General features: G+C 45.1%; 10 protein-coding genes and 1 non-coding gene across 19 annotated transcripts in view; 6 read left to right on the top strand and 5 right to left on the bottom strand.

The window, feature by feature from the left end:
* Positions 1–1751: 1751 nt before the first annotated feature.
* On the top strand, positions 1752–7825 carry pnn (pinin, desmosome associated protein). The gene is made up of 9 exons (XM_084481908.1): positions 1752–1869; positions 2296–2376; positions 3417–3488; positions 3801–3876; positions 3997–4091; positions 4221–4296; positions 5043–5198; positions 5445–5583; positions 6263–7825. The coding sequence occupies exons 1-9, from the start codon at positions 1757–1759 to the stop codon at positions 7504–7506; spliced, it is 2052 nt and encodes a 683-aa protein (XP_084338034.1). The 5' UTR covers positions 1752–1756; the 3' UTR covers positions 7507–7825.
* A 10362-nt stretch (positions 7826–18187) lies between these two features.
* On the bottom strand, positions 18188–28992 carry slc2a2 (solute carrier family 2 member 2). 2 transcript variants are annotated; one of them, XM_084482340.1, is made up of 12 exons: positions 28937–28992; positions 23635–23730; positions 23118–23326; positions 22776–22900; positions 22517–22632; positions 22134–22296; positions 21467–21573; positions 21257–21337; positions 20839–20943; positions 20233–20334; positions 19491–19694; positions 18188–18843 (listed from the first exon to the last, which is right to left on the bottom strand). In XM_084482340.1, the coding sequence occupies exons 1-12, from the start codon at positions 28949–28951 to the stop codon at positions 18646–18648; spliced, it is 1521 nt and encodes a 506-aa protein (XP_084338466.1). In that variant the 5' UTR covers positions 28952–28992; the 3' UTR covers positions 18188–18645. The 2 variants fall into 2 exon arrangements, with proteins under 2 accessions (XP_084338466.1, XP_084338467.1); XM_084482341.1 differs by having other exon boundaries at positions 23635–23727; positions 28937–28977.
* A 9800-nt stretch (positions 28993–38792) lies between these two features.
* Positions 38793–58638, top strand: grm1b (glutamate receptor, metabotropic 1b; the record flags this gene model as incomplete). Its single annotated transcript, XM_084481679.1, has 9 exons — positions 38793–39501; positions 41649–41898; positions 47038–47273; positions 51758–52004; positions 53527–53695; positions 54059–54185; positions 56286–57213; positions 57723–58363; positions 58415–58638. The coding sequence occupies 9 exons, from the start codon at positions 38793–38795 to the stop codon at positions 58636–58638; spliced, it is 3531 nt and encodes a 1176-aa protein (XP_084337805.1).
* A 13776-nt stretch (positions 58639–72414) lies between these two features.
* stxbp5b (syntaxin binding protein 5b (tomosyn)) lies at positions 72415–104868 on the top strand. Of its 5 annotated transcripts, XR_014638800.1 has the most exons (30): positions 72415–72887; positions 73970–74067; positions 78728–78809; positions 79492–79592; positions 79831–79965; positions 80614–80677; positions 81910–81993; positions 82563–82686; positions 83233–83311; positions 84315–84469; positions 84592–84664; positions 85762–85909; positions 86624–86691; positions 87074–87114; positions 87239–87459; positions 87857–88044; positions 88321–88446; positions 90465–90616; positions 92962–93024; positions 93133–93192; positions 93542–93589; positions 94247–94297; positions 94955–95083; positions 96191–96430; positions 96931–97300; positions 98025–98190; positions 99230–99341; positions 99975–100195; positions 101251–101404; positions 103862–104868. XR_014638800.1 is itself a non-coding variant. In XM_084482437.1 (29 exons), the coding sequence occupies exons 1-29, from the start codon at positions 72747–72749 to the stop codon at positions 101290–101292; spliced, it is 3582 nt and encodes a 1193-aa protein (XP_084338563.1). In that variant the 5' UTR covers positions 72415–72746; the 3' UTR covers positions 101293–104868. The 5 variants fall into 5 exon arrangements, 4 of the variants coding, with proteins under 4 accessions (XP_084338563.1, XP_084338565.1, XP_084338564.1 ...); XM_084482437.1 differs by having other exon boundaries at positions 101251–104868; XM_084482439.1 differs by lacking the exon at positions 94955–95083 and having other exon boundaries at positions 101251–104868.
* Positions 104869–105880: 1012 nt separating this feature from the next.
* sash1b (SAM and SH3 domain containing 1b) lies at positions 105881–172729 on the top strand (the record flags this gene model as incomplete). The annotated part of the gene is given in 21 exon segments (XM_084482334.1): positions 105881–106375; positions 154151–154279; positions 155098–155148; positions 155861–155910; positions 158043–158083; positions 158381–158467; positions 158702–158817; positions 159107–159118; positions 159120–159209; positions 160805–160937; positions 161121–161593; positions 164340–164414; positions 164529–164669; positions 165124–165250; positions 166412–166581; positions 167666–167875; positions 168923–169073; positions 169649–169771; positions 171119–171915; positions 172405–172536; positions 172624–172729. Coding segments are annotated over 21 exon segments (3657 nt in total). The 3' UTR covers positions 172678–172729.
* On the top strand, positions 150396–150478 carry AC3HAE_032641 (transfer RNA leucine (anticodon CAG)). Its single transcript has one exon. It is a non-coding gene; the product is annotated as a tRNA-Leu (tRNA).
* Positions 172730–174371: 1642 nt separating the features above from the next.
* Positions 174372–177124, bottom strand: ddo (D-aspartate oxidase; the record flags this gene model as incomplete). Of its 2 annotated transcripts, none has more annotated exons than XM_084482332.1 (5): positions 176988–177124; positions 176707–176893; positions 176389–176497; positions 175200–175376; positions 174372–174939 (listed from the first exon to the last, which is right to left on the bottom strand). In XM_084482332.1, the coding sequence occupies exons 2-5, from the start codon at positions 176876–176878 to the stop codon at positions 174372–174374; spliced, it is 1026 nt and encodes a 341-aa protein (XP_084338458.1). In that variant the 5' UTR covers positions 176879–176893; positions 176988–177124. The 2 variants fall into 2 exon arrangements, with proteins under 2 accessions (XP_084338458.1, XP_084338459.1); XM_084482333.1 differs by having other exon boundaries at positions 176707–176913; positions 176988–177111.
* A 30-nt stretch (positions 177125–177154) lies between these two features.
* Positions 177155–182841, top strand: zbtb24 (zinc finger and BTB domain containing 24). The gene is made up of 7 exons (XM_084481970.1): positions 177155–177238; positions 177639–178541; positions 178724–178891; positions 179021–179104; positions 179370–179453; positions 180915–180996; positions 181528–182841. Exons 2-7 carry the CDS (start codon positions 177656–177658, stop codon positions 182393–182395), a joined length of 2172 nt encoding a protein of 723 aa, XP_084338096.1. The 5' UTR covers positions 177155–177238; positions 177639–177655; the 3' UTR covers positions 182396–182841.
* Positions 182842–188725: 5884 nt separating this feature from the next.
* On the bottom strand, positions 188726–196142 carry LOC311362687 (microtubule-associated protein RP/EB family member 3-like). Of its 2 annotated transcripts, none has more exons than XM_084482586.1 (7): positions 196066–196142; positions 194542–194669; positions 194314–194459; positions 193747–193942; positions 192620–192762; positions 191148–191300; positions 188726–190383 (listed from the first exon to the last, which is right to left on the bottom strand). In XM_084482586.1, exons 2-7 carry the CDS (start codon positions 194660–194662, stop codon positions 190315–190317), a joined length of 828 nt encoding a protein of 275 aa, XP_084338712.1. In that variant the 5' UTR covers positions 194663–194669; positions 196066–196142; the 3' UTR covers positions 188726–190314. The 2 variants fall into 2 exon arrangements, with proteins under 2 accessions (XP_084338712.1, XP_084338713.1); XM_084482587.1 differs by having other exon boundaries at positions 193786–193942.
* Positions 196143–198928: 2786 nt separating this feature from the next.
* On the bottom strand, positions 198929–207954 carry dpysl5a (dihydropyrimidinase like 5a; the record flags this gene model as incomplete). Its single annotated transcript, XM_084481966.1, has 12 exons — positions 198929–199014; positions 199185–199350; positions 199584–199791; positions 200533–200675; positions 201141–201282; positions 201442–201598; positions 202101–202176; positions 202406–202450; positions 202941–203009; positions 203207–203386; positions 204132–204290; positions 207694–207954. The coding sequence occupies 12 exons, from the start codon at positions 207952–207954 to the stop codon at positions 198929–198931; spliced, it is 1692 nt and encodes a 563-aa protein (XP_084338092.1).
* A 3613-nt stretch (positions 207955–211567) lies between these two features.
* The window catches only part of LOC311362488 (DNA (cytosine-5)-methyltransferase 3A-like), a 51657-nt gene continuing 43224 nt past the window's right edge, over positions 211568–220000 (bottom strand). For both annotated transcript variants that reach the window (XM_084482344.1, XM_084482345.1), the window contains 5 exons: positions 219646–219794; positions 219048–219133; positions 218450–218519; positions 217900–218018; positions 211568–215118 (listed from right to left, as the gene is read on the bottom strand). In XM_084482344.1, coding sequence (XP_084338470.1) covers positions 214977–215118; positions 217900–218018; positions 218450–218519; positions 219048–219133; positions 219646–219794 — 566 coding nt within the window. In that variant the 3' untranslated portion in view covers positions 211568–214976. The remainder of the gene's footprint in view (positions 215119–217899; positions 218019–218449; positions 218520–219047; positions 219134–219645; positions 219795–220000) is intronic.

Raw genomic sequence — 220000 nt, 5'->3', positions numbered from 1 at the left:
CATTGGTCATTTTAATGTTCATTCTGATCGTTAATTTATCCATCCAATGCTGTAAGTAGAGAGATTTTCCATTACATAGCACATATCTGTTGTTCCAAATGGGGGTTTGATGTGGGGTAAAATTGTGTGTGTACTGTGTACATGAGTTTCCAGCATAACAGCACCTGTTTGTGGAATAAGGATAGTTTGACAGGCAATCTTTCAATCTGAAAATCACATTTAAGAACAAAATCCATACCGCCCATTTTTTTGAACAACCCCCTGGGGAGACAATACCAAATACAGTTTTTGTTCAGGAGAAAGGATTTTAGCCATTTTAATTTCAGCACAGCATTTAAACACTCAAAATCAATTGCTTGTAGACCGCCATCTTTGTATTCTTTACTTATTTCTGATTTCTTGATGTAATGAACCCTATTTTTCCAAATGAAATTAAAGTTTAATTGGTTGAATGTTTTAATAAACTTATTAGGGATGGCCATTGAATATGCAGGATAAATGCACCTTGCTAAGGATTCCATTTTGGTTAAATATGTCCTTCCAAAAACTGTTAGGTCTCTTTGTAACCACATATTGAGCCTGGATTTATATTCAAGAATCTTGTCTTGTATATTTAAGGTTTCACTGTTTCCCTTTTGGTCGTGCCCCCTCGGGATTCTGAGTAGTCCGAGCTCAGTGATGACGCTCTCAACAAAAATGGCTGCGCCCGTGAAGAGATTTATTTTCTCTGTATTTGTACCACGTTGGTCATTTTAATGTTGATTTTAAATGCTCTTACACACTTTATTACATTGCTAATTTATTCCAGTCACCACTGTATGCATTGCACGGTCTTGCTGTGCGTGCAATACAATGTAAAGTTGTGTTGTCCGTTTTCGAGCTGGTTTGCTAAAGAGGCTAATGTAGCTAACAATAACAATGACTAATAGCCAATGACGTGACACCGTCACAAAGACGAACGGGAACGCTAAAAGTTCTACGAGACAGGAAATGACGTCACAAGTGAAACTCCGAAGGCTGGTGTCCGAGGCATCTGGAACACACCGTAAACCAGGACCATGAACGCGCCTATAGTGACGAGTCACTCATTCATCTGAAGGTGATGGGCAAAAATAACCTAACGGACACATTACATTACGAATATAGTCAACTCTGGGTCCAAACCGAACGAACACAACACACCACACATTCAAGAGGGTCAAGATGACCCTCGAGCCCTCCTATCAGTCACGGCTGGTTAGAAGGGACACACATATCACACAGAAAGACAACACAACCCGGAGGCTCAAGGACAAGAGAACCCTCTATAACCAACACAAAGTCTACCACACACACCTGGCTTGGAAAGATACTATAAGTTTCACATGCACCGGATCACGGGGCTCTTCTGAAGCAGAACTTCCACGGAGGCGACCTCAGCGCTCTTAGGGGACGTAGAATATTCGATCTCTCACGCTTTATGAATCAGTATTACCTTTGCTACTTTACTCAATAAATCCGAGGCCCTCGTGCTGACAGACTTTATTACCTCTCCGTCTCATTTTATCTGGTCAAGTAACTAGACACTGTTTTTCCCAACAAAGGCTGGACGGTGACCGGAAAAAAACAAACATATAATATATAATAAATAACAAAAAACAATAAATAAAAATAATTACAAATGTATATATAATATATATATATAGATTTATTTATTTTATTTAGGAAGAAATAGACCGGAAGAGTGTAGTCGGAGCTCATTCCATCCGGAGTGAAGATGGCGGTGGTGGTGCGGAGCCTCCAAGACCAGCTCGAAAAGGCCAAGGAGAGCCTCAAGAATGTCGACGAGAACATCCGAAAACTCACTGGACGCGATCCTAATGAGTCTAGGTAACACGGCGACCATGCATCTGGAACATCTACTCCGACTTGTGGTTTAAAGTGCCAACATTTGATGGCTAAGTAATGCTAACGTTAGCCACGCTTCACTAGCATGGGACGCTAACCGGGTTTCATCGGACATGTGGTGATTCTGTTTTTATTTTGTTCATATAATTATGCGTTTGCCTGTGATCCAAGCTAATAACAAAAATAAAAATAGCTGCTGCATGACAAGATTACGAAATAAATACGGAATGACGCAAACTAGACCATTGGCCTGTAAAACATCTGACAGATTACCAGAGTATTGCAGAACCGGTCCTGTATGTTAATTATAGTAATGCGATCCTATATTTGTTCATCATTTGTCACATAGTGACTGACTAACTGTAAATTGAAAGATGATTTGAAAGCGACCATCCATTGTATTCACAGACCGGGCCAACTGAGACGGCTCAGCGGCCCCATGGCGGCAGGCCCAGGTGGAGGTAGAGGCAGAGGGAGCAACCTGCTCAGGTACACTCACGACACGCCAATAACATTGTTGTCACGCAAACAGTCCCCGGCCAGCAAACTATGTTGTTGACAATCATTTTTGTCTATGCTTCTTCTGATAATGTTTCAAGCTAACACAAGTTATGAATGGTTTCTTCTCCACATAGTGGACAACACCATATACAGTTCTATGAGCTTGTTGATCAGTTAAACACTACAAACATGGCCTCTTTGCCATTTCCACCCAAGCCAAGACAGACCAAAGGTCTACCTGGTAAATGAAAACCGGTGGGCGTGGCTTATTTACCATTCCGCCCACTTCCAATATAAACTGAATTCTTAACTGTTGCTTCATGAACCACTTCCAGAGTGCCAGCTCGTTGAACATTCACCACTCTGAAGCCGGCCACACACCACACGTCAAATGCCGCCCCTAGCACCAATAGGAAGCATCGCGCTGCAGCACCACTGTGGTTATGTTTTGAAAGCAGCAGATCAACAAACATAGTCGTATAGGCTACCATTACGTTATACGAGTTGTTTTATGACTACATATATTGCCCTGATGCCCATGATCCTCTGTTTGTGCTTACAATGATCGTCACATTAATTCATAGTTACTTATGTCCTGTCAGGCACTTTGTTAACGGTTTAGTCACTTTATTTACAGTCATTGCTCATTCATTCTGCATTGTGGAATTATTCAGCTACTGCATCAACAATCTCCAAATGTACAGGACCTTGTATCAAGCCGGGATGTACAAATTAGCTTTAAAAAAGCGTTTTTTTACGCGTGGCAACACTAGGGAATAGAACAGTAGCGTGAAGCTTAGCGGGGCGGCACACCGACACGCGCTTGCGTGCGTCAAGGCGCCGCCGGTGTGAGCTAGTACGTCGGAAATAATGGGTTGTTTTTTACGCTGCACTTCGGCGGCGGTGTGTGTTGGGCTTTAGTCATACCTAGCCCAAAACGACAATACCACAGAGGATCAAATTAGTTTTTTCTCAATGTAATGTGTTGATTGATGTTTATTTGGTGTTTTTTCTCTGGTTCTTCCTAGGCGTGGTCTCTCGGACATGGGAGGTGGTGGCCCCCCGGCAAAGCAGAGAGACATCGAAGGGGCCCTGCTACGGTATATATTTTTTCAATTAATTGTGCTTTAATGTCAACGGTGATTAATGGGTCACAGGGAGCAAAATGGAAAACCGAGGATGCACAGATATATTTATAAAGATTTTGAGTTTTTTTCTGTGTTTAATATGTGTGACAGTTCTGTTCAACGTCACTTCATGAGAAAGGACAAAAGAGAAAGTGGGTTAGTTTGAGCACAAGGAAATGGCCAGCTTGGCCACAAGAGGATGCTGAATTATACAATGCATGATGGTTTAACAACTTGCAATCCGTGGTGTGGCTCATGTCATGTCGTCCTGTTGTTTTCTTGAAGGTTGGCTGGAGACCAGAGAGCCAGGAGAGATTCACGCCACGACAGCGACGCCGAGGATGATGACGATGTCAAAAAGGTTCGGAGCCACGAAAACCCTTCGCTTGAATTGAATGTGTTGGCTGATCATTTATAGACCATGTTCAAAGTTGCCTAGCTTTAATCGACCCAGCTAACCCCCATGTGTTCTTGTGCCCAGCCGGCGCTGCAGTCGTCTGTGGTAGCTACCTCCAAAGAGCGAACACGCCGAGACCTCATCCAAGACCAGACCATGGACGAGAGGGGGAAACAGAGGTGAAGCCCTATGCACTGCTGTAGATCAGCCATTGGTGTCTGTTTGTATTTATCTGTGTCCATTCTGGTTTTTCACTGCATCCGTGTACAGTCTTATAATATCTGGCTGCATGTGCCTTTCTCCGTCAGGAATCGGCGTATGTTTGGCCTGCTCATGGGGACCCTGCAGAAGTTCAAGCAGGAATCCAATGTCGCTACAGACAAGGTAAGAGGATTTGCATATTGAAAATGATTGTGCATTATTAGTTAAATACCAGTACCATAATTAAGCAGAGTTTCAATTAAACAGTTCTCTTAGTGGTAGTGGCTGGGTGTAGCAACATGTTTTGACATTTGAAATAAATGTTGGTCTCATTCAGAAGCTGGGTCTACAATTGTTCCTGGTTTCCATGGAAGTGCTTCTGAGGGTTAACCTCTTCATTACTAGGCATATTTCTGAGTTTATTTCCTGGAAATAACATGCCCAAAGTAAATAGTGTACACCTCAACAACTGCAAGGGCTATTATATGTAATCTTAATTTCCACCTGGAATTAATTTATTTTTTTATAGTGAATACCACCTAGCCTAATCAGTTGGTAGTCCTATAGTACAATCGGGACATAGCACAATATTGAGTGCCTGGGTCAATATTCAATGTCAATAAAGTGAATAAGAGCAAAGAAGATTTAGTAGAGGTATGTTTTTGGTGTAATCTCAAAATGAAAACATTAATGCAATGCAAAATGGACAATATAAACTTGATGAGACAAACAGGTGGATATCTTGAGAACCCATTGTACAATTCAGATATTTTACCCCTGTCACAAAACTGTCACAATTGCACCATTCAGTCACTAGATGGTGATGACAGACTTGTGTTCTGATGAATTTACTTATTTCCTAAAGCATATCAAGTTTTACCACTCACTTTTCATTTAATTCCATGACTTGTTTCTTTGCCCAATTGTAGCAAAAGCGACGTTGTGAGATCGAACAGAAGCTGGAGGTGCAGGCGGAGGCTGAGAAGAAGAAGGTGGAGGGCGAGAGGAGAGAGCTCTTTGAGGAGAGACGGGCCAAGCAGACTGAGCTGAAGCTACTGGAGCAGAAAGTGGAATTGGCTCAGCTGGTGCGGGATCCTTTTAAATGTGTTTAGGGCCTGGCGATCTTACAAAAAATTATGTTTTGGAAACTAGATTAAATAGATAATGGAGGGGAATTGAAATGGTTATTGGAGGGGAATTAAAATGGATAATGGAGGGGATTGAAATGGATAATGGAGGTGATATTTCCATCAGAAATAGTTTCTTAAACTATTTTTAGTAAAAAGTTTTTTTTTTTCTTTCTTTTTATTCTCTCTCTCTCTCAACAACAGCAAGATGAGTGGAACAGCCACAACGTCCTTCTGGTGAAATACATCCGCACCAAGGCTAAGCCGCACATCTTCTACAAGCCCGGGAAGGTGTGTTCCGCCACGCAAAAGCTCCTCGACGAGTCCACCAAGAATCTCAATGGTAAGAGCCATGGGTTTTCTTTCTTTATGAATGCCACCGCCATCATTTAAATCCATCACAGAAGAAGGAAACATATTTTCTATTCATTTAGGCTAGATAAACAATAATGGTTGAGTCAGGCTACTGTTGGATTGCAGACATTAAGTTGACCTCTTTGTTTCTTCCCAATTCGTATCAGAAACTATTCAAGGGACTGAATTACATTTTAGTTTAAATAACGGTTCAAATAGCCAAAAGCAATGGATAAAGGTTCTGACCAGTGCTGGAAGTTATAAGAGTGACAATCATTGCTAATATGACTCATCTATGTTCTTATTTAGACACACTGCTTTGAACGGGCTACCTCAAATTATGTCAAACAGTTGGTTTGTACATTGTGCAAAGTTTAAATTATATCGCACTGCATATGAAGAAAATGTTACATCACCTATTCGGGACCAATCGCCAGTGATGGAAAGAGGCAGAAATGCTGATCTTACACTAGAAAAACTTAAAATTACGCTTGAGATTTCAGCTGTCGGTTACATTTATTTATTTTTGTTTCAATAAAAACAAATCAAGAGTACCAAGGTCGTGGAAAAGATCAATGTTGAGGTGTTGGCTCTGAATCTGCCATTGTCCTCAAACCTCAACTATGCAATCATGTTCTTTGCAATCAACGGTGTTTTCTTGCCTACAGTCGTGTTTGAGGAAAGGCAGGAGGCGTTTGCTGAGCACCTCAGCAAAATGGAGGCACGCCCCCGGCGACAGATAAACCGCGACACGGATGCCGGCGCTATGAAGAGGGACCAATCGGCGGAGGGTAAGCCCGCAGGCCAGGTAGTCAAGGTGACAGGTAACCGGGGTGACTTGGAAATGGAGGAGGATGAGGAGGAGGAGGAGGAGGAGGGGGGGGTTGGGAAGGATGCTGAGGGGAATGGAAAGGGGATGGACACAGAGCAGGTGAAAGGAGTCCTTGAGGGAGGGGAGAAGGGGGTGGGAGAGGGAGAGGAAGGTATGGAGGTTATAGAGGAAGGGGATAAAATCAGTGAAGAGGAGTCATCTAAGGGTAAGGGTGGAGCGAGAGGGGGGAAGGAGGAGGTGGAGGTAAGTCGAGACACGGGGGGGATAGTGATGGAGGAGCAGAGGGCAGGGAAGAAGAAGGAGGAGCAGGAGAGGGGGGAGAACAGTGAGGCTCAGGCTCCAGAGTTAACCCAGGGCCCCACCATAGACCACCACAAGGAACCAAGCACGGAGGCCCCGCCCTCTGACACCGTTTCACCTGGAGATGTCCCGGCCACTAAGATTGCCAGCCGACCACCCCCAGCTGCCCCCCAGCCGGCTGAAACAGCAGCCCAGACCCAGAGCGACAAACCTTCCCCAAGCTCACAGCCCCATCAAACCCCAGACCCGCCCGCACAGGAGTGTGCTGTTGACCCCGGGCCAGATCCAGCCCAGAGCTCAGTCAAGGTAGAACAAGCGACCCAAGATATGACGGAGCCCTCAAAACCTCAAGCTCCCGCCGCCGCAGAAGTGGCCCCCAGGCAAACGGAGAAAGCGGGAGACAAGCATGGCCGGTCCCGCAAGGATAAAGCCAAGCGGAAGGACCGCGCCTCCTCCTCCGGGAGCTCCGGCTCCTCCTCCAGTGGCTCCTCGTCTTCCTCCGGCGGCTCCAGCCACTCCTCCTCGTCCTCCTCTTCGTCCACCTCGTCCAGCAGCCGTGGGCGCGGCCGGGACAGCGGCAAGCGGCACCAGCGGCCGGTGGACCGCGAGAGGAAGAAGGGGGCTGAGAAGAGTGTTCACAAGCGGGGCACGGGCGGTGGCGGGAAGAGGGAGTCAGCGAGCACCAAGGAGAAGAAGAGGCGGAGTGACGGGGGTAGGAGTAGGTTGTCCCGGGGGGACAAGGACCCCAAGGACAGAGACAGGAAGGAGAAGAGGCACTAGGCCACACCTCTACAACCCTCCTGCCTGGTCAACGCCCTTTCTTTACAAAGCAGGCTTTTTTCTTTTCTATGTATGGCCTGTTGAAACAAAAGTGTGTGTGTGTGAGACGGTTTTTGTGGCCACCGAGCCATCAGTTCGATAGCCTTGTCCTCTTGTAGTCCTGTGAGAGCAGTCAACTTTTTTTTTTTTTTTAACTCTTGAAACGATGTCAAAGACTAGCCATCTGTGTGGCTAATGTATGATGTGCAAATAGATGTTTAAACAAAGGTTTTTTTTGTACCGGTTAAGAATCAGCTTCAAATAAAAAGTGAGAATATGTTTCAATGTGTTTTGTCATTCAGCATTTACAACTTGGTAGGCTTGTTACCAAAAGCACAAGTTGTAACATACGTTTTTTGTGAACCCTAGAAAATATTGCTGGAGAATGACTATTTTGTTAAAATACACATTTTAATGTGGGGAATAAAGTATTTGAACCATTTTATTAAGAATCAGTTTTGCTTGAGTGTCCTATAGTAAAGATTCTAATTAATCAGACATGTCATGTCATGTCATGCCAACTCTGTCATCGGCCCAGAGATGGCCGAAGGGTCCAAAGAAACTGCCTATAATGAGTCCCAAAGAGTAGCATATCCTGGGGGGCAGGATTGAACCCTGTTTTAAGTTATCCTTTATTGTCCCTTTTTGGGGGGAATTCTCTCTGCTTTTGACCCATCCGGGAGCCGTTGAACACACCCGGACCAGTGGGCAGCCGCAGTGCAGCGCCTGGGGAGCAAGTGGGGGTTTCAGGTACTTTGGTCAAGGGCACCTCATCCGTGGATGAGGATGTAGGGGAGTGCTGCACAACTACTCCCCCCGTCCATATTGGATTACATTATACAGGATTCGAACCGGCCAGTAGTCTCCTTAACCAGTAGTCCACGGCCTGTGGTTACCCAACTAGACGGAGGGCCCGGAAACAGGTCTGGTTCTGGATACAGGTCTGGTTCCGGAAATAAACGTACAATTAATTTTCTGTTCAGAAAATATTTATATTAACAGTTTTAAGCCTGGAACCAAGCCAATTATCCATCAGGTTAGTCGTGACCATAAAACATTTCAGTCGGGACAAAAGAATATTTGGAAACCACAAGCTTGTGTTTTGCTTTCCCCAGCTGTGTCACTACCAAATCTGTCCGTGCTAGCACGTCTCTCGGAGTGACGTAAAAAGCCCTCAGACAGTGAAAAAAAAGTAGTCAAGTTGATTAAAAAAGTAATTTATTAAAGTTAAACTCAATTTCTGTTTGCCTTCAAAAGACACCTTGGAATATGTATATTTATATATTTTTTTGGACTGAGGCTATTATTCCAAATCATTCGAATCACATTCGAATATTAATTCACCTTTGAATGTCTGTTTTTAAAAACTATTCGAATATATATTAGAATTTAGAATATTCGTTGACAATGACAGCACTACCGTACACCAGTGGCGGCTGCTGGTCTTTCAAAGAGGGGAAGCTCATTTTCGGCCTACATCATACAAATTGTCAATTTATGTATATGTAAATTATGCTAATTTTCAAGGAAATGCTCTGTCATACTAGCTGTCTTTTCCAGTGACTTGACCAGTGTCCTCTCAATGGCTAGCAGAGCTAGGCTGCTTAAACAGACTTGGTCCATTGTGTTACAGGTGTAGGACTTGAGCCGCTTTAAACAGGAGAAGCTCCTTTATACACCTGCAGATCCAATTGTTGCCACTAATGAGAATAGTTTGTAAAGCTGAGGCATTGCACTGTCCAACTCCATGTCTTTAAGGAACACCAAGAAATCACACAGCTTTCCCCTGTGACCCTGCAAGTCCTGATCTGAATACAGGACTTGAAGTTCAGACCTCAGGCTCCCTGAATCAAAGTGATGGCCAACTACCAAAACGATATTAAACTTGAACAAGGAAATGTGGGAATTATGTTAAACTGGACCCTCCCCCCTGTGTAGATTTAAAGGGGTAATTTTAAGCTAGTGAAAACACAACAATAGGATTATAAATAAGTGAAAGCATACTTATGAACATTACATCCCAATACCGCCAAGTACGTTCTGCTCAACGCTGCTGAATCATAAACAGTGCACCTTTATTATTATTCTGAAGACTAGCTTAGGCGCACACCTGCACGTTTGCATATTGACCTTGGCTATCAGCAGTGGGCAGCAGGCCTTAATGCAAGCAAAGTAGTACTAAAGCATATCTGACATACCCCCCAAAAAAGTTTATTGAGCAAAAGAGCCCTTTTTAACAGTAGGCTATAAGAGGTTGCATGTCGTTAGCCTCCTAGCATAATCAATATTGTTAGCCTCCTAGCATAATAAATATCATTAGCCTCATAGCATAATCAATATCATGAGCCTCATAGCATAATTGATATCGTTAGCCTCATAGCATAATCAATATTGTTAGCCTCATAGCATAATCAATATCGTTAGCCCATGGCATAATCAATATTGTTAGCCTCATAGCATAATTGAAATTGTTAGCCTCAGCATAATCAATATCATTAGTCTCATTGCATAATCGATATCATGAGCCTCATAGCATAATTAAAATTGTTAGTCTCATAGCATAATCAATATCGTTAGGCTCATAGCATAATAAATATCGTTAGCCTCATAGCGTATTTGATATCGTTAGCCTCATAGCATAATCAATATCGTTATCCTCATAGCATAATCGCTATCATTAGCCTCATAGCATAATCAATATCGTTAGCCTCGTAGCGTATTTGATATCGTTAGCCTCATATCATAATTGCCGGAGTCATATTTTGACCAAATTGTGATCTAACCTAATTTTACTCTCCTAACGCTGCTGATTCACTGTGCCTCATTGGCTGTATCCTAAGCCAATTAGAGTGATCTTTTAATTCCGTAATCACTATCTGAGTCATCTATTTTACTTTAAATACAATATTAACCTTAAAATGTGACTGTGCATCAGCGCTACTGTTAGCTAAATCTTTGAGCGCATTTCTTGGGACGACTGTTTTAACAAGTCTGTCTGCATGTGTGTATACGTGTGCATGCGTGTCTGTGTGTGTGTGTGTGTGCATTTATGCGTTTGCCCCCTCACACATTTCATCTGACCTCTGCTGGCAACAGCTCTATTTTGGTGACACGCAAACTCTCTGCACGCATGCTAAAAATTTCAATCACAAATAATATTGATTGTGTTTGGGAAGGGGGAGAGGGGGGGAGGTCATCCTAAGTACTCGGGCAATTGCAATCCGAAATTGGGTCGATAAGACCATCGATCCGTCTTACACGTAATAACCCCTCCTGTGATGGTTTGTATATATTATCTTTGGGAGGGATTGGTGGGTGATGAAAAACTAACGTGATCCTTTGTGGTATCATCATTTGGGGTAACTACGCCCCCTATATTAACCCCACCCCCTCCCTTCCCATGCACTGTCCACTGTCTGTCAGGTACCTCTGACACACATAAACCCCGCCCCCTCTCTTAACCCGGCCCCTCTCTCAAACACGTTAGCACATTAGCACACGTTAGCACAGCTGGCTTACCTTAGCTTGCACCCCAGGAAGTATGTTTTCTCCTTACCCACAGCCATTCACTTGCTCATTCTGCTTCCACGGACATGTTACTAACCGCCTGCCTCAGGCTTCGTCCACAAATACCCAGTTCAGTCAGCAAGCTAATAGCAGATCTAGCCACGAACCCCCGTGCACCGATTTCAATAGGCCTTAGTTGTGTACTCCAGCCTCGCTGTGCTGCCTCTCCAGCCGTCTCAGCATACTTCGCTTTCTTAAGCTCATTGGCTACTTATGAACTCATGAAAACTGTAAGTTCAATAAAATAAACAATCTTCTCTGAGTCTGACCATAATAGCATATCTGGTCTTAGCCGAGTGTGGACGGACAACAACCTGCTGAATAAGATCCGCCTTCAATTCCCAGGCTCCTCCATTACTTAGCTGCCCGACTCTGTGCCTGCCTCTAAATGGTCTAGCCTGTTCCCCCTGACGCACAAAGTTAATTTGCCTACCCTCTTTACTAGCGGCTGATGAATTAGCTTCTCTCCGTTTATCATCAACAGCCTCTGCCAAACATTTCAATACCTGGTTATGACGCCACGTATACCGCCCCTGGGAGAGACTTACCTTGCACCCTGATAGGATATGGCGGAGGCTGCACACACGGGAACATAGTGTGCATGTGTCATCCTCACCAAACCACTGATTTAAGTTCTGGGGAGATGGGAGCACATCATAAGTGGCACCTATCATAAATCTGATCCTGCTAGCCTCCATGCTCCATAGATCTCTCCACTTTATCTTCTTCTTCTCCACTCCCTCCCAATTCACCCACTGCCCTTGTTTTGCCTGCGACACTGCCTTAGTACATCTTACAATCTCCTCCTGTCTATGTATTTCCTCCACTACCATTTTCCTCCTTTCTCCTGCAGAAGCCTTACCCCAAGAGGGTTTACCTACGTCCCTCCCTAAGCCCCGCCGCCCATGCTGAACATGGCCCATAATATCCATATGCCTAAGTGCCGATTGAGCTTGATGGACTGCTTGTTTTGGTTTCCATTTCCTCCCTGCTTTAACTGTGGGTGCAACCCTCCTCACCACTGGGTCCTTGGACTGAGTAAGAGTCATTTCCAGTCTAACCTTAGCACATTTAAATTCTTCTGTCAGATTAGATATGGGCAACTCTACAGTGCCCTTCCCATACAAGGCTACGCTGCTTAGGCAGCGTGGATAAGATACAATACAATAAAAATACAAAGTAGGCTACTAATGAAGACAAAAATAGACGCTAAAGTAAATGCTAAAGTAAAGACAAACAGAATAAACCAAACAAAACAGACAGTATAAACAATATCAATTATAATTTATAAAGTGTGAAGTGTTAATTATAAAGTGGCTAAGTCCCAGTACTACACTTATTAAAGTGATTGGTCAATGAGCAACAGGTGTGCAGCCTCACCCAGCCCACCACAACGTAAGTTATGAACATAACTATGGATCTATGAGACCGAACGATGACCGTCACTACGGTCTTAACCGTGAATAATACCATCCTTCTACCTATGAAGCATGGATTTGGCCACAGAGATACCCCCGCACTCTCAGGCTTCCACCTCAAGCACTCGTCACTAACATACAGTGCATGTAGCCCACTCACCGTTTTAGCTGAACATATGGCCAAAAGAAATGCCGTTTTTTGTGCCAAAAGTTTTAAATCTGACTGCTCTAGCGGTTCATATGGGGCATTAGTCAAGGACTTCAACACCAAAGGGAGGTCCCAAGATGGAGCTCTCCGGCTCCTGCCTGGTCGCAGACGGTTAGCGCTCTTGAGGAACTGAGACACTGTTATGTTGTTTTTAATCCAGTAAAGGCCGCCGAGACAGGATCGCTTTTAACTCACTTTATTTGATAAAGGTTTTGGTCTATTGTCTATTGTCTGTGAAACAAAAGGAGAGTAATAGTATATAACACGCGTGGAGCGTCTCTAAGCTATCTACGATATGCCGCCCAAGAGATTCTGCCTTCTCCAAGTTAAATTGCTGCTTAAATAGACAGGTAAAAGTAGGCTTCTTCTACAACGTTTAAAGTTGCCCACTTCATCTGTGTGTCCGTTGTTGCCCCCTCTTGACTATTTGCAAGTGTTGCAGCTTTACTGCATGTGCTCGGTGCTGCCCCCTTGTGGCTATGGGAGGATATTACCTTTTAACTATTGTATGTGCTCTGTGCTGCTCCCTGTGGCTATGGGAGGATATTACCTTTTAACTATTGTATGTGCTCTGTGCTGCTCCCTGTGGCTATGGAAGGATATTACCTTTTAACTATTGTATGTGCTCGGTGATGCTCCCTGTGGCTATGGGAGGATATTATGGCTGAAATATGTCACAACACCATGGGATGCTTTCCCACAGAAAGATCTCCAACTGTCTCGTGAAATACAGAAATAGCGGCAGTATAGACCCTCAGGGTGCTTGCTGCCCTCCCCGAGTCCAGTAGGGACTGCAGGAAGAGAAGCAACAAAGCAACCAGACAGGTGACAGGGTCCCTATTTTGACACCATAACGAGAAAAACTTCCATCTTTGTTGGTAATTGGCTCGTGTGGAAGGTGCCCTGGCATTATTTATCGTCTCCAGGACGGCCTCTTGAGAGATGGACTGAGGAGGGGCCAGGCCCATAACTGCGTTACAGCCGGGTTCAGATGCCAGATTTGGCCCCCTGCCTGAGAGAGAAGATCTGCCCTGTGAGGCAAGGGCCAGGGTTGGCCGTAAACAAGATGGAGGAGGGCCGGGAACCAATGTCTCCCCGGCCAGCGGTGGGCCACTAACAGGACCCTGTAGCAGCCCTGGGCAATCCTGTTTAGCACATGGGGTACCAATGGAAGCGGAGGGAAAGTGTATAGTAACCCTTCCGGCCACTCTTGAGACAATGCATCCAGGCATAAAGGGCTGCACGGTTGTCTCAGGGAGAACCACCTCTGGCAATGGGTTGTCTCCCTGGATGCAAAGAGATCCACTTGGAATGTTCCAAAGTGAGCTGACAAGGTCGCCACAACCTCTGGGTGTAGTCTCCACTCCCCTGGGGGAGGCCCAGACCTGGAGAGGAGGTCCACCGCTATGTTCAAAACCCCAGGTATGTAAACGGCCTGTGGGGTATGTGAGGTATGTGAGGCCAGACGTGGGAAAGCCCAAGTCAGAAGCCTCTGAGCCACCTTTAGACGAGAGAGACCTCGTGCCGTCCTGATGGTTGATGTTGTACACCGTGGCAGAATTGTCTGTTCTTACAAGGACATGCCTGCCATGTATGAAGGGAATAAGGGCCTTGAGGCCCAAATAAACTGCCCTCAGCTCCAGCACATTGATGTGTTCTGTGTCCCAAGGGGGCCTCCAGAAACCCCTCACTGTTCTGCCTTCCCAGACTGCTCCCCAGCCTGTCTGGGAAGCATCCGTAGAAACTAGGGTTCGCTTCGAGGGCAGACTGCCCAGGGGGGTTCCCTGTGTAAGCCACCTGCTGTCCCGCCATGGGCGCAGAGCTCGAAGACATGACTGTGTTATCCGGAGCTTTACATGCCTGTCCCTGTGTGGGTTTAGGTTGAAAACATTCAGCCACCACTGTAGGCCGAGCCCTGAGGAGGCCCAACGGGATCACCACCACCGCCGCCGAAATCGACCCCAGCAGTCTCTGAAGGTGGATTAGTTCTAAGCGCCTGCCTAGGCAAAAGATGCGTAGGGCCACCAGAATTTTTGCCACTCTCTGAGGGGTGAGTGATGCCCTCAATGTGAGGGAGTTCAGACAGAGTCCTAAAAAGACTTGGCTGGAGGTTGCTCTTCTTCAAGTTGACCTGGAAGCCAAGAGACTGAACGTGGGACAGGACTGTCCCTGTGTCCTGCACTACCTGCTGGCGAGATGGAGCGCAGACTAGCCAGTCGTCCAGGTACGGCATGATCTTTAAGCCTGCCCTCTGTAGGGGCATCAGGGCAGCTCTCACCACCCTGGTAAATACCCTGGGAGACAGGGAGAGGCCAAATGGGAGGACCTTGAACTCGGAACTTTGAATGTTCCTGACAAATAGGGACGTGAAAATAAGCATCCTTGAGATTGATAGTGGTGAACCACTCCTTTTCCTCTATTGATTCCAGGATGTGCCTTCTGTGCAGCATCTTGAAGGGTAAAATTTTCATAAATGAAATAAAGGATGGGGTGCAACCCCCCATCTTTCTTTGGGACCAGAAAATATATTGAGTAAAAGCCAGTGTGCTGTTCACTGGAACTGACTTTTACAATTGCGTCTTTTTGCAGTAGCGTGGCGATCTCCTCGGCCAAAACGTCTGCCTGGACTGGGTCCTTCATGGATGTTATACAGACCCTGGAAAAAGGTGGGGGCTGCCACCGAAATTGGAGCCTGTAACCCCTGCCAGAACCCAGGGGAGAGACTTTCTGCTCCCAGCTGTCCAGGCGTAGCTGGGAGTGAACCCCAGCAGCTGCCCCACCAATCCTATTCATGACCCCCCCGGGGCACTGGGCCCCTCGCGGGACGTCTCAGTTCGGGAGCCCCTCTCGCTGTTGAGTGGGACCGAAACCCCTGCTGCAGTGCTGAAGTTAGCACTGCCGTAGCCTTGGTTACCCGGGTTCTGGCGTGTGTCACGCACCCAAGGATCTTGACGGCCCCAAGCAGTCTGATATGGTTGTTGCTGGCCAGTAGGTCGCTGCCCTGTCCTCACAGGGCAACTAAATGTGCGTTGCACACACTCCCTGGTACGTACAGTCTGTTCGGCCTTCCTCAGCACATTCTGGGAGTCTGGATGAAACATTGAGTCCTGTCTCCGACAGGTACCGTGCCTTAGCCATCCTCCTGCAGCCTGAATTGAACTGAGGTGCTTGGCTAGGATCATTCCAAGCTTTTTTTAGCATTTTGCAGTAATCTTCCGCTGCTGGAATAGCCACAGAGGGACGGGGTTGTGAAATGCCAGCCCAGAACCTCTGTTGAACATTATCTGGACTAGGCTCTTCCGAACAATCGTCTGCCGAAGCAGACCCCTCTGGGTGGGATGAGGCCGTGTGATTCCTCAGCAAACTCCAGTTGTCCCTCTTCGTCGAAAAGGGAACCATGGGCATAGAGGGAGATGGAATCCGGGTGATTGGCTTTTGGCTCCTGGCATGATGACAGATGTGCGGGGGAGGCTCTGCCAGGGATATTAGCCTCAGAGAAAGCTGCACTCTGAGAGCGAGCTTCAATTCTGACAACCCTGTTGGTCAGACCACGAATGGCAGACAAAATTTGCAGCTGTATGTCCTCCTGCCCTGAAGTCGCCACTGGGGCGGGGGCTGGGCAATGCACTGGCTGCAGAGCCCCCTTCGAGGCTTGTTTCTTTTCTTCTTTTTTACTACGCCCATGGGAATGTTCACGTTTGCGTTTGCGTGAATGACCACTTGCTCGATCCTGTAGCCTACCATCGGTAGGAGGAGCAGAAGCAGCCACAGCCCAGGGAGGGTGTTCTCCTAACCCAGCCCAGACAATGGGGACAGCCTTATACTGTATAATATCTGTAGAACTTACTGCCCAGACAAAACCAAACTAACCCACAAAATGTATGCGAACGTACAATGGGGGATAAATAAAGAAAACCCACCTACTGCGCATTGACTACCAATTAAATAAAAAGAAGATAAATAAAAATAAGAAAAATAATTAAATAAATAGTACTCTGAGTATTAACAAAGATGTGTATTCTCACAAAACGCTGCTTTTTCTTTGCAGTCTAAGGGGAAAAGGCAACAGGTGTTAAACAATCAACAGCAATCAAACACCATGTGCTCTACAAAACTACCGCGGACCTTCCGGTATGCCAATAGTCACAAAAGTAATCACAGGGAAGCCAGTTTAACAATCCTCAGGGACCCAAGGCTAACCTGCACAATTATGTGACGGATTACTAGCTCCCTAAATTTTCAAACACAACTTACCGGTCTCTGGATGAGGCGAGAAAGGCATAGAGGAAGAGGTGTGCTCCCCAGGGTGCTTTATGCACTTCGAGCCCCGCCCCTCCTTGAGGTCAGTCATATGACTCTGTTGATGTCATGGTCTCAAAAGATAGGTAGAAGGATGGCATCATTCACGGTTAAGACTGTAGTGACGGTCTGAGTGAGGTCGAAATAGATCGCCTGGAACAAAAGGACAGTTTCCACTCACAAGCACATGTTCGTAAGATTCGTAACCCAGTACTCAGAAAACATAGACGACTCAAATTATTCAGGAGAGATGTTTCTGACAGTTATCTATCGCAAACCTTCTGCTAATCTGGATTTTTATGACCAGCTCAAAGCAATCCTTACATTATGTAATCATTAAAAATAAATCCTTATCTTTGGCGATTTCAACGTCAATTGGGAAAATGAAATTCTATTCTATAAAATATATTGTTGCCTGTGATGAATGATGTGTTCTGCATGTCGGCAATACATCCACTAGATGATGACACTATACCAACAACTATGTTTACAATGAACACTAACCATCAAATTTTTCTGCTCATTGTCTTTTCGTGAAGCTGGAATAAGTTTAACACAATGTGATGGGCTTCGGGGGGAATAAAGGAGATTATGACTGGACAAAATAAATGTTTATCGATAATTACGACTTGGTTCGGCGATATTGGGATGCTGCTTGGTTGAAATGTTCTGGCTTCTCCCTCTCTCGAGATGAGAAGATCACAAAAACGTGTTTGCTTTAGTCAGATGTTAGTGTTGGTATGATTTATATTTAAAATAAAAATTTCCTAGCCAGTGGAACCTAGTTTACACCAAAAAAAAACACATTTACGGCAGCTCAGCTAACGCATGTAACGTTGTTATGGCAACGAGTGAGCCTGTGTAAATGAACTCATAAACTCGTAAGCAACGTCAACTGTGCATACATCGTGTAGTACCTCATCAGAGCAGGGCGTTCAGAATATTGTGTTCATATAACATGTTCAAGCAGAAAGATACATCACTAACTTTGATGTCTTACACCCCAATAAGATAAGAATGGGGACATTCTTATCTTAAATACTCTTTATACTTAATACTTGTACTCTTTATTATAGAAAATTATCAAGTGCATGTTTAGATAACTTAGATAAAGGGTTTCAATTGCTGTTTAATTTAAAGGCACAATACAAACATTTCTTTGTTTTATTATAATTACAAAATAATTTATGAAAACATGTCTTCCTCTTTCACAATTTGTAGCTCTATGTATTGATTGCAACATTATTTTAAAGTATTTTCTGACAAGTTTGACAAGAAGTTGACATTTTGCAAAGGTATTTCTTTCATCCACTCATAAAAATGGATCTTTCATGTAAACAAAACTCCATATATCAATCAATTTATGTAATTATGTAATTTGCCTTTTTGTTATTTAGGAGAAAATGTCCCACACAGTGACAACAAATAAAGATTAAAGTATTTACCGTTAAGTCATATAGCAGAGGCTTTTATCCAAAGCAAATAACAGTGAATGCAACAGTGAGTGCCAAAAGGCAGACTGCAGGCATCCCATTGAGGTTCAAACCCAGAAGCTTACAGCTGGATGTCAAGCACCAAACACAAGTATGAACACATGCAGGACTGCCTTCAGGCATCTGAAGCGGACTTGAGTTGTTCCAGTTCTGTCTCAGTATTTGCAGGGACCTTTTTAAGGCCCTTCTGGAACGCAGCCGCAATCTCTTTGAAGGATTTCCCCTTCGTCTCTGGGACCTTCAGGTACGTGACAATCGTGAAGACCAAAAGCAGCGCGGCGAACAAGATGAATACATAACTCCCCAGCAACTCCTAAAAAAACAAAACTCAGAATGAACACGACAATGACATGCCAATCACATCCTATCCTACACCACACACAGTCTACGGAAGAGGATTAGGGCCATATGTGAATATTTTTACTCAGTATATGTAAAAGTAGTATCGTGTAGTTTAAAGTCAGAACTATTTTTATTCAGACTTTAAAGTCAGAATTCTGACTTTAAATTCAGTATTCTGAGATAAGAGTCAGAATTCTTACTTTAAAATCAGAATTCTGAGATTAAAATCAGAACTCCAAAAAAAGACTCACATGTGGCCCTAATCCTCATCTGTATGAGTCAGTAGAATTTGTGTCTGGGAAAAAAAAAGAAATATCTACAAGGATATTCATCGATGAACAATGTTGTTCATCGGCTTCCCCACATTGTCTTCATCCCAATCAACGTCTGCCTATAATATCAATGAAGGCACAGTGCTCACGGCTAATCATGGGGCAGTATACAAGGTGCATTAACCCCTTCAACAATCTTTTTCTATATGTTCTGTATATATAAGCTAGCAGCTTATATATACAGAACATATAGCAGCTTCAAGCTTCATTTCAAGGGACCCCAAGTAGGGTCCTAACACCAAGGTAAGGAAACACCGATGCTGACGCTGTGATGGCGTTGGCTTACCTGTATGTAATGAAAGGTCATGCCGATGAGGAAGTTGCAGGTCCAGTTGCAGCAGCCAGCAAGAGCGATGGCGGCCGGTCGGGGCCCCTGGCTGAACAACTCCGCCACGATGAACCACGGGATCGGACCTGGCCCGATCTCAAAGAAAGACACGAAGAGGAACACGGCCGACATGCAGACGTAGCTCATCCATGAGTATTCCATCTGAACACAAAGACAAGATGAACACAAAGAATGAGAAAGTGAGCAAGTGAGAATACATAAGTCAAGTATATTACTATTTTACCATTTCATCATTTATCAGATGCTTGCCTTTAACCATAGTAACTCTGTTCATTTTTTATACACATCTTCATGAGAAGGTAGGAGTGAGGTCTCTGGCTTGGGACCTAAATGTATAGACTCTGGACGTTGAGGTTGGAACCCACAACCTGGTCGAGTCAAACAACCTCAGCCCTCGACAGTCCTACTACCACAACCACTACAACGAAATTAAATTAAATGTAAAGCTTATCTAGATAGAAGTTATTGCAGAAGATATGATCCATGATTATAATAGATGTAATGCAGTTGCATTCAAGTGACTGCATACACTTAAACGTTTCAGTTAACAATGCGTCTGTTTAGTGTTAAATTAACAAATTCTGTTGAATCTGTTAAAATATGAAAAACCACAGGGTGTGATAAAATGTTGCAGTGGTTGAATGATGAAAAAAACTACAGGTTTGTTTGGTTGACAAACCTGTAGTCTGAGACCAACAGTCATGGCGACGGCACAACAGCACATCCCTCCGAGGCCGATGAGAGTCAGAGTGCGCCTGCCAGCCCTGTCCACCAGCACCACCTAGTGGACCAAAAATACATTGCAATGCATTACCATGCGTATGACCCTCATTGTGGGCGTGTGAATGTTAATTTACCTTAAGGACACGCTTGGGGATATTGTATTATAGGTTGAAAGTGAGGCCGGCCTTTTAGTGCTAGTGTTTGCCTCTACATCCTTTATTTGGCATTGTCGGTTTGTGTTTTTTCTTGCAGATTGGGCTGATTGGAGTCACTGTGGATGATTTGCAGTGTCCTCCACTCCCTTATAAGCTGTGCCAACATGTCAGTCAGTTGGCCCTATCACCCTGATAACATGTTTTCTCTTTATTTCTCACAGGTTACTTTAGGTTAGTCCCTGTGTTAAATTAGCTTTTGCTATGTCGATTTGTAGTTGACAGCACATTTGGGTATAGTTTAAATTCATTTTTGTTAAATAAAAATACTTAAACTTGATAGAACTACATGTGGCTTCTATATTTGTTGTGGTTCAAGAGCCGACCATAACAGTGACATATCTACTCACAGACACCAGGGTGAAGATTGTGTTGATGACCCCAACTCCGATGGTGGCGTACACCGGATAACCAACGCCAGCTCGGTGGAAGATGGCAGTGGAGTAATAAAAGATCTATTGGCAGACAAAGATTCTTCATGTTTGTTTGTTGCGATACACAAGATGATGTGCTTACCCACCCTAACTACAACGATACAACGTACAGCAAGAGATAATTTTTGGAAATTTGGAAGTTTGTTCAAATAAACCAATTCATTTATCACAAGGCAACTTTCCCCTTTCATCAAACTTTCTTTCAATATCACATATAAGCATTAATTTAGACTAACATAGTTAAAGGAGAATCCGTAAAATGCTAAGTGGAAGAAATTACGTAATGATGGTTTGATGTTTGATCTGGTTAATATGCCAGTTAAAAGGTCCTCACTGCGTTGATACCAGAGAACTGTTGGGACAGATGCATCATGAGGGCCACCAAGAGTTGCTGTCTGTAAACTGAGGACCGCAACTGGAAGGCAGAGATGGGACACAACACAAGTAAAGAAAATATTGAACTGGTCGTTTTTACACTTCTTCAACAATCAGAGGCCTCTCCCCTAGCCTCTCCCCTCCATGCTCTGCCCAGCAGGCCACCTACCAAGGACAGGATGGAGATCTTGTCCTCCTTCTCTCCCTCCTCCTTCTCTCTCCTCATCTCCTCCAGGTCAGCGCTTTGATCGTACTCTCCTTTCAGCCGACGCAGACCTGCCACCAGAACAATAAGTGTGTGTTGGTATTTAGCGTGACGCGCAAAAGCAACTCGAAGATGTTAGGGACAAAACAGACGGAGACAGAGTTACACAAAACGTAAAATAATCACTGTACAATCTCCTGAAAGACAGAAGAGACTGTTTTCAGATGATAAGTTCAGGGCTGGATCGCAACATGGTTTCACGATACATTTCAGAATCATTGTTTTGAAAATGTATATATATATATATATATATATAGCCAGGGCAGTTTATATGTGCTAACCTGGGTTACACAACAAAGATACAGCTATGGGAGTTGCTCAAACTCGTTGGGAATATAATGAATGTCATTTGATCGCCCATTGCCCAATTTGGGAATGAGTGTACACCACGAGAGAGGGCGGGTTGAACCAAGACCTTGGCTGATCTACATCTAAACATAGACAATGTCAACAATTAACCGAGTGTATAAACAAACCCGCCAAATCATTTAAGGGGCGCAATTAAACTGGCCTTGCCTTATTCACAGTGTGTGTTTGTGTGTGTGTGTGTGTGTGTGTGTGTGTGTCTTACTCTTGCTGGCCTCCTGCACCTTGCCCTGGCAGATGTACAGGTAGCGGGGGCTCTCGGGACACAGGGGCAGCAGTAGGGACTGCAGCACGGACGGGGCCCCCGACAGACCCAGGAGCAGGGGCCACATGCTGTCATTACCCAGCAGGAAGTCTAGGCCTATTACCTACAGACACACGTATAAATATATATCTATATGTATACATTTATTGATATATGTGTATGAACACACACACACACACATAACCACACTCACACATACACATAAACACACACACCACAAAATGTACGTACACACACAAACTGCACGTTTGCAAAACCGCATGTCTAATGCATACATGCCCGTTATCTGTTAATTGGTGTGTGTCTGTGCGTGCATGTGTCACCTGGCTTAGGAGAATACCGATTACGATGGCCAGCTGGTGTAGCGTCCCCAGGGCCCCCCTGTAGGCCTTGGGGGCGATCTCCCCGATGTACATGGGCACCAGCCCCGAGGTCAGACCTGACGTACGCACACATCACATCACAAAGACAACTTTTAACATAGCCTGACGTTAACACCGTCAGATTGTATTTGTATAGTGCTTATCTGAGTCCCTAAAGACACAAAGACCCATTTGTCTGGTGCGGTTTCGCCCTCTTTACCGCAGTAGAAGCCCATGACGGCGCGGCCTGAGATCACCATGATGTGAGGTTTCCACATTTTGCACAGGCCCATCAGCAAGCCGCCAGCCATGGCCAGCACATTGACCAGCAGCATGCCCTTCACCCTGAGGGGGCGAGCGGGAGGGAGGGAGGGAGGGAGAGAGGGAGAGAGGTGGTGGGGGGCAAGGGTTTGCTAGTTATATATCTTTAATTCTCTATCCATTGCTTTTATCCTCAGCAGTTCCCAGTTAATCTCAGTCATTTGAGGTCATTGTCATTATGTCATTAAGGAGGATCCTGCTCTGACTCCTCCCCCCCCCCCGTCCCTCCCTTCTTCCTCACCTTCCTCGCAGGTCTCCCACGAACCCCACCAGGAAGGAGGAGACCATGCCCCCGACGGAGAAGATTGCCACAGACAGCGACCAATACATGACGACTTCTGGGTGTTGTCCCGCCTCCAGCATGACCACGCCCTTCGTGCCGTTCTCTGATAGGGCCGCGTCCCCCTCTGGCCACAGCCCCAGGGAGCGGGCATAGTGCCTCTCGATGACCTATGGGATAGCAGGTTTGGTTTGTTTAGGGGCCAAACATCAAGATTTTTTTCATTGATATTGAACAATATCGACTTTGTTTGTGTTGGGCTATTGCATTGTGGCATATAAATACAATGGTTCTACTTGTTTTGTATAGAGGAGACAGAAATGTGGTCAATTGGTGATTGGTAGACTGACTAATATTATGAAAGAGTCATCCAAAGTGACTTGCATACAGCTGCATTGGAACACACAGTGTTAGGGTTAATAGAGTTAATTAGAGTTAATGCATATTACAGGTTGTTAAGGCTAAAACAATGGCCAACCTCCTGGGGTGCGTTGATGACTCCCATGCTGTAGCCAAACTGCAGTGAGCCCAGCGTGGCGGTGAAGACCGCCAGGGCTAGGGTACCCGTCAGCTGCTAGAGAAACCCACTTCATAGTCAACATAGAGGTATACATACATACACAAATAAATATACACATAAATACATACATAGATGCAAACAAACTCAAGGATTCCTGAGATTTACTGCGAAAAACAATACATAAATGCAATAAATACACACACACACACACACACACACACACACACACACATACAGATTCAATACATACCAGTGGCGGCTGCTCATTTTTCAAAGAGGGGAAGCTCATTTTCGGCCTACATCATATTATAAATTGTCAATTTATATGTAAATTATCCTCTCTGTTCCTTTTCAAGGAAATGCTCTGTCATACCAACTAGCTGTCTTTTCCAGTGACTTGACCAGTGTCCTCTCAGTGGCCAGCAGAGCTAGGCTGCTTAAATGGCCTTGGCCCATTTTGTTACGGGTGTAGGACTTGAGCCACTTTAAACAGGAGAAGCTCCTTTATACACCTGCAGATGTAGCTTGCCATGATTAGTTGCCACTAATGAGAACAGTTTGTAAAGCTGAGGCATTGCACTGTCCAACTCCATGTCTTTAAGGAATACCAAGAAATCACACAGCTTTCCCCTGTCACCCTGCAAGTCCTGATCTGAATACAGGACTTGAAGTTCAGACCTCAGGCTCCCTGAATCAAAGTGATGGGCAACTACCAAAACAATATTAAACTTGAACAAGGAAATGTGGGGATTATGTTAAACTGAAGCAAGGAATTGTGTATGAAATGTACAATGAAAATTGTCCAGCAATTTCGCCAAGCAATATCAAGAAATAGGTTGCAGTTTGTCTTTCGACTCCCTTGCAAAATCTGCGATGGGACTGAGAACTGAAGAGAGCTCCGGTGACATTTTATAGTTCAAAATCACTGTCAATCAAACAGCAACTCAGTCTTTCGCATACCCTCCAATCATCACGCAGAAGCCCAGCGTCCAGGCCAGCCCACTCCTCCATAGACCTCTGAAGAATAAGTCCCGCCTCCAAGGCTCCGGTTCCCTCGGTCAAATGTCTATGGAAAATAACATGGGGTTTTTGAATGATCGTACATAACAAACTCTGTAGGTGGCGGAGAAGTAAAAGCTGCGTCACGTTTTGAACTACACACTTTTTCCATCTAGTTTCTGTGTTTTTGGATTGTTGGTGCCGTTAAAGAAGTAAACGATTATTAATGCTACTTTAACGGCAACAAAAATCCAAAAACCCAGTTGAAACTAGATGAAAACGGTTGTAGTTGAAAACGTGACACAGCTTTTACTTCTCCGCCACCTACAGAGTTTGTTATGTACGATCATTCAAACACCCCGTGTTATTTCCCATAGACATTCGACAGAGGGAACCGGGAGCCTCGGAGGTGGAACTTCAGAGGTCTATTCACCACCAGAGACGCTGAGCGTCCGTGGGAGGGACATAATCGCAGCATTATCCAATGGCCGTCGACTTTCGACGCACTAAAAAAAGCTGTTCTATGCAGCCCCATTGAAGTGGATGGACACTGAGCTTCAACAGGCAAATGCACTGTGACACTACGGGAATGTATGAGAAGGAAATCGAGTCAGTCGACCTGCGATAAGCAGCTGATTCTGAATGAACTCGTCTTCGAGATGGACGTGTTCTAACACATTTTTAGTCAATGAAATGTTAACACAACATATAACTATATTTGACCATTTAATTTTTGAAATTTTAGGGGAAGCTCAGCTTCCCTTGCAGTCTTAGAGAAATCAACACTGATACATACATACTTTTCATTAACCTTTTCACTTTTCATTTATCAAATTAAATCTCCCCAATGGCTTTTCGGACAGTGCTAAGATGCTACCGCTCACCATCGGTTAGAGCTAGAGAAACTGCCTTGCTGTCTGACTTTTTGCATAAACTGCCCAACGTGTGTATTGTCCTAGGAGACCTGAATTGGAACTGGCTATCGATTTCATCAGTGTTAAGAGACCTATGCGATGCATTACACCTGACACAACTAGTAGCCTACCTAGTCACCTGCACGCCTCAATACAAAACTAAGTCTACATTAATTGACGTTATTCTACTTCGTTTAAGAATGCTTGATTCTGATTGGCCGGGAGGAGGGATGACTTGTCGGTTGTACTTGCCGCTTGTATTTTTTTTCTATCACAGAAATTTCAAACATGAGCTCCATTGTAAAAATAAACCTTGTTTAAAAAAGTTTCTAAAATGTGTCGGAAATCTATCGGAGGGTCAGTCAATGCATAGTTTCGCAAGCAAGATACAATGTAGCAACTACGTTATTAAACTAGTGATCAGATGCAGCCTTGTGTGGTTGCTATAGAAACTAATTAGCTACAGCTGAGCTAACGTTATTCACCGTAGTTCTAAAGGGGACTACTTTTTGAGGGAGATGAACTCAGACAGAGTATACATTTAATAAGCACGCAATACGAATAAGAAAAAGCATATATAAGTATTTGAATTGTTTTATTAAGTTGGCAAGCAAGAAGTAGAATAAATGGGATAATCACCTCAAGGCAGGGCAATAAACAGTTTGATATGCCCTGCTCGGGCGGTAAGCCGTCCACTAGCCGGGCATATCAAACTGTTTATTGACCTGCCTCTCGGTGATTATCCCTTACTCGTTCTGACTAATGCTCCACATAAGTACTGCCTGGAATTATATTTAAAAAAGGCTTTTAGCCATAATTGATAAACATGGCCCCTATTAGAAGATATAGAGTGAGGGGCGAGATAATCCTTTGTTTAATGACTCTATTGCAAGTTACAACTGCTATTAGAGAACGAAATTAAGTATGGATCAAAGCAAAAAATAAATAATAATGATAAATGTTGGTTAAATTATAGGGTATAAAGAAACAAATGCACAAAACTAATAAAAAGTACAAAAAGTGAGCTTTATCTGAATAAATGAAAACCTTAATTCCCCCCAAAAATGTGGAAAGCTATTTAATTTTCTTCAGGTGACATGCCACCCCCCACTATCCCTGAAGTGATAATAACAAGCCAAGGTGAAGTAAGGGGTAAATAAAATTTAGTAGACACTTTCAGCAAGCACTTTACGGCCGGCAAATTTGGCAGCTGTCATGAATCCTGACTAGTTGTTATCATTAACTCACGGACTCATGCTGTAAAGTTGACTGTAATATTTTGGCCTCTGTTGTAGCAGTCCGCGAGCGTCAAACGATGATGAAACGACGGTAATGGAGGGGTGTCTAATTTCTAAGGGGAATGTTCTTACCCCTACTCTGTATTGAGGGGCAAGGGGAAGACTCAGACAAGGGGGAGGGGGAAGGGGTGGAAATGTGATTGGCCCTTAGTCTATACAGTGGTTCTATCCCCAAGACGTGGAAATCTGCATTTTGTCCTCACACTATTAAAAAGTGGAGACCCCTCGGCCTTAGACAATTATAGTCCAATCTCCAGACTATCTTTCTTGGCTAAACTGTTGTTTTGTCACTCATAAATGAGCAACTAAAACATTTTTTAACTGACAACTGTATTTTAAATCTGGAGAGGACACAGTACAATTATGGCTGTAACCCCTGTTACAAATTATATCATTAATGCTTTAGATAACAAATAGTCTTGTGCTGCTCTATTCATTGACTTATCTAAAGCCTTTGACACTGTGGACCATCATCTTATTCTGCAAAGACGTTCACGTTCACATTCTCCTATAGATTCCACTACTTCCACAGAAAGTGGTACTCCAATAGAGAGTGACCTCATACAAATACCTAGGTATTTGGTTGGATGATACTGTCTTTTTGGGTCCATATTGAGAACCTTTTAAAAAAAACTCAAAGTTAAAACCCAAGTTAGGCTTTTATTTTAGATTAAAGAAGTGCTTTCCTTATTCAGCAAGGAAAAGGTTGCTGCAGAGCACATTCTTATCAGTCTTGGATTATGTTGACCTAATTGATATGCATTAGACTAAGAAAACTAGATGTAATATGCCACTCAGCCTTGCGTTTCATTACAGGTGCAGCAGCAAGGATTCACATATGAAACTGTACAATGGTCCTCTCCCTCAGAAGGAAATTCCTTTAATTGATTTTCACTGCTAATGCACTAATGGGTAGATTACCCCTCTACTTTTCAAATTTGCTTGATTACTATAATAGTGTTTACAGGACAAGGTCATCAGAAAAAATACTATTAATTATTCCATCGACAAGAACAGAACTTGGTAAAACTTATTTTTCATTATATGCACCAAAAGTCTGGAATGAACTCCGAACCACCAATAACTCCAACCTTTCAATACTTTTAAAAACCTTTTAAATGCAACTAACTGAACAGTGTAACCTTTAACTAGGTGCCCTTTAAGTTGTATGTATGTATTATTTGTCATATTATGTGTAATGTCTTGTTTGGGTTTTAATATATATAGTTTTAACTTTTTGCAGCCAGTCTTGGTCAGGGCTCCCTGGGAGAAGAGTTACTGTAACTCAATGGGACTTTTCCTGATTTAATAAAGGTAAAAAAAAATAATAATACTTGGAAATAAACAACCAATAATAAAATGCAAAAATACACACACACGCATGATATGCAATTTTAAAAAGTGTGTCATAATAGAATGTTTCGTAAATGAATAAATCAAGATATTGCCCAACATGCCTAGTCATTGATCGCATTCTACAAGCGCAGCAGATAGATAACATCAGTTAATGATTTGCAGTGATTATCCATTAGCATGTTAGCCCAAGGGAAAACCTGTAAAACAGCTTTGTACAGCATATTGCAGTGCAATTGTGCCAAAATACGTGAATTTAGCAGTGTATTGATTTGTCAATTAAGACAAAATACCATCAAAAGTCATACAGCTGAATACAGATTGAGCAAACTAGTATATATATTTTCTTTTTTTGCTCTTTTTTTAATGTTAAAATTATTCAGAAAGGAATAAAGAAAGAAATAAAACTGCAACTTCAACCTTATTTTGGAATGAACTGCTAGTTTAACAAGTGAGTGTGTAGGTGCTAATAGACACATACACAGACACACACACAATTGATACAAATATATCTAGATCCTTTTTTCATCTGTTCTTGCACATATTAAACATATCATTTATGAATTAATGAGAATATTAATAATACATTTAATAATACATTTAATACATAAAAAGAACACTAAATCCTGTTAGCTCTTGCTAAACATGAAGAAGAAGATACTAGAGTTTGCAATGAGAGGGTAAAATCGTCCCTACCTTGTCCGACTCCATACTCCTCCCTTAGAGAAGAGGCTGCTCGCACAAACACAAACACGAGTCCAGAGTACCTTTCACTATCACCCCCTCCAACACATGCACACACACACACACACACACACACTCACACACACACACACACACACACACACACACACACACACACACACACACACACACACACACACACACTGCTAATCACCGATGGACCTTGTTTGTGCATGCACTGGCCACTCATTTCTCTGGCTGTTTGCACATGGTTTGTTATAGGTTGACAGTATGGTTCTAAAATTAATTCTGAAAGAAAATGTGATAAATGTGAAAATTTTGTGTGAGGAACCTTTGTACTTTAGTGGTGTAGTGGAAAACTGCATGTCCAATGGTTTAAATGCCCTCTGTATGACACTTGTGTGTTACCAGGAGCAGCAAGTGGTGATGGCTTAATGACTGACAGCAATATCTAAGTGGTCTACTTACTGTGCTTTAAGCATCTGGATAGTAACCCCCCCTCCCCCAGTCACTCTCTTTTTCAATAGTTAATGATATACAGGGACGTAGATGTAGATAACCAGACGTTCCACACACACAGACAAACGCACACACACACACACACACACACACACACACACACACACACACACACACACACACACACACACACACACACACACACACACACACACACACACACACACACACACACAGACACACACAGGTTCGATCTTCACAGCTTGTTATGCCCGTTCACCTGCACTCCCTTACCACAACCATATCCACACAGCAGTTTGTTTTGGTAAAAATATAAAAACAATTCAATTACAGTATTTTTGGTCTTTTTACAAAATCGGCATTTACAAACATGTTAAGCTTTTTTTAATTTTGTTTTTAAGGTGTATTATTCGTTTTTTGTATCAGTGATAACAAATATAGATCTGTCAGATTGAGAAACGAAACATAGACATCTGTGAAAGGACAGAAAAAACAAGAAATACATTTACTCTGAATGTAATGATAATGATAAACCAGAATACAATCATAAAAATAATAATAATCCTGTTTAATTTGAACTAGGCATTGAGTACCTGTTATAAACCGTTCAATTGAACTCTGTGAGGTCTTTAAATTAGAAGGCCCTTTTTCAAACGCTCATCATCCCACTTCAAACTTCTCCCTTCCTGCTGTTTGCAAGCTGGTTCACCTTCCTCATATCCCTTCAAAACAGGAGGTCAATGTGGATTCACGATGTTCATAGACTGTAATGGAAACTAATAATGATAGGGAATATGTTTCATTCCCTATCATCCATCCCTATTGTCTATCCCTACCCATTTCATAAACCCACATACCGGTATTGCATGTGCATGGTAAGACTAATCAGATGGATGTCAGGTGTCAAGACGGATGCTCATGTTTTTAAAATATTAGTATAGCTGTTGCTGTCATGATCTCCCCTCTCAGTCATCTCATTCTCCCCTCTCAGTCATCTCATTCACCTTAGCTCCCAGTGTTTTTCCACAGGCCCATCCTTCTCCTCACCTGCCTGCCTGCCACTCTACTCATCAGCCCAACTCCCCTCACCTGTTTGTGCTCAGCTGCCTCTGATCACCAATCAACCCGGTATATAGATTCTCCCCTCAGTTCACTCCTTGCCAGATCGTTCTATGTCTTCAGTACTAGCCTCTCCAGTGTTTTCCGGACTGATTCCCCGTCATCGACCCTGCCTGTCCCCGACCTGCCTGCTCTGCCTCTGTCCCGTTGATCGACTCTGCCTTCCGCCCCCGACAACGGATCCTGCCTGCTCCCTTCTGTCTTCTGTCTGCCCTGTAAATAAAATACATTACCGACTGTCTGCCTGCCTATGTATGCTGCATTTGGGTCCTCTCCCGATCCATTACGGTACAATCTGGCCCGACATGGACCAAGCACACACCATTAAGCCACTGGCACGACTGGACCTAGTCGAGATTCAGCTCCAATACCATGAGGCGATCCTAGCCTCCACCGCAGCTGATGTCCGGCAAGCAGCGGTGAACCAGGAGAACGTTTGCCATGTTAGCCACCCAGATCCAGCAGCTCACCACCACCCTCGCTGAGACCCTCGCTGAGACCCTCGCTCTGCCTGCCTCCCTGGGTCCAACTCCACCGGCACCAACCGAGACATGGTCCTGTCTCGGAGCCTCGGGTCGAGGTTCCCGAGTGCTACGCCGGTGATGCGGAGGGCTGTAATCCGTTCCTCATGAACTGTTCCATCCTCTTCGCTCTCCAGCCCAACACCTTCGCCTCCGGGGAAGCCAGGGTGGATTTCACCATTAACCATCTGACGGGTCGCGCTAGGCTGTGGGAAACAGCCGAGTGGGAACGATGCACGCCAGCCTGCTCCTCCTTCCAGACCTTCGCTGCCAAGCTACGCAAGGTGGAAGATCGCTTTCAACACCCCCTCCGGCCACTACGAGTACCTGATTCCTGGCCACTACGAGTACCTGATTCCCTTCGGCCTCACCAACGCCCCGGCCATCTTCAAAGCCCTGGTGAACGATGCATGTGTGTATCTGTGAGATATGCTGAACAAGTTTGTGTTTGTGTCTACCTCTATGACATCCTGATCTTCTCCCGGTCCAGAGACGAACACGTCCACCATGTCCAGGCGGTCCTACAGCGCCTATTGGAGAACTCCCTCTTCTTCAAAGCTGAGAAGTGCGAGTTCCACGTCCCATCTGACTCCTTCCTGGGGTACGTCATAGGGAGGGACCGTGCTGATGGACTGATGGCCAAGGTCTCCACCGTCGCTACCTGGTCCTTCCCGAACTCCCTCAAACAGCTTCAACGTTTCCTGGGGTTTGCCAACTTCTACCAGAGGTTCGTCAGAGGTTACAGCACGGTGGTAGCCCCCCTCATGGCCCTCACCTCCTCGAAAGTGCTTTTCCAGTGGACGTCGGTGACCCATGACACCTTCCAGGCCCTAAAGGAATGGTTCATTTTGGCCCCCATCCTTGCCATGCCGGATCCTGAACGGCAGTTTGTGGTCGAGGTGGACACCTCCGATGTGGGAGTTGGGGCTGTCCTATCACAGAGGGTCGCCACCAACCAAAAGCTGCACCCCTGCACCTTCTTCTCTAAGCAGTTGACCCCGGCCGAGAGGAAGAGAAGAATGACATTGGCAACAGGGTCTCAACAGCTTCTCGCGGTCAAGCTAGCCTTGGAGGAGTGGCGACACTGGCTCGAGAGGACGAAGCTGCCGTTTCTGCTATGGACAGATCACAAGAACCTGGAATATATCCAGTCCTCCAGACGTCTTAATTCCCAGCAGGCTCGCTGGTCGCTCTTCCTCACCCGATTTAACTGTACCCTATCGTACCAGCCAGGGTCCTGCTGCGTCAAGCCTGACGCCGTGTCCCAGCACTTCACGGAGGGGGACTGCCATCCAGGACCAGCCCGGTCCCAGCTTGTGTCCTCCCAATCGTCTGTTCGTGCCACCTGACCTGCGGTCCGAGGTTCTGCAGTGGGCCCACAGCTCCCAACTCACCTGCCACCCTGGAATCCAGAGAACCAGGAGGTTGTCCAGCATCGCTTCTGGTGGTACACTGGAAGAGGCACCAGAAGCTTTGTCAATGCCTGTCCTACTTGCAACCAACACAAGCCCACGCTCCAGGCCCCTGCTGGTCTCCTGCATCCACTGCCAGTTCCTCATCGCCCCTGGTCCCACATCTGGCAGACCGGTGACGGTCTGCCACGTCCAATGGCAACACCACTGTACTGACGGTGGTAGACCGCTTTAGCAAGATGGCCCACTTTGTGCCATTACCCAATCTCCCATCGGCCAAGGAGACTGCCCAGCTGCTGCTGACCTACGTCGTCTGGCTTCACGGCATCCAGGTTGACGTGGTCTCTGACCGGGGCCCCCAGTTCGCCTCGGTCTTCTGGAGGGAGTTCTGCTCGCTCTTAGGGGCCACCGTCAGCCTGTCCTCGGGATCCCATCCCCAGTCCAATGGCCAAACTGAGTGGAAGACCCAGGAGATGGAGACGTCCCTTCATTGTATGACATTTCAGCACCCGTCATCCTGGTCTGAGCGGCTCTTGTGGGTAGAATACGCCAACAACACACTGACCAGTTCCACTATGGTCCTCTCCCCCTTCCAGTGCGCCTACGGCTTCCAGCCACTTCTGTTCCCGGCTCTGGAAATGGAGGCTTCCTGCCCATCGGTCCGGGCCTTCATTCGCCGGTGTCGCCGGACCTGGGTCCAGGCCCGCCCTCCTCTGAGCCGCTGCCCGATACGCCTCCGCCTCCAACCGTCGCCGCTCCCAGGCTCCGGAGTACCAGCGGGGTCAAAGGGTCTGGCTCTCCACCTGGAACCTCCCCCTGAAGGTGGAGTCAAAGAAGCTGCCCCCACGGTTCATCGGGCCATTCGAAGTGGAGAGAGTCATCAACCTGGTGGCTGTGCGGCTCAAGCTCCCCCGGTCCAATGCGTGTTCATCCCACCTTCCACGTGTCCAAGGTCAGGACACGTCCTCCCCCTCATCTCATCGACGGGGGTCCTGCCTACACGTTCCGCCACCTCCTACGGTCCCGTCGGCGTGGTGGACTGGAAGGGCTACGGTCCCGAGGAGAGGTCCTGGGTCCCAGCGAGAAACATACTGGGCTATGCCCTCGTCAGAAGGTTCCACCAGGAGCATCCGGACCAACCCACCAAGACCGTCCGTATTCCCCAGCCTCGGGGTCGGCCTCCTTGACCACCTCCGCCGCTCGACCCGCCTGACGACGAGTCCGATGACGACAACGTCAGCTTCAGAGACCCCTCCTCTGAGGACAATTCATTCTTCATAAAATAGTAGATTAGGGGATGTTCAGGTTTCTGCAGATACAAACTTACATCTCAAAAGACATTGAGTATCTCTCACCAAGACAGCCTACAGTAGGAACCCTAGCATGCTGAGTGGTGGAAACAGTAACATATTCATTAATGTCTGTGAGTCAAAGACCAAACCGACATCGCTAAAAAATGTGTTTCTTTAAACGTTTTCTACGAGCATTGAACACTGGAAATGTAGGGAGGGGGTTTTCAGAGGAGTCTGGAGATTCCGGTGAAAGCAGTATGTGTGCATGTCTCCATACCAGCTCAGTGGTGCCCTCTTGTGTCAAACCACAGCATTACTATGAAGAGTGATTCTATGAACCTCTTTAACAATAACTTCAATATTCTGGAGTAGCATGAAATACCTTTAGCTAAGTTCACATCACACTGTAGCTAGTGTAAATATCCACACAAGCTAGCACCCATTACATTATCTAGCTAGTATATCCATACAGTGTGTGAGTTAGCACACTAGCTAATGTCTATACCATTATATGACTAGTGTCCATTTGGTGATGTAGCTAGTAGCCATACCATGATTTAGCTAGTTATCTTAAGATTGTGTCCATACTGTTCTCTAGCTAGTGGCCATACAATGCTATAGTTAGCTTAAATTTTGGCAGATACGTCATTGTAACTGCTAAATAGCGTTGATTTATTTGACCGTAAAATCAACAGTCCAATTTCTCCGCTAGAGGAGCATCAACTGCACTCTGCATTAACCGCCCGACTAGACATCACAAACCAGCCCAATTAGACGTCACTTACCAGCCTGACTAGAACATAACCACCCGACAAGCGGTGTTGCCAGATAAGATTGATTGATTTCCGCCCATTCTCCGACAACCTGCCCTCTTCAGCGAAAAACCGCCCAACAATGATTTTGTCACAGAAAAAAACATTTAATCTTTGAATAAACATTGTTAAGCTTTTTGAAAACATTGCCAGTATTGAGAAAGCATGTTATGTAAAATGTAGAACAGCATATTCATTTGTCACAGAAAGAAACATTTCATATTTGAATAAACATATGTAATCCATTGTTAGGCTTTTTAAAAACATTGCCAGTATTGACACTGCCGACAAGACGTCACTAACCACACACAACTAGACATTATAATCACCTGACTAGACCACTAACCACCCAAATTTAGTTTTTTGTGAGCGTGAGGAACTAGCAAATATAGTAAGATTTGCTAGTCCCTTCCGCTAAAAAAAAAAGAAATTTGGGTGGCTTGGTAAGATACATATGTCAGTATTTGTAATTACATTTATAGAATTCTAAACCAAAAAAATATATACATATAATCAATGCCTCTATGTTGAATAACTGTAGACATATACATGTGCCAAATGGCTCTGCCAGATTTGTCATTCAACAACATAGAGAAGATAGGAGGTCTGGAGACCTTCTATCGAATCTGGAAGATCTGACTTTTTACAACAATAGGATCTCCTGCATCGAGAACATGGACACACTCAAGATTCTCACCTTCTCACCAAAGAACATCATCTTTCATGTGATGCCTGCATGTTTATAGCCCTTCTTGAGATTATGGGATTAAACAATCAAACGTGGCCTAGGTTGTTTATACATATACATATTGATTCCCCAGGCTATCTGAGAAGGTTTAAGAACCTGCATACCCTCAACCTGGCTGGAAACCTCTTGCTCAAGAAGCGAACTACAAACTCTTCATCGCTGCTTACCATTCAGATGTAGCGTATCTGGATTACAGGTGACTCAATGGAGAAACTGTATTAGTAAATGTTGTATGGCCAATTGTACCTTTTCTGAGGCGCTTAGAAAAGGTTAATATATCATAAAGCACAAGTGGTATCAGTATCACCAACATGGCAACCGTTGATGAATGCAAAAATCCATATGAACGGAAATTGTTCTGAAATGTTAACACTTCTCTGGCGTAATTTCTGTCTTTGATTTTGAAAAGTTTGACATGAAATAACAATGTTTTTCTGTAAATACACCTGTTTATGGGCACAGTATTCAGTTTAAGGATTCATTTCACATAGGGGTGTAGTAGGTCATAACTATTAAAATGTAAAAACATTTACTTTCAATGTGTTGAATATTGTTATTAATAATTTTGGTACACCTGTTCTTCTGTCTCCATACATGTCTCTTTATCATAATGCTCTGTTGGGCTTCTCTATACATGGTCAATTTAAAATGACAGCGGTTGCAGGTGCAGACCAAGTCTCCAAAAAGTAAAGGAGCTGTTCGGTGACAGGGGGCGCCATAACTTATAAATCAAACAAAAAAACAATCAGTCCCATTGTTCAGTCAATCGCAAGTCCACTTCAAAGCAGCCCAAGGACTTGTAACTTGGCATGCTCACTCACTAGCCTCTGTGGCATGTGGTGACATGTCTAGTTTCAGAATGTAGCCTTGCTACAAGTGAGCTTCCAACAATCCACACACAAGGATACCTGAGGGGTGTTCCACAAAGCCGGTTTTATCACTTACCCAGCTAAGTTAACCCAGGGTTAGCGGCAACCCTAGGTTTTCCGTTCCAAAATGAACACGGTATGTAAGTTGCTATAGAAACATATGCTCTCAATCAAACCTGAGGGGTGTTCCACAAAGCCGGTTTTATCACTTACCCAGCTAAGTTAACCCAGGGTTAGCGGCAACCCTAGGTTTTCCGTTCCAAAATGACCACGGCATGTAAGTTGCTATGGAAACATATGCTCTCAATCAAACCTGGTCAGCATGCTTGTGGAATATTGTTGGTGCAACCACACACATTTTCTGAAGAAAATGCTTGTGCACCGACATGTCTAGTGTAACTTGCCAGCCTATAAAAATCCCCACAACCCCTAGGTCTTCTCCTTCATACTGGCCCCGACAGAACACACAAGCTGGCCCTCACGAACAATACAGTACATGGCCTGACTTAACGTGATTATAGTGACTCATATCTAAAAAACAGCATCATGTCAGAAAGGGACATCATGGTTGCTCTGTGGTAAACGATCGAGTTCAGAGAGCTCCACCAATCAAATACGTCGTGTTACACTTTAGGACTGTGGGTAGTGTAGTGCTTTTAAATGACATCGCGAATCGCGAATAAAACAAACAGTTTTTTCTCAAAACTTTTCTTTAACTTGTGGCTTCTACGGGAGCATATACCATCGTTTCACAATCTCGTGGGTTGTTGTAAGTATACTTTGGATGGTTAGACATTATGGCTAATCATCAAAACCACTCCCGGGACCACACTGTTTTTATTTTATTTTATTATGCATTAACAAAGTACAAAACTCTCGTAGGGAAAGAAAACATACTTCCATCAGGTACAAAACAAATGTCATTCTGGATGAAAAGAAGCGTCACAAAAAAAAAAAAAAAAAAAAAAAAAAAAAAACGGGACCACCACACTGTTGCGCTCTGTTGCTTTTTTGTCGCTCTGGCGCAATAGCGGTTCCACACCACGTGGGGGCGGCCGTGCGCTTAAACCTGAGGTTCACTCCACGTGTTAGTGAGGCGGTGAAACTAGCAAAAATAAGTTCACCAACTCTGATCTGAAGGGACTTATTCAACCAAGTTTTGACATCATAACTTATCAAGATAAGTTATGATGTAATTTAGTCAATGTTGTTTAGGCGTTCTATCCAAAACTATGGCTCAAAACACGACCAAAAACGAGCCCTTTGGAGCAGGGTTTCTAACGGTTTCAAGGGAGACGAGGGGTTCAGTGAACGTCTAAAACAAGAACGATGTGAGCCTACACTGGGTCATCAGGAACACTGCAGTCACTGTGACCTGTTTTAGGACTGCAGTGAGGAAGTAAGGATGATCAACATAGAGAGGGAAGGAGGGAGGCAGAGAGACAGCGAGAGATAGAGCGAGAGGGAGGGGGGGGGAGGCAGAGAGAGAGGGAAAGAGAGATAAGGAGGGAGGCAGAGAGAGAGATAGAGATACAGAGAGAGGGGAGAGAGATGAGAGAGAGAGGGAGGGAGAGAGCGAGAGGGCTGCTCCATCGCAGAGGCTGTGGTCCAGCCTCATCGGAGGAGCGGTGCATCACGGAGCTGGTTGCAGGTAAGTTAGGAATGCCAATGAGATGTTGTTGTTTTTTTGCAGACACAGGTCATGACTTGAATGAAATCAGCCACCGCATGCCTATTCGAACGAATATCATGGCGAATCACTGCCAGTGTTTATTGGGCTACTTTGTTTGAATATACACATTCGAGCGACATGCTTGCGAGCCGTCTATCTCAGTGATCATGTTTTTTAGCGGCGATTAAGTTGCTGCCCGTCAGCCGCCAGCTGTCAACCGCCCGTCAACAGTACGATGCACTATGAAGACATTTCACTCCTTCCACGCGGATTGACTGTGTCTTCTTACACAGTGGCCTGTTACACTACGCCTTGAGAACGTGTAGCCTAGTTATCGGTGGTCTGCTTGTGATGCCCTAACTTTAAACTGGGGGCGATGCATTCGCTGTCCGTGGTGCTGAAGCAGTAAAGGCAGCATACACAACACTGGGCGAATTCCTTTGCATGGTTTGGATTCACGTTAGAACGTGGATTTTAGTTTTTTCCCACAAAAAATCTTCAGACATGATAGCCAAATTGATGTTTCTTTAAGGCTGTGTGAGGATTTAATTTTTGCAATTGAATGTTCTGGTTTGTTTCTCAAAATTCATCTGTTGAACACCTTCCTTCTATTTCTGCCATCGAGAAGAACACTCTGCTGCTTGCCATCATTCCATAGGCTGTACCGTGATATTTGAATCTAAACAGAGAATTGTGTACATTTATTTATTTGTGCTGTAAGTAACAAAATGTCTAATCCACTTGAGACGGGAATGAACCCAGCCTGTCTCCCTCCCACAGAAGGACACCTCTAAGGGCCTCACAGTATAGGGATGACCATTGGGTCCACCGCTTCCTAGGGACGAGACCAGTCCATGGATCCCTACTCCCGCCCAGTGGACATGATTCTCCTGCCGTCTACGCGCATCGCACACTGTGGAATATGACTCTCCCGACGGCCCTCTGCGCCCTGTACCTCCCCGTCCTCCTGGTGGCGGCGGCCGTCTCGTCCCACAGCCACGCCAAGCGGTCGCTGGTGCCGCGCGCCGCCACGCGCCTCGTGGCCCGCATGGACGGCGACGTAATCATCGGGGCCCTCTTCTCCGTGCACCACCAGCCCTCCGCCGAGAAGGTGGCCGAGCGGAAGTGCGGCGAGATCCGCGAGCAGTACGGCATCCAGCGGGTGGAGGCCATGTTCCACGCGCTGGACCGCATCAACGCCGACCCCGACCTGCTGCCCAACATCACGCTGGGCTGCGAGATCCGCGACTCCTGCTGGCACTCGTCGGTGGCCCTGGAGCAGAGCATCGAGTTCATCCGCGACTCGCTCATCTCCATCCGCGATGACAAGGACGGCGCCCGCTGGTGCGCGGACGGCGTGCCGCACAGCCAGCCGCCGCCCTCCACCAAGAAGCCCATCGCCGGGGTGATCGGGCCGGGCTCCAGCTCCGTGGCCATCCAGGTGCAGAACCTGCTGCAGCTCTTCAACATCCCTCAGATCGCCTACTCGGCCACCAGCATCGACCTCAGCGACAAGACGCTGTTCAAATACTTCCTGCGCGTGGTGCCGTCGGACACTCTGCAGGCCCGCGCCATCCTGGACATCGTCAAGCGCTACAACTGGACCTATGTGTCGGCCGTGCACACCGAGGGTGAGTCCATGGGTCGAGCGCACACGCGTTGTAGGCGGAAGTGGTAAGTGGAGAAGACTCTTTTCCAGTGAGGTGCATTAGCTGTGAAAGGGCCTCACGCTGTAGAGCTATGAGGAATAAATCAGCCCTGCACGTCGTTTTCAAGTCATGTTTAGACCTTCACCACATTGATGTTCCTCACACTGTCCAAGGGCTTCCCAGTAAGGGTAAGACGGCATAGGTATGGATATAGAGGGAGACAGAGTAAATCATAATAATGGGTCATTGCATTAATTAGTGCTTTTCAAGATCCCCAAAGCACTTTACATACTTGAGTGTTTTGTGTTTGTGAGGGGTTTCAAACCTCATTACTACCAGTGTGTAGCACCCACTTGGGTGATGCGTGGCAGCCAGTAGGTTCTGCACCCTGTTTTCAAGTCAAAAGTGGCATGTTTGATGGCAGCCCTAAGCTCTTGAAAATGGAAGGCATGGCAGGAGAGATAGAGGGGCAAAAGAAAAATGTACAAGTAGGAGTTCCTCAAATCCATTTCCATGGGTTTCTTCAAAATGCTTCATTTTGGCCAATAGATATATTATTATAGATTATTTGGCCTGGTTCATATGCATGTGTAAAGTTTTGAGGTCATTCTCAAAATGATGATTCTCTCATTTGTTAGTGCAGTTGAAAGTGTTTGATTTGAAAAGCGAGAGAACGAGAGAGAGAGTGAGAGAGTGGGGATAGAGAGAGAGAGAGAGAAGAGAAGGTTATTTGGTGTTTTCCTTGTGTACGTCAATGGGAAGAGAATCAATAATGATGATACTTTTATCTTCCTACCATACATCTGTGACTGCAGCTTATAAAAGATGGAGGCAAGGTTTGGGTAACTAAGATCTGTACCCATGGAGACAGTCCATGCATGAGTGACCTCATAACCTTCTGTTTCGACACCACCAGAAGCCCAAACCCCCAAGCAATTTCCTTTCCTTTAATTTCCTTGTTTTGGGGTCACAGAGAAAGAAGGAACCTAGGGGTAACTACTGTACAGGTCTGAATGATACACATCTATTCCGGCACTAGGTTTCTAGTTTGAGTTAAGGTTGCGTCAATGTGTTTCAGTGCTGTGAGGTCAATGAGAAAGTTATTCTCAGGAGGCTAAACATTTACAGTCCAATATATAACTCCATAAGAAATGGACTATAATCACAGTGGAAAACACAAACAGGTAAAGGTCAATACGTCGGGAACATTATGCTACCATTCATATAAACTGGAACACGTTATCTACCAGTGTAGTGTTCAGTAAACACAAGCTGTTCATCATAATAACAAAATGAAACTCTCTAAACAAATAATGAAGCCGGAGACAAAATGTATAATTTCAACCTTATCCTCTATATAAAATATAACATATAATATCACATATATACATTACATTACAGCTTCCTTCTCCCCCTCAGCTGAAGCCTCTACTTCCTCTTCCTCCCCCTTAGTTGAAGCCTCTACTTCCTGTTCCTCCCCGTCAGCTGAAGCCTCTACTTCCTGTTCCTCCCCCTCAGCTGAAGCCTCTACTTCCTGTTCCTCCCCCTCAGCTGAAGCCTCTACTTCCTGTTCCTCCCCCTCAGCTGAAGCCTCTACTTCCTGTTCCTCCCCCTTAGCTGAAGCCTCTACTTCCTGTTCCTCCCTCTCAGCTGAATCCTCTACTTCCTGTTCCTCCCCCTCAGCTGAAGGCTCTACTTCCTCTTCCTCCCCCTTAGCTGAAGCCTCTACTTCCTGTTCCTCCCCCTCAGCTGAAAGCCTCTACTTCTTGTTCCTCCCCCTCAGCTGAAGCCTCTACTTCCTGTTCCTCCCCCTCAGCTGAAAGCCTCTACTTCCTGTTCCTCCCCCTCAGCTGAAGCCTCTACTTCCTGTTCCTCCCCCTCAGCTGAAAGCCTCTACTTCCTGTTCCTCCCCCTCAGCTGAAAGCCTCTACTTCCTGGTCCTCCCCCTTAGTAGAAGCCTCTACTTCCTGTTCCTCCCCCTTAGCTGAAGCCTCTACTTCCTGTTCCTCCCCCTCAGCTGAAAGCCTCTACTTCCTCTTCCTCCCCCTCAGCTGAAAGCCTCTACTTCCTGTTCCTCCCCCTCAGCTGAAAGCCTCTACTTCCCGTCTCTCCCCCCCCCCCCCCGGCAGGAAACTACGGCGAGAGCGGCATGGACGCCTTCAAGGAGCTGGCGGCGCAGGAGGGGCTGTGCATCGCCCACTCGGACAAGATCTACAGCAACGCCGGCGAGCGCCACTTCGACCGGCTGCTGAGGAAGCTGCGCGAGCGGCTGCCGAAGGCCCGCGTGGTGGTGTGCTTCTGCGAGGGCATGACGGTGCGCGGCCTGCTGATGGCCATGAGGCGGCTGGGCGTGGCCGGCGAGTTCCTCCTGATTGGCAGGTGGGGTTTTTTTTTCTTTCGTTTGTTTGTTGTTTGTTGATTGGTTCGTTCCTTTAACTTGTGTGTTGGTTTTTGGTTTAGACGATTTAGAAGATTTGTGTTCGCCCCCCCGCGCGGCGTGCGACGGGACGTCGTTTAAGCTCAGGTCTTCCCATTGGTCACCTGTAGGGGCTTGAGTTGTAGGTGCAGGCGGAGCTGTTTCATCTTCAGACCAGAGTTACTGTAGTCTGAGATGGTTCCAACGGTGGTGGGGGCAACAGTGGACCAGAATGAAACAATTTATTGAGAATGATTCCCCCGATGGATTGACTGATGCATGGGTGTGTCTTATTCTTGAGAAACTTTCGAGTTCAGGTTGATTTTAATGGAGCAAACGGCTGCAGTAGAAAAGTTGAGTAGTGCAGTTTTAAGACTTAATAGACAATAACGATGTGATGTTCGCTCACCATCCAAATCCCACATGAATAAGCAATGTGACACATCGGACTCACTCCTTAAAGACCACTCCTTAAAAAGGCATCCTCATGGGATGTAATCCCAACTCGGTGGCAGTCACCGATCTAAATGTTCCTGTCCTCCCAATGTCCCCGACCCTGAGCCAGTGACGGCTCTGAACCTCCTCCCCCCCAGCTCCCTGAGCCCAGCTCATCTCTTGGCCACACAGCTCTGTGACGGAGTGTCATGGCGTCCTCCACAAGGTCTACAGGCGCTCAGCAAGGAGACTGCAGCACTCCCTGGGTTGTCTTCTTCCCCTCTCCGTGGGACTGTGTTGTTCCACGCGAGGCAGAGGGTGATGCTGTGGTGTTCAGCGGTGGTGGGGATGGTGGTGTCATGAATTATGCATGGCCCGCACACACTGATCTCCCCCTCTGCCTGTCAGATCACAGCCAGCGAGGGCTAACACGGGGACGGCTCCTCTGGTGTGAGAGCGGGAAGGCGTGAGCTACGAAAAGCGCCGACACCTTGAGGGACGCGACCCAGACAGCTCCTCTCCGTAGCAGATCAGTTCTATCCGAGGCCTCCTGGGTCTTGTTTACATTACACTACATTTATTTTGTCCAAAGCGACTAACAATGAGTGCAATCAACCGTGAAGATGTAACCGGAGAAAGTGAAGAATCATTCGAGTGCATCAGACATTGATGGCTATGTTTGTGTTTTTTGTCTGGTTATTTTAAAGGCCCAATCTTGGCGAGGCTGATTAAGATATACAATACGATAGATGTGAGACAAACGATGATGGATTAGTCCTTTATAAATTTGAGACAGGACATTGGGGGTGTCACAGCAAAAAGTACAGGACAGTAATAGACATGAGGAAGAGATGAGCAAAAAATATCCCTAAAATGAGGAGAAATGCAAGAAGACATGAGGAGCTCAAAAAGTAATGAACTACACTCATATTAATATAAATTAATAAATATGAAGTGATCAAAATATAAAGGTTATAGCAATAAATCTAAAATAGTATTTGGTCGATTGTGAGTGAAGCGTTTTGATGAGACGAATGAACTGCTCTATGAGACGAGTGTGTCTCATAGAGCACAACACTGGAGAGGTGATTTATTTTTGTTAAAGGCTTCGATAGGACAGAGCCTGGAACAATTTTTAATGACCGCCACAACAACTCCATCTTCCTCCCCACATTTCACAGTTGGAGGCATTTGTTCATCATACCGTATGGTTATTAATAACCACCGCGAGTATGAATAATACATCTCGTTCACAATGCTTTATGAGAGCCAGAGAAAGAGAAGTAGAAAAAATAACTGAGTAGCCATAGTCCCAAATAAAAATAAAAAAGGTGAAGTGATCATTCTCTCTCTTTCTTTCTTTCCTGTGTAAACCGTGTGCCAGCGTTGTGGGGCTCTGTGAGACGCCGCAGTTTGTACTTACACTTTGTTTCTGGGTCAAGGACTGCTGGGAGGAAAAAAAGAAGGCAAGCCTTTTTTCTAGAGCATTGCGGAAACATAGCATGCACACGTGCTTGTGCTCACGCCTGTCCAGAAGCCAGAGTTACTGGTCATCGGCCCTACATCCACCCCCCCAACTTGGCCATGCATCCACCCCTCCACTTGGCCATACATCCCCCCCCCCCCCCCCCCCCCCCCCCGCCACTTGGCCATACATCCACCCCTCCATTTGGCCATACATACACCTTCGTCTCCAGCCCTCTGAAGACTGGAGTATAAAAACACAGACCGTGTCGGTCTTAACCCACAGCTGTGATTATAGGAAATATGCCGTAGTGACCAAGGGTTCGATTCCCGTCTGTTGTCTTATATGCTATGGATCGTACCCCCTCTTTCTGGCAACCCATGTTCCCTGTCCCTGTTCACTGTCTTGTCCATGAAGGCACAACGGCCCATGAAGACCCGTCCTGTCCATGTGTAGCTCTGCGTGGCTGTGGTTGTGTGTGATTGGTGGTACTGCCCATGTTTGCTGACATGCCGTTGGCGTGGGGTTGTTGGCAGGGGTTGAGTTGGAGGGACGGGGCAGGACTCTGCAGAGCACCAGATGGCTTGCTGCCTTTGAGGCCGGCCCAGGAGACCCAGGGTCAACCAGTTCTTGAAAAAACAAACAGCAGATTGAAATAATGCCAACCAGAGATGTCCCAATGATCGAATTCCCTCAGGGGTAAAATGTTCTTTGTTCGTTGGGTACAAATATCAACATTCACTGTTGGTATACACCATGTTTTCTCTCCTAAATTGTGCAGAAAGACAGGAGACAGTATTAATCTGCTGTTTGGTGTCAGTGTTGTGGTCCTCAAGGAGGTTTTTTTGGTTTTGATGATGAGTTATCTCTCCATTATCTCACTCTTAGAATGAAAGGGACACTCTGCAGCTATTATTAGCTGCTTTCACATATGGACGTACAACCGTCTATTCTCCCGACGGGCCTTATATGTGAATGACATATCCTGCCGTTGGACCTCCTGAAAAAAGACTACCCCTCAGGTAGTATTTTAGCCGGCGGAAATGTTAATTACCTTATATGTGAGCAGTAATGAGCAGTAGAATGTCGGCATTTCAGACCAGTTGAGTGGGCGTGTTGATGACGCTTCGGTCTACGTTTGCGTGTCATTGAGTGGCACCCGCACCCTAATCGATAATCAGCCTGTTGCCTTTTGTTCGCTGAATGGCTTAAAAAATATTTAAATGTGGCACTGCTTTTCAGAGTCATTCGTGGTGAACGCTAAATGATAGGTCTTATCGTAACCCTCAGAGTACACATCATACAATAAATTACATTACATGAGTTCACAGCTGCACGCCTATATAGAATTACTTTTATAATTATTTTATTTTTATGTTACACCTTTCCTGCTGTCGGCTCCCAGACCGTAGTCGAGGAGCACAGGGGAGACGTTCCCTCCAGCGCTGTTGGATGTTCTCTTGGGGGTAACGGCAGTGGGTCTGCTTATAGGTTTGAATATGGTTGGAAGGAAGCGCCCACCGATTCTTGACAGGCTGGGTACTTTATTCTCAGTTTGACTAACTTTACAGTAGGGCCTACACGTTTGCACAGACACAACCAGACTTGTTCATTACTTCACTAAACTGACACACGCTACCGCTCGTTCGCCTCGCTCATCCACTCACTCACACACACACACTGCCATTTTCGCGCACACACATGCGCTAACTCTCAACAATTATTAGTTAGCTAATAGTTAAACAACAGTTAGCTGAACATTATAGGGTCCCGTCCTTCCACTCTGTTTTCTCAGTTAAACACAGAAATCAACTACATTTGTCCCAGTGTTTGTTAGATGTGAAATGAAGCCAAAAAAGACGCTCTCTTCCTCCGGCAACGCAGTCGTTTGCGAAGCCTTTCTTGTTCGTCGTTTCTTCTATTTGTCTCTAACTCATGATAGTCTTTCATCGATCGATGCGGATGTTGTGGATGCAACGGAATATATGATGCATCGCTGCAGCAACATTTAAGATGATCGCGATGAGTTCTGCCCGTTCTACCTCCATGCTGTCTGTGGTCAAACCAAAACAAACCTCGACCCTACGTCATATCCCGCCCCTTGCAAGCCCGCCCCCCTAAACCAGCCGGAGATTCTACTGATGACTGAGCGACACTGATGTCCGCATATCGGGCATCAAGTGTGAATCAGTGTGAATGACCCTCACGATCAAACCTCCTGATCCACAAATGCGGAGAAAAGACAGAGGACATATGTGAAAACGGCTATTAACTATTATTTTAGAATCAAAATCACAAAGATTGATTTATTAATTCATTAATTCATTAATTTATTGACTATTATTGATATGTTTTGCCAGGTAAATTTTCAGTTTTCTATTCCATGACATGAATGTGTCATGTTGTATTTTTGGTAAAATAGAGAAAATATTAACAATGTACAAAAAATATTTTTCTACTGTACGTTTAATCAATAAACAAATGCATCAAATAAACAATATAAATCGAGAAAAAAATAAAAATAAAACCTAAGGTGTTAAATAAAGATATGCTTGTGTGCAAATGGAAAAATGGCTCTGGACACAGTTCATGTTATCTCACAGTATCTATCCATTTCCCTCAATGCTTTGTCTGTTTCTCTGTCTACAACCCACTTGAACAACAGATCTTCACACAGTCTGTAACGCCACAGGCCCAAAACCTGCCATCTCTCGCCGGACATCTCATTGCATCTGTGGTTTTGGTGAACTTCTTTAGAGCATTCCGTGCCCTGTAAAATCAAGGCGATTGCCACAAATAGAAAGAGAAAATGCTTCTGGACCTGAAGATCTTGAACCATATTTAGCCTGCATTATATGGTTACGATTTGTGGTTGAATATTGCTTTTTCTAAAAGCCTATTATTATATTTTTCTAACGTGAATTTAAATTGTTGGGCCAGTTCTACAAGTCTTTATGAATGCCCTACAACATAATATAACAGTTAACTGCATTGGTATCGTAGGCAACAGCCGACTGTATCACCACAGACTGTAGTAACCACCAATTTGTGTCGCTCTAATCTCCATGGCAACAGCCGACCGCATCGCCTCAGACTGTAGCTATATCACTTTCTGCCCTGCTCTTGTCTCCATGACAACAGCCGACCGCATGGCCGCAGACTGTAGCAGTCACCCCGTCCTGTCCCGCCCGTGTCTCCACAGCGACGGCTGGGCCGACCGGGACGAGGTGGTGGAGGAGTACGAGCAGGAGGCGGTGGGAGGCATCACGGTGAAGCTAAAGTCGGAGGAGGTCACCTCCTTCGACGACTACTTCCTGAAGCTGCGGCTGCAGACCAACACTCGGAACCCGTGGTTCCCCGAGTTCTGGCAGTACCGCTTCCAGTGCCGCCTCCATGGGCACCCCCTGGAGAACCTCAACTACGCCAGGAACTGCTCAGGTGAATAGCACGAGTTCCTCTCAAATGATTCTGGACGACTTCCCGTGGCTTTTGTCTTACGTGTGCACGTGGGTTTGTCTTCTTGTACTACTGTTGTGACTGTGTTAAAGTGACCTGGAGACATAACTCCGTAACGTACAAACACTTAGTGAAGTTTTTAGTTTTTTTTGAACATGGGAACTCTTATTTTCTAGTCTAGTCCAACAATATTTCGTAATACGTATCTTTTTTATACTGTTCATTTGTGGGACATTCTGCTCTACAGAAGATGATCTAGGTAAAAATGAAACTCTTTTCACTTCTGCACCCGCAAGGGATGAAAGTTAATGCCTTAGCTTGTGTCGGTCGGCTAACCCTAACCCTAACCCCGACACAACGCCCATCAAGCACGTCTCCCCGCCCCAAAATAGGATTGATTTATTTGATACAATTTTACTTTCTTTATATTTTATTTTATTATTTAGTTGATTTAAACCCTAATATATTTTTTTACAAGCATAACATAACACTAGCATTTAACCGCAGGGACAGCAGGATCTCTGGTGAAACGTAAATTCTGTTTCTGATTGGCTCATATTGGCGCAGTGATATCCCTTGACACTAAAATGAACCAATCAGCAGCAGCATTTGCATAGCCTGTGTTTGGTAATGGTGTTACTGTATTGCTTGGTTGCTCTTCAAAATACTCCCCTATGTCATATATTTACGTTTTTCAAACAAACGTCATGACGCAAATTTCCAATACCAAGAATTAAAACAGGTGTAAAATTGAATGTACAAATTTATTGATGAACGTAAATATAAAAGAATGCATGCTTTGGCGATTAAAATATCATTTTAAATCAATGATTTATTTTTAAAGATACAGACCCAATGTCCTTTGTATATTTTTGTCATCTCACCACTCCTTCAGCTATCTGTTATTTATTTAACTATATTTTAATATTCAATTCTCTCTAATATTCTTCTCTACTACACAATATCAATGGGAGAAGTTATGCCAATATCTTGAGCTTTCGTCCATCCATTTGAATGACATTTTAATTTCCCCTCATAAGGAGTTGTCCTGTCCTCTTTTGCCAAAGACGTTGTTGCTGTTGTTGTTTTAATGTACTGCCATCAGTGTTGTTTTGTATGTGATTTTATGTTCTTATGTTCTTGTTTTTGTTGTGAAGAACTCCAGGATGGTGAGTGTACAGTCCCGACCTCGTCTCCCACCGCACTACCATATACACAGAGGACTACTGACATTAACTCTAACAGACCCCACCTCACTACCAGATACATAAGAGGTCCACTGACATTAACCTCACTAGGATATACACAGAGGTCCACTGACGTTAACCTCACTACCAGATACACAGAGGTCCACTGACGTTAACCTCACTACCATATACACAGAGGTCCACTGACGTTAACCTCACTACCAGATACATAAGAGGTCCACTGACATTAACCTCACTAGGATATACACAGAGGTCCACTGACGTTAACCTCACTACCATATACACAGAGGTCCACTGACACTAACCTCACTGCCATATCAAATATGAAATACCATCAACTTAATAAATGATCTACTTAATATCAGTTAACCTCATATATATAAAGCTATTGGGATGTTTTCACTTTTGGGTTTGATTCACCGTGGTGAGATCTGAGAACAATACCTTATCTACTCAATGCTATATAAGCAGTATCTGGACCTATGATTGATAAAACATACAAACAGCCCAATAACACTAATGAGGTGGTAACAAGCTCATTTTGCATGTTGGCACAGAGCAGTCAAACCACAAAAATCCAGCCTCTGACATTCTGCAGGGATTATCCCCCCCCCCCCCCCCCCCCCAATTGTGTTGCAGTCTGTGCGGCAGGAAGTGCACTGAAATAGCTGATATTTATAACGGGGTGGTCGTCAAGCTGCCTTCACTCTCTATGTGTGCCTCGCTGTAGTTGAGAGACAGTGTGTCCCAGGCTGCATGCTGCTGACAAACCATAACTCACCATGACGGAAACATCTTATCTCACCGCGTGAGGCTGTGTGTGCTCCATCATGTTTCACAGCGCTAGGATATACTCCACCCAAAAGTGCTGCAAAGTAGGTCACATCTGATGCTCAATTTCCACACTGCCAAACCCCCCCCCCTCCCCCCCTACACACCCGTTACCCCACACACCCTGTCACTGGATTAAATTGTGAACTGTTCTTTTGTACTATTAATGTACTTCTACTCTCAGATATTCTTCACCAGTACCCATTTCACCAGCACAGAAAAAATCTAAACGTAATATAAGTAATGTATGTGCATATTGTTTGGTGTAAAAATCAGCATTCAATTGTTGGTGGATACGTAGAAAGATTGTAGTTTTCAGATTTTATTAGATTTTATTAAGGTGGTTTTCAGATTCAACACATTCTTTTGACTGTGGCATTGTTTTACAATTGGTTCATAACTAATACGAAAAAAAAACTAAAAGGTCTCATATTTTCCCCCTGAAATCCTTCAAAGAACATGTACCCCCATTTGAGAAACACTGATCAAGTACACTATCTGGTACTTCTAGTTGTCATGGTAACAAGAAAAATTGCAACCCATGTGGTGGGGTACAAGCCGAATTGTACTGCCATTTTGGTTCTCCGGGTCCATTTGAAAAAGAACAGCAGCCAATTAAAAAAGGAGGGAAAACCTTTTGCTCTCCTCGGGATTGATATATAAACCTTAATCATCCCACCACTCCTTTAGCTATCTGTTATTTATTGAAATATATTTTAATCTTTAATTCATTTAGTTTCTTTTTTGCCCACTGTACTTTACAAAATCAACAGGAGCAGTTACGCCAATACCTTGAGCTTTCGTCCCATCCATTTTAATGACATTTTACTACCCCCTAAATAGGAGACCTTCTGTCCTCAAGTGTTGTATGGAGCGGTGGTAGGGCTGTGAAGGGACGGGCTCTTGTAGAACACCCATCCATATCATTAATAGTAATGATATGTGTCGTATGTCATCTACCAAGCAAGCTATTGCTTCTGCCCTGGCAATGCTCTGCTTGTCCTTTGTCCCACGCTCTCTACTCTCTCGACCGAGTGCTCCAGACGTCGGCCCACCAGGAGGAGGCTGGTGGTCACCCCCAGAACGGCGTGCGCTGTCTAGCTTGCGTTACACTGAATTGAGTTTGTGTGTGTTTGTAGACTAAGCGAAGGGCACGAGAACCAACCACTGTTTGTCTGAGGAGGGGCTGGGGGGGGGGGGAGATAAGGTCGCACAGAGAGAGATAAGGTTTGAATAAATGATACGTAGTGCTTCTTCCCTCGCTGGGACACACCCCCGGCCTCAGGGTTTCAGTGCTAGCCGGAGCCATGATGGAACAGAAACCAGTTCCATGGTGGTGGTGTTCCTCCCGAGAGAGATAGAGCGCCGTCTTTCCCGTGGAACTGGACCCGCTTCTAAAAGTGTCCAAAAGCCTTTCCCGTTTCCCGGGGTTTCAGTGATACTTAAAGGACAATTCCGGTATTTCGACATTGAGGCCCCTTTTTGGTTTGTCTAGGAATGAATGAAATAGAGTGGTTGACACCGAAATTTTGACCTTTTGGTCCTGGGGTCCTGGTCCACGTGCATTCACAAACCTGTCCTTAAAACAACCTAAACGTACGTTTTCAGAAATGTGCAACTCAACGAGTGGTTAGTGGTGTTCGTTGATGTTCCAAATCAAGTATCGTAGCGAAATACAGTTTCTGTCGTGTTTTATTTGGCATTTTGTAAATCCCATTAAAACGGAAACCGGACCAGAACCGGAAACGGGAAGGGGGGCTGCTTACATTTGGTTGTAGTCTTTTCGCTCGGTTCTCCGTCTTACCCGTAAGTCTAGAACCAAGTGAAAAGACAACCAGCCCCCCTTTCCGTTTCTGGTCAACAAGCAATGAGTCTTCCAACAGAAATCACTGGATTTACAAAATGCCAAATAAAACACGACAGAAACTGTATTTCGCTACGATACTTGATTTGGAACATCAACGAACACCACTAACCACTTGGTGAGTTGCACATTTCTGAAAACTAATGTTGAGGGTTGTTTTAAGGACAGGTTTGTGAATGCCCGTAGCCAGCCATTTTGAAGCAGGCAGGGGCAATCTAAATGAGCCAAATACCCGAGACAGGACCAATAGTCAAAATTCCGGTGTATCTCTATTTCATCCTAGACAAACCAGAAAGGGTAATCAATGTTCAAAATACCGGAATTGTCCTTTAATGTGAGGCATTTCGAACACCCTATCACTCCTCTGTAATAAAACAACGCCAAGCCCTCCCTCTGTACCATGCTGTGTACACCTCCGACTCCAGGGCCTCCTCCGTTCCTTCATCTACACCGCACCGCACCACCCACAGCGCTCCCGCTTGCATAGTGAAGGTCCAAACAGGGAAGACGTTCTCTTCATTATCACTATTCATAACACCATGATGTCACTGTTGTATCGGTAGGCTACGAGAGTCTGGAGGACAACTATGTCCAGGACAGCAAGATGGGCTTCGTCATCAACGCCATCTACGCCATGGCCCACGGCCTCCACGACATGCATCGCCGCCTGTGTCCTCGCGGCGCGGGGCTCTGCGAGGCCATGGACCCCGTGGACGGCAGCCAGTTGCTGGACGCCCTGCTCAAGATCACCTTCGCCGGCGTGTCCGGGGAGGACATCTGGTTTGACGAGAACGGAGACTCCCCCGGCAGGTACGCCAAACGTTACAACGCCGACATTTACAATGACCTTTTCAACATTACAAAGCCAACCTTTACAACGTTACAAAGCCGATCTTTACAACTTTACAATGCTGACCTTTACAACATTACAATGCTGACCTTTGCAACGTTACAAGGCTGATCCTTACAACATTATAATGCTGACCTTTACAATGTTACAAAGCCGACCTTTACAACGTTACAATGCTCGCCTTTACAACTTTACAACACTGAGTTTGACAACGTTACAAAGCCAACCTTTACAACGTTACAATGCTGAACTTTACAGGGTTACAATGCTGACCTTTATAATGTTACAACACTGACCTTTACAACATTACAACGCTGACCTTTACAACGTTACAATGCTGACCTTTACAATGTTACAAAGCCGACCTTTACAACGTTACAATGCTCGCCTTTACAACTTTACAACACTGAGTTTTACAACGTTACAAAGCCGACCTTTACAACGTTACAATGCTGAACTTTACAAGGTTACAATGCTGACCTTTACAACGTTACAACGCAACCTTTACAACGTTACAATCCTGAGCTTTACAACATTACAACGCTGACCTTTACAACGTTACAACGCTGACCTTTGCAACGTTACATCGTGACCTTTACAACGTTACAACGCTGACCTTTACAGCATTACAACACTGAGATTTACAACGTTACAACACTGACTTGACAACGTTACAAAACTGACCTTTACAACGTTACAATGCTGAACTTTACAAGGTTACAATGCTGACATTTACAATGTTACAACACCGACCTTTACAATGTTACAACGCTGACCTTTACAACATTACAATGCTGAACTTTACAACATTACAATGCTGACCTTTACAATGTTACAACGCCGACCTTTACAATATTACAATGCTGACCTTTACAATGTTACAACACTGACCTTTACAATGTTATAATGCTGACCTTTACAACTTTACAATGCTGACCTTTACAACGTTACAAAGCTGACCTTTACAATGCTGACCTTTACAAATGTACAATGCTGACCTTTACAACGTTACAATGCTGACCTTTACAACTTTACAATGCTGACCTTCGCCGAGCAAGTTTGTGAAATATAAAGTACCAAACACAACATTTAGCAGGGTAGTAGACATTTTATGAATTTATTTGTAGTGCATCATTGTTGTGCACATCTGAGCAATTGTAAAGAACAAACGACAAACAAGAGGGGAAGAAAGGGGAGGAGGAGGGTAGAGGACAAGAGAAGAGAGGAGAGGGGACGTTGAGGAGTGAGGACAGGAGAGAGGAAGAGAGAGGAGAGGGGAAGAGAGGTGGAGAGAAGAGAAGAGAGAAAGAGGGGGAGAGGATAAGAGAAGAGGAGGAGATAGGAGAGGGGAGGATGAGAGAGGAGAGGAGAGGCGGTGAGTAATACAAGGTTAAAAGATTTGTTTTGCCGAGTTCATTCCTGTCCATCATCTGCATACTAATCCACCTTTTAATCCTTTTTCTTGTTCCCCCCCTCCACCAGGTACGAGATCATGAACCTGCGGCAGGTGGACCCGGGGGTCTACGACTACATCAACGTGGGCTCGTGGCACGAGGGTCTTCTGAGCATAGACGACGATATGATCCGCATGAACCGCAGTGAGATGGTGCGCTCCGTCTGCAGCGAGCCCTGCTCCAAGGGCGACATCAAGGTACGATGCACAGGAATTGTTGCTTGAATACTCAAAGGGAAACCAAACTGGCTTGGATTAAGAAAATGAATGGTGTAGCTTATTCAGGAAAAATATCAATGAGCGAATGCAAAACGACGAATCAGAACAGCGTCAGTATGAGCCGATAGTTTCACATCAATTCATTTTTGATATTCAAACCTTAAAAGGAGAACAACATTTAGTTGAAGCTCCAACTTCTACTAGATCACTATTAGCACATACGTTCCTAGAGAGTTGAAAGGGTACTCTCAGCGTTGCATTTGGAAATATATGCACATTTTCAGGTTGGCTGCTTGTTAGCAGGTGTAGGATGAGGTCCTCCTCTGTGTGTCTGTGGGTCAGGTGATCAGGAAGGGCGAGGTGAGCTGTTGCTGGATCTGCACCGCGTGTAAAGACAACGAGTTCGTCCAGGATGAGTTCACCTGCAAGGCGTGTGACCTGGGCTGGTGGCCCAACGACGAACTAGAAGGTACAGTAACCAAAGCTATTTCTTAAGTACGCGTATCGGAATTCACTTTAAGCCGCGTTGAACAGACGTGTCTGCTAAACGAGTAAAATAGTAAAGAGAAAAGCGTGGTAAACACACCAGACTGAATCAACCAATGCACGATGCAACACTGAGTTTCGCTCCTCCTGGAGACTCAGCGTTCATACCTGAAGGCTTCAGCGAGAGTGAATGGTTCATCCGTCCCCCCTGCCCCCACCTCCCAAGTCATGACTCCTGGAAAATAAAGTCCTTCCTCCTTCCTCCTCCTCCTTCCTCCTCGACAGCGCATGTAAACGTACACCTCCTCCAGTTTGTCCCGCTGCCGATGTCGTGCTGCGGTTCACCTGACACGCCACTGCTTCCCGCCCTATTTTCTCCAAAAAGCGTTCCCATGGCACCGGAAGGCCATTCATCAACTTCGCTGCTGAGCCCCCGAGAGCAGAGCCTACTTCACGCACTCTCTGACCCACTTTCAAAAAGCCCTCAGCAGTCCTCAAAGACAAGACACTTTCTTAATAGGATTCCTCCTCCTCCTCCACTCCCAAACCCCATCCTCCGCACCCCATCGCCTCCCTCTTTCTCTTCTTCTAGTTCCGCTCCGTTTGCGATCGAGTCCATACGGGCGACCGTCGGTGTGCAGCGCATTGAGGGACTGGAAAAGTTGACGTCACTGAACCGTCCTGTCCCACTCCTCTGGAATGATAGATGAGACGGAGCTCTGGTAGCCCTTTACTTTGTAGAGGTGGTCACTGAACATATTGGGGAACTATTGAAGAACTATCCATGACCTTTTGGCTGCGTACAAAGCGGAGACATACACAGCTTCTCCCCTACTTTCTAGTGGTGATAAAGACATGCAGGGGTTCACTTTGTCCCGTCGGCCTCTCCTCGGTAGCCAGCCCTGTCCCTGGCCGACAAGCGGGGGGGTATTTTTAGTTGTGCTGGAAACCTACTTTAGGTCTTGAGGTGTTAAAACTGGATTCAGGGTTCGCAGGCTCCTGTGTATCGGAACAATTGTGGATGAATTTAGAGGAAGTGGAAGTAGCTTCTATATATATATAAAAAAAATATATATATATATATATATATATATATATATACTGCATACATAGAATATATAAATACATTTGTACAATTAAACAAATTCTTTGTTGGTTGGGACCTTACTGGTCTCAATGTTTTCTCTCATAAAATATAATGATTAATCAAGCCACTTGCTGGCTGATACTGATGCTTTAAAACTTTGATGAGCTTTGGATCACTAATGGTCTCCTCCTTTATGTCTTCTGGTTCCTCCTCCCTCTCCTATCCTATTTTCTCTTGATCTTTCATCTCCTCTATTCTATCATCGTTTCACCTTTCTTCTGTTCTGCTTTCTTCTATTTTGCGGAATTCTCTTCTCCTCTTTTTACCTCCTTCACCTTTTTACTATTTTCTTCTCTCACCTTCCTCAACTCCTCTCTTCCCCTCCTCTCCTCTCCTCTTCTCTCCCCTCTGCTCCTCTCCCCTCCCTTCCTCTCCTCTCCCCTCCTCTCCTCTCCTTCTCTCCTCCTCTACTTCTCTCCTCCCCACCTCTCCTCCTCTCCTCTCCTCCCCTCCTCCCCTCCTCTCCTCTCCTCTCCTCTCCTCTCCTTCTCTCCTCCTCTACTTCTCTCCTCCCCACCTCTCCTCCTCTCCTCCTCTCCTCTCCCCTCTGCTCCTCTCCCCTCCCTTCCTCTCCTCTCCCCTCCTCTCCTCTCCTTCTCTCCTCCTCTACTTCTCTCCTCCCCACCTCTCCTCCTCTCCTCTCCTTCTCTCCTCCTCTCCTCTCCTCTCCTCTCCTCTCCTCTCCCCACCTCTCCTCCTCTCCTCTCCTTCTCTCCTCCTCTCCTCTCTCCTCTCCTCTCCTCTCCTCTCCTCTCCTCTCCTTCTCTCCTCCTCTACTTCTCTCCTCCCCACCTCTCCTCCTCTCCTCTCCTTCTCTCCTCCTCTCCTCTCCTCTCCTCTCCTCTCCTCTCCTCTCCCCACCTCTCCTCCTCTCCTCTCCTCTCCCCTCCTCTCCTCTCCTCTCCTCTCCTATCCCCTCCTCTCCTATCCACCCAGGCTGTGAGCCCATCACGCTGCGCTACCTGGAGTGGAGCAACCCTGAGTCAGTCATCCAGGTGGTCCTATCCTGCGTGGGCATCTTGATCACCTCCTTCGTGGCGTTCATCTTCGTGCTGTACCGCGACACGCCCGTGGTCAAGTCCTCCAGCCGCGAGCTCTGCTACATCATCCTAGCGGGCATCTTCCTGGGCTACCTGTGCCCCTTCACGCTGATCGCCCGGCCCACCGTGGCCTCCTGCTACCTGCAGAGGCTCCTGGTCGGCCTGTCCGCCGCCATGTGCTACTCGGCGCTGGTCACCAAGACCAACCGCATCGCCCGCATCCTGGCGGGCAGCAAGAAGAAGATCTGCACGCGCAAGCCCCGCTTCATGAGCGCCTGGGCCCAGGTGGTGATCGCCTCGCTGCTGGTGAGCGTGCAGCTGTCCCTGGAGATCACTCTCATCATCCTGGAGCCGCCCATGCCCGTCAAGTCCTACCCCAGCATCCGCGAGGTCTTCCTCATCTGCAACACCAGCAACGTGGGCATGGTGGCTCCGCTGGGCTACAACGGCCTGCTGATCATGAGCTGCACCTACTACGCCTTCAAGACGCGCAACGTGCCGGCCAACTTCAACGAGGCCAAGTACATCGCCTTCACAATGTACACCACCTGCATCATCTGGCTGGCCTTCGTGCCCATCTACTTTGGCTCCAACTACAAGATCATCACCACGTCCTTCTCCGTCAGCCTGAGCGTCACGGTGGCGCTGGGCTGCATGTTCACCCCCAAGATGTACATCATACTGGCCAAGCCCGAGAGAAACGTGCGCAGCGCCTTCACCACCTCCGACGTGGTGCGCATGCACGTGGGCGACGGAAAGATCGCCTGCCGCAGCAACAGCTTCCTCAACATGTTCAGGAGGAAGAAGAACGCAGGAAACGGCAGGTAGGTTCTCTATGGTACTGAGGGTGTGTGTGTGTGTGTGTCTGGGTGTGTGTGTGTGTGTGTGAGATCCCCACTCAGGGACATACTTGCTAATTGGCACTCAAAGGGCAGCTGTTGGCGAGCTGTGATTCTCACTCCAAAGGGCACCTGTTGTCTTTCTGTAATTTGACGGAGACACCTGTAGTGGTGTCTCGCTAGCGGTGAATGTAGGTCATCGCTCAGACACTAACCACAAGTGGAGCACCCCTGAGTGCCCCACACACACATAATAATAATAATAATAATAATATAATAAGTGTAATTATTACAATTGAATTCAAATACATTTTGATTGTTTTGTCAATAACTATACGTGTGACTTTCACTGTAGACATGTTTATAAAAATATTTATTTTTTTAAAGGCTTCAGCTCTATACAATATATCTATTTTTCCATCAACCAGAAATGCATTTTGTCTCCACCATTCTGGGTTCCTGTGCAATAACAGCCGTCTTTATTCTGTTCATAGTTCTAATGGAAAGTCTGTGTCATGGTCTGAACCAGGTGCAAGGCATCCTCCAAAGGGGGATCACATGTGGCACAGACTGTCAGTGCATGTGAAGAGACAGGACGTATGCTCCAATCAGACGGCTGTCATCAGGCCCTTAACTAACGCCTACCATAGCGCAGGCCTGGAGCTCTCGGAGCTCAGCACTAAGACTCTGTACAACGTGGCAGAGGAGGAGGACGAGAGCCTAGAAACGCTAAGATACAACCCCCCCGATGCCCCGCCCCCCACCATGACCCCCAGCGGGCAGGCAGCCTCCGGCGTGCAGGCGGTGCCCCTCTACGCCCCCGAGCCCCTCGGCCCGCAGCCCCACCCGGGCCACCTCCCCCAGCACCTCCTCCCCCAGAACCTCCTCAGGGCCCCCGTGTGGGAGGAGGAGCCGGCGGAGGGCAGTGGCGTCCCCGTCTACCTGCAGGCCCCCCTCGGTCAGGGCTTCCCCGCGCCGGGGGGCCCGCACGGGGGGGAGCCCGCCTCTGCAGCCATGCGGGAGGAGGAGGAGGAGGAGGAGGAGGAAGAGGAGGAGGTGGACAACGAGCAGTTGGGCCTCCTGCGGGGGTACATGTACAACAATGCCCAGGTCCACGAGCAAGAGGAGGAGGGGGGTGCGGATGGGGAGGAGTATAAGTATGAGGAGGAGGAGGAGGAGGAGGAGGAGGATGAGGAGGACGACGACGAGGTGGCTCAGCTCAAACTGGCCATCGAGGCGGGGAGCTCCATGGCGCTGATGCCGCCCTCCCCGTTCCGCGACTGTGTGGCCCCCCCCAAGAGCCCCTTCCCCGACTCCCCCGTGTCCGAGTCCGTTCTGTGCACCCCCCCTAGCGTGCCGTACGCCGTCGTCATCCTCAGAGACTACAAACAGACCTCCTCCACTCTGTAACCGTGGCAACGGGGTGGCGGGGGCACCGCGGTGGCGCGCGATGCGCTGGGGCTGTTTCATTAATCATTTGTGTTGTGTTTGGATCCTGTTTAAGCCGGTCCTGGGCTGAAGGGTGTTCATTATTTTAGCGTTAGTGTACTGACACAGATACACGGGTGGAAGCTGGAATATTGGACTGTTTCTGTTCTTGATGTTACCTACGTTGTTAAAGAAATCTGCCTGTCGAAACCTATTTCTAATTACTCAAGCTTTTAACTGACTTTGTGCTTATTATAGACCGGCAAGCTAAAGGCGTCTTTGTATTTTGCGTGAACTTGATACATATTATTAGCACAGGAGTAGTAACTAGAATATTAACTTGGGTCAGTAGATGATAAAACAACAAGCAATGGAAACTTATTAGCAGTTGGTTTGTAATGCCAAACAGTTTCCAGCCACTTGAATTGGGGAAACCTTTTTGAACTTGTAATCTTACAGATAGCTAACTGTATACTTTGTAAAAAAAAAAACTTTAATTTATAAAGGGAAAAATGTCGATAACAGTGTTAGGATCTTGAAAGATCGTAATTTGTGGAGGAGAAAATGTGTAAATTTCTACGTTTTCCTGTACAGTAAATTGTGTTTAAATATATTCTATCAGTACATACTGTAGCAGCACATCTCAAAGTGCCACGTTCTTACCATCCAAGTATTATATTTCTGTTTTTTAAATGTAGCCCATTTCTAGTCTTCTAACTTTATATATTTTATAATCAGTGATCTAATAACTTGCAAGATGATTGTATACAATTATTCTAAAATACCATGTTTTGTGAATGTAAGAATTGTGAGTGACATTTAGTTATTATTATCTTGTAGTTGCATTACGACACATTTCATCAGGGTTCTAACCTGTAAGTATATTGTGTGTTTGTAATCTGTGCACTGGATACATTTTCCTCAATATTTAAACTTTAAAAGCCTCTGAATTTATGTGTTGTAGTATCATTGTATCATTTAACAAATTATTTTGATGGGCGTTGCCTTAAAGTATAAGAATTTGCCAGTGGAAACATTGTTGTAGTGAATAGATTGTTCAATTAAAATATTTTTTTTTCTTGGTGTCCTGTCTTTTATGCTGGGAAGGAAATTATAATATTATACAGGCCTATAGGGCTTTGCTTTGCAGTATGCTAGCCTAGGCCCTGTAAATATATATTTAGGACTATGAGCATATGAGTAACTACTTAGTCATAGTTTTGGTTTCGAAACAAACACAAGTGAATCAAACACAGGATGTGAAGAATTGTTGAGTGACTACCTCATAGATAGGCTACATGCTATAGTCATTGGAGACCGACACTGTAAGACTTTAATGTAAATTTCCAGCGAAATTCTGACAGTAACTTACTGTATTTAGGTTTTACAATACAATGCTGTGAAAGACGTTCAAGCAATCAGTCGAGCGGTGTTCAAAATCATTCCCTTCACTCTCACTATTCCCTATATAGTGTTTGTGATATACTGAACTATATAGGGAATGAACAAACAAGAATTCGGACACTACGCTGAACATTTCTCAACGTCATTTGCGTCAGTAAATGCGCGGGATAATAACACGACCGCATTGCATTGTGGTATACGGGAGTAACATGTAGGGAACATCGTATGTTCACTCAAATTTGGGGTATTTTATTGTCCACTATATACAGAGGCACAGCTTGTGAACAGGCAAGGCAGGCAACTGCTTGGGGCCCCCTGGCGGGCCCCTAAGCAGTGTCATCCCTATGGCATTTACCACTTGTTTGACCAAAATGATCTGCCAGACTTTGACGAACAGTTGAAGACTTTGCTTTAATCGAGCCAATCGCTACATTTATGTGCTAAAAAAAAAATTTGCACCATTGTTTCACCTGAACACGTCTGCAGTGGCAGATGAGATTTTGACAGTATAAGCTGATATTGAGCTTAAGTCCAGGGCTCATGGACAATTTGGGAACTTACTCACAAAGGAAAAGTATCCAACCATGAGGAAATGTGCTACCTCCTTGACTGCATTATTTATCTCTACTTGGTTATGCCAGCCAGCCCCTTCCCACATGATTATTACATGATCATATATCCAAATACCATTCCACCATCACTGATGGTCATTTGGAAGCCTGCTTGAGAATAGCTTCCAGGAGCTACTGTCCGGACTATGCAACCCTGGCTGACTCCATTCAGTGCAAGTCATCAGAGTATGTACTCAGTATATATAAATACATATATGTTTAGCATTATTTAATGTAGGTAGATCATTTTGACCGGGTCATTTTGAAAGTAGCTCGAAGGCCGAAAAAGTGTGGGCACCCCTGAGCTAGGGCAAGCATTTGCCCTAGCAAAGGCCAGAAAACAGCATTTGTAGTTTGTTTGCTGTTATATTAATGTTCAGAATATCATATGTAGAACCTTTAAGGGTTTTGATGAGCACTGGAATTGTAAAGTGGGTTTAATTACCTAAGAAAACTATTCAAAAGTACTCAATTGCTGTAACTAATTTGAGATAATTAATACCAAGTCACTTCACACCTCAGTTATGTGCATTTTAGACTATGTTTATATCATTTTTTTTAGTTGTAGTGTTCTATATTTGTTTTAATATAGTGCTAACAAATTAATGTGAACACTGACTTTTTTTCAGATCCCTCCCTATACATTTTCCATGTATCGAGTTTTTCTTCCATTCAGTTGTTTAAAATAACCTTAAACCCAGTTTTGTTTATTGTCAGTGGGACATGATGGCTAACCATCAAATTTGATCCAGTTTACTTGATTGTGAGTCATAAGGGTAAGGTGTTGAAGGGCCCAGTTCACCAGTAGGTCTGGAGGCTGGAGTTGATCTATCCATTAAATCTTTGTTGACGGTCCCACTTGGGATGTCATTAGTGGATCGATTTTGAAATAGCTTGTGAATGAAGGACCGAGTTTTAAAATAGGGCCCCTCGAATTAAGAAAGTATCCCAGCAAAGTGTACATACCAGCCATGTTGTTGAGTGTTACCAAGCACTGTCCTTACACAGGATTACATTATATTGTTAATATATATATATTAAGTCATATTTTAGCATATAGTCCTGGAATCAAAAGGGATCTTAGTGAAATTCAGACTATGCAGACCTTGGCCAGTCTTGGCCTTTTCAAAGAAGAGTCTTGAGCTGCAAAATAAATCCATCCACTTCAAAAAAAAAAAAAAAACGAAAACAACATAGTTCCCCACAAACATTGTGATCTAAACTCCAGGCCAGGAGTATTTTAAGAGGATGTCCAGAGAAGGAGTCGACGGGGCACTGGTGGTGTTGGGGTTAGGGTTAGGGTCTCCCGGCATGTCTCCACCCCGCAAGCTGGACTGGAAGAGGGACCTGGACAGGCTTACCTGGAGACCATAGACCCCACCCTGCTGAACTGCTGCATACACATGGGACATGACAGCAGGCGGGGACACGCTGCTGGACCTCTTCTGTTAGGAGAACACACTCCCGGGATGGTCCCAGACTTCTGCCAAGAGAATATGTGAGTGACAGAGAGAGAGAGAGAGAGAGAGAGAGAGAGAGAGAGAGAGAGAGAGAGAGAGAGAGAGAGAGAGTGAGAGAGTGAGTGAGTGAGTGAGTGTGTGTGTGTGCATAAGAGAGATAGCGTGAGTGTGAATTGGTTTTAATCATTAACACAAACTAGCTAAGTCAAAGTTCAGATCCTTTTAAAGACAACAAAAAAGTGTTTTGACGTACTTTCTTTAGAGTAAACATAATTAAGCTCTTGAATATATATTTTGGTAGCACTTTACAATAAGGGTACATTCATTAATATGTGCATTTTTATAATGCATTAGCATAGGGGTTAGGGATGCTGGTCTATCAAGTGATGTATAAATGAATGGCTCAGTTACATAAACAACATTGTGTCTTGTTAGCATGAACCCCAATAGTAAACATTACACCATTAGTAAATTATTATAAGACCATTAGTTAACTCTTAATTTACTAAGTAAATAGTTATAACTGCCTTAACTAACGTCAAGTAATGGTTTTTTAATCCTTATTGTGTTACCTATATTGTTTTGCTTATCGACATAGCCAATCACACCTGCAGTTGACCAAATACGGTATTCTCTCTCTCTCTGGCTGTATATGTAGGACAACATGAATATTGATGAGGCAACTGCTCGTTAAGCACATGATGCTCGCTGACAAAGGACAGCTTAATGAGGGCCGTCATGGTGGGGACATCATCAAAGTGTGCCAGCCCGTCCAATCACAATACTGCTGCTCAAGGTTCTTCTGAGACTCTTAACCACACAAACACAAACAGATCCAACTGTGGTGGGATATGTGTGTGTGTGTGTGTGTGTGTGTGTGTGTGTGTGTGTGTGTGTGTGTGTGTGTGTGTGTGTGTGTGTGTGTGTGTGTGTGTGAAGCCAAGCCAGAACTTCACAGCTAGAGGCTACCAATGTAAAAAAATTGTTTAGGATCACCCTCTGGTTTCCACTGGTGTGTAATAGGGTAATAATCCTATCCCTGGGAGTTCATATTCTGCTTTGCTGGTGTTCTGCTGACCCCGTCTCACAATCACCTTGTTAGATAAGAGATGTTGAGCTCATTTAGATAATTATGACAGTTCCACACTTAAACCATGCTGTTCATAGACTGAACAGCATGGTGCAAAGCCTGCTGGGAGAAATCAGTACTACATTCCCACTTTTTACACCCAGTTGATGACCTACTAAGATTACCTTTCCGGCAAGAGTGGCGCTTCCTAAAATCCCAGAATTTCACAAGCACTCACTCAGCACTCATCATTCACAAGCACTCACCTTGTGTGAGTGCTTGTGAATGATAAAAAAAAATTCTGGGTGTTTATTCTGGGTTTTAAAAAGTGTAGATTAGGATTTGGAACATGAACACAAGATACTGGTGAATTTATAATGGTTTAGAAAAAACTTTACACGATAGACGTTTTTTTTCAAATTGACTACACTGCTTGTCACCTCCTAGGTGGCGGCCACATCCAACCAAGGTGACTTTTACTGGGCTCCTCCAGACAAAGGACGCGGGCCGGTGGTGTTGAAAGCCGGTTAATTGTATGGTTTGATGATACGTGGCGCTGGTGCTCCATGCTGCCATGCAGGAGATCTCTCCCTGAGTGTGGGTGGAGAGTTTAACCTGTGCTCACTGATTACTCAATGTGCAACAGGTGTGCAGCCTCACCCAGCCCCAGGGTCCCATCCGACTCGGCAAGGTGAGGCTGCTTAAACCAGCTATCCTCCACACACACTCTCACACACATTTTCATGAAACAAAAAGAAGGCTTGGAATGGAATATAGTCCTTCAATCTAAACTGAAGGAGGGGGGGGTCCTTCGCACAAATGGTGAAGGAAACAACACAAACAATCTGGCATGTTGACATTTTGAGTAACGGCCTGTTCTGTGGAGTGTTGTTTGGCTGTGATGATGAAGGTGCATATGATATGATTATTTGCTAATTAGCTCGCTGTTAGCTCACTGGGGCCATAGCTGTCGTCCAATTAGGCTGGAGTTCAGGAATAACAGCCGTTCCTGACGTTAGCCAACAGCAGGTGGAAGTGGAGGTAAACTAACAGTTTCTCTGCGAGGTCAAGAAGGGGGCTGAGAACTCAAGCTTTGCTACAGCCTCTTTGAGGGCTGGGCTTTGTGTGTGCTGTGTTGAATGTGCAGAGAACTGTACCGATTAGATTACTTTTGTTTAATAACGTGATATATAGTCACATATAACTTTGTTTAAAGGGGGACCATCTTGTTTTTTTTAATATTCTTATTTTTTCTTGTTTTTAGCTTTAGCTTTTACCAATTCTGTGAAAAAAATCGCAGAAAAGTTGGACTATTGACATTATTGGTTCGCCAATTCTGTTCTCCATTTGTAATAACATCAATGGTTCAACTTTTTTGCGGAAGCAGCATTAATGATGCAGGCTGTGATTTTTTTTCACAATGTGTGTATTAAGCAGTACAAATTACAAAGAATTATAGTTGCCCTTTAATATCTGGTTAATAGTCTGAAATCTGCATGTAAGCAGGTAACATTTTGTATTACTTCTGGCAATTACAAGCTGTAGGTTTGACAGAAAGGGTAATGTTACACGTCAGACTTTATTTTGTCCCCCAAGAACACCATTAAAACAATGGATACTAAAAGCTATCTGAGTCAGGCATTGTGGGAAATTAAGTGTTTTTGAAACCATGTCACAATATAACCGGTGAGGAGAGAGTTCAATGTCCCTATGTATTCTTAGCTGTCCCAAACAGCAGGTAAACTTTCAGGTGTCCTTTCAGTTTGTGCCAGGGGAACTGCTCCACATCCAAACACACACAAACTCTTTTCCGCTCGTCTTGAAATGCACACAGGTAAGACTAGTACAGTAGGTCAGGAGCAAGTTAACCTTGAGCATGGAAGGCATTTCATGTTCTTCAGTACGTCACTTTGGTCACACCCGCCTTGGCCATGCGTTTTGCGTACAGGGCGAGTTGAGAGGCAAGCTGCACTATGACTGTTTGCTACTGGGTATTGCAGAAGCCAGCCTTAGGATAACTGACTGGGAAGTATATCACACTACTGCTAATTATGGAGTGTTGTCCCAGATACCAGAAGACCTAGATTCAGGAGTCTCACAGAGATGCAAATGCCCAAACACTTTTCACACCAGACACTAATACTCCAGTTTATAACTTAATCTCATGTTAGGCACACACCCGTACCAATTTTAAATTTAAAAAAATTGTTTGACAAAAGACTTGTTGTTTGACCACCATAGTCTCAATTTTATAATTTGTTCTCAGAATAGAGAAAACGTCCAAATCTCACGAGACTCAGACTCAGAGATCTTATATCTTCTGTCACATTAAACACAACGACATCTTCATAACATTAGACACACAGATGTAAAATAAGCACTGAATCTCAAAGCTTTCATTACTGACATGGCCGCTATTCTGTATGCCCTCCTGTGGGCGTATATTTTGCCCGCAACTTTTGTATAGCTATGATTGCAAGAAACAGCAAGTTATTCAAAAGTGTAACCAGGTCAACAGGACTAATGCTGACTGTTATTCCTTTCGAGGGTTAGGGTTATGTCTCGTGTCTTGTCTTCAATGACACGTTTTACCCGAAAGACTGTAAATGTTGTGCTTCAGTAATACTTATATTATTCACACTTTCATTGCTATTATGTTATCATTTGCTGTTTTTGTAGAATTAGTATTAATATCAGTTCCTTAATATCATACACGCTTCAAAGGGTATCAATTGGACTCGTTTTTCACTAGTACCCTTTATGTGTCATTGTGGTTGGGCCTTAGGATATATAGTTAGAAGACAGCACCACCTAGTGTACAAAGTGTGATGGTGCACATAAATAACCCATTGAAAGAGGCATCGTTCACCTGAATGCTACTTATCCTTTCTTTGTATTTACATTGGGTATTTTATTTATTTATTCAAGGTTTTTGTTTTTATGGACATTTTATGATCTCGAAATTGTGTGACCTTCAGTTTGTACCGTGACTGTGACCATTTCACTTTGTAATTCAAAAAGGAAAACGGAGGAAAAGAGCTTTGAGGGAGTGGGTTGTTAATATCGGTGTAGAATCTGAATTACTGGCCATATTAGTTCATAGAATCAGTGCAAAGCAATGTTGAGCCTAATCGGGTTGCTTTGGGTAATACCAGGTAAAAGCAAGTGGAAATATAGCTGCGAGCAACAATGAGGGGGTCAAGCAGAATAGGACTCCCTAAACAAATTTTGGCAGTCAGACATGGTGGCTACATATTAGCTCACTTCCTGTTTGACGTCCCCCTGAGGTCAAAGGTCACCAAATTGTTTGGGTGTCCCCGGGATGATGTCATGAGTCTGTTGGTGACGTATGGTTTACTAGTGAACATGGCAGAACATGAACGTTTTACTCAATATAAAAGAATCAACCATCATACCACATACTTTAGTATTGAATGACGTTGTAACCGTCTGTTGGCATCGACTTTGCTCAGTTTTAAACGTTGTGTACTGGTAAACCAGCTCTAGATAAGGGCAAGTATAGCCTTCCATACAGTGGCAACACAATGTGCTTCTCATAAATAAAAGCAAACAGATAGTAGGTGATATGCTACAAGGAAATAAAGCCGTGCAAACTTGAAACTGATCCTACTAAGTTCTGTATAGTTCTGACTGTTTTTTATCGGATAAAAAACCTATACACAAGGTATCATAATGATGATAATAGGAAAACGTAGAATAACAATGGTTGTCTTGCAGCTTCGCTGCTTGACCCCCAATAAGCAGGCGTGTCCCTCCTGTCGACAGATACCAGGGTATGAGGAAATAAGGTACACAATGGGTCCTGCCTCAGACACATGTATCTGGTGTATCCTATTACCCCTAGGCCTATTTACTGAAAAATGGTGTTCAAGTCAACCGTTTCATTGGTTTATTTGTATATATTTTTGTTAATTTATCTATTTTTATCTGTATTTTTTTATTTTTTTATTTATATATCCTTTTAAAATATTTGTAAAGTAGAATATAGAATATACTTTATTGTCATTGTGCATTAGAACCATACAATGAAATTTGCTTATGCAGCCTCTAATACAATGCTCACACAAATACACAATAAATAGTATAAAGGGGGGGGGGAGTCGTGGGGCATGGCTGTTCAGTTCTGCAATGGCCCTAGGGATGAAGCTGTTCTGCAACTTGGAGGTGCAGGCTTTGAAGGCCCTGTAACGCCTTCCAGATGGGAGCAGGGTGTGAGTGTGAGGGGTGTGTTTCATCCTTCAAAATGGTCTTAAAGATATTGTCCAGTGGGGGGAGCTGACACCGACATGCTGACACCCTCAGCTCAACTCGCCTCGTTTCCATTGGCAAAAAAAGCTGGTACCTAGTACTGGGTACTTTTTTTAGTAGCACCTCCGTCGAGGTTCCAAGTGAGCGGAGCTGGTACTTTTGTATGACGTAAACAGGCTGCTGGCAACTGATTGGCCAGCGGCTGCAAACAGGAATAATCACTCAAAGTTAAGTTGTGTCCGGCGTGGCTGGAGTCCACGGACCCACTCCCGAGGGGGACACAGATCGGTGTTTCACCGTGTGTGTCACTCCTTTCCCGGGGCTAGAGTTAGGCTGCGCGTGGTTGTGTGTGTCCGGCGTGGTTGTGTGTGTCCGGCGTGGCTGGAGTCCACGGACCCGCTCCCGAGGGGGACACGGATCAGCGTTTTGCTGTTTGGTTTTTGTGTCGTTCCTTTCCCAGGGCTCGAGTTTCGCCTCGATCAACGTTACCGTATGACAACAATACAATAGACGCACAATCATTGTGCTTTTTATTTTATTTTATTTCCCATCATAACCTTTCCTGGGAATCAGGAAATAGTCTTGATCAGATTCAGATTTCCCAGGAATCCCGTCTCCCGGGATTAAAACCTAATGACGACCCGCCCATGTTGGAGAGGTACTTTTTTAGATGGAAACTCGACGTGCCTGGAACCAAACCAAGTCGTGGCGAGTTGAGCTGGTACTGTCGGTGGAAAAGCGGCATCTGTGGAGTTGGTGTAGCAGAGGCTGGTTCGACCACTCGCGGGTCTCGAACCTGCCACCTCTCGAACTACAACACTACCAGCATGGGAGTTAAACGCTCTAACCACTGAGCTAAAAGCCCAGGCTTCTAACTCAGCGGCTAGAAGCATTCTTAAGGCTAGGGGTGTGAGGATTTACAACGTACTACCGCATCATTTCCGGGTAGTGCACCATGGAGTATTCGATTTGGAACGACACTGACATCTGAAAATCAGCGCACTTAGTCAGTGCGGATAGTGTACTACGTGCAAGTGTACTCATGGAAGTATGGATATTGGAACACAGCCATGCACTAGTGGTGGCTCGTTCGCGAACAAATCAGTTTGAACGAACTAATTAAAATGAACGAACCGACCTGATTCGCCGCTCTCGTTCGTCGTCGTTCGTTTGCCGAGACTCGACTCCCAGCTCCACCCACTAGTCGCTGACTCGCGAGTCGCCGTTCGTTCACTGACTGTTTAGCGATGAGGACTGAGAAGTCACGAGAGCCAGCTGGGCAACAACATGCCGATTCCGACCATGAAGCGCTCCTCAGTTAAAAGGAACTTAGTTAATGTTGTGTTGATTGATGACCGTTTGCACCATTGCACAATCGTGATTCGTTTGAGAATGAGAATGAGGGAGGAGCTGAGTCTGACCGACTCGGCTGAGAACGTGCATTCGCGATTTGTTTGAATGAGAACGAGGGAGGAGCCGAGTCTGACCGACTCAGTAGCCGTTTCTCAATACCAAGTACGCGGACTACGTACTCGCGGACTTGGAAGTACGTACATGGCAAGTCCGGACTTTCAAGTACAGACTTCCGAGAACGCAAGTACGCACCTGCAATTGGAACAGCAGCGGACTCGATGATGCATTCTGGGATATTTAACGGTCCCAAGTCCACACGAGTCACCTCCGATGCATCCTCGGTAGAACGGCCTCATCGAGAACGCATCGAGAACACTTCCGGGTTTTACGACAGTACTCGCGTACTCGCGTACTTGGAATTGGAACAGTGCTTGGGCTACCACTGATGACGTTTATCGAGAACGCAAGTACACGAGAACACACGAGAACACGAATTGAGAAACGGCTAGTGACTGAGAATCATGATTCACCGCTACCGGAAATGCGAACGAATGAATGAACGAACGACTCTTCTTGGCGAACTGACAACCAACTGATTCAACCAACCAAACTGATTCATTCAAACGAATCATGAAATCCACCACTATCATGCATGAGAATCGACATAAGGGGGCGTTAGGGGTTACTCTTAGTTCACTCTGTTGCAGTTTCTCAATACCAAGTACGCGAACTACGGACTCACGAACTTGGAAGTGTGTACTTGGCAAGTCCGGACTTCCAAGTACAGATTTCCGAGGATGTCGTCACCACCTCAGCTCTATTAACTGCTATACGGCCTCATGTAGGCATATACTACTGAACAATATAAACAAATTATATAAAACAAAACCCCAGCCTCTTTCATTTTAAAATAGTATGTAAATATTTTGAATGAATAGGCCTTCATTTTTGTTATATATTTAAGATGTTCCTATATAGCCTATTATTATAGCTTACATACTAATATTTTAAAACATGGGAATGTGAAATGCATCCTGGGATATTTAACGGTCCCTAGTCCACACAAGTCACCTCTGATGCAACCTCGATGGAATGGCCAGTTTAACTGTGTGTTCACACCAAAAGACACATTTTTCGCCTGGTTGCGCTGTCGCCGAAGTTTTGTCGTGCAACAAATCATAATCTGTCGCTGTGCAGTTATGTCAGGCGAATTTTGTCGCACAGCGAATTTAGTCGCGCAACATCATTTGCCTGCCAACGGTGCTTTATGCCATTTCATTCTCATCAACCATGGCCAAGATAACCACCATTGCATGTCTTTACCTGTTGTGGAAGAGGGAGAGATGTCGCAATGCCCGTCGTTTATAGGTTCATAATATCATCCGGAGGCGCACAAAGCTTTGTGCCGTGATATTATATATATTGTATATATATTATATTATATATATATATATATATATATATATAGATATTTATATATTATATATAGAGCTCCGGGAGTCTCGCAAATGGCAACAATTACTTTCTCCTCCAAGCTGCGGTTCACTGGGAACAGGAAAGGGATACGGTTGGAACGGTTGGCCCGGCCAGTTGAACCTTGATTGGCTGTTTTACGTTACTTCACCCAGGGAGTGAACGCTGATTGGCTGTCTCACACGAATGCCGCGGCAAAGTTGAAATATTTCAACTTCAGCGAAATTTGTCGCGCTGCAAATCCTTGTGAACGCGCTCGCCCGTGACAGGGCAAAATGTCGCGCCGTCAATCAAATCTTGCCGCAGGTTTTTGCCACGACAAATTTCGCCAGATTCGCGTCTCTACGTTGACTTTGAATGGAATCGTGTCACGCCGTCGCGTTTGGTGTGAACACACAGTAAGAACGCATCGAGAACACTTCCGGGTTTTACGACTGTACTTGACTTGATGCATACTTTGAATTGGAACAGTACTTGGGCTACGACTGATGACGTTTCACGAGAACGCAAGTACACAAGTACAGAAAAGAACGCAAATTCAGAAACGGCTAGTGATTTATCCTTAGTATGAGCAGAGAATGTCTAATATGAAGAGAACTGGCACTCTCTGGTGACTTCTGGTTTATGAACTGACATCTCTGTCCATGCGAGGGCGCTCGCCAGTGAGTGCAGAATGAATGGGAGTTGATGGGGTTTCACCCTCAAATTCCACTTTTCTCAGGGTGTAATTTTTTGTCAAGTAATTTGAGCGTCACATTCAAAAGGGGGGGCTAAAAGAATACACTCAGCTGAATATTGCATTTTTTAAGTTCACTTAACTGTTCTAAAAATCTGTTTAAAAAGATGATGACGTCACAGAGGTCTTTATGGCAAGTTCTGAGTCACTTTGGCACTTCCGCATATATAATATATATATATATATTATATATATATTATATATATATTATATATTATAATAATTATTGTTATTATAATAACCTCCTTAAGATAATGTTTCTGATTGTGCTTCAGCTTCAGATGCCATCAAGAGGGGTCTCTAGTCGTAATCAGTCGCAAGTCCGTCCCTGACCAATCAGCATTCACTAGCAGAATGCTAGCATGTACGGCCAACAACGGCCCAAACTGTAAGAAAACGAAAGGACATAAGTACTCATTCATTCGACTTTTGAACTATAATCTATATTGAACTTGCAGAATCTACAATACAATCTGCGATATTTCAACGACAAGCAGGTGAAAGAGATACATTTAGCCGTCTAGCCCCATAGACCCCCGTTCAATCTGCACTCATTCGATCACCCCCAGTGGAATTCTAATGGAACTGCAACCAAGTTCGATACAATGGGGCTCAATAGAGAGTGCCAAGGCTCTCCGTAGACAGGCTCTGGTATGAGTAGGTCTCAGCGGCTTTGTGAATTACTTTTAAGAAAAAACTCCTACATAAAAACTTTTAGCGCGAGTTAGGAGCACTCCTAGCGGTAAGATAAAAAGCTTTGTGAATACGGCCCCTGAAGTCCACAGTGATTTCCTTTGTTTTCCTAACATTCAGGGTATCATATTTAAAAAATAGTCCTAAACTATCCCCCATCAGAAAAAAAAAATACAATTGACACGTAATCTTTGTATTCTTTATTTTTATTTAAAATCGAACTGAAATGAACAAATGCCAAATGAATAGTTTGGATTGGAAACAATTTACTGACGTTTGCATTTATTTAAATCATGTCAAGGCAAAAATATTTTCATCAGCCTGAACCTGGGACAGCAATAGCCCTCACCACCCAGCACCATCACCACCATCACCACAACCACCAAATATTGTCACCACGGTCATTACCACCACCACCATCACTACCCCTTGTCACCACGGTCATCATCACCACCACCACCACCACCCATTGTAACCATCATAACCAGCACCACCCATGGTCACCATCATCACCACCATCACCCATGGTCACCATGGTCACCATCATCACCACCACCACCACCCATGGTCACGACCCATGTTCACCATCACCACCACCACCACCACCACCCATGGTCACCACCAGAGCTGTCATCCGGGTGACCGCCGCTCGGCGCAGACTCACACCGCGCCGCAGCTCTACTGTTTCCGTAGCCAGTGTGTGCTACCAGCAGCTGAGCCCTCAGCCCCGGGAAACAGCTCACTCACGGAAACCAACCATCCCGACCGAATCATGTCTCAGATGCCCCCGTCTATGGTGGATTAACGCCCGCAATCGGAAGAGAACCGCTCGCTGATCCATGTCAAAGTGCGGCGCTCCGCCGTGCCTCGCAGGGAGCTCGTTGGTGACACCCTCCATAACATGGGAGATTAAAAAGAGATATTAAGTGTGCGTCTTGGGCTAGTAGGCTAGCAAGCTACCCCCTCCTCCCCTTAGTTGATCTGTCCCCCACACCCTCCGTTTTCAATTTCAACGGCGGAAAATGAAGAAGTTTAACATCAGGAAGGTGCTGGACGGCTTGACGGCGTCTTCCTCCTCCTCCTCCGCCCAGGCGGCACCGGGGAGCCGAGACAGCGAGCTGGTCCAAGAGAGCCTTCAGTCGGAGCATTTCCAGCTTTGCAAGGTGGGCTTCGCTTCATATCGGCTAGCGACTGCTTTTGCATATACTGCTCAACCGACCGACATGATGACAGATGACAGCCTGGCCTGGCCCAATGCTATTCGGATCACATGCAGAGTACTGTCTGCACAATGCATGCACAGCACAATGCACCTGCAGCCATACGCAACACTTGTCCGGGGTGATATTCCGTCCGCAGGGATTGTTTTAATCAGCTGGTCCATGGCGAGGAGCTTTATTTACCGCTGTTGTAGCGAGGCGTCCGCACCACGACGGTTGTTTGCGTTGCACTGAATGATCGCCCCGAGTCAGTGAATGAGCAGGCCAACCAGTTCATCCGTCTCTGCAGTGAGCCTAGAAATGTTGTACTCATTATGTAGCGTGCATGCTTGATTTGGGCATTGTTATCGAGAAAATATATGCTTTTAATGTGCAACATCGACCAAATAATGGATCCTTTCCTTTGAATTAAGTGAGACCCCCTTGCTTTAGGCTACTTATTATGGCTCCTGTGTATGATCTCTGGTATTAAAGTTGCGGGGTGCGAGCCAGCTGGTGGTCCAGCAGCTGTGGCCCCCAAGCTGAGATCGGGATAGGTCAGCTCACCAGGTTACTGGGCAGGGCAACAGGTCATGCATCATTTCATCCCTGGACCATTTGAATGAGCTCATGGATTCACAATCCCTAACTAGCTTTATTAAGTGTATCTGCAGAATTATACATTTTGTGCTGCATGTGGTCCAATGTGTTTCGAACACAACCCCCCAAAGTCTGTTAACTTTTAATGTCACGGTTTGATTTGCTGGCATGCGAAGGCTTCTGCTTTGAGGCTTCTGCTATCATGTTTGTTGCATCGCTGTGTTTGCCCTTTTATTCCATTCATTCAGAGGACGCCCATTCTTCGAACATTGATGGACTACTCTGCCTGTGATTATGATAATGCTCCACATTTACTTCAAGTTTCTTCCAGTTAATGCCAGCTTTTAGGCTCTGGTACAATTTTGATTGTGCAGCAGGCGATGATGATGATGTTGATGGTGAGGAGGATGATGATGTTGGATGGGGATGCTCTCTCTCCCCTGCAGACTGTGCGTCATGGCTTTCCACATCAACCATCCTCCATGACCTTTGACCCTGTGCAGAAGATCCTGGCCGTGGGGACCCTGGGTGGAGCACTGAGACTGTATCCTCTATGTATTTATTTATTTATTTTATTTATACTTTATTTATGATCTTGGTGAATCAAAAGCAAAGCAATAGAGAATAGGGGGAGGGGGGACAGTGTTGCCAGATTGGGCAGGAAATCTGGCCCAATCTGGCAACACTGGGGGTGGGTGGGGGTGGAATAAGGAAACATGCTGAATTACTTGGAAGTGTCTATGCAATCTCATGCATACACTTTGTGGAGTTGTCGCTGCAGGGTTGGTTCTGTCAGGTATCGCGTATCCTCCTGACAAACAATGTCTTCAAACCCGCCCTTTGACCAAACAACCACTCAGGAAGATATACCGAGCTGAGCTATCCCCACGTCTGTTTTTTTGAAAGACGATTGTCTGAAATGGAGAATCTTAATTGGAGCAGGTTCAAGTTCAAAATACTTTATTGTCCCCAGACGTCGTGTTGTAATTGTGTTAATATACTGTTTCTACCAGCTGGGATTTCTGAAGTTGTACTATTTTATCTTCAAGGCTGCAGTCTTTGCAGTCAAGCAGAACGTATTCTGATCTTATCTTCCTGCTTCCTGCTGATGGTCTCGTGACCTTTATGGACACACGATCCAAGTTAGTCATGATTGTCTCTCCATGAGTGGTAGTAAAAGTCCAAAGTTGTTCATCATCCAATGCACAGTATAACATACAAGGGTCAGCAACGTAGGACATTGTTTTTTTATGACATTAAGACACACTTGAAATATAAAATATGAATTAAACAAGTAGCACTACTTGTAAGATATTTGCAGTATATATGCTCTCAAATACTTGCATGTTATATATATATCTTTACTTTATTGATAAAGAGGTCCAAAACATTGCGTTATTATTTACTATATCAATACATATCAATTAATATTAACCATCTCTAATCCACACTCAACTTTGGATCTAAAGTGTCGATCAGAGACACTAGATACTTGCTATATACTCAGCAGAGAGCCGCAAGCTGTAGCTGTGGGCCTTACTCACCTAGCGGCCATCTTGGTTCTGAATGTTTTTTAGCATTCAAAGATAGCAGTTGCAAAGTGAATATGGCCTATAAGCCACCAGCCCCCCCCCCCCCCCCCCCTCCCTCTCCAGAAGGAGCCTCATTAACGTAGCCTCTGCTCTAGCGCCAACAGAACCTACACCATATGCCACCGAGCCAAAGTCCTCCACCAGGCCGTCGGGTGTCAACCTGCTTCCGTCACATGCGCTGTGAACATCCACTGACCTGGCCCGGTGCAGGGCAAGGCTGCTGTTGAACAATAGAAAATGACATATATTTTCCATATACAAACGGGGATGTTTGAATGCTTGTCAATGCAACTGTAGGAAGCCGCATAGATGTGGAACCCAGTCCAAAGGTCCTGGGTTCCAACCCTGTAAGCATCCTTGGTCAGCAAGATTCCTACCAACCCCTACCTGCTCATGTATCTTATGTAACATTCTTCACTGTAAATCCCCTTGGGTCAAAGTGCCTGCTAAATGACTACAAAGTAATGAATAGCAGTGTTTTTTTATATACAACACTAATGTTTTCAGAAGAGATGGTGCCCCCCTGACCAGTGTTTACCCGCATTCTTAGTGAAGGGAGGTTGTCCTAACAGCAGCGTGCATATGGTTCTGCATCAGCGTTGGTCCACTAACAGCCTATCATGCGGAGAACATACCTAAACAGAGAGCTACTGTTTAACTTTCATAGTCAGCATGCTACGTCTTCCTCTATCCTCAACTACGGTTTGAAGATTAACAGGCCCACTGTGTTTACCTGACGCCACCCAAAGAACACACACACACACACACACACACACACACACACACACACACACACACACACACACACACACACACACACACACACACACACACACACACACTATTACACCTGTGTCCCTGTTTTACTATACCTGTTAGGTATAGTGGCTGAAACATGCATACACACAGACACTCACACACACACAAACACACACACATTCTTCCTCCACGGCGTCCCTAATTTGCGACGCCGGAGCCGTTGAGGCGATTAGTCCATTTATCAATGACAGGCTGTTATCGATTCAGCTCATTGGCCGCAGAGTTTGGAAACGCTGCTACAGCCCGCTGGACATAAACTCAATGAGTTGTCTACAAGCCGTAAATGTCTACTTTTACAAGATGTGTTTCTACTAGCGCCTGTCGCCTCATCAGCGTGCCGTCGTTGTCCGACTGCCCTTAACCTCCCACCAATCCCTTAACCGCCCACCAATCCCTTAACCTCCCACCAAGCCCTTAACCTCCCACTAGCCTGGTGTTCTTCTGAGTGTTAAGAGTGTGTATGAATGAGTGTTTGCTGTCCCTCTACTCATAGCTCAGTGTACGGCTCTGGTCAGATTTTGGTAGGCTGACCTGATCCTAACCACTTATCACGTGTCTCTTCACGTCGTAATACCCACTGTGTGACATTGAAATTCATTTTTCTTTTCACCTCTACTCTTTGTTGGCTGCGTTTCCTTTTCTCTGTGGTGGTTTGCACGGTATTCTGCCTAAATCTGCATAGTATGTGACTTTGCGGTGACTTGCAATTTTCCGCATTGGGCGTAGTGTAGCAGGCAGCAGAGACGGTGACAAGTTAACCCTCACTTGACCCACATTTTTCCTAGACATCAAACACAGCGCCGTGACGACAGCCCTCCCTGCTTTCTTCACAGCCCTCGTTGTAAAGCCAGCCTTTAGAAAAAACAGAAAACTAGAGCCCATCACAATGTGGGTCGTCGTCTCGATATGTGGGACAGGGGACACGTAAAAGGTTATCCCTGGTCACCCTAGATGGTGGTGTGGTCTGCCCAGGCCAGCATGGGATGAGAGCAATGTGTTGTTTTTGGAGAAGACAAACCACAGCATTTCTTGCACTAACCCTTGAGTGTGGGATTGAAGTTCAGTGGCAGTTGGTTTGGTTTGCTAAGCTTCTAAAATGTAGTACTCCAACCACTTCTCTGAAACCCATTGTTAGAAACTAATGGATGAATAAAGTGCCCAGTATCGCAAAATAAAGTCCTTTCTCAAACTAGATGTTAGCTGGGCCACCAAACCACAGCCTTCTCCAATGTTTTGCTGATGCTGCAAACGCTCTCATAGCTGGCCTCAGAAATGGGCTGTGGTGGGAAAGGGCTTTCTCTTTTTTTCGCTTTTCTTGCACCAAATGTGGAAGAACTATGGGTCATTCTTCTGATTAGATTTTTTGTGTTTTCGTAATGCTGTCTTTTCTTGGCTTGTGACGTTATATAAGCCTGGGTTTGGGCCCATGATGACAATGGAATTGAATTTGGGAGTGTGGGATTCTAAACCAAATTCTTAATCAATAATTATCTGAACTCTCAACTTAATTCTTAACTGACTCATCAGCTGAATTATCGATTTAATTGTATACTAAATGTGAAATCTATAAATGTGGCAGGTCTGCAGTGTATTGTTAAGTGTTTGCTGCTGTTGAAGTGTTTCTGAACTGGATGTTCGTGGCTCACACTAGTAAATCGTAGACTGTCACAAGCAAAGTGTTGAAATATGAGGAAGTGAGGAACATTATGCTTATCATATGAGCAGCATGTGTGTTGTTGGATGCTGGGGCTTGTGTTGAAATCAGAAATAGAACATAAAAAACATATTTCATCGACAAATACCAGACAACATATAAAAAGCACAATAAATGAATATGGAACAAGCCAACCGGCAAAATACCTTATACCAAACAAGGTCGTTTAAGTATCGTGCTGGCATGATGATGGTGATAACAAACCAGTAATGCTACATATTACTATTATTCTTTAAAAATGCTATTGCTGCTGTTTATGCAAGATCAGCAGATATGACGCAAGCCAAATGAATGAAACCCCCCCCACAACAACAGAGGCATGGTACCTATTAATAATCATGACGAGCCCTGGCCCCAGCCAGTGGCGCTGGAGCCAGGGGGACAGGGGCTGGAAAGGTCGAAGGTGAGGCTAGGTTCAGTAGCCGGCACTCTCTAACGGTCTGTTGCCTCCATACTGCTAAAGCAGCTAGACCAATATATCATTATTATCATATAGACCGATAGAGAGATATGGGTCACCACGAGGGTCGGTTCAACTCCTGCATGCTCTGCCTTGCTCGACCGTAGTCAGCTCAAGATCAAAAAGCAACATTGTCCCGTCTGCAATTATGTGTTGGTTTTTTTTATTCAGTTGTCTGATTGCATTATTGCAATTCCGAGCGCAGCCTTCTGGTGGCTTCATGGAGAGATCCTCTTTCTGATCGCTTTTGGTTTCCGTCTCGGTAATGATCGCTGAATTCCTTAACAAAATGAGCTCAGATCTACATTTGCGTGGGCTATTATCTCCTACGAGACAAACACCAAGCAACCAATAGTCTAATTTCAATTGAGAAGTTTCTAATGTCGTTACCTTTTCATCCTTCCAACTTACACAGTACAAAGTACACCATTTTCTTTGGTACTGGTTGTTTTCATCTGAATGTGGTTCTTACAGTAGACCATCACACCTGCCTTTGTCATCATTCTCTGGCTTGGTAAATGTTTCTTTTCTTAACATGGATATATTACCTTCATTTGTATTATTGTACACTGTATGAGAACGTCAACAGTTTATTCTCCTGAGTGAACCAACGCTGCAGGTTTGGCCGTTCTGGCGTGGAGTGCTACTGCCAGCACGAGAGTGGGGCCGCCGTCATCCAGCTGCAGTTCCTCATCAACGAGGTGGGATTCCTGATCTCATATCCCTCATTTATCCCTCTGTCCGTCCATCTGTCCGTTCATTCCTTCAGTCATTAATCCATCTGTCCATTCTTTCATTCAGTTCCTGATCAACGTTTGATGTCCTCCTCAATTATCCTTCTCACGTTCTCAATTGTTCCTTCCCTCCCCTCCCTCCCTCCCTCCATCAATTTTTCCATCTAACCTTTTATTCACCTAACCATCCGTTTCCGGATTGAGGTTTGACTCCTCCCTCATATCCTCCTCACCTCCTTGCTCAGCCCTTCCTCCCTCTATGCCTCAATCCATCCATCCCTTCCTCCCTTCCTCCCTCCCTCCCTCCCTCCCTCCCTTTATCCATCTCTTCATCCATCCATCCGTCTATCCCAGCCTAGCCTGTCCCCTCCTGGTTGGACAGCTCTCCTGTGCACACCCTTCCCTAGCACTTGTTCAGTGTTGACAGGTTGTGAACCAGTTATTTAGCTTCATGACCTAGCGGGGCTCCATAATGGCCTTTTTAGTTGTGCTTTTTAGGTCTCACTCCCACTCTCTCTCTCTCTTGTTCTTGCTTTCCCTCACCCGGGCCACCCCGTGCTGCGTGCCAGTCCTGGGTCCAGGGTTTACTCCTCTGCAGTGTGTGTGAGAGCCTGTATGTGATTCATTTGACTGATAACCTCATCTTTAGGGGGCGCTGGTGAGTGCCTTAGCCGACGACAGCATTCACCTGTGGAACCTGAGGCAGAAGCAGCCTGCTATTCTGCATTCCCTAAAGTTCAGCAAGGAGAGGTGAGGCTGGTGGGGGGCGGGCTCTACCAGGTGTAACCAATACACCGGCGTGTTCTTTGTTCCTTTGTTCTGTCTAGGTTGTATTACCTGCCTGAAAGTATTTCAGGCCTTTCAATTTATTTATTTCAAATAACAAAGATACTTCTGTTTAATTTCTTGGTTTGTATTGTGAATATCTTTAAAAAAAATATTATGTGCACATTTTCAACTTTTGGGTTGCACTGTGTTCATTCCCCAGGATCACATACTGCCACCTGCCCTTCCAGAGCAAGTGGCTGTACATCGGGACGGAGCGGGGGAACATCCACATCGTCAACGTGGAGTCCTTCACGCTCTCGGGCTACGTCATCATGTGGAACAAAGCCATCGAACTGTGAGCCCCGCTGCTTCCAAAACACTCTTCCCTCACTGACATTTTCCCTCCTTTGTGTCAGGAATTCGGCATCAAACGTTGTGAACTCTTTTTTGCTGGGGGGGATGATTGTTAATATTTATTTGTATTGTTTATCCTAGCATAAGGCTATGGAAACATTTTGTAAAGCTTAGCTTCACTAAATGTTTGTACACAGCCTTAAGAACAAAAACTCCCCATCCTATTCTACTTGTGACCACTGGTGTGTCCTCTCAGTGTTAAGAACAGACATCTCTCTCTTCCCCAGAACAACTGTGTGTTCGAAGGACAAAAATAAACAAAAATTAATGATTTATTTCTTTATACAACATTTTAAGTGAAGCTAAGATATAGTATTGTCTAAGCAGACGGTGCATGTGCTCTGATCTGGTCTAAGCAGCATAATGCAATATCAGCGGTGTGTGTACAGCGCACACAGCTTCAGGCACTGGGGGATCTAAGGAGAATCTGTGCAAAGTGTTTGTCTTACTGTTCTGTCGCTGTACTGTGACCTGTGTCCTGCAGTCGGTTTGTTTAATCTCCTGAAAGTCATCCATCCAATGGATGGCAAATAATTTTATTCCATTTTATTTATTCCATCCATTTATTTCCTCCCCCTTCCTATTCCAGATCCACCAAGTCCCACCCTGGCCCTGTAGTCCACATCAGTGACAACCCCATGGACGAAGGCAAGGTATGGATCCTTCTGCTTCTAATCCAAGCCTTTCAAACTGGCCAATACCAAACATGGTGACCAGTGGCGAGTTCTCTAAGACTGCAAGGGAAGCTCAGCTTCCCCTAAAATTTAAAAAATGAAATGGTCAAATATATACTGTTGTGTTAACATTTCATTGACTAAAGATGCACTAGAACACGGCCAATCTCGAAGACGAGTTCATTCAGAATCAGCTGCTTATCGCAGGTCGACTGACTCGATTTCCTTCTCATACATTCCCGTAGCGTCACAGTGCAATTGCCTGTTGAAGCTCAGCGTCCATCCACTTCAATGGGGCTGCATAGAACAGGTTTTTTTAGTGCGTCGAAAGTCGGCGGTCATTGGATAATGCTGTGATTATGTCCCTCCCTTCTGCGTGATGATTGGAGGGTCTGCGAAAGACTGAGTTGCCGTTTGATTGACAGCAATTTTGAACTATAAAACGTCGCCGGAGCTCTCTTCTGTCCTCAGTCCCATCGCAGATTTTGCAAGGGAGTCGAAAGACAAACTGCAACCTATTTCTTGATATTTGCTTGGCGAAATTGCTGGACAATTTTCATCGTACATCGTACGTCATACACAATTCCTTGCTTCAGTTTAACATAATCCCCACATTTCCTTGTTCAAGTTTAATATTGTTTTGGTAGTTGACCATCACTTTGATTCAGGGAGCCTGAGGTCTGAACTTCAAGTCCAGTATTCAGATCAGGACTTGTAGTGTGACAGGGGAAAGCTGTGTGATTTCTTGGTGTTCCTTAAAGACATGGAGTTGGACAGTGCAATGCCTCAGCTTTACAAACTGTTAGTTAGTGGCAATTAGTGGCAATAATTGGAGCTACATCTGCAGGTGTATAAAGGAGCTTCTCCTGTTTAAAGTGGCTCAAGTCCTACACCCGTAACAAAATGGGCCAAGGCCGTTTAAGCAGCCTAGCTCTGCTGGCCATTGAGAGGACACTGGTCAAGTCACTAGAAAAGACAGCTAGTTGGTATGACAGAGCATTTCCTTGAAAAGGAACAGAGAGGATAATTTTCATATACATAAATTGACAATTTATATGATGTAGGCCGAAAATGAGCTTCCCCTCTTTGAAAGATGCGCAGCCGCCACTGATGGTGACCTATGTTGATGGCGCGTGTGTGTTTCAGTCGATTACGTCAGGCTTGCTGTGTGTAGTTCGGTCATAACCTCATGTTGTCTCCTTGTGTTGCAGCTTCTGATTGGTTTTGAATGTGGAATCGTGGTGCTGTGGGACCTCAAGTGTAAAAAAGCTGACTACCGCTACAGTTACGATGAGGTAAGCTACACGCACGCACGCACACACACCGCTGCTCGACAGTGTTTGTTGGGACACGGCTGCCGTCCTCACAAGGAGACTGAGCTGGTTCCTTGGGACTATTATTCTGGTGGGGTTTTGACACTCTCGGAGTGCCACGCAGATGCCACACCTGTTACACCTAATGAGAACTAAATTACTTATTTATTCATGTTTCACCGGTCCTTAATTGGCTCGGAAATTGAGAGAATGCTTAATTAATCCCGGGAGAATAATTTAGGAATGCATGAAAGGCATGAAATTATGCAATATTGGACACACTTCCTAATCTACCTTTTTATGAGAAAGCTACCCATTCTGAATAATATATGTTTTTGAAAAACATTTGCAAAAAAGCTAAATATCATTCACCTTGAATTAGTATGAATTCCATTCACCACACGCCTAGGATAATGACCGCCAATCCCGTGTTCAACTGTAGCCAACTGAAGTTGTCCTTATGGTTCCCACTTTGCATATGTTTTGGTAAGTGTGTGTTTCTGTTTATGCGTGTGTGTGTGTGTGTGTGTCTGCGTCTGTGTGCGCTACAGGCCATCCACTCGGTCGCCTGGCACCACGAGGGGAAGCAGTTTGTGTGCAGCCACTCTGACGGCACCCTGACCACATGGAATGTACGAGTCACCGCCAAGCCTATCCAGACCATCACACCACATGGTGGGGACGCGTGCACGCATGCACATATACACGTGCACACACAAATGCAAAGACACATGCTCACTCACCACATGGCTCCAAATGTACTTGCACATGCAGACACACAATTACATACATATACATACATATCACACCACACGGAAGGAGCTGTTGTCTAGATAAAGGCCACACACGCACGCACGCATATAAAAGTACCCACAGTGTTTGTAGCTATAAATACAGTGCTTGGCATCGTTGATATTTGTCGTTAGGCCATAATACACAATGCTTATTCCTGCTTGGTCACATGATCCTCTTGTGTGGTGAAGTTGTGTAGCTAATGCAATAGAAAACGAATCATCCACACATGTCTGGATCTACATTTATACCATCTTATTTATCACAATATAAAAGTAATTATGAGGTGAATGTAAAAATTATTGAAGAACAGCTCTCACTCATTCATTATTAACCATACATGTTGTAATGACTGGTAATGACCTCGCTCTAGTGTGGCCAAACATTTCTCTCTTCACATCCATGTCTGTGCGCACCCCCCCCCCCCAGGCAAGCAGCCCAAAGACGGGAAGAAACCAGAGCCCTGCAAGCCCATCCTCAAAGTCGAGTACAAGACGACGCGGGCCGGGTGAGCCATGACCCCTCCCCTTAGTCGGCCGGCAGCCATCGCCTCTCCTCTCCTTTTCCACATCCTGCATGAGGCGCCGGCCGTCCTGTTGTTGGGTACACACACCGGGACGCATTCCAACTGTCACTGTCTCCTCCCTTCTCCCTCCCCTCCACCTGCTCCTCCTCCTCCACCTGCTCCTCCTCCTCCACCTGCTCCTCCCCCTCCACCTGCTCATCCTCCCCCCCCCCCCTCCTCCTCCCCCTCCCCCCCCTCCTCCTCCCCCTCCACCTGCTCCTCCTCCTCCTGCTCCTCCTCTCCTTCCCCCTCATCCTCCTCCTCCTCCTCCTCCTCCTCCTGCTCCTCCCCCCCCCTCCTCCTCCTCCTCCACCTCCTCCTCTCCTTCCCCCTCATCCTCCTCCTCCTCCTCCTGCTCCTCCTCTCCTTCCCCCTCCTCCCAGTGTCTCCTGCGCTCTAATCTGCTGCAGGCGATCAGGCTGGACATTAGCCACTAATTGGCTAGGTGTGATCTAATTAAGGCCCGTTGTTAAAGTGCTGTGCTGCATTTTCTGAGGCGACGAATATAATTCTGGGGAAATCTTTCGCGAGGGTTTTTGCGTGCCAAGCCATTCGGCCTCCTTACATCTGGTTTAAGCAAAACAGATAAGGCTTTACAGTATATTGTAGAACGCATACAGGTGTTCACGTTTTGTTAGTTTAGTTTGTTGATTAATTGAATTTGAGTAGTTTACCTCACCTAAAGAGTAAATACTAGACACTAAAATCAAACCCATGGAACAGCGCCAATTACTGGCCTTCTGAATAGCTGATTTGGCATAAGCTGAGGTGAATGATATCACTGGGCAGTCTTCTCAGCCAATCAGAAGGCAAGATGCATAGCATGTTGCATCGTGCCGTCACTGAGGTTTAATCATTATTTCAAGTCATTATTTACTCTTTGTCGAGTTGCTGTTGGCCGGTTTACGAGTGCATTTTCCAAGACGGTTTCTTGTCCTGGGTCCAGGGACGCCTTCATGGTGCTGTCGGGGGGCTTGTCCTACGACACGGTGGGACGCAGGGCCTGCCTCACCGTGATGCACGGCAAGAGCACGGCCGTGCTGGAGATGGACTACCCCATCGTGGAGTTCCTCACGCTATGTGAAACTCCGTATTCCAACGGTAACCCCTCAATGCTCCCATGGGCGGCCGGTCGTGGTCTGTAGTTCTTTCGTGCTGTTTGGTGCCAGAACCCTAACCCTAACCCTAACCCTAACCCTTTGTGTTTGTCTTCTGCTCGTCAGACTTCCAGGAGCCATATGCTGTGGTGGTCCTGCTCGAGAAGGATTTAGTGGTGATTGACCTTGGACAAATTGGGTGAATATTTAACAGATTGTTATAACAATGATGAAATTGAATTTCACTTATGTAGCACGTTTAATTGTGAACGATAGCGACCCGGGCTGATTCCATTCTGCAGTATACCTCACAATACCCCACAACACTTACTGTTTATGTTAAAACTTTATGTGAAAGTTTATGTTAAAACTAAATTTACTAGAAACTAGAGTAATTGAATGCGTTACTTAAAAATACCAACAAAAAAAAAACCAACTGAGTGAAACTGAAAGCTTCCATCAATGCTCAGGGGCAGCAGTCACAGGGTGTTGGCATCTCTGCATCTGGAGCCTTTCAAATGGGCGCCAGGCGATGTCACCCACATCATGACGTCACTGGCTTCCGATTTAGACCAATACGAAAACAGCAAAGCAATAAGCTGTGTTAAGTGCTGCCCAAGAGGAATGATTTGAGTGTTCACTTATCGTTAAATATGTATTAGATGTGGCTTTGAAGATGGAGTCATGCCCCAGTGCAACAAATGACACATTTAATCTAGTCCTCAGCTCATCTGACGTTTAGCTATGTCTCTCAGTAAAGTGTGGGCTCTGCCCTCGCCAGAGAAATGCTTGTGGGAATGAAGAGGGGGTTGGATCTTTTAAATGTGATATTATTATAGTTGTTGTTATTATGTTATATTAAGTGTTATTTTACGAGCTCTCGGTTCTAGACTGTAAAATCATTGGTCAACGTCACAGAAATTATACACTGTTATGCTACTGAGAAGCTGCTTATAAGTGCAAATTCAATGCTTATTGGCCTAATGTAGATATAGAAATAAGGTTGACGTTAAGTGGTAAATAATTACTTATAGTTACCTACCAGACCTCAAATTAACTGTACACACATAATTAAAAACAACACTAACAAATAGGAAACCCTATCTTAAAAAATGGATTTGGTCATTTAAATTATTAGTTTCACTGCCAAATATGATATCATCCAGAATACCAAACGTCGTCAGGAGTCTCTCCCTCCATCAGTCCGACTACAGATGGAGACAGATTGGCTAGTTTAATGCTTAGTGTTCAGTTTAAGGACTCCAGTTTCACCTGGATGTGTTGATGTGTCCACAGCTACCCCATATTCGAGTCTCCGTACCCCCTGAGCATCCACGAGTCTCCGGTCACCTGCTGTGAATACTTTGCAGACTGCCCCGCCGAGTTGATCGCAGCGCTGTACTCTGTGGGCTCCAGGCAGAAGAGACAGGGTTACAGCAAGAAGGTATTTCGTGATGGCCACTCAATGGAAACCATTCATCAGTAGATTAGAGGTGCTGTAGGTATCGTTTAGGAGCCGTTATTTGACGTTTGTTAGTCGGTCAGCTATGAGTGAGTCAAAAGAGAGCATCGCTTTGAGGAGGACTGCGCCTGCCTCTTTTTGAGAGGACTGAGATTTGAGATCACTCCCGGGTCATTCTCGACCAATCAGGGCATCTCTTCCCTGATTGGTTTGAGGAATTTGTCTTGCCTGTTAATCGCAGGTGTGTTAATGCACTAACACTTCTGGGTGGCGGAGAAATGTGTGGAGGGCGGGACTAGAGAGGGAGGGATTAGAGAGGGAGGTACTAAAATGGGAGGAACTAGAGAGGGCGGAACTAGAGAGGGAGGGACTAAAATGGGAGGTACTAGACTAGAGAGGGCGGGACTAGAGAGGGAGGGGATTCTTTTTGGTTACATTACCAAACCTTGATCCCTCGCTCTCTGGTCAACTCTCAAATCTTACCTACAGCCCCTTTTTTAATTAGTGATATTAAGGTAGTTTGTAAGGCTACAGCGAGAAGGCAGCAGAGACTAGCTCAATGTATTGAATCTTCAAAGCTATGTGTCATTTTATTTAGCACATGCTATTAAAGTGGTGCCCCGGCAGCAACCATGGTGTTAATTCAATTGATCAGAATGATGGGGTTAATGATTTCTATTGTCACTTTAATTGCAGGAATGGCCCATTAGTGGTGGAAACTGGGGACAGGGGACCCAAAGCTACCCGGAGATAGTCATCACCGGGTGAGTGGAGGCCAGCAGGGTTTAAAGGAATATTACCCATTAAAGCACCTCTTGATCTGTGTTCATATGTTCACTCTGTGGGTGGGTGATCAAGAGTGAAACCTGTTTAGCTCATATAAAGAAAATGTTAGTCCACATAGTACAACTATTTTCATTAAAATATATATAAAATAGTCTTTGTTGGACATTTTAGGAGGAGAGTCATACGTATTTTGCCAAGTTTTAATTTTGATTTTGTTCACAGATTATATTATTCGCTATCTCTGTTAGTTGTTGTTTAACTCTGAAACTCATCCAAAGAAAAGCATTTAAAGATTCATGTATCATCTATTATGAATTCCAACAATGTTTTGTCTTTCTTTTTCTTTCTTACGATGAACAGACACGCCGACGGCTCCCTTAAGTTCTGGGACGCCTCTGCTTGTAAGTAGAAACTGCCGCTAGTGACCGAATAAACCACAGACGGACGGAGCATAACAGCCAAAAGCTTATATTGTCTCCCAAGATCCTCTAATTACATTTTCTTATCTCTCTGCTCTGGGCGAAGTAATGTTCCAAATGCTGTACAAGCTGAAAACTGCCAAAGTGTTTGAGAGGCCTCGCGGCAAGGAAGACAAGCCGAGCACAGAGCTGGTGGACGAGGATCCCTTTGCCATCCAGACCCTGTCCTGGTGCCCGGAGAGCAGGATACTGTGCGTGGCCGGAGTCTCCGCCCACGTCCTCGTCTATAGGTTCAGCAAGCAGGAAGTCACCACAGAAGAAGTGCAGGTGCCGTCAGTTTCTAGGAGGGAAAGATGTGTGTGTGTGTGTGTGTGTGTGTGTGTGTGTGTGTGTGTGTGTGTGTGTGTGTGTGTGTGTGTGTGTGTGTGTGTGTGTGTGTGTGTGTGTGTGTGTGTGTGTGTGTGTGTGTGTGTGTGTGTGTGTGTGTGTGAGATCTGAATGCTGTCAGAACTCTGAGAACCCTGGTTCTCTGTAATAACTTTTATTAAGTATTGTTTATTTATTTTCCCTTGATACCTTTTTTATTTTTATCGTGTCAATAAATCAATGCAGTTCTATTCATAATCTTTAAGACAGTATTAAATCTATTTATATAATGGTGGTGATCATAAATAATGAAAATAATGGCTCTCTTCCTCCCTAACACCCTCGACCCGGGCCCCAGCTGCTGGAGGTGCGCATGCAGAGTGATCTGAGTGATGTGGAGTCCCCCGAGCCAGCGGGGGATCAGACCCCCACACTGCCCACCCCGGGGGCCGCCTCCTCCAGCCCCCAGGAGGGAGACCCCCCCCTGCAGCCTGCCACGGGCAGCACCCCATCGGACCCGCCCCGCGGCAATGTGCCCTGTCTCCAGTACGCCCCCGGGTTCTAACGGGTTTCAATGTCTTCTGTGGGAAGCCACAGAAAGTGACTCCATGAATAGTAAATCTTGTTTGATACTGTTGTTGTTACTGTTGTTATTCACTCCCCCCGCCTCTCTTTCTCCCCCTGTCTCTCTGTTTATCCTTCTCATCCTCCCATCTCCTTATTTCCCCCCTCTCTCTCTTTACCCTCTCTCTCTCTCTCTCTCTCTCTGTCTCTCTCTGTCTCTCGTCTCTTTCTCTGTCTCTCTCTCTCTTCCCCCCCAAGGGTGCGTGGCTCTCCTCTGAAGCAGTCTCCGGGCTACCAGGTGGAGCTGGTGGTCCAGCTGGTGTGGGTGAGTGGCGAGCCCCCACAGCAGATCACCAGCCTGGCCCACAACTCCTCCTACGGCCTGTGAGTAGAGTCAATTCAATCTTAAAGATCTTTATTGGCACGGAAAATGTACATTTACTTTTCCCAAGCAGATGATAACGAACTGAACAAATTATACAAATATAGGAAAGAATAATACAAATTCAAAATATATAATACCCAAAATATATAAAGGGTAATAAATAAATATATATATATATATATATATATATATACACACACACAAACTGGAAATGTATAAGAACAAGACAGAAGTACAGTAGTATAGTTGTCCTGTATTACTTTTTGAGGCTGTACAGTTTTGTGATTGTACATTGTTGGATATCTCAGCAGAGATATGGCAGTTGGATTAATAACTGGGATGGGTCTGTGTAGTTCTCTGGAAGTTTGTGTTCCTGGTATCTGTTGGGATCCGGTATCTAGTTGCTCTGTTTGTTTCCTCTGTGTGCACTGGAAGCACAGCTGCTTTTCTCGGTCTGTACCTCCCTCTATAGCCAGGCTATGAGTCTGTACCTTCCTCTATAGCCAGGCTATGAGTCTGTACCTTCCTCTATAGCCAGGCTATGAGTCTGTACCTTCCTCTATAGCCAGGCTATGAGTCTGTACCTTCCTCTATAGCCAGGCTATGAGTCTGTACCTCCCTCTATAGCCAGGCTATGAGTCTGTACCTTCCTCTATAGCCAGGCTATGAGTCTGTACCTTCCTCTATAGCCAGGCTGAGTCTGTACCTTCCTCTATAGCCAGGCTATGAGTCTGTACCTTCCTCTATAGCCAGGCTATGAGTCTGTACCTTCCTCTATAGCCAGGCTATGAGTCTGTACCTTCCTCTATAGCCAGGCTATGAGTCTGTACCTTTCTCTGTAGCCAGGTGATGAGTCTGTACCCTGGCAATTGCACACTGCCATTAGTCTGGAACCTCTCCTTTCATCTTTGATGTCCAAGGAGCGTGGCCAACGGGAAAAGACCAAAATGCCTATGGACGCCATTAGATAGGCCCTCAACCAATCAGAGCAAGTGGGTGATCCAGCACCCGAAAAAAATACTGAGAATATAATTACTTTAGAATATTATACATTTAACCACTATCTAACCCTATCCAACCACTTACTATTCATTTATCCAACGGACCATTGTGGCAAATTGGGATCCACCGCTTTTTTGGTTTTGGTCAGTTAGGGTTAAACGAGTCCCCATGCAGCGGACCAAGTCTGCTGTGGACTAATATCCCTTCCTGTTGGCAGGCCAATGCAATTTGCCACCATATTTGTGAATCAGGCTAGGCAGTCAATGTTTATTCACTCGGGCTCTCGCTCACACACCCTGTGTCATAAAGAACACACACACCACCACACCCCGCTGATTTTACAGATGCCTCTGGCTACGGCTGCTTCTCTCATCTGTCTCCCTAAAACAAGTGTGATGTTACGTGTAAAGCCGCCTCTAGTCACTCTTATGGTAGGGCAGAGCATTAACAATGCTAGGGTTTGTGGTTTAATTCCCAGTTGGGGTATCTCATGCTAAGAATGTATGCAGTCAATGTACTGTACCACCAACTGGCATTTACTCTCTCGATCTCTCTGAGTGTGTGTGTGTGTGTGTGTGTGTGTGTGTGTGTGTGTGTGTGTGTGTGTGTGTGTGTGTGTGTGTGTGTGTGTGTGTGTGTGTGTGTGTGTGTGTGTGTGTGTGTGTGTGTGTGTGTGTGTCCTATAGCTTCCATATCGGTCTTCAATTCAATAACACCGAGGGCTGAATTGGATTTGTGCTTCTCTTAATGTACCCGAGTGAGGTCATAAAACCAGCACTGAGATGTTGGAAACGCACATAAAACGCACAACACACACGTGGGCCTCCAATCGGTCTCCGATTAAACGTGAACGTTTTCAATACTTTGATAGATTCCGAGCACTGAAAACACTCAGTCAATACAAGCTGGCATAAAAATATAAAAAACCTCAATAGAACAGTATGTGACCACATTACTCCAAAAGGACTACAATGGCTCCCCGCCTCACCCTCCCTCTCTTCCTCTCTCCTCCCAGGGTGGTCTTGGGTAACAGTGGTGGTCTGGCCGTTGTGGACTACCTCCAGCGCACGGTGCTCCTCAACATGGGCACGTCGGAGCTCTACACCCCCTCGGACCCCTACCAGAGGCAGCCTCGCTCCCCGCGCAAGACCCGCCAGCCCTCTGGAGGTCAGCTGTCTGTCTGTTGTGTGGACTGGGCGCTTTGTGAAACGGAAGGTTTTCCAGTCCTTGGTTATTTCTGTTTCTCTTTTCCTCTGTCTTTGTCTTTGTCTCTCTCTCTGTGTCTCTCTCTCTGTCTATCTCTCTGCCACTCTTTCTAATCCACCTACAGAACAACACTTTTGGCCGTGGCTTTAGACAATCATATCATGTATAAAGATTTTGTGAGAAGTTACTTAACTTAAGCAATATTATCATCTTCATTATTACTGCCATCTTAAGCTTTAAAGCAATTTAATTGTATCAGTATGGGCAGAGATTGTGGGAGATGTTGTTAGAGATAGAGAATCCTTGGCAGCCAGCTCTGGTTCTCGTTCTCTCTCCACCCCCCTCCCCCCCCCCCCGCTCCATGTGTCTCCACCCCCCTGCAGTAGTTCCTCCCTCTCAGCAGGGGGCATCGCCAACACAACCTCCATCTGTTCACCTGCGCTTTTGAAATACTGCAGAGCTCTGCTAATCACCAATACTCTGCTGTTTGATGCCATTCATAATGGGATTCAGTCCCTAATTAGTGATTGGTCATTTTGTCTTGCCTATATGTTGATTTATTACTCTACAACACTAGTCCTGTAAGACTAACTTTCACAATGACTGAATATGGGCGCGGCCTTACGTAAAAATCCAGCCATCCATCAGAGTGATGCTCTCACCCTCTCCGCCATTGAATGTGGTTTGAAGTTGAGTGAAAGCAAACTCCAATCTGATGAAAGCAATCGGTGCAAATTTCTGTTCATCTTTCATTGCCGTTATTCGCTCTATTTTGTATAAAACACCTTTCAGAATGCGCCGTAGATTGGTACGTATCATGGCGTGCCTCCGTTACTCTTCCCATCTGTCAGACGATGGCCGGTCGCGTCAGGCTGGGTTCACGAGGTTCACTACAATGCACCACTGTTTGAATCCCACTGGGTTACATGGTCCAAGTCCACACAACATGCATTGTTTGTTGCCTGTATGCATTTTGTTTTGTTGTCTCTGAAATGTCTTTCTTACTTTGTTTTTCTGCAGTTCATTCCATTCTTTTAATTGTTCTCATTACGTAGCTGGCCAGTGCTAGATTCAAACTTTCTACACATGTGGAATGTAATGCTTATCATCTCAGTACACACAGTATTTGCTTTTACTTAGAACGGTGTGGATCTATCCTTGGCCCACGATTTTGTCACTTTCATTTTGATAATTTATTTCATATTCTGTTGATTTCTGGCTAATCTTTTCTCTTTCACCCTCTCACCGTCGCTCTCGTCTTCTCTGTGGCCTTGTAAAGACTTTCCACATGGGAAGCCTTCTTGCATGTCCAGCCTTTCTAACTTGTGTACCGAGTCTGTGAAAAAACTCAGCTTCTATCATTTCAGTAAGTCATGTCTGTCTGATTCTCTCTGTTTCCCTTTCCAGTTCCATATTCACGTTTTCTATTTTGTCCTAGTAAATCAAGCTCTCTCTCTCTCTCTCGATCTTTCTCAATCTCATTCTTTCTCTGTCAATCTCACTCCATCTCATTCTTTCTCTGTCGACCTCACGCTTTCTCTGTCGATCTCACTCTTTTTCTATCTCACTTTCACTCTCTCTAGGTTTGTGTGTGTTTGTTTCCTCTCTGCGTCTCTATATCCCATAAATCCCCGATAAATCCCAGATAAAGTTCTGTTTATAGTCCATCCTGTTTATGTAGTCTCCGTGGCTCCCCCAGAGGCGAAGGGCCGAGGTCTAGGCTGCAGTAGAACTCACCGGTGGAACTCACCGGTAGAACACACCAGTAGGCTCATTGACCATATGTTACCATCACGGTGTCCTATGGCACGGCCCGGAGTTGGAGGGTCCAGTAAATCAGACGCTCTTGGCATCGTGATGTCCTGATGTACGGAGGGGCGGGCCACACCCCCACCCAGAGTTTACTGTGACCCCCTCCTGCCTCACTCCCTGTGTTGTGATCCAGTCACTAGCTTAGTGGAAGACATCCAATGAACATTTAATTATTTGAAGTGTTTTGTCACCGGAGCCTTTGATTGGTGAACGGTGTGGGATTTTGTCAAATGGCCCCAGTGTCCTTCGACATCTTTAAACAACTTACAAAAATTAATGTTTTAGATGTATCGAACGGCTAATAAGTAAATGTTAAAAGGATGTGAGCAGGTTCAATTAAATCGGATAAATGCAAGTTCATGCTGAGTTATAAGCGTGGCATGTAGCCTGGAGCGGGGTGGGCTGCATGCGAGTTATTAGCATGGCTTGTATCCTGGCACATGGGAGGCTGACCGTTAAAACAAGTTAATTTTCTGCTCTGTTTTTCTCTCCAGCGTTGTGCGACGGTACCGACACCCCCACGGCCTCGGAAGACCGCTGCAAATCGCCCACCTCAGGTAGGCCTCTGTCGCTCTGGGGGCTTTTCTAAAGCACTTGTTACTTCAACTCTGCTGTGGTCTGAGTGTGGTTTGACACGGTTGTCTCCGGTGTCGCTGATCCTGTAGGATCTACCTCTCCCTGCAATTCAGATGATGAGCCAAAGCAACAAAGGTTCCTTGCTCGGGGTACTGTATCGCACCACGCTGCAACAATACCCTTTGACAATGGGAATGCACCATCACCGGGACCTGTATCATGTGTCCAGTGACAGGATTGATATCAAGGAAACATCCTTAATATGGACAAAAGTGACATCCAAGATCCGATTCAGGCTTTGTCAGACATTGAAGAAAAGCAGCTGAATTTGTAGAAAGCAATTTGTCCGATCCGCACTATACATGCGTTTCACACTTGGGCCTCAGGTATTAACTGTTAAAAGTTGGTATTGGTGCATTCCTATTTAAAGGACTAAAAAGGACTATAAACTTCCCTGCCATTTTATTTATTTTGTTTTGTTCTGAAACACGTTCACAGTGAAGTCAAAGAGCAGGCGCTTCTCCAAGACGGTGTCCAGTGACTTTGGTACTGTATGACCTCAGCGTGTTGCTCTGTCCCACTTCCTGTGATCTCCCCGCTATGTGGTGAATCACGGGAAGCTCGCCTCACCCCTCCTCTGTGCTTCTGTGCGGCAAACAACTCTCTTCTGTGCATCTTGTGCCAATAACAGAGCGTGGTGCCTTCAGGACGCGTGTTGTGTCACTAATCACCAGGTGTTGGGGGTTTGGCTGTGTGTCTGTATGGTCGTCATACGATTGATCAAACAGATCTGTTTTTGTCCACATGCATGTATTCTTTGTTGTTTCTGGTCTCAGATTTCCCAAGAAAAACAGCTTTACTACTCTTGTGGTGGTGCCGAAAACGCTTAATTCTCGCACACTTCTAACCTCTGGGCAAATGAGCAACACACAGTCCTCTCCGGTCGTATACGCAGTTTCTGTTCACTGCTGTGTTTTTGTGATCGCAGTGCTGTAGAAAAAAAACGACAATTCAGAGAGAGAGAGAGACCACAGCCGGGCTCTGCGGTGTCACCTCCGCCCTTTCTTTCTAACACACGTCATCAATCCATGAATGCAAGCTGTCATTAAATGAACTTCTAATGGGGGGCTGATAAGGAAAAGCTGTTAGAAGGGCAACGTCACTTCTCTCGTAAAAGAAGAAATGTCTTCTCTCTCCTTACAGCCAAGATCTCAAGGAAAATAAATTCCCCCACTGAGCAAAAGCCAGACACTGGTAAGCCCGATCAACCGTTGGAACAAACCCTGTTGATTCTTACAGTCCACCATGTTGTTCTTACAGGTGTGGTGCCGTTGTTTATTCATGTTTGCAGCCAATGTGTCGCTTACTGTCCGGATGTGTGTGTGTGTGTGTGTGTGTGTGTGTGTGTACGTGTGTGTGTGTGTGTACGTGTGTGTGTGTGTGTGTACGTGTGTGTGTGTGTGGGGGGGGGGGGGGTGTGTGTGTGTGTGTGTGTGTGTGTGTGTGTGGGGGGGGGGGGGGGGTGTGTGTGTGTGTGTGTACGTGTGTGTGTGTGTGTGGGGGGGGGGGTGTGTGTGTGTGTGTGTGTGTGTGTGTGTGTGGGGGGGGGGGGGTGTGTGTGTGTGTGTGTGTGTGTGTGTGTGTGTGTGTGTGTGTGTGTGTGTGGGGGGGGGGGTGTTTGTGTGTGTGTGTGTGTGTGTGTGTATACACGTGTGTGTGTGTGTGTGTGTGGGGGGGGGGGGGGTTTGTGTGTGTGTGTGTGTGTGTATACACACATGTGTGTGTATGTGTGTACGTGTGTGTGTGTGTGGGGGGGGTGTGTGTGTGTGTGTGTGTGTGTGTGTGTGTACACATCTGTGTGTATGTGTGTGTGGGGTGGGGGTGGGGGGGCGTTGTTTGCTGGGCGAGCAGGCGTGTCGCGGCGGTCTTGGTGCAGGCGTTCTCTCCCCACTAGGAAGCGTTGCATGAGTGTGAGGCGAGGCCCGGACTTAGCGCGGCTCCAACTGGACGTGCGCAGGGCGCACTCAGACCAGCACCTCAGTGAGTCGGGCGCCCGAGCCCCAGCCGCCCCGACCCTCCGGTCCGAGCCCGTTTCCTGGTGTGACTAACCCAAACCACGCTGGAGTGTTTTGGTGCTGTGTCGTCTCTGTGTTGGCAGTCTCTGACGGACGAAAACAGTTTTCACAATGAACAGGCTTTTTTGGTTCATAACTGCTTCCTGATGCGTTGGTGTCACACATCCTGCTTTTCCTGTTTAGATGCGGTCCTCAAGACAGGACAAGTGGGTGTGGTGCATTCGTCCTAACTGCTTTTTTATTGGTCACCTAGCGTGACGAGTTCCAGTTTCTGAATCTGATCTGATCTTTCGTTGGAAGGAGAGTGAGAAAAGTGAAAGTCTAAAGCGAGACTTTCCACCTGTGTCCACACAGTAACAGAGCGTGCTCTTTGATTGCCTGTTGATAATTGCCGGTGTTTGGGGTTGACTACTATGTGTGAATTTTTGCAAGGTCATGTAATTGATGAACAAAGGTTAACTTAAATTAAAGCATTTTTACTTATCGCCATTATTTGGGGCAGTCTCCGCCCACTTTCCACCAAATTTTGTGCCAAACTATAAACAGTGCATGGTTTTAGTAGCCCTCGTTCTGCTTGAATCCTGTTCCTCTCTCCCCTCTTCCGCTCTTGGATGGTGTTTAAAATTAAATTGAACTTGGATGATGGCCTACCGAAAGGGTTGGGGCTGGGCTGGGGTTCTCTCCAATAATGGCAATAAGTTATCAATATAACCCCGATGTTGCTGCCGTTTGTTAACATTCAGTGAAGGACTTGTTTCCTTCACTCACTCGGAGGTGATAAGCTGGGTTTTCAAGCTGTCTGCTACGGAAGCTGTACACTGTATATACACTATGTACACTGTACACTATAACTACCAGTGAAGGCATGTGATGGTCGCAACGCACTAACATTGAATGGGGAGTCCTGCAGGTTGATTGCTTTAATGGGTCCTAACAGCTCCACCGTTCTGCTGCTGCTCACTTTGTAAAAACAATTGTCTCATGTATTCTCCTGGTTCTCCTCTTCCTGGTTCTCCTCCTCTCCCTCCTCCTGATCCTCTTCCTCCCTCTACTCCTCCTCCTCCTCCTCCAGACGTAAAGGACAACTCCTTCAGCCGCTCGCGCAGCTCCAGTGTCACCAGCATCGATCGCGAGTCCCGCGAGGTCATCTCCTCCTTCCACTTCTGCGAGACCTTCCCCCGCAAGGTGACGGAGGGCGGGCCGGGCCCCTGCCTGATGGTGGGCACCACCCAGGGCACCGTGCTGCTGCTGGACCTCAGCCTGCCCCCCTCCGACCAGAGGCTCTGCCAGCCCGTCGGCGTCTCCAGCTGTGGTACGCTTGACGTCCCCCCACGGCGTCTCGCCACGTTTCTTTATCGGAACTTTTACATTTTTAAAAACCTGCTTAAGCATGACGCTGAAAGTAAAAAACTCACGCGGTGTATTTTGTTTTGAACTTGTTTTATGAAATGTATTTTGATTGTGTGCTTGTCCCCCTTTGGATGAAAAGCGTCTACATTGACTGTTTAAAGGTTAAATGAAAGTTAAAGTGATTATTATATGAAATTATGCTGTAATGATAATGTTTATTTGAAGGCGGCTAAACAACACGTCTTCAAACATATTATTTGATGATTTCATGATTGTTTTATTAGGCCTGCAACTAATAAAAGTTTATTTTAACCTATAGGTGGCAGCAAAGACACACATATTGCTGTGTTGCACTGCTTCTGTTTTGAATCTATTTTGGATGTGAAAGAGAACATAAATGATAACACATTCTTCTAGCAGTCAGGAGAAGGGTCTCTAACGCCTGCTCTCGCTCCCCTCCAGGGACTCTGGTCCGACTGAAGAGCGGGGTGATGACCATGGCTCTGCTGGACGCCGCCGGCGCTCTGCTGCCCCCTGCCTACGAGCCGTGGTACGACCCCAACGCCTCGGACGAGGAGAAGGAGAAGGAGCGGAGCCGGAGGCGCAGGCCGACGTCCCCGGCCGCCTCCCAGGAGGGCGGGGCGGCGGACGGGCAGTACGCGGTGGTGTGCCTCGAGAAGCAGGCCACGGTGGTGGCCATGCCCTCCCAGACGGCCGTCTTCAAACACAACATCACCGAGAGCTCCTTCGTGCTGCGCGCCGACGTGGTGCAGATGGCCGCCAGCAACTGCATCGCCTGCTTCTGCGCAAACGGGCACATCATGACCCTGAGGTACCCCTCAAACACACTGCCCCCTGGGTGTGTCTACCTCGTGACCCTGAGGTACCCCTCAAACACACCACCCCCTTGGGTGTGTCTACATCATGACCCTGAGGTACCCCTCAAACACACTGCCCCCTGGGTGTGTCTACATCATGACCCTGAGGTACCCCTCAAACACACTGCCCCCTGGGTGTGTCTACCTCGTGACCCTGAGGTACCCCTCAAACACACGACCCCCTTGGGTTAGCACCAAGTGTTTGCGCGTCCCTTTTGGACATTAGTCTAAAAGATAATGGACTATAATACAGTCATACAGTATAGAATATAGGATCATTATAAATGTATGATGTTCATAGGAAAGGCTAGAGTCAGATGATACAGGCCTTTGGTGCATTTCCGTAGTGCGACCAGGATAATTGACCATGGTCAAGTGGTTATGGACTCACTGGTCTGGTGGCAAAGAGCCGAAGGGCAACATGAAAAGAGCTTTCTCACAATAAGAATGTGTAGCTGTAGAGGTGGTCCACTTCCAGCCCAAAGATGCTGGGTTCGATGCACAAAATGTAACCCCTCAACCTATCTTTCTGAAACATCCTTGACCTTCCATTCATGGCCAGGTAGCTCTTGAACAATTGATTTTAATCCCATTGAGTCTCATCTGGTTAAATGAATTAAAAAGTCTATTTGGATCAAAGCGTCTTACCTGCAGAGTAACATACTACTACTCTGACAGTTTGCCCAGCCTGCGTCCCCTGCTGGACGTCAACTACCTGCCTCTCACCGACATGCGGATAGCACGGACGTTTGCCTTCTCCAACCTGGGCCAGGCGCTCTACCTGACCTCCCCCACCGAGGTGCAGCGGATCACCTACAGCCAGGAGACCTGTGACAACCTCCAGGTCAGCACGGCCACCCTCACCCTCAGAGACACTCGGATACATTCATGTTCATTACATTGAACATATTTTAGTTTTCATTGCATGTATTACAGTCATGCATTGCAGTACATTTTACATGCATTTATTCATTGATTCTGTGATCTCGAAGAAGCTGTGATTTTTTCCCAGAGACACAAACTGGTTAACATTTATATTACTGCAAATGTAAAGGCTTTCATCAGTGGGCCATAGGCTCAATCACTATTGTGTTACCTCATTTGGCGATATATATAGTATATACTAGGGATGCACCGAAATGAAAATTCTTGGCCAAAACCGAAAATTAGGAAACCAAGGCCGAAAACCGAAACACCGAAATAAATTATTATGCCAATTATTAGTAGGCCTACCATTGCATTTATAGCTATGACTGTGTACTGACCTCACTAAAATCAAGGCATTGCAATTCAAAGAATAAATCAATTACAATTATTAAAAGTATAAAAATATTTATTTAGCACTGAAAAAACAACAACACCGTTTTCCGTTTTGCACTTTGCAGACGGTCCCTAAGCTCGGATGATAGCCGACAGCTCATAGAAGCTGTCGGAACTTTGCGGACGCTCCCTAAACTCGCGGATGATAGCCGACAGCTCATAGAAGCTGTCTCATAGCGAGCCGTCGCTAAAGACGGCTCGTTTGGATGAAAACAAGGTTGTAGCTGGTTCTCTAGATTACTACATTTAGTCTTTTTCAGATATATGGAAATATGCCCACACCGCAGACATGTTGGCGCAGAGGCGCTTATCCAGACAAGCGTGTGCTGGCCGCATTTTTTGTTTGCGTCATCACAATTTCCTGTTTCGGCCGTGTGGTTTCGGTGATAAAAGTGTTTCGGTGGCCGAAATTTCGGTGCATCCCTAGTATATACTAACCCTATAGTATAAATATAGTTACCAAACAGACATGGAAGTCTTCGAGACGGCCACTTTAACAATATTAATATACATTACTATCAGAGGAGCAGGTCAGAATGCGGGTGCTTTGTCGCCCTCTACAGGAGATGCTGTGTGAGCTGTTCACCCCCGTGGAGACGCCAGAAGCTCCAAACCGAGGCTTCTTCAAAGGCCTGTTTGGGGGAGGGGCGCAGTCCCTGGACCGAGAGGACCTCTGTGAGTAACGTCGTTATATCACGTTCACGTCTTCCATTATGTTCACGTTCGAGTCCTTTATGTTCACGTTGTAGTCTTCCATTGTGTTCATGTTCCAGTCCTTTATGTTCACGTTGTAGTCTTCCATTGTGTTCATGTTCGAGTCCTTTATGTTCACGTTGTAGTCTTCCATTATGTTCACGTTCGAGTCCTTTATGTTCACGTTGTAGTCTTCCATTATGTTCACGTTCGAGTCCTTTATGTTCACGTTGTAGTCTTCCATTATGTTCACGTTCGAGTCCTTTATGTTCACGTTGTAGTCTTCCATTGTGTTCACGTTCGAGTCCTTTATGTTCACGTTGTAGTCCTTCATCTTGTTCATGTTGGTTCTTTCATCGTGATGACATTCTAGTCCTTCGTAATCAAACTGGGGACCTCATGATCACGTTGTCATTTAGACGTTCTAGTCTTTTCATGTATGAAATCCATGTTCACATCACAGGCATCCTTTACAGTTTTTGCTTCTCATCTACTGTGTGTGTGTGTGTGTGTGTGTGTGTGTGTGTGTGTGTGTGTGTGTGTGTGTGTGTGTGTGTGTGTGTGTGTGTGTGTGTGTGTGTGTGTGTGTGTGTGTGTGTGTGTGTGTGTGTTCAGTCGGAGAGACCGCTGCAGGGAAGGCCTCCCGCAGTCTGGCCCAGCACATCCCCGGTCCGGGCGGTATGGAGGGCATGAAGGGGGCTGCGTCGGGGGTGGTGGGGGAGCTGGCCCGCGCCCGCATCGCCCTGGACGAGAGAGGACAGAAGCTGGGCGAGCTGGAAGAGCGCACGGCCGCCATGATGGCCAGCGCAGACTCCTTCTCCAAACACGCTCATGACGTACGCAAAAGTCCCCCCCCCCCCCCCCCCCCCCCCCTCCCTAACCCGCCCCCTCATCCCCCATTTGGTGTTGTTTCTCTTATGGCGTTTTTTCCCTATACTGTACTGGCTCGGAGCAGCAACCCGATATATTCCGGTTGTTTCAGACGGACGGCCACGGACACAGTGATATCCGCCCTGTTGGACTCAGTTTGATGTTCAATATTCCCCCTTTTTTGCTTCCTAATCTCAAAAGCTCCATGAGAACCGATTTATTTCCGATTCCGTCTTCTTTTCACATTGGACAATGTTTCACACATATTTACCCGTGGGCCACACAATGTCGTTGATATAAAGAAAAAAACGTGTTAAATATCAGTGAGCTTATAGTGTGAAATATTGTCCAATGTCTTTGGACAAAGACGAGTCTGAAAGAAATCTGTCCTATTTCAACAAGCATGCAAGAGAATATGGTCAAACTAACCTCACCCTGCTGTGCTTCTATTAAACCTTCATTACCCTTTGTAAGGAGGCTTATATAGTTAGAGGAACGAACTAATGATAATCAGGCTGCTGAGAACTCTAGCCGTACTCTGCATGCATGGCGACGGTCTCATACAAAGAATGCACAGCTTATTGAATCTCATAGGTCTGGAGTCCTTCCTCCGAATAGCAACCAGAGCTGAGGTCACCGCAGCCTGCTCGGAGGCGGCCGGGGTCCCTTTAGCTACCTCAGGCTCGGCGCGTTTAAACTGCTAGTGGAAACATAAATCAGCACGGCAATGCACGGCCTAAAGTGCTAATGGAAAACCTTTATATATATCTCCCATCAAACACACTATAGGACAATTGGTCAATTATATTTTTACTATTGCAGATATACATTTTAATAAAATAACCTTTAGGTTAAAGTTTCTGAGTTCGAAGCTCAATGTCTGTGGTCTGCCTGTTTGCACCAATAAGCAAGATGCCTTCCTTCATATTCATAATTTTTGTGTGTACAAATTCACTCTATATTGCTTTGGATTAAAGCCTCTGTTAAAGATTTATGTATATATTCTGTTTTCCTTCCCCAGATGATGTTGAAGTACAAAGACAAGAAGTGGTACCAGCTCTGATGTCGGCACAGCTGAGAACTTCAGACTCTGTAGCAACTCACCCCACTCTTCCCTGGTGGGAGGTGATAATGTCCATGTCTTTACCTGTTCTCTCCACAAGGGTGTCGCAGAGGTGATGGTCGTTTTTTTTTAATTGTTTTTTTTTTGGCACACTATCATTGATTGGGATCACATTACTTTGTTCAACCAAGGAAACGATGAGGATTGTCAGACACCTGCTGAAAGGTAGAGGGAGTGTGAGGGAGAGAAGAGGAGCATTTTTATTTTTTGTGTTTTCAGTGGATGCTGACACTGTGGGGAGCAGAGCGGTAGAGAGCCATTCACATCCATGAGTAACACGCTCGTATAGAGGAGTATATGTTAATATATGAAATACTGCTGTTTTATTAAAACGGAAGGAAGACTGTTTTTTGTGGTGGCCTAATTTATGTTTTGTTTGTTATTTTATGGTGTCAACATAAGATATTTTGAGGAATAAGTCTGATATGCCCCTCTATGAATCTAGTCAATTCAGCACTCCCTTACGTCTTCTTAACCTAAGCAATGAGTGGCTGGACGAAGAACAGTTTTACTTTGCTTTTTGTTTCCACATGGTTTTTCGAAGTTTTGACTTTGTTCTCTTTGAAAATTATGAATATTTATGTATGATTATTATTTTTTATATGGTTCTCTATGTTAGCTTAATACTTAGAAGAACAGAGAGAAAGGGGATGATGAGGTCATCGCCCCTTATCCAATAGGGAACGAGCAGTGATGACCTCACCGTCCCTCTTCACTCCATTAGAGCTGGACATCACAGAGAGTTGTTGCTTCCACAATCATTTCTGATTAACTTGATTAAGGTATGAAGGGCCCAGTAAGGCGTGATTTCTGAATCAATTCGATTTTTATGGCTTTATTTCAAATTAGTTTTTTATTGGAACATGACTGTGGTCCATAGAAATGAAGTGAGTTGGGGCATTAAATCAAAAAGAAAATATTTTTCTTTTTCAACTTAAGTGCAGAGACATGTGGGGAGATATCAACCCTCGGGTTTAAAAGAGTTTACACTGATTTCAAATGAGTCGATACACTGTTAAAAAGAAGAAGAAAAAGGAAGTTGGACTGCTGTGAGGATATCAATATCCTGCCATTATTTCTCCTGAACGATATCCGATTATGCAAATTGTATATTTTGATTTTGATTCTATACATTTTTGCCAGAATTATTCTTAAACAATTTAAATATGTTTATTTTTTTGGACATTTTATTTACTTAAAATAGTAACTTTATTATAATCTTTGTTTTCAGCATTTTTTTTTGTGTGTGTGGGTGGAAAAAACAAAGCATGTGACTCTTACCGCACAATGTAAACGGTAACTGTCTTTGTATCCATGGCGACCACAAGAAATAATTTTTTTTTAAATAGCCACAAAGTCTTGCTTCTAAACCATTTTCATGTATAACAGTTCTCCTTTACCGTTGCCTACCATGACGCAAAGCATATATACTAGCCTCTAACGATGTGTGTATCTGTGTATTTGTCAACATGCATATATTCAGGAATATGTGTATGGACGCCAATATGTATAATATTACATAGACACTATATTACAATAGATTTGTATTTTATTTTTAGCTTGACAGTGTTTTTATTTGTGGGATTTGCCAGACTTCTGTGGTCGAGCATACTTCATAGTTTTGTTTGTTTCCGGGATATGCTGCCACATTGTGTTGCTTCCAGGAGCAGTGTCTGCTAGTCTTGTCATTTTATTTTATTTTGACAAAAGCAACAGGATTTTGGTGTCACCCGATAAACTGCTTTCACATGCAGCGAGCTAAGAGGAGAGCCACATAACAGATAGACATGCACACAAGGCACTGTGACGTAAAGGTACGTTCACACCAAAAGCCAAACAAATATTGTGTGAGCAACTCACGCAAACCGCAAACCTTTTCCTGCGTGAGTGACTCAAGCGAAATTCGCACCAAAGAATATTTGTGCGAGGAGAATTCAAGTGAACTGCGTCCTTCGCGCCATGTATTTGCTTTTGGTGTGAATGCACAGAAAGATGGTGGTCATGTTTTGTTTGTTTCAGACACCAAAGAGTAGTTAATTTCACAGTCGTCTTGACTTTTGTCTTGAGTAGTTAAGATCACACCTGGGTAGGTGAAGAGGTGGAGACCAACAGGGGCAACGCCAATATCCACCATCCAAAACAGCTGTTTTGTTTTTTTAAATATCAGATTTTGTCTTTTCTTCCAAAATATTACCCATGCAACATTTGGCTCGTGATGGTTAAAAACCCTGTGCTAAACTATGATTTTCTAGGTTATTTTCGAACTTTTAAATGTAACATTTTAGAGAAATACGTTTCTGCTTTTATTTTTATCCAAAGTGGATACTTGGGAACAAACCCCTTTTTTTTTTTCTTTTTTTTTATAAATAGCTTAACAATTTGTCTTTGTAGCTTAGGTACTACTAAGCGAAATCATGTGAAAGAGAAATTGGGTGGGTTTGCACTATGTTTTGTACTTAAAATAATTTGTCTTTTATTTCTAAATGTATTTTTCTTTTTGCTTTGAAAGGACCAAAAACATAACGGAACCTATGCCTCTATATGTCATTTGTCAGTTATGCTGAGCAATTGCGTCACTCTCAGCTATGATTTCAATGTGAGTTTATTCATATTATTATATATTTCTATACTGCAGAACAGATATATAAATATAGTTTTAATTTAAATTATACACACAACCTAATAACTTTATTGTCATTTTCTTTGCAATCTAAGAAGAAAATAATATTTCATTATTAGTGTCCAAACTGTAGCTGTGCATATTTGCCATTATCCGACCTTGAGACAAAGCGTTCTTCTTCTTCTTGGTAATGTATTGACCATCGCTCTTCTCAGGCTCAGGCTTTGCTACCGTAGGATGCCGGTTCCTCCAAGATGGCTGCCGAGGCACCGACGTGGCCTCGGACTATAGAAGTGCTTCAGTTTGCAAAATATTTGTCCTTACTGTACACGGTCTCTTATTGCACATTGGAGGATGCATGATATTAAGTGTTTACATACTTGAAACAGCCATGTATTATCCCTGTTTAGAGATTGTCTGTTATGGCATTTGTATCTATAAACCCCACAGAGTTGAACAAAAACACAAAGTTCTTGTCACCTGTTCAGACCCTTGCCCGGTATCATCCTCATCATCGTCGTCCAGAAATGCCGTATGTGAGACTCTGTATTTATATAATTGAGTGTAAATGTTTGTTTTTCTCCCATTAGCTCCATGTAAACTCTAGCTTATACCTTGTACTTTCAAAAATTGCATCTGAAATCAAAAAGGCTTTCCGTATAGTGCAGGAAGAGATCAAGGGGCTGTCCGTCGCCGCATTCACATCTCTGGCTTTGGGTATAAATATATAGGTGGAGCTGCAGTATTTTCCCATGGTAGACCACTTTTGTACAGTTTTATTAAAAACGACTTTCACATGGATGTCCGACTTATTCTGCTGCCACCAACAGTTTAGACATGATGTAGATATATAGATATTATTGTGCAATGGAAATAAATGTAAAATTAAACCTAAATCTGTCTTCTCGTCGTTTATTTGTCCACGTGTTTTGCGTGAGACTGGCAGAAACATGTGCAACATACAGTAGGCTACTAAATTGATGCGTTGGTTGAGCGTAATCAGCCTGCTTTACCCATCACAGCCCGTAGGGGGCGCCAGAGTCCAGTCAGACATGATTTACCCATCACAGCCAGCAGGGGGCGCTAGTCTAGTTGGACACATTGTTGCGTGCTTTACCCATCACAGCCAGCAGGGGGTGTCAAAGAGTCCATTTGGGCACATTGTAGCGTGCTTTACCCACCACAGCCAGCAGGGGGGCGCCAGAGTCCAGTCAGACACATTGTATCGGCGGAGATCAGATGGAGCGTGTGGCTGTGTGGCTGACTCTCCAGCATCACACACGGGTGGCTGGCGGACGGGGCCAACTAAACTTGAATCTCCCGCAAGAAAGCATCGTCAAGTGCACACGGAATGCCAAGCTATAGGGACATTATCTCCGGACTTGTATTTTCATCATTGGATTTAATTGTAGGCTAATAGGCCTTTTATTTCCTGGCATTCGCGATTGTTTTCAGTTTGGGTATTAAAGCCATCGAGCTGCACTTACTGCCGGACTATGAATGAAACAAAAGCGACTTATCCCGTCTGAGGACGCCAAGTACGGTAAAGCCCTGTTTGGTCTTCTAACCTGATATATTGTTAGAAATTGGATAACGACGGGGGGTTTTCATGAGGAGTTGAAATTTGTTTGACGTGTGGGAAAACTGAGGGAAGTTATCATAGTTCAAGTTACCTGAAGGAGGCTTGACTTGATCATGCGACTGAAACTTGAGTTTCGAGATGACTACGATGCTTAGTGCAGCTACGCACTGGTCTTAATGGTTGTCCATAGACAACAACCAATACGGCGTGTGTTCTCTTGAACTTGGTCTTACTTTGGGATAGGAGGGGGGTTATGAGCGCATCTCTCATGCGATTTAGTCCCAAGTCATTAAGACGAGCCATCTCGGGCTCCATCCTCTCTCACAATGACTCAAGGAGCAACCCTTGTGTTTGACTGGCTGTCTACCCTAAAGCTGTCTCAATATGTGGAGGCGTTTGTGGATAATGGATATGACGACTTGGAAGTTTGCAAGCAAATTGGGGAGCCGGACCTCGATGCCATCGGTGTCCGCGTAGAGTACCACAGACACAGGCTGCTGAGCGCCGTGGCGAGGCTGAGAGAGGCAGACCACAGGAAGTCACCCGGACACTATTTCACCCTGGAGCCGCTGGACCCAGATGGCTCCAATCGTCCTGCTCTCCTTCAGCCGGAGAAGGAGAGGGAGCTGTGGGGAACCAGCAGGGAGGGCACCGGGACCTCGGCCTTCAGGCACCAAACCTCCTGCCCGGGCAACCACAACCCCAGGTTCACCGATTGTAATGACTTCGTTACTTATCCCAAACTGAAGCTCAAGATATTGATCAGGGATAAACTGGCCAAAGAGGGGATCAACTTGAGCAAAGCACCTTATACCCACAAGGTAAGACAAAGTCTGTATATCTGTGTAGCAATGTGCATGCCACACTCCACCTAGGTGACTTTTACTTCCTCCAGACAAGGATGCAGGGTGGTGGTGGAGGTGAAAGCTGGTGAATTGTAAGGATTGTAGACAATGATACATGTCACTGTTGATCCATGCTGCCATGTAGGAGATCTCCCTGAGTGTGTGTGGTGATTGCTGGTCCAACCCATGCACATCAATTGCTCAATGCACAACAGGTGTGCAGCCTCACCCAGCCCCAGCAATCCCATTAGTATCCCATTAGTCTGACTCGGGCCAGGTGATGCTGCATAAACCAGCCATCACCCGCAGACACTACACATACCCATCCCACCACCCTCGCCCCATCCTTGAGTGGCGGCGGTGTCGCCGGCCATGGTGGTGGCAGGGCTGTCTCCACAGCCTTGGTTCAGATGGTCTGCAGTGGTAGCTCCTGGGAAGGACAGAAACGGCCCTCGGTAGGAGCACCCTCTCCCAGGGTGACCAGTCCTTGTCCCCGTCTCCCTTCTGGAGCACGGGGTCTTCGGCGGCTGTGCTGGCTGGCAGAGGGGTGGCTGGGCCTGGGCTCGTGGGCTGCTGGGCCTGGGCTGCTACTGATGTCTGATATGGAGAACGCACTCTGGCGGCGATACTGGTTGTCGTGAAAGTTTGGCTACTACTGAGTTTTATCATAAATTACAGATCCCAGTTCTCAGCAGGATCCGAGCGCAGTGCCGCGTCTGAAACCAGATCCAATCATAAAACTGTTCGTTTTAGAGGAAGTCAAAGGGAAGTAACAACAAAGGCGTTTGTGTAGTCAGTGTATTACGAGTGAGCTAATCAGCTTACCAGGTAAAAACAAGTTACATTTGAATGAGATTAGAATTAAGGAAGTCAAAGCCATTCAATTTGAAATGGGATGTTCTAACTTAATAACTGTTCATCTCTCTGATAGAGCCTTCTACCGGAGAGCTCCCTAATTCACCAGGCAGATATTGATTTTAAATTAGCTTTAAATCCACAACCAGCCCCATAAACATTTCCGTAATTTCCGGTATTTCCATTGAATGCTTGGGGCCACTGATGAAAAGCTAAGGTTGTCATCCGTCTTCTATGTCTAAGTAGGTTTGATAAGGCTCCTACGTTGATATATATAATAATATGCATTTCCACTGAGACTCTCCATATTATATGCATAGTCTCATATTTCTTTGTTCTTTATTTTTTATCTTGGATATTTTGTTTGGTCAGAAATGTGAAACACACACACACACACACACACACACACACACACACACACACACACACACACACACACACACACACACACACAATTCTGCTATTTATGTGACATATTGCTATATAAGTGACATACTTACATTTAAGCAATATTTATACATTGAATTTCTAACAATCTCCATATTAATGGGGCAATATGTCATTGGTATCTTGGAAAACCCAAGCTGAAGGTCTCTTCAGAATACAGAAAGCAAGGAGGTGAAAGTGTTGTCAGTTGGTTTTACGATGGCTGGGATTGTGTTGAATAGCCAGCCAGACATTATGTATTATTAAAAGTATGCAGCTGTTCTGACGGCAAAGAGGAAAGGCTCTGTAGCACTCAGGGACTTAAACACGTTGTCTTATCGAACTGTGTCGAGTCCGTCTCTCTCTCTCTCTGTCTCTCTAAAAAGAAAGGATGTCCTGTATTTCCGTTGTGTGGGGATCCAGGGAGATGCTGGAACCTTTCATTAGAGTTGTGGTTTAAATCCCTGTCAACACCGCACTCTGATTCAGTCTGGGGTCTTTTGATGGCATCTCCACGGTAACAAAGGGTCATCTCATGGATCAGGCAACATGTTCTGATGACAGATGTTCCCTCTCTGGGGGGGGGGGGGGGGGGGGTGACAAGATGACATGCAGGGCCTGAGGTAGTCAGGGGGGTAACACTGGGTGACTGTACCTTAATACACTGTGATTATGTTGTATAAAGAGAAGGCATTCATTCCATCCCGGCACCCATTAAACTTGTTTAGTCCATCCATAATGCATTGCAGGTTTGGGCCACGGCCAATTGGATCAAGGCTTATTTGGCATAGCATCAGAAGTCACTATTGAGTAGACTACTAGATTGGGGCAGCGACACTTTGACTATGTGATGCTAAGCATCTATTGCAAAAATAGTAATAATCATAATAATAGTTACCACGAATGAAATTGTTTTAGTTCTATATAAATACCAAATAATTATTATCTGTGACTTCATTAAAAGAGTGAGCTGGCAGAGGGCACAATTCCAGCTGAAAACGGTTTGGATTATATCTGAAAGTCAACAGTAGTAGGCAGTTGGTTCTCTCTGAATAATATAAAACCGCACCCATCCCACATTTTGACTGTTGACTTTAATAATCTATTTTACTACGCCTACGCCTTAAAAAAACTCTTCCTTTTAAGTAATCTACACCTTTTAGCAGCCTAGCCCTTATGAAACCTTACCCTTAAGAAAACTAAGAAGCATTCCACGTTCATACACTGGTCCAGATTCCCTCGCGTATCTTGGCTCGGATGTGACTTGAATCAACATTGCTCATAAACAATGAATGAATGTGTTCCAACGAAATGATGATTTATGCCTCCGCTGTCTGAACGGCCCTACGGTCTCCGGAAGAAAAGTTTGATTTGAGCCGACCCCTGTGTCAAAACACATCACTGAGTGGCCTTACCAGCTAAACCCTGTGTCTATCCCACGGTCCATCTCCTCCAAAAGGAGGAGATGGTCACTTAAGCTACGACTTTTCCAGATAGTTGTCAAAATCTGCCTTTCATGAATTGCTCTACATTACTTAGAGAGTTCTTATATCAGAATCGGGTTTGGCTCCATGCGACTTGACCGAGATAACTGTTCCATGAGTGTTCATTAAAGATTCAGACTCTACAAAGTAGTAAGTGCAGGAATGTGCTGTGACGTGTAATAGACGTGGACCAATACAGACAAACGCAGATAAATCTGTCCGGTTCAAAAGGTTCCTGCTCTCTGTTCAGTTCAATCTCAGGCATCTATGCACTGAAAGAGAGTTTTTCGATTTCAGATTTTGGACTTTTTTAGAATGGGTGGAGTTAATTATTAACAATAACAATCTGGTTTGGTTATTATTATGAACCTTTCTGTTCATATAACATGTTTAATGGATAATAACAAGGAACAAAGCATTTGACAACAGGAAACGGGGAAATAATCACACCAGCGGGGTAAAACAAGGCTTTTTTTTAGAAAGAAATAAGCCAAAACAGAATCTAAAAAGATTGAAATTGAATTAAGTGATGATATAACCCCCCCCCCCCCCCCCCCCCCGGGACTGGCAGTGGGCCCACCCTTATTCTGGAATTAGCCAACGCTTTTAGTTTTTATAATAATCAAATGTGTTGTTGCCATACAATACACAAACCATTATACCAAGTACCTGCTGGGTTCGACCAGTTCACCAGTGAATGAAATGCTATGTTAACACTAGGCGTTAGCATAGCTTCAACAACGCTCAGTTGAAAGGGTAGTGCTAAAGTAGGGCATTTCCCAGAGCACTGGACTCTTCAGAGCGACAGGATGTAGCTTTGGGCGTCTGTTGACGTCTGCGTTGTGTTCAGAAAATGTCTCCAACGTAAAGAATGGAGAGCCGTGCAGAGAGATGTCGCCTTAATCTGGGCGGTCTTTTCTGCACTGTGTGACAGGTGGTCCCGCAGTACACCTGCCTACCTGTCCTCAGCGACTGTAGAAGAAAACAGTACACTGGCAAATTAAAGGTTGCACACTTTTAAGAGAAGCGGCCGTATCGGGGAAGGTGTGATACGCCGTACCAGTAAGTCATTTAAAGTCATTCCTGTGCCAAAACCCATTTGAAACGTGTCAGTGCTGGAGATTCAATGATAGCTCAACATTAGTATACATCTTTCCCTGTATAACATCATAACGACACCAATTCTGAGGATAATACGATTTTAGAGGGATAATTGATCCCAATGTGGATTTTGAAATATTATAGAATATGTTTCATGTCCCTTATGTTCATGACGTTAGGCGACCTACATCTTCATCGATGACGATTCTAACGAAAAAAGTGAAAAACAGACGTTTCCCCTTCGCATTCTCAGCCAGCCCTGTAGATCAGCTGTGGCGCTATGGGCAGCGAACTTTATTAGATCAGCTGATTCTTCCTGCCCCCCCCCCCCCCCCCCCCCCCCACCCCCCCTTGGAACGCCAGCGGTTCAGTGGCCAATCGTGCCAGCGGTCTAGCACGATCGATGAATTATAGATCTGTAATTATACGATGGCTCTCTGCCTGCGTGATCCATGGCTCCACACACACACACACACACGCACACACGCACACACACACACACACACACACACGCACACACACGCACACGCACACGTGGCCTGCTGCGGCGGGTTGGCAGCACGCCTATTAGAGTCTATTAGAGATTTGGAAGCAGAGAGGGAAATACGATTAATAGCATGAGAGCCGGAATCAAGTCGGGGAAACTGAGCTAACCACTGGCTGGAATGGATGAGTGTGTTTCAGGATTTAAGAGGGGGGTGGATTTAGCATCAGGGGGTTTTTAACACGGAGAAGAATACTGCATTGCCGTTTAAAAGGTGACAATAAACACAGGTGATTCTTATCTTAACTGAAACCCAGTGTTCTCGCCCAGTGTTTCCTCTGCCTAGGACACACGCCATAGCTGCACAATCATCTTTTTAGGATGACAGAGATACGTTTAGTTTAGATGAAATACAGTCGTTCATTTGCTTGTGACGTGAAGGGTACGCGATTCCTGCACCGTGCCTATCATATGATCACAGTGAGGCTGCAGATAACAGGGCATCGAACCCAGCCCCTTCTGCCACTGACCCTAGCCACTACACCGCCCTGCCCTCCCCACACAGCCCTGCACTGCAGCACCTGCCCACCAATAGAACACCTTCTAAAGTCACCACCGGTACTCGCTGTTACGTCTGTCCAGGGAATGCTTAGACATCAACAGTAGTCGTTAACCAAAGGGTTGAAGTGGTTGCCCCTGACGACCAAGGTATTCACCAGGCTCTACAGGGCACCGGGGATCTCTGAGGCTCCTGGTTGCAACGAGGCGAACAACCAGGGCCGCGTGTTGGTGTCGGGATCGCTCTGCTGCCAGGACAAGCAGAAGCAGCGGGACTTCTTCTTCTTCTTCTTCCTCTTTCAATGCCGCGGGCTCAAAGACAGCGCTGGTGCCTGAATAGGGGGGCTGCTGGTGGGTGAGGGAGGTGGGGGGCGGGGTGCCTGGCAAACACTGGCGCTCCTCTGCAGCTGACAGCTGTCTCTCGCCTTTTGTAACCCTAAAACGGGCGGTTGAATGGAGAGCTTTTTTTTGTTTTGTTTGCCGAACACCAGCAAACGTACGACCAGCGGCGTGTTTCACTAGACAAAAGGACCCCTGTGTGTGTGTGTGTGTGTGTGTGTGCGCTTGTTTGTGAGAGATCATGTGCACACGCGTGTGTGTGTGTGTGTGTGTGTGTGTGTGCTTGTTTGTGAGTGATCATGTGTGTGTGTGTGTGTGTGTGTGTGTGTGTGTGTGTGTGTGTGTGTAATTGAGTGTAAAATGGTTGATGGTTGATGGTTGATGAGAAAGCCCTGCGTCAATAGACATTTGATCGGTGAGTGGTCTTCATGGAAGCGCCTTAATGAGCAGTAGGGCTGGTTTGAGAAACTTAAATTTGCCACTGATTTTATTTACTTTATGATAGAATGAGATAGACAGGAAGGTATGGCGTTTATTTTTACACATTTGCAAAAAACTATTATGCACATTTCTCGATAGGTGGATCCTGTGATGCTTTTTTCCGACCACATATCTGCTCTATGAGGAGCAGGATAGTGTGGGTGTCCAATTTCTCAAGTTGCCGGTTCGATCCCCGTTCACCTTCCTGTAGGCATCCTTGAACAAAATGTCTAACTCGTCCCAGCTCCTGATGTGTGTATCTGAAGTAGCTTTAGGAAAAGCACCCTGAACATATATCATAGGCTTAGATGTGGACCTGATAGTATACAAGTTGCCAGATATGAACAACTCAGCTATTACTAATTTATAACTATTTGCTAATTTAGCAAACTTATCCAAAGAGACCTTTGGGCTGACTACACTATCCTGATGATGTGTTGCTGTTGTAAGGCAGGATTCATTACACTGATGTGGCCCTGAGGGGGAGTCTGTAGGCTGGGGGATGGGAGGAACAAGTATGACCACATTAATCATAGGGGGGAATATGCGCATATACGATACATATCGCCGTACGCTTCGGAATGGAAATTGTAAACCGTACAATTGTGAACTGTGTTGTATCGTGACTATTGATGTGTGTGTGTGTGTGTGTGTGTGTGTGTGTGTGTACGGCATCAGAGTCTAGTACTTTTCTTTGTGATGTTTCAAATTGTGATGTTTCAAATATTTTGATTTTCTTTTTCCGAAAACATCTACTAATTTTAATTAATCTAGGCTACAAAATGGGGGACGGCTATAACCCATCCTCTTTATTTCATGTTCATACGATACAACATGGAAGACCATTAAGGGGATGATATTGAATGATTGCCGCAGTCCAACAGGGTGAGGGGGTACTCCTTCTTAAACCCTAACCCCTGGAAACAATGACATCCATAATACTCCTTTTCACTACAAGCAACCCAACGATTCAAAGCCCAACTGTCGTTGCGTATTTGACGGCAATAGAAGTCGGGAACCTTCTGAGCACTGCGCTGAACTCCACCACCACCACCTCCGCTCTGCATGGCTGTATGGAGATGTTTCTTGCATGGATGAGTAGCGTGCAATGCATAATGTAAAGCCATACGTTAAGCACGACATAATCGCTGACCTATATTCTGTTGCATGGGTAATGACAAGAGGTCAAGGGTCAAGTGACTCCATGGCGTGTTGTTAATGTAATTTGCATGTACCTCCCCCCACGCACACGCACTCACGCACACACACACACGCACGCGCACACACACACACACACACACACACACACACACACTGTTGTCTCATTTTAAAGCTTGAATGCAGTTACCATGAGATTTTAGAGCAGCGCTCTCACCATGGTAACCACCCCCACCCCTCCCTCAAAAAAAGCTGCATCAGCGGAAGATCACAGGGAGTCGTCACGGGAGGCTTACACAGGCTAATGTCAACAAAAGGCTGTGATTTATGAACACGATATGCTAGTGTTTATGGCCGTCGGACCCCCAGTCACAATGTTCTGGGTTAGAACCCCAATGTTCTGGGCTAGAACCCCAATTTTCGGGATTAGAACCCCAATTAGAACCCAAATGTTCTGGGTTAGAACCCCAATGTTCCCGGTCTGCTGCTAGGCTGCCTTGAGCAAGATGCCCCCTAACCCCAACCTGCTCTCTAATGACATGAATCTACAAACTCACTTAAAACGCTTTGAATAGAAACTGAAGCTGCTGAAGGACTCAATACCAGCGGCGAAAAGCATTGAAAAAAACCTGGTATTTTAATAATATGCTTTTTATTGATATGCTGCTTTTCTAAGTACTCAAAGACACCTAAAACAAGACACAAACAAACAACACATAATATCAATAAAAGGTGACAGAAAATAATTTGTAATAATATAATTCCAAATAACGTAAAATTGAAGGGGCAGAAAGAGGGACAGAGAGGCAAGGAGAGTTAGATATTTATTTAATAATTTATTTAATAGTGTCTCTCTTTCTGTTCCTTCTTTTGAAACACTCTGTGGAACACTCCCGTCCCAGTTCTCTGTGGAACACTCTGCTCCCATCCCAGTTCTCTTTGTATAACAATGAGCAGCTCTGAAACTTTATTCTCTTCCTCTTCTCCAAATCTTCAATCAATGCGAGGAAGGGGTAGAAGGGCCCCTTTTGCATGGGCGGTAAATCCCACTCTATTGAAAGGCCATTGAATTGAGCAAAGGGTTTCAGTTCAATACAAGAGTGCTTCAGAACTCATGGCCATTCAACCAAGTCATTTCCGAGGGCTGAAGTTCTCATTGGCCACTTGTGCGCGGTAAGACTAGGGAGGGAAAACATGCCATTATTTCTACATGTAGGGAGATATTCTTGACTCTTAATGTAGTACTTAACAGCTCGCGCAAAATAGCCACGAGCCTCACTTTCTTTTAAACGGTGGCTGACATTTAATGAAAGACCACAGTCTTTTGAGTTATTTAGTTTGTCCTTGGATTTGAGCCACTGGTTTATTGTGTGACTGTTGGGAAAGAAAAGCATCCCTTTGCCACCTCTCCCGCGCTATCTTCAAAATGGTGTTGAAACAAGCCCCAGATCTCCTCAGCGCCTCTCTTCAGTGCTGGGGGTCACTTGACCGCGGCGATTCGTTGTGTGACATGCTACACTGACCTTGGTCCCGTTTGTTTACCTCCGGGACACACTTGATGGGGATTCTGCTGTGTTATCTACTCTCTCTCCACTCTAGTCAGACGCACAACGAGGACCTACTGGGAGTTGAGCAGAGGACAACACACACACACACACACACACACACACACACACACTAAGCACACTAAGCACACTAAGCACACACACATACACTTTGCATCAACACACATACACACACATACACTTTGCATCAACACACACACACACACACACAGATCCAGGCAATACTCCAAGACAAACTTAATTTCACTAATGCAATCTTATCTTGGTTTTCATATAATTTATTGATGCTGGGTACGTGCTACACAATATACATGTTTATATTTTGGTGGTACAGCACAATGTCAATATCTGTGCTTTAGGTTCAATTGAACTGTAACAATAATACCAAATTACAAAGATCATATATTTATAGAGAATTTATCACAAACTCAAGAATCAGTTAAAAGCATCAATAAATACAGTGAAAGAATAAAGTTAACTGAGAATAGGAAGCATGAAATACAAAAGAATAAGGGAAAGAGAGAGGCAGTGGTTCTGTTGTGACTGTTGTTACATTGCAAGTTCCTCAAACAGCAACAGGAACAGTACAGCATTGGTCCTCTGCAAGTTGGACTTAAATCCAATATGTCTGCGTCGCCATGGTTATGCCTAGCACACGTTCAATGTGAGGCATAGTAGTTTTTGTTAGTTTTGATCCTGTGAAGGTGTTTGGTACCGCCATCAATGAGCAAGCAAAGGTTGCACAACAAAGTCACAACTCATCTCTGTTTTGGCACCATAGTGGTGGAACGAGCACCCTGCCGACGTCAGCACCGCAGAGTCACTCAGCAGCTTCAGCGAGAGACTCAAGACTCACTGGATCAGACAGGGTTGGACTGGGACAAAAATCTGGCCCGGGACTTTGGGATGGAGAGGCCTTTCATGAGACCGCGAGTGTAGCGTGCCGTGTGTAGAGTTTTACCACTGTGTAAAATAATAGAAACTAGTCCTTACCCGTTGATATGTGCATTGCATACATGTCAATGTTGGGATGTGCCAGTGGTTAGACAAATATTTTAAAAGCAATCTTGTCCATGTACAACATATTAGAAATCCCATGTGCATAGAAAGGTAAATCAAGGGTGAAAAGGTTTCCAAATAGTGCAAGATAAAGTATTTTAGTGGAATGAAAAAAGTGGGAGGTAGAAATAGTCACATCTAACAGCATACAAGAAAGATGTCAAATTGTTTGCCACTTACTGTTGGATACTGCTGCACAGATATCACAAATCAAGCTTTTTTTCAAAGTTTGCATTGACAAATGAGAAAAATGGTTCTGTCAGTCTCTGGCCTGAGGGGCTATGTGACATTTCAGAGTGATAGGTCAAGCTGATGAGGACAAAAATGAGGACCCACACACAGACAGACTTTCCTTGATTTATATAGTTAGATTTATATAGTTAGATAAACATAAACAGCTTGTTGTCAAAATCACTTGCAGAGGCGAAACATACTGAGCAATACAGAGCGTTGTCTTTGTTACAGCATGTTCTTTCTCAGCACTTTCTGTTTATACCATCCTTGGTTTCATAGATGCTCACACCTTTTCTGGGGGGTTGTCGAGGGTGGAAAAAAAACAGTCAAAATCTTTTGAGGCTGGGTGTTCAAAAAATTAAATCCCTCATCTGGGTGTATAGCTAGCTCAGCTTCCCCTTTGCTGGACCCTGAATCTGCCTGTGTTGACTGTAGCGCATCTGCATGAAAATGACAAGTAACAAATAATTCAAATTTAGCAGGCCAATACATTAAAGGGAATAGTGGATATTCTCTTAATTTATGTTTTTTTCTATCATTTAGGAGGAACAGTTACCCTTTAAATACAAAGAAAAAAATAGAACAAAATGAAAGACAAAGAAATAAAATACATTTAATGTAAGGCTAACATTAATGACGTTAGGAGTTCAAGTCATTATTATATTGCCAAACATGCCCGTTATTGCACATGTCATATCTATGCTGCTGTTTCCTGTTCCTTTTCGACATTTTCGTGTTTCTCTGTGACTTCAAAGGGAGCCGCCCGTGTGTCAGGCTGAGCCAATCAGATTTGACAGAACGCGGAGCGGTCCATGTGGGAGGGGCCGTCCGGCCGCTCGTTTCGCCCCCATACACTGTGTTTAAAAGTGATCCCCCCTCTAAATAGACAGTTATACATCAGCCCCATTTCACCGCCAGGCCAGAGCTCCGTTTCACGCTGTTTGCAAATATCCAGCAGGCCAGCCCTAGAGACTATAATTTATTTTTATTTTCTTAAAAAAAAAATGAAAAAAATGATGGCCGGACCGGCCTGAAACCGTTGGCCGTTCTCCCGAACCTCCCGATGGCCAGTCCGCCCCTGGGTTCAGAGTTCACCTCGACTCTGCATAGCCTCCCCCGTCACCTCCCACCGCCCCTTCTCCTCCCTCACTCTCCTAAAGACACCCCTCTTACACAATCATTTTATGTTGTCCGTCCTGGCACTTGAAAATAATACTTAGCATCGTTTAGCGTCTTATCCTAGCTGTCTTTGTTGTATACAGGGAATGGGTTAACCTAGAAATTGTGCTTGGCACTTGGTTCATTGAACATCCTTACTGTACCAACAGCAATATATTATTGTTTCTTACTCTTCTGACAAATGTACTTATTGTATGTCGCTTTGTTTGGATAAAAGCTAACTCCCCTTAATGTAAATGTTAATGTGTTTCCGTTGTACTGGAAAAATGTATATATTGAGTGGGAAAGCGAAAGCTAAACCCATCCACCGCATTATATGTAATGAGCTTGAGGGATTCTCTTTCAGTCATGGCTAATGCGATACTGCAACGTATCTTCACGACCAGCACATCCCTATTAAATCCGGCATATGACTGCTTCCATATCTTATACAAGAATGTAGGTCGAGGGTTAGCTTCTGTAGCTTATGGACTCGATATGCTAGAGATGGTGGATCTATCTGCCCCAGTGCGATCACGCACACCACTACCATGCCCAGCTGAATACATGACATGTGATCCTATAGCACGGATGCAGTGCGTTGGGATTTACATTTAGGGCATTTTGCAGACACTTTAATCCAAAGCGACTTACGCACCGACAGCGGAGTCAACCATGCAAGGCTACCGCCAGCTCGTCAGGAGCAGCTAGGGTTAAGTGTCTTGCTCATTGAAACTCAGCTAGGAGGAGCCAGGGATTGAACTAGCAACCTTCCGGTTTCAACAAGTCAACCTGTTCTACCTCCTGAGCTAAGCCGACATTTGATGTAATGTTTTGAGTGGAACACAAACATGGATCAACTGTAGTTAATATATATAGTTAATATGTGTCTCGACAGGATCATGTCCTTTGAAGTCAGTGTTGTGGCTCTGAACCCTCTGGAGATGGTGGTGGTGAATCACGTGCTCTGGATTTTATTAGGGATTTTTGAGGTTGTCGTGATTGACAGATCTGTAGTTAATGATGGAATGGTACTCATTGATTTAAATGGTAGTAAAGTAAAGTAAAGTATTTTTTCTCCATAGGGTTTACACAGTGCTGTAAACACACAAACACAATAAACACATGAACTGTGTAAAGAAAAGGAGGCATCTATTCAATAGCATCCACACGAATAATCAAGGAATGTGACAATGACTTAATGACTTATTATTATTATTATTAATATATTATTATTATTTATTATTGTATCGATACTTTTCTTTTGGGCGGAACCCTCACCCAATAGATAAAAGTAGCGAAACGCAGTTTCTTGGCTGATGGCATTATCCATATACAAAAGGTAGGCTAGGCCAGTGTTTCTTTTAGGACATGATGTCATCATTAGCAGTGGTTGTATTTGCGTGTAAACATAAAAAAAGACAAATGACTACGTAAAAAAGACAATAATAATAATAGGGTTAGCCCAAAACCCTTGGTAGTTAATCGACCGTGTTCCTGTTATCTGCTGACACAGCAGATAACCCACATTGCCCCCGTTGCATGCCGAGATAGAAGTGTCTTGAAATGTGAATATGCCGTGCAGAGGGACTTTAAATGTGAAGTTCAGTCATGCTAGCCAAACAGAAAACTGTACAAAATGTTGACATTTCCCAACAGACAGCTCTCCACAACACACGCGCACACACACACACACACACACACACACACACACACACACACACACACACACACACACACACACACACACACACACCTCTACTCACCCTCTCCAAAAAGCAGAGTCAATTCAGCCACAGCTGTTCCCAAAACCTTTTAAATACACTTAGATTAGAGCTTGGTTTGACAGTCACGTCTGTTCTCTCAGCTCTATATTCCGTCTGCACAAATTTTGAAAAGTTGAATAGAAAGAATCGTTGCAGAAGTCAAGATGCCCTCAGACTCAGGATGAACCGAGAGCGTGTAACCGTAGAATTTACGATGTACAGTTCAGTTATTCATGACTATAAGCCCATTCCTCTCAGGTTGAAATGCACATTCAAGATTTTTTTTCAAAAGCATAACACTGATATTTCATTAATAGTTAGCAAACAGAACGGAGAGAGTGAGAGTTATCACCAAAACTAAAAACAGCTATCTCTTAAGCAAAATGCAAATCCTCCTGACAAATAATGGCATCGTCACACATGCTGCGTGTGCACCAACAGTAAAGCTTTTGCTCCTTGCTGATCCCGTCATCCACGTGTATCGCGATAGTTTATGGAGTTGAAATCAAAAACCTTGGTTTTCTTAACCGATATTAGCTCTGGTGTGGGTCTTGATATGATATTAACGCCAACTTTTTATTAAAAGCTAACCTAGAAAACGGCGTAGATAACAAATCAGAAACCAACCATGTCCTCCTCACTATCGGTTACGTTACTTGGGGCGGCTGCCATCGTGAAGTAAACTCCCATAAGCTTTATCCAGTTTATTGCATCTGTGTCCCTCACAGCGGGCAGAACTTGTCATAAAGTTAGCTATAACAAAGCCCACCCATTTAAAGGTAAGATATGATAGTCAATTTTACTGTCATTAGAAATTAGTCTCATTGAATTACTATTACTTGACCTCTGAAATTATAGTCAGCCGCATTCTGATTGGCTGACAAAGGGGCTTCCTCCTCCTTCCTTCACGTTCTGGGACAGATTGAATCAGCCGTTTTGAAGGGTTTATTTCTTCAGAAACAATTTTGTTTTCATTTTCAGATGTTGATGTAAAATAATAATAAATAATATATAGAAATAGGTCCTCTCCGGTTTTAACTTTTCTGTGTGCTCTATTGAGGGTAACTACTAGTATCTCTCCATTATTAATCCTAAAGGATAATCAAGTACATTCATGACCAATTCACATCTCCTTTGTTATTTTCATACACATATGTTACACGCTGTATGTATTTATCTATAGCTTTCTTTTGTAATACTTTTTTATCATGCCATGTATTGCAGTTGTTTTGTTTGAAATGTATTCAACCCAGATGGTTCAGGTTTTGATTACAGCCGCTTAATTCAAAGCTTTCCCTACCATCTGTGTGATCTGTTGGCCCATTATTGACTTGGCCTGTGGGCAAGAGGATTACATCAATGCTGCCTGGCCCATTCTTGTGTCTCTGTTTATAATATGGACGGTTGGGGTTAATCTGATTCATCTTGTGTTTTTACGCCTAGCTGGTTCTGAGCAACGCTAAATACTATATGTGTTGTGTTGGAAAGGGATGAAGAGGGCACAAAAGTACGACTCTGTGACTTCAATGGTGTCTGTTGTTGCTGTCGAAGGTTTAGAACAGTGGTGCTCAAATGGGCATTGTAGCGCCACTAGAGGTTATTGGAGGGTACTGCACATAACACAAGAAAGCAATATATAAGCATTCACAATATTTAGTATGTAATTATAGAAGGATCTTGAATATTCCCACAAATATCATCATTCAGACCAATCGTTGAATTACAGCTAACTCTATATTGTTTGTAAATATTGCCCAAATATGGCCCAATATTGACACACATACACACGTACACGTACAGACCAAATCATCCTCCCGTTCCCAGCGAGGCCCATCCTCCGAGGTCATGCATGCACTCTATCTGGGGGTGCTTGCTCATGTGCTTGCTCATTTTTTCGAAAAGTGGCCCCAAGATGTGCCGTGGATCGAAACGGATGATAAGTCAACTCATGTGCGCTGTGCACCGCGGCACGCACACACTGGAGAACTGCGGAGAATCAGCTGTTCGCAACGTTCCTTACTGTGAGATATTCAAACGCTCCGTGGTCAAGCTGCTGCAGTTTTACTTTTGAAAAAAAAGGTGGAGCAAAAAACACTGCTGTGCTTAAATTGTGTATTGAAAATGGAATCTCCTTTGTGAAACTGGATATGTTTCATACGATCAGATGTTACGTGTGGGGTGCGTACCAAACACCATCACCTGGTACTCACCTGAGTAACTCACTAAAAAAGTTATGTGCACCCCTGCTCATACAGTATCTTTGCTAAAGGTTCTTTTTTTTTTTCATTTTTCCTTTGCTACAATTCTAACTGTGCTAACTGCACTAGCGGTGCTAACCGCTCGGAGGCTTCACGTGGGTGATGATACACAGCGGCAGTGTAGACAGTGACACGCGCGCTGGCGTTATCTTTCTATGTAGATGATGACCTATTTTCCCTCCGCAAGTTTGCCTCATTATGGAGCTTCACATGGAAAGACAGCCTGACACCGGCGCCTGGAACTGGAAGGAGAAGCCGCAAGGCTGAGGAGCACTCCACACCCAGAGGAGGAAGGGGGGGGAGGGATGGGAGTGGGTTGTTCACATATTATTTCCACCACAATGTAAAATTGAGATAATGGGGCCCCCCCGACCATCACCACCACCAACACCGTCCTCCCCCATTACCCGACAGAGGGTGGTGCTGATGGGCCCGGTCTGGACCCGTCAGCGTCACCGAGCCCTCGCTGGGAGAGGTCCCGGTGAGCTGAAGCAGCGAGCGCTGGTCAGGTGGGGCTCTGCATGTGGCCTCATGTCCTTTTGAACTGCAGGGCTTCACCCTGTGTGGCTTCATGTTTAAATGGCTTCCCTCAATGGGGGAGGGGGGTGGGCCGATTTAGATCCAGCATATTCTCCACACACACACACACACACACACACACACACACACACACACACGCGCGTGCACACACACACACACACACACACACACACACACACACACACACACACACACACACACACACACACACACACACACACACACGTGTGTGTGTGTGTGTATGTGTGCCTCGCAGCTGTATGATTACAGTCCTGTCTGACCTTTCTAAAAAGAAGAAGGATTTTTAAAAAAGGATGTAGGTCGTGGGGGGGGGGGGGGGGGGGGGGGAGGAGAGAGAGAGAGAGAATTATCATTTATTTTCTACACATGTAAGTCAAGGTGTAGGAGACTAATTTATAGATAATTCTACGTGACTGTGCACAGAACAAGCCATTAAGCAATGCATAGACTGTTCTGTAGAACAATCTATATCTATATATATATATATATATATATATATGATGATATATATGAGCGTGCAGTCTATTTTATCATATCAGTTAGACAAAGTAATGGGTATAATGTAAGAAGGTACCTCGACATTAACTAAAATGAATTATGTAGTTTCTGCTGCTGAAAGTAATCTCCAAAGTTTGCCTTTTGTCAACGAGATTGCGCATAAAATAGGGCGGCATATAAATAAGAAATATACTGTCTGGAATAGCATTACTGTCAAAGAACGTACTATAATAAGATAGTATTTAATAAATGATTGCATGATCATAAAAATGAAACATCCATTATTGTTCAAGTATTAAATACGCATTGGGAACAGTCAAATCTCTGCCATCTTGATCCTTCTACACATTCCCAGCGGAGAATGTGGGAATGGAGCATATCCCAGCATTGCCTTGGGGTGGCAAGACAGGAAGACACCTGGGTTATAGGGACTCCAAATATAGGAACACCCAGGTGGAAACCAAATTGGAGACCTGGGAGGAAATGCAAGATTTTAACCTGGTGTCTCTGTAGCTGTAGAGAACTCTGCTACCCAGTGTGTATCGAGTTGGATTTCTAATCAGGCCTAGTTGTAACTCTTTACCTGTTCTCAGCCTGATTAAACATCATGTTTATAGCACCCCGACCTCCAACTGTTTAAATTGCTTTAGCTGTGAAAATGTAATAGAATTTTAATTGTCAAAAAAAAATTTGTTTTCACTAATCATGGATCACACCAACTACTACTTCCATATTTTAATACACAGACGATGGCTTTCAATGTTTTATGTAGCTGTTCAGTCATAACTTATCCATGAGATGAATCTGTATAATTTATACTTAAAACTTACTTCCGTGTATATCCAACATTTAACACTCCCTTGAGTGTAATACATCCTTTATTTATACTCTGTTAAATAGGGAAAATGACTAGATAGAAAAAGATATCTTGACAGTTTTTTTAATTAGCCAAAAGTCATATTTTCCTTTTCTCATAGGACACCAATATTATATCTTCCTGCTATACCGCATTTTCCCCTCACGCTGTGGAACATTTTAATAATAATAAATGTACATTTTAACTTAAGTGCAAGCCTGTGTGTCTGACTTTTTGGCAGTAAGCCATCTGAACACTTTATTGTAGTTCTGCTGTTTGAGAACACAAAGGGGGAACCATCAGTGTTATAGCGTTATAACTGGTTCCCCAAATAGGATTGCCATTAACCCCGGTGTGATGCAACCGACTGAAGGAACCAGGCCAAACAAAAGTGCTCATTGAGATGCAAACCTTTGCATCGGTGAATAAGAAGTTATGCTTTGTCATGAAATATTGATGGTCATTCTTTTTATAACACAGCTTCTGAGCCACAGAATGCATCAGCAGTTTGTGTGACAGAAGTATTGGTTACTGTGGCGCGGCGGAAGGGAACGTCAATGAACGCAGGGAGTATATTTTCCATGATGGTATTCTTGTTGCTGCCATTGTGACCCCACTGAGTCTTTTAATCTAACAATATGATGTACAATCTCTGGGCTCCCCACTGAGACTCAGTGTGACCCCACTGAGTCTTTTAATCTAACAATATGATGTACAATCTCTGGGCTCTGCCGAGCGATTAAAATGTGAAGGGTCGAAAAGGGCCTAGTGGCCTAGTGACACAGAGAGAATGTGATGAAATCTGAATCCATGTTGGTGCCAAACCTTTAGACAGCAGCAAATAAAAAAATTCTGTAAAGTGGTGGTCCATGTCCAATGCAAGGAGCCACCTAGCAAGCTTTATTGGGCTCTTCCAGATAAAGGACGTAGGGTGGTGGTGTTAGAGACGGTTTATTGTAGAGTTTGCAGATTATGAAACATGGCCTGGTGCTCCATGTTGGTTATCTGTGTGTGTGTGTGCGCGTGCGTGCGTGTGTGTGTGTGTGTGTGTGTTTGTGTGTGTGATGGTTTAACCTGTGCACACAGATTACTCAATGTGCAACAGGTGTGCAGCCTCACCCAGCCCGAGTGCCATCAGTCTGACTCTGGCGAGTGGGGTATACCACGAACCTCGATTAGTGGGTTAGCGAGGTATGTTGCGCTCAAAGCCTGGGTTAGCTGTGATACGAAAGTCGCTCTCTTTTAGCGTCGCTGTATCACCATGGTTATAATAAGAAGAAGAATTTTGGATTAGAACGGCTACTTAAAGCTTAGCGTAGCTTCCTAGCCCCTTCTTTGACAAAGGCGTCACCATTTGTGGGTGTTCCCGTGGACCTCGGAGCCCATATCGTACAGGGGTCTCTCCGGAAACAGAGGGTCTTTCGGGACAGATCCGATCCCTTGGCATTGCCTATTCTTTATGAGAGATACAGGTTCTCATCAAAGGGTATACGCTATTTGATCGTCCTTGTTGAACCTTATGTAGGCAATGCTACACAAAGAAGCCGTGCACTATTAATGTTGCTATGTGTGTGTGTGTGTACTATGTGTGTCTGGGTTTCACTGCGATTTTTTGCCATGCAAACATATTTGTATGCAGTTGGTGATGCAGAAAAATGCAAAAATATGTTGTGCGGTGCTATTCGCAGGGTTGTAGCTCAATACATTGCTAAATATGTTTGTGGTGCTCCTAGCCTTTTGCCCACTCAATTGTCAAGAAAGGATTTGATACACGTTCAGGTACAAGAAAACCTCTGCCTCCGTGAGGGAGTGATAGAGTGGAGGTAGCGCTTCAGTCTTGAATTTCTGCGTGCGGGGTTTGTCTCCCAAGTGATGTGCATTTATGTGTAGCTTAAAAAGTCCCAATTATTATGTCATATGGAAAACGTATTCACTAAAGGTTATGGAATTATATTTTTGTGCTTATTTCGAACTTGAACCCATGTTCTCAAGGACGCGCTGGCACCACATCCAGATGAGGGTAAAAGGCGTGATGATGGACAGGCGAGATTTGAACACCGGTCGCTGGCGTTTGGGTCTTATGGCGCGTTCCAGGCAACCCGTAACTCGTGTTTTCACAACCTTCAACCCGGGAAAGTGCCCTGGAACGGCAGTCAAACCCGTAACTCACTACTCGTGAACTCGTACCAGATCGATGTACTCACAGTTAGAGCTTTTGACGTCACACACATAAACAACAATGGCGGCCTCTGTTGGTACTATCTATAAAATCAAATAAATCGGTTGTTAGGGCATGTTTTATGGTATGAACGTCCATATTAGTGGCATTTTGGCACGCACAATAGTGTTAAATGCTCCTGCGAGAATGTTTCGATAGGCGGAGCTCCCCCTGTAACATGTATGACATCATTTTACACGTGAGATAACTTAGTTTTTCAAGATAATTGATTGGTCAGTAGGTGGTGCTTTTACACAACTGCTCTAGACACCATGGTGATACAGCGACACTAAAACAGCCACTTTCGTGTCACAGCATACCCTGGCTTTGAGCGCGACATACCTCGCTAACCCACTAATCGAGGTTCGTAGTATAGCCAGAGAATGTATAGCCCACAGAGCCACAGAAGGGTTTGTTGTCGTGTCTTGTGACTTGGCTGGAACGCTACCAAGTCGTGAGTCGTGACTTTAAGTCGTAACTTACGGGTTGAAAAGTGTCCCTGGAACGCAGCATTATACTCATCCACTACGCCACCGCTGCTACCTCTCAGCAGTTGAAAACATATGTTATACATTTCTTACATATGGTGTATTTAAATTTGAATTCCCTACATTTTAGAATAAAGCAGGTTGGACGTTGTTTTGGAATTTTGAAATCAACATCACTCTATTGGGATTAATGGTGAACAATTCTGCATTTGGCATAGTTATTTATTTAGACAATATGCAGAATCTATTCACTTACGAATTTACACAATCGACTATTTTTTGCCAGCACGCCTCCCTAGCCTTGTTATGTGTCGCCCCTAGCTGTTATCTGATTCTTGAACTCCTCATAGGAGTTCATTATGACTATCTGTTCCTCTTGAGTGAAATATACTGCTCTTGATCTATACATTTTGTAAAGGTGAGTAAAATGACTCGATAAATGCCCCTTTTACAGGAACACGCATTGAAACTAAAGCGGAAAACCTGGTTTGACAAATCGCCTCCTAAGTGAGCTTCGAGGTACCATTTAACTCTGATTGCGAGTTTCGTATTTGTCGATCCAGGTTATCCAAAGAAAGCCTGGGTATGTTCAGCGCACTTCGTACTATGCCCCACAGGTGAGGCTGCAAGGTCCCATGACATGCCACTAGGTGTGGTGTGATTAGCCGTTACAAGCTGTTTTGAAAATCTGTCTCTTATGACATCACAGGTGGGCATGTCCACCTAGATGTGTGCTGGGTAGATCAGTCTACCAGCCTACCCAGTGGACTGTAGCAAACGTTGCTCATCGTCACACATCTAGGTGGACACGCCCACCTGTGATGTCATAAGAGACAGATTTTCAAAACGGTTAATCACACCACACCTGGTGGCATGTCATGGGACCTTTAACCCTAACCCTAACCAGCCATCATCCGCACTCACTCCCACAGTGGTTCATGTTTGTATGTCTTTTTTTCCACCAGACATTTGCTCAATAAGTGATGATTGTTTTGTTTGTTGTTTGTGGTTGTATTTGTTTGTTTGTTGTTATTTGCTCTAGCATTAGATAAATACATCATATTTAAAATGTAGTCTATATAATATATATCTTTACAGTATTCTCCTCTTCCAACATACTAATGATCCAACTGACATACACACATGTATGCAAATATTGCCCTCTGTTGGTTGTGGGGAATAATAAGAAAGGTATCAGAGCATCAGCTGAAAACCTCTCACACCTTGGAGGTTACGTTGCATGTTAATGTCAGACAACAAGCCGTATGGTGCTTTTGGGGTGGGGGGGGGGGGGTCATACAGGTGGGAGATGAGCGTCCACGGTATCTGATTGGCTGAAGTGACAACATTCATGATGTTTAACAGACTGGAGCCACTTGAGCCTGGCCAAGTTAGTCCCAGAGTGGGCTGAACATGACACCACACGTTTTAAAAACGTTATAAAGGGCCGCTGTGTAGGATTAGTTATTTTCTACTTAATGGCCAGAATACGTGGAGCTTATTTTTATATTATCGGGAATATAATATAATTATTTTTCTTTGCTAACCAAAGATTGAAAAATTATCAAAATACATTTTACGAAAATTAATGAAACCAGGCCCAGATTCAAAGAGGTAGTCTTGAATAGGGATCAACTGATATGGATTTTTTAGGGGAGATACCGATACCGATTATTTTTCTTCAGCCTTAGCCGATGGCCGATACGCCGACACCGATTATCTTGAGACGATATTTGGAGCTGATACTACCCTGGAAATCTATAGTTCTCGCCAGAGCACAATTTGAATTTGCTCAGTGAGTCACTCAATATACTCACTCCCCAATTCCCCTGCCCCAGAACATTAACCAATCACATTGTGTATCTGATATAGGCTGGCCAAAAGCGTTGCTGTTTTACCAACCGGATACGGCAAGAGTCTTATCTATTGGTTAGCTCCGCTGGTCTGGATACGTCACGCCTTGTATTCTTCTGATTGCTCGTAGTGTTATCCAATTGTGTGCAGTGATATTTTCAAATGCATGCTTGGTGCCGCCCCTCGAGTTGGGCCGTTTTCATTACTCGTTGCCAGAACCTACGGCTTTCGGATGTGGGTCTGGATTTCCAGGTTAAGCCGATACCGGCAGAGCAGCCGGAGGAGTCTGCATACGACCGAGAGGTCGGAACAATGGAGCGTCGGAGAAATGATATGGACCCAAAGTGAACTGACAGCTGTCTGCTGAAACATCGCTTTCTCCTCCATGTTCGTTTCAATCTGGGCTTCAGAAAGTCAAAGCCAAAGTTAATTTCCCCAAATTCTTTTTACCCCATTGGCGAGATAAACCCGACTAGGAGTCTTTACTTGTTGTGGAAGTACCAGAGAGTCCGAGAACCCGACGCAGTCTGTAAGATTCATAATATCAGAGAATCAGTTCGGCCGCGGCGCAATGAATGAATAAAGATCGTAGTTATTTTACAACCTCGTTGATGAGAAACATGTACTTTTAATTCAGCCTTTGGTGAAATCGAAGCGTAGTGTGTACTGAATGCATGTTGATGATGATATGATATGATATATAACTTTATTGTCAGCTTGGCTGAAATTTGTCTTGCAACCCAGCAGCCATTGTATGCATAGAGCACATATACACATTACACACGACATAACACAGTGGAAACAAAACACAAATACATATATAGACACACGCAGATGAGAGCAATGTCCACCGCTGAGCTTACCTATGGCTAAGCTCCTGATTCAGCCTTAAGTTTGACTGATGGACAAAGGACTTCTTTAGTCTAACCTTAGTGTGTGTTGGAACACTGTATCTCCTTCCTGAAGGTACCAACCTGTATTCTCTATACAACACATGGCTGGTGTGTGAGGTGATATTCCTTGCCAACCTCAGAATGCTGTTATCATACGTAGAGGTATACAGACTATGAAGTGGTTGTCCGACAATCTTTGAACAAATGCTTAGTTGTTGTAGCAGTTGTGACTTTAAGGCTACAGACAGACATCCATACCAGGTGGTACTGAAGAACACTCATAATCACAGAAGTGAAAAACAAAAGAAGAATCCTTCTACTAGCACCAAAAGATCTCAGATGGCGAAGGAAATAGATTCTTTGCTTTGTTTTCTTACACACTGATTCAATCTGATCTTTCCATGACAGAAGATGGTCTATTACTACTCCTAGATATGTATACCAACAGACCTGGTTGATCTGTTCACTATGAACAGCAATGGGGGATCTGTGTATCTCTAGGGGTGCACCAAAAACAAACTGTCTTTTTTGTGTTAATGATGAGAGCGTTGTTATCACTCCATTCGACCACCTTATTTACTCTGTGTTGGTGCAGTCCAGGATCACTGGAACTATTTAAGAGAGAAATTAAAACTGTATCATCAGAGTACTTTAGACTGTGTTGGTCTGCTCTGTCGGTGCGACCTTCAGACAGACAGTCTACAGTACGACAGCTATCAGTATAAAGGGTGAAAAGTACAGCTGAGCTTACACAACCCTGAGGAGCCCCAACATTAGTAGTTAATGCTGAGGAGAGGGTTCTGTTCACGTTCATCCTCTGTACTCTATTGGTAAGAAAAGAAGCATACCAGTGAATTAAATATGGATTCAGTTCCAACTGTACCATCTTTGACACCAGTATATCAGACTGAATTGTATTGAAAGCTGAAGAAAAGTCTAAAAACAGCACCCTTGCATAATTTTCATTAGACAGATCTAAGTGTTTAGTGATTAAGTGGACCAGTGTGACAACCGCATCTTCCGTACCGCAACCTTTTTTATAAGCAAACTGACAGGGATCGACTTTGTCTTTGGTTATACTAACAAGATGTTGTAACAGTATTCTTTCAAGTGATTTCATAGTCACTGAAGTGAGGGCTATGGGTCTATAATCCTCATGTTCTTTTGGACATTGGATTTTGGGTAGTGGTTTTATGTGTGAGGTTTTCCAAGACAGAGGAATTGTGTGTGTGTGTCTACAGAGGTTTGAAATATTGGTTGCCACACTGGAGCCAACTCAGATGCAAAATTCTTGAGGAGAAAAGCAGTGCACTGGTCCGGCCCACTAGCTTTCCTTGTGTTAGTACACTGAAACACTTCTCTGACATCCTCTTCAGTGATGGTCATTCTGTCAGAGGGGGCAGCAGGTGTTACAGCCTTCAGTATTTCAGTGCACTTTGAGGAATTGTCCAATGATTCGAATCTGGCAAAGAAGGTGTTTAGGTCATTAGCTAAGCCAAATTCATTGTCTGTCACAATAGGTTTGGTTGGAGATGACATTCCTGTCATAGATTTCATCGTATCCCATGCCTTTTTGTGATACACTCCTTATAGGGGGTAACTACATTGGCACAACACCAGCTTTCTCGATCTTCTGCGCCAGATTTTTAAATAAATCGCCTATCCGATAGTGGTGGATTTCATGATTGAATGAATGAATCAGTTTGCGTCGGTCAGTTTGCCAAGAAGAGTAGTTCGTTCATTCGTTTGTTTGTTTGTTCGTTCGCATTTCCGGTAGCAGTGAATCATGATTCTCAGTCACTGAGTTGGTCAGACTCGGTTCTTCCCTCGTTCTCGTTCAAACGAATCGCGAATGCACGTTCTCAGCCGAGTCGGTCAGACTCAGCTCCTCCCTCGTTCTCATTCTCAAACGAATCACGATCGTGCAATGGTGCAAACGGTCATCAGTCAACACAACATTAACTAAGTTCCTTTTAGCTGAGGAGCGCTTCATGTTCGGAATCGGGATGTCGTATACGGCATTCCCCGCCACGGCGCAATGAATGAATAAAGATCGTAAACACGTCTGGAGAAAAAAACATTTATTTTGACAGATGTGCCCGAAGTTACTACTACTACTTTCAAAGCGTAGCGTCTGTGTGCTTCCACCTTTAATGAATGCATGTCATGTGCACTCCCGCGGCCGGGACACAATTCTTATAGGGGGTTACTACATTCACCGGCTTCCTCCATCTGCAGCGCCACCTTTTTAAATAAATCGCCGTTTCTCGTTTTCCGACGGCGACAACAACACGACTACCGTCTCCTTCTACTTCCGGCTCACGGCCCCGGGAAAAGATCTCAAGCATGCGCAGAACGCAATTCAATGCATAATCCAATTCGACTCCGTACATGCACGCTTAACTCGACTATGAATCGCATTATCTAGGGGTCTTAATTCGACTATGAGTAACCCAATTTGATTTTGGCTGACTGAGGTGTACACATGCATCTTAATAATCCAATCATAGTTGGACTAAGCCAATAATTCGACTTTCTTGAGTGTCATGTAAAAGCACTGACTGATGATAACAAATCTTATAAGTCTCAATTTAAAAAAGCAACATTTATTGAACTGTCTGTAAATCATGTCGGGAGAAAAAATGTATATATATATATATAAAATAAATAAAAAAGAAATCTGAAAAAAAAAAAAAATCGGCCGATACCGATACACGCAAATACACAAATATCGGCCGATATATTGGTTGATCACTAGTATTGAACTGTTATGTTAAAACCAAGTGGTAACATGTATGCTTACAACTGATATACAGGGTTAGTATTGTAACAGTGATGTCAACTTTGTGGACTACCCTTGCTATGTGGACTGGGAAACAATAAACACATAAAAGCTATTGACTGTTAACTTAAGTAATATGACGTCAGGTTCGCACTAGGCTCAAATCAATTCCATTAAGTGACACACTTTCATATTATTGGGTCCCAACAGAAAGAAAGGGCTTGTGAGTGTACAGTCAATGCAATTGAGTGATAGACAATCGCCTCTTGTTCAACTGTTGCCTGCAAACATACCCAGGTCGAAGAAGCAATAACTGAAACAAAAGGACATTTTAGAAAGAGAAAGTAGGCCTACAATGTAAATTGCGACATACAAACAGGATGTTCATTGAGTCCTCACAGTATTGATTGCATGGTGTGCCCCTTCATACTTAAGCCAACTTCAAATTATATATTCATAACCACACCAAAACATAACCCTGATCACCATAGTTGGATCAGTGTTATTTACTATGATTTAACTTACATAACACTGTATATGGAATGGATGACAACATTCAACACGATAAAAGGTTTGCAGTGTATCACTTATTTACTTGGATTCAACCTCTCTCACCAGGACCTGCGGCCTAGCTGCAGTAAATATTGATGCCTCATTTGTCGGCCGCCAGCCTGCTGTGTTCCCAAGGGTCTGGCCTGGCCAATGACATCACGAGCAGACACTATGTGTATTGGTAGGTCTTTGAATGCAGATAAATCCAGTGGAACAAACAAACAACAAACGGTCCCTTTCTTTGAGGAAGTTGACTTATTTTACTTGGTTTGCTTATTTCTGCGCTCATACTTTAGATGGATGCCATTCATTTGATGAATTCCAAATTAATTCCATTTTACATCCAAAATCATATCAATGGCGGGCTTAATATAGTGGTTGGTGCTCTGTGTCATGAGGCATGCAAGGGGGCTAAGTTAACACAGCTGCCCAGAGCGTTGTCACACCTTTCCGCACGACCTGCTCGGATCCCGACGGATCAAACCCTATTTGGCCTACATTCTGTCCTGCGATAAGTAGGCCTACCTGTTTCATTTATTGATGGGGTGAAACTAGTATGTGCACCTAATGCCATTTCACATTTGCTTTGAATGGACAGAAATGCACGTGGAAAGAAGATGAACCTCATGTATTTGATGACAATATTGTTTAAATATTGCTGTCCTACTTTCTGCATGAAAATAAAGTCAATTGGAGCTTCATGCAAATGAGATGCCTAATATGCATAACCTAGTTTCAAGTCTAGTCTGATGTGTATTCACCATAGCACAACAACATTTTTTCAAGTTTCAAGTCTCAACCCAGATTCAATTATTTGATTTCACAGAAATTAAGCCTATTTATTAACTTTTCCTCTCATTGGTATTCAGGTCATGGCAAAACTATTGAATTCATACATCGTTATTAACATTGTATAATTAACCTCAGAGTCACATCTCAACCACTTCACTAAAATGTGTAATCTCTCTATCTGGTGCATTTGGCATAATACAGACATGTCATCACCAGACTGCCATTAAGAGCTGAATCATGCTGTTCCGTCATTGTCATCCTCATTATTACATCATCACTATCGATCCCATCATCATTACATCATCACTATTGATCCTCATCATCATTACATCATCACTATCAATCCTGATGTCTGTTGTACTGTTAACAAGACCTGTGAAAATGGTCATGGTTCAACGTAGTTTTGATGAGCACAAATTAGGCTAATGAGAGCTGCCATGGGAGAGAGAGAGAGGATATCTGAATGACACGCTTCTGTAATCAGCAAAGTGATAATTTAGTATCATGCATCTTTGAATCAGCGGAGACAGTGGAATGCCAACAATGAATAGTTAAGACCACATCTGTTTTTCCTTTCTCTGATCTGTGGTAACACAGAGACCTAATGAGCATAATTATTTGGTGTTGTAATAATGATGTAATGCTATGAGAGCAAGTGACATCAGAAACACCCCCCTCCCCAAACCTTTATTCTGTAATGAAAAGGGGGGGAATTAAAGGCTCTGTTAGCGTTTATTAGTAAAAAAAAAAAAAAGTGTTAAATAGCTCTATAGCCATCACTGATATAGATTGTTAAGTCAGTAACATGGGTCCCCCAGTCCATACCCTCTGTAGTAAACAGACAAAAAGAAAATTCCGGTGTCCCGTTATTCCAATCAGGAGAGAGAACAGCTTTCAAGATTTCTGTGTTGACTGACAGTAGCGGGACAGGCGAAGCCACTGACTCCAGGAACTCTTTGGGGGGCCAAGCACAAAGCGCGAGGAAGCCGGTTATAATTGTTAGTTTTATTATTATTATTCCGCCAAAACGACCTACACAGCCAAAACCGCTCGCACGCTTTCTCTGAAACTTTACGCAGCTGTAGAGGGTAACCAAAAATGAAGAATCCTTTCTTCGCGGGGGAACCTTTGATGTGAGCTGCTGAAACGCTTTCCCCCTCGAAGGTGAACAAAGTATCCATCTAACATGAATGTCTGTGTATGTTCAGGGGAGCACGTCTCTGCGGTGTGGCGCCTGTCTGCCTGACCACTGTTAGTGTACACCAGGTCTTTGTGTCACGCGTTCCTCCATTCAGGTCAGCTGCAAAGCCATTAGCTCAATGACAGCCTTCGGGCCGATGGCGGTGGCGGCGTCCATGTGTTGGCGCGGGCTCGGTGGGCGGGCTCGGATGGGTGGGGTGGCTCCACGTACGGTTGAGCAGGTTTTGTCTTTTAAAGAGACTTTACCGCGCCTGCCAGGCGGCAGCCAGCCCACCAGTGGCCACCAGTGAGTCCACGGATGCCGGCGCCGATGTCGTTTCCTTGGGAGACGCTCATCGGGTCAAAGGCCCGGTCGGCTCCCGCCGGCCACCGGCTGCACGTCTCCCAGGGTGGCTGCGTCCGGAGCTGACAGCCGGGGCAGGGATACGGTTAGCCCCGCGGACCTCCGCCGCTCTGGCAGTGCTGGGCGGCCGCGCCGGACGTATGCCGTGGGATTAGGGCAGAGGAGCAGAAAAACTCCACATGGCACAATGAGGCCGGGTTGGCACGGCAACGGAGCCGGTGACCCCTCCCGGACCTCCCCCCCCCGCCCCCCCCAGGCTCTCACAGCGGCTAACCCCTGATACACCGCAGCCTCTTGGCCGTAGCGTGACGCATGATGCCAAAAACATAACAAATTTAGAAGAGAGAGAGAGAGAGAGAGAGCTGACTCATTACAGCGCTCGCTTTTGTGATGTTATTTATTTTATTTTGGGTGCAGGGTTGCAAACGCCGGTTTGAGCACCATCCATGTGGACAGGTTACATCTCCCTGGAGAGGCTGTTGAATGTCACCGAGGGATGATGTCACTTCCATTAATTGTGGTCACGGGTCGTGTTTTGGCATTTAGAGTTTCATGTTTCATTAGAAACTGAAGTGAATTCGGAGTGGCCGACGGTGGGATCCTTTGATGGTCCCTATGTGGCAAATAAAATTGTGTGTCTTTATGAGTTGGCCATTCAAAATGTGGATTTCCATGGATGGAAGGAAACAATGAAAGCGGAGGCCAAGGTGTCAGAATATTTGTTGGAATCCAATTCAATTAAAACTTCCAGAGTGGGTAATTTGTCCCAGAGTGGGTAATTAGGGGTCCTACGGAATCCGTAGGAACCCTATTGTTTTCGTTATTTGTTTTGTGTTTCGTAGCGTAGGAGCTGAAGAGCATAGCTAATTACAACAACTTAAAAAAAGTAAAAGCTTGTTTTTTGTCAAGTAATACTTGTACTTTTTAATGTTAGTAGAAATGGTTCTGGAAAGAGGTCGGGATGCCTTTGCTCTGAATATAATTAAACTGTGATACTGGATCTGCAATTCAAATATCAGTTGGTCCCTTTTAAATCGGATTCCAAAAAAAAAAAAGATTCAATCTCATTTTCATAAGACATAGCTTTGCCTTGTTTTGTTCATCAAAGTTTGAGGGAAAGTTTTTAGAAATATGTAGTTCAAAGTTTGTAGTATTTATTCTCATGAGAATTTATAGGGTTGCGGTTTGAAGGAGGATTATGGTAGTGGGCTCAAGGGGAACTGTCTGAAGAGGGCTGGCGTCCAGAGTGGAACGATCAAGAGTGAATTACAGAGTTTCTGTTTAACCCAATCAGTGTCTGTGTCTGTCTGGCCTGTGTCGTTGTGAGGAATAAATACCCCTCAGACTGTCCCTTCCCTGAATCTGAATACATTACACGACCCTAACACACACCATAGCATCTCATCCGTCTCACAGTCTAAATGTGTTCTTTTGGCTGGATTGATGTTTCTTTTCCTTACTGCAGCCTCTAATGCAGGCCCGCTGCTAAGCTTTTGGAGGCCCTCAGCATAATTTGTCATAAATTGGTCAGAGCCCCCCCCCCCCCCCCCATTACATGTCATCATAGAGATGACAGAGAGATCTAAATAACAGCCTCAACTGCAGCATCATCAGTAATATATAAGTAAGCATTACAATATAATTGCAGGCTCCAAAGATTAATGAAAATAATTATGCACATGAATAGGTATAAAAGGAAGTTATCAAAACAAGCTTTGAAGGCTGTACCATTTCAGGGAAGGGGGGGGGTTGGACTCTTTTTTATATATTAGGTAAAAACATGTAATTTGCCCGAATTGAGGGATAGGGTACACAATTAAGAAATAACAACGGTGGGCCTGTTCATAACTAATTTATATATATTGTAATGTAATAAAGTAACAATTATCATGACATTTTTTTAGCAACCTTAATTTTTGGGGCCTCCGCCAGGTACTCGTCCCCAAGACTCATATATCAGGCAGTCAATTCTTTCCGACGGTAGAAACGGCAACACTTATAGTACGCCAGCCATCATATTCTGCCTTTGACGACCGTGTGCGAGTTGATACGTCGTCAGGATGGACGGTCAAGAAATGGTCACTCATGGCTACAGAGGCGTTTTGTGTCTGTTTCCTGAGTGTCACCAAGTGGGCCTGTCCTTCAAAGAGAACTAAAGGTAAAGGTGTTTGTAATATGACACCGCTCAACGACCCGTTCCTCCGTTTCAGCGTTCCCCCTGCCAGCATCCCTCTTTCTCTCTGTTTGCATATGAGCACCAGAGAGCACTCTGGTCACCCTATTAGTCAACGTCAAGGAACAGGGGCCTTGTCCCAGACGCCACATGGCTGTTGACCGTGTGACATACTACACAGAGCACGACAGCCCGATCCCATGTCTACGTTCACAATCTCCCGCTACGCAGAAAGATGGCCTGTGACAACATATCGTGTCAAAATCGGGCTGATTTCATGTCGTTTGATCCTGGCCTAAAAGACAGTCCTTGGCCCCAAGTCAAACTTAGACTTGAGGGTTTAGTGTGTGTGTGTGTGTGTGTGTCTGTGTGTGTGTGTTTTGTGATCTGAAAGAGAGTCGATAGGGCACACGGTCCGCGGGGATTTAAGCAGAAGATGTAGTGGAGGGCTGTGACCCCCCTGACATTTATGGTGAAGTTCCCGTCTGCAGGCACTGTGGACCAAACATTGATTCAATGTGCAAAAAAAAGTCTTTAAAAGAGATGAGACGAGACATGGGAACAAACACACACACACACACACACACACACACACACACACACACATATACACGCATAAACGATTTTGTGTTTTTGAGTCTTAAGTGAAGTGTAAGAGAAATACTGCTGTTGATGCATGACCTTCAGCTGTGTGGTTTTGGAGTATTATGTGAAGTGTTAGAGGAATACTGCTGTTGATGGATGGTCTTCCTGTTTTGTGTGTCAAACGATCTTGGTATTGAACTGACGACCAGAATGCTGTCGTTTAACATTCCCAACAGTATGATGATTATTTTTTTTATTTTCTCATGAGCACTAAATGCTCAATACCAATAACCAATACTCACAACCAATCATAACCCTTAGTAGTGTGATCAACTATTTGGTTATTACATCAGCAATCTATTTTCATATCATAACATATTTTATAAAACGTTTTAAAGACAGAAGGAGGTGGTAATAGAGATGAAAAGCAGAATTGAGGGCAGCAGTAGACTGAAACATCCTACTGCAGATGTAACATGGCCTGGCTGGTGGTCAAGAGACGATCAGGTATTGAGGTACCTGAGTTTACCTCAATACATTACAGACCATCGGCAACTTGTTCCAATCCAGGGAATTGGTAAACCTATCACAAAGGAAAGGCCTTCTCACACCTCCTCCCTTCTCCCCCACAGTACAAGTTACGTTCAGGCGCGGTGTTTTTTTTTTTTTGCAAAGGTACAGAACGTCCTTCGACGCCATTACTTTCCGCCTGACAGAGACAACGCGGCGCTTGCTCGGCAATCATAATTTACATCCTCCTTTTCGTGTCTTTTTGAATAGAGCGACAATTTCACTTCCATGCCGCCAACCAGACAGACTTTGGACGCATGAGTGCAACGAGACAAAGCGCCCCAGCTGGCCGCTGCGCCAGGAACATCCACGTTCTGAGTTCGTCAGAGCCTGGCCTCATTTCCCCCCCCAGCAGCTCCTGTTTATCCCATGGGTGGGGGGGGGGGGGGGGAGGAGAGAAACACTTATTCCACCCCCCAAACCGTTTTAGTGTTTAACGCGGCGCGTCAATGGTGATTCAAACAGACTTTTATTGTGTATTCATGAATGCAACACAGACTGAACCCACACTGAGGTGGGTTCCAACTCGCCTCTTCCCTTTTTTTTGGGGTGTCACCTCCTCAACAAGCACACCTCCTCAACAACCAGGCTTAAGGTATACAAGGTCTGCTTCTGTGACCTTGCTCTAGTGGCCCCCGGGGAGCTGATGTGCCTCCTCTGAACCCAGCGGAGAAAGGGCACGGTGACTCACTCGGTGCCCTCGGCTTCATCTGACAAACATCTGCGTCGCTACCTTGTTCGGAGAGGTTGAGCTCATCTTGGGTTAGCCCGCGGTGGAGCTCCATGTTGGCACGCCAACCCCCCGAATCAGGATGTGTGCTGCTATGTCGGTGTTTGAGTTTTGATCCGTATATAGCGGCCAAGCGTCCCCCAACCCGAGACGCCATGACACCATGACCCACCGTGGTCGGAGTGGTGGAGGCTGTGTTCTCACATAGGGGACCGCTTTGATGTGATCTCGTATTTGATTTGATTGTCCCTCGAAGCCATGAGGAAACTGTTTCCCATGCCTACGTACTTATGGGAGGGTATTGTAGTAGATACCCGCAGGAACAGAAGAGTACAGTATACGAGTGTTTAACTGCGGCATACATTATGGTGCCCTACTCTTTCACCACCAACTCTTTAGACACATTCTGAGAAAGTACTTTTTTGCAAATACGTGTCCATTTTATGTATACACATAAAAGCCACTTTGGTCTGCTTGTGGAAAACGTAATGCATAAAATCTTCCCAGTGACTCAACATTAGCCTTTTAGTTTCAGACATGTTTTCTCTCTCCTTGTGAAGTCAGGTTATTTAAAAAGCTTTGATTTCTGATTCAGAGCACAAGTAGGGCATCATCGACCAAACGGAAATAGCAAACACACCGTTTTAGAAAAATACAGTGGATGGCAGTTAGAAAGCTCTTAGCTTTTAGCGCTTAGCAGATGTCATACGCAGCATCAAAGTGATTTAATGATTCCAAAAAACATTCTCTTTGTTTCCAGGAGCTCGTTTAACAGACTAAGTAAGTAACAAACTTGATTTGTATTGATTTCTTTCGTGAGTTTACAAAGTGTTTGGCTTATCAAATACTTCAAAGTCTAGACTGTTTTATGCAGGCAGAGTAAAGCTCAATGGAAGTTAAAAGGGCAACTTAGAGTCACTTCTTTGGCACGTTAGAATCTTTTGACTTTAGAAAACATGGCAGAGGAAACTAGGAACTCAAATTCACAGTGATACGGATAATATCCAATTTCCAACGTCATACTCTTGATGATTTTATACTTTACTTGATATTATTATACTGCATATGATGTGATATACTTTAACGTTGGACCTAATGTCTACCAAATGGCATCTATTTATTAAAAATATATACCTTTATATATTTATGTCTATGATATTGTATACTTTATATTAGACCTACTGTATATGTCCTTTCCTTTAGATTTCATAATAGTATTTTATACTTTATTTAATTCACATTAAATATATATTTAGCAAAGCACTGATATTCTCTCTCTCCCTCTCTCTCTCTCTCTCTCCCCCTCTCTCTCTCTCTCTCTCTCTCTCTCTCTCTCTCTCTCTCTCTCTCTCTCTCTCTCTCTCTCCCTCTCTCTCTCTCTCTCTCCCCCTCTCTCTCTCTCTCTCTCTCTCTCTCTCTCTCTCTCTCTCTCTCTCTCTCTCTCGTCCCAGCGTTCTAAATCTATTTTCTTATTTGATTTGTAAAGCATCTTCATTTATCCAGATGCGGATGCTAGAGAGCCGAGGCTTTGTGGCTTGGTGATTTATATTGCTGTGTATTGAGGATCCTTATTTCATTCGTGGTAAATTTGGTGTAGCTGCCTCCTTCTCCGCAGGCAGAGAATTAATAATTAATCCCTCTCGCTCTAATTATTACATTTTTATTTGGGAGTTGGCTCGCATGACTTCATACGGTTTAACTCAATATATAAAATATGCAATATAAAATATATTTATATATATATTTTTTTTTTTTACACTGCAACCACTTAGAACTTACCTTCTTCCTGTTGTATTAGTGGCGGTCATGTCACCACTCCAACTGACCGTTGGACCAGATTTTATGGAAAGAAATAAAGTAAAATAAAAAGATGACCTGCACTATTACTTGCTTCCATTGGTGCCTTCGTTCTGATTGGCTCTGGGCTCGCTCATGCAGTTCTTATGAACTCAAAGCATGGTTGGCTAGCGACGGTTAGCAGCCCTTAAGGGCTCTAGCCATTAAGATGCTCATTGGATGGATGGAACTAGAGAGAAATAGAGGAGGAGGTGTAGGGGAGAGGAGAGAGGGATGGAGGAGGAGAAAAAAAGGAGAAAGAGGAGGGGATGAGTACAGGAAGGAGAAAGGGGTGAGTTGGAGATGAGAAAGGGGAGAGGAAGAGGAGTTGTTGGTGCTGGAGGAGGACGAGCAGGAGGGAGGAGGAAAGAGTTGTGGAGGAGATTGAGGAAAAGGTGGAGAGGGGGAAATGCTGTCGAGGAGAAGGGCTAAGAGGAGCAGGAGAAGAAGAGAAGGAGGAGAAGAGGATCAACGGGGAGGAGGAGAAGAGTCGGAATAGGAAAGGCAGAAATGCAGGATGAGGAGAGTAGGAGCAGGAGGAGCAGGAGTCGGGAAAGAGATGCAGGAGGGGTGGAGGAGGAGACCCATATAAGGGAGGTGATTGAGTTGGACAGGGGGGTGTTGTCTGCTCACTGTGGGGAGGTGGGTGGTGAGGTGTGTGGTGATCGGGCCCCAGATCATTGGAGAGTATCACAGTGGTGATAGGATGCGGCCTGATGTTGTCTCAAGACGACCAGGGGCCTGTTAACCTTTACTGAGTGAGAGAAGAGCAGGGGGAGAGACAGAAGGTAGGAGGGAGAGGCGGGGAGACAGGGAGAGGGACAGAAGGAAAGCCAACGCGAAGTAGGGAGAAGATTTGGTTTGGCATCGTCTGTTGCTGAACCAAAGAACATGCGATCAAGATGAAAAAAATCATTGTTTGTTCTGATTGGCTACCTCCTCTCACACAGTTGTTGCAGGAGCAGGAAATGCATTCATTGCCGTCTATTATTACAGTATTACATGGCTATATTTTCTAGAATGGTCTCTAATCCGGTTAAATTGCGGATAAGTTCCAGACTAAAAATAGACGTGCTGCATGGCCTCATTCCGGTTTCCGGACCCCCAGAATCATTTAATGCTTGATTGACACCATTTTTGTTTTGTCCCTGGAAGGCGAGTGTCTACCACTGGATTGATTATTTAGACGCCCCTTGCCCAAATCTCTTGGGTGGGTGGTTTCAACACCACTCAATTAAACATGCTTTGTGAAATAAGGACAATTCAGACTGTTGTGCGACAAACTTGGCAGCAGTAGCCACTGGCTAATTAAAAATTGCCATTGATACTTTTCAATAGCTACTAACTTGTTTAATGTTGGCACTATTTGTTTACATTTAGGCAATGCACTATTCATTATTTATATTGGATGTGTAATTCATTTCGGAAAAGGGTATTGAGGTCATAAATGTTTTTTTCGTCATTCTCTTTATTTTGCATACTCTCCAAATTATTTCCAATTTTGTTCTGGCAACTAATGTACTTTAACTAGTATTTGTGGTGTTTGAGGTGATCATTAAATTATTTTATGAGTAGGTAGTGAACACCTCTACACCTCTCTATCTCTCTCTCACTCAGGTACTCACTCACTCTCTCTCTCTCTCTCACACACACACAAACACACACTTACTCACTCACACACACACACACACACACACACACACACACACACACACACACACACACACACACACAGCCATCTCTTCGACAGACAGATACACAGAGTGTTCGTGTCATGTGTGGATGCTGCAGCATGTTAATCCCAAGGTCTTCCTCTTTGATCTGGGGAAGCGATGAATTAAACATGTTGCAACGCATAGATCTCCTCTACACAGGAGCCTTCAACACAAACACTAACACAACCAGTGCCAGGCTGGAAAGTACGTTGGCATTCGGTAAGGTAATGCAAACAATAAGAGCAAAACAACGTTTGAGCACTTCCAGAACACTTTATGAACGCAAATATGACGATGATGTTTTATTGTCTCCAACAATGTTCCATACAATCTGTGTGAACTCATTGTCATTCCTGTGGAGGAAGAGAGTGGGGGAGGATTTTTCTTTTGCAGATGTTTCTGGGAAATTGTCTGGGCGGTAGATCTCTCTTTTGATATACCGGCACTAATGTTTAATTCCAGCAGAGCAGATTTGGGGGATTAGGCAGCCTGGACTAAAGGGTTAGTGTCTTCTGCCTCTGTTACCTTCATCTGCTTCAGTCCTACCCAGCCTGGGGGTAAACCTGGGCTTGATGTTGAGACAGAACAACACACTTAGAGGCTCACTCTGCTGAACAATACAAGTTATTCATGGAATCAACACAACAGTATCAGTTGGTACAAGGAAAACTATTGTTCTATAAAAAATATATATGATAACGATTGCGGTGGCCACAAGGTAAAGGAACGGAATGTTAAAACAATAGAGAATTGTAAAGAAACAGAAGTTGATTTTATGGAAGGAAGCTTTTACACATCAAAACAAAATCAATAATGTCTGGTTTTAAGAACAAATGCAATATTAGCAATGTGCTTAGGTGGTCCAGGCCCTGCTAATGCCCAACACTCAAAGTGCTGTGCTATTTCTATGCAGCTCGTCATATATTTCTGACTGACTGGCCGTCTGACGGTCACATGGCTCCCTCGCTCCCTTACCTGTCAAACCCTCAGTCATTCGGGAGACTTGTCAGAACCGTCAAAATCCACTTAGCACTGAGGGCACGGTCGGATGCGCTCGGCTTCAAACACACTTCCTGTTGGTGACAGGGGGCTGGCCATGGCGGCTGTCAATCTACAGACACTGCGCTGGGTACCTCACAGATACGGACGCGGGCCAAACGCATGCACGCATGAGCAGATGACACAAAGACGAGTAGTTGTTGTGTACTTTCAGGGCATGCAAGCACGTAATATGCGGAGTAGAATCAAGTCGATTGCGAGATCTTGATTTCAAATTCTTGAGATCAAAGATGATAAAACAAGATAAGAGCGTGCATAGGACTTTATTGATCCCAGACGGGAAATTCTAGAAAATAATAATTACCATACTTTTATTAATAATGCACTTTAACGTCTTCTACTACAACGACAAACAAGGTTTGGCTTCTTGAAACCCGATTGCCATGGTTTGGCCCCTATCAGTGTTGTGGTTTGTACAACTGAACTAACTAACTAACATGCTGAGCGTCGTGAATGTTAGCGTGAGCTGCTTTGTATGCATCAGGTGTTGAACGAGAAACTGCTTTTATTCAACAGTAAAAAAGTTCTAGACATTACAGAAAGCACCGTTGATGCAAGGTGACGTCCCTGCTCTATGCTCATTGATGTTCCCACTGCTTATCACCACTTACCATAGAAAGATATAGAAAGGGAGATACGCTTTGATTCACACACACACACAGACAGACACACACAGACACACACACACGCTGAAACACATGCACACACAGCATTGCTTCAAGGTATGTTGCCCTCGGTGTGGGTCAGAGGTCGTACATTTGTTGAGTGACGGGGTTGGCAGTAGCAGTGGCCTGAGCTCCGAACAATCCCCTCGTGCACGCTCGTGTCCCCTCGTGCACGCCCGTGTCCCCTCGTGCACCCCCCTGTTCCCCTCGTGCACGCTCGTGTCCCCTCGTGCACGCTCCTGTCCCCTCGTGCACCCCCCTGTTCCCCTCGTGCACGCCCGTTTCCCCTCGTGCACCCCCCTGTTCCCCTCGTGCACGCCCGTGTCCCCTCGTGCACGCCCCTGTTCCCCTCGTGCACGCCCGTTTCCCCTAGAGCCTGCCCCTGTTACCCATGGACCCCCGACGGGTCAGTCCGCCGTTGTTGTGTCTCCCAGACACCAAGGGGGCCCTGGGGCACGGCGCTGCAGCGTTCATGACAAACAATATACAAGATTCATCTATAAGTTCTAATGCTGATACAGTCATGATTAAACGTGTACCATGTCATGACAGTAAACAGTGTCACAGCAGGCGGCGGCGTGGCTCTGAGCCCTCAGCCGACTGCACCTCACAGACTATCAAAACACAATTCCTCCCCACTCTTCCTACTCTTCCTGCTCCTCTTCCTCCTCCTCCTCCTCCTCCTCCTCCTCCTCCTCCTCCTCCTCTATACCTCCCACTCCTCCTCCAGCTCCTCCTCTTTGTCCCCCACCTCCATCCTTTTTCCTCGTCTGCGTCCCAAACATCTCCATCCTCCACCTCCTCTACCGCGTCGTATTCCTGCTCCGCTCCTCCTCCTCCTCCTCCTCCTCCTCCTCTTCCTCCTCAACGTCCTCCACCTCCTCATCCTCTACCTCTTCTTCATCTTCCTCCTCCTCCTCCTAATACTCCTCCACCCACTCACCAGGAGACAGCACCTCCTTCTCCACCCGCCAGGAGGACAGCACCTCCTCCAACTCCTTCTCCACCCACCAGGAGGTGTTGCTATGCTGCTGTACTGACGCCAGTGTTGTTTTCTCCTGAGCCGGCAGTGGGGCTTACTGGAGGTCAGGATTAGAGGGTAATGGTGGGGGGCACACACAAAGGATTTCTCTCAATCCTAATCCTCTGTCTGTGGCGGCGTTCGATCAGGGGAAAGGGTCACTGACATTGGACTAATTCCTGATGATATAGAAAGATGCAACGTATGTCGGCGTTCCACTCCCACCTCTACATACCGCTTACAGAAATAATTTATATATTTTGTGTAGTATTATGTAGTATATATGTTGGATTCCATACATATATATATATTATATATCTTATTTATTTAATATATTATAAAAAAATATATATTTGTCATGTTTAACGTGACTTGGACAGTTGGTTACTACTGGCTAACCAGTAGATCATTATTAAGGACTATTATCTCAGAGTTGCTATTTGCTGCCACCCTGTGGCGAATATGTGCAACTGAATACATTAATATACTAACATAGGAATGTAGCTTAGGTAGGTATATGTAGTTATATTAATATTAGTATACCTATATATGCCCATCGATTTGAAACCATAAGACATTATGGTTTTATTTAAAGCATGTTTGACTATGGTTTGAAATATCAGTAGGTGAGTAATATTAATTATTATTTATTTAATAATCTTTTTCATAGCGTGGTCTGTGTGTCAGGCATACAAAATACACGACACAATGAACCGCACATTTGACAAACGTTTATGGACAACTCCATTGTCTATCCCTGATACTCAGCTGCCTAAAACACACACACATGCTCACAAAATGATTCATTCATTCACACTCATTCACAAATAATTTACAAACTCATCACTCTCAAAGGTATGAACTGACTCACCCATAAAATCATTCCCAACCATGCACACACACGCCAAAAGAAACACCCACATGCTCCTCACGCACACGCATATATACATAACCATACACACATACTCATACAGTACACACACACACACACACACACCCTAAACACAGAGCAGAGGTGGTGGTTTATTTGAACTTGTGAGTCAGAGGGAGAGAAAGGGAGAGAGGGAGAGAAAAATACACAAATTGAGGCAGTGAGAAAGAAAGAGGGATGGAAAATGACCAAGAGGGAGAGAATGGCGGATGATACGAAATGGTAAGAGGGAGAGAAAAAGAGAGTGACAATGAAAGGAGAATAAAGAAAAAGATAGAGGGATTGCAAATGACATGGAGAGAGAGAGAGAGAGAGAGAGAGAGAGAGAGAGAGAGAGAGAGAGAGAGAGAGAGAGAGAGAGAGAGAGAGAGAGAGAGAGAGAGAGAGAGAGAGAGAGAGAGAGAGAGAGAAAAGGACATGGAGAGGCAGAGAAGAAGGACACAGAGAGACCTCAACCATCTCTAACCCAGAACCTAAACTTTAACCTAAACATAACTATCTCTAATATAATACCCAAAGGGAAGAGAGATAGAAAGGAGAGAGAGGGAGGACATAACTCAGTGAGGGAGGGAGGGAGGAAGCAGGACATGGAAATACAGAGGAGCGAGGAGAGGGGGGGGGGAGAAAGAAAGGAGAGAGGGAGAACAGAGCTCAGAGGGAGCGAGGAGGGGACTCCACCCTGCTCGTGTGGACGTCACGCCTGCGGTCTGTCCTCCTGGCAGCTCCTTGTGATTTCATGTCTGCCGGACGCCCCTCCCCCTCTTCCCTCCCCTCCTGCCCCCCCAGACTTAAGGGTGCATTGTTTCCCATTCATTCTGCTGAGTAGAGTTTGGGAGAACCCGGCTTTCTAACAGTAAACCTCTGGAAGTGACTGGGAGAGCAGCCCTCTGTGGTGAGTGTGTTTCTGTGTGCTCTCTAACTGCAACTTGGAAGTCAACGGGGCTCCACTGTGACTGCTGAACTGTTGGTTCACCAGGGAGGGATTTTCTTTCTCCATAATACCCCAACAGTTTGGAAAAGCAACAGGCGCAGGCAACCAACAAGGACTTGGGATTTATTCTGCTGCCCGTGTGGTCCTTTTAAGTTGTCTGGATTTTATTTTACTGTAGGATTGATTCTAGGCCGGAGGAGTATCATATTGTCTGTATGTGTGGGTGTGTATAAATATATTATATATATATACATATACATCCATACTCCATGTGTGTTGGTGTGTATATATACACACACACACACACACACACACACACACACACACACACACACACACACACACACCACACGCGCACTCTTTCTCTGCTTTTTGAAGAAGTTTTTGGGTTTGAATGCCGGTTGTGTTTAATTAAACCCAGGAGCGGATCCTTCAAAATAAGAAACCGCGTAGGACATCAAACCGCAGAGATAAATATATGTTCTGTGTTGAGGGAACACTTGGTCAAGTTTCACGAGCGATAGGATATCAAAGAATGTCTAGAAGTCTGATTTCTAACAGACGTGGTCAAATTAAGGTTTGGCATACTTTTACATTTGTGTGTGTGTGTGTGTGTGGGGGGGGGGGGTATTTTGACTGACTTTGGAACCCTGAGCGTGTGGCGTTATCACATCCATCTGGAGGAAATGAATGTTAAGAGTTTTTTGTCCTTGCAATCGCATTAAAGTAGGTTGAACTAATTAAACAGCCGCAGCAGTGTTCTGAACTCAGCAGCACCAACTGTTTCACAACACAGTGTGTGTTTGGCTGAAGCAAACGCACACTGTGAGATGGTTCAAACACTGGGATGGTCGTTTGTTTACAACGCTCGACACCGTCCTTTCAAACGAATGGGACCATTCTGATGAGCTGTGAAAGAAGCACAGCTATTAGAGGCTCTGAGGGCCCCTGGGGGCACGTCGGGCCCTTTGTGTTGTGCCTCGGAGATGCTCCGTTTCCTGGCTTTGTGACACAAGAAATGAGACACCACTCACATTTCTACAGTCGCTCATATGATCTGCTCTTCTCCTCATGTTGTGTGTTTGTGTCGCATTGTGATTTTGTGTTGGGTTGTGTGTTTGTGTCATGTTGTGTTTTTGTCGTTTTTTTGTGTGTTTGTGTCATGTTGTGTCGTTTGTCATGTTGTGTGTTTGTGTCCTGTAGCGGGTTTGTGTCGTGTTGTGTGTTTGTGTTGTGTAGTGTGTTTTGTCGTGTTGTGTGTTTGTCGTGCTGTGTGTTTTTTCGGTTGTGTGCTTATGTCGTCTGTGATGGGTTGTGTGTTTGTGTCGTGTTCTGTGTTTGTGTTGGGTTGTGTGTTTGTCTCTTGTTGTGTGTTAATTGTGTGTTGAATATATGTTTAGCATATAGAAGGTACCCAAATACGTTCACAAATCAACTTTGTTTTAAGTTGGGTGTGGGTGGGGGGGCAAAATTAACACTTAAGTGTATTGAAGCAGTTTAACCTGGTTAACCTGTGTGTTTGTGCGTGCGGTGTGTGTGTTTGTGCATGTGTGTGTGTGTTTGCATGTGTCCGTGTGTCATTGCGGGTCTGCAGGGATCTGCAGCAGGAGTTGTTATCATGTCATCATGGTGGTCCTCTAGTGTCATTGCCTGTGTGGAAATCTACTCTCAAAAATGTGAAATATTATATCTCCACAGAGTCGTTGTTCTTCCTCTCGTCTTTCTCCGTCTTGGTCTGCGAAGTGTCTTAAATTCAACTCAGTCTTACTCCGAGTTTGTCAAAAATCAACACTTGGTCAGGACTTTGGACGTTAACTGCTGACGCAAAGGGTGTCCTTGTGCGTCTTCATTCGACGCAGGGGGTTTTCAACTCATTACAATGTAATGAGTTGACTGTTCGCCGCCACAGCAAACAGTGATAAGTGCGTAACCCTAACCCTAACCACTACTACCCTAACCCTAACCACTACTACCCTAACCCTAACCGTAACCACTATTACCCTAACCCTAACCACTATTACCCTAACCCTAACCACTACTACCCTAACCCTAACCGTAACCACTATTACCCTAACCCTAACCACTATTACCCTAACCCTAACCACTACTACCCTAACCCTAACCACTACTACCCTAACCATAACCACTACTACCCTAACCATAACCACTACTACCCTAACCCTAACCACTTCTACCCTACCCTAACCACTACTACCCTAACCCTAACCGTAACCACTATTACCCTAACCCTAACCACTACTACCCTAACCCTAACCGTAACCACTTCTACCCTAACCCTAACCCTAAAAGGCGGTACTTGACCCTACCATCCTACGAAAAAAAGATTTGCGGGAGTGCTTTCCCCGGGCATCAGACCTCGCCGTGGAGGGATCACAAACCCCCTGCGTCGAATGACGACACACAAGGGCACCCTCTGCATCAGCAGTCAACGCCTAGAGTGAGAATCTGTTGCTTAAATGATATCATATGGCGCATGCAATACTTTTACAAATCCTTTTTAACTAGACGGACAAAAAGGGCGAGAACAAATGAGAGACAAAGACTTATAGCCAGACCTGAGCAGAAAGTGAAAAACAATTGAATAAAGAGAGGGCGGGGGAGGGAGCGAGGTAGGGATAGGGTCCCAACAAGGACACATCTGTGTACTGTGTTGTCGTATGGCGAGAACATACAGCAGAACCCGTGCCCAAGAGCACTCGGGGCAGTGGAATATCATGTGGCGCTGAAACCACCGTCACAATGGGCTGCTTATGTGTCGTGTTGTCACAGTAACGGCTGGCGAGTCCACAGCTAGACACAGCGCAGCGCACTTCACTGTGTGTGTGTGTGTGTGTGTGTGTGTGTGTGTGTGTGTGTGTGTGTGTGTGTGTGTGTGTGTGTGTGTGTGTGTGTGTGTGTGTGAGTGAAGGCTAGACTGGCCCTTGGCCCTTAGCATACGGCCAGACTTCTAGCCTGGGATGAATGGTCTCTCTCTCTCTCTCTCTCTCTCTCTCTCTCTCTCTCTGTCTCTCTCTGTCTCTATTGCTCTTTCTCTCTCTTTCTCTCTATCACTCTGTCGCTCTCTCTCGCTCAGTCTCGTTCTGTTGGGGGACAGGCCACACAGTCACAGTCACTGTACCAGGACACCACGAGACAAAGTCTGCACACACACACACACACACACACACACACACACACAGTGGAAGTTTAGTCTTGACAGCAGTGGAGAAGATGTTTTTCTGCAGGGTTCGCCTAATTTACATATCGCCAGAGGAGCCGTGGGAGAGTGGGTGGATGATGATGATGATGATGATGATGATGATGATGATGATGATGCATCATCATCAAAGAGTTACAGTCAGTCAGTTTAATAACCTGGTTCCTCTGCCCTACCTCCTTCCCCTGGACATGTCAACGCGAGTGCAGTGATCATAGTGAGATTCTTTTTCATGGTTTGTGTGCACCATATGGAGGAATTGGTGGCTGTCTGTATTATTTAAGGTTGACGTGTTTAAGTTAATTTAATTGTAAAGGTCAGTCAGACACTTTTTTCTTTCATGAGTAGTATTAAACACAGTAGGGTTAGCATGACAGCCAGCGTGAGTGCTATTGGGGTAGGTTTTAAGCTAGGCTAGGGTTAGCATAGAGCCGGTGTGAGTGCTTTGGGGGCGTGTTCAAGCTAGGATATGTGTAGTTATAAAGCTAAACCTTCACCGTGTCTGGTCTGAGCTCTGGGAACCGTTAGCGAACCGGTTCTGGTTGACCTTAACGGGATAGACACCTGATCATGTAAGAAGCAAACTGACACAGGCTCATATGTCAGGATGGCCGAGCGGTCTAAGGCGCTGCGTTCAGGTCGCAGTCTCCCCTGGAGGCGTGGGTTCGAATCCCACTTCTGACATTCTTTGTTGAATGATTCAGCAACAAATCTTTGCCTCAGCTGTGAAGGTCCAACTGCCAAAAATCTGCTGTCATTTCAAATAGTCAATGAGATATGATAAGAACAATTATTTATATATCACAGCACAGTGAGAGGAAGAGACAGAGCAAGAGAGAGACAGACAGACAGAGTGACAGACTGTAATTCTTTAATGATAGTTTCGCACTATGACACACCATAAAACGCAGTGAGTGGCTTTGAGATGAGGCAGTGGAGAGAAGTTTTAGCCAAGTTAGCATTTTAGCTAGTCGCAGAACCCCTGGGCGTGTGTTCTAGCTGGGCTAGGGTTAGCATTAGGGGTGTAACGATACACGTTTGTACCAAACCGTCACGGTACAGGCACTTCTGGGCATAGATATATATAGAACACTAGATGTCTCGTCCGCGCTGCTGGCCAATGGAGACGAACGTCCGCACTGGCGGCCATCTTGTCACAGTCAGCTCGCTCACCCATAACATTGTGTTGGTGGTGGTACATGTACTTTTTAAATAACCATAACTTGCTCAATTTTCAACCGATTTTCAAATGGTTTGGTTCGTTATAAACGTCAGAGATGTAGTTATGACACTGCATACTTATGAATAATTATGTTATGTTCTTAAAATAATCTAAAACACTGATCACTGTTAGTTTTTTTGCGTTTAAGATATTAAGTGATTTCTTGCCGATGATCCATGGCTGCCTTTGTGAATGTCGGCACACATCCAATAATCGATTATTCGTTCATACCACCCACGGATTATTCAACCATGAAAAATTTGAGTTATTCACATCCCTAGTACATAGCGTTAATATGGCGAATGGAAAGGCTTGTTTTGCGGTGCGGAACTTAAAACATGAAGTCAGAGTTCCCCCCGGACCTGGATTCCAGGTTAATGAAAACGGTGAAAAACGAGTGGACAAGTCGAAAGCTGTATGCCGACATTGTTCAACAGCGATCGGTTATGTAGATGGAAACTCATCGAACATGCAGACGCATTTGAAAAGGCACCATCCAGGTGTTACTAATGGGCTGTCACTTTTTTAGAAAGATCAAGTTCGAACGGATATCGAATATCAAGCAAAAAAAAAAAACACTGTAACGGTCGGAAATTCAATCACAAATGTATTACGTGACAAGAGGATACATACATAAACAGGACTTATTCTACTTTGTTTAAGAATGCTTGATTCTGATTGGCCGGGAGGAGGGCATTAACCCGGCAGGCTGCCCGCTGACTTGTCGGTTGTACTTGCTGCTGACTGAGCACAGCGTCATCAAATAATAGATCAATACGCCGCTTGTATTTTTTTTTCTATCACAGAAATTTCAAACATGAGGTCCATTGTAAAAATAAACCTTGTTTAAAAAAGTTTCTAAAATGTGTCGTAAATCTATCGGAGGGTCAGTCGAACACATAGTTTCGCAAGCGAGATACAATGTAGCAACTACGTTATTAAACTAGTGATCAGATGCAGCCTTGTGTGGTTGCCATAGTAACTAATTAGCTACAGCTGAGCTAACGTTATTCACCGTAGTTCTAAAGGGGACTACTTTTTGAGGGAGATGAACTCAAACAGAGTATACATTTAATAAGCATGCAATACGAATAAGAAAAAGCATAATTATTAAAGTATTTGAATTGTTTTATCATGTTGGCAAGCAAGAAGTAGAATAAACGGGATAATCACAGAGAGGCAGGGAAATAAACAGTTTGATATGCCCGGCTGCATATCAAACTGTTTATTACTTACTTACTTACTTACTTAGGCCATATCCTCTATGTTTGAAACAGGTCATCAACTTAATCAATATCAAGTGCCACTTCTGACATTCTTTGCTGAAATTCAGCAACAAATGTTTGCCTCAGCTGTGAAGACCCAACTGCCAAAACAAACAAAAGCAAAGAATCTGTAGTCATTTAAAATACATTAAAAATAATAAGTACAATTCATATATTAAAACACACAAGTTACTATCTATATTTTAACGAAATATGTTTCTCTTGATTGAATTGATGAAAAAAACATCACATCATCGAGTGATCTGTGGTTAATGTTCCTTTGTTCGGATGTCTTTAAAATAGACATATAGAATGACAGTAAAATGAGGGGGTTCAGACCGAGAGAGAGAGAGGTATATTAAGAGAGAGAGAGAGAGAGAGAAGTATATATATATAGAGAGAGAGAGTATATAGAGATGCAACCTGGACATTCCAGTTGACCCTTGCTTGTACTTAAGTGAGTGTAGCGAGGCGTTTCACTTGCGTCACCGCAGACGCAGGAGGTGTGTGTGTGTGTGTGTGTGTGTGGGGGGGGGGGTTACAGGTCAAGATCGAGGAGAAGGAAGGGGGGCTGTGTGGTTGAGCTGTGAGTGTGTGGGTCACTGATCAGATGAAGGATGAGGGGGAAGAGCGTGTGTGTGTGTGTGTGTGTCGTGTGTGTGTGTGTGTGTCGTGTCGGAGAACAGGAGGTCAGGGGTCTCGGGTCAAAGGTGGAAGAGAGAGTCGGTGGTAAACACACGGGAGAGAAGTTGAGACGTGATTGTAGACAATAGTTCTGTCCCCCGGGTCTGCCCTGGTCACTGAGGGCTTCTGGGTATTATTCCTCTCTCTGCTTCCTGCTGTCGAAGATGACACATCATATATCCTCACTACCCAGCCTTCAAACTACTCTTTCTATTATTTCTATTATTTTTATTTTACCTTTATTTTTTCCAGGTAAAAGTTTACTTGAGATTAAAATCTCTTTTTCAAGAGAGACCTGGCCAAGATAGGGCAGCATAGAACAGCCGATGCATATATGTTTCATACAAATAAAACACACAATTTACACACAATTAAAGACAGTTTTGGGATTTCAAGTAAGGAAACATACACAGGTACAATGTCCAACATTTCCAGATAATAAGTCCTTAAGTAATGAGCCAATGCATCGAATGAGATCAGTTCTGGAGGGCGAGTATGAGCTCAGTACGAGCCCTCTCTCTGAGCGAGTGGTTGGTGTGAGTGTTGGTGTGAGTATGAGCGGGGGTACAGCGGACCGAGGGCTAGCCTTTGGACAGTGGTTTCGTGAGTCTTTGGAATTTTAAGATGATTCTGGCGCATCCCAATCACTCTCCTCATGATGCTCAGACTCCCTAGAGTTGTGTTTTGGCTTGGCTGAGGTCAGCTTTGGAGCCTGTCTCAGCTAGGCTGAGCTTAGCTTTGGAGCCTGTCTCAGCTAGGCTGAGCTTAGCATTGGAGCCTGTCTCAGCTAGGCTAAGGTTAGCATTGGAGCCTGTCTCAGCTAGGCTAAGGTTAGCATTGGAGCCTGTCTCAGCTAGGCTAAGCTTAGCATTGGAGCCTGTCTCAGCTAGGCTAAGGTTAGCATTGGAGCCTGTCTCAGCTAGGCTAAGGTTAGCATTGGAGCCTGTCTCAGCTAGGCTAAGGTTAGCATTGGAGCCAGACAGACCGGCAAAGCTAGGTTTAGCATACAGGAGCCAGCCATTACATATCGGATTTGTTCAGAGAATTGCTTCCAATGTAACATTTCGACAGACATCCATTCATAAAGTGCATTCAGCACACACAACATACAGTACGTACATACAGAACATAACATTTACAGTACATACCACATCATCCAATCTTAATGTTGTCCGTTCCCTCCAGGATGGGACTGCGGGCAGCATCGGTGTGCTGGCCAAGGAGTACTCTTGCTTCTACGGGACGTCGCTCAGCGACGTGTGTGAGAGGATGGAGGAGCTACGCAAGCGCAAGCTAGTGCAGGAGGCTGACAAGGTGGGCACCCTATACACTCACCCAGCACCCTGCACCCTATACACTGTACCTGTACAGGTAGACACCCAGCACCCTGCACCCTATACACTGTACCTGTACAGGTAGACACCCAGCACCCTATACACTGTACCTGTACAGGTAGACACCCAGCACCCTGTATCTGTACACAGTGTACCTGTACAGGTAGAGACCCAGCACCCTGTATCTGTACACAGTGTACCTGTACAGGTAGACACCCAGCACCCAACACTGGTGATGTGCTCACTCCACCCATCATGTTTAGGATGCGGTTACTGTTTACTGTTTTTTGCTGTGAATGTTTGTGTAAAGAACTTTTGAGTTTTTATTGTCATAAAACCTCATTTGTACAGTACAACATGAAAATAATGTAAGACACGATAATAATTGATCCATCCCAGAATTCCTGGAAAGGTGGGTGTCCCAGCAGAAGGTACAACGAGAAGGACAATGCAGAAAATACATATCTATAGGCCATGGCTGAATAATGTATGTGTAAATCATACGTGTGCCTAAAGTATGCACACATCACACCCAGACTTTGGACCTCTGAGTTTGATTTCCTTGTGCTCAATAACCCTGAAAGGTGTGATGTCAACCTCAAAGCAGCACTAGCACCTGTGTTTGTGCAGCAGGGCTAGCAGCAGGGCTAGCAGCAGGGCTAGCGGTTAGCGGCTAGTGGCAGCGCGTGTTGTTCCATACCGCAGCCTGGCTAGCCCCGCTGCCCGACTAAATATTATGTCTATTCCTGTGCTGTGATGACACTATAATTTACCCCCACGTGTTGTGTGCTCTTTCAGGGAAAGATTGAGTCAGCTGCCTCGTCTGTTCAGCTCCGCACACAGATCCAGGTGAGATGACTGCTCACTGAACCCCCACCTCCCCTCCTCTCTCCCCCACTTCCTGTCCTCTGTCCGCCGCCCCTCCGACACGCTGAGATAACATCACGGTCGTAGTCACGGCCCTCTCTAGGGATGAGCAGTAAAGCCTCAGCTATAAAGTCCTTCTCACATTCACACCCCACACATCGCAGATGGATGGTGATGATAAGGGGAGATTGTGGTTGCTTATAACATGCTATTGGTGAAGTGTCGTGACAGAGTTGGATGCACGAAGATGTCCCGACCCAATGCTCTGGTTTTTGGCAGGGATCTAGAGGTTTAAATGAACGGTGGGACAAAATTTAAAACTGTTTAGTTTACTTTTCATTCATAATTTTTTTTTACACTTGATCAGAAACCAAACACATGGTCATTTAAGAAACTAAACACTAGACACTAATCCTGTCTGTATATCACCAAACAGATACCAAACAACATAGCCAGCTATATCAATAGTTAGCTGTTAATGGAGTATGTGTCCAATGGTTAAGAAAACAAATGTATCTGGAATCATTACCATGTGTTGGGTTTCAGGTGACCCCTCTTTCTCTCTCTCTCTCTCTCTCTCTCTCTCTCTCTCTCTCTCTCTCTCTCTCTCTCTCTCTCTCTCTCTCTCTCTCTCTCTCTCTCGCTCTCCTCTCTCTCTATGTATCTTACTCTCTCTCCCTCCCTGTGTTTTTAGGAGTCCCTGGGCCTCAGCAGTGCCATGTCGACCCCAGAAATCGACAGACGGTGAGAGGAACATTTCTTTTTCTAACTGTCTTTCTTTTTTTCTTTCTTTCTGTCTGTCTTTCTTTCTTTCTTCCTTCCTTTCTTTTGTTCTTTACTTCTTTTATCTTGCTTTCATTCTTTCCTTCCTTCTATTTTGTCTGCGCTGCTCTGGTCCTCCCTAGAGGAGGGATCCCCCACTGCTCGTGTCTCTTTGAAGGTTTATTTTCCTTTAGCGGCGGGGTTTGGTAGAGTTTAGTCTGGGGCTCCTCTGCCTCGGGCCCCCCTAGGGTGGGTGTGAAACCCGTTCAGACAGCCGTAGCGATAAAACTGACGTACGAATACAGTTTTGACTTGACACAAATACATTGAAAACTTTGTGTGATGATGACAGATTCAACACAAAAATGTCAGAACAAGATAAAGATGATGATGATAAAAAGCGGGGGAAAGTAAGTGTTTCTTACACAGAGAGATATATAAATATATACTGTATATATATCGTTATATATATATACACAAATATATAGTGTCCTGGTCCACTTTTGAGATATGTTTAATGACACGATAAAATCACTGGCATAGTAAATCCTAGCCAAACACAATCACACAATTTCACCACTTTGAGTCATAGTGACGAATGCTTTGGTCTCGTATAAATATAAATATTTATATTTGTCATAATTGCTACCTAACACCTGCAGGCTTAGTTTGTCTTTATTTAGATTCAGAACTTGCAGACATGTAGGGATTCTCTGCACTTCCTGTCACCCCCACTCACCTCTCGAAGCACTTCCTTCCCTCTTCCTTCCTGCCATTGTCTGTTTTGAGGGATTTCTAGGATTCGTCATATTCTGTCACAGGAATTCAGAGCAGGAGGTACGGAGGGAAGAGGAGTCATCGTGACTAATGTCATATCAGCAGCACATTCATTTAATTATGCTTCTTTAAAGGAAAAAAATTGCACCACGTATGGAATTATTTTTCAAGTCATCTTTGTAATGAATCACCATTAAGCATTTTGTGGAGTACTGTTTGAATCCCACAATTTGAGTAATGGGTGGGTGCCTACAGTCATAAAACCAACAACAAGCAAAGCCTAAAACAAGTACCACATGACCCTGACAGCTTGTATCCAAGATAAAGAATTCAGTTTATTGTCGTCCTCTCTCATTTCGATTTTTTTTTAAAAGGCATGCACCGCAGACATTTTCATTTGTTCCTGAAGAAGGGGTTGCTTTTAAAAAATTGATAGTGCAAGTCTAAAGCTGGGTTAGTAGCACTGCCCCCTAGTGGAAGAGAAATGTAATGAACTCCATAAGAATTGTTCCCTGCCATCATCTGCAACAAGTGTCAGTTGATGTGGCAAAAAAAGATAAGAGCGAGAGCCAAAATAAATGGTGTGTGGGAGAGAGAGAGAGAGAGAGAGAGAGAGAGAGAGAGAGAGAGAGAGAGAGAGAGAGAGAGAGAGAGAGAGAGAGAGAGAGAGAGAGAGAGAGAGAGAGAGAGAGAGAGAGAGAGAGAGAGAGAGAGGCATGCAGAAAATGCAAAGAACAATGATAGAATGCAACAAAGAGAGGCAGACAATTATACCCAGAGAGGGGGATAGACAGACAGAGAGGGTGAAATAGCACAAGAGAGAGATGGAGAGAGAGAGAGAGAGGGAGAGAGAGACAGCTAGAGAGAGAGAGAGAGAGAGGGGGTGAGAGAAGGAGTGAGGGAGAGAGAGAGAGAGAGAGCAGGGGACAGTGGAATCGCAGGGGCCACGTTCGTGCTGGTGTTTCTGTAAAAAGCCAGTTTTGTGTGTGAAAAGGGTCCATTGTTCCCATAATGGCCGGATGGTGGTGACCTCTTGTTCATCAACAGCGAGCAGGGAGTCTGTGCTGCAGTCACTTTGATTGGCCCGTTCTGCCCTGCCTCTGACGCCGGGGCCACGGGCCACTTTGCTTCTGGCATTTTTTTTTATAAATTTTTCGGTCGGTTGGAAGAGGAGGAAGAAGGACAGAGGAATGTGTTGAGGGATGTTATGGGATAGTGGAAGTCATGAAGAAGACAGTGCTGGAGAACAGGTATTGTGTCTATGACGTGTGTTTTGCTTGCTTGTGTCTTTGTGTGGAGACTCAACAGTCGTTCTCTGTTTGTGTTTGATTCTCTAGGTTCCCTGTGCAAAAGTCCAGTTCAGATGACGGATCAGGGGGTAAGCAGAAAAGATAAAAAGTCGACCCTCAGTTTTTTCTAGATGAGGTTGTAAAGGTTTTCAGCGTTCATGTATGCACATTGGTCAAGGCTGTCTATTTATGTTTCAGTCTGTTATGCAAAGATTTTGTAGTTCATTGTTTGAACTCAAAACGGTTTGGTTGGTAGATAATATTTTTTTCTTTGTTTTTAACAACCCCAAAGTGGTTGTTCATTATGAATATTCGTGAAATTTTATATTAAAGTTTGTTTTTGACACATTCTGTTTGTTTGTACACAAATATGTGGAATTCTACAGGAAAGTCGGAAGGCAAGAGAAAGAACAAATCATTTTGGCTGAATTTCCGGAAGTCGCAGAAAGGGCTCCCACGACAGCCGTCAAGAGGTATGTCGGGGGTCAGAGGTCATCCCTGAGAATCATGTACTGTCAACTGTGCACATTTTTTAGGAAAAAGGACTGGAAACATACGATTGGTCAACATTCACGCCTGTTTATGCATATCTTTCCGAATTCTACAACTGTAGAGCAAATCTCTTGGTACTCAAAGATATGTTTTATTTGTCATTTGGCGTACTTCATCAGATAGCTGAATTAAACATTATTGTTTCATTCCATTAGCGGGAGATGATGTCGGCTTCGTGGCCAGCGAGATCACGATGAGTGACGAAGAGCGCATCCAGCTGATGATGATGGTGAAGGAGAACATGATCTCCGTGGAGGAGGCCTTGGCACGGGTACGATGACGTCACACTCTCCCAGAATCCCCTTCTCAATCTGACGGCACACACTTGTGTGTTCCGTCTTAGAAATGCTGTTTTTAAAGTTTCAAAGCGTCAAGGTGAACTTTGAGAAAGTGAATTAGCTGTCAGCAATACAAATCGCCCCCCGTTGAATATTGTAAGAAACATTTGACTAAGCAGTGTACAAGTACATTATAATAATGAGTCAATTAGTCAGTTAATTTAACTTGGAGCGACTGTTAATAACCTATCCGAGCATTAAGGTCTCTGTGTTGTCCCTCAGCTGAAGGAGTTTGAGCTCCAGAACCGCCACACCCTTCAGGGCAGAGCCGGTGGAGTGGGCTGAGGCCGGCGGACCCCCCAACCAAGACCCGCTCAGCTGCAACGTGAGTTCCCCGCCAACCCACCCCCTGGTCCGAGAGAGAGAGAGAGAGAGAGAGAGAGAGAGAGGAGAGAGAGAGAGAGAGAGAGAGAGAGAGAGAGAGAGAGAGAGAGAGAGAGAGAGAGAGAGAGAGAGAGAGAGAGAGAGAGAGAGAGAGAGAGAGAGAGAGTCATTGGGGGAAGAATGAGAGAAGAGAACATATATTGAAAAACAGCAGAGAGGGAGGTAGTGAATAAGAGGGAGAGGAAAAAAAATTGAAAGAAAAAATTGTGGAAGTTGACGTGTTGTTTGTTTGGCTTGTTGTGCTGAATCACGGCTCCGGGCAGAGTGCTGTGTGCTGGGGGTGGGAGGGGGGGGGGGGGGGGGCTAGCTGGTTTATCGTGCCAAGGCTGCAGAGCTATTGACATCACCTCTCTCTCTCTCTCTCCCTCTCTCCCTCTCTCCATCTCTCTCCTCCTCCTGAACCCCCAGTAAGCCCTGTCTCCCGGGGACCTCTCCCCCCCACACCAGGCTTACAGAGCGACCCTCTATTCATGGCTGTCAAAGCACTAACCCCCTATTGTGCAGTGGGCGAGCGCCTGGCTCTGATCTGCAGGCCACAGCTCTTTATGACTAGGTGGGGTGATCGCATGCTCAACATTTCTATCTCTCTCTCTCGCTCTCTCGCTCTCTTGTTCTCTCTCTCTCTTCGCTTGTGTGTGTTTGTGGAGATATTTGTGTGTGCAAGCGTATTTTTGAGTGTGTATATGTATTGTATGTATGTCTCTGTACGGTGTGTGTGTGTATGTGTACGCGTGGGTGGTTCTGTGTGTGGGTGTGTGTGCCTGTCTGTGTGTATGTTTCTGTGTGGTGTGTTTGAATAATAACTTGGAACACTATTATTTGTGTACCATTTGTTGTGTACCATTTGTTTGATCCGTTGCCCATAGCTCCTGATAAGCGGTGAGCTAACTGTTATGCCCCTTCAATTTTTATCCATCAAAGTGAGGAGCGTGGTCTAAGGTGCGTCAACAGATAAGGGAAGGGCTTGGTTCGTCTCAAGCTCACAAGCACTCTCTGTTTCCGTGTGGAGAAAATGGCTTTTATTTTCTCCAAAATGGCAGCCCTTGTCACGCAGCGGATAGGGTCTTATGACCAGAAGTGTCTCTACGGTGGTTTCTTAAACTTCTGTTTGAGTGCATTCCATTTTGTGAAAACACAATGTGTTTTGTGCAATGGAATTGTACTAATTATACTGATTAGTTGCCTGGGAACCAGAAGAATCTGGGAGCTGGTGTTTTATTTGCTCTGGCACATGTGTCTTGCCCCGCCTCCCTCCCGTTCAGACAGACAGTAGGCCCGGGCCAATCACAACTGGTCGTCAGGTGTAAAGATGTACAGGGGGCTGCCCTATGGGAGTGGCGTTGAGGCACTTTTTTCTATAAACAACCAAGATGGCTTCCACTGATGTGTACCACGTGTGGTTGCTCTGATTGGTCGTAGGTCTATCCAATAGTGAGGGCCAGATGCATGAAGTCAGTCTGCACACGTTAACCTGTGATTGTTGTTCAAATGTCTGTGAGTCCCGATAACTGACGGAGTCCGACTCTCCGCCTGCAGACGTGTGAGCTGTCGGACTCGGAGCAGGAGGAGTCGCTGGCCTTCCGGAGGCTTCATAAGCTCGTCAACTCCACCCGCAAAGTGAAGAAGAAGCTGATCCGGATCGAGGAGGGCAGGAGGCCCGGCGCGGAAGGTACCGCTGATCACCTCTTTCAACACGCCGAAAGATTTGTGTGTTGTTGGTTTCTTTACTTAAATCTCAACCGCAACAACAATAACACCGTAAAACAATGCGAGATTTCTAAAATGAATTAAAAAGTACACATTGAATCTTTTGAGAGATTCAACAACAAAAAAAATGTACGTTATTCTGCAGAGTGCGTGAGTCTGGAGGCGTCTCCCCGCCGGCTCGTCGGCGACGCGGCCACCGTGGCGTCTCTGTACGCCGACGTCCACAAGAGGCAGCCGGCGGCGGCGGGGTTGGCCTCTGCATTGGCGTGCTCCGCAGACGGCACGGTGGACACCCTGGCGGCCGCCCTGCGCGAGCAGCTGGGCTACGACCGCGACTCGGCCGCCTCGACTTCGCCCTCGCGCTCCTCCAGCAGCCTGGACACCTGCGGCAGCCACAGGACCGTGTTCGGCCACGCCACCGCCGCCGCCGCCGCCGCCGCCGCCGCCTCCTCCAGCCTGGGCCGGCACCACGGCCACAGGCTCCTGTCAGGGCCCCCCCGGGGGGAGGAGCGGGGCCGCGGGGCCGGCGGGGCCCGTGGCGAGAGGCCCGCACTGGCGCGCTCTGTGACGGACGGGGAGCTCCGACAGCGGGCCCTGAGTCCCCTCAGCCTCCCGGGGGTGAGTGGTCGTCACCGTGGGCATTTCACTGGGACGGATAACATAGAGGGAGCTTCATGGAGCGTTTCCACCGGCGGGTGCAGGTCGGTTCAGTCTGGAAAGGTGCGGCGCGGGTCGCGTTTCCACCGCCAAAAGCGGGGCGTGATCCGGACTGAGCCGTGTTGAGCCGTACTCGTCTCACAGTACTACTCGGTTGGGGTACTGAGACGCCTGAAAGGGTCCCAGCAAGTTCGAGCTACACGTTGATAGGTCAACAGAATCGGCCCTTCCGTGCGACAGGGGGGATAATAACAAAGAAACACACAGTACCCGCGAGGTATTTCTGGACAACGGCGAAAGCTTTTATTGAAGAAAATGTTGCGCAAAAGTTTGCCGTCCTTCTTGGACGTCCTACGTTGTTGCTCTTTGTTCATTGTGCGCGTTCTTCTTTTTCCTTGGATTTATATTAGCAGGCTACACTGTGTCGGGCTGCTATGAGATCACGATGCTTACGTAGCTGCTGTGGCTATCGCCGTCCGGCTTAAACCCTGTCCTACCATAAGGGTACTAGTGGCGGCGGTGGAAACGCGAGCCAGAACTGAGCTGGGCTATACAGCACCATAGATATATAGAACACTAGATGTCTTACGGTGGAACGTCTAGAACGTCATCACAGGCGGCCATCTTGCCACAGTTAGCTCGCTCACCCATAACCCATGTGTTGGTAGTGGTACATGTACTTTTTAAATAACCATAACTTGGTCAATTTTCAACCGATTTTCAAACGGTTTGGTTCCTTACAAACTACTACTATTTGTAAAGGGAAATCTTACCTATTTTAGATTATTAATTTTTTTTTAGAACATAACATAATTATTCATAAGTATGCAGTGTCATAACTACATCTCTGACGTTTATAACGAACCAAACCATTTGAAAATTGGTTGAAAATTTAGCAAGTTATGGTTATCAAGTACATGTACCACTACCAACACAATGTTATGGGTGAGCGAGCTGACTGGGGCAAGATGGCCGCCAGTGCGGACGTTCGTCTCCATTGGCCAGCAGCGCGGACGAGACATCTAGTGTTCTATATCTATGTACAGCACCCTCACTACTGGGCTGAGGCGTGCAGGGTCCGAAGCGTACCCGCCATTGGAAATGCGCCATTATGCTGCGATCCATTTGTATGGTACACCGGTACACCCGACCGGCTCTAGCGAGAATGTGACGTCATTTCCTGGCTTGCAGCACTTCTAGCGTTCCCGTTTGTCATTGGCTAGTCATTGTTATTGTTAGCTACATTAGCCTCTTCAGCAAACCAGCTGGAAACCAGCTGAAAATTGTATTGCATGCACAGTAAGAGCGTGCAATGTATAAATTGGTGACCGGATTAAAGCAGCAATGTAATCAAGTGTGTAAGAGCATTTAAAATAGACATTAAAATGACCAACGTGGTACAAATACAGAGAAAGTAAATCTCTTTACGGGCACAGCCATTTTTGTTGTCGAGTCGTAGGGTCGCCTCACTGATCTCGGTATACCCTCGGAATCCTGAGTGGGATCGACCAAAAGGGGGCGTGCCTCCGTGAAATGCCGCAAGTAATCTGGGAGATTTACACCTTACGACTCGTACGGGTGGGCGTACCACAAATGGATCACAGCATTAGTCCTGAAGGGAGTTGTAGTCCTGATGGGAGTTGTAGTCCTGTAGGGAGTTGTAGTCCTGAAGGGAGTTGTAGTCCTGTAGGGAGTTGTAGTCCTGATGGGAGTTGTAGTCCTGATGGGAGTTGTAGTCCTGTAGGGAGTTGTAGTCCTGTAGGGAGTTGTAGTCCGGTAGGGAGTTGTAGTCCTGATGGGAGTTGTAGTCCTGATGGGAGTTGTAGTCCTGTAGGGAGTTGTAGTCCTGAAGGGAGTTGTAGTCCTGAAGGGAGTTGTAGTCCTGATGGGAGTTGTAGTCCTGTAGGGAGTTGTAGTCCTGATGGGAGTTGTAGTCCTGATGGGAGTTGTAGTCCTGATGGGAGTTGTAGTCCTGATGGGAGTTGGAATCCTGTAGGTGCATTGATTTTTTTTTTATGGCTCCCCCTGTAAACATGGATACATCTTATCTTGTAAGCTTGTTTGATTTAAAAGCTGCATTGATGTTTTCTTTGAATAATACAATGACCACAAGTGTCCCACTGTAAATACATCTCAGGTTTGCTCGCCTGCTGGGTAAAACAAAGACATCTGGGTGCCTGAGACACAATGATTTTTCTCCCTGCACGGAAACCAAGCATGCTTGTGAGCTTGAAACGAACTAAGCCCTTCCCTTATCTGTTGACGCACCTTAGACCACGCTCCTCACTTTGATGGATAAGGGGCAATACAGTTAGCTCACCGCTTATCAGGAGCTATGGGCAACGGATCAAACATGGTACACAAATAATAGTGTTCCAAGTTATTATTCAAACACACCACACAGAAACATACCCACACATACAGAAACACACACACACACACACACACACACACACACACAAACACACAAACACACGCACATACACTTTTGACTTTCTTATGGAATCATCTTTATACTATTGGTGTTTAAAGCTGAGTTAGTGTGTTCTGAAAAATTCTTTTTTAAACTATGACAAATCCAACCCTCCATGTCAAAAGCATTATTTGCGTTTTCATAACACTACCCAAACCATCCACCATGAAGCACTATTACCGGGGAAACTACAGAAGAAAGTAGCTTGAAAGTTGTTATTTTTTTCATTCACAGAGAACGTGTAGTTTCGGAGGATTTGATCTGAACAACCGCATCCTGCACTCTTTCCACTGCGACTGCAATTCCTCCGTGAGTAGCCCTTCACACCGGCAAATCAACCTCGGAGATTAAACTCACGCCAGTCTCATTCGCTCACACCTCTTCCCTCCTTTTCCTTTCCTTCTCTGCGGCTTCTAACACCAGAACAAAGATGGAGGCGGTGCGAGGGACAACGTTAAATCCCCCACCATGTCCCGCATTTCTCTGGGCAAGAAGGTCAAGTCTGTGAGGGACACCATGAGGAAGCGGATCTCCAAGAGATACCACTGCTCCCTCTCTGAACAGGCACGTCCCACAGCCGGCGCGCACTCCTGTCACCAGTACACGCTACAGTTCATTTTGGACTTGCTCAATGACATTCTGCTGATGCTAGAAGATATCATGACATTTTAAGACAGATTCATTATTAGCTCGTCCGTGCCAAAACATTCTGACCAAGTAAATGTATCTCACAATTTTTTTCTTTTTTTAAATTCCCCTACTCAACAATGATCTCTAAAACAGATGTGATGATGTAATCCAGCCTGGGACTCACATTCCAATAACCAATCACCAAGTCCCAGCTCTCATTCCATGTTTTTATCTTCTTGTCCAAATATCTCGTTTCTACTTGTGAAATACGTCGGATTACTAATCGTAGAATGAACGACCCCCAAAGAACAAACCAAAATGTGCAAAATTGAGTAATGGAATCAATCTTATTTGTGTGTTTTTTGTGCGTCTCTTTTGCGGTGTGTAGTCCAGTCCGGACCGCACGTCCAGCTGCCCCCAGTCCCCCCACAGGGACCCCGACTCCCCTGGGAAGGCCAAGCTGGGGGGGTCCGTGGAGAGCCTCCGCAGCTCCCTGAGCGGACAGAGCTCCATGAGTAAGTGTGTGTGTGTATGTGTGTGTGTGTGTGTGTGTGTGTGTGTGTGTGTGTGTGTGTGTGTGTGTGTGTGTGTGTGTGTGTGTGTGTGTGTTTATGTGCGTGCCTGTGTGTTTGTGTTCCCATGAAAGTGTGCGTGTGTTCGTGTGTCTGTGTGTGTTTGCAGGGGTCTGTTGGTTGGGAGTGTTGGTGCATGCGCACCCAAGGTCTCTGTGTGTCTCTGTGCATGTGTTAGTATGTGTGCGAGTTTGTGGTTTTATGTCTTTGTGTAGGGGCATGCTTGTGTTTGTGTGTGTGTGTGTGTGTGTGTGTGTGTGTGTGTGTGTGTGTGTGTGCATCATTTGTATGTTTTCACAACGATGTGTGTGTAAGTGGGAGCATTCTTGGGACTTTACCAACAGGATGGAGCAGATTCTGCCCAATTAGTACATGATTAAGTGTCAGCAATTGTACGCAAAATAATTGGTTCTGAATAACTCACAGTCACTGTTTATTTTTTTGTGTTGGGCTTTGTAATTATTTCGCGTGAGCCATCTGGTTATTCAGCGGGATTGAAAACCCATAACAAACACCCGATGGTACTCACAGAGGACCGGCTAGCGGGGCAATATGCATGGATGGTCCTGGTCTCAACACGCAGCGTGTTCTGAGTCACATATACACACGATGCTGTTCACAGCCCTGAATGTACGGCATCTCCCCTTCTCTCTTGTTCAGCTCTAAATTAATTTGAAGGTGTTACTGAACACTTTAAAAGCATGAGTCGGTCTGGCACCCGGCTGCACGTATCACATCTTGGTTTCTTCTTCTCAGCCTGTCTGGGGTGGGGCCCTGGTTCATACTGTTAATGAGGCCCTAGACTTTTGAATGCCTTGGCCTTGGAGTTGAGGCTTGCGGAATCAGTCAAATCTTTTGAATCGCTTCTAAAAACACACTTTTTATCTTGTACTTGTCTTTATGTGATGCCGTCTTTTTATCCTTGTGATCTTTCTATCATGCGTTTTCATGTATTTATCATTTTAATTGAATTAATTAATTTTTCTTTTTTTATTTCTATGTAATTTCTTATTAAATGTATTTGTGATCTCTTGCACACGTTTATTCGCATCGTATTCTGCATTGCTGAGTTAAGTTCTTCTTGGTCTTCGGCGGTGTCTCCAGGCGGTCAGACAGTGGGAACCACCGATTCCTCCAACAGCAACAGAGAAACGGTGAAGTCTGAGGACGGGGAGGAGGACGAGCTGCCGTACGGCGGGCCCTTCTGTGGGCGCGCCCTGGTGCACACCGACTTCACCCCCAGCCCCTACGACACAGACTCCCTCAAGCTGAAGGTACTGCTGACCCTCAGGCAGTGTTGTGCATGAACTAGTTCAAAAGAACTAGCTCATTGAACAAGTTCATTTTTCTATTAACTTTGAACTGAACTTTATTTTTAACTAAAGAACTTGAACTTGAACTAGTTCAGATTGTGACATTCTGAATTGATGCTTAGGTCCAGATGACATGTTTATTAAATAGAGTTACTGCCTTAGTTGAGATGAATGAAACTGGTGTACAAATAATATCCACAACAATTTGAGATTGTAGTGATGGGCAGCAGGTAATGGAGAGGATTCATTTTAAAAGATAAGCACAGAATACTCACTCCAACAGTTTTTCGGTGTCTAAAAAAACTGTTAATGAAATGAACATGAACTAATTCAAAACTGAATTGGTGAACTATGAACGTGAATTAATTCATTTTAAACCCTAACTTGCACAACACTGCCCTCAGGACACTGTCCATGCCCACTGACATTACAAGGCAGTATGATTACTGACTTGTTAATAGGCATTCAACAGAAATCTAATTTCAACGATCATTAAATGAAATGAAATGGCTTATCAAAGGACCTTTACTTATAATTACTAGTAGTAAATCATAATAATCATTATTATTAGCATTATTATTATTTGTTATTAATACAAATAATGCAAATGTTTACAGGGTGTATGTCTGTTAAATTGACCTTGTCTCTTCCTTTTAATGTAGAGATGTAATTGATTGACCTGGTCTTTCGCTAGATAAGTGATTGATTCCTCTGGTCTTGATCTAGATCTGTAATTGATCCATCTGGTCTTGTTCTACAGAGTAGATAAGGGATTGGTTCACCTGGTCTTGATCTAGATCTGTAATTGATCCTTCTGGTCCTGTACTACAGAATAGATTAGTGATTGATTCACCTGGTCTTGATCTAGATCTGTAATTGGACCCTATGGTCTTGTTCTACAGACTAGATAAGTGATTGATTTACCTGGTCTTGATCTAGATCTGTAATTGGTCCCTCTGGTCTTGTTCTACAGAATAGATAAGTGATTGATTTACCTGGTCTTGATCTAGAGCTGTAATTGATTGGGCTGGACTTTGTGTTGCAGAGTGGAGACATGATTGATGTCATCAGCAAGCCTCCAATGGGCACCTGGATGGGGCTGCTGGGCGGGAAAGTGGGCACCTTTAAGTTCATCTACGTGGACGTGGTGAGCGAGGAGACGGAGGCGAAGCCCAAGAAGAACCGCAGGAGGAAGAAGGCCCGCCAGCCCAAGCCCACCTCCGTCGACGAGCTCCTGGACCGCATCAACCTCAAGGTAGGTCTGTTCTGGACGGGTTGGATGGGCTGGTTGGTTGGGTCCGGGGTGGTCTGGTCTGGTCTGGTCTGGATGTGTTGGTTGGGCTGATGGGCTGGTTGGGTTGGTTGGGTCTGGGTCCAGGGCGGTCAGGTCTGGTCTGGATGGGTTCATTGGGTCTGGGTCCGGGGCGGTCTGGTCTGGTCTGGATGGGTTGGGTCTGGGTTGGGTCTGGTTTGAGTTGGGCTGGTCAAGTCTGTTCTGGTCCAGTGGGGTCTGGGATGGTCAGGTCTGGATGGGATGATTGGGTTTGATCTGGGTCTGGGTCTAGTCTCAGATGGTCGGCTCTGCATCAGGTCTCGTGGGTCTGTGTCAGGTCTCATGGGTCTGTGTCAGGTCTCGTGGGTCTGTGTCAGGTCTCGTGGGTCTCGGTGGGTCTGTGTCAGGTCTCGTGGGTCTGTGTCAGGTCTCGTGGGTCTCGGTGGGTCTGTGTCAGGTCTCGTGGGTCTTGTGGGTCTGTGTCAGGTCTCGTGGGTCTTGTGGGTCTGTGTCAGGTCTCGTGGGTCTCGGTGGGTCTGTGTCAGGTCTCGTGGGTCTCGGTGGGTCTGTGTCAGGTCTCGTGGGTCTCGGTGGGTCTGTGTCAGGTCTCGTGGGTCTCGTGGGTATGGTCAGGATGCGATGGGTCAGGTTGTTTTCGGTCAGTCTTCCGCTTTGCACCGGTGAAGCATTTCAACAAAAAAGAGCTATCTCACCTCTCAAAATTGGTTTCTGTGAATGTTCTTCTGATCTGTTGGCTCTTATGCGAGGAAGCATCTCTGTTTCTGATCAAATCGCAGTAGATGGCAGTTTTAAAGACTTTACTCTAACACAGTAGAAGTTGTCCTCTTTACCTCAACTATTAAAGCATGGCGTTAACAGTGCCAGGGTTAAGGGTTCAATTCCCACTGTCCCCGACCCATGCCAGGGCAGTATGCACTTGGATAGAATAGCATATATAAATATATACAGGGAGATCTCTTTTGGGTTTCACCCCTCTCCCGCCGTGTTGACCCAGTTCTTCCCCCCCAGGAGCACCTCCCCACATTCCTGTTCAACGGCTACGAGGACCTGGACACCTTCCAGCTGCTGGAGGAGGAGGACCTGGACGAGCTGAACATACGGGACCCCCAGCACCGCGCCGTGCTGCTCACCGCCGTGGAGCTGCTGCAGGAGTACGACGGTAGGTCTGACCGACCCTCAGAGGAGGACACTGGTTGCTGGCTGTGGGGCGGGGGGGGGCCCTGGCAGTCTAGTGGGAAGGGGCAGCGGTTTGACCCCCAGCTTGAACTGTGATGGGGTTTGAACCCTGGTGTCCGCAGCCTAGCATGTAGCGAGATGCCTCCTGATCCTGACCGGGTACTTATTTACTCGTATCTATAGATGCAATCTTTCCTGAATCCTGAATCTTTGACAACATGACAAAATAGAAAATAGGCCAAAAATGTATCTGTAGGGTCATGGTTAATGCATATTTTAAATTGGCTTCTAGCATCTGTTTACTAATGATGAATTGGTGTCGTTGATATAAGTTCATGGCCATTCGTTTCATTCATCATAATTCACTATAATTGTGAGAGGTGCAGCATAAAGAAAGCATCATTATTAGTAATACTACACACATCGTTTTCTTTAAGTCCATTATACTGAACATGCACAAACAACCTCGTCCTTTCTAGATCACAGACTAATTGAAATACCCATCCGCTGAAGGTGTATTCTGCCCGCCCCCCTGAGGGTGATGTTGTGTCCCTGCAGGCAGCAGCGACCCGGAGCAAAGCGGCCAGCCTGGGGACAAGGAGCTCCTAGAGAGGTGTGGCCTCCTGGCGGACTCTCCGCGGGATTCGGGCTGCTACGAGAGCAACGAGAACCTGGCCAACGGTAACGAGAGCCCCAGCCGCTTGTGACCCGCCTCCGTGGTCCGACTCCCCCCTCTGCCTTACTCTTCACCAGGGAGGAAGTCTCCTGGGGTCTATCTATTTCTTCTTCTTCTACTCTTCTTCGTTTGCTTGAGCCTCATCATCAACCCCCCTCTCAGACTCTGTTCACACACTCTTTGTATTTTCTTTTTTTCTTCTTCTAACAGACTTTTGCGTTGATCTCAAATCTGGCTTTCTGTCTTTCTTTTTTCTTATTCTTCAGTCGTACTTGATTCTGTCTCTGAGACTTCTTTGAAACATAAAGTCAACTCTCAACTGTTGCTTAAAATTGCTTAAAAAAAGTTTTTTGTAACAAAAAATGTTATCCATCTGTTCTCGCTTCTCGAGACTTACCTAAACGTACTAGATTTTATGCTAAGCTTTTGGAAAGGGATTTTAGGTCTACTCACGATAATATCTTTGGTTTTGGGAATTTTGGAGAATTGCTGGTTTTTGTGTTGGCAGAAAATTGTGACAGTTGAAACAAAAGTGTGAGAAAAAAAGTTTTTTAAAAGACCAGTAATCGAAGGTAAACCTGTTACGTGAACACTTTAAAATAGAGATCATTCTTGTTTTGGTGGTTTGCTTTGAGGCAAATGGATAAGTTGTTGTACTAACTGTAAATAAAGGCTCTCGTCAATGTCTGAATGCCATTAGCACGATGTTAGTGTAGCCTATTTTTCACACTTTGTAAATTTCCCTAAAAAATGTGATGTTTTGTGCGTATATTTTTCTAATTCAACACCATAATGTTGCAAAATATATTATGTGCCTGGGTAACTGCATCATCATGAAAATATATTTACGAAGTGGTTTAAATCTGCTTGTTGAAGTACAGGATTTTGTATTATTGTAAATGCACCTGAGTGCAAAGTGCATCTTTAAAAATATAACAAAAGGACTGCTCTGATAGGGTGAACAAAATGTACATTATTGCTCTATTAGGTCAGAGGTCAACTAACAGCTGATGGAAGAGACCTGAATGATGCTAAAATCTGCCTCTGTTGCCATCGAACAAAGAATAAAATGCTGAATGCATGGACTGGTCTGGCCTGCTTCTGTTCTTCCTTTATCCTTTCTTTCTTTTCCAGTTCTCCTGGCTATCAATCGTCCTCACATTTCAACAATCACTTTGACCTTTTCATGCCATACATTTATTTATTTACCGTGCCCATTTACTCTTTATAGGTTTAACTTCCCTTTTCCTTAAATCATAAATCAAAATTATTATTTTTTCCAATTATAATTTATTTTACAGCAGGTCATATTACCTGCATGATGTACATCACACTGCACTTGTCACCTGCAGGACGGGACCGACGGACCTCCTCCATCAGCAGGTCTTCCTCTGGCTTTGAGTCCAGCCATCTCCTGTCCCCAGAGACCCCCATCCACCCCCTGATGCTGGCCCACCCCTCCTGCCCCCGTAAGACCACCCCCGGGAGCCCCCAGTATGGAGCTCCAGGTCTGCATGGTCTCACCAGGCCTCGGCCCCTCTGCAGAGCCATAGCTAGGAGCTGGAGCTATGAGGAGCTAAGGGACATTAGGGTGGAACTAGCCCTTCCCCGGCGCTGCCTCTCCCTGGAGGACCTCCAGAACCAACCAGGTCCTAGTAGCCACCTGGAGGACCTGAAGCTAACGGAGGCTAGCACCGTTGTAGTGGAAGGGAAGCAGCAAATATGGAATCTCCATGGAAACGCTCCTTCCTCTGGGTCAGTTAGCGTAACGTTTGTCTTGGACCAGAACCCCGTCGCCGCCAGGGAGGCATTGGTCACCAACACCTCTGAAAATAACACAATCGATCAAACAGCTAGCGCACAGCTCGCACCAAACCACAAGGTGTTCTCATCTCATCCGGGGTCAAGATCTGCCTCTCCACACCTAGGAGGTCCAAAGGCCGTATCCACAGGAAGGGACATCGATGTCTCCCGCCCATCGGGTGCCCCCACGGACAACAGAGACCGGCTGGATGTGGACCAGGTTAGAGTCCCCCAGCCGCAGTGGTCCGGGATATCACCCGGGAACCTGGGGAGCCTAGAGTCCCTGGTGGAAGAGAGGCTGCAGACGCATGGCATCGACCTGACCACTGAACCCTTCTCAGATACGGTAACTAGCTAACTGGCTGCTGAAAGAAACGGGCGACCAAGTGTGTGACGTGGAAGATCACTTCTGCTAGGGTTAGGGCTCAGCCATAGCTTGTATTTCAGTTGGGTGATACACACATTTGAAAATTGATACTTCACTGTATTGTTAAAAGATGACTTCTTATAAGACATTATATGTATTCATTTTGTAATAAATAGTGGCAGAATAGCTTAATTATTAGAATGTTCTTCTCCCAAGCCAAAGGTTCTTGAATGGCTGCCAATGTCCACAGACTACCTTTAGGTATCCCTACCGTAATGTATACAAATAAGTTATTGGTAGCTTTGTATAAAGGTCACTGCTGGATGAATCGTAGTAATAGTTAATCAAAGATCACAATTAAAAACATGAATGGTGACATAAATCTGCGGTGGTTTGTCATGTTTATATTAATAACCAATAACCATTTTCCCCCTGAGACTAATGAACTGTAACTGTATCCTAATGCAGCACGGTCGCTATGGAGTCCCTCGCTCTGTGGTCGAGAGGATGTCTGTTGAGCTGGAACGCTCTGTGGACGAGGTCACCGTTGCCATGGATACAGTGAGAATCCGGGAGCTCGGTAAAAAGTGTCGCTTGGCAGTGAGTGAACTTCTCTGTGTGAAATGCTAACGCTAATCTTATCAATTGTTCAGCCTCATCATGTTGGACTTTCCCTCTGTTTGGCAGGTATCGATAACGGGCTTGGTATCGATAGGTGGGTCGAACCCAGGGCTACTCTAACCCTTTACCGTGGATACCACAAGGAGAAGACCACCGCAAGGACTGGCTGTGCAAAGTTTGGATGTGTTGTGATACTGACAATGGACAGTAAGGAGTCACTGGCATCCCTTTCGGACAAAAGTTGCTGCAGTTCCAAAATATCTTAAAAACGTTCAAAGAATCCATGGTTGCCCTGAGAGCAGTGTAATTGCAATCTGATGTCGAGAAGGTTATGGGTAATCGTACGGATTAGATGCATTCAAGCTATTGATTGTTAATATAGTTTGTAACAGCAAGGTAGAGGAAGCAAATTTAGGGCACTGAAGGACACAAATTGTATAGCCATCATTTCTTTATTTAAAACTGTTCAAAAAAGAGCTGTGATTACAGGGTTTGACAAAGAACTGCCAAAAAAGGCATAAATTAAATAAATGATTAGAAATATATACATTTCTTCTTCATTTCTTTTTTTTTAAACATTAATATATTAATCTGTGTGTTTCCTTAAGTACTAATACAATTGCCCAAATACATAGTGCATGAAATCCCTTTCATACACCTCTTTAACTAAATCAACCATGTTAGAGAATTGTAGATTCAGGTCTTCAAGGACCAGGGGCCTCATGTACAAAGCTTGCTTACGCACAAAAAAGCTGCGTAAGCTATTTCTCACGCAAACGTTTGGATGTACAAAGACTGACTTGACATGAGAAAGTGCGATTCTCCACGCAAACTAAATGCCTGGCTTAAGCACATTTCTGCTGCATTTTGTCAGTTGGCGGCACATAGAGGCAAATCAGCGCAACAACATTAGGCCTACTCGACCTCGAGTCATGAAGTAATATTGCAATATCAGGCAAGTTCAAAGTGGATTTGAACGTCGGGATGCGTGATCTTAAATGCACTTCAATCATGCGTTATTGTTGTCGGGACGCATAATGTGACACTGTTGTTAGGCTAAACATAAACAGACCCATAAAACTACATTGTCAATATTGGAATTAAAAGGAAGCCCCAGCAATATTATTGTCAGTGATGGCTTGTTTATTAAACGTTAGGCATACATATTTCCGGACCACGCATGACATCTGGGCTAATTGATCTCTCTTCACGCATTTGTTTCTTGACTGCAATATTATTAGGCCTATGTGATGTTGAGTGGAGTAAGCGCAAGCCATTGTTACTTAAAATCAATCCATCAGCTTATCAGCTTATCAGCCGATTCGGATTCCCAAGAGCTGTCCTCTTGGAACTATGTATTTCTCCTAACAATTTATACTAATTAGCATATTCAATGAGGGAGGAGACTGGGCGGAGAGTCGGGCTCGTGCACGTGCGCTCAATGTCACGTTAATTGGGATGTTCAAAGAGAATCTGCGTGAAATCGTGCTTACGCAAGGATTGATACATCCGGATTCTTTTGTGCGCAGCAGCTTTCCAGATTTTGCCGTCCGCAAAGTTTTTGCCAGAAATCCACGCAAGTCTTAGTACATGAGGCCCCAGGTCGGGGTTTACACATCTTCCTCAAGGACGCCTACAGCTTAGTCTGTGTACATCGGGAATCTAACTCAGGACCTTTCGCCTGGCTAAATCACCTCTCAGGTCACTATCCTGGCCCCTAAAGCAGGCACATACGGGAGCAAGGCGCTGTTCTCTGGACAAACAGGTCACATATGGCAGTGTCTCCACTGACGCGACGGACCACGGGGGGGGGCTCACAGCCGGGCCTGCGGAGGCCCCATCTCGTGGACAATCTGCTTGACCAGCCCCAGCGCGTCCAGCGCGGTGCCCCAGGCCAGGGTCACCCCCGCGCCGCCGTGGCCGTAGTTGTGGACCGCGTGCACCTGGCGCCCGCCGCCCTGCGTCACCAACACCTCCCTCTCCACGCGGGGGTTCCTCCGGCCGGGCCTCAGACCCACCCACTCCGCCAGCACTTTGCCCCTGGCGAGCGAGGGCTCCAGGAGGCCACAGCGCCGCAGGATGCCCTCCGAGTCGGCGGGGTCCACCTCCAGCCTGCCGTCCCCCTCCTGGCGGGTGCCCCCCACCGTGACGCTGTGCACCCCGGGGTAGATGTAGGTCAAGCCGTCCCCGTCCCGAATGAAGTGGTTGATCCAGGGCGCCCGGACCTTCAGCACCTGGCCCCGGACCGGGTGGACCTGCCGGTCGCCCACCAGAGACCGGGCGCCCAGCCCGGAGCAGTTGACGATGAGGTCGTGGGTGCCGCCCAGTTCCTCGAGGTGCTTCACGGTCCTCTGCTGCACCTTACCCCCGGCCTTCCTGAACCTGAAAAAAGAACAGAAATGAGGAGATAAGTGCACGTAACTGTACCGTGCTGGGAGACACAGTGATCATCAAATATAGATTTAAAGATTTTTCAGCGATAAAAACATTTAAGTGTCATTAACAACTAATTATTTGTTTGGTTTTTTCGTTGTTTTTTATTGTTGTTCACGAGTCTCTCTGTGGCGGTTAATGAGTGACTCGTTAAACCTTTCTCTCTAACTAACTGAAGTTAACGTCCAACGATAACAACAGCAGCGTACCGCTTCTCCAGCCAGGGCAGGTAGGCCGAACATTCACACTTGATGGTGGTGAAGGCCTGGCCGAAGCAGTGCTCCGGAAACCTCTTCAGCTCGCTCTCAGTGAGGAACCGAAAGCCAAGCACCAGCTCCGACCAGAAGGGCACCGTTTGGGCAGGAACCTCTCGGAAGATCTGGCAACTAAAGAACAAATCATATATGACAATTCACCATGACGTCACACTATTCTTCCGGGTGGCAAAAGCCGATGCGTTGTCAGATGACATCACTAGTAAACAAACCCTTCCACGATCGAGAAAACAGAGTAAATGGCTTGAATTAATGATTTTCTTCTTGCGGGGTGCTACAAGACATCTCATTAATATATGTATATATATATATATACATATATATATATGTGTATGAATGTGTATGAATATATATTATATTATATTATGTTAATATAGTTTTCGTCATCGTTTCAACTTCAGATCAACAACAATGTTTTGGACTATGTGACTATGTTTACAGCCGGCTGGATGGCTTCTGGTCAGTGGTAGCCGCTCGCGTTCTGCCACCCGGAAGTGTCGTTACGGCTATTGTTTACTAACATTCTGAAATGCCGTATTGAACATTGGTTAAAGTTATATAGTCATATTGAACAGAGGTGTGGTGTGATTAGCCGTTACAAGCCGTTTTGAAAATTTGTCTGTTACGACATCACAGCACACCTAGACGTGTGACGGATAGATGAGCAACGTTTGCTACAGTCCACTGGGTAGGCTGGTAGACTGATCTACCCAGCACACATCTATGTGCACACGTCCACCTGTGATGTCATAACAGACAGATTTTCAAAACGGCTTGTAACGGCTAATCACACCACACCTGATGGCATGTCATGGGACCATTAATAAGCATTTCATTAAAACATGTGTGCTGCAACTTTTTCTTTCACTGCAGTCAGCCATCAGTTTGGGAATTATGGGTGTCTCACCCACAACCCAAAGCATCTATTTCTTTCTGAACGTTTGAAACAATTGGATATGTTGAGGAGAAGCTACCGTGACGTTTGATGATACATGACGGCTACAGTGACACAGTCGGTAGAATGGAGGGCAGATTTAACCTTTGAGTTGTACTAGCATTAAGGTTATTATTCTCTGGCAACATGCCACCTGTTGGTTGATCAACAGTTAGAGCATCGGCCTACCCTGAGGTCAGCAGGACCCCAGCCTCTGATGCCTGGTCCAACTGAGCAATCGCCAGCAGGTGATCGAAGGAGTCTTTGAACCACCGTTTCTGTCTTTCCAAGTCGATATCTGAATACATTATTTTGTAAAAAAAACAACAACACTAAAATCCAATAGCATGACTATTAACATACATGTGTGCATGATTCGATGCAAGTATATCAAATGTATTAATCTGCAATGTGAAATTGGATAATATATTAGAATTATCAAATTATGCAACTCCACAGAGCTATAGAAGATTTTCTGTGTTTCTGTGACGTTCCCATAGGACATACCTGGATATTGTGACACAAGCATAACCCCCGCAGCGCCATCGCTGGTTGTGTCCGGGCTGAACTGGTCAGCCACCAGAGTGACGTCACACAAGGGAAGGGACTCTGCGATGCATACGGCTGTAGAAAAGCCAATCACACCTGCACCAACAACGACCACCTTGACCCTTTTCATCCTGGAGGACCACACCTGGGACAAACGATAGAAATCTAGTCTGCATTTATTTACATGTCATGTCATAACAATACAATAACAATCTGTACTTTTCTGTTCATGGGCATACCTTTTACAGACTGCAAAAATATTGTCCACTGTAGTCCTACTGATAGTGTTTGTATCAACAGCAACGACAGTTACGAGCCAATCTCACTAGACTGAATGGATCTGTTAAGTTAACTTCAGCTTCGCGTTTCAGCCGACCTGAGCCAATAAGAAGCGATATGGTCCTGAAAGAGTCGCGCAGTTGTCGCGAGAACATGCTGCGCAGTTATCGCGAGAACATATATAAATATCCGCCTTGCACGGCAACACAAGGTAAGGTCCTAAAAGCACAGTATTATAAATACCACCGGGGTTACGCTGCTCAAGCTTAGTGTACCATTAGGATTGATATGAAAACCTATGGCTGCATTATGATATTTATAAGTCATACGTGGCGTATTACGTGTCAGTGACGCCAGCTAACGGGTGTATTGTTTGTAACAATTTAGCACGCTAGCATCTGCTCTAAGGCCATAACCTTAACGTTACACAGCCATTAAATGAGCCAGCGTTCAATTATTGAAACTTGACCAGTGTGACCAGTTCGCTGACATTTATGCACGCACACATCCGTTACACTGCAATGTAGTCCACGTCAAATGCTTGGTATTATGAATGACGTTAGGTTTTCAATCCTTGCGTTTGTTTGCTTTTCCTCTTCTTTTCCACCCAGAGTGTCGGTGACTAGAGATGAATGGAGCGACGCCAGACGCAACACTCCCCCATGTGGCCCTCTGCTCTGAGTCCCACAAGGGCAGCATCCTCAGCAAATGTGATGACCTGAGAGTAAGAGGGCTGCTGTGCGACATCACACTGATAGTGGAAGATGTGCACTTTAAAGCACACAAGGTCATCCTGGCCGCAAGCAGCGACTACTTCTCTTCCATGTTCAACACACAGGAACCAACAGGGCAGTCCACCTACACGCTGGAGGGCATGGTGGCCAAGGCTTTCTCCACGGTGTTAGAGTTCATCTACAGCGCTCAGGTGTCTGTTGAGCAGAGCTCTGCTGAGCAGCTCCTGGCGGCGGCCCGTCTGCTGGGGGTCACCGGACTGGTACAGGCCCTCTCTGGCCTCAGCAGAGCACAGGCAGGGTCCGAGGATGGAGAGATCGGTGCGGACGATCCAGAGGCGTTGAATCGGCCGAAACGCAAACGAGGGCGTCCGCGGAGAGTCGTTTCCGTCCCCGCCACAGCGGTACCACGACATGCCTCGCAGCAGCGGGAATCCAAAAAGGAGAGGACAGTAACGCGTCACATAGCAGATGAAGGACAGGGGGTCACAGACGACCCGGCCGGCTCCAGAGAGGACGATAACCCGCTGGAGTCGCGACGTAAGGATTCCGACGACGCAGATTACCAACCTCAAGCCGAGCGCAGTCGGCACAGTAAGCGCAAAGTGAGACCACCGATTAAATACGTGGGCTACAGGGTGGGCAGCGTCCCTCCAGGGCCCCGAGAGCCAGGGAGACCAGGGAGGAAGAAGAAATACCCCGAGACTGAGGCGCGATGTGAAGACTGTGGGAAGGTGTTTAAGAACCACATGTTTTTAAAGATTCACCTCAGGACGCATACGGGTAAGATTAGTTAATATGCAGGCCCACCTCCCTCTCTGTCTCTCTGTCTGTCAAACTCACTCCCACACACAAAAACAAAAACACACTTGTCGAACATGTGTGTATTATGACGACCCCAAAGAAGATGGAACAATATATGTGTCACAACTATCCAGTCATATCCCCTCACCTCCATGCTCCAGGAGAGAAGCCGTTCGGGTGCACCGTGTGCGGGAAGGCCTTCACCCAGAAGCACTCCCTGCTGGTCCACCAGCGGATGCACACGGGACAGAAGCCCTTCGTCTGCACCGTGTGCTCCAAGGCCCTGTCCACCAAACACTCCCTCCAGGAGCACATGAACCTCCACGAAGGTATGGCGTTGGGAGCATTGTGTTGTGTAACTCCGTATGATATGCATTCATAAAAGCTGTGGAACCTGTCTGACCAGAGATTGCGCTGTCTCAATGTCCGTTGGTGGCTGCCTTGCTTTGCGTCCTCAGAACAGAAGTCGTTCAGCTGTGACAAATGTGGGAAGAACTTTACCCAACGGAGACAACTGAAGAGCCATTACAGAGTGCATACTGGTGAGCTATTGCAACCAGTAATTGTACTGGTAGGAGCTCTTCCACCAGTACTTTTACTGGTAAAAGGTGTTCCACCAGTTCTTCATACTGGTAATGGGTGTTCCACTAGTACTAGTCCACTAGAGCTTTTTTTCACCAGTACTTTATACTGGTATGAGGTAAACCCCCTGACTGTTAGGAGTTATATTTCCACCTGTTGTTCAACTTTGATTGTGTATATGGATAATAAGTATACAATATATATTGTTTCATAATTGTATTCCAGGTAAGTCCTTGCCAGAGTGTGACCTGTGTCATCACAGGTTCATGGACACGGCGCAGCTGAAGAAACACCTGAGAACACACACAGGTAAGGAAGACACAGGTCACCTGGTCCCACCTGGTCCCACCTGGTGTGGTCAGGATACACAGAGGTCACATGGTCCCACCTGGTCCCACCTGGTGTGGTCAGGATACACACAGGTCACCTGGTCCCACCTGGTCCCACCTGGTGTGGTCAGGATACACACAGGTCACCTGGTCCCACCTGGTGTGGTCAGGATACAGAGGTCACCTGGTCCCACCTGGTCCCACCTGGTGTGGTCAGGATACAGAGGTCACCTGGTCCCACCTGGTGTGGGCGGTATACACAGAGGTGAACCCTGGTTACTACTGGTGTGGTCCCGATTAGGAGTGCAAACGTGTACTAGAGGAACCGAGTACTCGCCAAGCAAACCGTATAGACCAGGGGTCAGCAACCTTTTCAACATGCAGTGCCAGTTTGACATTTTCTCGTTAATGAGTGTGCCTTAAGGAACAATATATTAAATATTAAGCTGAATTATGACACAGCGACCAAAAACATTTCCAGAAGACCTGGAATTGTATTATTTCCATATAGTCCACAATCATGCATCAACATTTCTAAGTTTTTTTGTTGTTGTTATATTTGCAACATGGGCTTACAAATTATAATTACATATATCCCATCTTAAAATATTGCTTTCAGAAACTCAAAAACATATTTGCACTGAGAAATGTAAAAACAGACATTATATGAGAATGATGGAAACATCCACATCAGTATCTTTAAGACATGTACAGCTTTGCAAAAAACATGTGAAGGCCATGCATACAGGCCACTTGCAATAATCTTTTAAATATTTTCTTCTCCATTACTCACAACATAGGTTTAAAAACGATTAATTGATCCCAATTCAGAACACTGCTTTCAGTAACTCATTTAAACATATTTGCACTGGGAGGAAATGCCCAAAACTGAATAAAGTGCAAAACAAATCGGTAGTAATGATTACGCTGCCGCATTGTAGCGGTGAAATTTATTTTATTTTAATTTTTTTTTGCAAGTGTGCCAATGATTATGCGTCCAGGTGCAAGTGGTGGCACGCGTGCCTAGGGTTGCCGACCCCTGGTATAGACTAAAGATTACAAAATATTGCCATAGAGGATTTGTTTTGTAGTCTAGACATCTTATTTATACCGTTTTATATGCTATTAATTATTGCGTGTGTATACCTTCCCAGGAGACGGGTAACATACCTTTCTATAGAGCTGTCGTTTGATCAGCAAATTACAAAGTAGCCTGCCCTGAAATATAGTCTAACTAAAAACACAATGAAACTAAAGATTGTTACATTGCATGTTACATTGAAATCCCTGTATAGACGTGTATCCTGCCTGCTCTATTATCGTTGCCAGCAGGCGAAAACATATATATATATATATTTATATTAAAAAATATATAAAATACAAATGGCTCTGACATCATCCATCTACAGTGAGCTTGTGAACACATAACTTTTCCTTCCAGGAGAGAAGCCGTTCACCTGCGAGATCTGTGGAAAGTGTTTCACAGCCAAGAGCACATTGCAGACCCACATCAGGATTCATCGGTAAGCATCAGGTTGCCATTTGTCAATAATATAATAATTAACGTGGTAAATAAACAATAACTTGAATCTTTGCTTGGTAATGTCTACTTTCTGTGTTTTAACCATTAAACATGGAAGGCACCGATTGTGAAATTCTTGGCCAATAATGATACCGATGTTAAACAAAACAGTTTGGCGATACCAATGTTTTTTTATTTTCCTTTTGTTAGTGTTCGTGTTAGTGCTCCATCAAACTATCTTTCAATGAGCACAAATTAAACGATAAACATTTCACTCTTTGTCATGTAACCTGTCCCATGGCAAAGATTTTTTTTGTTGAAAGCAACTTTCAAAATGGATGTGATTCAACCGATAAACATCGGCCACACAGCAGTGTGTGAATTTCATCTAATTCGCCGATCAGCTGGTGGCCGTCCACAAGGCAAACATAGCTCGATGTCGATGTGAAGCCGATAAATCGGTGCATCCCTACTTGAGCATATAGTCTAGTTCCTCCAGGCGACGCTAACCGCCGGAGCCTGTATTCCCCAGGGGCGAGAAGCCATACGACTGCCCGCTCTGTAAGAAGACGTTCTCCGACTCCAGTGCCAGGAGGCGTCACGTGGCCTCCCACTCCGGGAGGCAGCCCTTCACCTGCTCCTTCTGCTCGGCCTCCTTCAGTCGCCCCGACAACCTGAAGACCCACGTTAAAACGCACACCAAGGAGAGGGTGGCAGGCGCCGCCACGGCCGGCGACCCGTTGCCGTCCTCCGAGGCGCCGGCGGCCGGGGATCAGGTGACCGCGGCGAGGGAGGGGCCACCGGAGGAGGTGCGGAACCTCCTGCAGCTGCAGCAGTACCAGCTGCCGTCCGGTGGCCGGGAGCAGGAGATCCAGCTGGTGGTGACGGCCGAGGTGGACAACCTCAACTTTGTGGGCGGTCAGGCCCAGGAGATCAGCATCATCACCACCCCGACCGGTGAGCAGCAGCAGCCGTCGTCTGGCCACATCCAGAGCCTGGCCGGCCCGGGAGGCGTGGTGGACCCTACGCAGCACATCCAGACCATCGGCGTGCTGGACGGTCAGATCCAGGCCGGCCGAGGTGGGCAGCCCGAGCAAATGCATGTTATCACCCTGAGCAAGGAGGCCATGGAGCACCTGCAGTCCCAACACGGACCCCCCCAGCCCCTCCACATCCCGCCAACGGCACCGCACCGGCCCCTCCCACAGCTGCAGGTGTTGCAGCCGCCTGCCAGGCCGCTGCACGCCCAGGCCATCCACGTCAACAGCCAGAGCAACCAGCCCATCTCCATCAGCCAGACCAGCCAGCAGCTGAGCAGCCACCACATCCAGGGACAGACCTTCCAGATCCAGGCGGGCACCGTCTCCTATCTCTACACCACCAGCGTACCCCAGAGCTGAGGCGGTGGCCGGGTGATGAGGAGGAAGGGAAAGACTGGGCGAGCGGATGGGACTTTTGGTGGTTATTTGGGTACCAGTCCGAGCAGTGTACTGTATGTCCATCTGAACTTCATTCTGTCTGAATAAGTATGGATAGCATTTGGATATTTCCATGAAGTGAAAAGAAAATGCTGTTGAGCCTGTCGTTTTTTTATTACTAATTGATTTAAATTTGTTTGATTTAATTAAGCCAATTTAACATAGTTTTCAATGCATAAAGGACCCCAAAAACGTGATACTGGATCATGTTGAAAATTAAAACAGTATCACTATTACAATTACTATTAATGTATTAAAACTGATGATTCATTCAAAAATAGAGACAACTGCAGAACTTGAACCATAGGGATAAGAAAAAGCAATACATTTTGATTTGTACAATAATGTTCGCTGCTTCTGTTTAATTTTCCTCCAATAAACAGATGAAAGACTTTGTTTTACACACAAACGCACACGTTCTTGATATGCAACATTAAGGACTTAATCATCATGCCAAAAGAGTTGAAGATCAGATTTTGAAAAATAAAATGCTTCTTGAAAAATAAACATAAACAAACCTTTACGAGTAGGCTACCATTATAAGCACATAAAAATGTTATTGAGTTACTCATTTGAGTATCAGGAGATGGTGTTCGGTAGGCTATGCACTGCGTAGCGTCGTTTTGATAATGATAAAGGCGATTCCACCGCAGGTGGAGATGTTGACGGGGGGGGGGGGATTGCGTGTGAACAATCCTGTCCGCCCACAATCCAATACAACAATCCCGTCCACCTGCAATCCAATGTGCCTGGAAGGGCTAAACCCAAAGAGGATGTGATGACAGAGGCCCGCAATTTCATCGCCAACAATGGTGGGGACCCCAATGATAATTTTTTGACACTGGCGCACTGCCAGCTTCAGTACAGCATGTACCAGGGCCAGAGATTCAGGTGGTTGATGGAGAACAACCTTGGCTACGCTCTGTATTTATTGCATGTAGTATTTCCAAGGAAAGTGCACAGGCAAACCCTCTGTCTGAGAACAAACAGCTGCTCCTGCAGTATGCGTCTCAGATCAGAGAGGTGAATGAGGAACTGGAAAAGTTCCAGAGGAAGATGAGGATGCAGGCTGAAGCGCGTGAAACTGGAGACCAGGGCTGGTTGATGGTGGAGTTTGGTGAGTTTCAGGGCCAATCCATGAAGGAGGTTTATGAGGACAAAACCTTGAAGGCCCAGAAACTCATTAACTACCTGGTTCGAGCAGATGCCCGGCCCAACACCAACATGGCCATTTTCAAGGCTTATGTCTTGAAAAGACGTGCGTCTGCCTCCAGCACCTCTGCTCCGCCACCTGCAGTCTCCAGCGCTTCCACATCATCTGCACCTCCACCTGAAGCCTCCACATCTTCTGCTCCGCCACCTGCAGCTTCTGGAACTGGTGCATGGAAGCAATCCACTGTCAAAGCGCTGCTGGCGCGTGGCAAACATTTATCTCCCTCACAGCTAGCAAGAAAGCTGATGTCACCAGCTCCGAAGCCGCCTGCAAACCCCGGGACCGAGGGTTCGGCCAAACGGCAGCATTTCGTTGCTTTTGAGGATGATGATGATGATGAGGAGCTGATATCTGCTGTATCCCAATGTGAAGCACAGCTAAATACAGGTGTGGCATGTGACGCAAATGCAAATATTGTGAGAATGTTTAGTGATATTTAATTGAAAATGTCTACATTTAAGATATATACCTAATAATGTTTTGCTGCCTGTTTGCTTGATTTCTCCTTTATTAGCTCTTGCAACGACTGTGCATGTAGAGGCCTGTGCTGATCCCCCTGCAGCAGCCATACCAGATCTTAATGTTCATCAGCCTCCAGCTGAGCTTCCCAGTCCCTGGAAGGATCAGCTTCCACGTTTCCAGCAGGATTGGATTCGGCGGGCTTTATTTCAAGCCAACCCACAAACCGGCAAGCGAGAGCTGGTGTCCCAGCTGAAACTTTGGTGGTATCCTCCTCAGCCCCTACTCATTCACACCCAGCCTCCCGCTTCACCTGACCACTTCTTCGGCCGGCCGCTGTTCTTGTGGATGCCCCGTAAGATGTTCAAGTTTCCTCTTGTCTGCGTTCGTCCAGGCTGTGGCAAGCACAAGCTAACAGCAGCAGGACTCTACAAGACAATTCGCCAGGTGTTGGACATCGACGGGTGGTATGACCTTGCCACTGAATACCTGGAATGCAAAGGCTGCTCTAAGAAGTATCCTGGTTGGTCCAAGGACATCTTAGGACAGCTGGACATGGGCCATCGCAGCCAGTTTCCAGCTTTGCTGACGTACAGGTAATTCATAATAATGAATGTCAATTATTAGGTGCTTCTATTTGTGTTGCTTGTGTTGCTGTCTACATTACACTCTTCTTTCCTTAGATACTCATGTGACATCCGGGTGCTGTGGATGATGAGGGAGAGGACCATGGGCAACAGCGTGACACAGCTGTACAAGAAGCTGCAGGAGCAACACAGCGAGGCATGGCTGCAGCGTGTCCTGCAGTACTTGACGGCTTGTGAGCCTTTCACAAGGCTTTCTCTCGTGCACCCCCCTGCCTTCGCTAAGCCTCCCGAGCTCCCTGACCTTCCCAAGCCTAAGTGGCTGTTGGCCGTGTATGCCAGGGATGTTCTTGGCAGACTTCATTTGGTGAAGGCCAAAATTACTTCCATCTTTGGCTCTGTGCTCAAGATGGACTCCACCAAAAAAGTCACCAAGAAACTGGCTGGTGCTGCTGCAGGTACAGCTGCTTGGTGCACAAATGTGGGGAACGAGCACGGTCAAGTTCTTGTCTCCGTTATGACAGCCGGCGAGGGACAAGCACTTGACGCCATGGCAGCTGGCCTAATGAAGCGGTACAGGGAGGCAGGAGAGCCGCCACCAAAAATGATGTACGTGGACAGAGACTGCTGCAGTCAGCATGGCCCTTGTCAGGTGAAGACCGTGTTTGCTGAGTGGGACGGGCTTCAAGTGCGCCTTGACATATGGCATTTCATGCGCCGGTTTGCTGCAGGTGTCACAACAGAAGCTCACCCCCTCTATGGCCTTTTCATGTCACGCCTGTCCACATGCTTATTTGAGCGGGATCCGGAGGATGTCGCTGCTCTTCGCCGTGCCAAGGAGGGTGAGCTGACAGCACGGAGGATTGGCCACATCTCGACGGAGGCGGTGACCACTCGCATTACCCTGAGGGAGTTGGCACGGCACTGCAGAAGGAGGACCAGAGGGGTGGAGGAGACCATCAGACTGATCATTGAGGGGTCATTGATCAGTCTGTTTGACAGTTCAAGTGGGAAGGACACTCTAGGCGTTCCTCTGCTGGACCACCAACGAATCCAGCACATATGGCAGGAGCAGGAGAAACACGTGGCCTGTATCCAAGACCCAGAGGACTTCCAGCTCTACATGAAGACAGGCACCCTGAACAAAGGCGGTGTGGAGCTGTGCTGCTACAGGTGTGCCCGTGGCTCTACCTCCCTGGAGTCCTTCCACCTCCACTTAAACAGATTTATTCCAGGTATGGCATACATATGGGTTACTAGTTTCTGTTTTACAGTAGTATTACAGTCCTTTTCTACCCTATTCTATGTTACAGATTATTCATAGCATTTCAAATGCTTCTTTGTTTATATAACCTTCAAGAACCAGTGCCAGTGATGCGCATTTCCAGGCGTATCTTCTGGAAGGGCTGATGCGCTGGAATGGTGACCGGATGGAGGACGCCGTGAAAGGATCACCTTCCGTCCACTCTTACAGCAGCACTCTGAGAGAGGCAGTGGACCAGCTCAGCCCAAAGGTGCTAGGGACATGCTGGGATGAGCCCTGGAGCGTACACAGGCAAGAAATGATTCCTCATTCAACATGAGAGAGAGAAACGTAATTAATTTGTTCTTAAATAAGACTATTCATTAATCAAATGAACCTTTAATGTAATAGATATTAAATCCACGAGGCCAGAGGTATCAACATCGGTGGATTATCCATCACCAACCCCACGATCATGAGTGCTATATTGCTTAAAAATATTAAAAATACTCTCTTTTTTCTGTTTTGTTTTTGCAGGTGAATTGCTGGGAATGGAGTACTTGTATAGCCAGACCGGCAAAACACTGACTCCAGCGCTCCAGAACCCAGAGGAGGAGGACAGGCTGGTGGAGGAGATCAATGATGATGACATTCAAGATGAGGGATTTGAAGATGAGAACACGGAGGACATCACAGTTCCTGTGCTCCACGAGGATGACCCCTCCCGTCAACTGCCCTCATCGCTGATGACGAGTCCTCAGGCCTCTCCACCTCAGGCCCCTGCATCACCTGATGAGCTGTCCACGTCATGTGATGGAGGACAACACCCTGCCGCTGCCCCTTCAACACTGCCTGACACCTCTCAGGCTGCACTGGACAGTGATACCAATCTGTCCGACGAGGCTCAGGTAAGACACTTTAATGGCTATTTCAAATTAAACTCAATTACATTTTATTTCCTATTTATTACTACTAATCAATCCATTTATTAGGGCGCAGTCATTGGACCGGATGGGGTCGCTGGGTGGGAAGAATCCATATAGAATCCATATTCTATCAAAGTTACATGTTACATGCTACGTACTACTGTCATTGATGTATACATTTCGAAAACATTTATTAGATGATAGGGTTAGGACAGGAATTACAGATCTACCGCCTTTCAATTGTTTTACAAGACAACCAATAAACCGGGGACAGACAGCAAAGATTTTATCCAATGCTGCCCCCTAGGGTCGCTTTTGGAAATGTACACTTATCCGCACATAGAAACTAATAGAAACGTGAGGATATATATATATATATATATATATATATATATATATATATATATATATATATATATATATATCAGTGGCGATTTCTCTGCAAGGGAAGCTCAGCTTCCCCTAAAATTAAAAAAATTAAATGGTCAAATATATACTGTTGTGTTAACATTTCATTGACTAAAAATGCGTTAGAATACGTCCATCTCGAAGACGAGTTTGTTCAGAATCAGCTGCTTATCGCAGGTCGACTGACTCGATTTCCTTCTCATACATTCCCGTAGTGTCACATTGCATTTGCCTGTTGAAGCTCAGCGTCCATCCACTTCAATGGGGCTGCATAGAACAGGTTTTTTTAGTGCGTCGAAAGTCGACAGTTATTAGATATTGCTGCGATTATGTCCCTCCCACGGACGCGTCTCTGGGGGTGAATGCAGGAGTGGGCTGGCCTGGACGCTGGGCTTCTGCGTGATGATTCGAGGGTCTGCGAAAGACTGAGTTGCAGTTTGATTGACAGCGATTTTGAACTATAAAAAATCGCCGGAGCTGTCTTCGTTCCTCAGTCCCATCGCGGATTTTGCAAGCGAGTCGAAAGACGAACTGCAATCTATTTCTTGATATTTGCTTGGCGAAATTGCTAGACAATTTTCATCGTACATTTCACACACTTATTCACACAATTCCTTGCTTCAGTTTAACATAATTCCCACATTTCCTTGTTCAAGTTTAATATCGTTTTCGTAGTTGGCCATCACTTTGATTCAGGGAGCCTGAGGTCTGAACTTAAATTCCTGTATTCAGATCAGGACTTGCAGGGTGACAGGGGAAAGCTGTGTGATTTCTTGGTGTTCCTTAAAGACATGGAGTTGGACAGTGCAATGCCTCGGCTTTACAAACTGTTTTCATTAGTGGCAACAATTAGAGCTACATCTGCAGGTGTATAAAGGAGCTTCTCCTGTTTAAAGTGCCTACACCCATAACACAATGGGCCAAGGCCGTTTAAGCAGCCTAGCTCTGCAGGCCATTGAGAGGACACTGGTCAAGTCAGTGGAAAAGACAGCTAGTTGGTATGACAGAGCATTTCCTTGAAAAGGAACAGAGAGCATAATTTACACACACACACACACACACACACACACACACACACACACATATACACACAGAGGGGAAGCTCATTTTCGGCCTACATCATATAAATTGTAAATTTATGTATATATATATATATATATATATTTTATATATATATACATTAATTTATGTATATATATATATATATATACATAAATTTACAATTTATATGATGTAGGCCGAAAATGAGCTTCCCCTCTTTGAAAGACCAGCAGCCGCCACTGAATATATATATATATATATATATATATATATATATACTATACTATAGTGGGTCTCAATATGAACACCAGTTCAAAGCAAATTTACACAAAAATCCACAACACTTCTTGTTATTTCACAATTATTTATTTACTGAAAACTCAAAAGATGAGTGTTTTGAAAACATTTACAGAGATTAATGCAAGTTACAGAGTAAATGTCGGCCCGTTTAATGTCGATCAGCAGGTGCGCTTGGAGGGGCGGTTGAGCTAGATGGTAATGACGACCAGCATCATTCTGAACTGGTCACAGACCCCACAATACTGCATTTTTTTCAAACGTCAGTTTGAGCCCACTCATATGGCAAATTAAAATTAGAAAGACAGTTGGTTTTGTAGTATCGACATGCCATAGTCTGCAATACAGCCATGTGTTCTTGTCAGTTAATTCTTAATCCAGTCTACCTTGTGTTTAAGTGTTTAACATGTTTCTAGTGTTACATACAACAATAACTATCCAGAATTATGGGACATAAGCAACTACATCTCCAAGCTAAATAAATGTACAAAATATGTAAACTCATTCACAATCAATGTCCAACATTCTCATGCTAAAGATATTGCGGATCAAGAATAAATACTAAGCTCATTGATCGAGTGCCTTTAGGCTACTGCTTGTTGTACCTTCAGCCATGAATCCACCATAGAAAAATAAATAAAAGAATCAAATGCTGTACTTTGACTGAAACACATTATCATAGTCAAACCACAAATGGTTTCATTGTTTCATGTATGTTCATTAGGTGTGCACTAAACGTTGCTACAATAGGTAGTCATTGACTGAAAAACAAGTTAAATAAACAGGAAAATCTTTCATGAATTCATTATTAAATAACTATTAGTGATCAAAACAGTTTAGTAGAGCAAAGGTAGACTTTTCCAGTGGTTTTGTGTGCTTTACAGCGGAAATAAAACCAAATAGCGTACAACTGCTCAGATAAAACGGCAGATAAATTGCGTTCATGATGAACGCCAACGTTGTGCTCTGGTAAATGTATTTACAGGTTTAATTGCACTGTATACCCTCACAGCATCCATAGCATTCCTTGCCGTGGCTCGTTATTCAGGGTTGCTCATGCGAACGTTACAGAGATATGTTTGTCTTGTTGTTGATGTCATTGTAGCTACTGAGTCTGGGGCTGGTGTGACTGTGGGGAGGAGGTCTGCAAATTATAAATGAATTGTACCTTTAAGGAAGGGGTCGACTCAAACATCTTCATTTCCTTTGCAGAAATGTCAATCTTACTCTTGAGTCATTTCGGATAAACGGGTGAAGGAGAGGTTTTATCCAAAAAGACATCTAGTGTACATTTACTTCATGAGCAGGTAGGGGTCAGGGCATCTGGCAAAGGGATGACTATAGGGAGACTACGGAAGGTTTGAACCCTGAATATTTCAGCTAGGGAGTCAAACACCCCGACCACTAGATCCGGCACCCTGAATCTTCAGATCAAAAATATTTTTCCAAAAGTATCATTGGATGAACCCTAGCGGATAATATGAAGGTCAATTCAAGGGAGGGGTTCTTTAAAAAAAAAAAAAAAAACTCCCTTGAAGGGGTATGTTAGGGAGGTTGTGTGTGTATGCGTGTGTGCGTGCGTGTGCATGTGTGTGCATGCGTGTGCGTATGTGTGTGTGTGTGTGTGTGTGTGTGTGTGTGTGGGGTGTGGGGGGGGGGGGGCGGGGGATTCAGTATTCGTCCTGGTCCAGGTGAGCTTGTGGGTCCAGCTCCTCATCCTCTGGGGGTGCAAAGCCATCCTGACCAACAGAGAGGAACAACACATCAGAGAGTGGAAACAACCCAGGGGAACAACCCTGGTGGGAATTTGGACCACGTCAATCGTTTCTGTCAAAACAGTTGAAGACTTAAGAGTCATCCCAACTCATAACAATTAGGCTAGTTTATTTGAGAAATAAACATACAATAAACATACAACAAACATACAATAATCCGAGGCCTCACAATAATCCGAGGCCTCAGATTGGAGTTCGCCCTGCCTCTCTCCAAGAGCTCCGCAAAGAGAAGTCCAATGCATTGGCAAAAGCAAGGACTTATAAAGTGGCCTTTAAGTAAACATTATTTGATTTGATAATTGACAATTATAATGTGGGGAGACGTAATGGTGACTTTTCAGCTGGATCATTTGAAAAGGCATAATCAACAAATTGCAGTTAGAGAAACAGCATGGGAAAATATAATTTTCCCATTTCAATCCTTTCAATCCTTCAATCCTCCTCAGTTGGCCATGAAATAAAATTGCCAAAAATGCAGCTATTACTAAGGTAAAATGACTTAAAATGACTCTGACTTTGTTGATATACCTGTGTAATAAGGGTATACAGACTGTACTTGTTTAATACAGGTGTGTGTGTGTGTGTGTGTGTGTGTGTGTGTGTGTGTGTGTGTGTGTGTGTGTGTGTGTAGGTCAAATAATGTATCGTACCACACCACCTGTGTGTGTGTTTGTGTATGAGTGTATATAATATGTATACATAATAATAATACATCATATGTATCCTACCTCTGTTGCGTAGAGAATGTCGATGATCTTGGACAGAGTGGTGTTCGTCTCGCTCTCATGCTCCTGGCAGATGAGTTCGATGTCCCGTAGTTTACTGAAGTAGAAGTCTCTCTCCTTCTCCAGGCCATCCACAGTCAACTTCAACTCCATCAGCTGCACACACACACATCCAATACAATACTCAACCTTATCCAAACCCAATCCAAAAAGAAAAAAATCTTTATCCCCAAAAAGTATGGATTCATTTTGTATAGGCGTCTATCAAGGAATTAACCTTTCAACCTTCTGACAATAAAAGTATCATGGGATGTTTTAACGATCTTTCAATATATTTTGCATCGTCCTCGTTAACAGTTGTTATAATCTGTTGCCAATTCTTTTGCACTCCCTTCCCAAAAAAAGAGAGGCAACAGAGAAAAACTGGGCTATGAAAACAGAAAAGACGTTGACACTAAAAGCTTTCTTGACATTTTCTTTTGTCTCCCAGACACCCTTATCCTGAGTGACTCACAACTGTCAAAAATAGAAAAATGGCCTGTGATGAAAAGTAATTATTTCATGCAAAGGGATACATTAGGAGAATGGGTTCTGTTCACTGTGAGATGATGTACAATAAAATATAAAAATTTGAATAACAAGCAAAACTTTTTTATTGGTGTTTTCATTACCTAGCATTTGATTATCATCAACCAGAATACGACTCAAATGCAGACTTGAACAGAAATGTAAGCGTTAACTGTAGACTACTAAAGTTAAAATCTCGTCAAAACCGCCACGGGTCTAAAAACAGGCAGAATGTTAGGGCGCACTCACACTAGGCAAAGTTGTCCTGTACCGTACTCAAGTACGATCCCCCACCCCCCCCACTGTGCTGCTGGCCTGTGCTCACCCTAGGCAATCTCAACTGGGCCTGAGTACGGTTGCCTCTTGTACATGTAGGTTGCGTATCCGTGTGTGTGTGCGCGTGTCGGCTCATTAGCGTCTGTACCGTGGCCTGAGCACTCCTCTCCGAAGTGCACTGAGGCCACAGAAATAAACTGTACTTGAGTACAGATGGCGTGCTCACATTAGCCAAATGATCTAGACTTTAGGGGGCAAACATACTCGGGCAACGGTACAGATGGCCTAGTGTGAGTGCGCCCTGAGATAGCTGCTCATTCAAGGCGTGAAACACACACAATCAAAGGGCCGATGGAGGAACACCTGTGCGTAATAGACTCTTCCCATTTTTTAAATGTATATGACCCTTATTTTGACAGGAAGTCTTATAAAAGGAGCCGGAGCATAACTAGTGTGATGAGCGACACCTTTGTCCTACAATGACACCTTTGCAAACGGGTCAGTTTGGAGCTGACAGGGAACACACCGGACTGGGCTCGGGGGTGGCAGAGAGCCAGCACACCGGTCACATCCCTCTAGTTTGTGCTGTTGTTGAACGATGTATAACGTATTCTTACACTTGAAACTCATACCTGTTGATTGAGCTCCAGCATCTCGGCATCGCTGGCGCCGTTTCTCGACAGAGAAGGGTTCTTCCTCATGGGCGGGGCGGTGTGTTGGACGCGCTGCAGGGTGGGCATGTTCTTGGGGATGGTAGGAGACGTTCTCTGGGGTCCTGGTCAGTAGCCAGAGAGGTAGGATGCCGTTTAAATGAAGGTCACTCATGCTATGTTGACATTAGCTTGAGTAGCAGTTCAGGCAGCTGATGTAGCACATCCATTAGGGCTGATGTATATAAAAGCGGAGCATTCTGTTTCTTATATCGCAATAGTTTTATCGCATACATTGGCAAAATGTCTCATGTGAATACAAATGAGAATTTCACTCATGAAACAATTGTCAACTCAATTTAGAATCATCAATTTGACCAATGTGTTTGTATTTTGCCAAACTGATCAGCGCTGAAACAGCAGAAGATCTGTTTTCCCTGTGTGCAAAGAAAACAATAAATCTAACATGCGGACATACATTCAAAGACCCTGTTCTCCTTTGTCATTACACTAACACTAGCGACTTGTTAATGATATGCTGGAGCTCAAAATAGAAAGGCTACTCTGACTTAAACCTCTAAGCTGAAGGCGAAGCGCAAAATAAAAAACTTTTTCAAAGACATAGCAAGAATGTTAGCACTACAGCGTGCTATGTAAGACTCTGACAAACTAACCACACCATCAGTTAAAAAATCAGGGGTTTTGAAAAGTCTGTGGAATGCGTTGCCTCACAGCGGACACACTGGGGAACTGCTATATTTAATCATGGTGCAGCTGAAAGCATCTCTGATCACTGTCAACTAAATGTTTGAGCTTGGCTATCAAATAAACTACAAATAGCCATTGCAGTAACCTCTATCTCACCACAGATGGTGCTGTTGCTTTACTCTTTAATATCAGATTAACTAAGCACTGACCAAACTTCAGTCTCTTCCCAATGTTGCCCGATGGCTCAACGGCACAGACATTAAGCCACCGCACCACTAAGACAAACAGGCAGGTCATTGGGTGGGGAATCGTGCGCGCGCCACTCTACGGTTGCTTTAGTGCCTTCGAGCCATCCAAAGCTCAGCAAGATCGTGCAAAAAGGGGAAAAATCATGGGGTTACCTGCTGGAGTTCTCTTTGGTCTGTAGGTAAAGTGATCACCTGGGTTCGGGGGAGCCGAGATCTCCTGCCCTTGTCTGGCCTGCAGCGGGTCGTACTCCTTGCCGTCATAGTTGGCGTCAAAGAACTTCTTGAACCACTGGACAAACTCAAAGTTGTCCTGGAACTTGCCTTTGACGAGCTTCTCTACGGGGATGATCTGCGGGACACGAGGAGGCTCACATGGGTTAGAGGACTCTGTTTACACATACATTACAGAAGCTGCTTCTATAGATAACATGCCAAAGTCATGAATTACACCAGATTAGGATGTAAGGACTTGTGATGGTGGTCGAGTTGGGTGGACATTAACAGTGGGCCGAGGAGGATTTGGGTGGAGCAGGGTGTACTGGTATGTATATTTAAATTGGCAGTAGGCTGGTATGACTCCTTGGGAATAGGCTAGAAGATGACTGGGCTATTTCAGCCGAGCATGGCTCCTGTGATGATTTCCCACCAAAAGATGACAGAATATCGTATAGCACTACAAAAGTCAATACTTGGTGATATCAGCAAGAAAATAAACCTGACTTTGTCGACACTCATCCTCTTGAATGTCGCCTGGAGAACCTTGAAGTTGTGTATGAATTCATGTTCCAGCTTGGCCTGAAATTTGACCTTCTTTAGAAGCACGCAACCTGGGAACAGCATGTCCATGAACTGGCAGTAGGCAGCCCCTGGATACAGCCAAATAAGTCATGTTAGCATTTCATTATAGTGTTGTACGGTCTTTAGTATAATATGCAGGACAAAACATACCTGAACACAATTGTTCGATCTTAGTGTATGTGAGGAGTAGGGAGTCGTTGACCCACGCCAGCATGTCATGTCTGCTGAGGTTGTCAATGGACACAGACGTGGCGTAAACATTGACTGCCATTCCCTACCTACGAGGGACGACATTAACAACAAACAGAGCAACGGATTCATATTGTATTACAATCGCAGCAGGCAAACTTGTCTAGTGAATTAAGACACACTTCAATCGTTTGTTTTAAGGCTTGGGACAGAGTAACCAAATAAAAATAAACATTAGTGCCATTCCCTACATGAGAAGTACAAAATTAACAACAAAGAGATCGATTGATTAAAACAGTAGGCCTACTGTAATTGCAGCCCACCTTATTTGGTGCATTTCTGTAATAGTAGTTTGTAATAATGTAATAATAGTTTTGTTATGACGTGGGACAGATCACCAAACACAACTAACTAAAATTGACGATACGGCCTGCTATCATTGGCTGTCTGCGCCCACTCTGAGTGGACCCTGTGTGTAAATGAGGCTAGACTAGCCTCCCAGTGCTCGGTGTTTAATCTCCACAGCAGTGGTGATATAGTAATCCTCCACAGATTAGTGTGAGTTTTCCAACGCGTGTGAAGGACGCTGCACTCTGCCGCCGCTGCTCGCGTCGTTCAACGTTTACTGGGGTGTTGGAATGGGCATTAAACACTTTAAAAGCGAGTATACAATTTACAAGGCAGGATTTATATGAAAGAGAGCTTTTAAAATCACAGCAATTCAGCAAAAACAGGCCCCATCATCGTATAACAATTTAAACAGTTTCCTACGATAAGTTTAGTCCAATTCTCCAGTAAGGCCATGTAAATGTCATCTGATGGACTATAACCGCACAACATGTTATTTAAAAGTCACATTGTTGTAACCCAAATATTGAATTACAACTAGCGCGAATAACTCCTTTGTGCTTCGGCTTCGGTCATTGTAACACCAGAATATTGTACAATAAACCGGTGGATGAGATCCCATTAACATAGTTCAGCACAGGCTCCTATATGCTGTTCCACCTCTACAGCTGCACCCCGTAGCGCGTATTCATGGTTAACAGAAGAAAACAGTTCGCAAAACCTGCTATCGGACCGGACCTTTTAAATGTACGCGTAGGCCTGATCGCCCTGCTGGCGCAAACCAAACGTAGAGCTAACACATCTGAGGAGGAATGAACGCAAAACACCTTAGGAGGAATGAACGCAAACCATCTGAGGAGGAATGAACGCACAGCGGCGGGAAGCAGATCCCGGCAGAGCTGAGAACAATAAATGCGCTCTCTCCCTCTCTCACCAAGCGGCCCCCTCTGCAGGCCTCACCGAATACCTCAGGACTGTCAATGCAAGCGGAATCTCCCCAGCTGAAGGGGAACAATTCAGCTACAAATACAGATACAATACTACTATACCGCTGTCACTACAGCTGCACGAACTAACCGCGTAGGAAAACATAATTGAAGACACGCCATTGAAATAACACTTGCAATGATCACTCACTTTATGTTCCAGGAGTATACTGATATCACGCTGGCTGCTAGTCCGTGTGTGTGTGTGTGTGTGTGTGTGTGTGTGTGTGTGTGTGTGTGTGTGTGTGTGTGTGTGTGTGTGTGTGTGTGTGTGTGTGTGTGTGTGTGTGTGTGTGTGTGTGATCAGGTCCTGCGCGGTGCAGTGGTGAAGGGGGCGGCCCCCAAAACAGTCGCGCAGACGAAGCTGCAACAATCCCCCCGCAGCTAACGCGCATGCGCCCGGCTCCATGCTGCTGAAGGCCCATTATAAATAGGTCTGTTCAGCCTATTGGTGCTGCAGAGACACATGATGTCTCCGGTTAGCGATTTTGGCAACAGAAGTTAGAGGTGTGAGCAAGCGAGGGCAGACTACACGAAGCTCACTTGGCCTACTTTTGCAGCCAACAGAAAGGTTGAAAGTTGAAGGTTTAAAAAAGATATAATAATAAAGACTCGATGTTTCACTCGGGATTTCATTGTGATTTATTTGCACTTATTCATGTGACAGATTGCTGCGAGACAAACGATAAAACAATATAGTTACGTAACATAATACAACTTGTTCAGCACCAGTGTACAAATTAACGTATTGAATGGAATGCCTCAAACTGAATTCAACCAGTGAGGAGCGAAGCTGAAATCTGTGCCATATTTTCTCTCATCCTCTGTAAAAGCTTAGCAATAAAAAGCCGTTTTACACGCTACCAAACTGTGTTTAGAGATTAACAGTATGTCATGTTTTAACCTCCTAGTGTATAGCCCAGTGGTTCCCAACCTTGGGGTCGGGACCCCACTTGGGGTCCCCTGATATGCAGATGGGGTCGCAGGAGTTGCTGACATAACATATAGATATTTGATGACCCATTTTAGCAAACCCTTTATTTTTTTTTAAGGTCTCAAAGACGTTCTGTAGGCCTATATAAGAACTGACAACGTAATGTTTCACATCCATGAGCAAACTACTACTACTAATCACTAAGTGTGTAGTAGAGCAATGCGATAACACTCACCAGGATCTTAGAGATGTTGGTCGCAAACTCAAAGCTACAACTAGGTTCATGCTAGACCCTCAAGTACACGTTAAGGGGACCTGGAAGTGTAAACGCTGGCGGCTCTGCAGATGTCCACGTCCTGTTTCCGACGGCAATCGTCGCGAACGTGAGGTCAACAGAAGTGTGAATTCAGCTTAACACTGCAGTAAAGCCATCAGGAGCCAACACTGACGTTTTGACAATATCATAATAAAAAAAACATCTTGTATCACAATATTCATTACATCTGTAACTTACCCCCCCCCCCCCCCCCACAATGTAAATACAGTAGCTGAGAATCAGTGCTTTTTCTTTCCCGAGTTGCTTATCAAGCAGAGTTGTTTTTTTTCCAACCTTCATCCATAAAAAACAACTTGCTCTTCTGTAAACTGAGTGGTTAAGATAATGGGGTCCATTCGGAGGGCCCATAGCATCTGCTCTTAAGTGGAGTGCTTAACATAATGGGGCCCTTTTCAAGGGCCCAACAAGGTCGCTTTAAACCTAAGCACCGCTTCGAGGTCTCCAGGAAATCTGCTTTGAAGTTGGAGTGTTTAAAATAATGGTGTCCATCTCAAGGTCCCCACAAGTCACAGTACTGGAAACCTTCTTGAGTGGTTGTGTGTGAGTGTGTGTGTATGTGTGTGTGTGTGTGTGTGTGTGTGTGTGTGTGTGTGTGTGTGTGTGACAAATAAAGTTTTGTTCAAAGCGCTGGAGATAAGGAAACATAAGGAAGGTGATCTTAGCCGTTGTTACAGACGGTGCTACTGACAGTTTTTGTTGCATTGCTCAGAGAGTTCCCATGTGAGAGAAAAGGCATTTGTGTGTGTGTGTGTGTGTGTGTGTGTGTGTGTGTGTGTGTGTGTGTGTGTGTGCGCGCGTGTGTGTGTGATTCTTTGTGGTGGAAAATAGAAAAGGTGAAGTAACAGGAGGAATGTTGAGGAGTGTCACATGACTTGTAATGACAGTTGAAGTGAGGTCTGTATCTACGCTACAATAACACACATTACCGAGCACAGGTTTGGTTGTTTGTTTGTGAGTTTGGAGAATACCACGAAGGTTGTAAACAGTTAGAGCGCTACCCTGTCTGTGTCCACCACATTCCAATACACCACACACATTATTTGTTTGTCGTAAATAACGTGTGTTCACATTGAAGGGTAACAAACCAGTTTGGATTAAAAAAACACTTTCAGAAAACAATAGAAGAAAAAAAATTAAAATAAACACAACAGTCTTGCATTTGAGAAACGACTGAAACTAAATTGGTCCGTAGAAACTCCAAGTCTCATTTTCAGTGGTGACATTATAACATTAACATATAACATATAATAACATATAACATTATTAAAAACTTGAAAATCCCTTTTTTTACTCCTGACGTCCCAAACGTTGAGACGATTTGAACACAAATCACAAATCATTTTCTAAAAAGGCAGCTAAGAAGTACATGATACAAGTGCAAAAACAATCATTCCCATTCCCAAAAAACCTATGAGTGGGTTATAAGATACAGGCGACTCCTCTGCATGGCGTGGGAACCTGCATTCATTTGGTTAACGTTCACGCGCCAAACGGTTCTGTTCTTATACGCTCAGAACACAAAAATCCCCACTTTTTGCTGACATGGTTATATGGCATAGTCAGTGTTTCAGTTTACAAATGAAAACAGAATTAGTCTGGCGGCATTGGGGGTCAAAATGCAAACCCCCCCCCCCACCACCCCCCCGCCCGCCAGGATTTTTTGCTTTTATTTTGAAAGGAAGAGGAAGTTGTGAGTCTCTCGGGCCGTGTTCTCCTGTTCTTGAGCATTAGTGCGCGGTGCGGTTACCAGATCCCACTGGAGCGGCCGCCCGGAGGCGCCAGGATACGGGCGGAGGACCTCTTGGGGAGGCTGTCATCAATCTGGGCACCTAGCAACACGAGAAGAGGAGGAGGAGGAGGAGGATGGGACCAACCAGCAACAGTTACTATGGCAACCCGCTGAGACTAGCCCCTTCTATACAGAGGTCTCGTGATGTTTCCTGGCTTTGATAGGCAGACTGACGGAAAGACACAGTGACAGAGCGACGGACAGCCTCACCAGAGAAGCTGAAGCTGGACCCGTGGAGGTCGCGGACCCCGCCGTGCCGGGTGCAGGGCCTGGTGGGGGTGTCCAGGTCTGAGCAGCCGAAGTCCCTCCTCCCCGGGACCACCTCCACCACCTCCCCCGTGTACGGCTCCCTCTCCACGGGCTTCAGGGCTGTGCACTGATTGGTGCGACACACACACACCCACACATTAGCGCGCACACACACACACACCCACACACACACACACATTAGCAAACACATTAGCAAACACACAAGCAAGAAAACACACACACATTTGGACACACACGCGTATCACACCCATGTGTCTTCATTACTTCACTCTGCTTGGTGTGTGTGTGTGTGTGACATCCTGTTCATGTTTTAATGACGGTCGCCTCCAGGGCTGGTACCTTCTCCCTCTGCACCATCTTCTTGTACAGGAAGTCTGGGAAGGTGCGCAGCGGGTAGAACTTTCCGGAGCCCTCGGCGCACGTGAACACGCCGTTCTCATACACCAGACGGCCTCGGCTGATGGTGACGATGGGGACACCATGGCAACGCAGGCCTTCGTACAGGTTGGTGTCTCCGCCCTGCACCTGGGTCTCCACAGTGATGGTCCTAAAGAGAGGGACCGTGTTATTGTTGTTCAGTGCGATACTGTGCGGTGTTGTGTTGTGCTGGGAGGGGTAATGTTGGGTTCTGTGTCGTACGTCCTGGCACTCAAAAAGAAAATTGAATAAATTAAATTGAAAAAATACTTATTTGTGTAGCGTCTTATACTAGCTATCTGTGTTGTATGCGGGTTAACCTAGTAATTGTCAGTGAGCCAGTCAGTAATTGTCAGTGAGCCATAGAACCAGCTTGGCACTTGGTTCTATGAATATCCTTACTGTACCGAAAGCAATATATTGTTTCACCTTCTTCTGACAAATATACTTATTTTAATTTGCTTTGGATAAAAGCATCTGCTAAATGCCCTAAATGTAAATGTAAATGTTTTATTGCAATGCGTTGTGTAGTACTAATTGTAACATTGTACTGCTACACACACTAATTATACATACAGAACCACAGGGTGGTGATCCCATAAAAGATGTGTTCCTCTATCCTCTAACCTTTCTAGGAGCTAGGAGTGAACCCCGCTCAGCCCTAGACTACTGTGCCACCTCCGCTTTACACAAGCAATATTCACACAGTTTTCCGTGACAAGCTGTGTTGTCAGATCCATCCCAGACAGGGGAGGAGTCACCGGGATTTAACCCAGATCAACCCGACCCCACCTCAGCCTGGTAGGAGGGTAAGAGCATTAGGAGGGCCGGAGGGACCAGTGGAGCTGGAGACGGTCGGGGAGGTTCCTACTTGGAGCCCTCGGGGTCCCAGACCACGATGTCGGCGTCGGCCCCCGGGACGATCCGCCCCTTCCGGGGGTACAGGTTGTAGATCTTGGCAGCGTTGGAGCTGGTGACCGCCACAAACTGGTTCTCGTCCAGTTTACCTCCGACCTACATTCATTTTTGGATTAACGTAATGACCGAATATGATATTAATATTGGTGGGAACAGGATGCTGCGTGTGCGGTGTGTGCCACATCATACACAGAGTGGACTACTGTAACATTTTGAGTATCTCCACAGATTGGATGTGTGGGTGAAACATCAACGATCTTCAACATCACCTAACATCTTCAAGCTTTCTCTCTTTAAGTGCTTTGTCAAAACAGTTGGTCAGGTGACCTTCTCTACCAACCAATCACTTTCGACCCATCAGCCAATCACTACCAATTAATCACGATAAAGACCAAAGTCCATTTCTCCAACGGGAATGACATTAAATGTATTGTAGGTATTTGGAGGTTTAGGCACTTACAACACAGATAAGACCTTCTCTAATGTTAAACCCACGGTGAAACCTGAAGCTAATGACATGTCTGGATTGTTTTCTCCAGAGGCCTGCAGGGGGCTACGCACCACTCCTCTCTCCCACAGGACGCTCATGCGGTCCTGGATGCCCGGGACCCCGTGGGGGATCTTGGTGAAGTCATCCTTCCCCATGGCCTTCTGGTTGATGGTGAACGGCCGGTGGTCCGACGACACCACATTCAGAGTGTCGCTGTGGGGGACAACCGTTATTACGGGCTAGTGTCGACAATTCTATTGCAGTCATTACTTTATTAATTTAGCACTTTTATAAATACTCAAAGACAGTTTAGAGAGGCTAAAGTAACAAATAAGAACAAACAAAAGTCTCCTTTGTTGTTTCTTGACCTACTTTCCGAGCAGGCTCATGAGGTAGTTGGGTGTGTTGGGGTCCAGGCGGAGGGGCGGCGCGGTGACGTAGGCCGCTGCATGGGCCCAGTCCTGGTGGTAGTACTGCAGGCCGTTGAGCACGGCGTGGGCCACCGTGGTCTCCCCGTGGACCACCTTACCTGCCGTCACAACGTGGCACGCTACAGCTAGGAGCACTTGAGCTAGGAGCAAGCTTGTAAACGTTAACGCTATGACGGCTAGGAGTTAGGACGGCTAATGCCACAGCTGCTAAAGCTAGGTGTGCAAAAGCTGGCATGGCTCAAGCTAGTAGCGCTAAAGCTAGTATCACTGAAGCTAGTATCACTGAAGCTATGGCCGCTGAGGCCAGGGCTGCTAAAGCGAGCACATGTACAGCTAAAAATGATATAGCTAGGGCCGCTACGCATTAGATATATGTTTAAAAAAAATTATTTTGCCCAAAAAATGATTATGTAAGCTAATGAATTGTACATATACAGTACATACATGGGATACAGAAACCTAAAGCACCACATGTCCATTTAGAATGTTTCCACCCCGAAAGAGGTGCTCAACGATCACCATAAGGGACCTTTGTGTGAGTGCAGGCGACACATCTAGGTCCATGAATGTCACACCTCAGAGGTGTGTAATTATCCTTACCCTGCATCTTGGCGGTTGCCACGACGTCCCCGGCAGACATGCTGGAGACATTGACCAGGTAGATGGGGCAGTGCACCTGGGACACACCAACACAGCCCACAGACAGCTTTAGAAAACACTTGGAAATGGTCAAATCAATGAGGCTCCACTTTATTCGTGTTGCCCCCCTCGGCCCCTTTATCTCAGTGACTCATGACGTCTCCAAAGGGGAGTTTCCACTGGAGCACAATCAGTCACACAAGACACCCTGTGTTGTACGCGGCGGGGTGGTGCGGTTGCCGTGGCGATGCCACTCACTCACTCACTCTGTTTGCGATGGTGATGGCCCTGTGGGTGGCCTCTGACTCCAGCTGTTAGGGAGACGGATGACAGTGGTGGGTAAATACACACACAGCATGAAGAGCAGATCCAAAATTTAGTTTGATTGTAGCGTGAATAACACGGCTCCTGTAAGTGATAAAACGTGTCCGTGATACGGCCGGTAACGCCGCTGTTTTCATGCTCCAAGAGTTTCCAGGCGTGGTTTCCGAATGCTGCCCATCCACAAGAAGGCAATGCTTTGTTATTCTGTGTATGCCCTCTTTTGCACGTGCCCAGACCACTTAACCAGTCGCCAATGCCTGCACATCGTCACAACAGCAACATTTTTCAAAACCCTCCATGTTATGCATTTTGAAAGGTTTTCAAATCCATCCACTTGGTAGAGCGTCTTTGAAAAATAAAGTTATTCGCTGGTTATGAACACATTTTCAACGTGAATGGAAGGCCAAAACAAATCTGCATTAGTGTGGACTAGAGTCCCCAGAGGTGACTAAACACATCGTAGCCATGTTGGAGCACCTCTTCAGGCCTGCTGATCTCAATGCCCTCAGGGCCGGTTATGCCCAGATCCAGAGTCTCCTTAGCGCCCTGGAAGAGAGAGGAGAAGAGACGTCACATTGATCACTTGGATTTAAATGGATGACTTATTCTGTTACATTCACTTCCCCAAAACCCACTCATGGAGTTAAATGGAATGCAGTCCCTCCTTCTTCTCGGTTTTGGCTGCAATGATTTAAAAACATCCTAACATTGGGCCTGAGATGAACCCCCCTGGGGGTCCTCACCTCCGCCACCAGCTCCCCGTTCTCGGCGTGGACCCGGGCCACGGCGCCGATGTCCTTGCAGTGCTGCAGGGCCTGGAAGAGCTCGCCGTCCCGCAGCATGAACTGGTCCTTGTAGGCCATGAAGAGCTGGAAGGAGTTGACCCCGTGCTCCCTCACCAGCTTCTCCATCTCAGCCTGCACCTGGAGGAGGAGGAGGAGGAGGAGGAGGAGGAGGCGGAGGAGGAGGAGGAGGAGGAGGAGGAGGAGGCGGAGGAGGAGATGATGATGATGACGCCAGATGGTTTGAGATGTAGTTCCAAGTGTTCAACTGTGACTATGGTGTGTAGCTTGAGTTCACGGGAGGTACTCGATGGATTCATGAACGATTTCAAGCATCTAGGAGGATCCTAGATGCTAGGAGGATCCTAGATGCTTGAAATAGAATTCAAGCTCAAATTCCTGTTACTTATTGACATGCACCTACGGTTCCGCAGAGGAGAGGTTCAACAGTTCAAGCTCTAACATGTTGGTTACTTTACACAAAGTGATGTATGTAATGTAATGTAACCTGAGTTCTCCCCTGACTAGCCAGTGGGCGTGAGCTTGCTAACTTGTAAAGTGTTAAGAAATTCTTACTACGTAATTCTCTAATTCAAACATCTCCATGTTCAATGTTCAAAGACTCAAATGCGAAAAAAAAAAAAAGTATATTAATGTGTAATGGATATTAATAATGTTTTTATTTTGTTAATATCATTTGTGTTGACATTATAAATAATTATACTTGAAGCAAATCATTTTGTTGTCATGTGGCGTGCTAGGCATTTGGAAAGAATGAGCAAAATTGTATTGAAATGGTCAATACAATTCAATACAATTTCAATACTTGAATTTGTATTGAATATGTATTGAAGTGGTGCTGAAATGTGCATGTCTCTGGGGGTACCTTGGGCCCCCAGCAAGTGACTCCCACATGCAGGGCGTAGTCGCAGCAGGCCTTGGGGTCAGCAATGCTGCGACAGTTCTCGTAGGCCTCCAGCAGGGACTCGTTCTTCTCCGGGAGGACATGTCCGATCACCATGGTGGTCCCGCCAGCCAGGGCCGCCTGGGAGAGACACACACACACACACACACACACACGCACACACGCACACGTACACGTACACGTACACGTACACGCACACGCGCACGCACACGCACACGCACACGTACACGTACACGCACACGTACACGCACACGTACACGCACATGCACACGTACACGTACACGCACACGCACACGTACACGTACACACACACGTACACGTACACGCACACGCACACGCACACGTACACACACACACACACACACATACATAAACACACACACAAAGACACACACACATACGTACAAATACAAACACACATATGCACATACACACAAATACATGAACACACGCACACATATATATGCACACACACGCACACACACACACACACACACACACACATACACACACACACACACACACATGCACATTTTAAAACATACCTTTTTAGCTTTATTTTAATTAACAATAATACTGTTCTTTGTTTAAATCTACCGCTCAAAGCATCTTTGTTATAATTTGTGTTATTTTAAACAAATCCCTTGTTTCCCATGTCAAACACTTTATATTGATGAGAAGCACTGTATCAATAATGGTTAATTTATTGTTTTATTGATGACACAATCAAACGTAACTATGTATTTATACACTCTTTTCAATCTACCCTCGTCAATTATAACACTTTTACAACAGCAGATGAAATCAGTGTGAGGGGTGAGCAGATGCCTCTGTATTGATTGGTGACGCTCGTAACTTCAAGATGAAATGAGAGGTGGTTATTTATCATATTAGCTCATGGTCCAGGGACAACAAGAGAATTACTATCCACATTTAATGGTCATGCTCACAGGGCCATTACGGCATGTGTCCATAAATCTGTCAGTAGTACAAACATGGGGCAATTCACCCCAATCATCCAATAGGGTAAGTATAATAAGGACGTCTTGCCCTCAAACCACAGTGCTTTGGATGGTGTACTTCTCTCTCTTTCTCTCGTAATGGCAATTATGAGAGTAATGAAATAAGCTCACGTAGAGTAATGAAATCCCACTGCATGAGCTTATCACACTAAAAGAGCTTAATTGTATATCTTATCACTGAGCTATTTGCTTATCTCTAAAATAGCTTATCTCTAAAATAGCATATCTTCAAATGACTTATCGCTTCAGTAGCTTATCACCAATTGTCACGATCCTGCTGTTGGGTAATGTTAAGCTGGTGGGTAACTGGTTGTCCTGGTAACTGTGGGAGTGGCTCCCTTGATTGGCCTTGATACGGGTCACCTGGGGAATCCAAGATGGCTGAACAGACAGCATGGTGCCCACACTTGTTTCCCTAAACACCCTCTGAAAGAGGTGAAGGTTTTCCCCTGCTACAAGGACAGTACCAGGACTAGGTTCCTAAAGGGGGGACGTGACCACCCCCTTTGTCGTGTATGTTTGTCTAGTGTTTGTCTATGTTATATGTCAAACTATAAAACCAACCGGGACAGGCTACAGTTTGCTCCAACGCTTGGGCTATCCCTCAACACATCAAGGAAGGACAAATGCTCGCCAGGAACCAGGTGAGTCACTGCCCACGTGGCCGGAAGCGAGTTGCCTGCCAGCTGTGGGTTTTAGCACTTATGTGTCTCGACTCCTGCCTAGACATCGAGCGGGTTCGAAAGTGGGGTCGTGACACCAATATAGGTTATTATTTATGTGACTTATCACCAAAATAACTTATTTTTAATATGATACAAAATCACTATATTATCAAATATAATAGGTCATTGTAACTCAGATAGCCTCCTGAGAGACAAGCCTAATGAGTGTGTCTCTGTGTACAAGAGCTAGTGTGTGTGTGTGTGTGTGTGTGTGTGTGTGTGTGTGTGTGTGTGTGTGTGTGTGTGTGTGTGTGTGTGTGTGTGTGTGTGTGTGTGTGTGTGTGTGTGTGTGTGTGTGTGTGTGTGTGTGTGTGTGTGTCACCCCCTCCCCTCTCTCTCTCTCTCTCTCTCTCTGTCTCTCTCTCTCTCTCTAAGAACCATTGTCTTTGTGTACAATGGGCGTAAGTGAAAAGGGGCTTTGCAGCAGTCTTTGCAGCAGCACCCTGGTACCCATGGCAACAGAAACTGATACCCACCCCACCACCCCCATCCATTTGGGTCGACACATCAACAGAAGTGGATTGCTAGGCAGGGGAAGGGAGAGTAGTGTGTGAGAGAGAGGGAGGATGTGTGTGTGTGTGTGTGTGTGTGTGTGTGTGTGTGTGTGTGTGTGTGTGTGTGTGCGTGTGCGTGTGGAATTGCGGGCAGTCTGACAACAGAGGCTGTGATACTAGTGTGTGAACTGTCAACGGGTGGTGCCGAGCTCAAACACATAGCTAGTATCGCTAGGGGCAACAAGATGATGTCGTCATCGTCAGCGCGGGGACCATGAGACTTAAGTCTACTAGTTTATAATAAATCCTGATAATCATGATAACCCTAATAATAATAATAATAATACTATACCACTTTTCAGTGAAGTCTCGAACAAAACATGGAAATCTAAAACTTAATCAACACATGGAAATACTGAATAAAAAGAAAAGGGCAGGAACGAATTCACGGCGATAAAACGAGTTTAATATGAATGACAAAATAGGTCAAAGGAAACCTAAAATGGAAAAGCAAAACATGAACCTCATGACAAGACCAAGTGTTGTTGTCTCTCTAACCTGTGAGGAGGCATTGTGCGTTGTCAGGCCTTAACAGCGACAGCGTCTGTGTAATCTAGGCCATTCACAGTCATCTGCCCTGTCTCGTAACAACGTGTACAACATGGAAACAAGCCCAGTATGCTGTCCATCCAATGCTGTACGAGTGTCTTCAGCTCTCCACTCCACAACAATAAAGCATTATGTAAATGCTAAACTATATAAGATTATAAATAAATTATTTATTTATTAATTATTATAAATAAATCTATGACAACACATTTTAAATATTTTTTGTTTGGATGTGGTGACATCACACCACAGCAAGACCCCTTGCTGAGAGAGAGAGAGAGAGAGAGAGAGAGAGAGAGAGAGAGAGAGAGAGAGAGAGAGAGAGAGAGAGAGAGAGAGAGAGAGAGAGAGAGAGAGAGAGAGAGAGAGAGAGAGAGAGAGAGAGAGAGAGAGAGAGAGAGAGAGAGAGAGAGAGAGAGAGAGAGAGAGAGAGAGAGAGAGAGAGAGAGAGAGAGAGAATTTTAGCATATCTTTTAATTCTGCACTATTATTACTTTCTCTCTTATGTTGTAACTCATTTAACTTTTGTGCCGTGGCATCGTTAAACGTATGGTTTCACCATGCCAATGAAGCAGATTTAGAATCTTTGCATCTTGAGCGAGGGCGAGTGAGAGAGAGCGAGCGAGAGACGGAGCCCCAGAGACACGTCCGCAGAGAGAGAGACCCCTGGTACCTTGGTGCCGCTGTAGTAGTCGTCGGCCGTGGCAGCGTTCATGAAGGTCTCCTGCAGGTGGACGCTGGTGTCGATGCCCCCGGGCATCACCAGCTTGCGGGACGCGTCGATCACCTTGGCGCCGCCCGGGATCATCAGCTCGCGGCCCACCTGCTGCACCACGCCGTTCTCGATGTACACGTCGGCCTCCTGTGTGCAGTCGTCGTTCACCACCTTGCCCCCTTTGATCAGGATGCGCACCATCGCGGAGCTGGAAGACATGGCTATAGCTCTGGAGGAAAGGAGCAGGAGGAGGAGGGAGGAGGGAGGAGGGGGGAGGAGGAGAAGGAGAAGGAGAGGGGTAGAGGGGGGAAGAGGAGATGAGGATGAGGGAGGAGCGAGCAGATGGGGAGAAGAGGAGTGAGGAGTGAGGAGGGGGGAGGAGAAAGGTAGAAGCGGAGGAGGAGATGAGGAGGAAGAGGAGGATAATGAGGGGATGGAGGAGGAGGAGTGAGAGGAGGGGGAGACGGGGGGGAGGGAGATGATGGGGGAGAAGGGAGACGAAGAGGGGGGGGGGGAGAAGGAGGTGGAAAGGGGAGGAGGGAAGTAGGAGGAGGTGGAGTAGAAGGAGGAGGAGAGGAGGAAGAAAAGTCTTAAAAACTGTTTGGTGGCCCTGGACTCCCCTGAAGTGACCCCAGTTGGATTCCGAGCCACACATCCTGTCCTACATGTGGTTCCCCTCCCTCTGTCAGCCCGCTGTTGAAGCCCTGTCCAAGGCACCATGGCCCACACAAGCACCTCGAGAAACAGTGACGGGAGAAGACTCCTTAACCAGCATGACCTGCTAATGGGCAAAGCATGGAGGTTCAATCAACCCACTGTGGTTATACGCTGTGTGGTGAACCTCTCTCTTCTCGCCCACCTCCCTGTCTTACTTCAATATGTTCTGAGTGCAAATACTGAATAAAAACTCTGGTCTGATGGTACTTTGTTAGATCTTTTAACGCCAAATGCCCCGAAAAGCTCTCTGGGAAAACGTGAGGAAGCCAACCTGAATCGCGGCAAAGACATCGAGTTCTGTTTAGCACAAACACCACAACGCTTCAACTAGGAGTGTCCCTGTACCTCATAGTGGGGGATGCTGAGGTTGTGAGGGACTGGTTGTGAGGCTGACTGGTTGTGAGGCTGACTGGTTGTGAGGCTGAGGGACTGGCTGTGAGGCTGACTGGTTGTGAGGCTGACTGGTTGTGAGGCTGACTGGCTGTGAGGCTGACTGGTTGTGAGGCTGACTGGTTGTGAGGCTGACTGGTTGTGAGGCTGAGAGGCCGGCTGTGAGGCTGCTCTGTGCTGTCTGCTGTGACATCAGGACTGAGTGCAGTGTGTGTCGGTCACAGACAGCTCTGACCGTCCGTCTGATCATGTTTTTATCTTCGTGCCTTTTCACCCTTCTGTCTGTCTCTGTCTGTCTGTCTGTCTGTCTGTCTGTCTGTCTGTCTGTCTGTCTGTCTGTCTGTCTGTCTGTCTGTCTGTCTGTCTGTCTGTCTGTCTGTCTGTCTCTGTCTGTCTGTCCGTTTGCCTGTTCACCTGTCTCTGTCTTTTTTTAATGTATATATTTAAGTCATATTATGTGTGTTGAGCTTATTTCTAACATAAGATATATATTAACGACAAAAAGATGTTCCCCAATTTAGGGTTGAGTTTAACGTTTAACTGACAATGCACATCGCAGACAGTATGTCCACTGAGATGTACTCCTTTATTTATGATGCCATGTCATGTGTGCTTCTGCAAGTGTGTGAATGTGCGTCCTTGCGTGCGCGTAGACGACGTGCGTGTGACGCGTACGTGTGAGGGTGCGGCGACTTTACCGCATGAGATGGACGATATGGAAGATGGTCATATCTATCGCTATTTATTTAAGAAATGCATGCATCCATCACTTAGACATATTCAATTACACATCTTAGAAATGGAAAACGCTAACCATCTTGCAAAAAAGCCAATTAAATACACACATCTAGTTATGAGATATTACCATAGGTACAGGTTCAACTCGTGAAGTTTGATGTTAAATAAAAATATAGGTTTACTTTTCACTACATCCACTGCATTGTCTGAGCATTTAAAGTACAATTGTGTTTGGTTGTACAGGATTAATTTCTATGTTGCTCATGGTTAAGGCTCCTGCGGAGCAAAACACGCTTTATTATAATAATAATAATAATCCCTCGCAGTAGTGTGTGCAGGCCTACATTATGTTTCTAAGTAACCTAATGCAAAAAATAAATAGATTAAAAAGAGTGAGTTCTGCTTGTGCGCGTTTGACACAAAGAAGCCGGCGTGTCTCCCCATCAGGAACCAAGAAGCGGCTCAACTCTCCTCCACACTCAATATACATCATGCTGCCGTCTAAATGTGCATACGTAGATATGCATAAGTGCATATCTTACAATTACCTAGCACTCCCGTCTTCTAAAGTAAGGTCTATATTTCCCCATCCTGATCGATCAAGCCTTATTGGGCTGGCCGGGAGACGGCAGACCCTCCAGGAGATAGGAGCCACCCAAACACGGAGCAAGGGGAACAAAGTATTGGGATAAAAGATACTCACACGTCTCATGTACAAAGTCAAAAAGGACCACAAATTCTGGCAACAAGTTCAGATAATACCGTTGAGCACATACCTCCTCTGTGGGTCTACAGCTGCGGTCGTCTTTTATATCGATAGATAGTTTTTGACAGGCACAGTATCTAACAGAATCCGGGGATAGCGCCACCGAGGAGATAACGGCACACAGTGTTGCCAAATTGGGCCAGAGCTGTCTGCAGCGCGCTGCAGCCAGGGTTGCCAGATGGGGCGGGAAATCTGGCCCAATCTGGCAACACTGGTGGCTCAAGCAGATGCCTTCCTGGGACCGGCCGATCGCAGCATCCGAGCTGCGCGACGGCCGCGCGCTCCAATCAACGGCCCGGACCGTAGGCTTGGTCGCCGGAGGAGCCAATCATCGCATGCTTAAGGCGTGTCCCCACGGAGGAGGCTGTACCACTATTAAATGAAGTGGGTGTGAACTATGAAAGGAAAACAAGCGGCAGGTGGGGCCTACATGATAATAATTGTTATAACAATGTACTTCTGACATTGATTATTTAGTCTGAAAAGTAAGAATGACCTTTTGGTATTTATAATTAATTAATCTTTTTGTGGGGTTTAAGCAACGATCGACCCCACCCACACCAATCACAATAAAGACATTGTGGTTTATAGCGACACACAGGCATATATCATTCTGGGTACATTTTATGGACTAATAACTAAGGCTCGAATGTATTTTCCATTTGATGTTCACTTTAAGTACTGGTTATGGGATGTGGGGAGGTTAAGTATACTCATTTAAGTATACTGGTTATGTGATAGGTTGAGGACAACACCCATTGTTGGACCAGGAGGAGGCCCACTTGGCTTTGTGAAGACAGCCAAACCCTCTCATCTTAAACTTTCTATAGGTCTCAGGTTAGTATTGCTCTACTAAGCATTTGTGTGTTTATAATCCATGCAATAGCTTGGAAATATCAACAAATACCTTTATTGGAATGATTCTGCTACATTGTTATACCGCTGAAGTTATATGTTTAATATTAACAGTTGAGAAGAAATTAAAATGCCAGTAAAATCGTTTGAGGTTCTAGTTTAGTTTTAAAATGTAGGTTGAAATTGTTCTTCTGTCGAGCCTCATGAATTTAATAGGCCTAGCTTTCCCATGTGCATGAGCCTTTTCATAGGCCTATGTTTGCATATGAATAACCCTAATTATGACAACAAAAGACAATTTAGGCCTACATTTTAAACCACACAGAGCACCAACTTTCACCGACCATCTTGGCCGTGATTGGATGACAACTAATCCAATGGAATAACAAAAAAAATAAACAGGAAAAGTCCCCAATGTTGCACCAAAAAAAGAAACCAATACATTTATTCAAGTGTTTTCCAGCACAAGTACATTAAGGAGCGTCTACGTTCTCTCTGGACACAATACAGGTATGGGGTAGAGGTGGGAGAGAGACTGCTACATCTGCTGTACCAACTGGTCTTGAGGAAAGCAAAATCGGCCCAGGTTAAAATAAAATAAGCAAAAAAATGAAATAAACAAAAACATGACACAGTACATAAGTCGGAGCAGGTGTCAACAGTCGGCCTATCACTGAATATTGAATGAATCTGCCTTCAACAGTGTAAAGTAATGTGGTTGATTAGGAAACATAACAACAACTGAAAAAACTATTAAGAATCAATTATAAATATATAAAAAAAACAGTAATGGAAGATATTACGGCATGGAATGTAAGTTTAAAAGCGATGCGTTTTAAGAATACATTATGTTACAGTAAGTTATTATGGATTTTTTTTGCCTGTTACCCAGTACATGATGTTTCCACAGATATGCACCAACTACAGCAATCCCTAATCTAAAACAGTATCGCAAACCTTTCCGTTGTCACTCGTTGTCTTTTTCAAGTACAAAGTTAAAATGTCTTTGTTAATATATAGATATATATTTATATGTTGGAGGGGGGAGAAACTTTTTTCCATTACTACAAGGAACTTAAAACGGTCATTGTCATGACAAGTTTATTCATCTAACCGATCAAATATACCTTTTTCTTGAGTAGATAAAATGTTTAGCACCATAAGAAAGCACATACAGTCCCTATAATCGTTTGGTGGTTGGTTTGTTTTCCATATGAAGAAAATAAACCAGGTAGGGCTGTGCAGTAAAGTTAACCGTTGGCCATAAAGCTGTACTTAAGTCAAAATAGGATCAACAGATTTTTTATTTGTCTGGATTCACTCAACATGCATCCGCACACACAAACACACACGCACACACACACACACACGCACACACACACACACACACACACGCACACACACACGCACTTACACAAGCGCACACACTCAATGGAACTAACCTGTAGACTTGGAGTCTCTCTAATATCTAGTGCTCAAAGCATGTTTTGAATCAAATTTGTCATTGATTTTAAATTTAAATCTAGGATTTTGTGTAATTTGATAATATATATTAGAAGACAATTTATTTGTACATCTCATATGTAATAACAAAAAAATTAAAACAGCAACAGGAAAACTATGTACAATCTGTACAAACTTGATGGATCCGAGTTATATAGGTCGGGGGAGAAACATCGATTTAAAATAACACAGCACACAAGAATTCATAATAATGTGTGTATGGGGTAAAAGAATGGCAATAAGGTCACTTAAGAACTTAATTACATTATGAAACTACATTTTATAAAAATTAGATTTCGATTTTTTTTAAATATGACATAAACAAGCAATAACCTATGAGTTATTTCCATGACTATGTCTGTTCTTTGATTTCTTGACATTTGTCAACTACTGCGCCAGTTTAAAGTTCTGACAAACTTCCCTCCTAAATCCTCCATATTTAGCTTTGGGGGTACAATCAAGAGAATTTAGACTTAAAAACGGTAATCCAAATTTGGATCAGTAGGTCATGTGCATACTAATGTTTGGGACCGTAATCAGTATAGCAGGGCAAAAGTGTGTGTGTCTTTCATAATGGACAAATATCATACAAAATACATACTCTGTCTGTAAATTCAACAATCATGATAGAAATAAAGACATCCTTCAAATCTGAAGAAGAAACATATTATGTCACTGGTACAGAACAGAAGACAATATGGCCGACTAGGGTTGCTTGGTAAAGGAGTGAATATTAACCATTTTGAATCTGTGTCTACTGTACATTTAGTCAAATACATGGGTTTCACATACAGTATGTTCATTCAGTCACTTGTATTGGCACAGCCCTACCATATACAAAAGAATAAAAGCGTTACATGAGGATATATCAGTTCACATTCTACCAAAAAACAATTCACAACAACCAATAGTTTGTGTGTGTGTGTGTGTAAAATATCAAGAGAAAAAAAGTATACATATAAAAGTGCCTTATAATGTTGGTAAAACAGCACAAAATCGCTATAAAAAAGGTAGAAGAACTGCAAAGCGGCACCATAGAATTGAGGATATGCACCTGACCATTTTTTTTTTCAGTTTGAAGAGGAAGGTGGACGAAGAAGAGGGGGGTCTGGTCGACCCTGGCCTCCCCGCTCCCCTCCGACCCACAGTTGTACAGTAATAATGCCAGGATGAGACTAGAAAAAAAGTAGTTCACCGCAGACGTTGCTCTTAAGGTTATTTTGAAACGACAGTAGTAAAACATCATTTCCCATGTGGCAGTGTAGCTTCACTTCCTGTTTTGTGCAGACAAGAGACACAGGCAGTGGGGCCCGCAGGGGTCAGGGGTCAGCAGAGCTTTGAATGGTTTGAGCACCGGTGAGAGGTCACCATAGAGCACCGAGGACCTGTTAGCGCTGAGGAGTTAGCCTGTTAGCTGCTAACGGTATGCTAACAGTACATTACTACAGTCATCAAAGTTATTGTTCTGTGTGTTTGTTGCTTTGAACCGTACTGCCACATGAGCCATGATGTCTTGTCATTAGTTTGAAGCACCATGGTATCGGTTACCATTTTTTACAGTAGTACCTTAAATTACCTTCGTCTGTGTGTGTGTGTGTGTGTGTATAGAAACCGTAAAAACAAAGAGGTATATTGTCAACTGGTGTTTTTCCACATTCTCAAGAGACACCCAGGAGGACAGCTGGGACCCTTACCCACCACCTCTCTCCCCATGTGGAGGCCGGCAACCAAGATAGCTAGGCTACGTTCCTGGGGGGTAGAGCTGTACCCAGGCTAGAAGACGTCTCCGAGACGGGGGAGGGGGGAGGGGGGGGGGGGGCGGAGCTCCTGGTCGTCCGTCTTCCATCTCACGAATCGTCTCGCTCTTTTCGTAAAAATAAATCCCCTTGATAGCTCTTGGATTGATTCGCAGAGTGTCTCGAGAATAAAGCATAGTCTTGTAAGTATAGCTTGCACAAATAAATCAAATTTCAACCAAAAACAAAAACAAAACAAATACCGGATAACACTGGCTAGAAAAAAGGTAAAAGGACACTGAAAAATTAAATAAGAATAACAATTACTTATTTTTTGAAATTAAACGCAACAAAACCAAAATAACAAACACGTGTGAAACATTTCGTTTTCTACACCGGCGCGTCGCTGTGACTGAGCGATACAAGCGTATGTTCCGAGTAAATATCGAGGCTCGTGTTTCTAGACGTAAAATACAGTTGAGTTGTGTGTCCTAGCCGGTTCAGAGCAGATATGGAACTCCTGAGAACGCGCTCTCTCAGACGCAGGCAAAGAAATCTTTGAGCGGGGCGAAGAGGTGGCGTATCACGGGCACACTCCACGACCTACCCAGAAGCCTCTGCCGGGCCAGGCGACTCATGTTGGACACATCCGTGTAGTGCACGGGGAAACCGAAGATCCTGGGGAGGATTTGGGTGGAGGTGGAGGTGGGGCACAGAAAGAGAGCAGACAGTTAGGACGATAAATGGACCAATTTTATTTTTTTAATGTTTGGTACGTTGGAGACTAGAAGGTCTGGGAAGTATTATATACTAGGGCTGGGCGATAAAACGATAACGATATGTATTGCGATAGACACGTAATCAATATCAATAGAAAATGCAATAATTTTTTTCCTCGTTGGAAGTTAACGGAGCAAAGAGTCTAGCTCCGCTTGGAACCAGAGGTTGCGAAGCAAGGTTGGTTGTGTGAACAAAGGCACGCGTCCTCTGATACCTGTGGAGAGCAACGTATGGAGCGACACGCCAATGGCCAATCATGTAACAGTATCATGTTTGGCTGCGCCGTCTCGTCTCGCGTGTGTGTTTCATAACAGAAACAGCGCGATGTGAGAAACTAAAGATGAGTACCGCAACGAGTGAGGAAATTGTAAATAATATATGTGAAGATAGTTCTTCTCAGATCTCAGGCGCCGCGGCCAGCATTGGTTCATGACAGTACTGGACATATCTCCATGTTTGATGGCATTATCATTATTCTGTTTAATGTAGGCATTTTCGTTATAACATGGATAGCAAGCATAACAACAAAATTGCTAATAGGCGCTAATCGCTAGTTAGCGAACATGCTAACTAGCGATCTTTACAACATGGATGATGGTTCATGACAGTACTGGACATATTTCCATGTCCCAACAACAATGACATCCATATGTTCCATGTTCTAGGTTGAAGATAAGCTTTAATCCACCTACCAAGTAATGCAATAGTGATCTCATGATCTCATCTCTTACTGTGTGTTCACACCAAAAGACACACGTTTCGCCTGTTCGCGCGACAAATCATAATCTGTCGCTGTGCAGTTATGTGTGCAGTTATGTCAGGCGAACTTGTCGCGCAGCAAATTTTGTCTGACATCATATTTTGCCCGCCAACGGTGCTTTATGCCAATTCATTCTCATCAACCATGGCCGAGATAACCACCATTGCATGTCTTTACCATGTCTTTACCTGAAGAGAGAGAGACGTCGGAATGCCCGTCGTTTATGGGTTAATAATATAATCCGGAGGCGCACACCGCTTTGTGCCGTGATATTATATATATGTTTATATTATATAGATATTTATATATTATATATATAATATCATATAATATTATATATAGATAGAGCTCCGGGAGTCGCAAACGGCAACAATCACTTTCTCCTCCAAGCTGCGGTTCACTGCGGAGTGCAGGGAACGGTTGGCCCAGCCGGTTGAACGCTGATTGGCTGTTTTACGTTACTTCACCCACGTTACCCACAGGGAGGGAACGCTGATTGGCTGTCTCACGCGAATGCCGCGGAAAAGTTGAAATATTTCAACTTCAGCAAATTTGTCGCGCTGCAAATCCTCGTGTACGCGCTCGCCATTCGCGTGGAAAAATGTCGCGCCGTCAATCAAATCTTGTGGCGGGTTTCGGCGACAAAATTTTTTGCCAGATTCGCGTCTCTACGTTGACTTTGTATTGAAATGTGTCGCGCCGTCGCGTTTGGTGTGAACACACAGTTATGTTTACATTTAACACTGCAAATGTTTTTAGAACACTTTTTTGTAGCCCATGTTTTTGAGCACTTTATAATTGATAATTGTTAAGTTTTCATTTCATTCACTATGTTTATATTTATTTGAGTTTTCCATGGTTGTGTTGACATTCCTTTTCCCTGTCTGCCTACAATCAGGGGAAGGTTAAGTTTAAAATAAAACTGTTTACGTTTATATTTTTCTCCTGGTCCTTTAAAAAAAACCTGATATGAAACACTTATATCGTGATACAGTTTTCAGCCATATCGCCCAGCCCTATTATATACTTGTCTATATTTAAGCAATAGATCACGACAGGCTGTGGTATATGGTCATTATACCACAGTTAAGGGGCGTTGTCCGTCCCGACGCGCAGCGGAGGTAAACTGTGGTATAATGACCGTATATCACTGACTGAAGTGATCTATTGCTTTTATAAAACGGTTACGTAAATATGGCGAAATTAAAGTCATAGACACCCTCAATTTTGAAAAAGCGAGAAAGTCGGAAAAGCATTTTTTTTAACGAATACAGAAAAGTAGTCCCTCCTGGCTGCCGGCAAAGTGTACGGCGGTTGCTATGCAACACACTAGCGTCCTTCAGAGAGAAGGCTAGAGACGGTAGCTTGGTTCGCCGGCAATTTAGCAATTTAGAAGGCTAAATTGCCGGCGACCGTGTGCCTATTGCTTTACAGGCTTTTTTTAGGCTTCAGTGAACTATGCTATCGCTTTTATATATAAATAAACAGTTCAAGTTAGGCGCGGAGTGATACTGGACTCTGTAAACTGAACGGGCGTCATAGCTGTGTGTATACGCTCAATATACAACGGTTGGGAACCAATCAGATCGCTTGTTATATACTAGTCTTTTTCAAAGTTGTTTTTTTTCAAATATATGTATGGAATACAAGCGACAAACATAATTGTATGTATCATTTCAGTTGTATGTACTCATATTGCTTATAGGAAATGGGTGAAATAATAATAAGCAAACTAATCTTAAACTTGGTGAACACCATTAATAAACATGATCCCCACGAGTAAACGAGGTCCACACCATTAATTATCTGTTAATTAACTGCAAACTTTGAATGCTTATCACTGCATTCACCAATGCTTATCAACGGTTCAGTAATGCAGCCTCATTGTAAAGTGTGAGTTGGATGTGGAGCAGCCTCACCTCTCCATCTCCGTGCACCACAAGATGTCCTCCTTCTCGTTCATGTAGACGGGGAAGTGCTGGTCCTTGCCCTGCTTGATGGAGTTGGACCTGGTGGTGATAGTCCTCACTTTGCCAAACTACCGAAGACCAAGATAGCAGGACATTGACATTAAAGTTATTATGTACTGATTAGCAGAATACTTTTTTGACAGAATATCTATTTAGCAGAATATTCAGTTTGTGTCATGTCTAGCCTAATGTCATCACAGACAACATGCATATAATATAACATATAATATGCCCATTCAGAAATGATTGCACTCCTAACCATTCCTGGAACCATCCTTCTCAGGGTTTCTACAATATATTTAAATGTTTAATAAAGTCCTGCTGTGACTGACAGATGTAGTGACTAATCAAATGAGCATATTATGTTTGGACAAAAAACAAAAACAATCCTCCTAATTACTGATGGTCAGTAATTTAGCCATAGGCTTTCTTGGTGCACCCTCTGCTGTGTCTCTGGGCTGACGTGGTGAGAAGGCCACAGTGGGGGTTCTATGCGTACCTTGGCTGTCCGGCCATGTTCCAAGCAGTCCTGCAGCTCCAGCTTGTCATTGCACATGGCTGACAGAGGCCTGGACAGGTGGGGAAGAGAGAGAACCAGAGAGAGAGAACCAGAGAGAGAGAACCAGAGAGAGAGAACCAGAGAGAGAACCAGAGAGAGAACCAGAGAGAGAGAACCAGAGAGAGAGAACCAGGGAGAGAGAACCAGAGAGAGAACCAGAGAGAGAACCAGAGAGAGAGAACCAGAGAGAGAACCAGAGAGAGAGAACCAGAGAGAGAGAACCAGAGAGAGAACCAGAGAGAGAGAACCAGAGAGAGAGAACGAGGAGACAATAACGGGTTAAGAGAGTGAATAACCATTAAGAAAAAACAACCAAAACACAGAAAGGCGCCTTTGGGGCCCATTCTAAAAACTCTTGGAAATCTGAGACCAATTTCAACCTACAACTAAACTAATCTAATCTAACTGCAAAACGGGAGCCTGGACCAATGACTGACGGCAGGCTGAGGACCGCGACTACACAACACCCTGGGTGGTGTCTCGCCAGCGGTGGTCCAGAGCCCCCTGTGCCCCCCCCCCCCCCCCTGCTCCCACCAACCTGTTCATGCCGGGCAGGTTGCCCCAGAAGTAGCGGGCGCGGTGGGCCGCCGACACGTCCTTGGCGTCGATCATCACCGGGTTGCACTGGAGGACAGGTTTAAACATCAGTGTTAGTGTAGCACGGCACGGACGAATCTCCATTATCTAAATGAAACATGTACAGCTTATGTACAGCAAAGTAGGACCTAGAACATAATGTAGTTTAGCATAGTCATCAGCATCAACCTTTTTTTTGGGGGGGGGGGTTTATTTACTTTTTAGAATCCTTGAGCATGGTTGACGATACATGGTAGTATAGGACGGCAGATCACAGCGTTATTCTGTAGCCTAGCATAGCATAGCATGGCATTAGATTAGAAAATTCAAAACAACCTATAAGCGGAACAATGAACTACAGCAACCACAAAGCATCTCCAGCCATTACATGAGCTTTAGGTCGCCGTAACGGGGTCGGGCTTCCAGGTCACCGAGCACCCACAAGAGGGCGCTTGTGGTCTAAAAATACACGGGGCCACTGGCGATGATGTCAGCCCAGTGGGCGCTCCAGGACAAGGGGGACAGAGGAGGAAGATTCACTGCAAATAAAAGGAACTGACCTCCAGGAACCGGGAAATGTCCCTCTTGTCGCTGACGCCCATGGCAACCACGTTCTCAAACAGCCAGAAGAAAGGGCGATTGTCCCCTTCCTTTGGCCGGGCCTCGTGCAGCAGGCGGTAGAACTCAAAGAACAGGCGGCCGGTGCCCTCTGGAGGACAGAGGGCGTCAGTACAACACCGCTTTCAGAAGTAAACAGTAAAGCCGCCGAATAAACACACCGCTTCATTTGAATCAAACAAACAGAAGCATCTAAGTAAAAGTCTTGGCTTCATTACTACACATTACTACGACTAAATTTTGCCTGTCTAACCCCTCAAATATCCTGATTTAATTGAATCGACATCTTTACTTACG

The sequence above is a fragment of the Micromesistius poutassou genome, assembly GCF_964030765.1.
Source record: "Micromesistius poutassou genome assembly, chromosome: 17".
Taxonomy (NCBI): Eukaryota; Metazoa; Chordata; class Actinopteri; order Gadiformes; family Gadidae; genus Micromesistius; species Micromesistius poutassou.
This window is presented reverse-complemented; position numbering and strand designations above follow the sequence as displayed.

Excerpts from the sequence above, each read along its gene's own strand:
- pnn (XM_084481908.1), top strand. The coding sequence starts at position 1,757 with ATGGCGGTGGTGGTGCGGAGCCTCCAAGACCAGCTCGAAAAGGCCAAG. Across the intron at positions 2,377-3,416 it reads AGAGGGAGCAACCTGCTCAG|GCGTGGTCTCTCGGACATGG; the intron begins GTACACTCACGA and ends GGTTCTTCCTAG. Across the intron at positions 3,489-3,800 it reads ATCGAAGGGGCCCTGCTACG|GTTGGCTGGAGACCAGAGAG; the intron begins GTATATATTTTT and ends GTTTTCTTGAAG.
- slc2a2 (XM_084482340.1), bottom strand. Across the intron at positions 19,695-20,232 it reads CTGTTGGTCTCAGACTACAG|ATGGAATACTCATGGATGAG; the intron begins GTTTGTCAACCA and ends CTTTGTGTTCAG. Across the intron at positions 18,844-19,490 it reads TGACCTTTCATTACATACAG|GAGTTGCTGGGGAGTTATGT; the intron begins GTAAGCCAACGC and ends TTGTTTTTTTAG.
- stxbp5b (XM_084482437.1), top strand. The coding sequence starts at position 72,747 with ATGAAGAAGTTTAACATCAGGAAGGTGCTGGACGGCTTGACGGCGTCT. Across the intron at positions 96,431-96,930 it reads CGTCGGCGTCTCCAGCTGTG|GGACTCTGGTCCGACTGAAG; the intron begins GTACGCTTGACG and ends GCTCCCCTCCAG. Across the intron at positions 98,191-99,229 it reads AGACCTGTGACAACCTCCAG|GAGATGCTGTGTGAGCTGTT; the intron begins GTCAGCACGGCC and ends CGCCCTCTACAG.
- zbtb24 (XM_084481970.1), top strand. The coding sequence starts at position 177,656 with ATGAATGGAGCGACGCCAGACGCAACACTCCCCCATGTGGCCCTCTGC. Across the intron at positions 178,892-179,020 it reads GCACATGAACCTCCACGAAG|AACAGAAGTCGTTCAGCTGT; the intron begins GTATGGCGTTGG and ends TTGCGTCCTCAG. Across the intron at positions 179,105-179,369 it reads CCATTACAGAGTGCATACTG|GTAAGTCCTTGCCAGAGTGT; the intron begins GTGAGCTATTGC and ends ATTGTATTCCAG.
- LOC311362687 (XM_084482586.1), bottom strand. The coding sequence starts at position 194,662 with ATGGCAGTCAATGTTTACGCCACGTCTGTGTCCATTGACAACCTCAGC. Across the intron at positions 191,301-192,619 it reads TGCTGGAGCTCAATCAACAG|CTGATGGAGTTGAAGTTGAC; the intron begins GTATGAGTTTCA and ends GTGTGTGTGCAG. Across the intron at positions 190,384-191,147 it reads ACATTCTCTACGCAACAGAG|GATGGCTTTGCACCCCCAGA; the intron begins GTAGGATACATA and ends TCTGTTGGTCAG.